The 287,383-nt window shown below is 43.4% G+C and overlaps 12 protein-coding genes, 1 long non-coding RNA gene and 1 other non-coding gene across 34 annotated transcripts in view; 9 read left to right on the top strand and 5 right to left on the bottom strand.

Moving 5' to 3' along the window:
* epb41a (erythrocyte membrane protein band 4.1a) overlaps positions 1-26,687 on the top strand; it is a 70,678-nt gene extending 43,991 nt beyond the window's left edge. For 6 of the 14 annotated variants that reach the window (XM_084919120.1, XM_084919119.1, XM_084919122.1 and 3 more), the window contains 9 exons: positions 654-716; positions 811-858; positions 4,759-4,800; positions 4,976-5,146; positions 17,685-17,813; positions 20,046-20,147; positions 22,405-22,485; positions 22,744-22,863; positions 24,659-26,687. In XM_084919120.1, coding sequence (XP_084775246.1) covers positions 654-716; positions 811-858; positions 4,759-4,800; positions 4,976-5,146; positions 17,685-17,813; positions 20,046-20,147; positions 22,405-22,485; positions 22,744-22,842 — 735 coding nt within the window. In that variant the 3' untranslated portion in view covers positions 22,843-22,863; positions 24,659-26,687. Of the gene's footprint in view, positions 1-653; positions 717-810; positions 859-4,755; positions 4,801-4,975; positions 5,147-17,684; positions 17,814-20,045; positions 20,148-22,404; positions 22,486-22,743; positions 22,864-24,658 lie in introns of all 14 variants that reach the window. The other 8 variants (XM_084919130.1, XM_084919125.1, XM_084919129.1 and 5 more) reach the window with 5 other exon arrangements.
* An 83,688-nt stretch (positions 26,688-110,375) lies between these two features.
* Positions 110,376-116,416, bottom strand: tmem200b (transmembrane protein 200B). Its single transcript, XM_084918627.1, has 2 exons — positions 116,087-116,416; positions 110,376-113,391 (listed from the first exon to the last, which is right to left on the bottom strand). Exon 2 carries the CDS (start codon positions 113,339-113,341, stop codon positions 112,106-112,108), a length of 1,236 nt encoding a protein of 411 aa, XP_084774753.1. The 5' UTR covers positions 113,342-113,391; positions 116,087-116,416; the 3' UTR covers positions 110,376-112,105.
* Positions 116,417-122,192: 5,776 nt separating this feature from the next.
* On the bottom strand, positions 122,193-132,231 carry LOC146362343 (tRNA selenocysteine 1-associated protein 1-like). 2 transcript variants are annotated; one of them, XM_084918587.1, is made up of 9 exons: positions 132,096-132,231; positions 128,737-128,834; positions 128,560-128,674; positions 128,398-128,447; positions 128,165-128,296; positions 126,771-126,887; positions 126,456-126,654; positions 126,327-126,363; positions 122,193-122,532 (listed from the first exon to the last, which is right to left on the bottom strand). In XM_084918587.1, the coding sequence occupies exons 1-9, from the start codon at positions 132,117-132,119 to the stop codon at positions 122,378-122,380; spliced, it is 927 nt and encodes a 308-aa protein (XP_084774713.1). In that variant the 5' UTR covers positions 132,120-132,231; the 3' UTR covers positions 122,193-122,377. The 2 variants fall into 2 exon arrangements, with proteins under 2 accessions (XP_084774713.1, XP_084774714.1); XM_084918588.1 differs by having other exon boundaries at positions 128,560-128,659.
* A 46-nt stretch (positions 132,232-132,277) lies between these two features.
* LOC146362342 (uncharacterized) lies at positions 132,278-137,896 on the top strand. The gene is made up of 3 exons (XR_014799152.1): positions 132,278-132,584; positions 132,742-136,733; positions 136,851-137,896. It is a non-coding gene; the product is annotated as an uncharacterized LOC146362342 (long non-coding RNA).
* Positions 137,897-138,062: 166 nt separating this feature from the next.
* On the bottom strand, positions 138,063-154,162 carry sacm1la (SAC1 like phosphatidylinositide phosphatase a). 2 transcript variants are annotated; one of them, XM_084918581.1, is made up of 20 exons: positions 154,048-154,162; positions 151,833-151,930; positions 148,248-148,322; positions 148,041-148,168; positions 147,237-147,386; positions 146,396-146,455; positions 146,282-146,315; positions 146,097-146,198; positions 145,515-145,600; positions 145,221-145,307; positions 145,065-145,133; positions 144,893-144,972; positions 144,470-144,568; positions 144,259-144,397; positions 143,973-144,042; positions 143,809-143,881; positions 143,624-143,717; positions 141,554-141,646; positions 141,419-141,476; positions 138,063-140,049 (listed from the first exon to the last, which is right to left on the bottom strand). In XM_084918581.1, exons 1-20 carry the CDS (start codon positions 154,074-154,076, stop codon positions 139,913-139,915), a joined length of 1,761 nt encoding a protein of 586 aa, XP_084774707.1. In that variant the 5' UTR covers positions 154,077-154,162; the 3' UTR covers positions 138,063-139,912. The 2 variants fall into 2 exon arrangements, with proteins under 2 accessions (XP_084774707.1, XP_084774708.1); XM_084918582.1 differs by lacking the exon at positions 154,048-154,162 and adding an exon at positions 153,849-153,949.
* On the top strand, positions 154,042-166,625 carry c22h6orf47 (chromosome 22 C6orf47 homolog). Of its 4 annotated transcripts, none has more exons than XM_084918592.1 (7): positions 154,042-154,145; positions 155,897-155,951; positions 156,136-156,177; positions 156,673-156,702; positions 156,983-157,031; positions 157,182-159,774; positions 163,845-166,625. In XM_084918592.1, exon 6 carries the CDS (start codon positions 158,861-158,863, stop codon positions 159,770-159,772), a length of 912 nt encoding a protein of 303 aa, XP_084774718.1. In that variant the 5' UTR covers positions 154,042-154,145; positions 155,897-155,951; positions 156,136-156,177; positions 156,673-156,702; positions 156,983-157,031; positions 157,182-158,860; the 3' UTR covers positions 159,773-159,774; positions 163,845-166,625. The 4 variants fall into 4 exon arrangements, with proteins under 4 accessions (XP_084774718.1, XP_084774716.1, XP_084774715.1 ...); XM_084918590.1 differs by lacking the exons at positions 154,042-154,145; positions 163,845-166,625 and adding exons at positions 155,071-155,375; positions 160,804-163,838; XM_084918589.1 differs by lacking the exon at positions 154,042-154,145 and adding an exon at positions 155,072-155,375.
* Positions 156,216-156,282, top strand: LOC146362340 (small nucleolar RNA SNORD52). Its single transcript, XR_014799352.1, has one exon. It is a non-coding gene; the product is annotated as a small nucleolar RNA SNORD52 (small nucleolar RNA).
* Positions 166,626-170,828: 4,203 nt separating the features above from the next.
* On the bottom strand, positions 170,829-175,598 carry ppp1r11 (protein phosphatase 1, regulatory (inhibitor) subunit 11). Its single transcript, XM_084918593.1, has 3 exons — positions 175,141-175,598; positions 173,801-173,909; positions 170,829-172,624 (listed from the first exon to the last, which is right to left on the bottom strand). Exons 1-3 carry the CDS (start codon positions 175,216-175,218, stop codon positions 172,440-172,442), a joined length of 372 nt encoding a protein of 123 aa, XP_084774719.1. The 5' UTR covers positions 175,219-175,598; the 3' UTR covers positions 170,829-172,439.
* Positions 175,599-175,688: 90 nt separating this feature from the next.
* vars2 (valyl-tRNA synthetase 2, mitochondrial) lies at positions 175,689-196,283 on the top strand. The gene is made up of 29 exons (XM_084918580.1): positions 175,689-176,063; positions 177,234-177,315; positions 177,397-177,497; positions 178,592-178,713; positions 178,787-178,853; positions 178,999-179,096; positions 179,179-179,260; positions 179,739-179,858; positions 180,457-180,565; positions 180,640-180,728; positions 181,304-181,394; positions 181,494-181,621; positions 181,721-181,824; positions 183,677-183,758; positions 183,864-183,940; positions 184,059-184,146; positions 184,371-184,464; positions 185,803-185,873; positions 185,945-186,070; positions 186,163-186,267; positions 186,671-186,739; positions 186,818-186,896; positions 187,275-187,405; positions 188,774-188,926; positions 189,207-189,458; positions 191,338-191,449; positions 192,927-193,129; positions 194,017-194,166; positions 195,947-196,283. The coding sequence occupies exons 1-29, from the start codon at positions 175,902-175,904 to the stop codon at positions 196,022-196,024; spliced, it is 3,225 nt and encodes a 1,074-aa protein (XP_084774706.1). The 5' UTR covers positions 175,689-175,901; the 3' UTR covers positions 196,025-196,283.
* A 2,209-nt stretch (positions 196,284-198,492) lies between these two features.
* On the top strand, positions 198,493-213,675 carry mgat1b (alpha-1,3-mannosyl-glycoprotein 2-beta-N-acetylglucosaminyltransferase b). The gene is made up of 3 exons (XM_084918583.1): positions 198,493-199,801; positions 205,963-207,180; positions 210,777-213,675. Exons 2-3 carry the CDS (start codon positions 206,314-206,316, stop codon positions 211,476-211,478), a joined length of 1,569 nt encoding a protein of 522 aa, XP_084774709.1. The 5' UTR covers positions 198,493-199,801; positions 205,963-206,313; the 3' UTR covers positions 211,479-213,675.
* Positions 213,676-214,389: 714 nt separating this feature from the next.
* Positions 214,390-241,789, bottom strand: ddx39b (DEAD (Asp-Glu-Ala-Asp) box polypeptide 39B). 2 transcript variants are annotated; one of them, XM_084918584.1, is made up of 11 exons: positions 241,668-241,789; positions 237,005-237,237; positions 231,447-231,574; positions 229,832-229,924; positions 229,576-229,759; positions 222,851-222,969; positions 222,149-222,280; positions 221,090-221,199; positions 215,793-215,937; positions 214,841-214,988; positions 214,390-214,756 (listed from the first exon to the last, which is right to left on the bottom strand). In XM_084918584.1, the coding sequence occupies exons 2-11, from the start codon at positions 237,225-237,227 to the stop codon at positions 214,740-214,742; spliced, it is 1,299 nt and encodes a 432-aa protein (XP_084774710.1). In that variant the 5' UTR covers positions 237,228-237,237; positions 241,668-241,789; the 3' UTR covers positions 214,390-214,739. The 2 variants fall into 2 exon arrangements, with proteins under 2 accessions (XP_084774710.1, XP_084774711.1); XM_084918585.1 differs by lacking the exons at positions 214,390-214,756; positions 241,668-241,789 and having other exon boundaries at positions 214,803-214,988; positions 237,005-237,235.
* On the top strand, positions 241,768-243,972 carry polr1h (RNA polymerase I subunit H). Of its 2 annotated transcripts, none has more exons than XM_084918595.1 (5): positions 241,768-241,878; positions 242,168-242,287; positions 243,382-243,482; positions 243,571-243,680; positions 243,754-243,972. In XM_084918595.1, exons 2-5 carry the CDS (start codon positions 242,170-242,172, stop codon positions 243,776-243,778), a joined length of 354 nt encoding a protein of 117 aa, XP_084774721.1. In that variant the 5' UTR covers positions 241,768-241,878; positions 242,168-242,169; the 3' UTR covers positions 243,779-243,972. The 2 variants fall into 2 exon arrangements, with proteins under 2 accessions (XP_084774721.1, XP_084774720.1); XM_084918594.1 differs by lacking the exon at positions 241,768-241,878 and adding an exon at positions 241,930-242,047.
* A 3,883-nt stretch (positions 243,973-247,855) lies between these two features.
* Positions 247,856-259,422, top strand: gtf2h4 (general transcription factor IIH, polypeptide 4). The gene is made up of 14 exons (XM_084918487.1): positions 247,856-247,981; positions 248,185-248,373; positions 248,521-248,625; positions 249,522-249,653; positions 250,157-250,339; positions 251,634-251,742; positions 255,031-255,099; positions 255,248-255,331; positions 255,903-256,059; positions 256,445-256,575; positions 257,355-257,402; positions 257,501-257,579; positions 258,351-258,412; positions 258,828-259,422. Exons 2-14 carry the CDS (start codon positions 248,258-248,260, stop codon positions 258,936-258,938), a joined length of 1,386 nt encoding a protein of 461 aa, XP_084774613.1. The 5' UTR covers positions 247,856-247,981; positions 248,185-248,257; the 3' UTR covers positions 258,939-259,422.
* A 3,534-nt stretch (positions 259,423-262,956) lies between these two features.
* sh3bp5lb (SH3-binding domain protein 5-like, b) lies at positions 262,957-285,071 on the top strand. Its single transcript, XM_084918488.1, has 6 exons — positions 262,957-263,373; positions 263,591-263,653; positions 272,014-272,142; positions 277,350-277,511; positions 278,087-278,260; positions 279,241-285,071. Exons 1-6 carry the CDS (start codon positions 263,158-263,160, stop codon positions 279,853-279,855), a joined length of 1,359 nt encoding a protein of 452 aa, XP_084774614.1. The 5' UTR covers positions 262,957-263,157; the 3' UTR covers positions 279,856-285,071.
* Positions 285,072-287,383: the final 2,312 nt, after the last annotated feature.

Genomic DNA, 287,383 nt, shown 5'->3' with positions numbered 1-287,383 from the left:
AGCAAATATGCGACCTAGTTCCCCTGGGATCCCTACATATTTCTGTGTGGACACTCTGCCACATCAGGTTATAAAGCCTTCCAACATTAAATCTGCACCAACGATGCTGTGAGGGTGCCATCCATGTTTGTGTCCAGTGTATTTCACACTGACTGTGTCAGTAATGATCAAAATGAAATATTTATTTAGTTCTATTAAGAAAGAAGAATAAGATCAGTGTTGAATCATCGGTGCATTTAATAACAGGTGATGGATCTCAGTGCATTCAGCTGGTAGCGGTATAAATCACTGCAGAGGCTGATAACAAGCCAACTTCCTGTTTTAGTTGTAAAAAGCGAGGTTCCTCAGAATCTCCAGTGTTTCTGCCTTAGTGCAGTTAAGAGAGCCTTCACCAGCTCACTGAGTGTGGGGATGGAGAGGAACTGGGTCCCAGCCTGCTGCGTCAAACACATGACTGTTGCATTGTTAACTTCACTGAGCTGGACGCAGTCGGGCTGCAGCCTGCATTGTTGTTGTGATTGCACAGCTCGTTTTTGATACGGCTCATGTCATTGGTCAGTCGTGCTCACGGGACACTATTCAGAATCACATGTGAAATGTTCAAACCAGTTGTTATGTTAAACCAGTGTTTTCCTTTTTCCTCATTTCCACAGAAAAGATCAAAGAAACTTGAGGGTGAAACAATTTATATCAGACATAGCAATTTAATGTTGGAGGTTTGTATCTTCAGTCTTAAATAAGCGTCGTTTGCTGTCACAGCTCCGTTCTTTAGTTCTTTCATTCTTTTGTTCTGTCTTTTGTTCTTCCTAGTTTAACCCTAAAGGGTTGGCATGCACCATTTTCCTGTCTGACTCTCATGCAAGTAGCTTCACTTTACTTTCACATTGTGTTTGTCCGTGTGATAGATGACTGGGAAACATCTCCAGGAAAGTTCACTAACGTATGCATTCATCGTCCTTCCAACCTCCGTCTGTGGTTTACGTCAGTGATGTTGCTTATAATAATAATTCAAACTGTGATTGGTCGAGAGGAGCAAGGCGTTGTATTCCTTTTTTATTGGTTATCAGAGGACCCAGTATAACATCATCTCCTGGGCCCGGATTCACAAAAGTCTGAAGTACTAAGAGTTTGTTTCCTGGTGACAACATCCTATGAAAAGTCTTAGAATTTGTTTTTAAGAATTTCCCCTTATAATTGTGACAATTTTAGTCCCAACTTTAAGTTATTCATGAAGTGTTTTAGCTCTGAGCTTAAAAGTGTGGAACAAGAGAAACGTTGAAGCATCAGTAAAGTTTTAAGTCACTCGGTGTTAGGCTGGGACTCCCTGCTAATGCACTTTAGGTTTGATTCGGAGCTAAGCGAGGGGATTGTGACTATGAGTCCTGGAGAGACGCGTATGTTACTTTTTAGCCAATATCAGCTCCATGTGTGACACCATCACTGCCCTCATTTGGACAAAAAGAGTGAACTTCACTGATCGCAAACCACAAAACGCTCGAGGGGAAAAACGTGTTCTCGACTGACTTCATGCAACAAACAGTTTCAAGAAGGATAGAAAACAAGCTTTTCTGACTGTCAGCCATAAACCCTCATCATTTAACATCATCCAAAGAGTAGGTGTAAATACAGTGGTTGCAAAAGTATTGGGCCCCCTTGAACTTTCCCACATTTTGTCACATTACAGCCACAAACATGAATCAATGTTATTGGAATTCCAGGTGAAAGACCAACACAAAGTGGTGCACACGTGAGAAGTGGAATGAAAATCATTCATGATTCCAAACATTTTTTACAAATAAATAACTGCAAAGTGGGGTGTGCGTAATTATTCAGCCCCCTGAGTCAATACTTTGTAGAACCACCTTTTGCTGCAGTTCCAGCTGCCAGTCTTTTAGGGTCTGTCTCTACCAGCTTTGCACATCTACAGACTGAAATCTTTGCCCATTCTTCTTTGAAACAGCTCCAGCTCAGTCAGATTAGATGGGCAGCGTTTGTGAACAGCAGTTTTCAGATCTTGCCACAGATTCTGGATTGGATTTAGATCTGGACTTTGACTGGGCCGTTCTAACACATGGATATGTTTTGTTTTAAACCATCCCATTGTTGCCCTGGCTTTATGTTTAGGGTCGTCGTCCTGCTGGAAGGTGAACCTCCGCCCCAGTCTCAAGTCTTTTGCAGACTCCAAGAGGTTTTCTTCCAAGACTGCCCTGTATTTGGCTCCATCCATCTTCCCATCAACTCTGACCAGCTTCCCTGTCCCTGCTGAAGAGAAGCACCCCCAGAGCATGATGCTGCCACCACCATATCTGACAGTGGGGATGGTGTGTTCAGAGTGAGGTGCAGTGTTAGTTTTCCACACATAGTGTTTTGCATTTTGGTCTCATCTGACCAGAGCAGCTTCTTCCACATGTTTGCTGTGTCCCCACATGGCTTGTGGCAAACTGCAAACGGGACTTCTTATGGTTTTCTGTTAACAATGGCTTTCTTCTTGCCACTCTTCCATAAAGGCCAACTTTGTGCAGTGCACGACTAATAGCTGTCCTATGGACAGATTCCCCCACCTGAGCTGTAGATCTCTGCAGCTCGTCCAGAGTCACCATGGGCCTCTCGGCTGCATTTCTGATCAGCGCTCTCCTTGTTCGGCCTGTGAGTTTAGGTGGACGGCCTTGTCTTGGTAGGTTTACAGTTGTGCCAGACTCCTTCCATTTCTGAATGATGGCTTGAACAGTGCTCCGTGGGATGTTCAAGGCTTGGGAAATCTTTTTGTAGCCTAAGCCTGCTTTAAATGTCTCAACAACTTTATCCCTGACCTGTCTGGTGTGTTCTTTGGACTTCATGGTGTTGTTGCTCCCAATATTCTCTTAGACAACCTCTGAGGCCGTCACAGAGCAGCTGTATTTGTACTGACATTAGATGGCCTGGTAAATGGCCTGTATTTGTATAGCACCTTACTTACTACTTACCAAAGCACTTTACACATCCAGTCATCCACACATTCACACACTGGTGATGGCAGCTACATTGTAGCCGCACTGACAGAGGCGAGGCTGCCGGACACTGGCGCCACCGGGCCCTCTGACCACCACCAGTAGTCAACAGGTGAAGTGTCTTGCCCAAGGACACAACGACCGAGACTGTCCGAGCTGGGGCTCGAACCGGCAACCTTCCGATTACAAGACGACCTGCCAACTCTTGAGCCACGATCGCCCCATAGATTACACACAGGTGACTCTATGTAGTCATTAGCACTCATCAGACAACGTCTATGGTCAACTGACTGCACTCAGAACAAAGGGGGCTGAATAATTACACACACCCCACTTTGCAGTTATTTATTTGTAACAAATGTTTGGAATCATGTGTGATTTTCGTCCCTCTTCTCACGTGTGCACCACTTTGTGTTGGTCTTTCACCTGGAAGTCCAATAACATTGATTCATGTTTGTGGCTGTAATGTGACAAAATGTGGGAAAGTTCAAGGGGGCCCAATACTTTTGCATCCACTGTATCTGATCAACAAGCCAGTGAGCAGGAAGCAGAGTCTTTGCGGTAAACGGGCTCCAGTCAGTATATTTGTTTCCCAGTCGTTTATGCTCACAGTCTGATGTTTAACACTGTGGACTTTGCTGTCATCGTCATTACGTCTCATGGTCGTTAAGGACATTTTTAATATGATGAATGTCCTTCATGGTCCTAATGCTGAACACACTGTGTGTCTGTGATAATGGACTTGTGTTGTTCTCTTTGCTGTGTCCATTGTGCTGTATCATATTCTGCCAGCATCATTTCAGAAGAAAGGGATGACAAGAAGCACTGATACTCGTTAACCTACAAATAAAGCATTCATATGTAAAATTAGGCTCCAAAGTTGAGCATCCTGGCCTGGACTCAGGAGACGTCATGTATCTAACAGCAGTGCATGGCTAAGCCTGATGATTTTATAATGTGTCATCCCTCTCTACAGTTTACTCTGCTGACATGTGGAAAAGTCTGTACGTGACATTTAAATTGTTGGCTTTTTTTAACCTTATGTAAAGAAAAAACACTTGATCTCTGAAACACTGTTTCAGTCTGCTCAGATCGGCTCTGTTTCAGTAGAAGAGGCATTTTCTTGATCTGGCTCAAAAACAAGAAATGGAGGTTCATGGAAACGTCAAAGCTAACAGTTTTCATGGGACGTGCTGACTTGTTCACATGACAGGACGTGTCTACATTCAACAGACTCTCATCCTGCTCTGTCACATGAAAAACTTCAAAGCTGAGGTCTTAAGTAGTTACAGCAGGTAAAGCAGGTGTGTGTTTGTGCTGATGTGAAGCCATCGGCGCTCCACCTGTGTCTTCCTTTCTGAAAGGAGTCAGAATGAAAGTGAAACATCAGAGAGACTCTTTAACCACTGAAGACCGAACGTTTCCATCTCTGCCCACATCCGACATAAACAACAGTCATTACTGTATATAATAATGGCAGACATAACTCAGAATGAGTTTTGCACTTTTTTGCAGTGGCCATGTTTTTCCCTTGTGTGCCGGCTTTGGCTCGTTCATCCCAGCGTGGATGTGCACACAGTCACCGATCTTGCTTTGGTTGTGTTAGCGCTGCCATCTGAATTTTTTCTGTCAGATTACATTGTTGTGTTTGTCCTCATTAAACATCTTCTGCTGGCATTGATGCAAACCATGATTTGTGAGCCACAGAACAGTACGCACTAATGATTAGTAATGCTCTGCTGCTTCCTTTATTACTGCTAACATGAAGCAGTTTGGTTTGTCTGGAAAATCTGTTCTTCCACAACCTCTAAAGGTCAGTGGGACATGGCAGACCCAGCACTGTTGAAATATTTAATATATATTTATAGAAAGTGCAGCCCTGTGTTTTCATTTGCTTTCTTCTCTTGTCTTTTCAACCTTAATCGTTGCCTTTCAGCGTAGTTGTTTCCTTCCATCAACCTACTCTCACTTTTGCCTCCTTGTTGAAGGACCTGGATAAGACCCAGACTGAAATTATGCGGCACCATACCAGCATCAGCGAGCTAAAAAGGAGTTTCATGGAGTCTGTACCGGAGTCTCGGCCCAGCGAGTGGGATAAGCGTCTTTCCACAAACTCTCCTTTCCGCACAGCGAGCATCAACGGTCAGCTCCAACCAGCAGTAAGTCCGATGAGCTCAGTGCAGTGCAGCTCATGTTTGCTTTGTTTTACTCACGTGAATTACACAAAGTTACCTTTGAAAGCTTTTCCAAGACAGGCATGCTGACGTGTCAAGAGCAATCGAGCAGTGAAAGCAGTTCACACGTATAGAATCGCTCGTGCTGGCTCACTGACACACTCTCTGTTACTGCGATGCAGGAACATAACACAGACACTGCTAATGTGTTTGTCGACTGGTGATGGTTTTCCTTGCCATGACAAGTCAGAATGTCTGCTTTGAAACAGCCGCTCTGCACATACTGATGCTCTGATTCTAACGCTGGCAAAAATCGGTGTTTAAAAGCTTCAACATTTACTAAAAATGTATCAATCCGGTCTTTTTTCTCTCTACATTTCCATATAAATGTTAAAAATAATGAACACAAACTAATCACTACCAAGATCAGTCTCCAGAATTCACACTGTATATTCCTACGATTATAAATGTTCAAAATAATATGACAGGCGTGCAAGGAGACAGATAATGATCAAAGTACATGTGTACAATATGCTTTTGCCACCTGAGTGTGCATCATAAACAGCTGACACAGTCACTTGAGTAGAAGTACAGATACTTGTGTTAAAAATAAACAGAGTACTGATTCATCTTTTTAAAGACACGACAAAGTAGAGACTCTGAAATGGACTCAAAGTGTAAAAGAAAAAGAAGCTCGCTGGAAAACAGTTTTAACACAGGAACATTATTTCAGCTCAGACTGATTCTATGAATGAGTCCTGAACATCTTTAATGTAGAACAACAGTGAATTAAAAGGGAAAAGTCAGTTTGTTGCCTCCATCGTGGTCGAGTTTCCTTTGTGTGCACGCCTAAAGAGAAAAACAAACCTGAGATCAGTTGGAAACACGTCACAGCTTCTTCTGTAAGAGCAGGTAGAGGTGATCAGCTGAGCTGCGCTCCTTACTGCTCGCTCCTCTTCTGTGATGTTAGCTTGGTGCTGAAATACCACAACCAGGGTTCGTGGCTTTACCAAAATGCTGTTTCTGTCACGGTCAGCGAGGCGAGCCGTGTGGAATTTATTAAAGGAACGAAGATGCGGTCACTTCCGATGTGAGGAAGCTTTATTAATGGAGGTGGTAAATACACACGGCGAGGGTGACGAAAAACAGAACTGAGTTAACCTAAACTGGAAAAACTAAGCATAGAAAACAAACCTGAAACTTAAAGACACAAACAGAGATGCAGGGAAAACCACTCAGGATGACGGAGGGGAAAAACGCTTAAATACACACAGCAGTAATCAAGGGATGAGAGACAGGAGGGGAACACACCTGGGAGAAATCAGGGCTGATGGGACAGCGGAAACGTAAAGTGAACACACTCACACGAGACAGAGACCTTCAGAATAAAACAGGAAACTCACAGACACAGAGAACCAGACAAGACACTGAACTTAACAGACAGATTCACGAGCAGACAGAGTGACACCACGGACAGAGGGAACAGAGAGGAGTGGGAGCAGGCAGGCACAGAACAAAACCCTAACAAATGGCAAACCTCAACAAAAGATATAACAGAATAAACAAGAACATAGAATAATAGAAAGAAACACAAAACCCTGAGTCGTCAGACTCAGGACAGTTTCACTTTAACCTCTGAGCGTAGTGCAATAAGAACTGATGATGATACAATAATGGATTGTCTGTGAAGAGTTAAATATTTCTTCCTTTTAGACTGCAATCAGTTATTTAAAGTGATTTAAGGTGGAGTGACAGGAAACAATAACTCTGTTGAAATGTCTGAAATCTGAAAATGTCAGAAGTGAAAGTAGAGATATTTCAGTTCAGCTGTAAGGAGTAAAAAGTAAAAACAACCAGTAAAGATAGCTGAAAACTCTACATATGCGCAGTAACAAAGTATTTGTACTCTGCTACGTCTCGCCTCTGATCATAAATATAAAATGTGTTTTTAACCAATCAGAATGTGAAAGATTCCAAATTCATGCACTGATCCTCCACTAGGTAGCGCTGTTGGCTTTCACCATGTCATTCCACTGCTTCAGCCCGACTGTGACCACAGGCACAGACACTTCCTTTCCTGTGACGATGGCATGCTTATGCAGGAGAGCATCTCCACGGCTGCGCTTCCATACCCAGTGAGAGGCGGTGTGTAGTCTGGTGCTTTGTGGCCGGGCTGCAGCAGGCCAGCACTGTGCAGCGTTTATGAGCAAAGAATATCACGAGCATTGGTCAGCCAGCTCCCCCGGCTTGTGCTCAGCTGCACGCTCACTATGCTTCAAACCAGCAAACCCTAAGACCTTTGCACAGTACTACAGAGCTTTATGCACAGCATGGGTACCAGGAAGTTTACTACAAGGAAAGGCATCTGTGTGAGCTCAGAGAAGGGAAACTCCAGAAGAACTCAATCACACATGATAAATAAATAAATGATAAATGGTTGTACAGCTGTGTAACTGGGACAACAAAGGTGGAGTGGAGCAGCAGAGTTGACCAGCAGCCAGTGCGTGCAGCACAAACAGTGTGTGGTCATCTTATTGTTCATACTTGCACAGCTGCCAGGTCATTTGGCTGCTTGTAGCTGTTGTAATCAGGGACTGTAGTGTAGAAAGAGTTGATGCAGCTTTCTTCACACACTGCAGAATTTGCTCGTTACAATTACACAGTAACATTAGACAATTACATGACTGTTATGTGAAGGTTTCTGCTTGATCCACTGTTTTACGAATCATAGCAGGACGTCTGTATTTTGGACAGTTCTATGTAATGAAATGTGTGAGAGAAGCTGGGGAACCGCCGTCCTGCACGCGGTGCCTTTATTACTGGGCCTTCTTAGGGGTTTGGTGCTTCTGGTAAATTAGCCCACATGGCATGGATAACCCTATCCAAGACCTCGTCCAGGTTTATTCTCTGATATGAACAAATAAGACCTGTTGCATGGGTGTGCATGCCTCCACTAGAACCAGTGTTGTTTCAATGAAACATCTTTGGTTCAGCTCTGTTCATCAGTATAAGCAGCACTTAGTTTGGCGCTCATGTCTTGTCCTCTCTTTGTGTAGCTGCTTCAAGCTTTGTGACCTTGCTTGACCTGCCAGCCGCATGGCTCAGTTAATCTGCGCATGTCCACTGACTCTCATACAAACTGCAACAGTTACAAAACCCAAGAAAACAAGCTGAAGGCCAACGGTGCCAAGAGGACTGTTCCCCCACCCCTCGTCATCCTTATTCCTCCACCCTGCATCGTTCCCTTGTTCACTCTTTGTTTTCCTGTATCTCTGTCATCTCCCTTTCCTCTGTAGCATCTGGGCTAATCCCAGCTACGCCATCCTCTTCCCAAGAGCTTCCATCATCCTTCCCTGTGAGTTTATAAACTGAAGGTCAGAGAGGAGGCCAGCAAAGTCACAATATTCCCCTCTGGCTTCTCTTCTACCCACAATGTGAAGATACAGTTTTTATCTCAGAAATTATATTTTACTGAAAATCTAGCCATAGCAGCACTTTTTATTTTATTTTTAAAATATATATATATTTGCTGAAAGCCTCAGGCTAAATTGTTAAATTTCACATTAGTGCTTTGCTGAGTTATGACGTAGTGTATGAAAAAATAAAAATAGCCTTCTCATCATCTCAAAGGTCTCTAAAGCCCACGATGATGGACCCCGCTCTGTCCCCGTGCAGACTCTTTTTACACCGTTTCATCTTTTGGTGACTGGCTCTTACTCACCAATGAAGGATTGTGGTGATTTTTTAAATTTACTGACTCGGTGTATTTTACCTGGAATGAGTTCTCTAACGTTCTCTTCAGACTCGTGACACAGAGATTCGCCTTCACTAAAGGCACTGCTCTCTTTTACTGTCAGCTCTTCCACTCCAGTGCTGTGTGTACACATTCACAGGGATGGACAATCTATAATTACTCATAGATTTGGATTATATAACATGTAGCTGCCTGGTGTTAAGTTACTCGTTTAACTGAACTTGTTAAAAATCCCATTTAATTACCGGAAAGTTGCAGTTTCATGAGTGTGAGTCCATGAAATCCACCGTATTGCCAAAAGTGTTCATTCATCTGCCTTCACACACAAATTATTCAATTATTCATCCATAGGGTTTATTATGATGTTAGTTCAGCCTTTACTGTTATAATTACCCATAATTCCATTGTCCATGTACAGTGAGTATAAAGGGCTGTTCTTATTGTGTTTGTGGGAATTCTCGTTCTTCCAGAAGCACCTTTGTGAGGTTGGATGAGAAGGCCTGTCTGTAATTTATCCCAAAGGTGTTCTATGTGTCGGACCGAGGCCAGTCAAGCTCTTCCACACCAAACTCGCTCGTCCATGTTTTATGGACCTTGCTTTGTGCACTGGTGTGTAGTCATGTTGCCACCATGTGACCTACCACTTTGTGGCTGAATTGCTGTCCTTCCCACTTTGTTATAATACCAGTAAAGGAGACTCGGGAATATGTAGAAGTGAGGACATTTCACGACTGGACTTCTTACTGAGGTGGGATCCTATCAGGGCCCCGCGCTGGGATTCACTAGGCTCCTGAGAGAGACCCATTGTTGCGCACAGTTGTGTAGAAGCAGTACACAGGGGTGGCTGTAGCTCAGGAGGTAGAGCAGGTCACCTGCTGATAGGAAGGTTGGTGGTTCGAGCCCTGGCTCCTCCAGTCTGCATGCCAAGTATCCTTGGGCAAGATACTAACCCCAAGTTGCTGAATGTGTGTGAATGTAGTTAGAAAGCACTAAGTACAGAGAAAGTGCTTGTGAGAGCAGGTGTGTTTGGGTGAATGTGACATGTTGTACAGAGCGCTTTGAGCACTCCAGGAGAGTAGAAAAGCGTTATATAAGAATCAGTCCGTTTACACGTGCCTAGGTGCTCGATGTTATACACCTATGGCCACGGTATCGACTTGAACGCCTGAATTCAGTGATTTGGGTGGGTGAGTGAATACTTTTGGCAATGCAGGTTATACTGTACTTCAAATCCACAATAATCAGAAGGCAGATCACTCTGAAAAAGCAGGACTCAGAGGCTCTCGTGCTGATGTTTTTAAAGTAATTCTACTTTACTTTGGTGTTTTGATATTAAATCCAAGCACTTGATTGGGTTTCCTACGAGCAGATTAACACATTAGTGCCCTTCACATACTCAATAATAAAGACACCCTGACAGCTTAGAGTTTTCAGACATGAATCTGTGTACCTTCATCCATTTCTTCTTCCTCTATGATCCCTCCCTCCTGTCAGTCGACTGTATTTCACATGTCTGTTCATTGTTATCTGTCTCCCTTGGCCTGCTGCTGAGCACAGCGAGGGAGGCACACTCTGTTTGGACAAAAGGTAAGAGCATGTAGTTTGTCCCCAGAGCCAGGGGGGTACAGACGTGACTGGCTGCTGGAAGAAGATGAGGAGAACAGTGAAGTGGAGTGGGTTGATGATGGTGAAGAAGAGGAGGAAGAAGAGGAGGAACAAGCTCACAGTCACACTCTAAAGGTGGTTGTTAATGAGCCACATGAGAGGGGAAGTTTGGCAACAAACCCAACCAGGCTTAAGCACTCCAGGATGTCCTTCTTTCTCTCCGGTCTGCTGGTGATGGCCCTGACTATGCTGTGGTTAGCCTTTATTTAAAAGCTCCTCAGCATTCATCCTGCACGGTCCCTCGATTATCTAAAGACTGCGTGATTCGAGGGATGTTTACTTTCTGCTCTATCCTCAATATTCCCCAAAGAGACCCAAATAAACTACAATTGAAGGACTCATAAAGAAAAGCTAGTCTTTAAAAAAGTCTGTGTAGCATTTGGTGAACATCGTGGACATGAGGCACTTTATGCTCGCTCAGCCTTTACAGGGTCTTTCTTAGAAGAATGGTGGTGGACTGTTTCCAGACAGACATGACTAATGCATGTGTAATTTCTTAAATCATGCTCTTTCTATAAAACCTGCATGTTTCAGGCAAAAGGTTAATGTCCTGACCCATTAATCTTTAAATCAGACGTGGATAATGATACTGAGATGAGCCTGTGTGAACGGAGCTTGTGTGAAACTGACTTTTTTGCTGTGGATGTTGAAGTGAGCTCTAATTTGGAGGCTGTGGCATTACCTCACATTCTTTGTGTCGAAGGGTGTGTGTGTGTGTGTGTGTGTGTGTGTGTGTGTGTGTGTGTGTGTGTGAGTGTGTGTGTGTGTGTGTGTGTGTGTGTATTAGGGTGGATGATCTTGATGCAGCTTTGAATGCTGAGGTGATCAGTGCTATTCAGTTTGCTCCTTAATGGTTTCAGTTTGCTCCTTAATGGTTTCAGTTTGCTCCTTAATGGTTTCAGTTTGCTTGTTGGTGTGCTGTTACTGGTTCTCCTAAAGTTTTTATTTAATGATTTCGTTTTTATACCGAGTGTCATACATGTGCTGGAAACATGTCAGACTGATAGAATCGAGGCCTATTCGAGTGACCGGCATTAATATCTTGCAAAATGCAAATAATGTAGAGGTATTATAAGTAACTGAGTGTGTACATTTGTTTTCCTGTGCCTGGTGCTGTAACTAGTCGGGTCTTTGAGTTAGACAGCGCAGATGAAGACTGACTGATGCCTCTTTACCTTTCAGGGTTTGTTTGTTTGAATCCCTTTAAAGACACAAGTGTGTGCTCACAGCCCACGACACTTGCTAATCTGCTGTAGTAAAAAAGCACTGACGACGTTGGAGATAGTGCATGTTCAAATGGTGAGGTGACTTACACTACCGCTCAACAGTTTTAGAACACCTCAATTTTTCACCCCAAATGTCTCGTTGCACTGTGAAATGAAAGCATGGTACAAATAAGCAGTTGGAGTTAAAGCAGAAATCATGGAATCAGTTTATAGACCAAAGTATATTCTAACCTTTGACTCATCAGAGTCGCCTCCTTTGCAGATATAACAGCTGAACACAGCCGTGGCTTCTGGCTACAACAGAAATCTAATCTTCTCCCATATCTGTAGCAGACGTTCCCATAAACGTGGACCTTGTAGCTGCTTTGCTTTCACTCTTCTGTCCAGTTCATCCCAAACCAGCTTGATGGGGTTTAAGTCTGTGCTGGACACTCCATGTTTTCAAGCTCACCATCTTGTTCTTTGTTCCTGAGGTAGTTCTGGCACAACTATCACACTTCCTCCTCCATGTTTGACAGCTGATGCCACACACTGTGGATCCGTCCTTTCACCTACTCCACGACGTACAAAGATCCTGGGTGATGAACCAAAGATTTCAGATTTGATTCATTAGTCCATAAAACCTTCTTCCAGTCTTCAGTAGCCCAACGGTGGTGTTTCAAGGCCCAGACAAGCCTCTTGTCTTATTCTGACGTCTGGCTTTCTTGCTGCAGCTCGTCCTGTCAAACCTGCACCTCGAAGTCTTCACAGTAGAAACTGAGACTTGCTCACTACGGCCACCATTAAGCTGCTTGAAGCTGTTGTCCTGTGAGCCGCCATCACACAGCTGTTAACTTGTCCTCTGATTCAGTTGTGTCTTTGGGACCAGACCTCTTCCTGTCACAGTTTGTTTCTGAGCCTTTCATGGTGAAGGAAACTGTGCTCACTGACACTGTGACTTTCTTTGCAGTCTCTCTGTAGCACAGACCTACATTTATAAGTGTTATGATGGTCTGTCTCTCTTCTATCGTTAATCGGCTTTTTCTCACCATTTTTGTAGCATCACTCTACTTTCTGCAGTACAGTACTGTTCAGCTGATGCTCACGAGGGTATGATACCACAGTGTGCTCCAACACTGCCTCTATCCAGACAGAGGGGGCTGTAAGCAATCCAGAAAAGTTGGAACAGCTGTAGGAGTCAGTAGCACCATCTTTCAAGGCTTGATCAACCTCCACTGCTGCAGAACAGCTTTAAACTGCTAACCCGTGTTGTTCCCTGACAAATGCCTTTTTGTAGAATTATAAATGTACATTATTACAGTTTTGGGTAACCTTACCTTTTTTTAACCTCTGACAGTTCACCACGAACGGCTTGAATTGCAATAAATAACTGGAAACATTGGGGTGTTATAAAGCTTATGAACAATCGTGTATCTTACTGATCACTTTGAGTGATCAGTAAGATTATCTTCATCATTGTTGTTATCAGATAATTTAATGTTACAGGAAAGTCGTTTAAAGGTTTTTTACAGGTACCAAATTTGGCAAATAGTCTTTGCGATTGCTTTTTTGATAAAGAATATAATTAGAAAATATGTTTCTCATATTACATTTAAAAATATATTTTTTCCAAATAATTAGTTTGTCAACTAAGTTTGTCTTTTCCTCTTAGTGTCAAATCTTGGAGGAGTTGACTTCAATCCTGTTTGTCTGTTTTTAAAATCTAAATCATGCAAATCAACAGAAAAACCTCTGAAACATGTCCAGTAGTTGAAATTCGGCAATAAACCGAGTTGTTGTTTCTTCAGATGAAAATGTGCCCAGTTTGGAAATTTGGCCAATTCAACTGGTTATCAGGCTGTTTTAAAACGAATGTGGTAAGAACACAAGGTGTCCGTACCAAACACTGACAACAAAGCCTGAACTCTCTTATTCTGGCTTTGGTGTCTGTAAGGAGGAGTTGCCCTGTTGCTTTGACTATAATATGTGACTGTGTATGCTGAGCAAATATACACAACCATTGGTAGGTGTGCGCACGCTCAGATTACCTTGGATTTTAAGTGCAAATAAATGTAACTTTCCTCATTGGAAGCAATGAAGGAGGTTTTCCATGAAAAAGAAACTGTGGTCATCTGCCACTGGTGTTTTTCCTGTGGGTGTGCCGTTCCCACCACTGTGTTTCTGTTTGTCAGAATGTACCAGAATTGTTTCTTTAGCTGGTCTTAATTTTCTCATTATTCTGATTTCAGCCTACACGACTGGTTTCCCTTGCACTGAGAGCTCCTCTGAGAGCATGCACCTGCAGCTCTTTAACGTTTCTCTTTCTAATGTAAAAATCTACACGCTGACAAACTGTTTCGTTTTCTTGTAACAGTGACAATAAAGATCTATTCTATAGAAATGCCACACTTTGAATCATCTTCAGACTCTATACTTGTGTCATAATAATAATAATAAACTTTATTTATAAAGCACACTAAAAAACCAAGGGTATACCAAGGTGCTTGAAGGTGCATGGTGAATACACAGGCTATACAGCTCTTTTCTAATCTAACTGAGAACAGACAAATGTACCTATCCTCACAGACACAACACTTCTATGTCTTAAGCACGCTGTTAAAATAAAAAAGAATGCAATGATTTCTGAAATCATTATTTAATTCAACAATAGATCAAATGTTTAAAGAAAGAAGAACCAGCTCATCCTGAATTAAAGACGAGTTGTTAGACTTTTGTTAGAGGACTATTGTATACAGAATTCTGGCTTTTCAATTATTCTGAATCTTCAGTTTCATATTTTTAATTTTTAATGTTTTTCCAAATATCTTGAATTGGTAAGAATTCTAGACTCAACCTAGACTATCAACCCATGCTGTTGTAATAGATGCTTTACATGGTTTCACACTGTTTTCTTAGTTACTATGTTGGTCCAGAACTTGTATTTCAGCACTGATGGATCCATTCCAGATGTGCAAGTTGCCAAATTCATAGTCAGTAATGTATCCCCATACATCAGTGGAAACCAGCTGAATGATGCCTCTCCCTCTCCTCTTTAGTCCAGGTGAAGTGACGTCCATGACCTCAGAACAGATTTCCACTTTGCCTCAGTCCATGTGACATTTGGCCCAGATTCAGGATGATGTTCACATATAAAGTGACACTGCAGGTGTGGACAGCACTGTGAGCTGTTCCCGAGTCTTTGCACTGATTTCCATGACAGAGTCATGCCTGTTGTTAATGCAGTGCTGACTTAAGCAGAAAGCTCTCGCTCATCCAACATGGATTTCCAGGCTTCTGCATTGTGCACACGGATTTCTCTAGAACCTGTTGATGCTATTATGAGAAATTTGCAGCTTTCACAGTTGTTTATTTGACAAACAATTGTTTTGCAGCTTGCAAATGCAGTTTTTTGCAGACTGGTGCCCTGCCTGTCTTTACTTCTGGGAAACTGCCTGCCTGCTCTTTTTATACTCAGTCATGTGACTGCCCTGGTAACAAATAGGCTGCTTATCTGCCTCATGTTCCCTCAGGTGCTTCTTAAACAATGATTTGTGGGGATTTTCAGACAATCATGATAATGAAAGTACAGCGTCACAGACTAAGCTCAAACTGATTTCTGTGTGACTTCATGTGCATGTGGACACACCTATCAGTGTTCTGGCTGTTAAAAGAGAACATTTAAACATTTGGTGTGATTTCTGTGTTCTGTGAATAAAACGTGTTTATGAGATTTGCTAATCATTGCATTCCGCTTTTATATTTTACTCGATGTTTTTAGAATTGGCATTATTAATCTCGTGCTATTGTCACACTTGTGTAGATGGCAATTGACAAGAATTTAGCGATTCTGATTCCATCACTTATCAATTTGATTCCTTATTCACTCTCACGAGGTTCTCATCGTCTCCGCGTTGAGTCAGCACCATCACTGAGCAGCGTATGAAAGAAATTACAGTCATGCACGTTAACTACACGCTGTGTGCTCACAAGTATTCCTCCTCTGTGTTGTGATCCGTGTAGGTTCATTACTCAAAAAAGTCATCATGACACAGAACAAGTAATGCAAAATGTTACTTAATTGCTCCCAGGAGAAAGTAATCATTATCCTGCTTGTTGCATTACTTTTGTGTTTCTCTGTAAAATGGCCTGAAACACATTCTCTCATAATTGATGATTTAACAGGGTCTGGCTGCTGGTCTGGGGTCAGCATCGGCTTAAACATGATTCTGGGTTTTGGCTACCTTAGCATTAGCATGCTGTGCAGAGCGCCATAATGGAGGTGTCCTGTATACGGATCATAGGCTCTGATATGGAATGTGTGAAACTATCAATACAAGCAACCGAAGTTGTTTTCCTCTGCCGTACGGTGCTGAGGAAAAACTGAAGGAGCTCAAACATCTGGAGCGAGCTTAAAGAAAAACTTCCCAAAGCTCAAAGGAGCTAGTTGATGTGGTTTTGGCAGCTCATGAATCCCCATAGATCATTGTTGGTGGTTTTCTGGGAATGCCTAACAGAGGGGAATGTGACGCAGACCTAGAACATGCCGGGGTGATCTTCAGAGTCCTCCATGAAAAGCTGGAGGATGTGGCTGAGGTCTGTATGGCTGTGAAACTATCAGCATTTGTTTTGGTTCCCTTTCAGCTGGTGGAACATTTGAAGGAATACTAATGAAACTGGGGAGAACGTTGATCTTTAAAGCAAACAATCACCAGCATTTTTATAGTCATAAACCTACTGAGGAGGGAACCAACTAAAGACAGACAAATGGTTGTAGTGGACGCTTGCACTCAGTAAGGAATAACAGAACTGCATTAATATATTGAAATGCAGTGTCTCATCATTTCCACAAACACTGGTCGTTTCCAGCTGCAGGTCTTCACGCCTACATTTTTGCAGTTTAGGAAACATCCGTCTGCTCTGTTATTGATGTATGTTTCAAGAATAAGTTGTGCACAGTGTTTGAAGGCAGAGCACTGCAGAAATTGTGGTTTGATTTTTATTTTCTACCAAATGAATTGTTGTTTTGTGCAAACATTTGGATGCCATTTGGAATACTTTGTCCTTTGTAGTTGCACACTTCGTTATTTGCCTGCAGCTGCTAATTATTTTTTTAAGCTGGTTTTTGTGCAATGGGCAGAGACAATTCTGCAACATGAAATATATTATGGCCTAATACATGGTTAACATGCACATTTGAGGACCTGAAGGCTGGCTGTGATTGGATCAGAGTCATGACAGAACTGGGTGACGGCATGAGAAAGGAGACATAATTAATTATAGATCGTTGCCCAAAACACAGGAACATGATGAGTGAACTGTGCAGCTTGACAGTGACAAATTATAATGACATAAACTATATTTTCAAGTTATACTTACTTTACTTTTAGTGTCTAAAACATTTGAGTGTTATACAATTAAAAGTTTCATTACATACATACAGCAAGTTGTGGAATCATGCAGACAGATCATATTTCTATTATAACAGATTATTTGTCTAGCATTAAGGTGCACTCAGCGTCATGCCACACTCTATCTAATCACACTCATACCCACGCACATTTATCTCGAATAAAAAAGGCTTCGGTAGATTCAGTTATAATCATTAGAGTTCCCTGTTAGACATGTTGTAAGTCAGATATAGATTTTAAACATGCTGGTTTTCATGAATGCATTTCCCAGTACAACAGTTACATTACCAGTTGCCTCAGTGAAGTGGGATTTAAGGATCAATTCATAGTTTAGTAAGAAATCCAGCAGGATAGTTTCTGTGTGTGTAAATGTGTGTCTGGGACAAACAGGTTTTGGATTTCTTTCCCTTGCGTTGTGTAGCAGCTACAGTGCCACACTGTTGTCTTTGTAAAACCCTGAGAGTTTATTGCTGTTTATCTGATTTCTGCAGTCTCCTGTGCTAAAGACCCAGACAATCACCATCTCAGATGTTACCAATTCTGTAAGAGGAACTGCAGCCTACAAGGACATACCCTTAGTTCACACTGAAACCAAGACCATCACATACGAGTCAGCTCAGGTGAGGTGAATTTGAGACATTTCCCCCTTACAAAAATATGCATTTTATGAATTATTTTCTCACATTAAACACAAAGTATAGCTTTTTTTTTTTTTACTTTGTATGCAATGCTACTGCACACTGTCTGGTTTTCATAAGCCTGGCCTAAAGTTTTGGCCCTAGTATTAAGGAGTGGTCAACATAATGGCCTTAATACAAGAATTAAATCCGGTGTTTGGAAGCAGACTGGTGGGCTGACGTTCTGGGCTGGAATCAAAGGCCCAAAACAGTCACAGTTATTAGCCTGGTACAAACAGAAAAAGGTGGTCACGCAGAAGAACAAGCAGTCTTCCTGGGAAAGGCTTTTCACCCACCTTCATAGGCCTTGGGTCAATACGGAGTGTTTCCACAGCAGATGCTGGGAATACAACACTCAAGCTCTTCCTCTCCACGCCTGGATGGTCACCTCCTAATTACAGAGTAGGCTTTTCCCCCTCCTGTTATCCACAGGTCCAGCAAACCAGCAGTTTCCAATCCAGTCTATTATCACAACAAATCCACGTAAATCTATTTAAAACAAATCCTCTGTCTGGTAAAATGTAATTATTTTAAAAGCAAAACCATCCAGGCCAGGTTAAAACTACTTTCTTTTAAAATATCCTTTTCCCTCACTGGAGTCTCCAAGACCCCTTTACTAGTCCTGTACGCGACACCAAATAGCTGGACTAGAGTGGAATCTCCACTCCCACATGGTGTGGCCTATATCTCACACAAAAACACAAAAGCATGCAATAACTGAAGTGCAAAATAATGCCAACTCTACGTTTAGTGGCAGATTTGATTCTACAACACTAGCATGACCTGCTAATTTGTCAATATTAATAATTAGGTCGGTGATCTGTTAAACACAGGGCTGGGATTCAAAACAGCTGATCAGATCAAACCTGCATAGCAGTGAAACTGTAAAAGGTTCAGTTCTTTATACTGTTACCAAACCACATTTTCTAGCTTATGTTGACGCTGTATAATATATTCTTAATTCGGTTTTGTTTTTATGTCAGCTCTCGATCGTGTCCTGTGATTGGTCCAGTTTCCAGGAATGGATTTGCAGTATTCAGCACCCCCCTCATTACAGCCTGAGCGTCTGTTATTTATTTTCCCACTGTTGTGACTGCTGTGAACACTTGTCTGGTTTCCCTCTCAGACACTGTTATTTAACTTTCTTCAGACTGACTCTCTCCGGTGCAGCACGCTTCTCTTGGAATATAATTATCAATTTCTCTGCTTCACCTAGAGAGCTGAGGGACATCTAACCAAATATTAGTGGGGGTGTCTGTGTGTATCTGAGCCTGTGTTGATTACAGAAAATCCAACATAAATTACTTTAACATAAATGTTTAAAATTGAGGGGGCTTAAAGCGATTTCTACTATAGTACTATAGATACTCTATCCTCCAATATACAAACTAACATGACTTTACATTTCCCTGGAAATACTTTGTATTCAATGACTGAAGTCTAGAACCCAAGAACCTCATCAAACGCTGCATTTCCTCCTTGAGATGCTCTGCCAGGCCAGAACTGAACCAGCCTCAGTGGCTGCTTCTTTGTGGATCTCACTGCCTGCAGTTTTGTCTTTTTTAGGTTGAGCTCATGTGACCGAGTTAGCATGGATCAACATCCCATTTCTTTGCTTGTAGTATGCTTCGGGTGATTAATCATTTGTACTGTTAAGTGCTGTTTGTTCAGTTTTGCAAGAAGTTGGTGATACTTCAGAGTTTTCACACCACTGACTGTTACATTGTTGCTTATATTGTTGGGATGGCCCATCTTGCTTTGGTGCTTCAGTTTCAAATGCTTTACCAGTTTGCATTTCTTAAAGCCACATTGCTACTGTAAACACTGGAAGCTTTAGCAGAGCGTTCTTGGTTTTCACCTGGATGTGCACTGTGGACACTGGAACGACACAAATCTAATCATTGCCATTTTCAGCTGGTAGATGTCCAAGTCCCACAGAAAAGAGCTATGATTTGTAGCTTCAAGTTAATAATAACCTTTATTAGAATATCAATACTTTAAAAAAAGAAAACACGTTTCACGTTTAACTGTTATTATATATTAACAACGCAAAGTCTGTAAAACCTTTATGGGTCTGCACACTTTTATCCCTTTTCTGACATAATGAAGTTCATGTGCTGTGTTTAAATGTGTGAGTAATTTCTTATTTGGTACTTAAAGTTATCTCTCCCACAGCCGGTGGACAGTGTGGCAGAGAGGGAGTCGGGAGTGCTGCTGAGTGCCCAGACGATTACTTCTGAGACCATCAGCACCACCACCACCACCCAGATCACCAAGGTCTGGCACACTTCACTAACAGCTTCTCAGGCAGTAGAGATCAGTACACTATCACTATGTTGTGATAAATGTCTGCTATTAGTCAGTTAAACTACAGATGGCACGATACCACTTTTTTATGTCCGATATCATAAATTTGGATATCTGCCGATACTGATATGAATCCAATATAGTGTATTTTTTAATCAATAAAACGTTTTTTTTTATAAATATCTTGCTGCATTTTGTATAAATTCATACTCAAGTTAAAAAAAAAATAAAGCTATTCTGTTATACCTGTATGTAAAAAATACACTGCACCCAAAATATTTCATAGTTCAGCAAAACTGATCAATCTAATAAACTTAAACCTGCTCCATCCTCCCTATTCTGGTATTTTAAAGAGTACTTAGCAGAAATATTAAACAACCTGACTAATAGGGTTGCAAACTCCCAGCAAATAAATAAATAAATAAATAAATAAATAGGGAACCACCCCCCGCCCTCATGATGCTTAATCGACATAATCAACTTTAATTTGATGCAGTGTGTAAAAAAAAAATGCACAGAAATAAATTATTTTTCAAGAATATTTAAATAGATTCAACATCTTTCTTCAACAGAACTGCAGGCTGCACAGATGGTTCCCAAAGGAAAAAGTACTATAGCTTACTAGGGTATATTAGACTTAACAGTTACTATATACAGTAATGGACTTCTATACATTTTACATCAGATTAAAACTTTGGGTGTAAGATTCAGATAATTATTTATTAAAAGCTCAACATTTTAAATGAGAATAAGAAAGAAAAGTATGTCTTTGTGCCCCTTTTCCCTGTTAATGCCCTATCGGCCCCCCTGGCTAAACTTTGCTAGATCCGCCCCTGCACAGTTACCAGCCGTCAGCTGCGTAGAAAAAGATCCTGGTGTAGAAAGTAATATTAAATAAATTCTAACAACAGCTTATCAAGCTTAAACGTGCTGCTGTTGTTCAGCCGCTGGTTTCCTCTTTCTGGTGCAAAGTGGGCCAAAAACAAAGAAGAGAGAAAAGCCGATCAGCTGATCATTGATCAGTTTCATGATTGAAGTAGCATGCTGTATGAATGCTTTACAAACATTCAGAGATGAACTTACACACGTGTTTTACTTCTCTCTGGGGTAACTTTCTCGGAGATGAAATGCTGGTTTGGTAGCGGGGCTCCAAATGCTCAACCAGAGCGCCGAGAGGTCTCGCACGCCACAGCCGCTCTATCACGTGAGCACACTGCTCCGACGTGCTGAGGTTATGAGCTGAGTTACGCCGTGTTGCAGGTTTTGTGAGGTGCTTTTTTGATATTTAATGGATCAGATTACATCTTTTATTTCTCTCTGATATCCGATCCAGTAATTTAGGTCAGTATCAGACCGATACCGAGACGTAATATCGGATCGGTCCATCTCTAACTTAAACCAGCTGTCTTGAAACACAGGCTGTGTTTGAGTGACAGACATTTTCAGTGTGGGTGTACTTTATTAAATCAGATGTGACTGTTTGCATCCTCGTCTCTCCCAACAACAACACTCTCAGATGATACCATGTTTTTTACATAGTTATCTTTTAGTATTTTCATGTAACAGAACACAACTTAATGTGGAGCATCCCACAGAATGGGAGAAAAGTTGCCCAATACAAACTCATGAATGCTACTGATCTAATATAGGCAACAAAATGACTTTGTTACAGTCAGATCATCAGTTTGCAGTGTTTCAGGGTAAAGATAACTGGCACATAACTTCAGATGATTCAGTCAGGTACATTTTGTGATCAGCTGTTGGAACAGTCACTACATAACTCTGTGCTCCTCCCGGCCATCAGACTTCTGCTCTGAGCCTCTGAGATCTCACACAGTCTCCATCAGAAACAGTTAGTTCAATTCTTATGTGAAAGACATACTCTCCTACATCTGCTTCATTCAGCTGACATACTGATACGTTTGATATACTGTTTCCATATACAAAAAACTTTCTCAAGCATACTCTTATACTGTTACTGTTACCTGCTAATGTTGAAATGAACTGACTGTGACTGTATCTGTAGAAGTTTCCACTCGGTAAGTGGCGTCTTCTGGCCTCACGCTGGTGAATGTGGTGTGAGGTCATTTGGTCCTGGATTTAAGAGGATACACAGTCATGTCATTTCACTCAGGATTTTCCAGCGAACGTCAATTCTGTTCAGAGGAAAAATAAAGACAGAGGGAGGATTTAGATTTTTAAAGCTTGTGTCACATCTCTGTTACAGACGGTGAAAGGAGGGATCTCTGAGACTCGCATTGAAAAGAGAATTGTCATCACTGGGGACACAGAAATAGATCATGACAAGGTAAATTCACATTCATTATGGAGCATTTCTCACTGCTTCGTTGTTCACACTAAATCATGTTTTCCTTAAAGGTCTGTGTGTTAGCTCATACGCTGATTTACAGGAAATGTACCACATAAGTGACCCTGGGATTATGTGCAGGCCTAGATTGCCCCACAGAGCAGTATGTCCAGTAAATATATGCTACATGAAAGTCATGTTCGTTACTTGCAGTGCGTGTTGTGCAGGTCATTTAGGAGTGTGGTGTTTACTCTGTAGGCTTTGGCCCAGGCCATTAAAGAGGCAAAGGAGCAGCACCCAGATATGTCTGTCACCAAAGTGGTTGTGCATCAGGAGACGGAGATCACCCCAGAGTAAGACGGACTGATCCTGTGGAAGGCAAGTGATACATCTGGATTTCATCTGTCCCCCACCAAGTATCCACTGGTCTGACTGAAAATCACTTGTGAAGATCATATTGAGTATAATTATAATTGTGACGAGGATAAAAGAAGATGTTGAAAAAGTTTAAACTTAACCAAGAATTCAGACTTAAACTAAAACCTCCTAACCACCTGCACCTAACCACTAACCAGCATAAATAATTAAGAAACGGCAGTCATGCCACTGTTCCAGTTTACAATAACAGCCACCAAAAGAATCTTATTTACAGTAAAAGCCATGATGGAGACGAACTACATCACCAAACTGTGTTTTAAATATAAGAGGACCGTGATAAGTAATGATAGAAACCGACTGAACCGAGTCATGGAAACACGGAGATGTTTATGAAGGACACAGATCAGTAATTAAATGAAAACCTGCAGAAGTATCTCAGGTGTTTGCATGAAAGTGAAACATGGTACTTCCACAGTGTAAGGTGTTAGGGCCCATGTGGTTTTAATTGTTGCCTTGGATATGTGATGTTAAAGGGTCCAGGCTGGGAATCTGATGCTGTTGAGCTGGTTGGCAGGCTGGTATGTAAACGGCCCAGCCTACCTCCCAGTTTGTCTGAGCATGTGAGCAGGGCTGGGTGGGCTGCGTGGGCTGCGTGGGCTGGGAGGGCTGGGTGGGCTGGGAGGGCTGCAGATTGTTGAAGCCCTCAGTGCTGTCTCACAGGAAGATCAGGAAGGCACGATGCCAACTAAAGCTACCAAAGTGGTAAAAGGAACAATAATCATAGTTTTGTAAAACACTTTGTTTCAAGTTCCACAGAATAAAAACCAACAGAGACAGATTTTTGTTGGTATGTTAACAAACTCAGTAGCATTACTGGAGTGAAGCTCAGCAGACAGAGCTAATGTAAAGAAACAGAGGCTGGGTGAATCTATGGTAACAGCTTCCACAAAGAGCTGCGTCATGTATGAGCACATGGGTCCTTAAACACTTTCAATCAGTGTGTTTACTGCCAATGTGGAGTCAATGAATGGCCTCAATAGCCGATCACATGATCCTTACTCAGTATCCCAGTAACACAGAAATGATATGACAGTATATGAACTGTAAATGTTTGATGGTCAGTTTCACGACTTTTTGATGAATTGTACAATAAAAAACACTTTATTATTCTTTTTCCATCTATCATTATAAAAAAATGTTTTATTATAATGGCCAGTAAAAATGAATTATAAAGTATTTTAAATAAACTATTAAAAATAAATGAATCTATAGTTCAGCAGACGACAGAAATAACACTCAAATAAATAAACTCAGTAAAAAGTGTATTTAAAAACTATGTAATGTTTTTAAAATCTTTAGAAAACACGGATGAACAAAGTGAGTGACTCAGAGTACAGATTTGCAGCAGCATGGTGCTTTTTGTCTGGGACCAAAGAAACTTGTGTTCGTTTGTGATTCTGCGTTTTCAGTTTGATTCGAGGTAAAATGCTTCATAGAAATAAGTGCTGTTTAAATGTATGGTTAAAAAAAGCTCTTTAATGTTCAGTAAGACTAATGTCGTGTTATACAATTCAAATTACATTACATATATATTTAAATTCTCATTTTCTAGGTAATATTTCTTGCTTCATTTTCATTTTCTTTTTTGGTGTTGGGGCCTTTTCCTTTGTGCTCAGATAGCTGACTGTCTTGTGATCAAAAATGCAGATATTTTCATGGTAAACGCCACTAAATATTCTTTTATTCTTTCTTTACTTTCTGTCATCTTTCCTCAATCAAACTTCGGCCCTCTCAGCTACCCCCCACTCCACCCCATTCCTCCTCGTATCTCCATCACACCATTTTACCTCAGCGCACCCAGCAACCATCAACGGGAACCACCAGACCTCATCAGAGCGAACTAGCTTCAACAATGACAAATGAACTTGACTCCACGAGTGTGAAGTTTGGCCTGAAGGAGACAGAGTCACCAGAAAATTCCCAAGAACCCTGCCAGTATTCCCCACAATCCGCCTCTTGTTCCATTTACTGCCAAAAGAGCAGCTGCTGGAGTTATGGATGAAAAATCATCTTTTTTTAAATATGAAAAAGAAATTAAAGAATAGCATTTGTGGATTTCTTCCTCTCCAATTTGTGTGGAGATTTTAAGAAAAAATCAAGGGCATTTGGTCTTTTACTCTTGATATATTGGTAATTTATTTTTCTACAGCTTTTCTTACCATCAGAATTGGTTACCAGTAACTTGAAAATCAAGTATTTTGTAACAATGTATCCGAGCAGCATTGACAAAGGGATTGTGGGTGATGTCACTTGGGATTGTACACTTTGGGACTCGCAGGATCCCTCTCAAATTTTAGTGCAAGTTTGGTGTCATTTCTTGTACAGTAAATATTTTATTTTCCCTCTCGACGTAAAAATAATATTTTTTCAATTTGTGTATAGGAAAAGATTGATTGTATCAAACTAACGTGCGGGAATTAATCCTTTCATCTGACAAAGTTCTGGCATTTGTTCAGTGACACCTTTTGATTGTTTAGTTGTGTTTTTGTGCTCGTGTTACCAAAACAGGGCTTCATCAGGACCACAGAGATCGTAGTGCACTGACATGACTTATTTATTTCCACCTTTGTGCGTTTTGTGTTTTAGATATACTATGATTTTATATTGACAACGTTCCCCACATCGGTTATAGTTTCTGCATAACGTTTCTAATTTTCCTCACAGTGGGCAGTGTGTACACTTAGCGCTGCTTTAAAGATCTGTGAAATATTGAAGTCGCTAAAGAGAAGAGCAAAACTTCAGAGTCTGTATATTTAGACTTTATTATATAAAATCTGAGTATTGCATCACATTAAAATGATAGAAATGGTTGACATATCTGACACTTAATAATACGGTAAATTGGGATAATTTTCTGTTATATTTCAAAGAACAACACAATACAGATTATCAGCTTATTATAATGGAACAACAGAAAGGGGATGAATGTGGTGAAATTACACCAGTAAGGGGAAAAACACAGAGAGAAGAAACTCAGCATGTAATAAAGCAACAAAAGGAAACGAGATGAAAGAACAGAATCAAAACAGCAGTGATGATGAATTCTTCTCATACTGTCTAACTTCCATATGTCTGCAATAATATTTGAACAGTATGATTATGACATGTGTACTTCTTGGAGGACAAAGCCGACCACGCCTGTACACACCGCCCACTGAAAGCAGAAACACAGAGTCACACTGCCACTCAGACGTTTGGGGCCACTCTTTGAAAAAGAACATGATTTTTGTTTACATCGAACATAAAATGACAACAAATAATAAAGTGGGTATACTAACACAACTAGAAAAGGGGTTTTGTTGCAAACCTAGCCTTAGCCTTTATAACTGGGACCCCAGTTCACCCTGAACGCGGTCACGGTTCAACGACATAAATGTCCTTTCTACAGCTCTCATTCATTTGTATCATCCAGTGAGTTTTTGGTAACCTTAAAATGTCCGGCATCAAATTAATGAAATACAGTCAATATTTTTACAGTTTAAAGAACATTTCAGCGTGACTTTAGGCGTTTTAGCACCAGTGCACACTTTGCACTTTATCTTCAAACACCGGACTTTTAGTTACAAGATGCCCTTTAAAATCCTCTCCAGTGTTTGTTGTTCTCACTGTATCATTATGATCATGGTACTCCTCCTCCTCTGTGTCAGCAGTCCACATCTTATTTTCTATGTATGTTTTCTTAGATGTAACCCTCACATGATCATCACACAAAAACATGTAAAAAGCACCATGCACAAAATAAACACTGTTGTGGTCATTATTGACATTCTCATCTTGCAGTGTGTTTGTAGCCAGTGTCGTCATTCCTGATGCTTTTGCATACATTTAAGGTCAGTTCACACTAAAGATCGATATGTAATCGAAGCATTATCACCAAAGTAGCTAATAAAATATGCACCATGTTCAAATACTCCTAAGGCTTTAGAGATAACGTAATCGTTTTGCTGATTCCACCATCCTGATTTTTTATCCTAATTTAAATAGACAGTTAACCATGTAAAACTCTGTCATTTTAAATCTTTCTTGTTATTATTTCTATTAAGAGTAATTGATTATGCTTTGTTAATCAATTTGTAGCTTTATTTTTGCGCTGTGCTGAGCAAACAGCTTGTTCTGGCTCTGACATCCATTCTGTAGAACTTACCTGATGCCACAGGTTCTTAGATGACTTTTTAAATGCAGCAATTAAATGTTTAGATATTAAATTGATTAAGAAAATGGATTAGTAAAATTATTTTATTGACATATTTATTTTCTAAAATTAAAAAAGGCCCCAGTTCTATTTATAGTGCTGTAGTAGATTTTTAGATTGTCATATTAATATGGAAAATCTCATTGTGGGCTGTAAACATACTTTGAAATAGTGTAACTATTAATAATTATGCTGCACACAAAACATTTATGTAACTTTATTTGTAAAGCACTTTAAATCAGTCACAGGTGACACAAAGTGCTGAACATGAGAAAGAAATAGACAAATATTTTGGAAATCATGCTCTTCAATGAAACAGTTTAACTGAGCAGAAACTATTTTCTCTAAATATCTTTCAAAGAAGTTGGAGCTTGGAGAGGAGCCCTGTTTTTTGTTTTTGACGTCAGTTTATGATCATGTTTTTTAATCAAAGGTTGCATATTTGCATGTTTAAAATTCGCAGGAACCACATTCAAAGACAGACTGATGTTGATAATGGAGAAAGTCAGCTAACCTATAATCTCTTCAAAACCTCTTTCAAAAAAAATAGATGGGCAGCGGCATCGTGGAGAAACCTGAGGGTTAAGCGAATCACATTCACTAAAACTGACAGTCATGGGCTCAAGCTGTTTGAGAACAGCAGAAAAGGGACAGAGACAGAGTCCCGATGCATGCTCAATCATCCAGGCAAGGAAATCCCAAAAAGTTTATATTCTCTTCATCTGGATGTTTTCAATGGGAGAAATGTTTCGTCACTCATCCAGGTGACTTCTTCAGTCTCAGCTGACTGCAGGTTTCCAACCTTACAAACAGGACATCTGCATAATGACTGAAACCAGCCCACTGAAGGAACAATGGGCTGGATTTATACATCGGGGAAACCAAACAACCTCTGGCTAAGAGGATGGCACAACACAGAAGAGCCACCTCGTCAGGCCAGGACTCTGCAGTCTATTCACACCTACAGGCCAGTGGACACTCTTTCAATGATGAGGATGTAACATCCTGGACAGGGAGGAACGCTGGTTTGAGGGCGGAGTCAAGGAGGCCATTTACGTGAAAAGGGAAAGACCATCTCTGAATGGAGGAGGGGCCTAAGGGTACATCTGTCACCATCTTACAATGCTGTGATTGCAGCCATTCCTCAGCTCTCTGTGAATGATCTCTGATCTGCTGCAGCCCGATGTCCCCAGCAGGTCCCTGAGGTCATCCGATCAGGGCTTACTTGCTATAAAAAAAGACTAAGATGAGAACTAAGGGTGACAGAGCTTTTGCCACTGTGGCCCCTACGTTGTGGAACTCTCTCCCCAAACCTGTAAAACTGTGGACTCAGTAGTTGTTTTTAAAAACAACTCAAAACTCACCTTTGCCTGTTTTATATTGTCTGTTTTGCCTTTTATTATTTGTTATCTTATGTGCAGCACTTTGTGACTCTGTCTAGAAAGGTGCTATATAAATAAAATTGTATTTATTTATTTATTTAATGGGACTCATGGCCATTGATCAGTGGTCTTTGATCAGTGGTTGTTGATCAGTGGTCACGACCTCCCAGCCCATTGTTCCTTCAGTGCTGCTGGTTTCAGTCATTATGCAAATGTCCTGTTTAAAGGTTGAAACCTGCAGTCAGCTGAGACTGAAGACGTCACCTGATGATGACGAAACGTTTCTCCCACTGAAAACATCCAGATGAACAGAGTCAACCTTTTTGGGACGGAGACAGAAGGATCTGAAACGAGCTGAAATGAAAGCCCCTGTGGTTTTACCAACAAGTTTAATGTTATCAATGAAAAATGCAGAGATTTATTGCAAACGTCAGATGCAGCTCACAGACAGACTTTGAGACTTCAGGAGCATTAGGACATTAGGAATACATGTGTAAATGGCACATGTGGGTTTATGACAGCTGGATGAAATAGTGAAGCAGTGATAATTGTTCTTTCCCAGATTTTAAGTGTCCCTAAGAGGGTCCTGGACCCCCTGATGATCCTCCACCTAATCACATGAGCCAAGGTGTGAAAACAGGTGTAGGTCACCATCACCCAAGGTGTTGGGTGAACTCATTGTGAAACCTAGCCACACCCTATCATGTGACTTACTGAGGTCAGATGATGCAGGATGTGCGTGGGCGTTAAGGCGTCTAGATTATAGATGGCAGACAGTTGGTGTGGTAAGCCCCGCCTCTTTTCAAAGATGGCCGTTCACAGTGGACATAGATGCTTCTTCCACTCCTCTTTCAAACCATCTGTCTTCTCTGTACAAAATGTGAACACTGGCATCCTGAGAGAGTGACCTTTGACCTTTACATGTGTTTATGAAGTGGCTGTTTGGTGTCTCCAGTGTAGAGGTCTGAGCACTCCTCGCTGCACTGCACAGCTACGTTGTTCAGTGTGTGTTTGTGATGAACCAGTTTGTGTCTGAGTGTGTGGCGGGTCTGAAGTGCACTGGCATGTCGTGTTTGGAGAAGACTCTCCTGAGTTTCTCTGATAAACCTGCTACATCAGGGACGATGATGTTGTTCTGGTTTTCCTTCTGTTTCTCCCTAGTAGGTGTCTGACCTTGTTTACTATCTGATTAAGTTAACCACATGTTTTAAGAGCTTTCTTTACATGTGTGCGTTCTTTTTCTTTCCCTTCTGCTTCAGAGGGAACGTTTTATGCTCGGTGTTGCAAGGTGTCGTTTTTCGAAACACAGGCCTTGTTCCTCTTTCTTCTACACGATCGCTCAGTTTGTTTTCTATCATTCATTGCATCCTTGTATGTCGACCTCTGTTCTGCATTGATACAGAGCCCCTATCAGCCCAGTGCCAGCTTGTGCAGTAAAGACTTCATTAAATGCCTCCTTTATGTGAAATCTACAGATACTGAAGTACTGCAGGGTCTGCATTCACAGGGTTCAGTGTGAATCAGTTTGATGGAAACGAATCTGTCAAATACACGCAGAACTGTTAGGTCTGTGCCCCTGAGTGATTCCTTTTTTTAAATTATTTTTTGTAATGATTAAAGTTTCAATTCATCAGCTTTGTTGCTGAAAGCTCCGAGCCAACTCCAGAGTTCATTAACTGTGTTCCAGGTCATTACACTGATAATATGAAAGTCTTCGTACTGCTAGATGTTCTGTCAGACGTATCAGGGAAGCAATGCAACCGAGAAAAACATTCAGAAGATAAAGGAGATGTAAGTAAGACATTTCAGAAACAAAAACACATCATTGGTCCCCACTTCTTTAGTTGAATCTATGAAAAGGAACATGAACTGTAACACAGCTTCACAGTCGTATAGCAGTAACAGTAAAAAGTTGAATCCCAAAAACTTGATATATATCATAGTGTGGAGAACAAATTACTGACAGGCCTAAAACACCTATAATAAGTTTAAACAGGAAAACTGGAGATGGTGCGTCTGACTTCTGTTGACCTGTTCACTCTGATCAGAAATGGTCTCAGTGGAAGAGTGTCAAGAACCATGTTAGAGAAAGTTCAGCAGGGAGAAAAGGCTGATGTACGCACTACAGTGAGCGTCTACAGCCATCGGTACAATTGGAGGCTCGTCATGGTTTGGTGCAGCCAGTGGTGTTGGGATCTTGTCAAAATTGAAAAATACCATAAGGTTTTAATCCATCATAAAGTCTGAATGGCAAATGGTTATAACTCTTTTCTGCTCTGGGCGCTCAAAGGGTGTCACGGTTTGCCAGGGCAAGCCGTGGGGAATGTTGGAGAAAGGACCCAAACGCTGGACTTAGTGGAATAAGCAGTGGGTTTATTTACAGTGAGGTAAATCTCCAAAGTGCTCCCTCGACTCCCGTGACGTGTCTTCTCCTAAGTGCTGGTATTTCGTGCTCTCTGCCCCTGTGCCTTCGCACACCCCGTGTGTCTTGCAGTCCTGTGTTCCGCTGTCCTCCTGAGGAAAAACACAGACACAGCCGTTATGGCACCAACTCCAGCAGGCATACACTGAACAGCACTTTAAACACTGACATGGAGTCTAACTCAACGATCCAGCGCCGGAGGAAGCTCCATCGCTCTGTTAAGTAGCTCCCCCGACGAGCCTGATCAGAAGCAGGTGTGTGGGAACCTAGGCGTGACCGGCAGCTGGCAGGGCCACACCCCTCAGGCCTGCAGGTGGCTGTCCTTCATCCTCCAGCCACACACACGTACACTGTCACGGCTGGCGGGGTGAGCCGTGTGGTGTTGGAGAAAAGGAGGACGTTTATTTACAAGGTGGCAGTGGCAGAAACAGGCAGTGAGGCATGACAAAACAACTGAAGAAACCTAAACTGGGAGAACTAAATGACAACCCTGAGAGCATACAAAAGGGGTGCGGGGCAGAGAGACGCAGAGACAGGAACAGACACCATAGAACGCAGACGAACCGACCACGAACACAGACCGACACCCACTATATATACACACATAAGGTAATCGGGTAATCGCACACAGGAGGGAAGAACAGCTGATCTGAATACACATGATGACTGGAGGGCACAAGCTGAACACAATGACAACAGACACAGACCTTCAGAATAGAACAGGAAATCCAGAACACGAGCCTTCAAAGTAAAGCAGGAACACACAGACTGATTTACAACACAACACGGGGACATGAACAGAGCACCGAGGACAGACACGGGTAGGGCTGAATATACACCAAACTTCAGGTTCAACCCTAAACTAATACAAAATCAGAATAACACAAGGCACACAAATGAACTTCAAGGAAACACAAAACGCTGGGTCAAAATGACCCAGGACCAGGACATACACACACCAGCATGGAACACGAGAGCACAGTGCAGCAAACATGCATCCAATAATAATAATAATAAAGGTCCACACTGTTCACGGACCCCGAGTCCCTGGAACCGGAGCCGTGACAAAGGGCCTTACACAAGTTGCACATTCCACGCTGTTTCTGAACTACTGGAGCACGGGAGAGCGACATACAGACTGGGATCAAACCACCAACCTTCCAGTTTATCAGGTGACCTGCTCTGTCACCTGAGCTACAGCAGCTTATTTTTTTACCATGACAATGATCCCAAACACACTGCCAGTGCAGTAAAAGTATATCTGGATAGAAACTCACATGGATCGGGCTTCACAAAGCCTGAACCTCAACATTATTGAAGCAGTGTGGGATAATCTTTACAGAGTGGTATAAAAAAAGAGCTTTGAATGTCCTTCAAGCAGGCTGGAAAACCATTCCTGAAGACTCCTTGAAAAACTCAGAAGACACTTCAGGCTGTGTTGAAGACTAAAAATAATCATACCTTTACAGCTCGCTGGAATTATACAAAATCTACCTCCCAAATATTTCACCCATCATCCAAGAAGATCAGGACAAACTGAAGAAGGACCAAAGAACCCTCTTGGACGCTGTGGTGCCCTTGCAGTACATGCAGAGGGTAGCACAGCAAGCAGAGTGCCCAGAAAAGGAAAATGTCATCAAAGTGCCAAAATCCCTTTGCAAGAAGAGGCCGTTTAAAGTTCCATAACCCACACAAAACAGGTCATGGAAACGTGCACGCAGCCGAACAAATAAAGATTTTGACTTAGAGCTGTCTGTGAAGACCATCGCAGTCTCAGATGAGACTGTCTGAGTGTCCCCAGCAAAACATTTGGTCATACACATATTATAAAATATAATAAATAATTCATTTTAATTTAATTTTGTATGCTTTTCTATGTTTTTTGGTAATAAAACCACGTTTGCTCTTTCTGACATTCCATGTCCTTTCCTAATCTTCCTGCTTTGCCTCCTTTGGCTCTCCTTCCCACTGGCTGTTGTTTTCCAGTGCTCTGATTAAAACTGACATGTTTCCTGGAGCTATGCTGTTTCAGGTTAGGTTAACGATTGGTGAACAGTACATGTGCTGGTACTTATAAAGAGTGTTTTTTATTCTAATGGAGGCCTAAAATGGTTTGGCCATGCTAGCTTTCCCATCCTACAGTTATCTCTCGTCTCTACCTGACAGCCTCTGCCAGCACAGGTAATATAGATTTTTATATATCTTTTTTATTTATAAAATTATATATATTTATTTAACTCTCTGGGCTCTGTCCTGGCCATTTGTGGCCACTTCACTTTTCTTTTTTCAACCATTTTCATTCTGTTAATGCAAATGGAATGAATTTTTAATTCAACATCAGCACCTTAATAATATCAATAATATTCACTACACACCAAATTGTTCCTCTTGGCTCTATCGTGGCCATTTTTGGCCAATTGAAACCCATTATAACCACCTTTTTTGATTCCTTGTTATTGACAGTACAAAATCATGCAATTCAGGTAAAGTTGCTTTAATTATAAACTGAACTCGTGAAAATTGTAGTTTTTAATGTTTTTTTTTTTTTTTACCAAATTATATCATTTATCCATTTTTGGCCAAGCAAGCAATGTTATGTAATATTCCTAGTTTCTAGTAGCGGCCTTAGATGGCTTACCACACTCCAATAGACCAGAAGAATGACACAATTTTGACATAGGTTTGATCTTAAGGATCTAATAGTTTGTGTTTGTGCATGACATTGCAGCACAAACATGTATTTGCAAGATAGACTGGAATAAATTATGACGCATCAAATATTACATAGGCTGCAGTGAATTTCTGTTGATGCAGGCTATTGAGCTTTGAGGTTCCCAGTCAAACTTAGCTTTGAAGCACATGTTAAAAGCGCTTTTACTCTTGTATTTATCATAAAAAGAGACCATACCCAAAATATTAACTCTAAAAAAAACAAAAACCCAATCACAGGACATTTTGCAGAGTTCAAACCTGCAGCTGCAGCGCAAACAACAACAAACACTGTTTGTAAACGTGTCCTGGAGTTTATGCAGGTGCAGACAGAGCTACTGCTGTAAGTAAGCCTAACAGCTTCCAGATCATTTATTCTGGCAATATGGCAATAAAGTCATCACTGCTTCAAGCACTGCCTATATGATCATACTCCAATGCATCCATCGGAGTATGATGTTAGTTAGAAAGCACTAAGAAAATGTGCTTGTGAATGGGTGAATGCACAAGTTGTGTAAAGCGCTTTGAGTGCTCAGAAGAGTAGAAAAGCGCTATATAAGAACCAGTCCATTTATCATTTAAACCAGAGTGTGACCCACACCCCACCAACAAAATGAGAAGAAGGTGCAAAAGGCGCACCTTCAGGATTGGAACAGCAGCCCCTTGCTCCAGGTGTAGAAAGTGTGTCTACAAAAACCACTCTACTGTGGTTTTTGTAGACACATTAGCTCATTAGCAGCACATCTTGCTTCTAATGAGGATGCACACAGAAGCACACACACTGAAATATAAATTTTGATCATTTTAGTGGTCATTTCAGTGGTTATTTGGTCATTAAATGGCCACTAACACACCATGTGTGATTTTTCTTTTTGGCCATCCATCCAAAAAATAATAATAAAATAAAATAAAGTAAAAATAAATCATTGTCAAATAAATAAATCAAATAAATGATTGTCATCATTCATATGCTGAAAAAATGTGAACTTTATTGCTATTTTCCCCCAAAAAATGTAGTAATAATACGTAATCTGACTGGTATTCAAAGGGTATAATTTCTCAATTTGAATTATATTTTGGTTTTTCATGACTAGGACCGGTGCTAATTAAAAAATCAAGTCAATGAAAGTAGAAAAATGTTTTAATATACAGGGTGGGCCATTTATATGGATTAAAGTCCTGTTTGTGGCACATTAGTATATGTGAGGGGGCAAACTCCTCAAGATGGGCGGTGACCATGGTGGCCATTTAGAGGTCGGCCATCTTGGATACAACTTTTGTTTTTTCAATAGGAAGAGGGTCATGTGACACATCAAACTTATTGGTAATGTCACAAGAAAAACAATGGTGTGCTTGGTTTCAACGTAACTTTATTCTTTCATGAGTTATTTACAAGTTTCTGACCACTTATAAAATGTGTCCAATGTGCTGCCCATTGTGTTGGATTGTGTTGGATTGTCAATGCTTCTCCCACTCTCCACACACTGATAGCAACACCGCAGGAGAAATGCCAGCACAGGCATCCAGTATCCGTAGTTTCAGGTGCTGCACATCTCGTATCTTCACACCATAGACAATTGCCTTCAGATGACCCCAAACATAAAAGTCTAACAGGGTCAGATCGGGAGACCTTGGGGGCCATTCAACTGGCCCATGACGACCAATCCACTTTCCAGGAAACTGTTCATCTAGGAATGCTCGGACCTGCACCCATAATGTGGTGGTGCACCATCTTGCTGGAAAAACTCAGGGAACGTGCCAGCTTCAGTGCATAAAGAGGGAAACACATCATCATGTAGCAATTTCAAATATCCAGTGGCCTTGAGGTTTCCATTGATGAAGAATGGACCCACTGTCGTTGTTCCCCATATACCACACCAAACCATCACTTTTGATGTTCCAACAGTCTTGGAGGGATCCATCCAATGTGGGTTAGTGTCAGACCAATAGCGGTGGTTTTGTTTGTTAACTTCATCATTCACATAAAAGTTTGCCTCATCACTGAACAAAATCTTCTGCGTGAACTGAGGGTCCTGTTCCAATTTTTGTTTTGCCCATTCTGCAAATTCTGTGCGCCGATCTGGGTCATCCTCGTTGAGATGCTGCAGTAGCTGGAGTTTGTAAGGGTGCCATTTGTGAGTAGCTAATATCCACAGAAGGGATGTTCGACTAATGCCACTCTCCAGTGACATGTGGCGAGTGCTGAATGAAGCTAGGACAGCCACTGATGTTTCTTCATTAGCGACAGTTTTCTTGCGTCCACATTTTGGCAAATCCAACACTGAACCAGTTTCACGAAACTTAGCAAGCAGTTTGCTGACTGTAGCATGGGAGATGGGTGGTCTCATAGGGGGTCTTGCATTGAAATCTGCTGCAATGACCCGGTTACTAGCTGAGACAGTGTCCTTCGCCCTGCCAGGCTAAGTAAACAGAAGTTAATGTTAATGTCAATTTATTCATTCAGAAAAATACACAATGTGAAGCGTTTGTCATGCAACTGTAAAAGATGCTAAAAGATCTGTGTTTTTGCCCAAATACTGAATCAGCCACTGAAATATTCCACATGTGAACCTGAGACCAAGTGGTGCCTTGTTTTGTTTTGTTACTCTACTGTTTTGTTTTTGCTCATTTGTATTTCCTGTTGTTTCATTGATTTATGGTGGCGCTGAGCTGACAGCAAACACTGTCCTAGCAGGTCTACTGGGTCTAAAACTAATTCCACAATTCTTCTGAACTTCATCTCTTGGGCATTATTAGCCAACGCCCTTACAGTTATGGCTTACCAAGCATCTACTGTCATAGACAGTTCATAACATTACAGGACACGACATCAAAGTAAAACAGTACTCGGGCTATAGCGCTATCATTTAAATAATAAATAATGAGGACAAGTTCTGTCCCTTCTCGGGACAAAGCAGCTCCCCAGAACTGCGCTGTGGGATAACACTGAAAATAGAAACTGCAAGGCATGACAGGATACAGTATGTGACATAGCTGCCAGCAGTCTGTGCACAATGCCACATGACTCAGTAAACATGCATTTGTTTCCAATGGAAGTAAGATCCTACGCAGTCATGCTCTATAGTGGCCCAATGTCATTTTTTGGTGTCTTTTTGTGTCTTGCCTTATGGTGCTTTGTACTATAAGCTAAAGCCCCAACAATACTAGAAAGAAACTGTTAGTGTGTTTGTTTATCCACCATCTCAGCTAAAAGACTTATGAGAAATGAGAAATGAGAAATGTATTTTTAAAGCATTAAATGATAGAAGATGAGCATGTACATGCATCTTTTTAGTTCAGAAAACCACAGACTGTGAAACAGTTACCTGCAGCCAGTCTTCCCAAAAGAGAGTACCTTAGCTTAGCGGTGTACAAAGTTTATATGAGACTGTGGTCTATCTGATTGTAATTCTCTCTTTCTTGGTGCCTCAAGCTGGTCCCAGCCTCTCAGCACTCTGTCATGTCCAATGCTAAAGAGGAAGGCTCCTACACTGCTACACGTGTACTGGATGTATGTCCCTTCTCTCACATCTCTCACCTAATAACTTGTTGTCCTAGTAACCGTAGGAGCCACCCTGGCTGAGATACTGGATATTTGTTTTTGTCTCACATGGTCCCGATGACCCACCTTATCATAGCACTTAAAGCTTCAGTATTTCTAACTAAACACTGTCTAGACATCTACATTCTTAAGCTGTCATTCACTATAATACCTCACAAACACCAACAATCATACGATCCCCGATGAGTAAGCACTTGGGCAGAGCAGGAAGGAAAAACGTTTAATAGAGAGGATCCTCCGGCAGAACCAGGCTCATCTGCTGAGACCGGTTGGGGTTGAGGAGAAAGAGACGGGGTTACTTGTTCTTAGAGGAGCTCTGTAATAATGTAAGTTCTTCGCCAGGCAACATATCGTCTTAACACACCTGTTTGCTGGTAACTGGCGCTCTATAAATAAACTTAATTTAACTGAAATGAATCCAATAAATTAAATGTTAATAAAATTTAGATTTAAAATCAAAAATGTAATTTATAAAAATAAAATGTTTATGAAGAGTCTCACTGTGGCGGGGTGTGGTTTATGGCTCAGGGGCGTGGTGGAGCAGTGGGTTCAGGATGTGGTGTAGGGTAGGCTGACCCACAGAGCTGTTCTCCATCACCAGGTCATGGCTTCCCAGTTTCAGGACGATGGCGGGACCTGATGAGGGGCTGTTTGCTGGAAACGTGCTACACTCACGTTTAAGTTTACCTTCCCCCTAAAACTGGTACAACATTCTGTCCTTAATGTTATGTCACATAGTCCCTGAGTGAATCATTTATGATTTATTCATCATTCAAGGCCTCCCAGAATATTTTCAAGCAAGGACAGAGAGTTAAATATTGAAACACTATTGTATGACCACAGAAAAAACTGTTTACTGTAACATTTCCTCATTTCAAGGATCGTGTATATACATAAAAAGATATTAACATATTTGAAATAAGAGTTTAACTTTCTTTTTCTTCAGAATTGCTACTAAAACCTTATCAGTGAGCTAAATCTCATCTGAATACTTTAAAATTTATTTTCTTATTGACCTTGTCCAGTTAAGCAGAACCAAAGCTGCTCTCAAATGAACACTGAGGGCAGTTCTGTCTCTGAGAAATAATGGCAAAGCTAAAACTCTCATTATTGCCTCTCTTCTCTTTCCAGCAGCTGGCCTCGAGCCAAGCCAGACGGCTGCTGGTTAAAATGTTCACTGAAGTTATTGTGGTAATCACTGATTAAAATATAGACACATGCTGCTGGCTTAGATTGTTGTCCATCTTTCTCATCCTCTGTCTCTTCCTGCCAGCACACGCTGATTCTATTCCTGGCAACGCAATTCTAGTTTGCACCTGTCGTCTCAGTGGGTAATGGCACATTTTTCTTAAGTAGAGATAACTGGGACCATTAAGCACAGTGCTGTTTATGTACTTTATTAAAAGCTGTTTCCCAATAAAATGATGAACTCTCCTGGTATAGCCGCAGCATAACCAGATATAAAGCCGTCGCATAAAGCTGCAGCTAGCAGACGACATGGAGTGAAGGCTGTTACAAATGTTTCCTACTATCTGAATGTCTAAATGTTTGAATGCAGTGATGTATAACAGCTAAACACTTAGTATGTAGCCCTCTGTAATCCTCAACTTACAGATTTAATTTAATGGGTGTGTGTGTGCGTGTATGTGTTTCTGCCACCCGGTGTTTTATTTCCTCTCTGCCCACTGGCAGTGCAGTGGAACAGATTGTCAGCTTTGCATCCCCCTTTGATAATGCAGCATTTGCAGTATATTTTTATCAGTAACAGAACAGACTCTGGCACTGTAGCTCTCATGATGTCAGCAGAGCCTGACATGGCACCACTGGATATTTGAATGGTTTGAATAACAGCATGGGGGGGGGGGGGCACAACAGCAAGTGCAGAGCAATATTCTGAAACCACAAGAATGAAGGTCTATTCAAGCCTTTTCTAAAAGCTTAGCCTTCGTCTTCCTGGGTATTCTAGGAATGTGGCCTTTGAAAATAGTCTTTTCATAACATACAGTCAAAAAAATAATCTGCGGAATGAATGTAATTTTATCATGCCACCATATTTCCATCGAAAAAGTGATGTATGCTTTATGTATCTTGGTTTAGTTGTATGAACATGACAGAAATTTTCCAGTTAAATTTCATTCATTTAACCATTCAGATTCCATGTTCTTGATTCATTTCCTTATCCATTCTCCACCACAAAGCAACATATCAAACACATTACATTTGTGCAACTTAACTTTCTCACAATGCAAAGTAATTTGTTATACTACTCATTATATTATTTTTGTGTTTCTTTGTGAATAATTCCCATTAAACAATATAAACCTGTGGTTTCCATCCCACACACCGATGCAAATCCCTTTCCTGACAAGGACACACATACAGTGGCTTGAACTTTCCCACATTTTGTCACATTACAGCCACAAACATGAATCAATGTTATTGGACTTCCAGGTGAAAGACCAACACAAAGTGGTGCACACGTGAGAAGTGGAACGAAAATCATACATGATTCCAAACATTTTTTACAAATAAATAACTGCAAAGTGGGGTGTGTGTAATTATTCAGCCCCCTGAGTCGATACTTTGTAGAACCACCTTTTGCTGCAGTTCCAGCTGCCAGTCTTTTAGGGTCTGTCTCTACCAGCTTTGCACATCTACAGACTGAAATCTTTGCCCATTCTTCTTTGAAACAGCTCCAGCTCAGTCAGATTAGCTGGACAGCGTTTGTGAACAGCAGTTTTCAGATCTTGCCACAGATTCTGGATTGGATTTAGATCTGGACTTTGACTGGGCCGTTCTAACACATGGATATGTTTTGTTTTAAACCATTCCAGTGTTGCCCTGGCTTTATGTTTAGGGTCGTTGTCCTGCTGGAAGCTGAACCTCCGCCCCAGTCTCAAGTCTTTTGCAGACTCCAAGAGGTTTTCTTCCAAGACTGCCCTGTATTTGGCTCCATCCAGCTTCCCTGTCCCTGCTGAAGAGAAGCACCCCCAGAGCATGATGCTGCCACCACCATATCTGACAGTGGGGATGGTGTGTTCAGAGTGATGTGCAGTGTTAGTTTTCCGCCACACATAGCGTTTTGCATTTTGGCCAAAAAGTTCCATTTTGGTCTCATCTGACCAGAGCAGCTTCTTCCACATGTTTTTTTTTTTGTTTGTTTGTTTGTTTTTCTTTTTTTGCCTGTCCCATTTGGCTCTTTTGCCATCAGAATTATTGTCTAAAGGCGAAGAAAGATGCCCAACGGATTTACTTTACCAAATGGACCATCCCAGCCTTGCCGTATTGGTCTATTTGATTCACCTTTGCTTATATTGTTTATTTTATTTTCATTTGCTGAACACGGGACAGACTTGACTGGGGAAAAGAAAAGGGAGAAAGAAAGAGGGAAAGAAAAACAGCGGGGAAGAGGAACGGTGATAAAGGGCAAAAACCAACAAAACAAACAGACAAAAAATACATCTATCAATCACCTGGATCACCTGTTGAGAATGAAAAAAGAGAAAACAAGCAAAGAAAAAGAGAGCAATACAATAAACAACAACATCATGATCTATGGGAATGTAACACTAAATACTAAATATTAAACATTATTGTGCAGCACGTAAGATCGACAGCGCACAGTGTGCTTTGAGGTAGGAGCCAAAAAGGGTGTAGTTTGTGTGTGTGAGCACCCGTGTGTACACCTGTGAGCATGGACGCGCTTGTTTTTAAAAGGTTCCTTCATGTAATGATCTGCTAGAGGGTGTGGGGGGGCCACAGCCCCGTCCTCCAGGGCATGAAGCAGGTATGGAGGAGATCAAGACTCCAGACATCCAGAGGCCCCCAGAACACAAGAGACCAAGGAAGACCAACAGAGGGGCAGCCGCGCCACTGTCCCAGAAAGAGCTGAGGAGAGCCCCAGATGAGGGGTCACTCAGCAGCCGCGGAGCAGAAGCCAGGGGGGGTTGCAGTGACGTGCCCGTGAGCTCCGCCGGCAGCCAGCTGTGCCAGAGTGACCGAGCCCCAGGCCGAGAGGCCGAGGGCACCCCACCCCCCAAAGGGGCCCGAGCGAGCCCCAGGCTCCAGGCCCCGATAAGCAGACACCAGGAGTGAGCCGGTGTGTACCTGGACGCCCATCCCCGGACACAAAGACCCACCAATGCACCGATGTCTGAGGGCATCTGCCACTGGCAGGGGGAGTGGTGGGGGAGATAGGCCATCGTACCATGGAGGGCCTGAGATGTCCCCAGAGAGGTGGCGTCTGATACCCAACCTGACATATAGACACAGACATACAGGCACACACAGATACAAACATCCATTCCCACCCTCATGCTCTCATATGCAATTACTCAGCACTCACCCAACGTGGAGACAGACATGGAGAGACACTGTACACACAATCACACTCCCCAAGCGTACTCTATACTCCAGGTCTAGGTACCTTTGCCCCAGGAGGGGGAAACTGCACCCAGACCCAGGTGGTGTTACCCTTTTCCCTGGGGTGGAGAGAAGCAGACCGCCCCGACTCCGCAGCAGCAGGGAGGCCCCACACTCCAGACCCCAATCGGACGGCCAACTTCTCCTCCTAGCCTCCCGCTCCAGCAGGCAGCAGCGAACGGGGGTGTGAGGAGACTCCAAACCTCCCTCCGCCCGCTCATATGTAGTGTTGATGCATGTGTGTTCTAAGGTGCATTTAAAACCCAGGAGAGCATGGAGCTACCTGCCAGAGAGCAGCAGGTAAGCGCACAGCCCCTCCTGATAGCCCTCAATGTCTACGTGTATTTAAAATTGAGAGGTGGGCAACGACGCCAGGGGTGAGGTGTACACCCTGATGGTCTTCTGGATGACGTGTAGTGTGCCCACCCCCAAGGTCCTATATGTATGTGTTATGAGAGTGTGAGTAATGTGAATGTCTAAGTTGTGGGATAAAATTTAGGCACAGACAGCCAGAAGGGGACAGAGGGGGGGATGCCTCCCCTGGTGGAGCGGGAAGAGGGAGGAAGCTGGAGATGGGGAGGGAAGGAAGGGAGGGGCAAGTGGCCCCTCCCTGGGGCCAGCTCCCCCGCTGACCCCAGTAGGCGCCCCCATACTCTGCAACCTGCCAGGGAAAGGGGGCCCAGGCCCATCCGGACCAGGGCCCAGTTCAGCAGCGCCGCCCGGCCCCACAGAGCCCGGGACAGCCCACCCGACCCCACCACAGAGAAAACTGCACCCATCCCGTCATCCACTCATCTTCCAGACTACACAAGACAATAGACGCCCAGGCTGAGATCTTCCTCCACCTCTCCTGTATCTCCCCCTCCTGCAGAGTCAGTTCCTGGAGAGAGGAGAGCTCCTGCAAGGTGTAACAACCTCCCCCACCAGTTGAAGAGCCCCCCAGGTGGCTCAATGCACTGGCGGCACCCTGCGCTGGGGCTGAGCCCCCATACACCCACAACCCCGGCGACACACCAACCAGGACCTAAGCCCCCAAGGCCCAGCCAGGGTCCCAGCCCGGAGACGGAGCACCCCCAGAACCCCCAGAACCCCCCGCCTGCCCCGGACCCACCCAGGGACAGCCAGGCTCCCAGGTCAGTAACCCACGTCCGTCAGCACAGACCCTCCCCTAGCCCCGCTGCACACAGCCACGAGGAAACCGTCACCTAAGAGCCAACAGAGCCCTTAACAGGCCATGACCGCAACCCTGGGTTGAGCCCCCCAAGGAAGATGCTCCTGGGAAATCCCCCCGATGCCCCAAGCCTGTCTCTACCCCCACACCAATCACAACAGCGAAGGTGGGACCAAACTATGACCCCCCACCCCCACTAGGTGATGGAGCTAATCAAAGGAGCCCAGAGCAATTGATCTGATGTGGTGGCAGAGGCTGTATCAAGACTAATGTAATCTAATAGATAATTTCTATATTGATTAGAATTAAGATTATTTTTATTTTTCCAGTTCATGAGGACAGTTTTCTTGGCTATGCATAGGGCAGTGAAAGCCATATGGGCTATATTCTTATCTGTAGTGACATTATCTAAGCTGCCCAACAAACACACTAAAGGGGAAGTTGGAATGTTACATTTCAGACACTTTGATAAGTCTTCACATATCTCGCGCCAAAACTTCTGAACTGGTGGACAGAACCAAAGAGCGTGGATATAATTGTCCGGTGAATTGGTTTGACAGTGTGAGCAGTTGTTGGTAGACGTAAAGCCCATCTTGAACATCCGATGAGCTGTATAGTGCGCTCTATGTAGTATTTTGTATTGAATTAATTGAAGACTGGGATTTCTAATTAAATGAAAGTTTTTTATGCATATCTGAGACCAGACATTTTGTTAACTGATAAATCCGCTTCCCATTTTGCAATAGGAAGTGATATTGATTCATCTGTTTTAGAAAGCATTCTGTATATTTTGGAAAGTAATTTGGGGGTTTTAAGAGTAAGAAATTGAACCACACTTGGTGGTGTTTGTAGTTCAGCTTGACTGGGTTTAAATTTCTTTTTTACTATGGATTTAATTTGTTGATATTCTAAAAATCTTTTCTTGTTGATCCCATATTGTGTAGTTAGTCTGTCCTCTATCGCTGCTTTTAAGACAGTGGTCCCCAAACTACGGCCCGCAGGCCGGACACACGTTATTATTTTTCAGTCTGGCCACGCGATCGAGACTAATGCACCCATAGAACACTGGGGTGTAGTGGGCCTGCCCGACTGAATCCCTGGAAATGTTTCCTCACGTCAATAAAGCTCATTTGATTAGAATTGTGAACCACGCTAAAAAAAAAAGTTGCTACTACGATCTCATTTTGTCCAGAACGTGAACATGACCCCCCCCCAGAACAAAAAATGGCAAAAAGGTTAGGTAAGAGAAAAATTGATTCAGAATGAAGGGTATTTAACCTGCAGTGGACACACGATTATTTTTTTTGTTCAATGCAAAGAAAAGGCTGTCTGTCTCATCTGCCAAGAGATGGTGGCGGTATTCAAAGAATACAATCTGCACCGACATTATGAATGTAGTCACAAAGACAAGTATGATAGCTTGCAAGGCCAAATACGAACAGACAAAATCTCAAAGCTAGAAAGTGGACTGTTAGCTCAGCAGACTACATTTGTACGCCAAACTCAGCAGAACCAATCATCAGTTCGGGCCAGCTTTCGTGGTAAACCTTTCACTGAGGGAGAGTTTGTCAAGAAGTGTTTGAATGTTGTTGTGGAGGAGGTGTGTCCCGAGAAGAAAGATGTCTTTAATGCTGTGAGTCTGTCGGCGAGTACAATCACCAGACGCGTGGAAGAAATAGGGGGTAATGTATATGCCCAGCTGCAGCAGAAGACGAAAGAATGTGACTTTTTTCATTAGCACTGGATGAGAGCACTGACCTGCAGGACACAGCGCAGCTTCTTATTTTTATTCGTGGAGTTAGCACAAACTTTGAGATGTGCGAGGAGCTGGCAGCCCTCCAAAGTCTGAAAGGCACTACGACGGGGGAGGATATTTTCAACAAAGTATGTCAAACCATGGAAGAGTTTGATCTGGACTGGGCAAAGCTTGCTAGCATCACGACTGACGGGTATGGTGGGCGCATCTTGGGGCCTAATAGGATGCATGAACCGGGAGATGGAAGAACGGGGTCTCACCACCCCACTATAAGTCCACTGCCTAATTCACCAGCAAGCACAGTGCTGCAAAGTATTGAAGTGGGATTCTGTCATGAAAGTTGTGGTATCATGCATAAACCTCATCAGAGAAAATGGACTTAAACACGGGCAGTTCCAACAATTCCTGTCTGAACTGGAGTCTGCGTACGGAGATGTGCTGTACTACACAGAGGTCCGATGGTTGAGCCGCGGCAGAGCTTTGAGGTGTTTTTACGAACTGCTACCCGAAATTAATGCATTTCTTCATTCAAAAGGTAAAACGGTCCCAGAGCTGATCGACCCAGAATGGAAATGGCACCTCACATTAACAGACGTGACAGAAATGCTGAACGGCCTTAACTTGCAGCTACAAGGCCAGGGGAAACTCATTTGGACATGTATTCCTACATAAAAGCATATGAGTTGAAACTAGCGCTGCTTTTGGAACAAGTGAAAAAGCAAACTTCACCCATCTCCCTGCTACCCAACAACTTTCTACAGCGGTCCTGTTTCCAGCTAAAAAGTGTGTGGAAGCACTGGAAATGCTAAAGGCGGAGTTCGGTGTGCGATTCCGTCAACTACATGTTCATGCAAAAGAAATCCGTCTTTTCCAAAACCCCTTTTTTGCTGACATCGATGAAGCCCAGCCCTTTTATCAGTTTGAGCTGGCCGAGTTACAGAACTGTGATGTTCTGAAAGATGCATTCAAGCCCAACAGTCTCGTTGACTTCGCCCTCCCAAATGACATGTACCCTAACATTAAAAAAAAAACACGCAATGAAGATGTCCACACTTTTTGGCAGCACGTATATCTGCGAGCAAACCTTTTCACGCATGAAACTCCTGAAAACTCCGATGAGATCAAGATTGACAGATGAACATCTGCATCAGTGTTTGAGACTGGCTGTGACTTCAACTTCTCACCGGCCAGATGCAGGCCCACAGTTCACACTGATGAATATACAGTCAGTGGCGGTCCTAGCCTGTTTGGCGCCCTGGGCGAACACTCCCTCTGTTAATTTTGCACTCCAGTATGAACACCCATCCCTCAACCCGAGGATCACCACAACATAATCTAACACACCTTAGTTCACAGATTCACTTTGTCTAGGGTGCATTTCTGAGATTTCACACAACCCAGGATTCAAATCATGAATACACAATGGGCTTGGATTTACAACATTATAAATTAAATGCGCTCTATTTGGAAGCAGCAGCCCCCCCCCCCCCCCCCCCTCCCCTTTCGACAGGTTGTGTGTCAGACTTTAAATCATCAAACTGTAAATTTTAAATTGTTATTGATCCCTTTACCCCTAGTGCTAAAGTTTATTTTCTTACTCTTCTTATATTTATTGTTTGTTTACTTGCACTGCTGTAACTGGAGCCTCGTCGTCTCGTCTCTCTATATACTGGACTGTATGTAGTGGAGATGACAATAAAGTTTACTTTGACTTCAGCAGCGAGCAGGCGCACCGAGGGCTCTCGCGCTCACTTTTCGTGTATAGAATTTCGAAAAATCATCGTTGCAAATTATAAATCTGTATCATGATGTCTGGTGTTTTCGTGTTTGTTGGTTTGTTTTTATTTTGTTTTATTTTGCGAGTTTGTTATTAAATGCTGCTCCAGCCGGTCAGAGAATCCCCCACCGCCCCACCCTCTCCTCTCTGCGCCGCAAGCAGCAGGCGCACCTCGCAAACGAGGGCGCCCTTACTCCCAGGAAATGGGCGATAGAAAAAAGGATCGGTGCCTATGCCATTCCCAATATGCGCCGGCTGATGTCGGGGCAGCATAAGTACGAGCAATTTTTTTTTTTTTTTTGCCGATGCCCGTGATGCCGCCCCCCACCACGATGCCGCCCCGGGCAACCGCCCGTGTCGCCCGTATCTAAAACCGCTACTGTATACAGTACATAGGTAAGCTCACTTTTCTGACTTGAATGAGTCATTCTGAGTATAAACACATATAATCATAATAAAATCTACTGGGATAAAATCCATCTCCACAGCCATACTGGTATAGAAATATATTGTGCTGTGTAGGTGCTGTATCACTTAGTTCAGTTTCTCAGCCTGCCTGCTTTATGGTTTTCAGAGGGAAGTTGATTAGAGAGAGCAAACAGTGGTGTCTACTAGGCTACTGTTGCAGCTTTAAGGCAGGGATGACCATGAGAGTTGCTTTTTCACTTCATATGTTTTATTCCAAAGTCAGATTAGTGGAAAAAACATACAGCAGCTCCTCTTCAACTCCTAGCCCTTCGCTACGGTGGAAAAACGACTCCAATCCCCTTGAAGGAACATACCTCACAAAAGGTTTTCTAACACACCAATGAGGTGTTCAATGTCTTGTAAATATGATTACTCTGGCAGATGAACAGTTCAAATGAAAAATACACCAAAACAAACACACAAAAAAAAGAAGTGCGGGGTACCTTTGAACCGATTAACAAAGTATAACAATTTATACTTTTTTACATAACCCGACCCGTCAATATCTGTATCTCTCTCACTACCCTACTGGAACCTACAAAACTGGATTATAAGGAAAGAACACAAGAACTTTGAGAGACTGCTCATATGAGTCATTTAAGAGATTCTGCTCTGACAACTGAAGCTTAACTTTTACCTAAGATTGTGAAGAACCCAGAGAGGGTTATGTGGTTATTTATTGATTTCATAAACAGTGTTGTTATGTATTTCCTGTGTTAATTTTTTCTGTTAAGAACCCAGAGAGGGTGTTATTTGATCTAGGAATGGGTTATTAGTACTTGATTATGTGTGGCTTTCTGGAAAACAATAAATGTTTACATTTCGGCACCCCTGCGATCGTCACACTTTTTCTGTTACAAACTGACCCTGGCCCCCCATCAGAGAAGGTAAAAGTTATGTGGCCCTCACTGGAAAAAGTTTGGGGACCCCTGTTTTAAGACATCTGAACTTCCAAAGATGCTCACCGTCACTTTTGTTTGTTTCAGAAATCGGCACAGTAGTCATCGCTACCTTACCCAAAGACAAGCTCACGTAAGAGTTTACGAGCCATAACAAATATTTAAATGAAAGCATGTTGTCTTGGTAAATGGACTGGCTCTTAAATAGCACATTACCTGAGCACTGAAGGCACCTTATATATACCTTATATGCATTCGAGCGCAACTTGGGTTTAGTAGCTTGCCTAAGGCATGAAGAGTAGAGCAGCAGACCAGAACTGCCAACCTTCCAATTTGCTGATAACCTGATGTACCTACAAATCAAAATACTCTTAACATAGAGAGGGAAAGAAGCAGCATCAGCATTGTAGGTTTGCTTATAATAATCAGTCCGCTGTAACTGTATGCCAGGCGTTTATTAGCAGCCAACATGAACATCCGTACACTCGTAACAGGAAGTACACATAACCCCCAGAGAGAACCACAGCGACACCTGCTGGAACTCTCCGTAACAGCAGCAACAGGAGGCAGTATGGACAAACATAACATTGCTGTTATCTACAAGCATCATTACAGGCAAATATCAGAAGAATATCTTTAGGCACCCACACACATTCATATGCACACAGTTAACAGCCCACACACGCAATAAATCCACTAGCTTTGCATTGCAAACTGACATGTTTGCTTCTAGCTCTGTAAGACTTTTAACTCCTTTAGAAACCAATGATAAAAGTTTGTCTACAAAAATGTTTTTTGGTTTGATATAGAACATGTCACAGTACTTTGTGTTTCAGGTCCTGGACTAATATTCTTTGGTTTAGTGCATGTTCTCCCTGTATGTGTGTCATAGTCTTAGTTTCTAGCACCTAGTTTTCTGTCACTGTGCCTTCACTGTGTTCCACGTTTAGTTACTCTTGTCTCCATGTTTCATGTTCCCTCTGTTCTCTGAGTCAGTCATGTCTCCATGTCACAGTGTTGAATCCACGTCTTTGTGAAGGCCTCATGTTTCCCGTTTTTATTTTGATAGTTCTTCATCGTGTATTCAGTGTATTCAGTTTTGCTTCCTCCCCGTCTCGTTATGTCTGATTAGTCCCAGCTGTGTTTCCCTCCGGTTTCCCATCCCCTCGTTACTCCCATGTGTATTTAAGCCCTGTGTTTTCCTCTGTCTGTTGTTGCGTCGTGCCCCCTCATTGCTGTGGGTTTGTTTCGTGGCTCCTGAGAACTCTTTGCTCTGTGTTTTCTAGTTTATTTTTCATGAGTTCCTAGTTTCCAGTTCCTTTTTTGTTCATTTGTAATGTCTGAGTTTGTTTCCCAGCAAATAGAGCTGCCGCTTTGAGTTTCCTTTTCATGTTTGGGTCCTGCCTGCCACAGCATGACAGAACAACTCTCCATTAGGTTTTATACTGATATGAAATCTGATTTAAGATTTTTAAGATACACAACACTGATATTTTGACTCTTTTAAATATCAATATATCTTTTTTTAATATTATCCACCTAAAAATATGTTTAGTGTCTTTATTATGAAAACTGACCTAAAAACAATAATAGAGACATGTTAAAGCAGACTTTCTCTTAATTTAGCTCAAAATAAAATAAGGTCAGTGTGCTCAAAAAGGTTAAGGCACTGCCTTTTACACTTGGTGTAAAGCTGTCTTTGCAAGAACCAACTGCAGTCTCCCATCATGCTCTGATTAAAATTTCCCTGACATCAGTTTCTCATCACTTCTAAATCTTGATGAAATCTTTCCCATGCTCGCTGACAGTCGCCGAGATCTGGTGGAAAAAAGTCGAGATGACAATTTCAAACTGCATCTTCAGTGACATTCTGCCACTCATTAGCTGCTATGCTTTCACCATGTTAACTGCAAACTCATCACAATTCTCTCCTCTGTGACTGCCAAGAAAATGCTGGACAGTCTGCATTAATGTGTCCCATGCTGCTGATTCAGTTGGCTTCAGTTTCCTTTTTGAACTCATCATCACGAAAAAGTTCCCAGGTTCACAGATTTCAGGACCATGTGCAGAGGTGTTTTTTTCTGTTCTCAAACTGATCTCCCTGTTGGAGCTCAGTCTGGGGGGAGTTATTTTTTTCTCCTTATCTTTCCTTATGTTGTGCTTTTTCCATGTTATACCCCTCTGACCTGTCTTCCCCATGTGATGTTTGTGTAATGTATGTATGGTCGGAAGGGTAAGACGGCGCTGGCACGGCTGGCAGGTTTAACCCAATTTCCCTCGGGATGAATAAAGTATTATCAATCAATCAAAACCTTCCAGAATTTCCAAAATGCTTGTTGATCTGTTTAATCTGAATAATTAGTCTGAAGTTTTACGTTGAAATTAGGTAGAAGTTAAAGTGTTCTGGTAGGATCTGGATCAGTTTGGTTTGTTAGAGTACGTACTGACCCCACATCTGGTGTACATGATAGGCCGTCAAGTTTATTTATATAACACATTACCAACGGTCCGTGCTGCAGAAAGTGCTTAACAATGTAAAATGCATTAAAATAAGTAAAATATAGAAAATAAATAAATGAAAGTAAAGTATAAACAGTGAAATAAACTGTCAGAAAAGATGAAGAGGGAGAAGATGTCAGTCGCCTCCACCTGTAAAACCATTTTTGTTTAGTTGTTGTCTCGCTGTTACCCTGTTGTGCACCTGTTGCAAGTGCTGCTATTACACTAAGTGTCTGAGAATAGTTTCATGCTGTGATGGTGAAGTCAAGGTTTGGCACTGATGAGAACAAGTTACTGTGCTTCTGTAGGGTCTTTCAGCTCTGACTCATTTTCATGCCAGTGCTGATCCTCTTATTCGTCTACATACAGGATGTTAGCAGCAAACAAGCAGCACTGTCTGTGCTACACACTCTGCAGTTACCCATTCACACACACATTCACACACTGGTGGAGGCAAGCTACAGTTGTAGCCACAGCTGCCCTGGGGCAGACTGACAGAAGCCATATCCTGCCATCGGCCCTTCTGGCCATCACCAGTAGGCGGTAGGTGAAGTGTCTTGCCCAAGGACACAACGACCAAGACTTTCCGAGCCGGGGCTCGAACCGGCAACCTTCCGATTACAAGGCGAACTCCCAACTCTTGAGCCACGATCGCCCCAGAGGCATTTCCTTACAAAATGAACTCAAGTTCATTCTCTGAGGTGCTCTGTGATTTCTCTCATAGTGCTCTGTGTGGAAAGTTCAGCTGTTTGAGCATTGGTGGTTTCATGTAAACCCTGAACCTCAGGTGGTGAAGCGAAGGCAAACTCTTCTGAATCTTGAGGTGTAGATGTGCTCTCAGATTGCTGTGGAACCATGTGACTTTCCGCATCTAGAATCTGATCAACATGTCTACGGCAGACAAAGTTGGCTCCAACATTTATGGTGTATGTCAGTGGTCCGCTCCGTGACAGAATCGTGCCAGACTGCCAGTTCTGACTTGGGTCTCTGTAGTCTCTGGTGAGAACTTTTTGTCCAACATTGAAGAATCTGTTTTTTTTTTTCTTGTTGCTTCCACCATGGAAGACTGTTTATCTTGGACATCCTTGCGAATGTCTGGTTTCAGCAAATCTAAACGTGATCTCAGATTCCGTCCCATGAAGAGCATTGCAGGTGTGTGTCCAGTTGTTGCATGTGTGGCGTTCCTGTAAGCCAGTAAGAAATTGTCGATATTCTGTTGTAGCGGTCAATAAAAGCGACTGGCTTTCATTGACCGCTTGAAGGACTGGACAAACCGTTCAGTTTGTCCATTTGTTGCAGGACGATGGGGAGCTGAAGTGATATGTCGTATGTCATTACTCCTAAGGAAACACTGGAACTCCTCTCCAGTAAAGTGACCACCATTGTCACTTACGAGCTGTTGTGGCAGACCTGTGCGTGCAAACAGTGACCGAAGACTATTGATCGTGCTGACACCTGTTGCTTGCTTTACGGGGAAGATTTCTGGCCACTTTGAGTGAGCATCAACCACAACCAGGAACATTTGGTCCATAAATAGGCCAGCATATTCTATATGAATGCGTTGCCATGGAGCGCATGGCCACTCCCACACGTGTACAGGTGCTGTTTGAGGCTGGTGCAGCGTCTGCTGGCAACCAGTGCAGGATTTAGCCATATTCTCTATTTCACAGTCAATGCCTGGCCACCAAACATAGCTTCTAGCAAGACTTTTCATCTTAACCACACCCAAATGTCCATCGTGCAGTGAGTCCAGTCCCTTTGTACGTAGTTTGGGTGGCAGGATGACACGAGTTCCCCACATGACAAATCCTCGGTAAACGGATAGTTGGTCTTTACGGGTGGAGTACGCAGAGAACTGCCATTAGGTAGTTCTCTGCGTACTCCAGAGAACTACCTAAGTGCAGGACTGTTGAAAGGTTTGGTAGAAACTTGTGGTAATAATTAATTAAACCCAAGAATGAACGTGGCTGACTCACATTTTTAGGTTCCGGTGCCTTCAGGACAGCTTCAACTTTGTCCTCGGTTTTGTGGAGCCCATGTCTGTCGACCTTGTGTCCACAATACTCGATGGCATCCTCAAGGAACTCACATTTGTTTTTGTTTGCTCTCAGTCCATATTTTTCTAGCCTGGCCAGGACTGCTGTTAGGTAAGCCAGATGAGTCTCCTCATCAACACCAGTGACGATTATGTCATCCAGAAAACACTGTGTTCATGGAATGCCTGATCCACGGCACGTTGTCATACTGCTGGGGCACTGGCGATACCAAATACCAGTCTGTTGTACTGACATAGGCCTTTGTGAGTGTTTATCACCAGATATTTCTTGGATGTCTCTTCTATTTCCATCTGGAGATGAGCCTGGGCAAGGTCAATTTTTGAAAAGTGTTTGCCACCTGCCACTGCTGTGAATATGTCTTCTATCCATGGAAGTGGGTACTGATCTATGCGGAGAACTGGGTTCACTGAAACCTTAAAATCACCACAGATCCGCACACTATCACTTGCTTTCTTGCTTACTGATACTATTGGTGTAGCCCAATCTGACCATTCCACCTTGGTGAGTATTCCTTGCTCTTCCAAGTGTTGGAGCTCTGCTTCGACTTTGGGGCGTAAAGCATAAGGTACAGGACGTGCTTTGTGGAATCTTGGTTTTGCATTGGGCGATCGTGGCTCAAGAGTTGGGTGTTCGTCTTATAATCGGAAGGTTGCCGGTTTGAGCCCCGGCTCGGACAGCCTCGGCCGTTGTGTCCTTGGGCAAGACACTTCACCTACCGCCTACTAGTGATGGCCAGAGGGGCCGATGGCGCGATATGGCAGCCTTGCTTCTGTCAGTCTGCCCCAGGGCAGCTGTGGCTACAACTGTAGCTGCCTCCACCAGTGTGTGAATGTGAGAGTGACTGAATAGTGGAATTGTAAAGCGCTTTGAGGGGTCCCGAAAAGCGCTATATAAATGCAATCCATTCCATTATTATTAATCCAGTATGATCTGTGCTTTAATATTTTTCAGGGTGCCGATTCCATCTTTGAACACCTGGGCATGGTTGTTAAGTATCTGTTTCAGTCTTTCATCCACAGAATGTGCACTTAGGCCTCGTTCCAGTCTCATTGACTTTATTTCTCTCCAGTTGAGGTGGATGTGTTTCACCAGTCACGCCCAAATAATGGCACACCTCCATTTTTCAGAACATAAAGTTCCAGGTTACATTTCTTTTTCTCATATTCCACTTTCACTTTTAGTTTTCCCAGAGGAGTTATTCTTTCACCTGTGTATGTTTTCAGTTTCACTGAGGTGTGTTTCAGTTTCAGATTGGGGAATTTGTCTCTGTAATCTTCATATGAGATCAGTGAGAGGGAAAACCCAGTGTCCAGTTCCATCTGTAACTCAACCCCTTGTATTTTTGGTGTGAGCGATATTACATTATTATCTTTCTCGTGCATTGTGTACAGCTCCAGGCACTAACAGACCACCACTACCCAGTTTATTACTGGCTATTGTGCAGTCTCTGGAGAACAAGCTGTGCGAGTTTGGATCTCATTCCAGCGAGAGATGCAGGACTGCTGCGTGATCTGCCTCACAGAAACCTGGCTATCAGACAAGGTACCGGACTCCGCAATACAACTACCGTGGTTCTCTGTGCACCGCGCGGACAGGTCATGGGAGCTTACTGGGAAAAGCAGAGGCGGTGGTGTGTGTTTCATGATCAACAACAGCTGGTGTGATTATGCGAACGTGCACCCGGTTAAATCCTTCTGCTCACCGGACCTGGAATACCTGATGATTAAGTGCCGGCCATTCTGGCTACCGAGGGAATTTACAGCCGTGATTATTACGGCTGTTTACATTCCCCCACAAGCCGACACTGACCGAGCACTCAGGGAACTGTGCAGCACGATCAGCAGTGAGGAAACCGCACACCCAGAGGCGGCGTTTATCACAACCGGGGATTTTAACAAAGGAAACCTGAAGAAACTTTCACCAAAACTCCACCAACACATCCATTTCAACATCGTGGAGACTGCCTACTTGACCACTGCTACACCTCCTTCCGGGATGCGTACAAAGCCCTCCCCCACGCCTCATTCAGCCAATCAGACCACTGCTCCGTCCTGTTCCTGCCCGCCTACAGGCAGAAGCTGAAACAGGAAGCTCCAACCATGAGGGCGGTGCACCGTTGGTTGGACCAATCGGAGTCCACGCTGTCGTCCCATCCAGAACAGTTAAATCCTTCCCAAATCAAAAACCCTGGATTAACAGAGATGTTCGCACGGCACTGGCGGCACAGAGCACCGCTTTTGCCTCCGCGAACACATCAGACTACAAACACGCACATTACCAACTCCGGAAGACGATCAAAGCAGCCAAACGTGAGTACAGGGACAGGGTGGAGCAACAGTTTGACAACCCTCGGAGGATGTGGCAGGGACTAAACACAATCGCAGACTTTAGAGGGAAAACCAGCACACCGCAGACCACCTCTGTGTGAGGATCTAAACGTATTCTACGCTAGATTCGACACAGCGAACACCATGAGACCGGACAGTGTGCGCACCGCGGATGACATCAGTGTGCACACTGTGTCTGAGGAGGATGTGCAGAAGTGCTTCAGGAAGGTGAACGCGCGCAAAGCTACTGGTCCGGACGGGATTCCCGGCCGAGTCCTTAAGTCATGCGCGGCTCAGCTGGCTGGAGTGTTTACACACATCTTCAACCTTTCCCTCTCTCTGTCTGTAGTCCCAGCCTGCTTGATCCTGCAGAGCCTGCAGGATCTAGGACTGAGCAGCTCCCTCTGCAGCTGGATCCTTGACTTCCTGTCTGACAGACGCCAAGTAGTCAGACTGGGCAGCATCACCTCATCCCCCATCACACTGAACACTGGTGCTCCACAGGGGTGTGTACTGAGCCCTCTCCTGTACTCACTCTACACCTATGACTGCACGGCCACTAGCAACTCCAACATCATTGTGAAGTTTGCGGACGACACTGCAGTGGTGGGTCTTATCACCAAAGGTGCTTACAGGAAGGAGGTCAGCGCCCTGACCCACTGGTGTCAAGACAACCATCTCACCCTCAACGTTGCAAAGACAAAGGAGTTGATAGTGGACTTCCGGAGGTGCAGAGAAGTACACACCCCCATCACCATCAACAGCGCTGCTGTGGAGAGAGTGAGCAGCTTCCGCTTCCTTGGTGTACATCTGGCTGAGGATCTTACGTGGTCAGGACACATAAACAAAACAGTGAAGAAGGCGCAGCAGCGCTTCTTCTTTCTCAGGAGACTGAAAAGATTTGGCATGAGCCCCTGCATCCTCAGAACCTTCTATCGCTGTGCCACTGAGAGCATCCTCACTGGATGCATCACCACCTGGTACGGCAACAGCACCGCTTACAACCGCAAAGCTCTCCAGAGAGTGGTGCGGTGCTCTGAACGGATAATTGGAGGTGAGCCTCCCTCCCTCCAGGACATCTACAGGAAGCGGTGACTGAGGAAAGCATGGAGGATCATCAAGGACTCCAGTCACCCCAGCCATAAACTGTTCAGACTACTTCCATCAGGAAGGAGGTTCTGCAGCATCCGGTCCGAACCAGCAGACTGAAAGACAACTTTTTCCATCAGGCCATCAGACTGCTGAACACTTCATAGACACCTCAGCTTCACTACTGGAACTTCAACATTATCATTATGCACTCCATACTGTATATAAATAATAATAATAATAATGGATTGGATTTATATAGCACTTTTCAAGGCACCCAAAGCGCTTTACAATGCCACTATTCATTCACTCTGGCTTTCACACACTGGTGGAGGCAAGCTAAATGCCACTTGTTTTGCACATTTCCAACTGCCAACCTCTGTATATTTTATTTTATTGTTTATTCTATTTAATTTTAAAAATATGTATAGATACACACACACACACACACACGTAGACATACATATTTAGTACACACATTCAGTAATGCGCATACACTCTTATATTGTACATATATTTATTCATATAATTCTCAGATTTACCCATTCTTATATTTTGCTTGTCTTATGTTATTGTATTTTTACACACCTCTGTTGCTTGTGAAGGTTGCACACAAGAATTTCACCCGCATGTACTGTACCAGTGTACCTGCACATGTGATGTGACAATAAAAGCGATTTGATTTGATTTGATTTGGATCTTTAAACCAGCAATTAGCAGCGTCATGTGACTTTTTGCTGTTAGGGTGCCTGGGTCGTCGACCCAGTGTTTTGTGTTTTTGGTTCTTTGATTTTGTTATTTCATTATATTCTAGCTTTGCTTTATGGGTTCTCTGGGTGGGTTTTGTTAGAGTTTTAGTGTTCCAGTTTTCTGTCTGTGATCCATAGTTGCTGTCTCCCCTGTCTGCTGTCTCCCCGTGTCCAGTCAGTGTCTGTGTCTGCCCTGGTCCCACGTCTCTGTTCCCTCTGTTGTAGTGCCTGCCTGTGAGTCTGTGTCTGTAAGTTCAGTCTGTGTTATGTTTCCTGTTTTACTTTGTAGGTCCATGTCTTATGTTAATGTATCTGGTTTTTGCTTCCCCTGTCTCGTTAGGCCTGATTTGTCCCAGCTGTGTTTCCCTCCTGTTACTCATTCCCTGATTGCTCCCTCTGTGTATATAAGCCCTGTGTTTTCATCTGTCCGTGTCGTGATCTACCCTCTTCTTGCTGTGTGTTCTGTCTGCGTAAGTTTGTTTGCAAGTTTGTTACCTTTTGAGTTTAGCAATAAATCTGAGTTTGCGTTACTTTCCGCCTCCGAGTGTCTGCACTTTGGGCCCTTTTCCTGCCTGCACACAGCCAAAAACACGATGACAGAAGATCGCGACCAGAACATGGACCCCGCAGGCCTTTTCACTTCGGAGTTAGACGCTGAGATGGAAAGGCTGGTTAAATTGCTGGACCGCATATCCCAGTCCAACAGCCTACGGGCTATGTCTGTGGGACTGAGCACAGTGGAAGCAATGGTGAAAACCAGCCCCCGGCTTCAGCAGTTTGCTTCGGACACCAATCTGGCACCATAGCTGCATGGAGGGGGCAGGTCAGGGCACGTGAGCTTGCCCTCTCTCTCACCACCCCAACGCAGCAGCAGTCTGAGCTCACCGTAAAGCAGCTTCCGCAGCGGTCACTACAGCGGGTCAGAGTTTCCGCGCCGCTGCCACGGACTTCCTCTCCCTCCCCACGCCAGCCGGGATCTCGCTCACCTGTCCGTTTGCCTGCCTTTTTCCTGGCGGCTATGTGGTTGGAGGATCAGGAGGAGGTCTCCATTTCTCCACCGGTTCCTGTTCCCTCATCCCGAAGGAAATGGCCCCCTCGCCACCGCCACTCCTCTCCTCAGTCATCTGTTCTGCCACCTCTTCCTGCTGGAGGGTCCGAGGGGCCCGTCCGGCCTTCATCTGTTGTTCCCGCTGGGGGTTCTGGAGAACCGCACCAGCCTTTGTGTGTCTCTGCTGGAAGGACCCAGGGGCCTGTCCAGCCGTCTGTTCCTGCTGGGGGTTCTGGAGAACCGCTCCAGCCATCTTCCGTCTCCGCTGGAGGGTCCGAGGGGCCCGTTCAGCCTTCTGTCTGCGCTGGAGGGTTCGGGGAAATGCTTCAGCCGTCTGTTCCCGCTGGAGGGTCAGAGGAACCGCTTCAGTTGTCTCCTGTCTCCGCTGAAGGAGACCGCTTCATCTGCACCAGAGGTCTCGGCGCCATCTGGTCATGCCTCACCCCGTCTTGCTTCGTCTGCGCCTGAGGTCTCCACGCCGTCTGGTTCTGCCTCACCTCGGCCTGTCCGGCCTGCACGTCCTCGGCTTGTCCGGCCTGCACGTCCTCGGCTTGTCCTCGGCCTGCACGTCCTCGGCCTGTCCGGCCACTTTCCAGGCCGTTGGCTGGACGTCGTCGTTGTCGCGGCCGGACCTGCTCCATCACCGCCGCTGCCTTCCGCGCGGCCGGCCTCCAGAACTGTTTTTTGGACTTTTGTGTTGTTGACCTCTGGGCCGGCCCCTGAACCTTTTCGAGACTGTTACCTGGGCCTCTGCGCCTTTCATGACTTTTTTGTTTGTTTAATTTTGGAATGTTCCTGGGCCTCAGTGCTGTTGTTTCGCTCTGTTTTGCAAGTTTGTTAACTTTTGAGTTTAGCAATAAATCTGAATTTGAGTTACTTTCCGCCTCCGAGTGTCTGCACTTTGGGTCCTTTTCCTGCCTGCACACAGCCGATCATATGACATTTGCCGCATCTGAAGCACATCTGTAATTTATTATTGAGCTGCGGATGAATTTTATTTACAGAACACGGCTCCGTGCATTTTCCCTGGAGCTCTCCTGCATCTTTTGCCGCTGTCTCCACCGATATAGCTATCTCTAATGCACGGTGCAACGTGAGGTTATCCTCTGTGAGGAGTTGTTTCTGTGTGCTTTCATTGTGGATGCCGCAGACGAAACGGTCTCCCATCTGACCGCCCCTCCCTGAACTGACAGTGTTCCGACAGCCGCCGAAGTTCCGCGATGTACTCCGATGTCATTCTTTAGTTGATTTCGTTTATGAAATCGGAACCGTTCGGCTATAACCAGTGGCTTCGGTTGGAAATGTTTTTGGAGCACTTCTGTGATCTCCTTGAAACTTTTGTCAGCTGGTTTGGCCGGTGTGATGAGGCTGTGCAACAAGTTGTATGTTTTCGCTCCCATCACACTCAGTAACACAGCAACTTTCCTCTCATCCTCTACTTTGTTAGCCAGACAATATTGTTCAACTCTCTCCACATATCTTTAGCCAGGCAGATGAGTTACCATCCACACAGAGGGCTAGTTGTTTTTGCCGTAACCTTTTTCATGTCTTTTTGCCACTTTCACAAGGATTTCCCCCTCTCTGTCATCCAGTGCACATCGGGGATCCGTTTTAATCCTCGTCACCAGTCTGTTATGTTCTCTCTTATAACTTAACTGGTAAAGTAACAACACCTTTTTGGTTGTTAGTAACTTACTTTATTGACCATGTTGGGGGAAAGCACAGACATATCAATGCGCACATACACCACACTTGGTGTTCTCTACTTTACACAGAAAGTAGTACTACAAAAATATAAACTGATTTTACTAAATACATAACAGGTTTGATTTTCAGTTTTTCAAAAGCACCTGTGCAGCCGTGCACTCCACAGGGATTGTGCTGATTATTTCAATATTAATACTACAATATTCAATATTACTCTAAAATCTTCAACAGGAGCACCTTAGTGATAACGAAGTGATCTGCTGTGGCTTGACTGAACAGAAGACTAAAGGCTTGCTGTGTACAGCAGTTAGCTTTCTGGACAATAACCACAAGCAAAGCTTTCAAGCATGCATCTGAAGTGTGCTGATGCAGTTATTAAGAGTACCCAGGTGCTCCTAGGCGGGACACAAAGCTATGGTGGGAGTCTACAACTAAGTGTCACGTTGTGATCATAATTTGTTTTTAATTTAAGATGATCAACTCTACGGTACTAGGGATGGGAATTGTTAATAATTTAGCAATTCCGATTCCATTTCAATGGGTAGAATTATTAGAAAGAATGGGAATGATTTATTGATGAACAGAATTTAAATAGGTGATTGGAATAGACTCCGATGGCCCATCTTGGCAGAACAGCTGTGATGCATACACATACATGCCATCTAACTAGCAGTTGCATTGAGAGGTGCAGTGTGATCAGTGATATTGCACATTGAGTGTGTGGGGGGGATGATATTGCACATTGAGTGGGGGGGGTGCTGTTGGAACTATACTAAATAAGGTTATAATAAATACAGTTTAAAGAGGTAGGGGTGTTGGTTGCATTGAAGTATAAATAGAAATACGATTTAGGTGTAATGTCCATGAGTGTTGGCAGTGCAGTTATCCTCCAATCAGGGTGGAGGTAGGGCATTTTTGACAGCCTGTGGGTAAAAACTTCTGTTGAGTCTGTTTGTCTTCGACCTGATGGACCTGTAACGTTTACCAGAGGGAAGGGGGAAAAAAGTGAGTGTCCAGGGTGTGAGGGGTCTTTGATGATGATGCTGGCTTCCTGCTGAAGTCTGCCAGTATAAATGTCTCTGAGGGGGGTTAGTGAAGTGCCGATTGCCCGCTCTGCTGCCCTCACCACCCGCTGCAGTTTCCTCTTGTCCTCCACGGTGCAGCAGCTGAACCAGAGTGTGCAGCAGTAAGTCAGAAGGCTCTCGATGGTGGAGCGGTAGAAGTTTATTAGCAGTCTTTGGGGTAATTGGGCCTGACGTAGTTTCCTGAGAAAGTACAGCCTTTGTTGTGCTTTCCCTGCCTGGTGGGAGATGTTTGTGAACCAGGTAAGGTCGGCCGAGATGTGGACCCCGAGGAACTTAAAGCTTTCTACCCTTTCTACCTCCTCCATCAATGTAGAGGATAGAGTGCTCAGATCGCTTTGTTCTTCTGAAGTCGATTACCATCTCCTTGGTCTTGGCTGTGTTCAGATGCAGGTTGTTGTCGTCACACCATCGCTTCAGATGCTGAACCTCCTCTCTGTAGGCTGAATCATCGTTGTTGTCGATCAGTCCTATGACGGTGGTGTCATCAGCAAATTTTATAATTGTGTTACTGGTGTGGATTGGTGAACAGTCATGGGTGACAAGTGAGTATAAGAGGGGACTGAGGACACACCCCTGTGGGACACCCACATTCAGAATGAGGGTGGAGGAGGTGTGCTCTCCCATTCTGATGCTCTGGGGTCTGTTGCTCAGGAAGTCCAATATCCAGCTGCACAGTGAGCTGCTGAGTCATGAGTTGCTTAGTTTATTAACCAGTTTGTGGGGTTGAACTGTATTGAAGGCAGAGCTGAAGTCCACAAACAGCATTCTCACATAGGTGTTAGTACTGTCCAGGTGTGTGAGGGTTGTGTGAAGCGCTGTTATTATGGCGTCCTCTGTTAACCTGTTTGCCCTGTATACAAACTGGTTTGGATCGAGGTCTGCAGGGATGGCAGCTTTAATGTGTGACATGATGAGCTGTTCAAAACATTTGGTAATTATGGGTGTTAAAGCAACTGGACGATAGTCATTCAAGCAGCTCACTCTGTTCTTGGGCACTGGAACGATGGTGGCTGACTTAAGGCAGGATGGTACTACAGACTGTGGCAGTGAGAGGTTGAAGATGGTGGTGAAGACCTCTGCTAGTTGGTCTGAACATGCTTTAAGCACTCTACCAGCTACACCGTCAGGACCAGCTGCTTTCCTCGCGTTGACTCTGCGCAGTGTGGCGCTGGAGTAGCTCCATGGCTGACTTAGCTTTAGCTTGCGGTGGCACATAAACTGCTATTATTGTGATCGCTGTGAGCTCTCTCGGCAAGTAGAAGGGTCTACACCAGGGGCCTCAAACTCGAATTGCCCGCGGGCCGCGAGTTTGAGACCCCTGGTCTACACTGAACCCTCATGTATTCTATGTCTGGGCAGCAGTGGACGACTTTAACTGTGTTGTTGGTGCACCAGTTATTGTTTACAAACACTAGCAGACCTCCTCCGCGTTTCTTACCGGACTCTTTGTTCCTGTTCGCTCTGAACGTAGCGTGGCCCGCTAGCTCAATCGCAGTGTCTGGGGTAAAAGAGTCCAGCCAAGTCTCTGTGATGATCATAACACAGTAATCCAAACAGCCTGAGGTGATCCACAGTCGTAGCTCATCCATCTTGTCATTTAGTGACCGTGAGTTGGTGAGGAAGAGACTCGGAATAGCCGGTCCGTGTGGGTTAGCACGTAGCCTAGCCTTCAGCCCCGCTCTCTTCCCTCTCTTCTGTTTCCTGTGCCTCCATCGCCTACGCCACTTCAGTGGTGGTATGGTGAAATTAGAGTCGGTGACCCTCCGGATCTCAGGGGGAATTGAGTCCCAGTCATTGTCAGCGAAGGTGTGCAGGTTTTTGTGGTTTAGAACCGCAAGCAGTTCAGTTTTGCTGTACTGCAAATGTGCTCCTGCATATCGGAGTAAAAGTGAAACAAAAATACACAAAAGAAAAAGAAAACTGCTAAGTTGAGGAGAGCGCCGGGCCACTGCGACTGCTCGTGCCGCCATCTTGGCTAGTAACATAATCTGTTTCTTAATGTATTTTCTTTAAAACAGTGTTTTATTTTATATTGTAATTATAATAATCCATAATTATGTGGATATACATCTTAGATAGTTTTTAGTGAACTATAAGCCCTGCAGAAATGCAGGAAAAGCCCTGTAACTAACTTTAAAACTAAATATGTTCCCTAAAACAGTGGACAGAGCTACAGACCCATGACCCATGTTGCATCAGTCGGCGTCTCCCTTAATTGTGTTTCCCCGACAGCTCCACATGGCCTGCTTAGCAAAATGTGCATTGTGGGAAATACATCATTTTTTACAAAGCTTTTATTAGTGGCCTTTTGTGAGAAACGTTATTAAATAAGTAGTGATAATCATTTTATACACACATTGCAAATGTGCTCATGAAGAGTTGGCATTCAGTCTTTTGAGGGTCATAAGCTTTGTCTGGCGTGACGGTCCAGACTGATATATTGTGAGAGGTGACTTAGAGTGCAGAAAAGGTCAATAAAAACACGCTTACAGACACAGACAACACGTAGATTCATTTCTAGGTCAGAGGTAAGATACAGTTTTCTTGCAACTGCATTTTGTACCTGCACAGCAACAGTTTTGGTACAGGATGTGCTCATGATGTTCCAGAGATGATTACAAGGAGAACAGAGCAACAGGAAACACCTGGAGTCAAAGACGGTTGAAAACAGCTCCTTGAGTATGTTAAAAGGTTGTCAACAAAGAAAATATAGCCAACCGTCATTAACTGTAACTGATGCATGTTATGTTATCTGCTGACGCAAGAAGGGGCGTATTCCCTGACATACAAAAGCAAGTTGAAGTGTGCTTTCTAGCTTCTCTCCTCCTGCTACCCCCCCAAAAACCCATCTCCATAGAGACTGTGTCAGCTTCCAAAAAGACAAAAAACAAACTAAAAACCAGCAACAAACAACTTAAACATAAACAATCAAAAAGAAAGAACAATACAGTATCTACATCTGAACCAAAGAGTAAAACAGTGAAATGTGGATTATTAAATATTAGGTCTCTCTCATCCAAGTCTCTGTTAGTACATGACTTAATAATTGATCAACAAATCGATTTACTCTGCCTTACAGAAACCTGGTTGCAGCAGGATGATTATGTTAGTTTAAATGAATCAACACCCCCGAGTCATTCTAACTACCAGAAACCTCGAAGCACAGGCCGAGGGGGCGGTGTGGCAGCAATTTTTCACACCAGCCTATTAATTAATGAAAGACCAAGACAGACTTTTAATTCATTTGAAAGCCTGATGCTTAACATTGTCCACCCCAGCTGTGAAACTCAGAAACCAGTCTTACTTGTTATCATCTATCGTCCACCTGGGCCTTACACAGAGTTTCTGTCTGATTTCTCAGACTTTATATCTAATTTAGTTCTGAGCTCAAATAAAATAATTATTGTGGGTGATTTTAACATCCATGTAGATGCTAAAAATGACAGCCTCAACATGGCATTTAGTCTGTTATTAGACTCAATTGGCTTCTCTCAAAATGTAAAAGAACCCACCCACCACTTTAATCACACTCTAGATCTTGTTTTAACATATGACATAGAAACTGAACATTTAACAGTGTTTCCTGAAAACCCTCTCCTGTCTGATCATTTCCTGATAACATTTACATTTACAATAATTGATTACACAGCGGTGGAGAGTAGATTTTATCAAAGTAGATGTCTTTCTGAAAGCGCTGTAACTAAGTTTAAGAATATAATCCACCCACTGTTATCATCTTCAATGCCCTGTACCAACACAGAGCAGAGCAGCTATCTGAACGCTACCCCAACAGAGGTTGATTATCTTGTTAATAATTTCACCTCCTCACTACGTACGACTCTGGATACTGTAGCTCCAGTGAAAACTAAGGTCTCTAATCCTATGTACCTGACTCCGTGGTATGATTCTCAAACACGTACCCTAAAGCAGATGACTCGTAATCTGGAGAGGAAATGGCGTGTCACAAATTTAGAGGATCATCATTTAGCCTGGAGAAATAGTTTGCTGCTTTATAAGAAAGCCCTCCGCAAAGCCAGAACATCTTACTATTCATCACTGATTGAAGAAAATAAGAACAACCCCAGGTTTCTCTTCAGCACTGTAGCCAGGCTGACAAACAGTCAGAGCTCTGTTGAGCCAACCATCCCTTTAACGTTAACTAGTAATGACTTCATGAACTTCTTCACAAATTAAATTTTTATCATTAGAGAAAAAATTACCAGTAATCATCCCACAGATGTAATATTATCTACAGCTACTCTTAGTACCATTGATGTTAAGTTAGACTCTTTTTCTCCAATTGATCTTTCTGAGTTAACTTCAATAATTACTTCCTCCAAACCATCAACGTGTCTTTTAGACCCCATTCCTACAAAACTGCTCAAAGAAGTCCTGCCATTGATTAATTCTTCGATCTTAAATATGATCAACCTATCTCTAATAATCAGCTATGTACCACAGGCCTTCAAGCTGGCTGTAGTTAAACCTTTACTCAAAAAGCATCTCTAGACCCAGCAGTCTTAGCTAATTATAGGCCAATCTCCAACCTTCCTTTCATATCAAAAATCCTTGAAAGAGTAGTTGTCAAACAGCTAACAGATCATCTGCAGAGGAATGGTTTATTTGAAGAGTTTCAGTCAGGTTTCAGAGCTCATCACAGCACAGAAACAGCTTTAGTGAAGGTTACAAATGATCTTCTTATGGCCTCTGACAGTGGACTCATCTCTGTGCTTGTCCTGCTAGACCTCAGTGCAGCGTTCGATACTGTCGACCATAATATCCTATTAGAGCGATTAGAACATGCTGTAGGTATTACAGGTACTGCACTGCAGTGGTTTGTATCATATCTATCTAATAGACTCCAATTTGTGCATGTAAATGGAGAGTCCTCTTCACACACTGAGGTTAATTATGGAGTTCCACAGGGTTCAGTGCTAGGACCAATTCTGTTTACATTATACATGCTTCCCTTAGGCAGCATCATTAGAAGACATAGCATACATTTACACTGCTATGCAGATGACACCCAGCTCTATCTGTCCATGAAGCCAGATAACACACACCAATTAGTTAAACTGCAGGAATGTCTTAAAGACATAAAGACCTGGATGGCCGCTAACTTTCTGCTTCTTAATTCAGATCAAACTGAGGTTATTGTACTCGGCCCTGAAAATCTTAGAAATATGGTATCTAACCAGATTCATACTCTGGATGGCATTACCTTGGCCTCCAGTAACGCTGTGAGGAACCTTGGAGTCATTTTTGACCAGGACATGTCCTTCAACGCACATATTAAACAAATATGTAAGACTGCTTTCTTCCATTTGCGCAACATCTCTAAAATTAGAAATATCCTGTCTCAGAGTGACGCTGAAAAACTAGTTCATGCATTTATTACTTCCAGGCTGGACTACTGTAATTCATTATTATTAGGATGTCCAAAAACTCACTGAAAAGCCTTCAGCTAATCCAAAATGCTGCAGCAAGAGTACTGACAGGGACTAGAAGGAGAGAGCATATTTCTCCTGTTTTGGCTTCCCTTCATTGGCTTCCTGTTAAATCCAGAATTGAATTCAAAATCCTGCTCCTCACATACAAGGTCTTAAATAATCAGGCCCCATCTTATCTTAATGACCTTGTAGTACCATATCACCCTATTAGAGCACTTCGCTCTCGCTCTGCAGGCCTACTTGTTGTTCCTAGAGTATTTAAAAGTAGAATGGGAGGCAGAGCCTTCAGTTTTCAGGCCCCTCTTCTGTGGAACCAGCTTCCAGTTTGGATTCGGGAGACAGAAACTATCTCTACTTTTAAGATTAGGCTTAAAACTTTCCTTTTTGCTAAAGCATATAGTTAGGGCTGGACCAGGTGACCCTGAATCCTCCCTTAGTTATGCTGCAATAGACGTAGGCTGCCGGGGGATTCCCATGATGCATTGAGTTTTTCTTTTCCAGTCACCTTTCTCACTCACTATGTGTTAACAGACCTCTCTGCATTGAATCATATCTGTTATTAACCTCTGTCTCTCTTCCACAGCATGTCTTTTATCCTGTCTTCCTTCTCTCACCCCAACCAATCACAGCAGATGGCCCCGCCCCTCCCTGAGCCTGGTTCTGCCGGAGGTTTCTTCCTGTTAAAAGGGAGTTTTTCCTTCCCACTGTTGCCAAAGTGCTTGCTCATAGGGGGTCATATGATTGTTGGGTTTTTCTCTGTATCTATGAAGCGCCTTGAGGCGACTTTTGTTGTGATTTGGCGCTATATAAATAAAATTGAATTGAATTGAATTGAATTGAATTGAATTGAATTGAATTGAATTGAATTGGAGATCTATGCTGATGATGTCACTGTATACATCTCCCCACGCGTATGTTCAATAAATCATTGTTTTGACTGAACTCATCTGGGCCACTGGTGGTTTGTTCTCAACCTAAAGAACGGACGGACGGGATCCAGCAGGTCGACTGAGTGGACGGGGCCCGTGACATAGAAGGTAAGGACAGCCTGTTGATTATTATATCTGAAGTGTGCTGAATTGGAAAACCAAGCTAAATTAAAAGTCTGCTCAGTAGATTTCTGGTGAATGCCCGTGGTGATATTGTGTAATTTGTGAGAATAAAAGTAAAGTCTGGGGAAATATCTGATGAACGTTAACTGGTGTCAATATTGGGGTGAATTTTAATTTTTTTTTTTTTTTTTTTTTTTTTGTGTCCCGTTTGGATCTTTAGCCGTCAGAATTGTTGTCTTAAGGCCAAGAAAGATGCCAAGCGGATTTATTTTACCAAGTGGATCATCATGGCCTTGCCATATTGGTCCATTTGATTGACCTTTATTATAATTATGAATTTATTTTATTTTCGGTTGCTACAAACGGGACAGACATGACTGGGGGATAGGACAGGGAGAAAGAGTGAAAGAAAGAGAGGGAGAGAAAGAAAACCAAAGGGGAGAAGAGACGGTGAGAAGGGGGGAAGAAAGAAAGAAAAACAAACAAAACACCTGGATCACCTGTATGGAGAAAAAAAACAGAAGAGAAAGCAAACAACAAAGAGCAACATAATAAAAACAGCACCATCACAATAAACTAGCTAGCAGTAGATAACAGTAGATACTAAATAATAAACGATATTGTGCAGCACGCAAGATAGACAGCGCACAATGTGCTTTGAGGCAGCAGCCAAGAAAGGTGTAGTCCGCGTCTGTGAACACCCGTGTGTACACCTGTGTGCATACCTGTGTGGATCAGCATGCTTGTATTCCAAAGGTTTCTCCATGTAACGATCTGCTAGGGAGTGTGGGGAGCCATAGCCCCGTCCACCAGGGTATGAAGCAGGTATGGAGGAGATCCAGGCCCACTCCACTCCCCAAACATACTCTATATCCCAGGTCCAGGTACCCCCGCCCCCAGAGGGGCAAGCCGCACCTAGACCCAGGAGATGTAACCCTTCTCTCTGGGGTGGAGGCAAGCGGACCACCTCCTTATCTGCAGTAGCAGGGAGGCCCCGCATCCCAGACCCCAGTCTGACGGCCAGCACGTCCTCCCAGCCCCCCAGCCCTGACGGCTAACAGAACCGGGGTGAGTGAAGACCTCAAACCTCCCTACGCCCGCTCATATGTAGTGTTGCTGTGTGCTGTTCTAAAGTGCATTTAAAACTCAGGAGAGCATGGTACTAGCTTCCTCTCAGAGAGCAGCACGGCTCCTCCCGAAAACCCTTAGTGTCTAAATGCATTTAAAATTGAGGGTAGGGCACCAGCGCCAGAGGTGGGTTGGAGTACACCGACCATCCTCTGGATGCTGTAAAACGTGCCCACCCCCACGGCCCTATATGTATGTGTTATGTGAGAGTGTGAGTAATGTGGATGTCTAGGTGGCAGAATAAAATTGAGGCACAGGCGGCCAGAAGGGGACAGAGGGGGAGTGCCTCCCCTGCACCCTGGTGACATATCTGCACCCCAAGCCCTGCGTGTGTGGGTGGGTGTGGTAGAGCGGGAATAGGGAGGCAGCTGAGGATGGGGAGGGAAGAAAGGGAGGGGCAAGCGGCCCCTCCCTGGGGCCAGCTCCCCCGCTGACCCCAGTAGGCACCCCCACGCTCTGGAACCCACCAGGGCAAGGGGGCCCAGGCCCATCCGGACCGGGGCCCGCAGCAGCAGCACCGCCCAGCCCCACAGAGTCCGGGGCAGCCCACCCGACTCCACCCCAGAGAAAACTGCACCCACCCCATCATCCAATCATCTCCCAAACTACACAAGACAATAGACACCCAGGTTGAGTTCATTCTCCCCCTCTCCTATAATTTTAATTTTAATGTTGATGTGTTGTGTGTAATGTCTAGTGTATTGTGTCAGCCAAGAGACAAGAGATTAGAGTAGATAATTGGTCACTTGATTAAGGGATTTAAGTTCCCATTGGGCAGTAGGCCAGGCCTGAGCATCGTGTGAGCTGGTGGTTCAAGATTTATTTAAATTAATTTAGGACGGAAGTTAGACTTCCAAGAGTGCAAATGTTCAGAGGGTGACACCTCCACTTCGTCGTGGCGTCAGGATAGTCCGGTTGGTTACCGCAAAAACTGGGGACTTTTGTTAATAACTAGTTGTCAAGGACCACTTTTTCATCTGGGACGATTTATGCACTCTTTGGGTGAAAAAAGCTAGGCTTTGGGCGTTGGACGCTTCTAAAAATAAAATAGGTTGTGTAGAAATCGGGCCAGTCACAGTTTGGAACTGATACTGGTTAACTGGTCCGAAAAAGGTTGGACCTTGGCGTTGGATGCTTGTAAAGTTGTCGAAATTGTGTAGGAAAAGTCTGGTACCAACAGATGTTTGTGTAAAAGTATCTCTTGACATTTGGTGTCTTTTGTTATATGTATAAATGTGTGAATATATTGTTTTGAAAGTGTGATAGAGCAGCGGTCCCCAACCTTTTTTGCGCCACGGACCGGTTTATGCCCGACAATATTTTCACGGACCGGCCTTTAAGGTGTCGCGGATAAATACAACAAAATAAAACTAGTACCGGTACTGAAAAAAAGAAGGTTTATTCATAACACACGTGAAAAGACCCAGGAAAACCGAGTTAACGATAAAAACGATAACAAAATAACGCTGAAAACCGATAAAAACCCTGAAAACCATACATTTCACACCTGAGCCTCAACTCTCGCGACCCGGTACCAAACGACTCATGGACCGGTACCGGTCCGAGGCCCGGGGGTTGGGGACCGCTATGATAGAGGATTACTTTGGGTGTCGAGAGGATTTGTTAAAATAGGTGACTGAATTGTGTTAAAATGGTGTTGAAATTATTGTGCGAATTGTGCTGAAGAGTGTAATTAAACAAATTTTGTGATGTGTTGATGAACGATGTGTTAAACTCTCGCGAGTTTGTTCCCGGCTCGTAACCAGCATGTTCTGCCATCAAGGGTGAGCACTGGTTAATGGTCATCATGTGACTGATGCAAGCAAGGTCCTTTTAATAATTAATCACAATTTTACTAAATAAATGTTATTGTTGAGGGAACGACTCCACATGCACACACAGACGAAAGCAAAAAAAACTCCTCTGGTGAGACGGAACAGGCTGTGCCACGACCCTGGGCAGACTATCCAGAGCCCCCACTGCAGGCAGGTGGCTGGGATGGCTCGAAGAATTTCCGGGGGTACAGAGTACTCTGAGACATCCAAGTCAGTCTCTGGGTTTAGGCCCGGGCAGTCACAGACACTGGGAAAACCAGATTTGTTGTGGCACACAGAGTTTCAAAAAACACAGCCTTAGAGTTTACTAGTCTTTGAGAATTAGCAGTGTTTAAACTCGCAAGCTAAAGTTAGTAGACTCTGAAGAGGTTAGCTCGGGGAACCTGAAGACAACCTCAGAAATTGCCGGCTCAATATTGCCACTAGAAGGTTTGGGTATATCACCAGGCTGGGTGAAGGTAACAACAGGCAGGTGGATACTAAAGCAAAACTTAACTAGGACTAAACTGGGAGGAGCTAAATGATAAACTCACGGGACAAAGAACATCAAATGAGCATGATCAAAACCTGAACACGGCATAACCAGCAGCCAACCAGCAGGAAACACAACATAACACAGCAGACGACCCAACAACGAATGACAGAAAACTCACACACTAAATAGATGGAAAGGAAACGAAGGGAGTGGACACACATGGGGAACACAGCTGAACACAGCCAAATGAACGTGACACCACAGGGGAAGCAAAACTAAACACACCAAACATGGGCCGCGAGACTATTAGAATAAAACAGGAAACACAGAGACATAGACTGACACATGAGCTTGACACAAGAGGAAAGGCAGCTGAGAGAGGGAGCGAGGGAACAGGAGAGAGAGACATGACAGACAGGGGAGACATGGAATGATACACAGGAAGGGGAGACAAGACATCTCGACAAGACAACAGGGAAATGGAAATATTACAAAGCAATAAAGAGAACTCAATACACAAAAAAATAGAAAAGCCAAATATTACAGCACACAAAACACCATAAACTCAAAAGGTTGGGTCAAATGACCCAGAACCATGACACGGTGTTTGTACTTCCTGTTTTATTTTGATAGTCTTATGTTCACTTTTGCCTCCCCTGGCTGTGTCCCAATCTAGCGACCACATGCTTCGCAGTACACGCACTTCGCAGACTACGTACGGCGGGTACTACGAACTGTGAGAAGTGCGGAAGTGAGAGGCTCATGAAATGGGACGGCCCTTCAAATTTGCCCGTACCACTCCTCCGATCGGCAAAATGGATACAGACCACGTCCTTGCGTGTGTCATTGTTCTGCTAATTGAAGAGCTCCAACAACTCACTCGTCACAGACGACTGATTTTGTTGCGACTACGAGACAACCACGTTCAGGTACAGTGATAAATACATGTCGTCATTTCTTCTCCTTCAGATATTTGACGTGTGTATCTGTGTGCTAGCGTAAAACTCTGATATTTACCACTGTAGACGTGAGTCCAATATAGGAGTGTCTGCGCCTGTAGCCTGCACACTGAACCAGTACATCCTAGGACATTCTACAAGGCAAGGCAAGGCAAGGCAAGTTTATTTGTATAGCACAATTCAACAACAAGGTGATTCAAAGTGCTTTACAGAGACATTAGAAACAAAAACAAATAAAAAGCATGATTTAAAATAGATTAAAACAAGCAAACAAACTAACTAATTAACAAACAAACAAACAAAACAGTATATAAAATCAAAACAGATAAAATCAGAACAGTAGATAAAATCAGTAGTTAAATGTAAGTTTTGAAATTTAAGCTTAAAAGTGTGGATTTGGTGCTTTATTCAAATGCAGCTGAGAACAGGTGAGTCTTCAACCTGGATTTAAATAAACTGAGTGTTTCAGCTGATCTGAGGCTTTCTGGGAGTTTGTTCCAGATATAAGGAGGATAAAAGCTGAATGCAGCGTCTCCGTGTCTGGTTCTGACTCTGGGAACTGATAAAAGACCGGATCCAGATGACCTGAGGGATCTGGAAGGTTCATACTGGGTCAGGAGGTCACTGATGTATTTTGGTCCTAAACCATTCAGAGCTTTATAGACCAGCATCAGAACTTTAAAGTCTATCCTCTGACGGACAGGCAGCCAGTGTAAAGACCTCAGAGCTGGACTGATGTGGTCCACTTTTTTGGTCTTAGTGAGGACTCGAGCAGCAGAGTTCTGAATGAGCTGTAGTTGTCTGACTGATTTTTTAGGTAGACCTGTAAAGATGCTTTACAGTAATCAAGCCTACTAAAGATGAATGCATGGACTAGTTTTTCCAGGTCCTGTTGAGACATCAGATCTTTTATCCTTAAAATATTCTTGACGTGATAGTAAGCTGATTTTGTTATTGTCCTAATGTGTTTATCTAAGTTTAGGTCTGCGTCCATCACTACACCCAAATTTCTCGCCTGGTTTGTGGTTTTTAGATGTATAGATTGAAGTTCTCTGGTGACCTGTAATCGTTTTTCTTTGGCGCCAAAGACTATTACCTCAGTTTTGTTTTTGTTTAGCTGGAGAAAATTGTGGCACAACCAGTCATTAATTTCCTCAGTGCATTTACCAAGAGCCTGTACAGGGCCTCGGTCTCCTGACATTGTGATATATATTTGTGTGTCATCTGCATAGCTGTGATAGTTTATTTTGTTGTTCTTTATAATCTGTGCCAGTGGGAGCATGTAAATGTTAAACAGAAGGGGTCCCAAGATGGAACCTTGGGGAACTCCACATGTGATACTTGTCTGCTCAGATGTGAAGTTACCTGTTGATACAAAGTATTTCCTGTTTTCTAAGTATGTTTTGAACCAGTTTAGTACAGTTCCTGAAAGACCTGCCCAGTTCTCCAGTCGTTTGAGTAATATGCTGTGGTCAACTGTATCAAATGCTGCACTGAGATCCAGTAAAACTAAGACTGACATTGTTCCACTGTCTGTATTCGGACATATGTCATTAAACACTTTGATCAGAGCGGTTTCAGTGCTGTGGTTCTGTCTAAAACCTGACTGGAAGGCATCATAGCAGTTATTCTGTTTTAAGAAGTAATTGAGCTGTTGAGAAACTGCTTTTTCAATGATCTTACTTAAAAATGGGAGATTTGAGATCGGCCTGTAGTTGTTCATTTGTGTCTTGTCAAGATTGTCCTTTTTCAGTATAGGTTTGATTACAGCAGTTTTTAGTGGTTCTGGAAACACACCTGACATTAAAGAAAAGCAGACGATCTGTAACAGGTCTGACTCCAAAGTCTTTGAGACCTTTTTGAAAAAACTTGTTGGCAGGACATCTAAACAGCAGGAGGAGGAGTTCAGTTGACCTAAGATGTCCTCCAGGTCTTTGCTGTTAATAGGGTGAAACTGTTTCATGGTGTTTAAACAGTTTTTCGGTGGACACGGTACATATCCTGAATATGCTTTTGATGTACCAATTGCTTGTCTAATCTTTTGGATTTTTTCTGTGAAGAATTTGGCTAAGTCATTGCAGGCCATGGTTGAATGAAGTTCAGCTGCCACTGACACAGGAGGGTTTGTTAGCCTGTCAACTGTAGAAAATAAGACCCGAGCATTATGACTGTTTTTGGTGATGATGTCAGAGAAGTAGGACCTTCTTGCACTCCTCAGTTGTAAATTATAATTGTGAAGTTTCTCTTTATAGATGTCATAGTGAACCTGGAGGTTTGTTTTTCTCCATCTGCGCTCAGCTTTCCTACACTCTCTTTTTTCATTTTTCACCAGTGTGGAGTTTCTCCATGGAGACTTTTTCCTTCCAGAGATAACCTTCACCTTAATGGGAGCAATAGTGTCCATGACATTTAACATGTTAGCATTGAAGCTATTGACGAGCTCATTGACTGAACCTCTGGACAAATTGCAACTACCAAAAAACCTAAATAATGTTTTCGCAAGTACAGTGTCCATTGTCTGCTAAAAGAAGAACAGCAACAGTCAGAATAATGACAAGAATAAAACAATGTCTGTCATTTCCTGTATTCACCTTCACCAGACCAGACCCCTGTACTGCAGGATTAACCTGAGTGTCCCAGTCCTGAACAGATTCTTCAATAATGAGGACACCAGGCCTGATTTTCACCTGAGCAGGGAGTCTGTAAAAGCGCTGATGAATCTACTTAACCAGGATCAGAGATGTGGTTGGAGTGCCCCGAGTGCCCTTATTTTCCTTTTCTGGCTGGCAAGTGGCGCGTCCTACAGAGTCGTGTCCAGGGTGTTTGCAATACCCTGTTCTACTGTTCACCGCATCAGTCACAGGGTCACAGAGGAGGTGGTGGCCATCAGGTCATCCACCTCCCTTGGACACCAGAAGACCTAGATGCCATGTCCAATGGGTTTGCACAGCTGGCAGGACGCAGAGCCTTTGTGAAAGCTGCTGCTGCTGCTGCTGCTGCCATGTCTGCATCAAGCCTCCCAGCAGCCCTGATGGTCAGTGCTACAGGAACAGGAAATTGTTTCTGGCTATAATCCTGCAGGCGGTTTGTGACCATCAGGGCTGCTTCATTGATACATATGTGGGCTGGCCGGGGTCAGTGCATGACTCCAGGGGGCTACGCAACAGCCCACTGTATCGACAGGCTCATTACCCTCCCCCAGGGCATTTCATCCTTGCAGATGGAGGGTACCCATGTCTCCAACATCCACTCCCCCCCTCATCACACCCTACAAGAGGCCAGACCACAGTGTGGGAGCCCAGCGCTTCAACGCACATTATTCCAGGGCACGCTCTGTCATAGAGCGTGCTTTTGGAATGATGAAGACGAGGTTGTCAGGGCTCTGTGTGCAGGCAGGCGGAGAGGAGGATCCAAGCGCAGGACTCAGACACTGAACTGTAACTCAAAACCTCAGCTTTATTGCTGGCATAAAACAAAACATAAACTGAGCAATGGCAATGAACGTGAAACACTGACACGAAAACACACAGGCATAATCTGAGGGTACGACGCGACACCGAGCATGGGAAAACACAGGGCTTATATACACAGGGTAGTAACGGGGGAATCGGCAACAGGAGGGAGACACAGCTGGGAGAGATCAGGGCTAACGAGACAGGGGGAACAAAGCTGCACACACTAACATAAGACAAAGACTTTCACAATAAAACAGGAAACATGAATCACAACTCAGAGACACGGACTCAACACAGAGAGACAGAAAATGAGACATGGAACTGAACTACACATGAAACCACAATTCCTAAAACATGGATAACAGAAACATGAAACTCTAATAATAATCATCACAACCACAACAAGAGAACAAGAAAACAATCCATGATGCAAAATTAAACCAAAACATAATAAACTCAAAATACTGGGTCCAACGGACCCAGAACCGTGACAGAGGTTCCATGCCATCTTTCTTCAAGCGCTGGAGGTGCACCACACCTTTGTGCCACATGTATGTCAGTCTAATACAACTGTCATTGTTGTTTGACGAATCATAATGGCAACTGTAGTGTATAATCAGGTATAAATACTTTATTTACACGACAAAACATCTGTTTCAGATCATAACAGCATGTGCTGTTCTGCATAGTATCTGCATCGGTGCTGGTGACATTGTGGCCCCAGATGAGGAGCCCGAGGATGATGCCCAAGATGAGGGGGAGACTGGTTTGTAGGCAGTCAGTGGTGCTCACCGGTGGGACCAGCTATCTGCTGAGGCGTCTGCCCTGGAGGAGGTACCCCCGGACACGATTATTGTCAACAGGCAGGTATCCCTTAGTGGTGCATCTTTAAAGTGCTGGAATTTTACGTGCCATATCTTTATTAAGATGCTTGTTGGCACCATTTCGTTTTATCATCATTCTGAATACATTACTACTAGTGACACGACAGCCATCAGTTTCACCAGCCCTGCAGACCCAAGTGGAAAATGATGCGGTGGACAGTGGGAATGAGCATGCCTGAGCAACTTCTGGAGACCACCATGAGAGATGCTCCACTCAGTAGCTGGCAACGCAAACCAGGGGTCTCACTTGTGGCTCCTCCTTCACCTCTCTGGTCCTGGTCCAGCAGATTCAGCAGTACTGCCCGAGACTCCCTGCTCAGCCCAATGTCAGGCCTATTTAACAATGCCTGTGCATACTGGGACACTCAGGTTAATCCTGGACCACAATGGGCATTTCATTACCAATAATCCTGTTGTGTTTTTCGTTGCACTGTTATTTTCGCAGTTTGGCAAATTCAATAGGTCAGGTCCCCAGAAATTGCTTTACGTAGTTTGTGACAAACATGCAAATACAGTTGGGATGTTCCCACTGTATTTATTTACATAACTGAAATCATCTTGTTTGTGCAGAACAAAGGTTGGAACAACAACATAAATAAAGTGCAACTATGTACATTGAGTCGTATTTACAGAAATCTAATCATTTTTCTTCTCAACAAGCTTCTCAAGGACACCTAGCAGCCTGTCCATCCTCTCAGCTCTTCGTTCCTCCATTTGCCATTGCTGTCTCACATCCTCTTTTAATAAAGCAATAAGTTCATCCTCCCCGTCCCTCTTCCTTTTCGCCACTCGTGCCTCCAGCTGGTCCTCATCCTCCTGATCTTCCTGCTCAGGAACTTGGTTGCCCACTTCTGAACTGGGCCCTGGTGTGTCCTCCTGGATGGAGGAAATTAGGACTGAAGGCCTCTGCCCTAACACCTCATCCATGGGTCCAAACCAGGGCCATGTTGCAGCAGTGGGCTTTCCACTTACACCCTCACCTGTCGCTGGATACTTGCACTCCTAAAGGCAGAGGAAATCAAAAGTGGCAGTTGGCAAAAACAGCTACAGTGCAGGTTTACATAGATGACTTCGCAGTATTCCGTGTGGAGATACCTCTGTCAATACCGCTGTACATACTTTGTATTTCTTTTTTAGATTCTCCCATTTTCTTTTGGACTGCAAAGGGGAGATTTTCCCTGCCAGGTCCATCTTCCCTATGATAGCTCTGACAGATGAAATATGATAATAACATGTCAATCATGTTATTCCCTGAATAGCATCCACAGCAAAATGTACTAGACTGGGACTACAGGGCAGACAGTTCACTCTCCCTTGTGCCTCACTGATTAGAAACCTCATACTGTTGCTGTACCTCCAACCCACTGCGGCTGAGTGTTTGGCATCGGTGAACAGGTGCTCATTGTCACGGCGGAGTCGGATAAACTCTGCCGTCTGCTCCTTGGTCCCTGAAATACAGCAGGACATTGGATTAAATTCCGGACCATCTTGCTGTTTGATCAGTTCCGTGTTTGCCGTTTGTACAGCATATTCAGCTGTGTGGGACATACAAACTTTAATGTCAGGCAAACCGATTTATTGTGGGATAAAGGCAGCACTGACTAAGGCCAAACAATGACTTTTTAAGGTCCTAGGTTCATGTCAGGGACTTCTCTATCATATTTGACAGGGATGGGGTGATCACCTTTGCAAATATGTGATGTCTTGGTGGCTCACGCAGATATTTGGAGTGTACACAGCTACATTCTTGCCTGGGTCCAACAGGTGTCACAAAATTCACCTTGACATTTACTATTCAACTTCCACTGACTTTTAAATCTTGACATTTGTTTTGCTCCTTCAAACATATCTTACATTTTAAGGTGTAGCTGTCCTCCACTGCCGTTTGTACCTTCTCCGCAGCTGATGCCATCATTACGCACTGACCTGGTTGCGTCGCGCTAGGAATCCTGGGATATATGGGACCACGAAGTCTAGACCGGACCCACCCTTCAAATTGGGGAAATGAACTGCGCATTTGTCGACCACATTTGGAGTACACTTGGAATTGGGACACCCTTCTTCGCATCGCTGTGACGTAATCAGTCTCCAAATGTGGTCTACGAAGCATGTGGTCGCTGCATTGGGACACAGCCCCTGTCTCAGCAGTCAGTCAGATTGGTGTCAGCTGTTCCTTCCTGTGGCCTGTTTCCTCATTATCCTCCTTGTGTGTATATTGTCTGCATTTCCCTCTGTTCTCTGTCATGTTCACCCTCACTGTAGGTAGTGGTTCTGTCTGTTTGGGCTCCTGTCTGTCAGTTAATTTTATGTTTTGTGACAGTTTAGTTGGGACTTTTGTTGCCTGTTTCTTTCAGCATTGAAGGTGTGATTTTAGTTCAGTTGTGTGTTGCTACATGCTGTGTTTTTAGGTCCACAACTCTGCCTGCCACACACCTACACGTCCACATATGATACACATCACTAACTTGCTGTCATGAGGATTTGACATTTATCCAGTTTATCTACAGCTCTTATATCTACTGTGTATCAGTGGATGTGCTACAAGCACATGCTTATTATTTTTATTATTATACATGTGATCCTTCCATCTTTAAACAGCGGTTATAAGCTAACATTATGCCAGCTAATGTTAGGCTCAAGTGTCCTAAAAATAACACTTTCTCTCTAATAAAGTTTGATTACATTCTCACATGTAAAGGTTGACAATATTCATCATATCGCAGGATATACTCATCACTGTCATGAAAACAGAAGAGAGCTTCACTGACTCATTAACAGATGTATGGCCAGAGCTGTTTGCCCTACAGTGGCCACTATAGCAAGGATTATGCATTTGACCTGAGAGAGGCAGGAAAAACACAATTCAGCTGATTGCAATTTGCAATGACATCTACTGATAACTAGCGATGAGATTTGAGACACTGTACTTTTAAAGCATGGTTGCAGATTTTTCAGTTATGGAAAAAATTCAAATCCTTTTCCTTGATTTGGAATGCCTCCAACTCTGAGCAGCTTGTTGGTGTAGTGAAGAAGAATATTGCTTCCATGTTGTTTCCATGTAAAGATGCTTCCATCTTGTTGTTTTGAGATGGTTATATCCCCTGACTACCTCTTATTATGTAGACTACCTGTATGGCATGTTGCTTTTTTAGAAAACTATAAAATGATACATGGCTGCTTTCACTCAGCTGAGCTATAAACTCTACATAATAAATTAGTTTCCACACTTCAGACTGCAGCTAGCTGAGAACTCGAACAGCTTCTTGTGGGAGAACGTGTAAAATGGTGACTGTAGCAGGAATGGCCCAACCATCGGCACTGTGATGGCAGTGTCCTTTTTTATTTGCTGCGGCATGAACCCACTGCTCCACCCCTCCCCTGCAGCCGACCACGCCCTACCACAGAGACATTATTTATTCTTTACTTAAAATCTGTGATTTTAAGGAGGTTTAAGTTTCCTGAGAATAACTCTGAAACACTTTATAAAGACCAACTCTGGTGCTATTGTACAGTATCTATATAGAATTGATAGCCTTATGTAAGATGACTGAAGGAGAGGCTGTATGGTGCAAAGACAAAGTGTAGCTTGAAGGGCAGACTGTAGAGAGAACCCGCTTTATTATTCTCTTTGAAAGGTAAAAGTAACTGTCTCTCTGCTCTGTGTGGCTCCTGCACTCTGCCTTTGCAAAGCTGGGATAGATTTATGAACCCTGAGACAACTGGTAAACATGTCAGTGATTCTGTTGGCCACTCACTTCTTTTCACACTGGCCACACAACACTCACTAAAAACTATAAATGGAAAGATATGCTCAACTGTAAACATAACTCCAGCTCAACATAAACAACCATAAACAGATCATAACACAGGACAAAACTTTCCTTTAATTCAGCTTCAGTGTGTTTAGAAAAACTCGGTGAGCACCACCAATCTGTTCACATTTATTCTCCTCCTGACAGTGTGATAATTCTACTGTATTCAGTGTGCCTCTGCCAGTGGTTGGGATGCAACCTCAAAGCCTCAAAGCAGAATAATTCAACAGCGTGTGGACTGTTGTTTCTTTTATACCTTTGATGACCAGTGTTTTACCCACAGCAGTCTTCTCATGAACGCTTCAAGCTCAATCAGATTATACTTTGCAAACTTCAAACACTGACTTTTGCAATAAGATAAGATAACTCTTTATTGTCATTGCACAGTCATACATAGTACAATGAAATTGGAAAACTGTCCCACGTCAGCACGACGTACAACACAACACGACACGACACATCACAACACAGTAACTTAACTTAGAAATAAAATAAAGACTAAGTGTATGTTTATTAAGGTGGAGTCACTCATTCTAATGACTATTTTGTTTAGACCAGTTGTCATGGTCAGTGGGTTTGAGACCTGGGGTTTCAACATTTTGTACGTTTCTTTTGGTGCCGAGTGTTTTAAGTTTATGTTCCTTGTTTCTTTAGTAAATAGTGCTGTCAGTTTTTGGTTATCCCTGGTGATGAGAGCCTATATTCTTTAGTTAGCCAATATTTAGTTCCCACATTAGTGAGTTGTGTTATTTTCACTTGTGTTTTGTTAATACTGGTTATTTAAGTCTTATCTTTTGTATATTCCATTGTTGTCAAGTCTTCAGTCATTGTTAGTCTTATTACTTTGAGGTTGTATTTTCATTCACTGTGTTCATTCTTGTGCCATCTCTCATGAATGGGTACATCTAGTTCTGTATCTCCCCGCTCCCAGTTTCTCAGCACAAGTCTCTCCAAGTGATTCCTCCTGTGCATGATTTTCTGGTTCTTGCTCCCTAATTTTGAGCATTTAATCAGTGTTAAATGCTTATTTTGGTGGCGCTGTCACTTGGTGTTCGCTCGCTCTGTGGTAGAGTATCACTTCCTGTTCCTGCTCAAACACAGTGGTGTTTCTGAGTAGCTTATCTGCTTAGCAATTTAATTAAAAACTTTTAAATACATTATTTTTTCATAGTATAATCATCACGTGCTTCATCCGAAGCACACTTTCTGTGTACTCACTACCTAATTTATAGCCAAAGTATTCACTCACTGTCTCTGTACTGTTTCGCTAGCTTGGCTTAGCTCGTAGCCGACTCGTTAGCACCATGGCTACTTCACCTGTCCCTCCTGCACTTTCTTGCTCATTGTGTCAGATGTTTAGTTACTCCTCGGCCTCCTTTAGCAGTAATGATATCTGTAACAAATGTAGCATATTTGCAGCTCTGGAGGCCAGGATTACTGAATTGGAGACTCGGCTTCGCACCCTCGGCAAGAAGAGGGGTCCCTCTTTGCCTCCAACTCTCTCAACAACACCAACGACCAGGACCAGGGACCACGACCTTCCCCAGTCCCCCAAACCCCTGACAGGCCATCACCCTCCTCCCCCTCCCTTTCTCCCTCCTCCCCACACCTGAAATTCACTGAGGAGATGATGGAGCGGGTCAATGCTGGGCTCAGATCTACCCCCCGGCCCAATCCCTTTTTGTCCCCCATAAACCCCCCACCAGAGCAGCCAAAGGTTCGCCATCGAGCCCCACCCTCAACAGAGCAATCGAAGTTACATTGCCCAGCCTCGCCCCCCTTAGTTCCTCCTTACCACCTTCATGCTCTGTCTCCACAGTCTGATGTGTGAGGTGTGGAGGGTCCGGGCTGCGAGGATTATGGCAGTGGTGACTTTTCCCAGGAGAAGCTGGGACTCTGTTTACTAGAAGGTTTTAAAATTTCTGTACTTTTAGGTGACAGAAGGAGACATGTGGCCTGGTCAAAACACAGAGAGCTGCTCTCTAAAAGATCTTTAAATATAGTAAACATACCTTGTGTGCCACAGACTGCTCCCAAACACGAGGGGACAAGTAATACCTCTAAAACACTTAAGTTGGCTTTATTAAACGTTAGATCTTTAGCTGGGAAAATCACTGAGCACAGCCTTGATTTTATGTTTTTAACTGAAACTTGGTTGGACCAAAGTAACAGTGGAGCTGTTCTCATCGAGACGACCCCTCCTAACTACAGTTTTATCAGTGAGGCCAGGGTGAGCAGGAGAGGAGGAGGGGTCGCTGTCTTATTTAATGAATCATTTCAATGTAAGCAGCTATCTCCTGGAAGTTTTCAGTCTTTTGAATATGTGGCTTTACAGCTGAAGGCCCCATCCAAAGTTGTGTTTCTTAATGTTTACAGGCCTCCCAAATACTGCACAGACTTTTTAATGACCTCAGTGAACTGCTGTCTGTGATCTGTGTTGATTTCGACTGTGTAATTATTGTTGGGGATTTTAACATCCATGTGGACAACCCTCAGGACAAAGGGACTAAAGGCCTGAGTAACACTCTGGGCAACTTTGGGCTGACTCAGCATGTAACAGAGGCCACACATAATAGAAGACACACTCTTGACCTACTGATCTCCAAGAGCCCGAGCATTTCAGAGGTTACTGTGTCTGATGTGGGCCTGTCTGATCATTACTGTGTTTTCTTTGAAAGTAAAATCTCAGCCCACACAAATATATCAACAGCAGTGATCACAAAACGGTGTATAACTGAAGACAGTAGTGCGATTTGACCAGGTCTTCCCATTAACACCTGACCTGTACAGAGGTTCAGTCAATGAGCTCGTCAATAGCTTCAATGCTAACATGTTAAATGTCATGGACACTATTGCTCCCATTAAGGTGAAGGTTATCTCTGGAAGGAAGAAGTCTCCATGGAGAAACTCCACACTGGTGAAAAATGAAAAAAGAGAGTGTAGGAAAGCTGAGCGCAGATGGAGAAAAACAAACCTCCAGGTTCACTATGACATCTATAAAGAGAAACTTCACAATTATAATTTACAACTGAGGAGTGCAAGAAGGTCCTACTTCTCTGACATCATCACCAAAAACAGTCATAATGCTCTGGTCTTATTTTCTACAGTTGACAGGCTAACAAACCCTCCTGTGTCAGTGGCAGCTGAACTTCGACCATGGCCTGCAATGACTTTGCCAAATTCTTCACAGAAAAAATCCAAAAGATTAGACAAGCAATTGGTACATCATCAGCAGATTCAGGATATGTACCGTGTCCACCGAAAAACTGTTTAAACACCATGAAACAGTTTCACCCTATTAACAGCAAAGACCTGGAGGACATCTTAGGTCAACTGAACTCCTCCTCCTGCTGTTTAGATGTCCTGCCAACAAGTTTTTTCAAAAAGGTCTCAAAGACTTTAGAGTCAGACCTGTTACAGATCGTCAACTTTTCTTTATTATCAGGTGTGTTTCCAGAATCACTAAAAACTGCTGTAATTAAACCTGTACTGAAAAAGGACAATCTTGACAAGACACAAATGAACAACTACAGGCCGATCTCAAATCTCCCATTTTTAAGTAAGATCATTGAAAAAGCAGTTTCTCAACAGCTCAATTACTTCTTAACACAGAATAACTGCTATGATGCCTTCCAGTCAGGTTTTAGACAGAACCACAGCACTGAAACCGCTCTGACCAAAGTGTTCAATGACATATGTCTGAACACAGACAGTGGAACAATGTCAGTCTTAGTTTTGCTGGATCTCAGTGCAGCATTTGATACAGTTGACCACAACATATTACTCAAACGACTGGAGAACTGGGCAGGTCTTTCAGGAACTGTACTAAACTGGTTCAAAACATACTTAGAAAACAGGAAATACTTTGTATCAATAGGTAACTTCACATCTGAGCAGACAAGCATCACATGTGGAGTTCCCCAAGGTTCCATCTTGGGACCCCTTCTGTTTAACATTTACATGCTCCCACTGGCACAGATTATAAAGAACAACAAAATAAACTACCATAGCTATGCAGATGACACACAAATATATATCACAATGTCACCAGGAGACCGAGGCCCTGTACAGGCTCTTGGTAAATGCACTGAGGAAATTAATGACTGGTTGTGCCACAATTTTCTCCAGCTAAACAAAAACAAAACTGAGGTAATAGTCTTTGGAGACAAAGAAAAACGATTACAGGTCACCAGAGAACTTCAATCTATACATCCAAGATGGCGCGGCCACGTCCAGACGCCTTCCTGACCGCTCCGCTCCGACTATCCACTTTTCTTGTTTTTTACTTATTTTTTGCTCTGGTTTACATCCCAAAATCCTCTAGTCTTATAGTATACGACAGCGGATCACTTGTAAACATCGGTGACAAGGTTGCACATCTAATCTTGGACACTTTTAAACCCGACCCTTCCTGGCCGCAAGAGATTCTACGCGGCGCGGAGAACAACAAAGGACGGGCCGCTCATCCAAGGCGCAGAACAAAGAAGCGCCGGGGGAACCGCGCTGGCATTAGGAACAGACTGAGACAGCAGGCGCATCGCGCACCACTGCCCAGTATCCTACTGGCCAACGTACAATCCATGGAGAACAAGCTCGATGACCTAAGAGCAAGGGTCACCTTCCAACGTGACATGAGGGACTGCAACATTCTGTGCTTCACTGAGACATGGCTGACCCCCACCGTGCCGGACCGTGCCGTAACTCCGTCGGATTCATTCTTTGTGCTCCGCGCGGACAGAACGGCAGAGTCAAACAAAACCAAAGGTGGAGGAGTGTGTTTCATGGTAAACAGAAAGTGGTGTGATGCCAGGAGCATTTCTACTCTCTCCAGCGGCTGCTCGCCACATCTGGAGTTCCTGAGCATTAAGTGCCGCCCTTTCTATCTGCCCCGTGAATTCACCTCGGTCATCGCCACGGTGGTCTACATCCCACCCCAAGCGGACACAGGTATGGCTTTGTCCGAATTACATGATGTGCTGAGCTCGCTTCAAAACAAGGACCCGGGCGCAGCCCTCATTGTAGCAGGAGACTTTGATAAAGCGAACCTCAGACAAGTCATGCCAAACTTTTACCAGCATGTCTCGTGTCCAACGAGAGGGGATCGAATTTTGGATCACTGCTACACGCCATACAAGCAGGGCTACAAAGCTGTCTCACACCCGGCTTTTGGAAAGTCTGACCACAACGCCATCTTTCTCATTCCCCAGTATAAACAAAACATACGGAGGGAAGACGTAACCACGAGGGAGGTAAAACGGTGGACTGCCCAATCAGAAGCTACGCTACAGGACGCACTCAACGACGTCGACTGGGACATGTTCAGAGCATGCGCAGTCGACATCAACGAGTTTACAGAAGTAGCAGTATGCTTCGTCAATATGCTAGCGGAGGAGATTATCCCCACTGCGAGGGTCACCACATTCCCATACCAGAAACCGTGGATGGACAGATCGATCCGCACTGCAGTAAACGCCAGGACCGCCTCCTACAACGCGGGTCTCGCCACTGGCGATATGAGCGCCTACAAAGCGGCCTCATACGGCGTGTGGCGCGCGGTGAGAGATGCCAAACGCCGGTACCGGGAGCGTGTGGAGTCCCGCTTCCACCAGGGCGACACACGGAGTATGTGGCACGGACTACGCACCATTACGGACTACAAAGCCAGGGACACTGCGCCGATCAACGCCGACTCTGCATTCACCAACGAGCTGAATCAGTTCTACGCCTGTTTCGAGGTTAGCCAGGCGGCTAATGCTATCTACCGCCTGAATACCGAGGACAGTGACGTCATCAGCGAGAGACCGGTGACCAGCATCGCGGAGCATGACGTCCGAGCGGCATTGAGGAGAGTGAACACAAGGAAAGCGGCGGGGCCAGACAGCATCACCGGCCGTCTGCTGCGGTGCTGTGCTGACCAGCTAGCAGGTGTGTTCACTTACATCTTCAACGAGTCCCTGGCGAAGTCTGTGGTCCCCACATGCTTCAAAAGATCCACCATTATCCCTGTGCCCAAGAACAGCAAACCCTCATCCCTGAACGATTACCGGCCAGTTGCACTGACCTCGGTAGTAATGAAGGTGTTTGAGAGGCTGCTGAAGAACATCATCTCCTCCTCCATCCCAGACACCACAGGTCCGCTGCAGTTCGCCTACCGATCCAACAGATCCACAGAGGATGCCATCGCCCACGTCCTGCACACCACCCTCAGCCACGTGGACAAGAAACAGGGTAACTATGTGCGAATGCTGTTTGTTGATTACAGTTCAGCGTTTAACACAATAGTGCCCTGCAGACTGTTCACAAAGCTCAGGGATCTGGGACTTAACAGCCGTCTATGTGCATGGGTGTTAGACTTCCTCACTGGCAGAACTCAGGTGGTGAGGGTGGGTAGATGCGTCTCTAACAGCATCACCATCAACACAGGAGCACCTCAGGGATGTGTCCTCTCGCCACTGCTCTACTCCCTCTACACTTCAGACTGTGTGGCCACCCATGGCTCCAACACCATTGTGAAGTTTGCTGACGACACAGTGGTGTTGGGTGCCATCTCCAACAACGATGAGGCGGCCTACATGGATGAAGTGAAGAATCTGGCATCATGGTGCCAGGACAACCACCTCCAGCTGAACGTCGGCAAGACCAAGGAGCTGGTGGTGGACTTCAGAAGGGGTCAGCACAGAGACTACAAGCCCATTATCATCAATGGAGCTCCAGTGGAGAGGGTGCAGTCCTTCAAATATCTTGGTGTCCACATCTCCTCAGACCTGACATGGGCTGCCCACATTCAGGTCTAGACCAAAAAGGCTAGGCAGCGCCTGTATCACTTACGACAACTGAGGAAGTTCAGGGTCTCTCCAAAGATCCTCAGGATTTTCTATACAGGCGCTATGGAGAGCATGCTCACACAGAACATCACATCGTGGTTTGGGAACAGCTGTGTGAAGGACCAAAAAGCTCTCCAGAGAGTGATCCGTACAGCAGAACGCTGCTGCAGGATTGCTCTCCCCCCGCTTCAGGACACCTACACCAGGAGATGCCAGACTAGAGCAGCGCAGATACTGAAGGACCCGTCCCATCCTGGCAACAAACTGTTCCAACTTCTGCAATCTGGTAGAAGGTTCCGCATCATCCGGGCAAGGACAGAGAGACTCAAGAGGAGCTTCTATCCCCAAGCCATCCGGGCCCTAAACACACACACACCCGCCCTCTCACATCATCTATAATTGACTGAGACAGGACTCTCTTCCAGACACTCTAAACCCAGGCACAATGTACATTTCAAATTCCTTTAATTTTAAATATGCTTATATTGTCTATTCTGTAAAATAGTCAGATGTCTATTCATATTAATGTACAGAATTCACCTGCTTGCTGCTACTACTGCACATTCACCCAATGTATATACCATATATATAATGTTCTTCCTCTACACCCCCCCCCCCCCCCCCTATTTTTGCACATGTCGAGGAGCGTGTCAGGTTACATTTCACTGTGTGTTATACTTGTATAACTATGCATGTGACAAATAAAGAACCTTGAAACTTGAAACATCTAAAAACCACCAACCAGGCGAGAAATTTGGGTGTAGTGATGGATGCAGACCTAAACTTAGATAAACACATTAGGACAATAACAAAGTCAGCTTACTATCACCTCAAGAATATTTCAAGGATAAAAGATCTGATGTCTGTAGATTTTAAAGTTCTGATGCTGGTCTATAAAGCTCTGAATGGTTTAGGACCAAAATACTAGAGATGGCACGATACCACTTTTTTATGTCCGATACCGATATCATAAATTTGGATATCTGCCGATACCGATATGAATCCGATATAGTGTGTTTTTTAATCAATAAAACTGTTTTTTTAATATCTTGCTGCTTTTTGTATAAGTTCATACTCAAGTTAAAAAACAACAACAACAACACTAAAGCTATTCTGTTATACCTGTATGTAAAAAAAAACAAAAAAAACACTGCACCCAAAATATTTCATAGATCAGCAACACTGATCAATCTAATAAAGTTAAACCTACTCCATCCTCCCTATTCTGGTATTTTAAAGAGTACTTAGCAGAAATATTAAGCAACCTAACTAATAGGGTTGCAAACTCCCAGCAAAAGAAAATAGGGAACCAGCCTCTTCCTCATGATGCTTAATCAATGTAATCAACTTTAATTTGATGCAGGGTGAAAAAAATTCACAGAAATAACTTATTTTTCAAGAATAATTAAATAGATTCAACATCTTTCTTCAACAGAATTGCAGAATTCACAGATGGTACTTTCCCAAAGGAAAAAGTACTACAGCTTACTAGGGTATATTAGACTTAACAGTTACTATATACAGTAATGGACTTCTATACATTTTACATCAGATTAAAACTTTGGGTGTAAGATTCAGATAATTATTAAATAATTAAAAGCTAGATATTTTAAATGAGAATAAGAAAGAAAAGTATGTCTTTGTGCCCCCTTTTCCCTGTTAATGCCCTATCGGCCCCCCTGGCTAAACTTTGCTAGATCCGCCCCTGCACAGTTACCAGCCGTCAGCTGCGTAGAAAAAGATCCTGGTGTAGAAAGTAATATTAAATAAATTCTAACAGCAGCTTATCAAGCTTAATAGTGCTGCTGTTGTTCAGCCGCTGGTTTCCTCTTTCTGGTGCAAAGTGGGCCAAAAACAAAGAAGAGAGACGGACTCGCAACAGAAAAGCCGATCAGCTGATCATTAAGCAGTTTCAGATTGAAGTAGCAGCAGGAGAGAGAGAGAAGAGGCAGTTGCTCTATATATCGGTTGTTAAGCTTAACGCGGGAATGCTTTACAAACATTCAGAGATGAACTTACACACTTGCTCTACTTCTCTCTGACATAACTTCCTCGGAGATGAAATGTTTGCTAGCAGGCTACAAATACACACAGCCGCTCTATCACGTGATGCATACTGTGCTCCAAAGTGCTACGGTTATGAGCCGAGTTACGCCGTGTCGCAAGTTTTGTGAGGTGCTTTTTTGATATTTAATGGATCGGATTACATTTTTTATTTCTCTCCAATATCCGATCCAGTAATTTAGGTCAGTATCGGACCGATACCGATACGTAATATCGGATCGGTCCATCTCCACAAAATACATCAGTGACCTCCTGACCCAGTATGAACCTTCCAGATCCCTCAGGTCATCTGGATCCGGTCTTTTATCAGTTCCCAGAGTCAGAACCAGACATGGAGAAGCTGCATTCAGCTTTTATCCTCCTTATATCTGGAACAAACTCCCAGAAAGCCTCAGATCAGCTGAAACACTCAGTTTATTTAAATCCAGGTTGAAGACTCACCTATTCTCAGCTGCATTTGAATAAAGCACCAAATCCACACTTTTAAGCTTAAATTTCAAAACTTACATTTAACTACTGATTTTATCTACTGTTCTGATTTTATCTGTTTTGATTTTATATACTGTTTTGTTTGTTTGTTTGTTAATTAGTTAGTTTGTTTGCTTGTTTTAATCAATTTTAAATCATGCTTTCTATTTGTTTTTGTTTCTTTAAAGCACTTTGAATCACCTTGTTGTTGAATTGTGCTATACAAATAAACTTGTCTTGCCTTGCCCTTCATTCACCTGTAGCTAGCCAGGCCCCTGTAGCTGGTGCAGCCGAAGATAGCGTAGGCCCCGCTAGCTGTTCCCCGGCAGACCCCAAGCAGCTGGGGAAAGAGGGCGGCTGGGTGACGGTGAGGAGGAAGCATAGTCCTAAACAGAAGCCCCAGGTACACCACCAACCCGTTCATGTGTCTAACCGTTTTTCCCCACTCGGTGACACACCCGCCGGGGGTCAAACTCTGGTAATTGGTGATTCTGTTCTCAGACATGTGAAGCTAGAGACACCCTCAACCATAGTCAATTGTCTTCCAGGGGCCAGAGCAGGCGACACTGAAGGAAATTTAAAACTGATGGCTAAGGGTAAACGTAAATTCAGTAAAATCATAATTCACGTCAGCAGTAATGACACCCGGTTACGCAATCGGAGATCACTAAAATCAATATTGAATCGGTGTGCAACTTTGCCAAAACTCTGTAGTTTTCTCTGGTCCCCTCCCCAATCAGACCAGGGGTGACATGTTTAGCCGCATGTTCTCCTTAAATTGCTGGCTGTCTGAGTGGTGTCCCAGAAACGATGTGGGCTTCATAGATAATTGGCAAACCTTCTGGAGGAAACCTGGTCTTGTTAGGAGAGACGGCATCCATCCCACTTTGGATGGAGCAGCTCTCATTTCTAGAAATATGGACAAATTTATTAAACCCCCCAAAATATGACTATCCAGAGTTGGGACCAGGAAGCAGAGTTGCAGTCTTACACGCCTCTCTGCAGCTTCCCTCCTCCTGCTAACCCCCCCCCCAAAAAAACCCATCTCCATAGAGACTGTGTCAGCTCCCAAACAGACAAAAAACAAACTAAAAACCAGCAACAAACAACTTAAACATAAACAATTACAAAGAAAGAACAGTACAGTATCCACATCTGAACCAAAGAGTAAAACAGTGAAATGTGGATTATTAAATATTAGGTCTCTCTCCTCCAAGTTTCTGTTAGTACATGACTTAATAATTGATCAACAAATCGATTTACTCTGCCTTACATAAACCTGGTTGCAGCAGGATGATTATGTTAGTTTAAATGAATCAACACCCCCGAGTCATTCTAACTACCAGAAACCTCGAAGCACAGGCCGAGGGGGCGGTGTGGCAGCAATTTTTCACACCAGCCTATTAATCAACCAAAGACCCAGACAGACTTTTAATTCATTTGAAAGCCTGATGCTTAACATTGTCCACCCCAGCTGTAAAACTCAGAAACCAGTCTTACTTGTTATCATCTATCGTCCACCTGGGCCTTACACAGAGTTTCTCTCTGATTTCTCAGACTTTTTATCTGATTTAGTTCTGAGCTCAGATAAATTAATTATTGTGGGTGATTTTAACATCCATGTAGATGCTAAAAATGACAGCCTCAACATGGCATTTAATCTGTTATTAGACTCAATTGGCTTCTCTCAAAATGTAAAAGAACCCACCCACCACTTTAATCACACTCTAGATCTTGTTTTAACATATGGCATAGAAACTGAACATTTAACAGTGTTTCCTGAAAACCCTCTCCTGTCTGATCATTTCCTGATAACATTTACATTTACAATAATTGATTACACAACAGTGGAGAGTAGATTTTATCACAGTAGATGTCTTTCTGAAAGCGCTGTAACTAAGTTTAAGAATATAATCCACCCACTGTTATCATCTTCAATGCCCTGTACCAACACAGAGCAGAGCAGCTATCTGAACGCTACCCCAACAGAGGTCGATTATCTTGTTAATAATTTCACCTCCTCACTACGTACGACTCTGGATACTGTAGCTCCAGTGAAAACTAAGGTCTCTAATCAGAAGTACCTGACTCCGTGGTATAATTCTCAAACACGTAGCCTAAAGCAGACGACTCGTAAGCTGGAGAGGAAATGGCGTGTCACAAATTTAGAGGATCATCATTTAGCCTGGAGAAATAGTTTGTTGCTTTATAAGAAAGCCCTCCGCAAAGCCAGAACATCTTACTATTCATCACTGATTGAAGAAAATAAGAACAACCCCAGGTTTCTCTTCAGCACTGTAGCCAGGCTGACAAACAGTCAGAGCTCTGTGGAGCCAACCATCCCTTTAACGTTAACTAGTAATGACTTCATGAACTTCTTCACAAATAAAGTTTTTATCATTAGAGAAAAAATTACCAATAATCATCCCACAGATGTAATATTATCTACAGCTACTTTTAGTACCATTGATGTTAAGTTAGACTCTTTCTCTCCAATTGATCTTTCTGAGTTAACTTCAATAATTACTTCCTCCAAACCATCAACGTGTCTTTTAGACCCCATTCCTACAAAACTGCTCAAAGAAGTCCTGCCATTAATTAATGCTTCGATCTTAAATATGATCAACCTATCTGGCTGGCAGCTGGCTGTAGTTAAACCTTTACTCAAAAAGCATCTCTAGACCCAGCAGTCTTAGCTAATTATAGGCCAATCTCCAACCTTCCTTTCATATCAAACATCCTTGAAAGAGTAGTTGTCAAACAGCTAACAGATCATCTGCAGAGGAATGGCTTATTTGAAGAGTTTCAGTCAGGTTTCAGAGCTCATCACAGCACAGAAACAGCTTTAGTGAAGGTTACAAATGATCTTCTTATGGCCTCTGACAGTGGACTCATCTCTGTGCTTGTCCTGCTAGACCTCAGTGCAGCGTTCGATACTGTCGACCATAATATCCTATTAGAGCGATTAGAACATGCTGTAGGTATTACAGGTACTGTGCTGCAGTGGTTTGTATCATATCTATCTAATAGACTCCAGTTTGTGCATGTAAATGGAGAGTCCTCTTCACACACTGAGGTTAATTATGGAGTTCCACAGGGTTCAGTGCTAGGACCAATTCTGTTTACATTATACATGCTTCCCTTAGGCAGCATCATTAGAAGACATAGCATACATTTACACTGCTATGCTGATGACACCCAGCTCTATCTGCCCATGAAGCCAGATAACACACACCAATTAGTTAAACTGCAGGAATGTCTTAAAGACATAAAGACCTGGATGGCCGCTAACTTTCTGCTTCTTAATTCAGATCAAACTGAGGTTATTGTACTCGGCCCTGAAAATCTTAGAAATATGGTATCTAAGCAGATTCATACTCTGGATGGCATTACCTTGGCCTCCAGTAACGCTGTGAGGAACCTTGGAGTCATTTTTGACCAGGACATGTCCTTCAACACACATATTAAACAAATATGTAAGACTGCTTTCTTCCATTTGTGCAACATCTCTAAAGTTAGAAATATCCTGTCTCAGAGTGATGCTGAAAAACTAGTTCATGCATTTATTACTTCCAGGCTGGACGACTGTAATTCATTATTATCAGGAAGTCCTAAAAACTCACTGAAAAGCCTTCAGCTAATCCAAAATGCTGCAGCAAGAGTCCTGACAGGGACTAGAAAGAGAGAGCAGATTTCTCCTTTTTTGGCTTCCCTTCATTGGCTTCCTGTTAAATCCAGAATTCAAAATCCTGCTCCTCCATACAAGGTCTTAAATAATCAGGCCCCATCTTCTCTTAATGACCTTGTAGTACCATATCACCCTATTAGAGCACTTCGCTCTCACACTGCAGGCCTACTTGTTGTTCCTAGAGTATTTAAAAGTAGAATGGGAGGCAGAGCCTTCAGTTTTCAGGCCCCTCTTCTGTGGAACCAGCTTCCAGTTTGGATTCGGGAGACAGACACTATCTCTACTTTTAAGATTAGGCTTCAAACTTTCCTTTTTGCTAAAGCATATAGTTAGGGCTGGACCAGGTGACCCTGAATCCTCCCTTAGTTATGCTGCAATAGACGTAGGCTGCCGGGGATTCCCATGATGCATTGAGTTTTTCCTTTCCAGTCACCTTTCTCACTCACTATGTGTTAATAGACCTCTCTGCATTGAATCATACCTGTTATTAACCTCTGTCTCTCTTCCACAGCATGTCTTTTATCCTGTCTTCCTTCTCTCACTCCAACCAATCACAGCAGATGGCCCCGCCCCTCCCTGAGCCTGGTTCTGTTCGAGGTTTCTTCCTGTTAAAAGGGAGTTTTTCCTTCCCACTGTCGCCAAAGTGCTTGCTCATAGGGGGTCATATGATTGTTGGGTTTTTCTCTGTATCTATGAAGCGCCTTGAGGTGTTTTTTGTTGTGATTTGGCGCTATATAAATAAAATTGAATTGAATTGAATTATTTTGAGCTTTGCATTTGGTCCCACAAATAAAGTGCTCACAGAGTCACATATGACAGTGATACCAAGTGGACAGAGCAACTTTGGTTGCAAAACAAAATCTGTTTGTATTGCGTCATTAAAGGTGCAAAAGGTACAATTTCTTCCTTAATGAAAAAAGAACATTGTATCCATACATATACATTAATTAGTGTGAAATTACCATGTCTAAAGTGATACAATGTCAGAAAGGTAGAATTAATCCACTGAAATGCAAAGAAGTGAGAGCAGGTTTGTGTTACCAGCCATGTTGCCCATCTTGAATACAGCGGCTGAGACGCACATTGCCGTTCTACCATCACATTTTGCATTTTACATTAGAGACCCGTCACGATCCACTTTTTGAGTTTTGTTCTGGACTTGTAATGTCATGGCTGTGTGAAGGTAGGCAGGAATGGTGGATCCAAAAGCTGGACTCATGGAGGCAGAGTGAACTCAAAACATGCAGCTTTATTGGGGAGTAGCAGACAGAACAGAAAACTAGCTAAACTGTGAAAGAAACACCAACAGGCAGATAAGTTGGCAAACAGAACACAGAGTAAAGTATGAGGGACGACGAGCAGGGGAAGACGCAGACACTAAATACAAGAAGTGAACAGGACTGAGAGGAAACAGCTGGGAGACACGGCTGACGCTGATTACACTGACGAGACAGGGAGAGCACAAACAGAACACACAGACCTTCAAAAACAAACAGGTAATACACAGACTGGACTCAGAGACACGGTACAGATGGAGAACAGAGGGAACACAGAACCAGAACCCTAAAAAGTCTAAACACAACATCAGAATAAACTGGAACACAAGATAACAATAACAATAATAATAAACTCAAAACGCTGGGTCAAGAAACCTAGGAGCATGACATGTGATTCATTTCATATTTAAATTATTTTATACTTATTTCAAAATAACTATTACTTATTTTCTAGTGCCTCTGAGTTTATTTATAGTTCTTGATTTCTGGTTTGTTTATGTTTGTTCCCCTTCATTTCCAATCGGTCCTAGTCTGGTCTCCTTTTAGTCTCCCTGGTCATGTAGCCATGTCTGTCTGCTCTGTCTGTGATCTGTCTCCAAGGCTGTCTGCATTTCCTGTCTTTGTGTTTTCTCCTTCCTGTCCCTGTGTTAATCTCTCTGTGTTTCGTCCCTTTGCCTCCCAGGAAGTCATGTCTCAGTGTCTGTTTATTCCCAGTAGAGTGTTCAGAGTAGAAAAGTGCTGTATAAGAACCAGTCCTTTTACCATTTACCCCATGGAAAAAAGAAAAATCACTTTGGGTCCATTGCTTCATTTATAAAAATATAACACTGTCCAGACATGGATCAATATTATGCTTGCAGTAGATTTAACAATATTTTGCAAGACTGATGAGATATGTGAAAGACATTTTTAACATTTTAATATTAAAATGTAAATAAAATCTAAGTTTAATATGTTGAGCTCTGACCCAACGTCACCTAGAAGCACTGACACCTGGCATGTCTTGAAATAAGGCCAGGGGCCCTGGTTCCTCCATGGGACCTGGACTTTGTCCTCTGCAACCTTCAGCATCCCCTTTTTGAGCTTTTTTGTTGGCTCTAATATCTGAAAGAAGGATCAGTGAACTCCATGCTCTTTCGGTCCAAGGAGCATTGCAGGTCATTGCCAGACGGGAAAGGGGCGATCCTCCAACCCAACCCTGCATTCCTGCCAAAGGTTCTGTCCAAATTCCACCTGTTCCAGGTGGTTGAGCTATGAACAGCTCCCGTTGGGGGGTTTGAACCATGAGGCAGCTTGGCACCAGTTTCCCTGTGCTCCGTCCATGCTTTGGCAGTGTACGTCAGGCGTACCCAACTGATTAGGATCACAGGCCAGCTGTTTGTGAGTTTCCATTCTGGGGTCCTGGGCCGACGCCTGTCCAAGGCCTAGCTGTCCCTCTGGGTTGTGAAGCCCAACCAGCATATGTAACGGAGTGGAGCGAAAACCAAGGTCCCTGTTCCTAGTTCCTAGTCTTCTCCTCGTCTGAGTTGTTATTGTACTTTTGTAATGTTTGAGAATCACTGATACAGCTGCCTGCTTTAGTTTTCTCCTGCTCCTGGGTCCTATCCTGTCTGCCACACAGCCAAAATTGATATTAGAATTTATTTTTAATTCATGAGAGGGGCCACTGACTGACAAAACAAGATTTAAAGAGTTAATAAGATTTAAGTCTTTAAGGTTTTTATTGGGCAACAAACATGAATGTTAAAGAATTAAAACACTGTCAAAGTTTGATACGATTCCAGATAAACAAAAAAAGACAGAAATGTCCTGAATAACATCCTTATTAAACGTGGGAAGCTGGTAAATGCACATAAAACCAGAGAAGACAGATCCATGCGCCACAGTACACATTAGATACAGTGTTTTTATTTTTTTTTATTGTGTTTTTTGTCATTTCCCCTTCCTGATTTCTTTGTTTTTTTTGCATATGACACATTGACATGTTTCAGATCATTAAACAAATTTTGATAATAGACAAAGATAACCCAATGTGGGAATAAAGAAAATATTTTACTGCTACATATGGCTTTCATCATTATCATTGCATTAAACAGTTAATTAAAAGCTACTGCCATTAGATTAAAACTTATATCAGAAGTGCGGCTATAATCATTTTATACACACATTGCAGGATGTGCTCAGGAAAGAGTTGAGGCTCAGTCTATTTAAAGGTCTTAAGCTTCGTTTGGCGCGATGTCCTGACGATCCATGGTGTAAGTGACTTGGAGCAACAGAAGGTTGAACCGCATACACGCTTACAAACACAAATGATTTAAACATAGGCCAGGCCAAGGGCCTGGAATTCATTTTGCTTCTAACTGCATTTGAGTTTGCCTAGTAACAGGTGACAGAAGAAGAGTCAAGAAGAGTGCAAACCCTCAGGGACCATCTGGAGGGTGAAACAAATTGCCATGTATGGAAGAATGTGAAAGAACGAGGAACTTCTTTGTCTGTTTTTAGCTTTTTAACTGAACATTTACTGTAATGGATGCATATCATAATTCTTGTTAACGCATGAAGGGGCGTAACCCTGATGAATTAAAAGCAGTCTGAAGTGTATTTTTGGGCGAAGATCTATGCTGATGTGTTGCAGTGTACATCTTCCCACGCGTGTGTTCAATAAAATCATTGTTTGACTGCACTCTTCTGGGCCAGTGTTGGTTTGTTCTTATCCTCAATATTTAGAATACGGGACACCAAGTAAATGCAACAGCTTTTAAATTATGTTTTGATTTATTAAGGTGATAAAAGCAAGAGTTGCAATTGTCCGAGTTGCATGGGTCGCTCCCCCTCCCAACTCCACTGTACTCAGCATCCCTTGAGGCTCCGATGAGGCATCTCGTGACGCCGGAGGCTCATGAATGAAGTGACTTTGCGTGCTCTGTCGTGCCCGCAGGCGGTCATCAATCCAGAACACAATGACACAAGGCAATTCACGTCTCACTAGTACATCCTTTACCTCCTCACTCACATTGTTCAGCAGTGCACTCTTTAAAGCGTCCTGGCCCCACCCCATCTGTGCCGCCAGTGTCCAGAAATCAATGGAGAAATCAGCCATGATCCGCTTACCTTGCTTCAGGTTCATGAGGCAGGATCCGGCTGCTGCTGCAGTGGACCCCTTATCAAAAACACTTCAAAACTGAGACAGAAAATCAGCATAGGTAATTTCAGGATTAGCGCACAGCATCATACCTGCGCCCATGTTAGAGCACGGTCTCTGCAGTAGCTCCAATAATCCCATCATTGGAGAAAACATGCGGCTCATGGCAAAACTGAAGTGAGCACTAGGGCTGGGTATTGTCACTGATTTCTAGAATCAATTCGATTCTGATTCACAAAGTCCCGAATCGATTCGATCCACGATTCGATTCAATTCGATTCGATTTGATTGGAATCTGACTGCCTCAGAGAGTCAGAAATATTATAATTCAGATCATGCATCAGTACATTTCCATATTTTTATATCTATAAAAAGAAAGCTGACACTTGCGAGACTTTATCAAAGGTGTGAGCATCACAGCAGATGCCTTTGTGTCAAAGTAGCTATGGATAAAACACAGAAAAACATGAAGGCGACTTTCCAGGCCAGGGATTTTATAAAAATATTCTGCCGTCGGGTGAGAAAGGCGACATCTCACTGATTCTGATCCGTTGGCGGGTCCGCGCTTTATTTCTTTGTCTTTGTGCAGAATCTGTGTGCCTGCTCTAATTTACTGTTTTAGCTGTTTGGTGGTTGTTGAAATTTTAACCTGAGATTCTGGCGTTTCGGGCAAAGTAAATTTATATTTAAAAAATCGATTCAGGATTTTAATGAATCGATATCACGTTATCCAAGCTAGAATCGATTTGAATCGATAATCAAAACCGACCCCTACTGAGCACTGTGTAAGGAATCCCACACACTTCCCCACATCACCTGAAAAAAATTCTGGTGTGGGGAGACGAAAATCACACACAACCAAAACCAAATCACACACAACCAAAACCAAAGCAGGTGAAGCAACGCTTCACCAGGGTGCGTTTGCTGGGAGAAGAGGGTTCTGATGAGGGCGTGCACTGAGTGGCTGCTTGAGTTAAAGCGGCAACGTCCTCGCTGAGACAAAAAAGGATCTGTTCATGGCGTTGTAAAATGGCTTCAAATGTAACTGGGGCTGGGGGAGAGGAGGAGGAGACCAAGTCTGCTGAGTCCATGACTGGCTGGACACCAGGATTCCGAGGGTCCACAGGGGCTGGGAAACACAAAGCCTTCACACTCGCTCCGCTCCTCTTCCACACCAACTCCACAAATTGATTGATTGATTGATTGATTGACACCAAGCAGCTCCACTCATGCTCAGGAGTCCAGGGGTAACGGTAGGGGATAGATCCGGGAAACCTATTCACAAGGATGAGGGTTACTTCCTAAGTAAGCATGAGAATGGACGGAATTCTACAGAGCCAGGCAATAATTACTAGAGTTACTCAATATTCCATCGACGAGTAGCGCAAGAGGGGAGGGGAAAGACAGAGCAAAAACAAAAACATTTGTGGCCACACTGGGCTGACCGGGTAGGCACAGGGACCATGACAGTTAAGCCCAGCAGCATCCATATACATCCTGTGCCTTTGGTCACATTGTGGGTATGTGCAGACTTGTTTTATTTTTTTTGTGTGGATCATTTTCTTTAAAGTAATTTTCTGCAAGTTTAATGATGAAAACAATTTCCTATGATTTATCCTAGTAATCGCTCATTAAGTTTGTTAAATAGCAAAGATTAACAAATTAGAGATGCAAACCATAAATTACAACAAGAGTTGTTAAAAATAATAATTTAATATTACAAAGAGATGTAATTCATATGAATATTGTAGGAAGATATATTAACCCAGTGTTTTAATACAAGTCAACATTTTTTCATCATTATATGGTGAATAATTAAAAGTGATTATACCTTGTTTTGTATGTTGCAGTTTCACCTTTCCCTGTGTCATTATACCTGTGAACCAAGAATCGTGTCATCAGAGTACTGATGTGGGGAAGGAGGTTAGCTGACTTCCCAATCATAGCAGAGGCATAACAGTGGCTGTAGCTGGAGCCAGGAGGAGCGTGCTGGCACTGCACTACTACCACGCCATCCACCTTGACATGAGACCCTCAATACAGCCTTGAATTGCTGAGTCTTTGCTCGGTGTTGGACCTGGGGACATGCCTGTGCTTGGTGAGGTCCAGATACCTGTTAATATTAACAACCATCAGGTGGATGTCACTTTCCTTGTGGCAGATATAGCCGGTAATGAAGTGGTGATGGACACCTCTTCCCCACTCAAGCTGCAGGTCATCTTGATTTCAGTAGGCATCATATCGTCCTTTTTGGTGAGGAAGTGCCCTACTACCAAGCTAAAGCCAGCCTAAGGTCTTGTGCCATGAGATTAGCTAGAACTGCGCTGGCTGAACCAGGGCAGGAGTACATGGTGAAAGGGACGGTGCATCCAGGTGCAACCATTAAAGGGAATATGATGCTTAGTCCCACTAAAGGTTTTGTTGAGAAACATAAAATACTCATAGTCAGCGTCCTAGTCAATACCCAACTTTCTAAAGTTGTCCCAGTAAAACACTAACCATTAAAGAGGGATCCATTACCGTGCTCCTCCAGCCAGCTGCAGCCATGCAAACCGCCAGGGTTCCTCTACCTGCAGACCTGCTGGCTAGCCCCCCTGTGGTTCCTTTGCACCTGCAGAAGCTCTATGCCCAGAGCTCTACAGACCTAAATGGCCATGGACAGCTCCAACTTAAATGTTTGCTCTGTGCTTATGCACATGTGTCTTCCAAAGGGCATGCTGACCTGGGCCAGACCAACCTCATTCAACACGACATCATGACCCGTCCTGGTGCCTCTGTTAAACAACAGCTGCGAAGAATAACGGGGGAAAAACAATAACACGCTGATCAGAAGTGCAGTCTTGCCCAGCGCAACCACAGCAGTTGGGCCTCACCAATTGTTGTGGTGCATAAGATGGACGGGATGTACCATACATTCAAGACGTCAGATGCGTCAGCGGCCTGGCCTCATATTATCACTGGTTTGTGAAAGACTTTCCCTGCATAGCTGAGCTCCTACATAACTTAACCAAGAAAATGCCCATTTCCAACGGCATGCTAAGCACCAAGCAGCCTTTGATGAGCTAAAGTGTGACCTAAACTCAGCCCCGGTTCTTGACTATCCACTGGACCAGGGTGAAATGCTACTGGATACTGATTCCAGTGACATAGGCATCGGCGCTATACTGTCACAAATACAGCAGAGAAAGTGTGCTTGTATATGAGTCTAAAGCTGGCAAAAACTGAGCAGAATTATTGCACCATGAAACGTGAATTACTAGCCATTATGGATTTCACATCTGATTTTTGCTAGTATCTCCTTGGGCATCCCTTTAAGGTGCCCACAGACCATGGCAGCCTGTGCAAACTAAAAAAGATGAAAGAGCCTCAAGGAGAGTTAGCCCTGTGGCTCGAGAAGCTGACCGAATATTACTTGCTGATAGTCTTTCCAGAAGACCTTGCCTCCAGTCCTGCCCATGCAAAGTGCAGGATCCCTTCACACACCCAGGGGGCCAAGTCATCAAGCAGTCCAGTGCAATTTGAATTCTGCAATTTGCTGAGTCCAGTGGGGTAGAGGGAATACTGGCTACCACAGTAGTGTGTTCAGTGGGGGTAAGTCAAAACACCCCTAAACCTGACACAGAGATTTTGGGCATAAGCACTGCTACCCCTGATACAGAGACTTTACACGGTGTGAGGAGAAAATTGTTAGAAGGCAAAGAAACTCAGACTCAGATATCTATTTTACATGTACACGGGCGTTCCTCCTGACACTGCACCAACGTGTGCACTGTGTGTGTCACAAAGGAACCGCGCAGGGCTCTCAGCACATTCTTTATTTATACTTCAAGTAAGCTTTCAGAGCAGTAGGAGTGGCATGTATGGAACTGATAATATTTCCTTAAAAGGAGAGACCTTTAGCTTGTCTGTTGAAACAGGAGATAGCTTGGTATGTATAGAACTCAAAACATTTCCTTAAAAGGAGAGAGACCGTTAACTTGTCTGTTGAAACCGGAGCTTATCTGTTGAAACAGGAGGTAACTGTTTAGCTGACACAGCACATATTTTCTGCACACAGTGCCTCACTCCCTTCCTTCAATTGTCCAACTCACAAGCTCTTCTTCCTTTAAATGAAGCTACAAATAAACATAACACAAAACTCAAAAATCTTTCAACACACGGAAACACTCATACTAATGTAGAAGCTACAACCAGAAGTGATGAGCCAGATGCATGAAGAGCCAGTGGGTGGACATTTTGGTGTAGAGAGGACGATGGCCAGACTACAAACCAGGTACTATTGGTGTCATATGTGTCGCGGTCTGCAATGGCAGATTGTGGAGTTGGCGAAAATAGGATGGCAGAGTCTCCCATGGCAAATTGGTCCTGGGTGAGTGTCAGAAGAAAATTGTACATAGTGTGATCATCTACATGAAATGTGTTTTTATTGATCACTAAGCAATCCACATGTCTACGTGACTTTTTACATGAACTCTTGTATGATAAACTTATTTAGCATCTAACAGCTTCCTCTTTTCTAAGAACATACAGACTTAGAAAAGGGGAACCTCAGCACTGAGTTCTTGGAATAACTTTGTGTACTTATCTTTGTACACACATGTGACCAGCTTGTATAAATAAAGAACGCACATAGTGACAGAGCGCGAGTCCGTGAGTGCCTCCTGCGAGGACGTGAGATCTTCAACTCACACCTCCGGCAGAGCTTCAACAGCATTCCGAGGGAGACTGGGGGCATTGAGTCCGAATGGGCCATGTTCACCTCCACTTCCGAAGCCGCTACACTGAGCTGCGGCCGCAAGGTGGTTGGTGCCTGTCGTGGTGGTAGCCACCAAGCTGAAGAAGGAGTCCTACCGGGCTTGGTTAGCCTGTGGGACTCCGGAGGCAGCTGATAGGTACCGACAGGCCAAGCAGAATGCGGCGCGGGCGGTGGTGGAAGCAAAAATTCGGGTGTGGGAGGAGTTCAGAGAGGCCATAGAAAAAGACTTTCAGACTGCCATGAAGAGATTCTGGCAAACCGTCAGGCGACTCAGGAGGGGGAAGCAGTGTTCTACCTGCACTGTGTATAGTGCGGGTGGAGTGCTGCTGACTTCGACTAAGAAAATTGTCAGGCGGTGGAAGAAATACTTCGAGGATCTCCTTAATCCCACTGGCACGTCTTCCGTGGCGGAAGCAGAGTCCGGGGATGAAGGGGATGACCCGCCAATCTCTGGGGGCGAGGTCACTGAGGCAGTTAAACAACTCCTTGGTGGCAGAGCCCCTGAGGTGGACGAGATCCGCCCCGAGTTCCCGAAGGCTCTGAATGTTGTAGGGCTGTCTTGGTTGACCCGTCTCTGCAATGTTGCGTGGAGATCAGGGGCAGTACCCCTGGACTGGCAGACCGGGGTGGTGGTCCCCATCTTTACGAAAGGGGACCGGAGGGTGTGTTCAAACTACAGGGGAATCACACTCCTCAGCCTCCCTGGGAAAGTCTATGCCAGGGTGCTGGAGAGGAGAGTCCATCTGTTAGTCGAACCTCGGATACAGGAGGAACAATGCGTTTTTTGTCCTGGTCGTGGAACACTGGATCAACTCTTTATCCTCTCGAGGATACTCAAGGGTGCATGGGAGTTTGCCCAACCAGTCTACGTGTGCTTTGTGGACTTGGAGAAGACATTCGACTGTGGCCCTCGGGGGGGTCCTGTGGGGGGTGCTCCAGGAGTATGGGTTGTCTGGCCCATTGCTATGGGCCATTCAGTTCTTATACGACCATTGCAAGAGCTTGGTCTGCATAGCCGCCAATAAGCTGGACTTGTTCCTGGTGGGTGATGGGCTCCGCCAGGGCTGCCCTTTGTCACCGATTCTGTTCTAAATATTTTATGGACAGAATTTCTAGGCGTAGCCAAGTGGCGGAAGGCTTTCACTTCGGTGGTCTCAGTATCTCATCTCTGCTTTTTGCAGATGATGTGGTCCTGTTGGCTTCATCAGGTGATGGCCTCCAGCTTGCCTTGGAACGGTTCGCAGCCGAGTGTGAAGTGGTGGGAATGAGAATCTGCACCTCCAAATCTGAGGCCATGGTCCTCAGCCGGAAAAGGGTGGAGTGCCCACTCCGGGTCAGGGACGAGACCCTGCCCCAAGTGGAGGAGTTTAAGTATCTCGGGGTCTTGATCATGAGTGTAGGGAGAAGGGAGCGGGAGATCGACAGATGGATTGGTGCAGCGGCTGCAGTGATGCGGACGCTGTACCGGTCTGTTGTGGTGAAGAGACAGCTGAGTGTAAAAGCGAAGCTCTCAATTTACCGGTCGATCTACGCCGCTACCCTCACCTATGGTCCCAAGCTGTGGGTAGTGACCGAAAGAACGAGATTGCGAATACAAGTAGCGGAAATGGGCTTCCTCCGAAGGGTGGCTCGCCTCTCCCTTAGAGAGAGCCGCTGCTCCTTCACATCGAAAGGAGCCAGTTGAGGTGGTTCGGGCATCTGACAAGGATGCCCCCTGGGCACCTCCTGGGAGAGGTTTTCCAGGCATGTCCCACCGGGAGGAGGCCCTGGGGCAGACCCAGTACACACTGGAGAGATTATATCTCTCGGCTGGCCTGGGAACGCCTTGGTGTTTCCCCGGATAAGCTAGAGGAGGTGGCTGGGGAGAAGGAGGTCTGGGCTTCTCTGCTTGGGCTGCTGACCCCGCACCCCAGCCCCGGATAAGCGGAAGAAAATGGATGGATGGAGGGATGGATGGATCGATGGATGGAGGACCCAAAATGCAGGACTCTTTAGCTGAACAGTAAATTTATTTACAGTGAGTGCAAAACAGCAAGTCCATGTACAAATCCCAAGCACGGTGGCTCCCGTGGCGATTCCTCCGCGAATCCCACACAGTGCAAGTGTCCGTGGAAGTGAATGGTGACAACTCCAAAAACCCCCAGACCCAACCATGACTTCTCTCCATGACAGACTCACCGCTCCCAACTCCTGGTGACAAAACAAACACACACCTCAGCAGGTAATCCACAGCAGCGAGGTCTTCACTAATTTACACGGAAGCCTGAGCCTGATCTGCTGCAGCTGGCTGCAGATAACGAGCAGGAGGTGTGGCTGCCTCCAGCGCAGGAACACTTCTGGGTCACGATTCCTCAGGCAACCCAAAACACCTGGGAGCACACCCTGAGAGACGGGAGCGAAAAAGGAGAGAAAACAACAAAACATAGAAAGAAAATAAACAGGTACAAAAAATACATGAGCTCTGGGTCCTTAGACCCAGGGCATGACAATATGAGAGAAGACGTTGCTATATGGTTATGCTTATTGTACTGGCTGTGCGTCCAGAGCCCGACCCCAGAAGACACTTGTGGTGGGAACTGGATAGTGGTCCCTATGGAGCGCATTGCATTGGACATTATGGGACCACTGAATAAGACTGAGTGCAGAAAATAGTGCTTGTGATACAAGACTATTTTTAAGTAGACAAAGGCATTTCCTATCCCCGATGAGTGAGCTGTGACAATCGCTGAAGTTGTTGCTACAGGTTTTACCCCAAACTTCATGATGTTTGGCCAAGAAGTAAGTGAACCAGTGGGCCTTGTCACAGGTCTGCCTCCTGATCTGGAAAACCAACCCTCAGCTCCAGAGGATGTGCAGCAGATGAGGGAGAGGCTGGAGCTGGCTCACCTAATCACTAGAGAAGCCCTGGGTAAGTCATTCACACGTGAAAAGAGACAATATGATACCATGTGAAGAACAAAGTTAAAAAGTTCCTCCCATCATATGAAGGGCCATTCTTTGCCCTGGGACCATTGGATGACCTAGTCTAAGAGATCTGGAAGAACCCTTTATATCTTACAATATAAAGGGTTCCAAGTGAAAGTCGTCCACCATGACCAACTAAATCATTACCGCTGCTGTGAGCCCCCAGACAACACGTGGGTCCTGGACCAAACTCAACACTGGACACCAACAGAGATCCCAACAATAGCCTTAAAGAAATAATTCGGCCGGCTGCGATCTGGGTCTGCACAACCTGTTCTCCATTGCAACTGAGGATGACCCCAGTTTTTGTCAACCATCTGTCCGAGCTGCACATGATCCTGGTTCTGCTTGTCCCGTCATCCCCTTCCCACGTAGAACCTGAGAGTGGTGGGGGAGCGTTGGGTAAGCTACACCATCTGGGCCAGCAGGCACAACTACCAAGACATCAGCGTAGAGACCCGATTGGTATGGTGAATTGGTCGCTTACTTTTGTTCATTACCGTGGACAGCTCCAAGTAGGACTGAAAAGTTCAAGTTTTAAGTCATTCTAGTCTCCTACAGTGTTAGCAAACATTTTTCAACCAAAGTTATACATTTTTTTCATTGTTCTAATGTTTAAAAAAAGAGGCAGTAACTGAAGACACAACGGGTTATCTACATGCAATCTTTGGTTTGTGTTCGTTTTCTCCTAAACGCTATGGATCAGTTAGTGTTATTCCCGGTTGCTATACAATAATTACCACTGTGTAATTTCTTTCCCACTACTTGTAATGTTTATTCTTGCACATATGTGTACACCTTAAATGGACTCATTTCATCACTGAGATGTATTATTTGATAGTGAATCCTGCCAAATGCATGATTTGAAATTTTTGTTTAATTGCCCCCCAGACTCTGGGTAGTATTGCAGAGTCTGAGTATTAACTCAAATGTGATGGGAGCTTGTGCTTGTGTTGGAGGCTTGTGTATGCACTGTCTGACCTGACCCCCCAGAGTGAATGCACAGGACCAATTAACCGGAGAGTGACCGAACAGTTTTGTAAGCTAAGCTAGGCCAGTCACTTCAATAACCCGGTGCTTCCGTGGTTTTTCTGTGGTGTGCCTCATTACATTTGTATATGCAATGTGAAACGGGAAGGGGGGTTAACCCCGAAGAGGACAACTTCAACCCTGAAGGAAGCATCTCCCATGTGTCCCCCAACCACGGTCAGGTGACCGAAGGAGGAAAGGTTAACAGGGGTATAAAGAGCAAATGAGGTACGTATGAAATAAGTTATAATTAATTCAGCCATATCTCCTGCAGACCCTTGAACATCTTGGTTATGATATCTGCAGTACAAAATAAAGAAAGTGTGTCCTCTCTGCAATGTCTCTGCCTTCACGAGAGTTGTTGACAACTGTGCCTGTAGGAATGAGTGTGGTGAAACAGGCTTTAATCAGCAGTTATTAATATCTCGTCCCTTCACTCTCACAAAATTAATTTGATCTCATTATCAATGTATCACACTGTATATGAAGACACTGTGATGGAACTGCTTAATACTAACCGTAAAAGTACTGGTGATGTTTGTAAATGTTAAATACAGGTTTGTAATTTTGGTCCTCCAAAAAATACTTTATTGATCATCTGTCTTAATATAAATGAGCTCTAAATATAAACATGCTTAGATGAATGCATTAAATTAATTTAATAAGAAGTTTGTCTATTTTTAATTTGGTGCATAGTGGAACTTACAAGAGGCAACGCTGTAAAATTTTCATGAATGAGAAGCAAATGAGAAGAATTACATTACTTTAACATTTTTGCTAAAGCATATAGTTAGGGCTGGATCAGGTGACCCTGAATCCTCCCTTAGTTATGCTGCAATAGACGTAGGCTGCTGGGGATTCCCATGATGCACTGGGTGTTTCTTCTTCACTCACTATGTGTTAACAGACCTCTCTGCATTGAATCATACTTGTTATTAATCTCTGTCTCTCTTCCACAGCATGTCTTTATCCTGTCTTCCTTCTCTCACCCCAACCAATCACAGCAGATGGCCCCGCCCCTCCCTGAGCCTGGTTCTGTTGGAGGTTTCTTCCTGTTAAAAGGGAGTTTTTCCTTCCCACTGTCGCCAAAGTGCTGCTCATAGCGGGTCATATGATTGTTGGAGCTTCTTTTTTTTCGTATTATTGTAGGGTCTTTATCTTACAATATAAACCACCTTGAGGCAACTGTTGCTGTGATTTGGCATTACACACATAAATTTGAATTAAATTGAATTGAATGTTTATTAGCATAATGCAAAAGCTGTTTTGACACAGTTTGATGGTTGACACAGAGGCAAACAATTATTCCCACCTAGGGCAACCTAACATGCATAACTTTCAACTGACAGATGGAGTACCCAAACAGAAAACACATAAATGGTGAATTTGAACCCAGAACCTTCTTTCTGTGGTTTACAGTCCTAACACCGCACAGTCATGCTGTCCCCATTCCGTTACAATGAATTTAGATAGACCAACTATCAGTAGTGTTTGGTTAAGTCAAGACAGTTTTACTTTACTGGTTTTAGTTTTTATGCTAATAATCTGGTGTAACTAATGTCACTAGTTATATTATTCAATATAATACAATACAATACAACTTTATTTATATAGCACATTTAAAGCTGAAGGTACACCAAAGTGCTTCACAACAAGATTAAAACATAAGATATAAGATAAAAGTCTATAACAGACTACAAAAAACCCAAAAAAGTACAGACAAAATAAGAAATAAAACATTAGAGCATAGTTTAGAAGATAAAATTACTGGGTATTCATAAATATAAGGTGGGGGTATTTATACAGCGGAACATTAGTAGAAGATAAATAACATAAGGGTAAAATATAGGGGATGTGCACTAACTAACTGAAAATGCTCGGTCAAACAGGTAAGTTTTTAACTGAGATTTAAATGAATAGATGGAATCAGAGGTGTGAATAACAGTCTGTTACTGTTACTGTCTTGGAGTGACTGTAACCCACATCATTTCCTTAGGAATTATTAAAGTATTCTGATTCTGATTTATTATTTCATGAAAAATGAGCTCATTTTCAACTTGATTTCATGTTTCAACATTTCTCAAACATTTTGGACAAAGAGCAACAAAAGGCTGGAAACTGAGTGCCTAAAACAAAAAGTTGGATGAACGTGTGGCATATGACTGGGTTATTTAGCAGTAGGCCACTAATATACCCGCGCAGAAGAAGAGCATCTTATAGAGTACGTTTCTCAGAAGCAAAGATGGGCAGCAGTTCAACAGTCTGTGAACAAATTGTGGAACAATTACAGAATAAATCTCCTTGAGATAAAATTGTGAAGACTTTGAATATCATCTACAGTACATATCATCAAAAGATCCTGATAGTCTGGAGGAATCTCTGTGCACAAGGGACCAGGACAAAAAATAATATTGAATGTCTGCGATCTCTGAGCGTTAATCCATCAAAAACGGGCATGACTGTGTCATGAAAATCACTGCAAGGGGCTCAGGAACACTTAAAGACATCAATGTCTGTGGCAAAGTGGAAAACTGTTTTGTTTAGAAAAACGATGGACCCTCCTCCACACTAAAGGGGACCTTTAGTTTCTTGACCTCTTAACCACATCAAAGAGTAACGCAGATTCCACACTGTACTCCCAAGTACAAATCCTCCACAGATGTTCCCATGAATAGGTTTGTATAATTTGGGAAACAGGCATGGTGACTTCCATGAAGAAGCAAGTATGTTGCAAAGAAGCCACAGGTAAAAATGATCCAGAAACCATCCAGCTTGTTTTCAGGGCTCAGCTACAAAGCCTGTCTGGATCAACAGCATCAATGCTCAGGTGCATATACAGGTGTTAGAGCAGCATATGTTCCTTCAGACATCTTTCTCAGGTATGGCCTTGCATATTTCAACAAGACAGTCCTACACTGCATACTGCAACTATTACAACAGCATGACTTCACAGAAGACCCAGGACTGCAGCTAGAATCTCATATTGGACAATCTTAAAACCTGACGTTTTTCTCAGTTTACACATTTGATGTTTTCTGTGCTCTACTGTGAATACAATGTGTCGACCCATGAACCATTTTTTATTCACATTTAGAGTGTCCCAGCCTTTTTGAAACCGAGCTTGTACTTGGCCTTTTTTCACAGCTTTCACTGCAGCAGAAAGTTGCAGCTTGCAATCTTGTGTAGTAAAAATCATGTTTGCTTTTAGTTTTTTTTTTCTTTTTTTTTATTGCTCTCCTCCGAATTGATAGCTGCAAATGCTGGTTTAACAACTTGGTCACAACATCCCAGTGGGGAAAAATCCTAAGTGCTAAGTGCCACATTCACTGTAAAACACCTGTAGTTGCTCCGTTATGTGATAGCAGTAACATGATTTGCAAGAAGCTGCAGCAAAAAAAACCTTTACCTTAAAACTGATGGGATGAAAGAACTTCAATTCCGTTTTATTTGTACAGTACCAGATGACAACAACAGTTACTTCAAGGTGCTTTATATTGTAAGGTAGACCCTACAATAATACATACAGAGAAAAACCCAACAATCATATGACCCCCTATGAGCAGCACTTTGGCGACAGTGGGAAGGAAAAACTCCCTTTTAACAGGAAGAAACCTCCAGCAGAACCAGGCTCAGGGAGGGGCGGGGCCATCTGCTGTGATTGGTTGGGGTGAGAGAAGGAAGACAGGATAAAGACATGCTGTGGAAGAGAGACAGAGGTTAATAACAGATATGATTCAATGCAGAGAGGTCTGTTAACACATAGTGAGTAAGAAAGGTGACTGGAAAGGAAAAACTCAATGCATCATGGGAATCCCCCGGCAGCCTACGTCTATTGCAGCATAACTAAGGGAGGATTCAGGGTCACCTGGTCCAGCCCTAACTATATGCTTTAGCAAAAAGGAAAGTTTGAAGCCTAATCTTGAAAGTAGAGATAGTGTCTGTCTCCTGAATCCAAACTGGAAGCTGGTTCCACAGAAGAGGGGCCTGAAAACTGAAGGCTCTGCCTCCCATTCTACTTTTAAATACTCGAGGAACAACAAGTAGGCCTGCAGTGTGAGAGCGAAGTGCTCTAATAGGGTGATATGGTACTACAAGGTCATTAAGATAAGATGGGGCCTGATTATTTAAGACCTTGTATGTGAGGAGCAGGATTTTGAATTCTGGATTTAACAGGAAGCCAGTATAATCACAACTGACATCAGCTGGTGTGGTAACAATTACTCAGCTCTTGTGCACATGCTGCTATTCAGTGCTTCCCAGATCCTAATGTATTTGGCTACATTAGCTAATGGACAGTAACAATTATGTGCAAATGACTGTGGCTGAATGCTGAATGCTTAACAAAGCCATTCACTCCAGAAGCCTCTTCCCTACTCTCGTTGCTTTGGTTGGCAGTGTGGAGACAGCTTGCAGAGACCAGTTGAGCAAATGACAACAAGACCCGATGTCTGGCACAAAAGTTCTAAATTATGATCTCATTTTTCACATCTACACCTTTTTGCAGCTCTGTAATTTTCTACTTTCCTGTACTTTGGCCACAGAGCGCAGGAGGTCCTGCCTGCTAGCTTTATGAGCTGTTAGAAACCTAGAGGCCATCTTGTAAACGACCAATTAAATAAGAGGAGATCATGAGGGACTGCATATCTGCCCTGAAGGAACAATAAAAGCTAAGGAGAGGGGAGGGATATGGAGCTATACATCAGGCTTTGCTGAGGATAATTGCAACTGGAGGATTTCGGGAGGGATGCGAAAGTCCAGATCCCAGTTCTATGTTTTTAATATACAAGGTCTCCTTCAGAGTGAAGAATGGGATTGTCAGTGATATGTGTAGAGAGGACAGTGTGCATAAATGAAATGACAGCAAAGATGTTACTTTTGCTTTGCCTTATATTTGTAACACGGGAATGGTAATGTTATATAATTTGGTGTCCAGCACAGGGCAAGGCAGTCAGTGATTGTTCTGCACATATTGCTTGGTATGCATGTAGATACATGTGGCATACAGAACAGGCAGCACAGACAAAAAGAAAACCAGAGTAGTGTTGATTCAAATATGGAACATGGAGCGATGGCCCCTGCACATCTGCACATAAGGAGGGCCCAGGAGACTGTAATTCATCGTCTTCTTCCTCTATGACACACACCCAGCTGTATGCAGTAACAGCAACCTTACTAAATCTAAGTGGAGTCGCAGGGTTGCCTTGTCCGCACAATCCATTCAGTCCATTGATCAAAGGATGATGTGACGAGAGTGGAAGGTGTGTGGGGGCTTGGTCACCCTCCTCATAAATACTGGGCACACTATGAAAGAGTCGACTGGACACCAGAAGAAGGGGGCATCCCTGTATTCATTACAAGATGATACTGCATTCGCCAGGAGAAGCACAACAAACAATTCTTCCTTCAATAATCTTTTTGTTAACTTGGATCTTATTGTCATAGGTTTGGTCACCATTTTTAGTCATGACAAAAACACTAACCAAATGATCAGACAGACTAGTTACTAAATTAGTAGCACTTTGCTTTCATACACAATCATTTAATAAATATCTTATAGTCCCAAGCAGCCATTGCTAAATGTTAATGTGGATTAACGTGGGTTATAAACCACTATTAAATGTTTGTGAACTGCTCTAAAAGGTAAATAACGAGACATCAAACCTTAATGAAGACACATGTAATTAAAATGTTATGTTTTGCATTTTATGGAGTAGCTAAAATAACAGAAAATTAGTCAACAGTCATCAGCTGCAGCTGCAGGATTTGGATCGGGTGTTGTCTCTTTGTTGCAGTTTTTTACCATTAAAGGTCCATTTTGAAGCTATCAGTGATGTGCTTAATGTAACACACTAGAACAGCAAACATGAAGTACAGGCTGACACTGCTGGTCTTCTGATGTTTGGCACAATGTTATCATGACTGATTCTGTAGGAATCTGTATCTATCTACACACACACACACACACACACACACACACGAGAATAAGATCCAAGTTGTTTTAAATCAGAATAACCATTTGTTACTACTTATGCATATAAAACCAACAATGACATCACTTGCATAAGAATTGAGATTCAACATATTGCATATTGTACATCACTGTCATGCATTGCATTTGGAATAGGGAAAAAAGTCCCATGTTTATACACTGGTTGCATTTCTCTTTATGGACTCCGGAGTCCGAGTAGTTTGGTTCTGAACTGACTGCACAGTGTAAACAGTCTCTCTTCCTGCTCTCTCTCCTTTTACTGGGCTGTGCATGCTGTGTTCCAGAAACAGGCAAACACATTTTGGCAACATACACGTTGATTTATTGCAATGCTGCCAACCCAAACAGCAGAAGTAAACACTGTGACCCACTCAGCTGCATCAGTGTAGGGGATGTATATTGTTCATCTCCTTGAATGATAGAAAACATCTGCCACATCCAGCCAAGCAAACACTGTGTATCAATACTCCACTGAAGCTTGGGAAAGAGCTCAACAAATCCTTCATAGAAATGCCGTACTCCAAATATTCCTGGGCTCGGTTATTCTCTGCCCTGCACAGAAGTGAAAACTAAAATGAGATATAATTCTTCCATTCTGGGTTTGCAGCCATCACTGGAAAGGCCCAGATCCAAAACTTGTATCCCCCTGAGAGCACTGGTGCTCCAACTGGTCCAGCAGTTTTTCCACCGAGTCTTCTTTGTTCTCCAGTTTCAGGTATCGTCTGCCGTTGCCCAGATCTAGCCGAGGCCAGCTTTGGTGAGTCTGCTCTGCAGAATCGGCAACCTGTCCAAGAACGTTTACACAAACCTGTGAGCTCGCCTCCATACGAGTGACTTCAAGCTGATTTGCCTGAATGTGCTCTCTCTCCATACACCTACCAGTTCGCTTTGTGTAAGGGTTAGTCCTGTAGCTCATACTGTGGCAGCGCCTTGGTTGAGCAGCTGGGACATCAACTTCATCCACCCCTAAGGTGGACATGGAGCCTGCAGATACCAGGCACACATTGGTCTTAACAAGTGGGCCAGTGTGTGAACTGCAGCTGGCTCTCTCTTCACATTTAGCACCCAGCTGTGCATTAAAGTCAGTCTGACTGGAATTGCATGAGCTGGAGAGGGAAGCTTTGGCGGAACACGGAGGCTTTGACTCCTGGTGGTGGAGGCCTTCCATCTGAAGAACAGCTTGCTGGTAGAAACCCTCCATGCTGTGCTCCTGGTCTACGGTGCTTCTGCTCTGGAGCAGGGGCTCAGAGGTGGCCAGCTGCTGCAGACAGAGAATGTTAAGATGGGCAGCTGGTAGACTGCTAACCCACTGGTAGTGTTTGGCCATCGAATTGGCTGCTGCTATTTCTTTAAGGTCAGCTGAAGGCACAGCCGCAGACACGGAGCAGATAACACTGCGCATCTGGGCCAGCAGCATCTGAGTCTCTCTGTCCCTGTTTTCGTACAGGACAGTGTTGGCACATATGAGGATGAAGAGACCCACCCCCATGATGACTGGTCCCAACAGCTTCATCCTCTCACTGTGAATGAGACTGGCTGTGGACAGGAAGCCCTTGGGTCCCAGACTCCAGCCGGAAATCTGTGATTCAGAGGCGCTTTCCCCATCTGCAGCTCCCAGGATGGACGACCTTGATATCTGATAGGGCCAGTATCCTGCCACAGCCAGAGCAGTGCCAACAACCACCACAACCACGCCAAGCACTAGGAACGCTCCAGGCATGGAGCGGATGCGAAGCTTGCCTCGGATCAACCTCTCCTTCTTCTTTCTACTTCGTAAGGAGAAGCGAGACTTTGGTTGACAGGCAGGTGAGCTTGGCCGAACTGCTTGAGATTTCTTGGTCTTCATGGCACAGATTAGTCCAGAGCTCTTGGTCTGAGTCACAACCCGTCAGAGTGCTTTAGGAAGGAGGAAATGTAAAGAGTTAATGTCTCTGTTCATTCAAACACATGCAATGGCTGCAACTATGTTCACAGTACAGAGATGTCTGAACTTTTTCATGGTGGCTGAGGTGACAGTGAACACATTCATTGTGGCTGTCTGAGTGAAGCTCAGTCTGGATCTCCCTGGTAATACTGTTAAACTGCAGCAGACAGTGATACACACCACTAACCCACCTTTGTCACGCTCTCAGTCCTCGGGCTACAAAGGCTAATGCCAAAATTAATCTAAACCTTCATGTTATCACTGCACAAGAAAACCAGAGATGGCAGCCTGAGGAGAGACACGGGGCAAATGTTTGAAATGAATAATATTTGAAGAGGCCTTCAAAAATATTTTGTAATGGGAGTATTTTTCAGTTTTAGTATTTACTTATTCATGTGTTTAGACCTGCCAGAGCTCACTGTAGTTACTTATTACTGGCCAACTGACAGTGGGTTTTTCCCCAGAGTTAATCACCAAAACCTTCAAACGTCCACATCTGTGGAGAGCTTGTAAATTAAATGAGGTACAAACAAAAGTACAGAAGCACTCACATATATGCTGTTCTTCCTAAGTTCCTGTACAGTAATGAACAAAGAAACGTGAAATGGAAAAGCCACCTCCAGTCGCAGTGACTGCAGCATGCACCAAAGAGCGTAAAATGTTCCCTTTGTCCTTCTGTGAATGCTTAAGAAGAGTGCCAAATACACAAAGTAATAATGCACTCAGCTCTACATCTTAAAGACATATGAGGGTGCCTGCTCTTAATCAAGTATAAGAGTGGGTACCTTAGCCCATCATTAAGTACATTATTGCTACAGTTCTGAAACCACTGCACACGTCTCGTGTTTGTACTGCAAATTCTTTTTACTTAAGCACTGACCTGCCTATTGTCTGTTGATACATTTCCTTGGGTTTTTCAACTTTCTTGACCTCTTAAACATGTTAAATATGTTTGATTGTGAATAAAATATGGGTTCATCAGACAACATCCAGCTTTTTGTGGAAAGACTTGTATATGAAACATGAAATAGAGCGAACCAGCTTGTTGTTTACGTTTTACAGAAACAACATTAATGTCCGACATCAGTCTCAGTGTTCTCATTGAACTTGTTTTATCAGGCAGCTGATTTTATCATAAAAGCTCAGATGAGGCATCTACGATAGACTGACTACCGCCTGCTGGGAAAATGTGAGGAAAGGGTGGATATCAGCAGGACCCAAAACCTTTCTGTTCACGAAGAAGAGCCTGTGTATATTTTTAGTCAAGTAATAAAGAGTACATGCATTAAACACACATTTCTGTGCTCAATGATACTGTCATGTTCAAGTGAACTTCCCAGTGATATTAAATTCTTTAACAACTGTATTATATATTAGATATTATATCAACAATCCCTACAATAGCGTCCTACATGAAAAAGCAATGAATTCATTCATGCAAACAATCAGGAAAGTATTTTATCAGTACAGACGCCTTAATGTGAGATGTAAGCAGGCTGTCAGTGTTAAAGAATCTGACTATGGAAAAAAGTCATGTCACCATTTTATCCGAGGCCACAGACACAGGAAGTCGTGAAGAAGTTAATCGTGAGGACGACATTCAGAATGCAACACAAAAACATCCAGTGCCACGAGTTAGTGGCTGACGTCAGGCCGGGCCTTTGATTTCACACAGGGTAAATATTACACACGTTACTGGTAGATTTCTGTTTATAAGATCGAACATTAAAAGTTTGAACAGATCATTTTATCTTAATGATCAATTGATGACATCACAGCTATCCCCTGGTCATGTGATAACCAAATGTCGTTAAATCTCCATGTATTAAATAAATGTGCTGACCAGTACACACACACACACACACACACACACACACGCATCTGTATTCCCCTCTGCCGTGGGATTAACGCTGCAGTAACAAAAATGAGAGAAGCAGCAGACTGCATTCAGCAGCTGTGGCACAAGTTTGTGTCGGTGAGGGTGTGATATGCTGCATGGTTGCACATGACGGTAAACGCACGCCTGATCCGGATGATGCGCTGAACTCCGATTACCCTGTGGTCATGTAATTACGCAGGAATGACACAGACAGGAGCGCAGCGTCTGCTGGAAAGGACTTTCTCTACAGTGTGGCTCTGGAAGCCCGCACTCAGTGTGTCATTGACCCAGTCATACTGTGCATCTGCAGTTTACAGCCAGCAGAGGAAGCTGGTCTGGATCAATTCAATTCCCGAGAAGCCACAAGTTGTGATACATGACGAAAATGAACAAATGCGAAAGCGTTTGCTGGTGCACACGGGTGGAACCGTGTCAGTCAAATGCAGCAGCTTGTTGAGCCCGTGGAGCCCAGACGGAGGGAAACGAAGCAGCTGCAAGAATGCTGTGGTGAAAATCAGCACAGCAACTGACTGGGATAAGGCGTCCCTCAACTACGGATAGCCATGGACTGTCGTGCCGTGCCGTGCCGGACTATCTGCACTGACACTGTACAGACATGGAATGTGTCTGATGACCGAGCTGCTGCATTCCTCTCCGACAACACAGCAGCTCACGGCACCGTTAACGACCCACAGGATGAAAGAGTTCATGTCACCCAGCTGCTCCGACTGCACCACCACAGACACACAATCTCACACTCACACACTCCGACACTTCTGTGAACTTGCCTGGATTTCGGAGTTCCTGTTGCAGCTCGGTGGTAGTTTGAAGACACCTAACGTCCGCATGACTCCGAATAAGGTTAAGGGCTGAATCGAGCCCAGCCCTAAACCCGTTCCCACATATCCGCAGCAGGGACACCGCGCTGACTCCGTCAACTCCGCCGGACACAAGCCGAGCAGAGCCCAGCCCAGCCGCCTCCATGCACCAGCACCGCGGAGTGAGCAGGAAGCAGCCCTGCTGCGCGCGCGCGCGCGCATGCACGCGGATTTGAAAATAAAGGTGCGCACGGGTGCTTCGTGTGACAGCAGCGGCGTCCCTCAACAAGTAGCGGAGGTGTGAGTCACAGGGAGCTGTTTGGGTGCACCTATAACGCTGCACTAACACTCTCCTCTCTGTGCTGTCCTGGACTCGTGGGCGCGCTCACAGAGGTGCTGGATACTTCAAAGGTTACCATCAAAAAATGAGACGTTACAGATTAAACACCTCAGCACCGAGTTAAGAGCTTCACCAGGTGATGGATTAGATTTTTGGATCAAATGATCTAAAGATTAAAGAATAGTCCTGGGACTCTGTAACGCTTTGATGAACCTTTGTAGTCCGAGTCCACATTAGCAGAACATCAGAATGTGGAATAGCTTAAAACCATCAGCTCCACTGCTCGGTAATACTGCATTTATGTGACAGCACAGTGAAGGGTTATTAGTTAATGCCTGAGGACAGATGGCTCTGAGTATACTTAAGGACTATCAAAGCACGTTTGTGTGTTTCATGTCTATGCACATAATAAACTTATTGCCGTTAATTACATTTAAAATACATAATGATCCCTGACTGCCGAGGGACATCATAACTCGTGGGTCGGACCTCACAGGGGAATTTCCTTCAGCTGGCAGCCACAGCTCATTAGCTTCGTCTTTGTTCTCGCAGGTAGTGTCAGTCAGCTACACGGAGTTTCAGCATCTGCCTGTATCTGTACCAATCTTCCACGTCCTGGTGTCTTATTACGCTGTTCTTCTCTTCACATGTGATCTGTTATCGTTCAACACATCTCAGTCTCAACAGAGTTGATATTTTTAGGTGTAGTACTTTTGAGGCCTTCCACATTATTCTTCTTCTCAAACTATTTGTCTGCGAGATTTTTGCAGACAAATCAGGTAAAGATCGTCTTAAACTACAAGCACAGCCATTACTCACCTAATTATCTGTTTAAAAATCTTGGACTCTTTTTTGACCAACATCTGAATTTTGAAACTCAAGTTCAGCCAGTCTTGTTTCCATCACTTCAGAAAAATCAAAGCTTTGCTGTCACTGTGTGCAACGTTCACACTTTAATTTTCTCCTGCCTTTCTTTTGTAACTCGCCTTGACGTGGACCTCAGTCCTCTGTAGCTCGTCTCCAGCTAGTGCAGAGCGCAGCACCAAGGACACCTATTCACACATATCACACCTGTTCTTGCATCCCTTCACTGGCTTCCAGCAAAACCCAGAATCCACCTAAAAATCCTGTTATTAGCATATGAGGCTGTACATGGACAGACTTGTGTTTATACAGCAAAGCTTCGAAGATCTTATCACCGCTACTCTGATTTTAAAGCCAGAGGTGATCGTGCTTTTGAGGTTGTGTCGCCCAAACTGTCCAACAGTTTGGCTTTCTGTTTATTGTTTCAAACAACTGCTGAAAGCTAACTTTCATATGTAAGCCTTAATCTTTGAAATGAACGTTGATTATGTGTCTGGATGTCTACTTAAAAAATATCTATACAAATAAAGTTATTATTATTAATCTGTTGAGTGATTGACAAAAAAAATACATTGATAATCATTTAGTGGACTATTGATAGGGTTTTTCACCCTTCATTACAAATCAATCAATTGATCAATGAAGGAAATAATGAGCAGATTCCTCCATAATTCAGCTATAAACTGTAGTAAATGTAGTTATAAAGTGCTTTGTCTACTCTAGCTGAACACTCTGCAGCAATCCACATTCACAGAGTGTTTTATTCTGTGCCTTTAAGCACCGTTCTCACTGTCACACTCTAGCTGAGGGATCGGAGCAGTGATACGTGGGGTCGACCGCCTGTTTCCTCTGGAACCTCCACCCTTTGGCACCCCAGCTGGGGCCTCCCTGCTTCTCCTGCTGGGGTGGGAGCGCAAATGTTGCCGAGATGTCTGCCCTCAGGCTTCTGGGGTCATCGCTGCAGCTTCTCTCATTATCTCTCATTATCAAGTACACTGGTGACAAAGACACAGGCATTCTTACACTCACTCACACACACACACACACTCACACACACACACACACACACACACACACACACACACACACACACACACACACTCACACACACACCTTACAGGAAGATTTTTGATTTATGCATCTGTGCGTGTGTTTCAGGTGCTGTATGTTGGTTTTGTTTTGGTCTCTTGCCTATCTTGCCTTCATCATACTATTGTAATATCTGAAGTAACACAAAAAGAATACAGAGACAGATAAAAAAAATGTACCACTATGCATCCAGATCACAATTCTGACTGTAAAGCTGCCAGACAGGACAGGGTTTTTAAAAAGAAGGGAAAAAAAGGAGACACTGATATGCAGGCTGGAGGATCAAATCTTTGGTAGACACCTAGCTTTGCCTCTGAGCCACAGCTGACAGCTTCAGCTTCTCATTATTACTCCCTGAATGATCTTTAGTCAGAGCTTGCGTCAATAAATAAAGGATAATGCGCCCTGCCACAGAACAAAGGTGGACAAAACCTCCCAGATATCAATTCAATCAAGCATGTGTGGAATGTGTTGGACAACCAGGCTGTTCTTCACAGCTTACAGGATGTAAAGAGTTTGCTGTTGCTAACATCTTGGTGCAGACACTCTGGCACATGTTATTACCAGGGCATGGACTTCAGTGGTGTCCGCCCTGATTGGTCAGGGCTGTTTTGGCAGCAACACAATATTTGGCAGGTGGTCATAATATTATTCCTGATTGGTGTACATGTTCATCATTATACTTACATTTATTTTTTTTAGTACTTTGAGTCAAACATTTACTTATATAATGTGAATACTTGCTTCACGATGGCCTAAAGAGATTTTTGTTGCGAGTCCAAAAAATGACGTGTGCTGACTGTGATGTTGTTTTTACATGTTTGCAGTACAGAGCACTGTGAGGGGTTCATACATCCACTGGTATCTGTGAGCTTTGTCTGTGTTCTAAAAATACAATAAAACTAAGAGTACCTCCTTGGTCTTTGAGAGAGATCACATCAAAATCAATAATTATTTTTTATTGTTTTTTTCTCCTGCCTGTTATTTTATTCTTCCACAGGTGGAAAATGCTCTTTACCTTTTACTGTAAGTCACAGTAATGTTGTTTTGACTCTTTAGGACTCGTGCAGAATAAAGACACGTTTGTTTGTTTTTAAATATTATTTGTGTCACTTTTGCCAGTCTTGCGATCTTTTTGTTTTTAAATCTTCCATAATGATTGCCACTTTTTATATCTTCCTATGTATTTTGTTTTATACAGTTCTATATAAAGTACAGTGGTACTGCATATAGTCTGAGAAAATCTAAATAAAATTCATAATGAAATTAAATTTATTAAAGCTCTGAACATTTCAACATATGTGACCAACGACTTGTAGGAGAGATGATTCCATCTAGTGGACAGGAAGTGACATTACACCGTGCTAATCCAGATCATGATCAACACGATGTTTGAACAGTCCAACACATAAACCAGCAGTGGTGAGTGTTACTACCTTTCCTTTTTCTGGTTTTTTATTTTTCGTATGCAGGAGGCACAAAGAAGAAGAAATCGCTTTTTTAAATGGTTGGAGGCAAATATCGGCAGGTACCAATAAAAAACTTTATTAATATGCCAAATTACAGTTATTTACTGCATTTCTCTGCAGACAAATGAGTTTCAAGTGGTTTCATGTTACGCTTGATTAATGTCAGAATTCTCAGAGAAGTCCAGTGTGCCAGCTAAAAACAGGGGTTTAGTATTTATTTATTTAAATGCGTTTTGGAGCTTTCTTGACTCTGTTCATCAGGACGTTTTGTGGGAGAAACGTTTCGTCACTCATCCAAGTGACTTCTTCAGTCTCAGCTGACTGCAGGTTTCCAACCTTTAAACAGGACATTTGCATAATGACTGAAACCAGCCCACTGAAGGAACAATGGGCTGGGAGGTCATGACCATTGATCAACAACCACTGATCAAAGACCACTGATCAATGGCCATGAGTCCCATTCACAGAGAGTTGGGGAATGGCTGCAATCACAGCATTGTAAGATGGTGACAGATGTACCCTTAGGCCCCTCCTCCATTCAGAGATGGTCTTTCCCTTTTCATGTAAATGGCCTCCTTGACTCCGCCCTCAAACCAGCGTTCCTCCCTGTCCAGGATGTTACATCCTCATCATTGAAAGAGTGTCCACTGGCCTGTAGGTGTGAATAGACTGCAGAGTCCTGGCCTGACGAGGTGGCTCTTCTGTGTTGTAGTCAGAGGTTGTTTGGTTTCCCCGATGTATAAATCCTGGCACTTAACAGCGTACACTATGTTACTCTGTTTGTGTCGGGGACCCGATCCTTGGGGTGGACCAGTTTTTGGCGCAGCGTGTTTTGGGCTTTAAAAGCCACAGAGACCCGGTGTTTAGAAAAAATGTGTCTCAGCTGTTCTGATACTCCTGACACGTACGGGATCACTACAGGTTTTCTCTTAGGCAGCGGTTGTCTTTCTCTCCTGGATCGGCTGGAGCTTTCTTTAGGAGCCTTTCCCGCTTTGACAAAAGTCCAGCTGGGATAACCACATTTACTCAGGGCCTTCTTCATGTTCTTCTGCCATTGTTTTACTAAGTGTTTTATCCTATTGTAAAGTGTCCTTGGGTGACTTGAAAGGCGCTCATAAATAAAATTTATTATTATTATATTATTATTCTGCCTCCCTGGCTGCTGTGTCAGTGGGGATGGTGTTCGCTCTGTGTTGTAGCGTCCTGATGACGCCCAGTTTGTGCTCCAGTGGATGATGAGAGTCAAACCTTAGATACTGATCCGTAGGTGTAGGTTTACGGTACACGTCAGCTTTTAGATGTCCCCCATTACTGATGGAAATCTCACAGTCTAAGAAGGCTAACCTGCCACTTTTCATATCCTCCCTGGTGAAGTTGATGTGTCGGTCCACCGAGTTAATGTGATCCATGAACTGTGGAACGTCCTGAGATTTGATTTTCACCCAGGTGTCATCCACATATCTGAACCAATGGCTTGGTGGTGTTCCAGGGTAGGATAGCAAAGCCCTCTTTTCCACTTCTTCCATGTACAAATTGGCCACGATGGGTGAAACTGGGGAGCCCATGGCACACCCATGTTTCTGCCTGCAGAACTGACCCTTGTATGTGAAACAGGTGGAATGAAGACACAGTTCAAACACACTTGGTGGATGCTGAGAGTGGTCCTGTTGCTGAGGTTGGTGTCATCCTGTAATCTCTTACGAACTACCTCCAACGCTTCCGTGACTGGGATGCAAGTGAAGAGAGATGTAACGTCGTACGAGACCATGGTTTCATCTGCCTCCATAATGACATCTCTCACCTTCTCAACAAAATCCAGGGTGTTCTGGATGTGGTGTTGAGATCTGTTTATTAGATTGGGGAAACCTGCAGTCAGCTAAGACTGAAGAAGTCCCTTGGATGAGTGACGAAACGTTTCTCCCACTGAAAACGCTACATCCAGAGGAACAGAATCAACTTTTGGAGCCTTCTAAAATATTTGTTTCCTCGTTCGATGGTCTAATAAATCTGACCTAAACAGGGAAAAGGCTCTCAGGGCACACATACCGATGGGACAGAGGCTTCATGTTTATTAAGAGGACTGGAGAAATGATATTAGAGCCGTCAGTTTCTCACAGCATCATCCACCAACTCAAGAGTTTACTCAACTTTTCTATTCTGCTGGAATCCTGTTGACTCCTGCACTAAATGATATTTAACCTGCTCCTTTACCTCTGGCCTGACAGAAATATCAATCACACCAACACAGCCCTGACTCTACAAAGTCTGAAACACACAATCCAATCACAGTCAGGTATGAAAGTGACTCATAAGGCAGGTTGTGTACCAATGGTCGTGTTTAATTTTAAACAGGATTATACACAAATAAAAACCATTAGCTCATTTTTATTATTATCTAAAAAATAAAAAAAAGAAAGAAGCCCACACACACACACAATCCGTATGGACTGGGAGGAAACAGTGGAAAGGTGAACTCCACAGAGGACATGAGGTCCCGGTTCAGCAGTAGATGGGCTCTGGCAGACTGGATGTCACATAGTCCTGCTGTAACTCTGTGGACTGCCAGTGACAGTCTATCAGTGCATCGTACAGTTCCTCACTGTGCTCCATGAACTTCCTGTTGGCCTCCACCACATCCACCTCCACACTTGGATCTGCGAAACACAAACATCCACTTAGAAGGTATATGCACTGCAATTACACACACGCCTCTTTATTAGGTACACCTCCACCACTCAAGAACACAAATATTTGTTTTGCCAAATCACAAGGCAGCAGGATGACCTGTTGAAGACCACAACACCACACCAGCTTTATCTGTTTAAAACATCAGCAATGGGCCAAACTGCATACACAAGAATAAATAAGTAGGAATACTGCTAGTGCTACCCCTCAGCCTCCTAGGAGACACACCTATGATATCAATGTCATGTTATCACATTCACAAGACTTTCAGAAAACATGACCTCTGACCTTTAGTTTGAGGTCACTGACATTCAAACTTGTCTGACGTTGTTAGTAGATGAAACGTTTCTTCCACTGTAAATGTCCAGATCAACACAACCAACCTTTTGAAATTGCCTTACCCAGATGATCGAGCATGCGTCGAGAAATTTGAACCCACTTTGGCCACGACTGCTTGAAGCTAGTACGAGCACGTGCGAGTAAGTACGAGTAAATGTGGTTATCCCAGCTGGACATTTGTCGAAGCAGGGAAGGCGCCTACAGAACGCTCCAAACCCGTAGTGATCCCTTATGTGTCAGGAGTTAGGGCTGTTCGATGTAACCATATATATCGCATGACGATATAAAAACGTCCATCGTTTCATTTTACGCTATCGTTTGTTTCGTGGTGTTGCAAAATAAACTGTTTACAGCAATATTTGTTCATGGTTCTGATGGTCACTGTAGCGGCTATATTCATTTCTTAAAGTTCTGTCTTTCTCTTATATTTAATATAACCACACTACGGACGGACAAAATGGTAACAGCATCGCGTGTCCGCTTGTTTATTTTCCATATAAACCTTTCACAATAAAGCTCAAGATCCTGTTGAGACTTTTCAAAATAAACTGAATCACGTGAAAGAGTATGCAGAGTTTACAGATGAGAAGTAAAAGAGAGCCGTTAGGTGCTAAAAAATAAACCTTAGACTCAAACGTTAGAACAGGCTTTTCCCCGCAGCACGCCGTGGAATAAATACTCAAAGAAAACGGCGCCGTTACAACTTATGTCTAAAAATGTATCGTTTCATGCATCGGTTAAAACACTCGACTCCAGCTACAGGACGCGCAGCTGGAAACACTTCACGCACGTCGAGCTGCCCGAGAGTCACAGAAAATGTAAAATTTTTGTGATTTATATCGTTATCAGGACGATGGAGGTCTTATATCGGGATATGAGAATTTGGTCATATCGCACAGCCCTATCAGGAGTATCGGAACATTTTCACTACACACCAGGTCTCTGTGGCTTTTAAACCCCAAAAAACGCTGCGCCAAAAACTGGTCCACCCCGACACAAACAGAGTAACATAGTGTACGCTGTTCAGCGCCAGGATTTATATATCGGGGAAACCAAACAACCTCTGGCTACAACAATGAAGAACTAACTCGTCAGCGGGGCAGAGCGACATGAGGGAAACCTAATATCACAATATTTTCTTTATATACATATCACCATATGTTTAAATAACCTCCAAATGTTATTTTCAACCATATAAACCTAAAATTTCACTGCTATACTCAGTCAAATCGACCATTCAATGGTTTTTTTTTCTACTTTGAATACAAAAAAATAAAAATAAAATCTGAATGATTTATTTTAGCCGTTCTTTAACCATCAGGTGCACACAGAGGATGCTGCCACAGTACGTCTGTGGTCAACACCTTTAACAAAGGATTTTAAAGGTTTCTCTGGTGTGTGGGGAGACGTTCACATGCAAAGTAAAACTGTCTTCATTTGGACTTTTCAGCTGGTGGGATAATTTCGTGTTGCTGCTTCCTTTTGCATCAATAGTTTTACAGCATGTTTGCGAATTGTCACATTTTATTCGACATCCTCTTTGTAAAATCCAAACAGAAACTCCCGCTGTCGCCCTACTATTCCCTGTCTGGTAGGATGTAAACATGCAGGCTCAGTGCAGTGTGCCGGGTGGAAAATCTTCCAGTTGGGGGGGGGGGATTAACGATGCATTCGCAGCATGTAGGAGAAAAATTACATGCAGACAGCTTAATATTGCCATGGCAACTTATACTCGATGATTAGGATAAAGCCATTGTACGTGGAGAAACTCGCGATACAACGAAAATGTTCGATATCGCCCGAAACCAAACAACCTCTGGCTACAACACAGAAGAGCCACCTCGTCAGGCCAGGACTCTGCAGTCTATGCACACCTACAGGCCAGTGGACTCTTTCAGTGATGAGGATGTAACATCCTGGACAGGGAGGAACGCCGGTTTGAGGGCGGAGTCAAGGAGGCCATTTACGTGAAAAAGGGAAAGACCATCTCTGAATGGAGGAGGGGCCTAAGGGTCCATCTGTCACCATCTTACAATGCTGTGAATGGGACTCATGGACATTGATCAATGGTCATGACCTCACAGCCCATTGTTCATTCAGTGGTGCTAGTTTCACTTATAAACAGGACATTTGTACAATAAGGTTGGAATATGGTATCTAAGCAGATTCTTCCTCTGGATGGCATTACCTTGGCCTCCAGTAACGCTGTGAGGAACCTTGGAGTCATGTTTGACCAGGACATGTCCTTCAACGCACATATTAAACAAATATGTAAGACTGCTTTCTTCCATTTGCGCAACATCTCTAAAGTTAGAAATATCCTGTCTCAGAGTGACGCTGAAAAACTAGTTCATGCATTTATTACTTCCAGGCTGGACGACTGTAATTCATTATTATCAGGAAGTCCTAAAAACTCCCTGAAAAGCCTTCAGTTAATCCAAAATGCTGCAGCAAGAGTCCTGACAGGGACTAGAAAGAGAGCAGATTTCTCCTGTTTTGGCTTCCTGTTAAATCCAGAATTCAAAATCCTGCTCCTCACATACAAGGTCTTAAATAATCAGGCCCCATCTTATCTTAATGACCTTGTAGTACCATATCACCCTATTAGAGCACTTCGCTCTCGCTCTGCAGGCCTACTTGTTGTTCCTAGAGTATTTAAAAGTAGAATGGGAGGCAGAGCCTTCAGTTTTCAGGCCCCTCTTCTGTGGAACCAGCTTCCAGTTTGGATTCGGGAGACAGACACTATCTCTACTTTCAAGATTAGGCTTCAAACTTTCCTTTTTGCTAAAGCATATAGTTAGGGCTGGACCAGGTGACCCTGAATCCTCCCTTAGTTATGCTGCAATAGACGTAGACTGCCGGGGATTCCCATGATGCATTGAGTTTTTCCTTTCCAGTCACCTTTCTCACTCACTATGTGTTAACAGACCTCTCTGCATTGAATCATATCTGTTATTAACCTCTGTCTCTCTTCCACAGCATGTCTTTATCCTGTCTTCCTTCTCTCACCCCAACCAATCACAGCAGATGGCCCCGCCCCTCCCTGAGCCTGGTTCTGCCGGAGGTTTCTTCCTGTTAAAAGGGAGTTTTTCCTTCCCACTGTCGCCAAAGTGCTGCTCATGGGGGGTCATATGATTGTTGGGTTTTTCTCTGTATCTACTGTACAATATGAAGTGCCTTGAGGCGACTTTTGTTGTGATTTGGTGCTATATAAATAAAATTGAATTGAATCCTGCAGTCAGCTGAGACTGAAGAAGTCACTTGGTGATGATGAAATGTTTCTCCCAATGAAAACGCTGCAGCCAGATGAACAGGATCAACCTTTTTGGAAACTACTGCTCATCTTTTTCTTATTTTTTAAGTCTGGCATGTGAAAATAATGACAAGCAACAACAAGCAGCTGCCACCCAGGCTAAACGCTAACCTTCCAGTCCTTCGTCCTCCTGAACGGTTTCACTTTCCTAAAACAAACAAACAAAGAAGTTAGAATGATTCCCATCTGTTTAACAATAACTGATATCTGCAACTCTGGTTTAACAGAGACAGCAGTTACCTGTGCAGCAGAATACTGTGAGTAATCATACTGCGGATAGTTGTAGCCATACATTCCTCCAGTCTGGTCATAGCCCCAGGAAGAATAAAAGCCAGGATAGGTCTGCTGCTGGTACTGGGTGTACTGGTCATAGTTTTGTCTGTATCCAGAGGTGGACTGCCATGATTTGTGCTCCGACTGCTGCTGCTTGTTCTTTAAGCTTAGAGAGGAAAGCACAGAAACACTCGTGAACTGAGCCAGTCCTTGGGGCTGTACTACGGGCACAAATACAGCCGTGTCCTGACAAAGGGAGGTAAGATTCTGAGAAGAACTCACTTGTTAGCAGCCAGGCTCAATCGCAGAGGCTTGCCACCCAGCCCCACAGCACCCTGACACTCCTCTAACGCCCGCTTCTGCAGCCGCTCATCAGGGAACTGAACGAAGCCACAGCCCCTGCAGAGAAACACGGCGATGTTAAACTCACGAGGGAGCAACTCGTCTTAGGACCACCAGAAGACCTTTCTTACGTTTACACCACATTTTAAAACAGAGGGTAAGAAAACGCTCTAGATTCAGTTTAGTTTGGATACTCTGGGATCATGTTTGAGTCTGGATAGGCACAGATAAAGACCAACACTTGCTGCCAACACTTAATTATACATTCGTGGTGCTGTGGATTTTGGCTGCCAGTTAAATTCACAGGCAGTATGGTCAGTGTGGAAAAAGTCTTTTTATACACAGTTACACAAAACACTGCAGAAAAATCAGGGTTAGACTGAAGTTAGCAGCACACGCAGCAGAACAATCGCAGCTATGGAGAGGAGCAGTGTCTGTAACATGTTCATATACTGCCTGTCAAATTCATCGCTACAAAGTTCATCAACAGTCAGTAATGGTCCCTTTTACGATAATATGTGTGTAGGTCCCCGTCAGTGAATCACTGCCTTATTGTGGTGAAGGGGTCTGATTGTTTGTTTGCTGTAAGGGGCTTTTTGCCCCCTGGAAGGGTTTCCTGTGGCAGACTGGTCCTGAATGAAGGACCAGAGAAAGAGCGATTCAGAAGACCCCCATGACTACAACATCAAGGGAACAGTTCACCCTGCCCGGGATACCGGGGGCCATGAGAGGCAGTGGGCTGCAGTGGGTATCCTGGTATCCACTTGCCTTGGGGTTTTCCTCAGTGGACGAGAGGGTTTGCTCCCTGAACGGGTCCTGACTGTCACCTGCACGCGCCAAAGGACAGTTCAGAGTATCCAGCCTTCTTGGGAGTCCCTGTGTGGGGACTCTGTCATCCTACTGGGGGACTTCAACGCTCATGTGGGCACTGACAGTGAGACCTGGAGGCGCGATTGGGAGGGATGGCCTTGCTGACCTGAACTCAAGCAGTGTTGTTACCGGAGTTTTGTTTGTCAGTTTGTCCATAACAAACGCCATGTTTGAACATAGGGGTGTCCGTAAGTGATCGCAGTACCAGGTCGCCCGAGGCCGCAGGCTGATGACTGATTGTGTAATCGTATCATCAGATTCACGGCCGTATGTTCTGGACACTCGGTGAGAGGAGGACTGAGTTGTCAGCTAATCACCACCTGGTGGTGAGTTGGACCAGGTGGCGGGGGAGGACAGACCTGCCACACCAACACGTATAGTGAGGGTGAAAATATGACTGGATGATTTGAGTGCAGCAATGCCAATCTGTAGATCCAAATGTGTTCTGACATGTTAATACTTACTTGGAGTTGCCCATGCTGTCCAGTACCACTTTTCCACCACGACAGGAAGGGTAACGATTGTAAAAAAACTCATAAAGCATCCCATCATCCACATCTGGAGTGAGATCTCCGACAAACAGAGAATACATCTGCCTACAACAAGAAGAGAAAGTCAGAGCAGCGCTCCGTGATGGTTCTGTCATTAAGACAGTTCCTGTCATCTTGGATAATTCTGCTTGTCCACCTGGACTCACCCGCTTTCCTGTTTTCCAAAGGTCGCTCGGTTTAACTTGAATCTTGTGGGCTATGAGAAAATAAAGTCCAATCAATCAATAAATGAATAAAATCTCTGAAATGATAAACAAACAAACAAAACAAAAGATAAGGCTGCTGTTAGCAACTGCTGTTCTCCATACCGGGTTGGCTCCCGGTAAAGGTTTTCCGTTGATTTTGCGGAGACACCTCTCGGCTGTGGCCTCGTCTGTCATCTCCACAAAACAGTAACCCAGAGCACCCCTGGGGGACGACACACTATTTAACGTCAATATAGAATAACTGCAAATAAGAAGACTGCATGTGAATTCAGCTCTTACCCTGTCATCTTGTTGCGGATGATCCTGACATTAACCACCTGCTCGCCCATGGTGGAAAAAGCTCTGGTGATGAACTTCTCATCCATGTAGGTCTCCAGCTGCAGAGCAGCAAAAACAGTTAGCTATGTGATCACTGTAGTGATTACTATTAGGAACGAGTCGGGTTTCAGCCAAATGTTTCTAACAAGAGAGGGAAGATAAATCTCCTTTGGTCCACAGAACTGTACAGTGAGAAATAAAAATGTGAAATTCCCCTTTTTCTAATGAATCTGTCACAAATCTGGGCTCAAAGTAATGCTGGTCTAGTTAAAGTGTGACTTATCACAGCTGTGCCACTCCTATCAAACTGAGGGTACAGTTTGCACAGGCTCACCTAAACTGGACAATTGGAAATATGCTGCCTAGTCTGACAAGTCTCGATTTCTGCTGCAACATTTGGGGACAGGGTCCCAATTTGGCATAAATAGCATGAAAGCTGGGATGGATCATGCCACAAGGTTTAAACGCCACGATCTGCATTTCATGGAAGACTGGGAACTGAAAACTGCCTGTCTCCAGACCAGCTACTTTCCTCAAGACCACACCGGAGAGCATATAGCTGAAGCCCTGCAGGATGTCCTCAAAACCTGGAAGCTCAACCCAACGGGACTGGTTGCTATAACAACTGACAATGGGGCTAATATTGTCAAGGCGGTTCAACTGAACAAGTGGCCGAGGATCCAGTGTTTTGGTCACAGGCTTCATCTGGCCATTGGTGAGTGCAATACTGAATCTGATGATTTGAAAAAGAAAAAAATGCTAATAAATGAAAAGTTTATAGTCACGTGCAGAGCTAAACATGCCTATGGACCACAAGACAAATACCTTTATAAGTCATAGCCAGCATATACATCTATCACTTAAAAAGTTTAGTTGAATAAATAAATAAACTATCCCTATTAAATCCAGTAAACCTATTGGAGTGTATTTGTGCTTGTATTTGAGGATTGTGACACTAAATGAGGACCACAGCTGAGACAACACAGGGACAGATTTTTAAATACATAGTGAGATTGAAAAGATGCAAAAATATACACGTTCCAGTCATTTGCTGGTGATTTTACCAAGATATGTATTTTGCAAATATTGTTAAGTCTTATGCTTCACATCTTATATAACTGAGATGGATGTTAGTTTCCCTTTGAGCGATTTGCCTCTTAACATAACAATTAAAGTGATTTTAAAAGTTTGCATTTTGTGTGTCACAGGACATGGTATGGATGATGCCCGCATTACCCGGTTATTTCTCTGTGTAAGAAAGTCGTCAGCAGCTTCTCCTACAGCTGGAGGAAGAGAAGAGAGCTGGCTGAAGTGCAAATACAGCTGGGTCTTCCAAGTTACCAGCTATTCACAGAGGCAACAACTCGCTGGGGATCAAGGCTTCTCGTGATAGAGAGGGTTCTGGAGCAGGAAAGAGCACTTTCTAAAGTCCTCTGTCGACATGAAAACCAGACCTCTAGTCCCTACTTGTCCTTTGTCAGACCTGTGCTACACCTGTTTAACACTAGTCTCCTGGCACCTGGAGAGGTGCCCTGTTGGACATGGCTTCTTTCGTGGATCCACGGTTCAGGGCGAAATACATCCCAAGTGAGAAAATTAATGCACTAAAACATAAACTCATCTTGGAGGCAGAGTCTCTGCTCAGCTATCAGGGCATGTGTTTGTCTGAGCTGCCTGATCCAGCCGTGCCCGAGTCTGCAGACCGTGAAGAAGCAGCAGTAGGACACACAGCTAAAATACAGAGATCACTGGCAAGCTTCTCCCAGCACAGCACAGCCACCAACACTGGTTTTACAAAGAGGGAGGCAATCGAAAATGAATTTTCTAGCTACCTGTTGTCAGTTTGTGTAGAGTGATGCTGACCCTCTCAAATGGTGGAAGGAACATGAAGTTGCCTATCCAGCACTGAGCCGCCTGGCCAAGAAATACCTTTGTGTGCCAGCTACCAGCTCCCCTTCTGAAAGGACTTTTAGTTGCAGTGGAAACATGGTAACCTGCCACAGGCCATCCTTGAAGCCTGATACTGTTGACAGATTAGTTTTCCTGGCACAAAATCTGTAAGCTGTACAGTAGCTGGCCTTGCCAATTGTTTGTGTTCTTGCTATATTTTTATTGGCATTGGAGATTTGCACGAAGACCCACTGACCAAAGGATGGAATTTTGTTAATTTCGTTCAGTCTGCTTACATGTTTAGTTTTTTGCACAAAGTACCAGATGATTGTTCAGGAATACACATACTTCAGTGTAAGCCACTTCCAAAGGCCGAGTTGCCTTGGTCATTTTTGCTCTGCATCTTTTTAGTTTACATTTAGTTTACAATTGTGAGCTTTTTGTTATGCATGAAAAGAATTTTTTTTAAATTTTATTTATGGAGCATTATTATTTAATAAATGTTGACAATTTATATGTGACAAATTTTTCATGTACATCTACAGTTGTATGTTAATAAAAGTGCCTGTGTGACATCTGGGACAAGTAGCTTTGACTAAGAACTCTTTTTGTTCTTACTTTATGGGATTAAAAAAAATAATCAAGATATATATTGTTTATCGCCATCCAGCTAAAAAATATCAAGATATGAATTTTGGTCCATATCGCCCAGTCCTACTGGTGCTGTATAAATAAAACCAAATTGAAATTTCTTGCATTAATAAACAGACTGTAGTCAGCAGGATCTGTGACAGTGTTAAACACAAAATAAAGAAATTTCCTGTTTTGTACCCACAGCATCATTACCAACCGAGTCCACTTTATAGAGCTGTTATATGTGTTGCTGCCCTCTTGGCCAGATCAATCTCGGACAAAAAAACAAAAAACATTTTTATTGCCATTGAGACTCTTTACTGCATTAAGGATATAAAGTAACTTGAGATCATTCATGAGAGATTTGTCTGACATATTACCAGCAAGATATTTACAACAAAGACTGGAAATCGCTTTTTTGTATCAGCCAGCGAGTTGCAGGAGTTTGTTGCAGTAGATGTGGTCTGATAAGGAAAAGTCACTGTTATGAGTAAAGACCGGTTAAAACCGTGTCCTGGGTTTATCCACAGCTAGGCTGTGGAACGCGGATGTATGCTAAATGTATGCTACACGAGAAAGCGTGTTTTGGTCTGTCCACGGTTGGTGTTGGCCGCTGACCGCCACATTAAACACAAAGTAACCGTCTTACAGGAACTCCGCACAAAGTTTTGTGCGACAACGCAACATTACATGAAGTCAAGTTACGTTCATTTGGCGTGTGCGGCTCGTTTACAGCTAGCTAACACTCACGGTCAGACCAAACAAGTTACCGCGACAACAAGCTGGAAGCAACTCACGTTTCCCATCCATAGCGTACTCATGGCGCTGCCGCGGTGAAGATCCGACCACGAATACAGTTTACGGTCCAACTGCTAAACTACACCGAAGCTTCCTGTACGCTTTAGCCTAACGCGGACCACGCGCCACCGCTAGGTCCTACGTCACTCAAAAGGGCTTCGGAGCGTGATGTCACGGGAGGGGGCGTGGCCGCCGAGGCGCCATTTTAGCAGGCCAAACAAAGGAGCGAAAGCACACGGATGGCGTCAGCAATGGTTCGCACTTGCTGTGTTGTCGGTTGTAATGTTAGATCGCACGATCGTGAAGGGAATAAGCTGGAAAATGGGCTCTGTTTTCATTCTTTCCCCACCTGGAAGCATCATGAGGCAGCTCGTGTATCGATGTTACCAAAAGAAGCGTCTAGCCTGGATAGCAGCTGTGAGACGAGCTGATATCCAGCTCTCTACCAGCCACAGATATCTGTTGGTGCTCCAGACATTTTCATTAAGGTAAGATCTAAATAAGTTCATATCACTCTTTATAGCCTATTAGTGTTATTTTCAATGCGCTCTGAGGTCGTAGCAAATTAGAACAAACATCCTAATGAGTGATTTTGTAGATTTATGTTCTGTTTATAGAGTTGCTAATTGGTTTTCATTATTGCAGCAAAGCAGCCAATGAAATGGATGAAACACATCCTGACTGGGTTCCAGCGCTACACAAGGGCCACTCCGAAATCCCTGCTTCAAACCACATGCTACAAACCACCAGGCCAATCAGATTACTTCTTCCATGTGAGGCTGAAGAGGTGACCCTCCTGGATAAGATGGTGAAGGTTTGCTGCGTTTGGTGAACATGTGCCCCAGTGTGGCAGTAAAACCAGGGGAAATGCTCTTGTTAAATACTCTTAAAAGTCTTGTGCTGTATATGTAGTGACAGTAAATTACAGAATGCTATAGTGGGCGATATTATTTAAATGCTGTCATGATGTTATGTGAACATTTTGTCATTTGTAAACTATACATGACATGGATTCTACATTGTTACTGATGTGATGTTCAACAAAGTGGTTTTAATTTGTTTTAAAAGGCAAACATTTATTTCTTTATTCAACTTTTGAACTGTTACTTAGTAAGTACACATTCAGCAAATCCAAATTACTTACATGGCAGTGCACTTCAGGCACAAATGTAGACCCCTAAATAAAACATTATGGGTTAGTCAGAACAGAACTATGCTTGGAGAAATATTTTCCCATCAGTTGATCCAACTCCTCCACAGTAGCAGGTGGGATTTTTCTTTTTTGAGGACGGCTTCTTTTACCTTTCAATATGGATGGTCTGTTCATGTTTTGATCAAGAACCTTTTTTTTGGGCAGCTGAAGAGGAGAAGTCCATTTTATGGCCAACCTCTGGCTGTATCTTGGTCATATTACCCAGCAAAACCCAGTATGCAGGTTCATCTGTAACAGTCTTGTGCCACAGATCAACACTGTTGCTTCTACTTTAAACAGAAGAGCAGTGACGTGGGTGCAGGTCTCCGCGACTCCGGCCTTACAGCTGCAGTGGGCGGCTTCAACCTTCCCTGTGATGCTCACAGTGACCCATGGCTGCAATGCTGGTTCATTCAGTCTTTGAGAGTGCAGGACCTGAAACACACACAAAGTTCATTTAAAGACAAGAACTTTAATGAGCCAAGGCCGACACAAATGTGTTTTATCTACTTTCAAATCCATTTATCACAAATGTAACAAAGTGTTTAGAAAGTTAGCACATACATGTAATTTTTCATTTCTTTATGTATCCATCTATAGAACGCTGCAGGTTATAGTGTAAACCTGCCTGCAGAAAATGAACCTAAAGTATGTAATGCAAGGATGTCATCACTTTAGAGATGGAGAAAGCATAAAGTGACAATTATGAATCACCTAATATGATAAGGAGATTCTGCAGGTCATTAATCAATGTATAAAACCACAATGAAATGTATTTTTAGTGACACAGGATACAAACACAGAAGCAAAGTGTATAATTAGGATTATTTATAATAAACATTAATAAATTATTGCAGTTTCTTTAACCATAAAGAATAACTAAATCCTTTAGGACAATGTCACATCAATGCACTGAACTCACTATGTTATCCCTCTAACAGCCTCCACATGTTCTCACTGTAGTTTCCCCTCATGAATGAAGTTATGCTGCACTAACCTGAATGTTCGGAGGGAAATCAAACGCATTTTACTCGCAGTACTCGAGCTGACTTACCCTTGTTAGAATGACGGCGTACTCACGACGTGGAGGCTTAAAAATAGCCAAATCTTGTACCCAGTCCTTGGTGAATTGGATGTGCGCCTCCAGAGATTTATAATTGCGAAATTGGTTCGCCGTGTATGCGCTGACTCCACAGGTACGAGAATAGATCAGGCTACGTCAACGGCGGTTGGTCTTCAGGGTTTCTACTCCACTGCTGTTATTTCATACGGGTCCACATTTTCAATGCACGCTATTTTTTTGCAAGTACCGTCTCTTTGCATCCGGTCGCAATCTGTCTCTATAACGTCCTTTTTTTTTTTTTGAGCTGCTTTTAAGTGTGGTTCGTAGCACTCTTCCTTCCAACACAGTGGCTGTGTCCCTGTCACCTGGACTCCTGTAATATTTATTTGACACTTGATTGAATTTTATTTTTCTGTAACTCAGATTGGAGTATTGACCACATTCTAGTGTTTCACACTTCCCCGTCTCATGCTTATTCATCTTTTTTAGAGTGTTATTTAAACCTGTATGACCAAATCTTACTTTTGAGATTATATCGTCTTCTCTCTTACTGTTATGACTTCTTCTACAGTGTCCAGCTGCTCTCTGAATACCATAATAATATCTACCTTTTCCTTCTGTCCCATTGTGCCTGACACGCGTCCTTTAACCTAATTTTTACTATATTTTATATCCATATCTACGTGACTTCTTCTCGTTGCACCTTTTGCAAACTTGCCGGCCTCTTCCTTTCCATCTACACTGATATGTTCAGGAATCCATAAAAATGTATTTCTATTCCTCTGTGTTTGATTCTACAGATTAAACAAATTATATTAAAAAAACAATATCGTGTCTAGAATCCAAACACATATGACATATACTCAATAGTGCGCTACCAGAGTCCCAGCAAATCAAATACTTCCTACTGGTGCCTCCTCCACCCAGTTTGCAGTGATTAACACTGCTACAGTTCTCCAGTATAAACATCAGTAATTCTTTTATTCATCACAAAGCTTGTTTCTGGAATAACAAACACAACACCCACTTTATTATCTAACAATTATGCTGCATCAGTATACATGTTCTGTCCACATGTTCTGAATACTTTTCCCTTACATGATCATATGCCTGGCTCTTCCTTTGTGTAATGAATGAAAGCAGGGGTTGTCTGGTCATATATCCATGGCAGAAAATGGTTCTGCTGGACTAATATGTTCGTTACTAATTCCTGTCTCATTTATTTTTCCCCTATAATCCAACCAAAACTTCTTATTCATTCACTTTTTTACTTTTTCTTAAACAAGGTTTAATTATATTCTGAGCTTTATGATTTTCACTGTGTCCCTTTAACTTTGCCCAGTAAGTTAAAGCTATTTCATGTCTTCTGATTTCTAATGGTTGTTCACCCATTCCAACGTGCAGTGTGGACACTGGTGTAGTTTTAATGGCCCCACAACACAACCTCAGCGCTTGATACTGAATTTTATGCAAGTTATTTAACAATGTTTTAGCCGCTGAACCATAAAGCAGAACTGAGCTAATGAAATCTTTATATAAAGCTTTTGATGCTGTCCTATCTGCACCCCACTCGCTGCCTTTTAAACTTCTTAAAATATCCAAAACCTTTTTACATTTCTCAGTTATTTCCCCAATATGTGTTTTCCATGTAAGCCTTTTATCAAACCACATACCTAAATGTTTAAAGCAGTCAACCTGTTCCATTTCATTCCCATACAATTTGAGATTAAACAGCTAATCTACTCTCTGTAAAAATAATCCAAATGACTCCATCATCAGCAAATAATGATTGATCTATATTATTAAATACCTCATTAGGGTTCAGGGTTAGCTTAACCCCTGAGCAGGATTGCCCCCCCTGCTGAAGGACCCGTCCCATCCTGGCAACAATCTGTTCCAACTTCTGCAATCCGGCAGAAAGTTCTGCATCATCCGGGCAAGGACAGAGAGACTCAAGAGGAGCTTCTATCCCCGAGCCATCCGAGCCCTAAACCATAACATGAATACATGTGTGCATATATTCACTTAATGTATATAATGTTCTTCTCTCCCCCTTTGCACAGTCGAGGAGCGTGTCAGGATACATTTCACTGCGTGTTGTACTTGTAGAACTATGCATGTGACAAATAAAGAATCTTGAATCCTAACGCCTATTCCTGCTATTTCCAACTTTCCAGCCCCTGAATTTGGACACAGCCATGATAAAAATGCCTCCCCATCATTGACTGGTTCATCTAGAGGCCTTACATTGAGAAACATTCCTTAAACTGGTGTAAACAGATTCCTGGTCAGTGTCTTCAGAGGTTGAAAGAAGAAAGGGAACTGCACCCAGGAGCTTTAGCTCGCCGAGCCTCAGGTGATCTCAGGACGTCACGTGAGAGGGTGAGGCCTTGTCTCGCTGTGACTTCATCCCCTTTCCCCAGTGACATAATGACCCACGTCCTTTCTTTCTTCTTTTTTCCACACCATGGCTCATGTGATGACTCACATGATCAATAGTGTGTCAGTGATCCCTCAGAACCAAAGCCCCCCACTGGGAGTTAAATACTATTCCTCTCGGATGAGCGCTGAAACATCTTCACAGACTTAAAGAAGTCCAGCTCTACTTCTTTTCCAAGCTCTTAAGATGACCCTGACTGAGAACCCACAGACACTGGGCAGTGTGATCCAAGCAGACTCAAAAACGAGTTATTGGTTTTCACTGCCAGCAGAAACACAACAGGAATAACTCCAGCTTAATATTTGAGTCCTCTTCTGTATGATCCATAAATCTGTCATTTTAATGGCACAGCTAAACGACGCATTTATTTAAAGTGTATAAATGAGATAAAAACAGAAGCTAATGTTATTATTCATTGTTTCCCTGTCAGAGGGGATTTCTCCCATTACGTTCTGCTAAAATCAGTAAAATCAAAAATGCAGTTATATCAGAGAAATCATTGAAACCATCTGTTGGTCTACGTTTGATTGTCCATGATCCATAACTAATACTTTTCCATTAAAAAAATCATATCAGTGGAATAATTTAACGCAGTCAGCCATGACCTTATTCCTGTTTGTGTGAATAATAATGTTCTCATTTTGATCTTTGCTCCATAACAGAAATAAAAACAGCTGTGAGGACAAACATGGTGCACTTTATTCACCCTTTATTTTTAATATGTAAGTATTATAGAGATGACTTTCCTCCATCACTGACACATCTGTATTGTAACCTATTTTTTGACTTTTATTTTTATCAGATTGTGTGAAAATGGCCTGATTTTGTTTATAAAGAGATCCAAGAAAACTCACAGTACCTCCACACTACATGTAATTCTGCTCAAACACAGCGTTCCCACAGAGGCATCGGCCTTCAAGCCCCATGAACTACATTTCTGTTGCTGCTGCTTACAAACGTAGAACCTTTTTACAGGCTGCTGATTTCATCTTCAGTCATTTGTGTGCTCCATTTTTAAACGATGGAAGCCCCAACAAACGTAAACGGAGCCTGTAAATGAACCATAAAGGTTGTTTTTTTTAAACAGACACTGAGTGAGTCTGTTCCTAAAACCCTTAGTAAGAAGTACTTTCACCTGATCTGATGTTAATGTGGAAAAGAGCAGGACACCAGCTCAGCTCCCGTACAAAGCGTCCCATGTGTCCGTCCCTGCTTTCCTTTCTATTTCACAAAGAAAAGAAACGATAAATGAAACTCCAGAAGCACAAAGGTGCTGTAACATCTGCGTGTTCAGTTTATTAACAAAGATAAAGTCTGGTCCTGGAAGGAGAGTGCTGAAGAAGCACGAGATCATTTTCCACCACAAAACAGAGACAGGACGTGTTGTTTATAGTCGTACACTCCCAGTGTTCCTAATATGTGACGATTATCAGCAACAGTCAGACATAAACACCAAAGTCAGCTGTACTTCACAGAGATCATCGTCTGTGTGGAGAGACGATGTGCGTACTACTCAGAGAGCTTACAGAGTATTAAAGATCAGAAAAGAGAGAATCTTGTTATTATGTCCTAACATGACAAATGCTTCTGAAATGTGCATTTTTCTAAAACCACAACATGAAATAAAGAAAACGAGCGTGACTCGCTGCCGAGCCGTGAAAACACACGAACCACATATTGAGCCCCTGTCACTGACTCCACTGTTGGACAGAAGAAAGTACGGACCCTTCAGATCGCTGCAGGTGGTCAGAGGAAAGACAGAGCTGCAGCGTCCAGATCAAACCATCGCTCAGTCTATTGTAATACAAATGTCCTTTTCAAAATACACAAGGATGTGTTCAGAGTTCACAGCTGATTGCATACCGTATAAGCTGGTGAAGAAGTAGCTAGACCGAACATTTGAGCTCACTGGCAGCTCCACGGGAACGAGTGATCTCGGGTCGTGGACACATGATGAGGTGCGACCCTGTGCCTCATCTCGAACGAACGAGGACCATAACCAAGGTAACGACTGGTTTAAGATGGTGTCCTGGGTTAATGACCAAGAAAGCTGCACCTTAAGAATAAATCCACAGAATGTTTTAACAACTAAATTATTTGGTATTCTCAAACTACAGTAAGAACCTTACTCTGTCACACCTGACAGCATTTGGGAAAAGGTTGTCATTTTTCCGCTACATCCAGCACCAACTCTGAAAACCTGCAACAGCGATGCAGACATGCTGCTGCAGGTCAACCTGAAACCACTGCAGGTGAAGAGGACAACAGGACCGCCTGGTTACCGTCGAACTTTTGCCAGAAACTTTGGTTCCTGGCATTCAGTTAAGCTAGCGAAACATGCACGTTTGATCACCAAGGCAAGCCTCAGCCATGGAGGCCCAAACCCAATGATGATATCGTGCCATCACACATAAAGCAGTACGCTGTAGTGTGCTGTGGTCACCTGCAGGTGGCTCAGATGAGACCCTCATTCTTGACCCTGTACAATGCTGAAATGGAGCAAATCAAGCCTGTAACACTGAAGCCAAACGTTTACCACTGACGGCTCTGTTACAGGTGTGTGCGGCCACAGTTTGTGCTTCTACAAAGAACAAGGTCACCCACGCTTTTCTAAGGTCGCTTCATAGGAAGACAGATTGGCCACATAGTTATATAATTAATACACAAGTAAGGCTCATTACATTCAAAACTTCCAGAGTGCATACTTTTCATTGCAATACAACATAGGTTTTAATATCTGCATGTTTCATCGCCACGACTGCTGAAGCTAACGTACGGGGAAAGAAAGCACAAACAAGCCCAAACAAAGGGAAACACAGTGGTAGTGTAGTCATGGAAACAACCAACACCAACGAAACCAAGCTAGCTAAACCAACGGCAAACTAAAGCCTGGGGACCAAGGGAAACGAAATTAGATGAAATGCACGGTACGCAGTGTGTGCAGTACAACTGAAGGTGGTCAAATGTGCTGCAGACAGAAGACAGACACGGTTTTGTATGAGAAAGTCCAGAGGGCAACACGGAGGCGGCAGGTCAACCTGGACTCCAGACCAGAAGGTGAAGATGATGAGGTATACGAGCCCGCCGGACCCAGCTCATCCTCACATACACAAGCGCACACTTAGTCCATCTTCTCCTTGTGAACCAACTTGGGGGCGTCCACAAAGTCTTGGCCATTAAACAGGATGATAGTGGCTGTAATTGCACTTGCAGCACCCCAGAACATCACATAAGCCAGGGTCTCTGTCCATGTATCACCTGGAAGGCAGACAGCAGACATATCATCATCATCATCATCATCATCATCAGGAGCACTTTTAGGCTGTTACTCTGTAAACAAAGCAGCTTCTAACGAGCTGCTTTCACTACACAGCTTTGATCCCTTCGGCCAAGTGTGCGGTTGGATTCTCACCCTGAAATGTTTTGCAGAACAAATTCAAAGCAAAGAATAAAAGGATATTAATTATTAACCAATATCAGGAATATTCTTTAAGCTCTCCTTTAAAAGTATGATGCAATTAGTGCAATCTAGAAAAAGAAGACAAAAAAAAGGAGGCAGCGAGAGACTTTATCCAGACAGAAACGGAACCTGAAGCTGCAGAAGTCTGGTCCATATTTTACATGGAGGCTGTAATTGTTGCTTCAACGTGTAGTTTGGAGACTACTTTTACGAAACAACAGCAACACAAAGCTTGTGAAGCTGTTCTGGTTGAACTTAAAAAGATCTGAGATAAAGTTACCAAAATCCTGAAGATATTCATTTCACACCAGGCCTGTTTGATACTCATATTACACAGGGCAGGGCTGACAAACACTTTCCTAAACAAGCACGACGGCTGTCTCTGATGTATAAAACTATTTGATGAGAACTGGATGTTGCACCATCAACATGCATGTTTCAGTGCTGACTGGTTGTGCTTCTTTCAGTTGTATCGAGACACGTCGGTCCTTTAATACTGACCTGTTTAAGGTCAGTATCTCTGATAAATCCACAGGCAGTAAAAAAGATGGATGTAGCTAGTGTGACGTCACCGGAGTATCATTTTGATGGTGAGTGTTTACATTGTTGCAAGCAGCTGTGACTGATCCTGACACCAGGATGATGGTGTGCTTAGATCATTGGACTTTATCTGTTTACTTAGTCAGGGTGCTGTTTTCCAAAAGAAGTCTTTTTGCAACCACGGGCCAGCTGTGGCTCAGGATGTGGACGACCAATCAGAGCATGAGCAGCTCAATCTCCAGCAGCTTTTGCCTGCATGTCAAAGTGTCCTTGGGCATCCATGGGAGTGCCTCAGTGTCAGGTTAGAAGTGAAGGGCTTGTTGTTAAAGTGCTGCGAGTGCTTCAAAACGCCCATGCATTTACCAGAGCACACACATCACCCCTTGATAGCCATTAAAATGCAAGTTTGGGTCAAGCTGCATGATGATCTGAAAACTACGTCCATCATTTATAGCATCTATAGTTAAACCCTGGATTCATCTCTATAGCCTGGGAATTACACAAAGTTCTCAATGAGCTCAGTCACTCACTTCATTTCATACTGAATAAAACATAAATGCTTCAGGAACTGGACAGTGCTCGTCCACACCAAACTAAACAGGATTAAGGATCAGCAGTTGTACATACCAGCCATGAGAAGACAGACAATGCACATGGAAAATGCCACCAGCATAATGATGGGCAGCTGCAAAAATAAAAACACGAGTTAGTCACAACGTCCTGCTGCTGGTGACGACAGGACACGGTGCTGATAGTACTGACTGTGAGGAACTTCCAGTCCTTTTGCACACGAAGCGGAGTGGGTCCGTCCGACTCATCGACAGCAAAGTTACCCAGGAACAGGTCGATGGAGTCCTGAAACCAGCAACAACGCACATGCATAAATCTGAACGTGGCTGCATTACACCTCATTTCTGCAACAAATAAGCCAAAGCAGAGCCGGTGAATGTGGGCTTCATGTGGACCCAGTTGTATTTAAGAAGGCAAGTCTGTCGTTAACCAGTGCGACCCTCCATCCATCCAGGGTCACGGGGGGTGGATGGAGGGTCGATCTCAGCAGTCTCATGGGCGCCGTTACCAGTCTGTCGCAGGGCTAACAGATAACCAGTCACACCTATGGGCAACTTAGAGTTTCCAGTTAACCTGTCCCCACTAACTGCATGTCTGTGGACTGTGGGAGGAAGCTGGAGAGAACATGCAAACTCCACACAGAAAGACCTGCTGGAGGAACTGAACTCAGGACCATCCTGCTGTGAGGCAACAGTCATTTATGTGTTTCCATAGAGAACGTTCTGCTCGTCTCCTCTGAACTTCGGGTTCAGAGTAGAGATGGACCGATCCGATATTACCTATCGGTCCGATACTGACGTAAATTACTGGATCGGATATCAGAGAGAAATAAAAAATGTAATCCGATCCATTAAATATCAAAAAAGTACCTCACAAAACCTGCGACACGGCGTAACTCAGCTCATAACCGCAGCACGTCGCAGCAGTGTGGTCACGTGATAGAGCGGCTGTGTGTATTTGTAGCCTCGCTACCAAACCAGCATTTCATCTCTGAGGAAGTTACCCCAGAGAGAAGTAAAGCAAGTGTGTAAGTTCATCTCTGAATGTTTGTAAAGCATTCCAGCATTAAGCTTAACAGCCGATATATGGAGCGACTGCCTCTCCCCCTCCCTCTCCTGCTGCTACTTCAGTCATGAAACTGATCAATGATCAGCTGATCGGCTTTTCTCTCTTGTTTGTTTTTGGCCCACTTTGCACCAGAAAGAAGAAACCAGCGGCTGAACAACAGCAGCACGTTTAAGCTTAAACTGTTGTTAGAATTTATTTAATATTACTTTCTACACCAGGATCTTTTTCTACGCAGCTGACGGCTGGTAACTGTGCAGGGGCGGATCTAGCAAAGTGTAGCCAGGGGGGCCGATAGGGCATGAACAGGGAAAAGGGGCACAAAGACGTACTTTTCTTTCTTATTCTCATTTAAAATGTTGAGCTTTTAATAAATAATTATCTGAATCTTACACCCAAAGTTTTAATCTGATGTAAAATGTATAGAAGTCCATTACTGTATATAGTAACTGTTAAGTCTAATATACCCTAGTAAGCTATAGTACTTTTTCCTTTGGGAACCATCTGTGAATTCTGCAATTCTGTTGAAGAAAGATGTTGAATCTGTTTAATTATTGTGGAAAAATAATTTATTTCTGTGCTTTTTTTTTTTTTTTTTTTTTTTTTTTACATGTGCATTAAATTAAAGTTGATTAATCATCATGAGGTGGAGGGTGGGGGGTGGTTCCCTATTTATTTATTTGCTGGGAGTTTGCAACCCTATTAGTCAGGTTGTTTAAGATTTCTGCTAAGTACTCTTTAAAATACCAGAATAGGGAGGATGGAGCAGGTTTAAGTTTATTAGATTGATCAGTTTTGCTGAACTATGAAATATTTTGGGTGCAGTGTGTTTTTTTACATACAGGTATAACAGAATAGCTTTAGTGTTGTTGTTGTTTATTTAAACTCGAGTATGAACTTATACAAAATGCAGCAAGGTATTAAAAAAAAACAGTTTTATTGATTAAAAAACACTATATCGGATTCATATCGGTATCGGCCGATATCCAAATTTATGATATCGGTATCGGACATAAAAAAGTGGTATCGTGCCATCTCTAAGTTCAGAGTTAGCGATGTCTCAGATGATGCCTTAGACCTTAGACCGTTAATATTCTACACCGAGTCCAAACTTTTTCAGAATCAAGACTAAAATGGTCTGTTGTTCTGACACTAAACTTATTTCTTAAGTGACAAAGTGTGTAATAGCTTTCACACCTGTCTGAATCCATCAGAGAAGTTGTTTTTGTAATAACGGATCATCGAGTTCCAGCCGTCCATCAGCAGCCCCCACCTGGTCCGCTTCCCTGTCCTGAAAGAGATGAACTCTACTTAAACAGCAGTCATCAGAGCAGTAGAACCAAGGGCTGAGTACATGTCAGTCAGTGTGGATGCTACGGTACCTTGTGAAGTCTGTTTTTAAGGCTCCAGTTCCTGCGTACTGTACAGCGCATGCATTGGCATTGTCAGCCCATGCTGGTTAGAGAGCACACACACAAAAACAACATGAGGCTACAGTTTCTACCAATCACACTGCACATGCAGCTGTGCTAACAGAGTATCCTACCGTTCTTGTAGATCTTTTCAAACTCGGCCTGCTCTTCAATGCGCTGCCCCACATTCAGAACCCCCATCCTCTGTGGAGACACAGCAACAACACCTGTGCGACTCTTCTAACACTGCACCTTCCCAAACTGGCCAAGTCCACCAGCTTATTTCATGTACATGTACATACAGTCTGCTCTCTACGCTAAAACCATTACAAACCAACGGGGCAGACGTGCGAGCGTAGCACCGTCCTGCACTGCGGCATTACACCACACAGTACGACTGGCAGCTGTGACCTTAAATACCTGGAGCTGAGACTGCAGCGAGCGTCGAGCCAGCAGGCTCTGGATGACGTTGGTCCTGTCCAGGCAGTCCATGCAGTTACTGCGGAATACGCCTTTCTGCTGGGCCACCGTCTTTCCCTCCGAGTTCACCATGAAGTACCTACACACGCACACGCACGTCATCACAGCGAACTGCTCGACATTAGCAAAGAGCAGCTGCTCATTTTGTTACCCGTATTCCTCTTGTTTGTCAGCAACAGCATCCACTAGGATCTGGAGACGGTCCCACCTCATGTGGCTGCACTCTTTGTGGAAGTCGAAGGCGATGTATCTGTGGACAGAGGAGTGGGTCACACGGTAGATTACAAAGGAGACAACTGGAGGGCAGACTGCTTTAAAAAACAAAACGAAGACTAGATCTTTGAAAGCTTGTCACGGCACACTGACTGAAAAGGTTTGTCGAACAACTAAAACTGATGTAGCACCAGTGTCGTTCTTGTCTCTGTAAATAAAAAGGTTAATCAATAAAACAATAGTTTATATAAGGCAGCCTCTTCTTATCAAGCACTTTTGATGAGGAAGGTCAAACTGCTGAAGCTGGTTGACTAAGGTAACGGCGACTCAGTGACCAGTAAAAACACAGGGTGACACTTACTTGAGCATATCATTATTCATGCCAGACACCATCCTATCAAAGGCCTGCTCCAGTGGCTTCTCTGAGCCCTTCTGATTCACCTGAGCAGGAAGAAGACAAACAGACTGGTCAGACTGGTCTCCTGAGTGCTTCCATTTACCAGTAAGTGACTAAGGAAAGGAGGACGGCTCACCAGGTTCAGAATCGTTTGCTTCCCATAGATGAGGAGCTGAGAGTCGAAATGCCTCTGGAAGCCGTCCATCTGTACAACATTTCCATTACGTTAGCATAAGATTTCCATTTCACGTGATTGAAACGAACATGCGGATGTGCAGAAAGATCAGCTTACATGATTTGTGGTTTTGCTGATTATAGGTTTGGGTTTGTATCTGAGGTTGGGTCTCTGACTCCAATAAAAGGGCATCGAGCCTCGTGTCTGGTTGTTTCAAAGAAAAAAGAAAAAACGCTGTGAAATACCATCCGTTCTCATCAGCTGGTCCTCAGCAGGGTCGCAGGGGGCGGGACTCTGCCCCAGCCGCCATAGGAGGCAGCACAGAGTGTGACGCAGGGCTAACACATCTAATAAATGATCCTCGATGCAAACAGTAAAAACATCGATGATATGATGAACCCTTAAACTTACCTGCACAAATGAAGCCTTTGCTCCCTCATACAAAACGATCTGCTCACTCTCCACAAAGTTGGCAGCATGGCCTTCAGAGTCGATGCCTGTGGACAGACACCATCAGTCAGCAGCCACACTCAGGAGCACCGTCTGCTACTGCACAGTGCAGCATGGTGATACTGCCACACAGCAGGGACACAGGGTGCCCTTCATTACTGTCCGCCACTCAGTGCAGACTGTTACACTGGTCACATTAGTTTGAAACAATGAGGTCAGGAGGTATGTGCAAGTAATCCCTATGAGCTGCAAGCCCAGGGTTTAGGCTGGACAAAGGTTTCATTCTTCGTACTGACAGTTTATAAGGAACAGCCAAGCAGCTAACATTAGACAGAGGATGATGCGCCAGTGCTCAGTATGTGACAAAGAAGGATTAGTTTGAACTGGTTATGCAAAGCCCCTCTAGGTCACCCAGCGAATAAAATGATGGGTGTGAAAATTAGCAGAACAGGTGCTCTTTAAGAAAAGTCTCGGCTGTCAGCCAAAAAGTAACAGCACACTGCACTGAGACGACGCTTCAGCGCCACGCTCCGAGGCTTTTACCTCTCACGTAGTATCTGACGCCAGCCCGGAAGCAGCTTCTCCTCGATATGAGGATCCACTCAAAGATCTTCCCATTTATACGGCACGGTTTCATGACGATGACTGAACCGGGTCGGTCAAAGAAAAAAGGCTTCGCTTACGATTTTATGAAGAAAAAAAACTTTCACATTCAGTGCAAAGGATACATCCATGGATGACGGGAAGGGCAAACTTGTGAAGCTATGGAGAGACAGTGAAGGTCAGTAATTAAGCACAACAAGTACAAACACACGCATCAGTGTAAGTGAGGCTCAGGTCACCTCGGGCTGCCCAGCCAGCTCCCTCAGCAGGTTCCCGTTCCACACAAACCTCTGATCAGCCTGAAAATAACCACAAGCATCAACACATGACCACTGAGAAAGACTTTACACTAATGTTGCATTTAAGTTGGACACAAATGTCAAATTAAGGATGTGCGATTTAAAAATAACTAAAATACTACTGTGAATACTTTACCGATAAATAAAAACCTCGAGCAATAAATACAGCAAAAAACACAAAAGATTTTATTTTGAGAAATCTTCTTTCAGCTGCTCCCTTTAGGGGTCTCCACGTCTGCCTCCATCTCCTCCCATCCCAGCACGCTCCCGTCACTCCACCCTTCACTGCATCCACGAACCTCCTCTGAGGTCTTCCTCTGTTCCTCCTGCCTGGCAGCTGCATCTTCATCCTCCTTCGTCCGATACATCCGCCATCACAGCAGGTTGTAAACCTTCCCTGTCACAAACCACCCCGACACTAGACTTCAGCCGCTCCACCCTGCCTGCACTCTGTTCTTCACCTCTCTTGTGCACCACCTGTTGCAGTGGATAGTGTCACAGGTATTTAAACTCGCCTGCCTTCACTGCCACTGCTCCTTGCATGTTCACTCACACACTCTGTCACGCTCATTTTATCTCCACCTCACCTGCTCCCTCAGAGCAAACGTCACATCTGCAGAGCTGTGTCTCAGCTTGAAGCTGCACTGCTGTCGCTGTTCGTTACCTCTCTTATTAACCATAACAGAGCCTTCATATTGTCCACTAGACCAGTTCAAAGTCACCTGTCTGTGTTACACTGAGTGCATCGGCTGCTAACGGCTATTAAGACGACATGTTTCACCCTCTCAAGCAGACTCATCTCCTGGAAGTCAGGGCTGGTGTTGGCGAGCCGCTGCAGCGTGTGCGTCAGGTCGAAGTCGGTGCAGAAGTAGAAGCCGTCCGTGGTCAGCACATTGTTCAGCATAGAGAGGAAGGTCTTATTCTCCTGAGACTAGACAAGGAAAGACACGTTTAGATGGCAGGAAAACTCATGACAGGTCACTTTGCCGCAGGTCACAAATTCTAGATTGTTAGGCGATTCACCAGCCAAACGCGACAGTCTGTCAGGTACGGACATTTCAGCTCTGTTTTAAAAACAGCATGCATATCTGTCTCTCTTACAGGTCAGGTCATCGAATCAGGCCAGATTAGGCTCTGCTTTAGCCTGACGGCGTTCGGGGCGCCTCCAGTTTAGTTTTTCTGAATCGCTGCATCACAGCTGGGCTGATGTCAGAGCAAAGCTACTTACGGAAACAAAGAGTGTTACTGGCTTACCACCGTCTGTCCCTGTTGCTATTTCTACACTGACTAACAAAGTTTATTGGTGTTGTTTCAAAACAAGGCGTCCTATTAAAATGAGCAGACTACGGCGACAGCAGCACGGGCTGCGTTACCAGCCGTGTGTGTGGATTAATCTCACTCAGAGCGAGTGAGCACGCACAGAAGAAAAACAAAAGAAACACAGAACATGCTAAATGTTTGCTGCACACGAGCGTACGACGTATGCTTTTTAATGAGCTTTTCTCTTTTTCCATAAATGTTTTCTTGCCACAGCACGTTTGAATTTTTGGATTTCCTTCGGGGTCAGTGATCCATTCTTACTGACCTGTATCTCAGACAGATGCAGCACTGTCTTCTTATAAGAGATCACGTCAAAGTCCGCAGCCTTCCACACAGCGTGGCCCAGAAGGCTGCCGACATTTCTCTTCCTGGTGATGACAACGAGGTACATCCCTGCGGTGGAAGCAGAAGCGTTTTACTGCACAGGTTCAAAGAGCAGCTCGGACAGCAGTGATGTGCGTGTGCTACATACCTGCTACCAGGCGGATAGTTCCCATGATGCCACAGATAGGCCTGGTAACTGCAGAGGGAGGAACGTCCTTTTTACCTGTGACAGGAACAAAAGTTTCATTTTATTCCTCTGAATTCTCCGTCTCAGTGGCTGACATGGGCCTGCACACACAAGGCTTCAGCTTCACTGCAACATGTTGTTCGTATTTGTGGACGAGTACACAGAAGGGCCAGCTGCTTTTGTCTGAAGAGAAAACCTCTTCATCACAAAGAAGTGACGGCCATTCGTGAAGCATCAGAGGCCTTTAAATTCAAACAAAGTACACCTGACCTGGATGCTGTACTCGAGTCACCACAACATACAAGACCAGAGGGGTGTTCTACAAAGTTGACCTCAACCTTTAGAAGCAGTGTGTGTGTGTGTGTGTGTGTGTGTGTGTGCGTGCAAGTGTGCGTGAGTGTGTGTGTCTGGAGTTTGAGCCCTGACTTAATCAGAGAATTGGCAAAGCAAAAGTGAAGCATTCAAAAAACTCCTGTGAAAGTACGAAGACACTTCAAAGGAAACCATTTCAAAGCAGGTCTACAGTATCACTGAAAGCAAACAGTAATGTCGTCTGCTGTGCCGCTCCCACACGTGGTATCACCCTCACGCTCCAGTGTCGCCTCATTCTCGACGTATCACATGGATAAACTTGCGTGTCCAACAGCACTCAGTCAGTAACGTACAGCTCAGGGGCAAAAAGGAAAGCACGGAGCTCAAGACAAGAAGTGACCAACCCGACAACGTCACGTAATATTCATTTGAAGTATTTTCCTGCTTTCACTAATCGTTCACTTTGATTTGTGTTTGTGCTCAAATAACAAAACTAATTTACCTTTAAACTGTCCTGGAGAAACATTAAAACAACTGGAAAGAAGAACGAGTGCCATTTCTCATAGGGAGTGGACAGGTGAGGGGACGGGGACAGGTGAGGGGACAGTGAGGGGACAGGGACAGGTGAGGGGACAGTGAGGGGACAGTGAGGGGACAGGGACAGTGAGGGGACAGGGACAGGTGAGGGGACAGTGAGGGGACAGGGACAGGTGAGGGGACAGGTGAGGGGACAGTGAGGGGACAGGGACAGGTGAGGGGACAGGGACAGGTGAGGGGACAGTGAGGGGACAGGGACAGGTGAGGGGAGACAGGGACAGGTGAGGGGACAGGGACAGTGAGGGGACAGGGACAGGTGAGGGGACAGGGACAGGTGAGGGGACAGGGACAGGGAGGGGACAGGGACAGGTGAGGGGACAGGGACAGGTGAGGGGACAGTGAGGGGACAGGGACAGGTGAGGGGAGACAGGGACAGTGAGGGGACAGGGACAGGGAGGGGACAGGGACAGGTGAGGGGACAGGGACAGGTGAGGGGACAGTGAGGGGACAGGGACAGGTGAGGGGAGACAGGGACAGTGAGCGGACAGGGACAGTGAGCGGACAGGGACAGTGAGCGGACAGGGACACGCTTGGACCCGGATGATTAAACAACCACCTGGAGAGCCAAGACGGCAAAAACCTCCAGTGCTCATTTGTGTTAGAGTCAAATTGTTAAATGTTGCCATTATTGTACTTAAATGTGTAAGTCTTAGTTCAAACTGTAGGATCAAAGACATTCCTGTGTTTCTGACCCCCTCCCCAGCCGGTTGAATGGTGGGGGAGGCTGTAGTGTTTTATTATAGGCACGTCCTATGTGAGGCTTCTGTTTTCTTGTTTAGTAAACTTCCTGCCTTTATGACCCTTTTGGTGAGCAGGAGGGGACACACACACACACACACACACACACACACACACACACACACACACACACCAACACACACACACACACCACACACACACACACACACACACACACACACACACACACACACAGCCTGACACCATGGGGAGGGGTTACAATGGGTTAAAGTGTGTGTCACAGAAATAAAAGGCTGCAGGGGAAGCTGGTTCTTCGAAGTGGTCTGGCACTGAGGGCAGGAGCGCTGCTCTGAGATGCTTCCCTTGCTAACATGTGAAAAACCGGTTGAGCTGTTCGTCTTGCTTCGTTAACGGGAATACGTTTCTAAACCAGCGGGGCCTGTGGAAGCGCAGACCCAACAATTTGGTTCAGTGCTCGGTAATTTAGCACAAACTATCTTCAGCACTCTGATAATACAGAATATTTAATCGTCTCCACTCTGAAGTCTTATCTAGAAAAAGACGATTTGAGCTTGAACCAGATATTAGACGAGCCGGAGCAGAGTCAAGCATGTTTGTGGACAGCAGCGTGTTTGTAGTGTTCAGGAATTAACTCCAAGTTTGTCTGTGCATTTCCACTTTCACCTGCCGTCCTGCTTCAAACTGAGAGAACAGAGTCCTGGAAAATCCTGGAATCATTAGTTGAACTTTTCAACACAGTACACAGAGGGAGCGTGCACACTTTTGTGAAAATCCACGTTTACTATTCCTTCTGCACTGATACGATCCACGTCCAGGCCAACGGGCTCTGACCAGGTTTATCTTAAGTCCTCAGGTGTACCTGATTTAGCTCGAGGCTTCACTCACGAGAGGAGATACAGAACTCCAAACTAGGACAAACCTGAGATGACTTTGATCCATGACCGAGAAGGACAATTCAGTGAGGTCCCGGGTTAAAGTGCAGTTTAGACTGGAACGAATCCTGCACGGGAAACCAGGCCATGATGTTTAAATGGATCCAGTTTAAAGTTTCAGAGCAGAAATAAACAACGCACTCAGAGCTCAACTCAAGTGGTTATATAATTATATTCAATCCAAATGTTTACTTAACTGCTCTGTGTGCTAATCTCTGATGCTTTGTAACTTTGTTGCATTTTACTGTTAATTTACTGAAAACTGATAACGGTTTTTGTTGAGCCAGCTAAAGCAAAGAAAGCCCGGCTGTGTTGAACTTGCTTCATAGTATAAATGAATGCTAAATGCAAACAATTAAAAAGCATATCTAAACATCCATAATGAAAACATCAGACGAGAGTTTGGAACATTGGAAAGGCAAAAACATGAAAACCCCAAAAGCAGCTTATTTAACATAATCTGCAAAAATGTGCAGCACAGTCTTGTTTTCACGACATGTAATGCAGTTGGACCGGTCTTTACTAGTTTTAACGTCACCTCGTTTCCTTTATCTTCCCATATGGGGACGACTAAGAGGGACAGATCGCACAGAGCGCGTCAAAAGAGTTCATCTTATCCAGTAGACTGTCCACTTCCTCTGAGGACGGGCTCAGGAGTGTGACTGAGCTTAGCTTGGACAGCAGTCCTGATGTACACATGCACACACACAGGGCAGTAAGGCTCACAGTGGACCGTCTAAGCCTCTTATATCCCTGTAACAGTGACATGTAGTTACTGCATGCAGGCTAACACTCTTGAATTGTGTATTGTAAACATGTACATCATGTGTCAGGACACCTAGTTTGTTATTCTCAGCCAGCCTGAGAATGGCAGAAAGTTCTTTAGATGTGATTAGCTAACAAAGTCCAAACTGAGGCACGTCTCAACGACAGCGTCCGGTCTTTGGATCATAAGCGATGCTCAGCACTTTCGAACACAGCCTACCTGTGAGGGTCATCTCGTTCGAGACCCTGTCGATTGCCAGCACAGCATCGGCACCCTCATCGCAGGCCTCGATGAAGAACTTCTCAGGGGTCGTGTGCCTGGGAGAGGGAAACGGGAGGAAAGAGGAAATTTTCAGTCGCACATGAAAATATAGCCAGGAGGTGTTTAGTCAACAAATAATGTCAATTATTCAACAGCATGAACTGTTAATGCTGATTATGCTTCAAACAATCACTCAACTACAACCAAAGATCATTGAAATGTCAAAAACGACCCCTTTGGTCCTTTAGTGCTAGTTTTTTTAGTCACATGTTCCTGGAAACACAATATTTCTGCCTTTGTCAGCTGAAAACAAACAACTTGTCTGACGTCATCTTTCACTCTACAAAGCTCCGATGCTCGTTTTTTGTGACGGACACTTTCCCACTTGTCATTAATTAAATAATGACAAACACGCTGGCAGAGGAACTCCAGCCATCTTCCTCTTAAACAAAAGCTCAACTGATACCAAAACCTACGATGCCAGGAGCACGATGTTGTGATAAACCAGTATTAAATACAAATATCAAAACTAAAGATTTAGTTCATGCTGTGTATTAGGAAATGTTTCAGTGAACTTTCTAAATGTAGCAAATTGAGGCTTTTATTTAAAGCGCAGACTGTCAGCACCCACACTCTGTACGACGGAAATCTGAGAGAAGAGCACATCTGTAGTCTCATGTTTGCTCTGTGACCCCAGGTAGCCTCCAGAGCAGCACACAGGTTCAGACTGGACGCTGCTCTGGTTTGTTCTGAGGACAGAACAGGCCACGGTTTAGACACAGCATATCTACACCTACGCACATTTAAGAAAGTTTCAGGGTCACTTAATGCTGCCATAAGCAGAGATATGCTTTGTGATTGACAGTCGGTGTAAAACCAAGAACAAAGAGAACAAGGTCCCACAGCCAGGAGCCACAGCGTGGACAACAGGCAAGTGTGAATCAGGACATGTTTGATCTGTAGTCCTTGAAAACTATGCCATCAAAAGCACAATAAGACACACACACAATAATCAGGTGGTGAACGTGACCCCATGGTGGAAAACACAGAAAATAGACAGAGTACTGTTTAACTGTGGGGGGGTGAACTCTGACCCCACACCACAGTGTGGACCAAACAGGAAACGAGTTTTCAAACAGCCGGTTTTGTTCTGAGGTAACTTTTTCATTAGTCAGTGTTAGAATGACCAGTCGTGTGATGAGTAACACATGACTGGACTGGTCCAAATCACACTTCCAGGCCCGCAGTGCTGGGATGCATCAGGTTAAGGTGCACCCAACACCATCTTTGTACACAGAGGCACCTTAAACACTCCAGGGTTAAATGAAAAACTGGCATTATTGTCAGTAATAACTGGACAATTATTTACAAATTACCAAGAAATGTTAGGTCTTTACTTTATTTGAAAAGATGCTTTGTCAAAGTTCTTGTTTGTTTTGCTTTCCCCAGTTAGATTATGCCAGTGCTCACTGTACTGGCCCAAACTCCGAGGGTCCATTTATCTCACATGTGACGTACTACAGAGGTGTGCCTTATTACCTGCTCCGTGTTGGGAAAGGCTGAGGAACACCCAACACCTTCACTCGTGTAAGTAAAACACGCTGCAGGTAGAGGCAGGACCGGTAGGGCTGGGTACTTTAAATAAAGGGCATGATCGAGGGTGTGCCGGGGCTGAGCTGTCAGCTGCCGCACGGCTAACGTCACATGTCCGCGTTTATCAGTGTTGGGCTCACTTACAGACATTCACAAGTAAATATAAACCCTGCACGTCTAAAAACGCGTCGAGGAGCTGCCAGCCGTGGAGTGCCATTAAAGCCGGAGGGAGCAGCTGTGCAGCAGCTCGTTGGGTGAATGAAGCCTCCCTGAACAACAAAGGCGCCCGTCGGCGCTCTCACCCACGGCCACACTCGCTGCTGCCGGCTCCACACAGCGACACTGGCTAAGTGTTCATTATGAATGAGAGTGGAGAGAAACCTGGCTGGTTCCTGCTCCGCCGGCCGAGCCTGTCAGCAAACTTCAGCCGCTGTGTCATCTACCCCACCAGCACCGCTGAGCCCCCGCAGCTGCTTCACCTCTCACGGACAGCCACTCGTCTTATGTGTCTTTAACCGGAGCTGTGAGCAGAAAAGCCGCAGACAGAAACACTACGCTCTTCCGTATGAACACTACTTACAAATTGTATCTCTCGTAGCAAGTCGCCATCTTCGCTCCTTCTACCCGACCTCAGTGACGACAGCAATGCGAGGACCTGCAGGCGTTGCCAGATACGAGGTGTGAAACACAGAGCAGGCGCGGGGCCTGAAGTGCACGTTTTTCCCGCCAAGCCCAGCGAACCTGGCACCCTGAGACAGACGTGGTGATGCGTGGTACTTGTAGTTTAATCCGGTTGGGTCGCTGCAACTGTCACTGGCTGTGTGAACAATAGGCGCACGTCACATGGTTAAGAGTTAGTCGGACTTTTACACCTGAGAGTCTTTTTTTTCTTCTGTAAAAGTCTGCATTATGGACTACATGAATAACTTGTTTCTACTTCACGGTTTAGATTTAAGTGCAGACAGCTGAATACACAAATACACACAAACCATGGCTCAAACTTCCTGTTTCTAACTTAATTCTTAGTGTGTGGGTATCAGATGAAATCACAGTGTCACTGTAGTTTGCCATTTTCATTAAGAAAAATAGGTTTGGTGCAGCAGGCCACCTCCTCCTTTCACCAGTAAAGCCCTTTCACGGAGCTTTATTGGTAGCCTAAGAAGTTCGCTTATTATGAACATCTCGCCTTTTACACATTATTGACTTTACAGTGAAATCAGATAGAACTTATTTGAAGGAGTAGGAGGTGGAAAAAAGCTTAAAGAGTGCACCCAGCGTGGACTAACCCACCCATCGTGATTATTTATTTGTTCATTTTTAAGTTTATTTATTTCGTGTGTGTGTGTGTGTGTGGGAGAGAGAGAGAGAGGGGGAGAAAGGGAGAGAGATTTGGTGTATTGTTTTAATCTCGTTGCTCTCTTGTGTATAGTATTTTAAATATATCGTATCTGTGTATCATAGCTTGTTTACACAAACTGACAGCGTTATGAAGTGTTCACATTTTCTTTGGGGCCTGACTTCCAAACAGGCATTATTCAGGCCAAAACAGGCATTTTTCCGGCCACCAAAAGTCCGGTAGCGGTGAAGGACCCGGATATATAAGCCTTGGGCGCGCTCGTGCTCAGCCTTTGGGTCCTGGCTGTGGAGGAAGGAGGAGCTGATGTTCAAGGCTTTAGCATTTACACAGATTAACCTCTGAATTGATAATGGAGGGTTTATTTGGAGAGCTCTGGTCAGAGTCATGCTGCAGAGCGCGAGGGACGAGCGGCACGTGATCCGCGGGTCAGGTGCTCAGCACGTGGCCAGGAGCTTGGCCTCGTTGCGGTCCTGTTCGTTTCTGTGCAGAAAAAGTGGGGTTAGGGTAGTGAATCTGCAGAGCCTACCTCCGGAGAAGCTGTTAGAGGAAGAGTGAGTGTTACATCAAAGGTTCTGTTTTCGGTGTCAATTTTAATTTAAATTACTAGTAGATATGAGTAATCTTCTATTATTACTCAGATACTCTACCGCAGTTTTAGGCTATGCTGGAGTAAAGCGTTATAATCGGGCAGTATTAAAATGCTAAATTGTCCAGCTAACAGCTCATGTCCGCATTGACACAACGTGGTGCAAAGCAGGTGAAATATGCGTTTTGTCCATCTAAATTGTAATCAGTGCAAATGTGTAGCAGTTAACTGGGGTATGGTAATACCATTTTACAAAGCAAGCAAATTAGAGCAGTACATAGTAATTCTGCTGGTGAGATGCGGTTACCTGCCCTAGCACAGTGAAGCTGTTATATTTAAAATGTATTAAAGCCCTGGAAATAAATATTGTAGGGCTCTAAGGCCTCGCTGTGAAGTAGATCTTTCTGAAGATGGACTATGGCTCTAAAGGGAACGTTTACCATATAAAAATTAAACTGACTGGAAATTGCATCCTCTACTTTCCAGAAAGCTGCAAAGAGCAGATGCAGAACCGTGTGGAGTCTGCAGCTGCGAGCTGACGGTGAGTGTTAGAAAGATCCTCTAATGTGATGGAGAAAGTAGTATGCTGATATGATGATTCATAAGACTAGAGTCTCTGAATACACAATGAAGCTCTTTCACAGTGCACTGAACAGCATTTTACTTCTTAAAATGTGAATGCTACAATCAGAGCTGGTTCTAAAACTCTCCTTTGTACTCTGCAGGCACCTCAGCATGGTTTTATCTGCTGGACATAGCTCTTCTGGGTAAGCCTGGACTCTAAACATTGTTCTGTGCCTTAATGTGGGATGATGATTGCATAGACTAGAGTCTCTGAGAAGCATGAAGTTGTTTTCACAGTGCACTGACCACAAAACCCAAAGCAGCCCATTTACTGCACATTACACAGACATTAAATCATGGCTGGGCTTTCTTCAAATCTGTCCAACAAACTTAAAGCTTGTGTTTCATTGCTTTGAGTAAAGGTAGTCATACTCCAGTATGCACTTGATTAACCGTCTCCAAACTTTAGCACATGTAAAACATAAACATTTACCATTTTAATACTTCAGATGTTTGAAACAAAAGTGTCCCAGTCATCTGGGACCTTACTGATAGTTTCTCATAGGGAGAAGTTGTACAGTCATGTAACAAGTCTGAAGTGTTTGCAGTAAATGGGTAAAGCATCCATATACATGGTTTCCCTGAATGTGTTCACTGGTATAAGTTAGGTGCTAATGGTGCTTTCTTTTGTCTTGTAGCTCGTCTGCACACAGCTGGTCTCCATGTCTGTAAGTAAGAAACGTGTTCATTTTGGGTCACCTCTGTGACCATACTTCATCATGAACAGGTTATACTAAGATATCGGAGCTAAGCCTGCATATTCAAATTATCCAAGCTTGTTGAAATGGAGCTGCTGTTTTCTGAGTCTGGTCGATGATGATTCAGTTATTCGGTTCTACTGATGTTAACTGAAGTCTACTCGCAGCGCACTGAGACACTCAGACTGGAGCGTTTCCTGAATATATGGATGAGAAAGAGCTTGTGATTTCATCACTGTTATCTTGTCAGGCATGACTGTAGCAGCTCCAGCTGGATGACCTTCATGAACAGAAAGCAGGTTGGTGTGAGTAGGTGGATTATTCAAATGATCATTGCTGCAGTATGAGATACAGTGTGTGTGCTGTAAGTTGGAGATGTACTACACTCTGTGTGACAATGAGTCCCCCCACCCCCTTAAATGTCTCAACTCATTTTTGTCCTTTGACAGGTGTGTAACTGCAGAGGTGGCACTCCCAACACTGAAGATCCTCGTCTGTCATCTGATGGAAGCATCAAGCTGGAGCAGTGCACATCTTCCATTGCTTTAAGCAACGCGTCTTCATCTGTGTGAATGTTGAATGTGGTTTTGTTTTGTTTTTAAACCACTGTATTTAAGGACAATAAAGGTTGACTACACACGACCAATGGCTATTTTCTTCAGTGGGATGATCACAGTAAACTCCGAGCAGTGTGCTTTGGAAGCTAATCTCAGTGGGTGACAGTTTTGCCATAAGTTCTTCTCATGCACTGATCAGATGGTTGTAACTGTATAATCCTCAAGCAGCTTTGGGGTTTACTGTCTCTTACACATCAGTGCAACATCATTCTACTTATATAAATGTGTGAAACCTTACTGATGGGTGACTGTGAATGCTGTATTAAAGTGCTGCACATGGCTAAACTGGAATTAAATGTTAGTGATGTGGCAAAATTATCCAACATCATTAAACGATCTCATGCAAAGGAATAAAAGGCCGAGCTGAAAGCGGCTTGGTCACGTATTTCTACGGTGAACTGACATAAAATCGGGTGTGTTCAAAACCTGAGAAATTGTGTAGTTATGTTTTACAAACATCTGCCTCCGTGAAATTGACTGACGTGCAAATCTAATTTACACATTGGCAACATCACTGAAGAGGGTGAGGCTGACCCGCTGACGGTAACCATGGTTTTATTTTGAAGGCTGAAAGCGACCCGGTAGTTCGTCGTCTTTGTTCTCGTAATGAGCGGGGAAACTGTTCAGTCGACCGTTTTGTGCTTGCTAGGAGTGCTCTTAGTGGTACCTGCCTTCCCTTAGCTTTAAGTGGACACGGACCTTTCTCTCCACAGAGGACATTTGAGCCACGACGTCCTGAAGCAGAGCAACTAGTCTGTTTATCGAGTTATCTCATGCTAACGAGTAGCGCTAGCTGGGTTCTGACAAAGCAGCTAACAGCGGCGAAGGTGAGCTTTTAGCTACTGACTTTTATCACTGACAGGTTTATTCACACCGAAAAATCATATGTGAGGTAAACTTTAAACAGCTCGCTCAGTGGTGAGTAACCTGTAGGGCAGCTGGCCGCTGTATGTTAGCAAAGCTGCATGATGTTGACGTGGAGCTGGATACCGGACTGCACGCGTAAACCAACCTTTCTACTTGTTTGAGGAGTTAACAAATGCGTTTCGAGAGACTGAAAAAAGTTTTTGTTTTTTTGTTAGGAAGGGCTGGCCAAAGAATAAGCTAACTGTTGGCTAACACTGAGCTGAAGCTTTCGTCAACTTTCCCAGTTCCTCTGTGCTAAGGTGTCGCCGAAATACTGAAAGCACCCTCGAAGGTTGTCAGCTGAAACCAAACATGTATTCTGTTCTTCTGGACTTTAAATGGTGGAGTCTCGTTAAGAGCAGAGCCCTGTAAGTAATGTAGGGTGGGGGCGAGTGTAACCTTTTGTCTGCTGAACTGCTCGAACACACCCACAGGTGTGGCGATGACCCGAGGACGTCACGTTGCCCAGGCCTGAGGCCTCCTGAACAAGTATTTCAACTTCATAACTGCACCGACAGCGCGTGCTTTTCTCTGAAGCTCGGGAAGCCAACAGGACGTGAGAACTGACGATTTTAACCGAGCTCTAACAAGCTCCGCGAGCAGACATGACAGCTGTGGTGGGCAAAGCGTGGGGGTGGGTCCGCTCATGGGGCAGCGGCGGTGCCAGGTCAAAGGACACTAAGGTTTTGACAGCTGAGCGCCAAAAGCTGCGTGGCAGTGGTGGTTGGGGCATCAAGGCTTGGAGCGCTTGGATCTGGGGCTCATGGGGACGTCAGTATGAACTAAGCAGTCCAGTAGAGGAGTACTGGGAGGCACAGGAGAAGCTTCAGCCCATTAAAATTGAATATCTGGCGGCAGGGAAGCCAGAGACTGAAACTGTACTGGTTCCTAGGTGGTGGGATAGATATCTTCCAACTTCTTATCTGTGGCCAAGGAAAACTGAGCTAAGTGGACTACGACACAGGAAACGTGACGGTGGGACTGGAGATCCACGGGAACGTGATACTGATGGAGACTTTTCTGATTATGGAACCCCCCCTCCGTCCCCCACCCCTTCTCCCTCTCAGCTGACTTCTCCTTTTCGACTGTTTGCACACAGCTGGAACGTGGAGATTGTACCAGAGCACTACGAGATCTGCTTTAACTTCCTACGCCACTTGTTTGACCTGTTTGTTGTTGGCTTCCTGTGGACTGTGTCACCTCCTGCCAAGCTTATCCTGGAGGTGCTGGGTGTCCAGGGAGCACTGAGACTGTGGTTTCATGGTATGGCTATGTTTTTTGTCGCCACAGTTGGAATGGCAGGATTACTCTGGTTGATCCAGGAGTATCTCCTGCAGTTTGCCCTGATCTATGGCATCATTCAGGCGTTGGTGATCTCTGTCAGTGTTCAACAGAGTGTGATGCTAGGTGTTGAGGAAGAGAATGACCAGACAGGAAAGGACACTGATGACATGAGAGACACTAAGGAACACAAAGACAAGCCTGTGTCTGTCACAGACAAGGTAAAGACAAATTAAAGGTGAGTCCATTTATTCTTGTTATATTTGTCAAAGTTATCAGATTTAATTTTATTCTGTAACATTGTGTTGTTTTTTTTGTCCAGGCTTCAGAATAATACAGCTGTTTACTGAAGGCGTTTTAGTGTAGGGGCTAGCAGTTGTTACACAGTTAAACACTACGAGTCTGTGTAAGTTGATCAACTACTGTAAGAAGAAGAGAAAAATGCTCAGTGCTGTCATTGGGCATCCAACACAAACACAGCAGGGACATCCTGGATCTATTTTAACCCTGTTACCAAGTGAAACACAAAAAACACTCTCTGAGTGGTGTGAAACCAGCTCGAAGCTCAGACCTGCTCTGGGAGGAACCACTTATTTCCCTGTCAAGATTGAATTATTGTGTGTTGTGAGTAAGACCCACTATCAGCTGTCTGCTAGGCTTCACACAGCTTTAACAAACTTCACTGAGCGTGAACTCTGCAGCTAAGTTAAAACAGAGCTGTGGTTATTTGTATGGAGTTTACCTTCTGCAAACACCTAGAGGATCAAACTACGTTCACTCTGTCAGCTCGAGCAAAATAGAAAAAGGGCGCCAACTTGTTTACTTTCACTGTTAGTTGAAATAACTAAAATATGTTTGGGGCATTCTGTGACCAGTGGTAAGAAAAGCTGCTGTTGGCTGTGCAACAAAGCCTCGACACATTCAGTACAAGTTTCTCTCCCAAATGTGACGGAGTATTAGGGCCCCGTTAAGAATAAAAATAGATGTATTATTCAAAATGTGGAGATTAAAGTTGTTGTTGTCACAAGGCAGGCACCAAAATAGCATTTCGAGGTTAATCTCAAGCTTCTGACTTTATTCTCAATGTGGCCCTAATATTCCCTCATAGTTAAGTCTAGCTGTGAAGCACCGATTAGCTGAGATAGTTAGTGCTGGAAAACTAACTTTAACAAACATTATGATGTCAGCTGCGCATTTTGTTACACACTTATTACAAGCTTAAAAAAAAAGTTCAAATCCAGCATTGATGCTCTTTATGTTTTTTTAGGAGGCGATCGTGGCTCAAGAGTTGGGTGTTTGTCTTGTAATCGGAAGGTTGCTGGTTCGAGCCCCGGCTCCGACAGTCTCGGTCGTTGTGTCCTTGGGCAAGACACTTCACCCGTTGCCTACTGGTGGTGGTCAGAGGGCCCGGTGTCCGGCAGCCTCGCCTCTGTCAGTGCGCCCCAGGGTGGCTGTGGCTACAATGTAGCTGCCATCACGAATGTGTGGATGACTGGATGTGGTGTAAAGTGCTTTGGGGTCCTTAGGGACTAGTAAAGCGCTATACAAATACAGGCCATTTACCATTTTATGCTGCACTGAGGGGTTTCTGTCTTCTACTCTGAGATCAACGTTGGGCCTGAATTGGGCTACTGCACATGCTCACATCCAAGCATTTCAATCCAAGTCAGGAAAGCTGACGGAGTTTACAATGTGTGAATATAATGAATAACTCGAGACTACGTGAAAAAATGATGGAACTGAAGGTTTATTTAATAATTTTACATTGGTTATGTCCTCATGTTGGGAGCTGCTTTTAGGATGATTGTTGATTAAATGATTGAATTGGGATTAGTGGATGTTCTACTTCCTGAGTGTATCTGCCAGTCTGTGCTGTGTGTGACCAGCCAAAACAAACCACAGAGCTGCAGCAGTAATCAGGAGGAGACGTACAACAAGCTGAAGTGGCTTTTCTAAAATAAGCCCATGCTACCTCCACAGTCTAGCCCTGAAAACATACATGGGCAAATGCTTTAGACTCAGTGGAGCAGTTATTACTGAGAGTTCATTCAGTGAGGAAGAGGTTGCATAACAGCAACAATGGATTGCATCCAAAGGGAAAAAAAACAACTTGCTTTTCAGTTTATTAAAAAATGAATATTAGTTAAAGAACATGAGATGAAATCGAATAAATACTGGGAGTGCATTCTTTGATCAGAACAGACCAAGATGAACTTACTGATGTTAACAATGAATGTGTCGTCTCCACAGTTGAAGTACTCAGGGGGAGATGACAGATATAAATTACACCAGTGGATGTACCAAAATAATCTGACAAAAGCTCTCCCAGGAATACTCCAGCGTGATGATCCAAAGCACACTGACAAAATCATAGCGTTTCTAAAGGAGGAGAAAGTGGCCTCAAATTCATTACTACACATTTGGATCACTTTAAAGAGTTAAAGCAACACAAAGCCCTGCGTTAAAGAGCACGCAGACATTTTTGTTGCATAGATTGATTCATGTAGAAAAGGTTTACATTCCACACAAGAACAAATACCCGTCTGCATAGAGCTGTTTTTCTGTCTCTTGTATGGCATTCAGTAAGTAATTGACTTGTTCATGGACACTGAATTACCCTCTAAAGGCAGGTGTGCAAGCTACTGCTGAAAGTGACTCTGAAGGCCTGCGTTAGCAGCTGGGCCTGAGAATCCTCACTGATTTTATAACTGATTCCATTTGATTACATTTTGACACAGTCAGAAATATTAAAATTCTGCTCATCAGTACATATCTACATTTTTATATCTATGTATGAAAACAAAGACTTGATCAGAGGTGTGAGCATCACAGCAGATGCCTTTCTGTCACAGTAACTGAGGATAAAACACAGTGGGGTGAACGATCCACGCTGTGTGTTTACATCTTTGTGTCGAGTCCGTTTACCTGCTCTCATTTACTGTTTTAGCTGTTTGCTGGTTGTTTAAATACTTTAATGAGCTTTAAGCTGAGATTCTGTCGTTTGTAATTAAACACATTTATATTTAAAAATTGATTCAGGATTTAATGAATCAGTAGCACTTTATTCAAACTAAAATCGTTAAACCCAGCCCTACTTGCAGCCTATTGGTGATTTAACTACATGTTTTTATGTGAACCAAAAGTGTGTTACTCTGTATTTAATGTGCCTTATGTTGTTTCGTGTGAGACATACGTTTAAACATTTGCTATTGAGACCATGTATTCCCCCCCAAGTAGGAAGGCCTCCAAAGGGAGGAATAAACTCCAACAAAGGAAGAACATCATCAGCTTATGTTTACTGTGACATGGGAAAGTACTGAATACATGCGCCTGTTTCACAAAGCAGGTTTAGCAAACTTTCATGTTTGACGAGATACGGATCTTTGACATGTTTGGCTCATGCCCGGTCTTGAATAAAGCAAAGTAAAATAAAAACATGCAGTATAAGAAGCATTTTAAATCTTACTTTGGGGAAAAGACATCTAACTTTTTAAGTGTCTTTATCAGATTTGACTGTACTTCTCAACCTGGAGTTTTTATGTCCCACTGACAGAGAAGTAAAAGTACCAGCATTCTTCTCATTCGTGTAGATGGGAACTTCAAATTAAATTCCCAAATAACTACCGGAGGCAAACATTATGCAACAGTGATAAGCAGTGGTAGCATTGACAGAGCAGAGCACATGAGGAAAGTATGAGGTTAGACACTGGAACAACAAAGAGAAGCTCTTAACTTTTCAAAATAAAAGACCCACGCAGACTAAAGACTATGCTTCCTAAACACTGCTGGCTTGAGTTTTGTTTTTAAAAAAGCAATAATCAGTACAGGGGATCTGACTGACAGCATAACGGTGTCTTCAGTGTCCACAGAGCCAGTGTTGGAAAGAAATGTTGCAAGCTATGAAGAAACCTTAGTTGTCACTGTCCTGCATTTGTAGGCTGAAAACACTTGTTGTGTATCAGACTGATTATTTTAGATTTCATTATTTCTAAAGACGTGAACTGAGAGCTCAGAAAAGGAAGTTGTTTTAACCAAACTGTCAGCAGGGTGGTTTCAGAGGCACTTTCTTTAGGTTGGCTCTGTTTTTGGGACAAACATCTCACGTGTTTTCTTCACAGTTAACAGGATTTCATTAAACCTGTGCTCTTGAACAGAGTTTAGTTTTTGGTAGTTTTAAAACAGAGGCAACAACCACCGTGTTACAGTTAACTCTTAGCTAATTGTTGAGCTGTACCAGGCAGCACGCACACGTGCAGTGATCGCTGTAGTCTCCTGATCGTCTGTTTATTCGGTGTGTGTCTTCCACAGGTGGAGAGAATTTGCTGGCACCACCAGTACTCCAGCTGTATCACACCTCCAGCCCTCTGACATCACAGCGGTGGGACTGACACAGACTGTGGACTGCAGCGTGTGGACTGCAGCGTAACTTAAGAATTGTATTGCACATTAATTTCATATTCAGAGAAATGATACTTGTGGCACTTTATGTCCAGCACTACAGATCTGCATCTGTGTTCAGTTGATCTCACTGTTGTCACCAGAATGTTCTCACTGATAACTGTTGCTGTTGTAATCTACAACAGAAGAGCTCATGAATGTTCAGAGAATGCTTAAGTGAAAGGGGAAATCACCAGCAGGTACCTGTTTCTGTTTTCTTCTTGTTTGTGGGACTACTGTTCCCATGAGACAGTCACTTGATTTGAGACCAGCTGATTGCCTCCAGTGCGTTGTGTTGGTGAGTAGAACTTGGAACAACAAATCTTAGAGAGGACAGATGCAGCATTTATGAACAGAGCCTCACTGAGACACTTTAGGTGAAGCAGAAATATCTTTGGGTCTCTTAAACGCAGCGAGGAGCAGGAATAAACTCTGAACAGAAGTCTTACTGAACAGCACCACCAACAGTTTGCTCCTGCATCCACTGGCCAGTTTTAGTGTGCCTCCGAATGTTTAGCTCTTCTGACCGTGTTCATTGTGTGTGGGGGGCAAATTTAAATCTGCCGTATGGCCCCGCTTGGCCATGTACATTTGCTTGACTTTAACCTTTGTTCCCTGTTCAACAGTCTACCACTGCAAACCTGACAGGCTGCTGGGAAATCAGGAAGTTATTCCTGCACCATCCATGTCAGCAGAGTTCAGTATCGGTCTTCTGCATTGTTTATAGCAGGAGTGTGTACGTCCTGCAGGTTTTAGATGTGTCCTTGATCCAACACAGCTGATTTAAATGACCTCCTCAACATGTCTTGAAGTTCTCCGGAGGCTGGTAATGAACTAATCATCTGACTCAGGTGTGCTGACCCAGGGTGAGATCTAAAACCTGCAGGACACCAGCTCTCAAGGCCTGGAGGTCCCCACCCCTGGTTTAGACTCTGTGATGGTACTGACCTGTGACTTTGAGTTTGTATCCAGGACACAGTACCGGCTCACTCAGTTGAACAGGGAGCTAATGTGAATGTTTGTGTAGCCTGCAGGAGATCCGAGCTAGTAGCAAACACCACTGGTGAGCTATAGCTACTCAAGACACGCACACTACAGCATAGACCACAGGTGTTGAACTACAGGCCTCGAGGGCCGGTATCCTGCAGGTTTTAGATGTCTCCTTGATCCAACACAGCTGATTCAAATGGCTAAATGACCTCCTCAACATGTCTTGAAGTTCTCCAGATGCCTGCTAATGAAGTAATCATTTGATTCAGGTGTGTTGACCCAGGGTGAGATCTAAAACCTGCAGGACACTGGCCCTCGAGGCCTGCAGTTCGACACCCCTGACATAGACATAGACATAGACATGGGGCGACCATGGCTCAGGGGGTTGGGAAGCGTATCTGTAACCGGAAGGTCGCCGGTTCGATCCCCGGGCTCTCTGTCCTGGTTGTTGTGTCCTTGGGCAAGACACTTCACCTACCGCCTACTGGTGTTGGCCAGAGGGGCCGATGGCGCGATATGGCAGCCTCGCCTCTGTCAGTCTGCCCCAGGGCAGCTGTGGCTGCAACCGTAGCTGCCTCCACCAGTGAGTGAATGTGAGAGTGAATGAATAGTGGCATTGTAAAGCGCTTTGGGAGCCTTGAAAAGCGCTATATAAATCCAATCCATTATTATTATTATTATAGACTGTATTAAAGCCAAGAGTAGTCTGCGATTTAAATTTCTTTTTTTAGACAAAGAGTAAAAGATTAATGAAATCTAATTCAGATCTTTCCTTTCAAGTCATAAAGGAAGTAGCTTCAGCGTGGAGATGGTTGCTGTTCGTTTATAAGTGATCAGATGTTCGGTGAATCAAACAGCAGGTCTGAGCTGTAGAAGCTTCTGAAACCTTGGCATGCATTTGCAGCCGATGCTACATTCAAACTATGAACTCGTTGAAGGAGCAGTACACTCGTTGTTGCTTTCTGTGAGGGATATGTGAGGTTCTGGGAACTGGCACAATACCAGCAGCTGACTTTAAAGTATTTTGTGTGTACACTTAGATTCTGCCTTTTGTTGTTTTCTGTGCCATGATATATACTCACAACGTAGGTCGCACTTTCCCTCCACAGAAATGTCACGGAGGGCTTTTCCATTTACCACTACTCTCGTATATATATCTGTGTTTAAGTATGTGCCGCTGAACCATTTATTCCAATAACACTTATGGACTTCAGCTCCATCAGCCTGTGCGATGATGAAGCCTTTGGGCAAAATTAACGGAAGTATTTGTGTCTTATTTGTGCATGACGTATAACAAAACTACAGAATTTATATTGATGAAAATATAGCGTAAAATCAAACCCTTACTGACACTGCACTTCACGGCACAACAGGGTTCAGAGTCTGCTGATAGTTTAAGGTAGGAGATGTAAGTCTGCTGCTTTTCCTCGTCTTACTGTAACATAGAAGAGTCCTCAGAGGATGCAGCTTTAAAGGGCATCATTGGATCCTTTGGCCATGCTATATTTGTCCATCACAATTCAAATAATGATATGGTATTTTTTCCTTAATCTTACAATCTTAATCTTGCTTTTTTCCAGTTTTTGGCCACATAATGAAATATTTAAGTGTTTGAAAATGTTTGATTTTATAATATTGTTCAAGTAAACAGGTTACACCAAATCTTTACAAGTCTATGTGTATACTTCTTTGTTATTGTATTAATCACTTGCCTGATGCTGATCCCTTGTATCAACCTGGAAGAAACAAAGCAGGGAAAGATTCCTAGCTGCCATCCTTCTCAGCTGAAATCTTGAAACTCTGGTGGTTGGTTATGTGGATTGTGCTGGAACGACCGTTTGTAGCCAGAGTGCAGGACCACACTGAAGTCTTTGCATGTAATAGCCAGCTAAACCTGATTGTTTTAAATGATTGATGCATTTGTTGTTTTACTTCCATTTGTTTCCATTCATGCTGGGAAATGTACTTGCACAGAGCTGATGACCTTTTTTAACTGCCAGAATTAATTAAGTGGTCAGTGCGTTCTTCAAATCAGATGTGTAACACTGATGCTACTCTGACAAGTGACCTAAAAGCATCTTAGGCTGCGTGAACCTCTGTAGCCTGTAGTTAGTTTCAACAGATGATTGATACCTGCCACATCACGCTGTAAAGTCACCAGGAGCCATCATATGAAATTAAATCTGCATTAAAAAAGACTCTTGGGTAGTTTCAAACAATAAATTCTAAGGTATTTTTTTTACTGTGGGATGTTGATGATGTAATAGTCTGTAGGCCAAAGTTAGCTGTGTTTAGTAGATCATGAAGAATGAAAAACATCAGTTTTAAATCTCAGCTTGATTGTGACTCTAGTCTGACAAACTACTTTAAGGCAGGGCTCACACGAAGGAGCAATCTTTATTTGTCCTATTTCCTGCGAAACACGTCTTACTCTTTATCTGGTTAGTATTACACACACACACACGTGAGTTTGGGTTTTTTTACACACTTTTACGAGTCCCATTTCTGTCTCTAGGCTCTAGGAAATGTACTCCCCTGTACTGTGATTGGTCAAAATACATAAATACTGCAGAGAGAGGGCCATTCAGAAACCTTTCATTAACATTTCAAATGTTAGTGCACACATCTCACACTTCAAATGGAACAAATCATGGAGTCGTGAACAAAGACTTTACAGTGAAAGTTTGGCTTTTACACCGACCACTAGGTGGCACTGGTGGCACTTGAGCGTTCACAATCATTGGGCCTTTAAAGGCTAAAAAACAAAGCAGCCAGGAAACAGCTGCTTGCTTCTACTGGAAAGAAATAATGATAGCAACAGAACAGTGAAGCAATGTAGGAAGTCACAGTACTGAAAGTGCAAAGTTGCAAATAACTTTAAGCTGTAATGTTTTTGTCAGTTGATGTTGGACATGTCTCCACCATTCACCAACAGGAAACTCGAATCAGCTGTCAGCACAAACTACTGGCCAACCTTTAAACCTTAAGCCATTTCAAGGTGAGGCTGAGGAAGTGACTGAGAAGCATGACAACCATTTGTTTTCAGTGTGGAAGCTACAATTGAGGTGTTTTCATCTTTGTCAGGTCTGTTGCTGTGGGGTCTTTACCTGCTGTTGTGGTTTGGTGCTGTATAAATGAAAGTGGATTTTACACACAGATTTGTCCTTTAGTCCACTGGGGAGACCTGATGGGACATGACTAAACATTTATTCCTGTGTCACACAGAGCACACATCAGTAAGACATTTTTAATCACAGTTCAAAACTTTAATTCACATTAAATCTGATCTCAGTGTATTCATTGTATATGTACAGAAAGCTGCAATACTGTTACAAGAACAATGTACATATGTAACAATGTGTGTGGGCAGTACAGGAAATGTTGGTGGAGATGATGTGAATATAACCCACGGTCTGAACCCATCCTGGATGAGGACGATGATGATGGAGTGTCACAGCAGAGACGTCAGAAAAATAAGCCTGGGCCAGTATTCACGCAGCTTCAGCCCCGTTCTCTGTGCCACGTTAGGCAGTTACATATGTACACTCTGGTCAGCAACGAACCTCAAATCACGTAAAGCTCTGTCTTTATTTACCTCACAGCGAGGAAACTAGCGAGCACAGCAGGAAAAGCACAAACACCCCTCGCCTCACCGAGGCTTTGTTTTTCTGGCTGACATGCAGCTCAGGAACGTGAACACTGTAGTGAATGAGTGCACACACACAACTTCTTACTTTTCCATGCTGCTGCTGACAACCACTGCTGAGCCTGTGAACACCACGCCTACCAAAGGAAAAGAAAAATGAAAAAGCAGTTGTACTCAAATCTCAAGTTGGCAGACTGGTTTTATCCAGTGGACACGAAGAATTTAAACAATCAAACAAAACTAAACCCATGAAAGTGTTTAAAGGTAAAAGAGACCCCGCCTCCTCCTTCTGAGTTAATGAGCTTTGGTCAGAATACAGAGTGATTGTAAATAAGAGTCGGAGAGGAAGGGCGGAGAGCTAAACTTTTGAAGTAAGGCGACCGTGTATCTCCTCCAGGCCTCCATTCTTCAGATCTAGTCTGACTAATCCAGGCTTACATGATCCTGACCAAATCAGCTTACTTCAGTTCATCCAACATAAACAACCTCATCACACATGAAACTGTCTTCAAGAATCCAACTAGCTAAAACAATACCGATTTTGAAAGTGAATCCCAATGACATTAAAGGTTTTTAAAAAAGAAAAAAAGCCTATAATCAGTAAATTCTGAAATATATAAGCTTAGTTAATATTTGTATTTATAACCAGCTCACTGCCAAAGTCTCTGATAAAAATCAGACGATGGGACACAAAACAAGATGAATTTGTGTGACTAATCTGCAAACTCTAGTTATACAACAGTAGTTAGAAACTCATTTAAAGCAGTTTTGTATGTAAATTGAAACGTTTTAGCATGCGTATGTACTCATGATTAAACTGTGTTTATTTACTATATTTCAATAATCTAAATGTTTGACTTTATTCTATTTTTCCCTCACTTTGTTTTTGTAGAGCTACTTCCTAATACAGTAAAAGGTGGTACTCATTATGGGGAACACTTTACAGAAAGGCACTAATCCTGCAAAATACTTGTGTTTTGAATATGGGTCCATTTGAATGGGATACACTAATTCGTATCTGCTGCCTCTATTAGTTAGTGTTATTGTGAGCATGCCTTCCATAGCCTAATGATATGGAGAGAGATTTACCTGATAAGGGTTGCCAGTGTGTACAATATGATCCACAAGAGAAAACTAAGATTTACAAATCTGTGCAGTAATTTGTGTGCAACTTTTCATTAGCACACACTTCAATCCACACACAAATACGAAGCAATCTGACCACATGTAAAACTATTTTAAAAAATCATGCATCAAAACCTGAATACATTCTGATCATTTACACACAGTTCATTAAGATCAGCTTCACGAATCCTATAATTCCACCTTTCAAAAACCTTTCTGTGTGTAAAAATGTCGAAAACTACACGTAACATTTCTCTCACTTACTCAAAAAACCTTAAATACGTTTGGATGAATCCCCTGATACGCACAAATCACATCGCATGCCCATGTGGGGTAAGCCTGTTTTGGCTTCCCTTCATTGGCTTCCTGTTAAATCCAGAATTCAAAATCCTGCTCCTCACATACAAGGTCTTAAATAATCAGGCCCCATCTTATCTTAATGACCTTGTAGTACCATATCACCCTATTAGAGCACTTCGCTCTCGCTCTGCAGGCCTACTTGTTGTTCCTAGAGTATTTAAAAGTAGAATGGGAGGCAGAGCCTTCAGTTTTCAGGCCCCTCTTCTGTGGAACCAGCTTCCAGTTTGGATTCAGGAGACAGACACTATCTCTACTTTTAAGATTAGGCTTCAAACTTTCCTTTTTGCTAAAGCATATAGTTAGGGCTGGACCAGGTGACCCTGGATCCTCCCTTAGTTATGCTGCAATAGGTGTAGCTGCTGGAGGATTCCCATGATGCACTGGGTGTTTCTACCTCACTCACTATGTGTTAACAGACCTCTCTGCACTGAGTCATATCTGTTATTAATCTCTGTCTCTCTTCCACAGCATGTCTTTATCCTGTCTTCCTTCTCTCACCCCAACCAATCACAGCAGATGGCCCCGCCCCTCCCTGAGCCTGGTTCTGTTGGAGGTTTCTTCCTGTTAAAAGGGAGTTTTTCCTTCCCACTGTCGCCAAAGTGCTGCTCATAGGGGTCATATGATTGTTGGGTTTTTCTCTGTATGTATTATTGTAGGGTCGACCTTACAATATAAAGAACCTTGAGGCGACTGTTGTTGTGATTTGGGGCTGTATAAATAAAACTGAACAGAACTGAATGAGCTGTTCTGTTTATTTAGAGAAAGAAACGCAGGTCTACACTTGAAGCAGTTTTACACTGGGAGCTTGGTGCATCTCATATTTGTGGATCTGTGCCAAGCTGGCACGGCTAAATCTGTCTCAAAACCCCACGTTGGCGTGCGAGGTGATCTGTGCATATCAGGCGATTCCACACATATGTAATGTTTTTAAATGAGTGAGAGAGATGTTACGTGTAGACATTTGTACACACAAAGGTTTTTGAAAAGTAAAATTATTGGATTCGTAAAGCTGAACTTAATAAACTGTGCATAAATAATCAGCATTTATTCAGGTCTGGGTATACGCATTTGTAAAATGGTTTTACATGTGGTCAGATCGCTTCATATTTGTCTGTGGTGCTCCTGAAAAGTTGCACACAAATTATTGTACACATTTGTAAATGTTAGTTTACGCTTGTGGATCGTATTGTACACAGAAGCAAATTTCTCTCCATACAGTGAAGATATAGAAAAGCAGCTCACACAAGCCCACCTCAGTGAACCAAACTGTATTCAGAGCCTTGGCTCATATGTTCAGCATTCGCTGTAAATCTGGTGAACAGCTCAGAAAAGACAAATATGAAGCTAATCTAAATGTCCAGTATTTAACCCGCTGGGCTCAGGTACATGTCAAATATGGACGAGTTCAGAATTAAGAGCAGCAAATAAATTAGAAAACTACATTTTAAAAAAACAATATGCTGTATTATATACATTTAACTCTGCGAGCAGACAGCATTTAATGGCCTCTTTCTGCTGTCACCTTTTCCAAACTGATGCCTTGCAGTCAGAAAGTCCCACATGCTGCTGGGGAGAGTCAGCACTCATCTGATGTATTCAGAACCAATCACATTGCTACTAATGACTACTTTTGGAATGATTTAAAGTTCTAGGAAGTAACAGGAAGTAATGCGTATAGACTGTTATAGAGCTGTGAAGCTCTTCTGGGTGCACTGTGGAATCTGCAGAAATAACTTTTCTGGAAAAAGGAAAATCGATTTTAAAAGTTTTATTTTTATTTTCTAAATAATCCTTTCAAACCTCCACATCATGGGGTTGATACGCATCACCTAGATGATGATCATAAAGGAGCCCAACCTGCCAGCACAACTCAATAAAATCAAATAAAGGAAAGAGTAAAGTTCAAAGCTCAGAGCTTATTTTCCTAGTGTGTTAGGTCGGCAGATAAGGCTGAGCAGTGACGTCATGCACACTGAGTGGAGCTGATTGGAAAAACGCTGAAACTGTCATTTGATTTCAATTAGAATCACAATGCGATTTGAACGTGTTGCCAGTCTATGCTTCATATTTAAGTTGGCACAATAGCAAACACGCTTTGAGGTCGGCAAAGTATTTTCCACGAGTCCGTGACGTGGCTATGACTTTCCCCGAGAGGAGCAGCAGCACAGAGGCTGCCGTCGTGCGGCAGCAGCTGGGACTTTCAGACTCGGGCTGAAGCCCGGTTGTCAGGCCTGAACCTCAGTGATGAAACTAAACTAAAACAAGAGTGCAGTTTGTTTGTTTTTAATGTGTCATTGTCGTGGCGCCAAAGAGCCCTCAGACCACACAATCAGCCCTGCTTTTTGTTAGTGCGAGTGTGACCCCCCAGAGTTTGGGGGTACTGTAGTCCCCCCACCCCCCGTCTGTCCATGGCCTCTCCTGCCGTGGCCCAGGATACAGTGAGCGCTGCCGCAGCCTTCATCGTCGTCGTCTCCCTCGCTCTCGGAGGAAGATTCTCCAAACTGTCGGGGCTTCTCGTAAATGCAGCAGCCTGAAACACAACAAGCAGCTCATGACGCCACAGGCTCAGATGAAGCTCCAAGTTCGTCATTTGAAAATTAAAAATACTTTCACTTCAGAAACAGTAACTGCAGGAGCATGTGATTAAACACATACTGTGTCTTTGATGTAGTAAGTGTGCAGAAGGCGGATGCTGAGGCAGGAGTCCGTGGTCTACTCGGGGCTTTAGCTCCATTTTAGTGCACGTTACACATGTGCACGGTGCTGAGAAAGATTAAGGCTATTAAAATGAATTAGTTGAGCCTCGATTATGTCATGGGCAAATTAATGAGATGCAATGCACCGTGACACGCTGAAGCACGTTCGGTACAGCTACTACTTGTTGTAATTACTTCATGCGTGTCATATACTGCAGTTAAACAGGAAAACCACGTGTACTGTACAGTCACTCGTGGTACGCAGGTGTATATGGTCCAGGCTTTATGTCCACAGCTTTATAAATAAGTGTGCATCATTTGACTGAGTACAGTCTCTGCTGTGGACACACAGTTTCAACCATGCTGAGGGGGAAATTAATGATACAAAAATAAATAAATAAAAAGAATCATATGGAAAGCACTGATTCCAGGGGTGCAGCGCGGCAGTACAAACGCTGCTGGGCAGCATAGCCAGTGTACTTTATTGTCATTTCAAACTAGTTTTTATTTTTTCTTGCTTTCTTTCCTGATAATAAAATCACACAGTTCAGAGGAACACGTCCAAATCGAGTTTCTTTCAAGGACAAACTTCATGAAACAGCTTTTTCAGGACTGACTCTGCAGCCCGGGGCCAAATATTCCATTGTTCCAAACTCAGCATAAGAGTAAAATATCAGCTGTGTTGTTTTTGTGATTTAGTTTTAATTTTTTTATGATGACTTTCAATTATTTCATATTCTGCAGAATCCCAACAGACGAGCCACTGGACGCCCACAGAAAATCCCACTGATAACAACAACCCCACTGTGAAACCACCACAATCATAAAATATACCACAGTGCAAGTTTTGGCACTGAACCTAAACAGTAAAAGAAAAAGTACATCCAATACGTTTGCATTTGTTCCTCCTAAAATGTAACAGAGCAAAACACTGAAAACTGGTGGCAGACATATTCGAAATGCTTAATTACATTTCTCAGCCTGTGTGCTAAGGAGAAAGATAAACTCACACTTTGAAGACCTTCTTCCCAAATGCTCGTTGTCGACAGTGTCACTGGACCACTCCACCTTCTTCTCAGTCTTCCTCTTCCTCAACTTGATTGTCAAGCTTCGTCCCTCCTGTAACATGTAAGAGGTCTACTGTGAGACATCGCAAACAAACCACAGTGTGAACTGTGAATCCTGCAGTCACACTCAATGACATCTATCATTTGTAGGACCTTCTTGTTGTCTCTATGGCGTCATGGGCATGCTATCGTTTCCTGCTCTCTGAAAAGTAAAACACGTCCTTGCTCAGGTGATGGAGCAGGTCACCTACTAATCAGAGGGTTGGTGGTTTGATCCCTGTCTGCTCCAGATACTAACCCCAAGGACTTATTCCTCTGATGTATCAGACTCTGAATGTTAGACAGATACAAGTGCTAATTGGCTAAGTTGTGGAAAGTGCTTTGAATGCTCAGAGCAGAAGCGTCTATATAAGAACCAGTCTATGTACCATGACCATCAGTTAGGCAAATTCTGACAATATTTTAAAGGCCTAACTTAAAATAAATTGCAACTATTGAAATACTTCTAATTACGACAACATTTGCAGTAAACAGTCTGCATCAGTAGGACTACGAAGATTTGTGTAAAATGATACACAAAGTATGTTGTAGCCAAACACGAGTATGCCTCTTAATATCCTTTAAGACTTCTTCTTATTTAAAAGTCAAACATGACTATGCACATATTTAAAAAGAAATAAAAATGCGCAACAAATTTAAAAAAAAGTCAAGCCGTGAGGGTTGGGAGGGGTTAGGGGGGTTAAGGTACAGAAAACAAACTATTAAAGAGCACCTGCCTCAGAAATGACACAAAGCTGGGGTTACCGGGCATGTATGCTAGCAGAGACCATCCCTTTGCCCCATGGTGCCTACAGATGGGCCTGTTGCGCTACATCTAAGCCCATTCTAACCGACTATGGGGATTTCAGTTAATGGAGGTCTGACTGTTTATCTGAGCAGTACAACTTGAAATATGATTTGAACAGAGTGTATTTAACATGTAAACCGGATGCTCCTGCTACTTTAGACATTATGCAACAATACTACAGATTCGGGTTGTTAATTGAAAGCTGTTTAACTTTCACACAGCAACGCTGAGCTATTCAGCACTTAGCCCGCTATCGGCTTTCCATAATGCTACCGCGCTACTAGCAGCCCTGTCATTTAAATAAGCCTAACGTAACTAACATATCAGGCCTCACGAAGCTTCCCCCGTAAGAACATGAACGCTGTATCTTTAATGTACACTGTCACTGGCTGCCAGAGCAGTCCACCTGTCTCAGGAACAGCTGCCCATCGTTTACCTGCTGGGGCGGCGGCGGCGTGCTCGTCTGAACGGTCTCCGTTATGGTCTCACTGGATGTTCCTGGAACCTCCGCCATCCCTGCAGCTGCTTTGCTAACGCTACCGTTAACTAGCTTAAAGATCCAAAAGAAACGAAGCAGAGCGTCAACAATGAGCGACACCGCGTTAGTCGACAGCTAACCGACTAACCTTCCGCTCTTTAACTCCAACAATCGCACTGAATGGAAAAAATGTCAACCCACAGTTACGAGGTGTGGGACAGCGGTGGCTACAGTCAAAGCACAAAACGCGTTAAGCCAGGGTCGGAACGGAAACGTACGGCTCCTCGTTACAACTATCAGCTATGGGAACCATCATCACCCACAAAAATAATCACATGACCGTAGTCGCTGGGCTATATCATTATATTATGTGTGGAATTAAAATGGTTTAGATAGTTAACTGGATAGAAAACTCTGTTTCCACAATTTATTTTATTTTTAAACTCGGGAAGGATGTTCCGGTTCCTCTTAGCTTTAACTTGAAACGCTGTGGGGAAGATATTTCCAGACGGACCAAGTGCGTTTCCTGTTGTCCGTGAAGATATAATAGCCCGTCAACAAACAGCACCAAACCATACTGGACATCGTTTTGTCACGGATTTAATTTTGTGTAAAGCTTCCATACAAACGTCTCTCCTCAGGTTGGCAGGGACAACGTAGTGACGTTACACGGCTGTGGCTGGCATGCGTGGGCATTCTAGCGTGTAAAGTTACCGAGGATGTGGAGGACAGGTCCTGGTCCGAGTCTGAGGAGGGCAGCCAGACTCTGTTCCAGCACCCCACCTAAAGCTTCTCACACAAACTTCACTGCACGGCCCCACGCCGAGAAGCAGAGGCGCAGACGAGTGCGGGAGGAGGGCATCCTATCGAGTCAGCATGGTGTAAGTTAGAGGGAGGCAAAGCACTAAGGCTAAAGCTCTCTGCCAAATCCCCCAAGGAAAGAGTACTAGTGCGTTTGTGTGTATTTTTACAGCTATACTGGCATCGTTGTATTGATAATAACAATAATAATGTAATAGTTTAATGCTGCACTCATTAGTTACCTCTGCCTCCCATTCTACTTTTAAATACTCTAGGAACAACAAGTAGGCCTGCAGTGTGAGAGCGAAGTGCTCTAATAGGGTGATATGGTACTACAAGGTCATTAAGATAAGATGGGGCCTGATTATTTAAGACCTTGTATGTGAGGAGCAGGATTTTGAATTCTGGATTTAACAGGAAGCCAAAACAGGAGAAATCTGCTCTCTCTTTCTAGTCCCTGTCAGGACTCTTGCTGCAGCATTTTGGATTAGCTGAAGGCTTTTCAGGGAGTTTTTAGGACTTCCTGATAATAATGAATTACAGTCGTCCAGCCTGGAAGTAATAAATGCATGAACTAGTTTTTCAGCGTCACTCTGAGACAGGATATTTCTAACTTTAGAGATGTTGCACAAATGGAAGAAAGCAGTCTTACATATTTGTTTAATATGTGCGTTGAAGGACATGTCCTGGTCAAACATGACTCCAAGGTTCCTCACAGCGTTACTGGAGGCCAAGGTAATGCCATCCAGAGTATGAATCTGGTTAGATACCATATTTCTAAGCTTTTCAGGGCCGAGTACAATAACCTCAGTTTGATCTGAATGAAGAAGCAGAAAGTTAGCGGCCATCCAGGTCTTTATGTCTTTAAATGATGCTTTCATTTATTAAAGTTATTCAAACCTACACAGCCATCTGTGAAAATCAGTGGCTGTTCATGCTGGAAAATCTGTCCAATGTGTCTGAATGGAAACAATCATGCAAAGCAGAGTGGGCTAAAATTCCTCCACAGTGATGTGAAAGAGTCATTGGCTGTTAACTCAAACACTTGATTGGACGTCTTGAGGGTAGCACTACCAGTTATTGGGTTTAGGGGACAATTGCTTTACACATTTTGTGTTTCAACCGTGTTGACTTGTGACTTGTTCAGTGCTGTGCTAATGCACTCCATGATGTCATAAATATAGTTATGAGAGAATAAATTCGATAGCTGAAGCTGCCAGTCAGACACGCTCTGATGTTTCTGTTTGCAGAGTGCTGAAGGTAAAGCAGTAAAGTGGAGTGAGAAGCAGAAGATTGCTTACACTGCTGCTACACCTCCTGGGGCAAGGAAAGGTGACTCTCCTGTAACCTCTGTTGGCTCGGCTGTCTCTTCTCCTCACAGGCTCTGAAAGTCCTTTTTCTTTTTCCCTACAGACACTAGCTTACCGTTCCCGTCTTGTTACAGTCCGGAGTATGTGGAGTCCAGCTGGTATCAGTGGTGGGAGAAAGAGGGATTCTTCAGTCCTGAGCAACATGTAAACATGTGAACTTGTTAAATTATTACTGTTGCAGTTAGAAATGAATTCACTTTAACGCAGTTTTTTTTTGCAGTTTCTATGAAACAAACTGAGTAAGTGGCTAATCAGCTAAGCTTTAATACTAATGCTAATAATAGCAAATAAATACTTGCAGAAAATGGATGAACTGATTGAGAGCACTGGTCAGAAAACATACATTTGTATTTGTCACAGACAGTTTTCAGAACATACAATTACTTCTACTTTGGTCATATTTTCAGGCATCAAAAGTGAACTTTATGTACTTTCTGACCTTGTCCTGCCAGCAGTGCTCTCTTTATTTGCTGTAAAGCAGTTTGTTTTTTCTACAATAATTATTTTTATTGTAGAAAAAATATTGCTTTGCTTCTTCTGTTCCTTTGACAGGAGAAGGCAGGTTGCTGTGATTTCCTCCTGTGTTGTTTTTGTTTTTCTCTCAGCAGGTGATGAAGCAGATTTTCAGTGTTTTTTTTTCTCCCTCTTCATCTCGAGTTTTTCCTCCTCTTCTCCCCAACTTCTCTGTCCCTCATCTTTCCCGTCCCTCGGTCCTGTCCGTTCTAATTGCAATAACTTAAAATAAATAAATAATAATAATAAAGGTCGAATAAAATATGACAATCATGTGGTATGGTAAAAGACATAACGATCTGTTTGGGAAAATAAATCTGTTGTGCATTTTTCTGGGCCTTCAGACAATCATTGTGATTGTAACAACAGAAAAGTGCGTCTTCCTGAGATGTGATCACACTGCAAGCCTGACCACCTCAGACTTGGTCAGAGTGATCTGATTGTATTCAAGTTATCCAGGTAAAGGTGGCACGACGAGGAGCAAAAGAGACTTCACTCAGTCTCAAAAGTCCACCTTAATGTTCGGTTTCATTTGAATCTGAACATGTTTTTTGTTTTATTTGGGTTTAGAAGTCAAGTCAATATTTTCAATAATTAGAAAGTATACGTTACTACAGCACGAGCAACAGTACTACGATATATTTGATTACAGCAAAGGAAAAAGTTGTTCTGTAGAGCGAGTGTGCACACATGCACGCGAGTAATGTTTCCCTTCCTGCTCTCAGGAACGGCTGCCCCACGCTGTGGATCAGACCTTCTCTCTGTGTATTCCTCCACCAAACGTGACTGGTACTCTGCACCTGGGCCACGCTCTGACAGTAGCTGTAGAGGATGCGCTGGTTCGATGGTAACTATCAACAGCAGAGCAGCATGTTGTCTTTGTTCTCTGAGCTCACGTGTTGATGGTTTGTATCCATCAGGAGACGGATGCAGGGCTGCAGAGTGCTGTGGGTGCCTGGATGTGACCATGCAGGTATCGCAACGCAGGTACGCGTAATGACGGTTTGGCTCACATGTTCTCAGGTGTCTCTCAGAGTAACATCAAAATATGGAAACTGCTAAAAATCACTCATTTATATCATCATTGTGGCACATGCTCAGTGCTGAGAGTGTCGATGTGCTCGTGCTTTAGACGGTGGTGGAGAGGAGACTGCTGAGGCAAACAGGGAAGCACAGACGAGACTTTACGAGGGACGAGTTTCTGGACGAGGTGTGGAAGTGGAAGAACGAGTGAGTCTTCACATCTGGACTCCTGAGCACATCTGCTGTGTGGCCTGCGCGGTGTTTGCTGAGTTTTGAGCCTCTGTTGCAGGAAAGGAGACGAGATCTACCACCAGCTGAGGAAGCTCGGAGCTTCTCTGGACTGGAGCAGAGCCTGTTTCACTATGGACCCAGTAAGAGTCGAGTCACACATGTTCCTGCTCTGGTTCCTTACTCTACGATTCAATGTGTTGATGGAGTTTTATGTATGAAGCCACCCCAGGAAGATAATCTCAACCATCCTAACGAGCTGATTTATGAAACTGTACAAATAACTGCAGCAGCGGTACAAAGAGAGACGAATATGAAACTGTGGTGCGATGTAAGCACATACACCACATATACACGATGGGTAGAGGTGATAAGTCATTCCTAGCGTCCCTGTTTCCAGTAAGGCAGATTTATTTATTTGTAGCCATCTCTGCCTCCTCACCACGGCACACGCAGGCTCGTCTAAACGAGAAATCGCACCAGCCTGTGGCCTCTCTCCAGGAAAATGAAAGTGCCGTAAGAATTGCAGAGTGAAACACTGAAGTTGAGCTGTAAAGCTGCAGTGGTGAATGGGGGAAAGCACCTTCAACTGTTTATCCTGCTTTTGTGATTTGATTTCAGGGTTTTAGCAGAGCTGTAACTGCAGCGTTTGTCCGACTGTGTGACTCTGGTCTAATTTATCGCTCAGAGGGTTTGGTCAGCTGGAGCTGTGCCCTGGAATCTGCCATCTCTGACATAGAGGTGAGACAGCTTCACATAAATGGATAGCAAATACAACAAGTGGACAGAATAATAGAGACAGTAATGTGTCTTCTCCCCAACCTAAACTTACTCGTATCCAGGGATCCAGACAGCTTTCAGATTGATTAACAACTTGTATATAAGTGGTCAAAGGAGCTTGCGAAGAAAAGCGTCTGGACTTCTTAAAGAAGTCCAGACGCTTTTCTTCGCAAGCTCCTTTGACTACGATGACCTGGATGACTGAGAACCTTCACAGACACTTGTATATAAGTGGCTTTTTTATATAAGAACGTGTACAAGGTTTGATTTTGCTTGGTGTTCCTTAGCACGTGGACGTTAATGTCGTCATATCTAAAACTAAAGGTTATGGGAAGAACTCTACTCAGAGACCATCTGTGTGCTGAAAACAGTACAAAACCTGCTCTTTGCCTCCACGTGAACAATAACACCTTCAGCATGTGTTTGCATGTCTAATGCTACAGTCTGATAATGTGACCTGATGCAGGTGAAGCTCACATGAGCACTCGCTGTACGTTTTTTAGATGAGCCACAGAGCAGAGTGTCCCTCTGATATAATATCACCTGAACTCATCATCAGGTGGACTCGAAGGAGCTCTCCGGCCGGACCATGCTGTCTGTTCCTGGCTATGAACACAAGGTGGAGTTTGGATCGATGCTGAGCTTTGCGTACCCCGTAGAAGGCCACGGTGCGTGTCCGGGACCATCCTGGGACATGGTGTGTCCTATATTTTGTACATTGATCCTCTTCTCTGTATTTTAGACACCGAGGTGGTGGTGTCCACCACCCGTCCAGAGACTATGCTGGGAGACGTGGCCATAGCTGTTCACCCTGATGATCCTCGATACCAGGCCAGTTGTTTATGTTAGATACTCTGGGAGTGTCTCAGTGGGAGTGTTTGACAATATTTCAGGACAAGCGACAATAAACAGTACAGCTCTCCTACACCGCTCAGTGTATTGTAACATTAGTGAGCTGAAAACACGACGACTGTTCACAGAAAACACTTTAAAAGGGCCGTTAGCAAGCGCCGTTAGCAAGCGCCGTTAGCAAGCGCCGTTAGCAAGCGCCGTAACACAACGGTGAGACACTACATCAGGGGTGGGAATGTCCAGGCCTCGAGGGCCGGTGTCCTGCAGGTTGAGATGTGTCCTTGAGCCAACACAGCTGATTTAAATGACCTCCTCAACATGTCCTGAAGTTCTCCAGAGGCCTGGTAATGAACTAATCGTGTGATTCAGGTGTGTTGACCCAGGGTGAGATCTAAACCTGCAGGACACCGGCCCTCGAGGCCTGGGGTTGGACACCCCTGCACTACAGCATCAGGAAGCCTGGAGGCCAAATGAATGAACTGCAGGCTGGAAGAGTGGAAACCACGTGAGCAGCGTGACGCTTGTTTAACAGAGCGTGTCTTTGCTTCTTCCAGACTGTTCATGGGAAGCACTGCAGACATCCTTTCACCAACAGACTGTTACCCATCATCACGGATTCTATGGTGGACGTGGAGCTTGGAACTGGTGACGACCACACCTGACACCTGACGTGACACTGTTCCTGTGGATGTGTTCGGCCCTCTGACCCGTGGTATCCGCCCACTTCCTGTTTGTCTTTTGCAGGTGCAGTGAAGGTGACTCCTGCTCATGACCACACAGACTTTGTCCTCTCACAGAGACACTCACTTCCACGCCTGACTGTGATTGCTGGCGATGGGACGATGACAGGGTCCTGTGGACAGTGGCTGGAGGTGCTGTGTTACCTGTTTGTATACATGTGTGAGTGTGTTGTGTGTTGTTGGTGCGGTTTGGTGTGTCTTTGGGTTTCACTGTTCTTTTTCTTTGTGAAGGGAGTGAAGCGTTTTGATGCCAGACAGCTCGTTGTGGATGCTCTGGTTGAGAAAAGACTGTTCAGAGGAAGAAAAGATCATGCCATGAGTTTACCCGTCTGCAGGTACAGCAGCGCATGCACGCTCAACGTCTGAGTGTTTGCTCTAAAGGAACTGGATGGACCGTGTTGTGTGCAGATTCTTTCCATTAGAGCGTTTTGTGCCAGCTGACACCACAGTACAGAGTTTGAACTGGTTTTTGTGTTGGTGCATCGATTAAAGGGAAAGCCTGAATGCTTGATCCCTCGCAGTGACCAGCTCAGAGGGCTCGGTTTTGCTTTTGGGGAATTTTGCCGTCGTGGGTTAGCTTCACTCGTCCCCTCGGAGCAGAGGTCAGTAATTAATTTCCCACAAAGCCACATGAGAAGCTGGGACTGCTGTGAGGGGCGCACGAATATATCCTGATCTCTTTATATGAAGCTTATTAGCCCTCAGTCTCTCACGTGGTCCCGGACCCCAAATCAGTACAAAGCTGTCTATATGAGAACCTTATGATCACAGTTAATTCATCCATAGGACAGCAGGGGGCACTGCAGGACTTGATGCAGAGTAAACAGTGGAAATTGTAATGGTCTACATCAGGGGTGTCCAACTCCAGGCCTCGTGTCCTGCAGGTTTAGATGTGTCCTTGATCCAACACAGCTGATTTAAATGACCTCCTCAACATGTCCTGAAGGTCTCCAGAGGCCTGGTAATGAATTAATTATGTGATTCAGGTTTGTTGACCCAGGGTGAGATCTAAACCTGCAGGACACCGGCCCTCGAGGCCTGAAGGTCCCACCTCTTGTCAATATAGTCACCAGATCTCGCCTATCAGGGATTTTGGACCAGTGTAATAGCCACTACTCTTCATCACCATCATCAAAACACCAAATCAGAGAATTTGTTTAATTTTTTTAAAGGAGCGCTTCCACAGCTTTCCCATGACTTGAAATAATGCCAATGTGCACTGAAGTAGTTCTTTTTATGCCTTTCTTTCCTTTAACCTGTCACCTGTCTATAGCTTTGCTCGATCAACTCGATCAGCCAAGAAAAACATTCAGTCCTCTTCAGAATAAATTGTTTAATTGTTTAAACAAGTGAAGAGCGCAGCTGTCTGCCTCTTTACTTTATATCCATCACCAGATTTTTGAATGCTTCGCTTGTTTCCATGTACAAATAGTCTTCAGTTTTATTTATACAGTCACCTCAAGGTGTTTTATATTGTAAGGTCGACCCTACAATACTACATGCAGAGAAAAACCCAACAATCATATGACCCCCTATGAGCAGCACTTTGGCGACAGTGGGAAGGAAAAACTCCCTTTTAACAGGAAGAAACCTCCGGCAGAAGCAGGCTCAGGGAGGGGCGGGGCCATCTGCTGTGATTGGTTGGGGTGAGAGAAGGAAGACAGGATAAAAGACATGCTGTGGAAGAGAGACAGAGATTAATAACAGATATGATTCAATGCAGAGAGGTCTATTAATACATAGTGAGTGAGAAAGGTGACTGGAAAGGAAAAACTCAATGCATCATGGGAATCCCCGGCAGCCTACGTCTATTGCAGCATAACTAAGGGAGGATTCAGGGTCACCTGGTCCAGCCCTAACTATATGCTTTAGCAAAAAGGAAAGTTTGAAGCCTGATCTTGACAGTAGAGATAGTTTCTGTCTCCTGAATCCAAACTGGAAGCTGGTTCCACAGAAGAGGGGCCTGAAAACTGAAGGCTCTGCCTCCCATTCTACTTTAAATACTCTAGGAACAACAAGTAGGCCTGCAGTGTGAGAGCGAAGTGCTCTAATAGGGTGATATGGTACTACAAGGTCATTAAGATAAGATGGGGCTGATTATTATTTATTTTTCCTGCTCATTTGCAGATGTTCTTCTTTGTGGTTTCTCTTTCCTGATTCTTTTTCCCACTCTCCTCTCTGTTTTAGCCGCTCAGGAGACATAATTGAACCTCTTCTAAGAAACCAATGGTTTGTCCGGTGTGATGTAATGGCAAAAAAAGCTGTGCAGGTCAGTTTACAGCTGTATCGATTCCATGACTTGCTTTCAAAAGTAAAATTTGTGAAAAAGTTCCCGGGTCACTATCGTCACAGAGGTGTGGTCTTTCCCGGTCAGGCTGTCGAGGAAAGACGGCTGGAAATCATTCCTGAGTACTACACAAAGACGTGGAAGAACTGGCTGTCCAACATCAGGTTGTGTGGCAGCGTGTGTCGTCAGTGACATGTGTGAAATGACACCACTCTCACAATAATGCAGCTCTTGTCACAGAACATGTGGGTTGTGAACAATGTGCCTCTGTTTGCTGTGCAGTGACTGGTGCATATCCAGGCAGCTCTGGTGGGGTCATCAGATCCCTGCCTACAAAGTGATGCTTCCGAATTATGAGGGACAAGAAGAGGTTAGTGTGTGGGGAAACTTCCAAAAATAGCACGCTTGTGTTGCCTGTGATTGACAGTTTCATGCAGAGGAACCAAAAGGACTGCACAGAGTTTGTAGATTATTTTGTGAATTATCTGATAATGCCTACATTGTACACCAGTGTCAGTCTGTTCCTGTGTGTGTGTGTGTGTGTGTGTGTGTGTGTGTGTGTGTGTGTGTGTGTGTGCGCGCACGTGCGTGTAGGAGCACTGGGTTTGGGGACGCAGCGAGGACGAGGCCCGTCAGAGAGCTGCTGTCAAATATGGATTGAAGCCAGATGCCGTCACATTGACTCGGGGTGACTCACCTCCCTCCTGACCTTTAACCTGCTGCTGTATCTACACATTGTTACCACATTGTTATCTACACATTGTTGTCACATGAGATGAGCAGCCGTTCTCAGAGCGGGAGGCCAGGGTTCGAATCCCGCTTATGACATAAAAAGTTTCAGTTAACACTTCAACTTTTTTAACTCTTTTCAACACATATTTCAGCTTCTTCACCTCTTTTCAGCAGATAGTTCTGCTGTTTTCAGATTCCACTACATGGCATTTACACTGCATTTTTGCAGGAAATGCAACTTTTTCTAGTTATTTGTTGCTGTTGTTTTTTCTGTAAACCACTAATGACTGTGCTACAGCCGGCTAAATGACGAGGACAAGGATTCGCTGATCTAATGAGACACGATACGGGTCTGAACATGTTCATGATTATTACACACTGCTGCGTAAAAGTATTAGTTGCCTACTTGATTGTTTGGTAGGTTTTTTTGGTGCGTGTCTGTCACACGTTTCAGGTTGTCAAACAGGTTTTATGTCAGGCTAAGATAACCTGGTGGCAGCAGGCGTTTGGAGCCTGAAACCTGCTGCCACCCTCGCTGTAAGAACTTGAGTGTTGTGTTGCTAATGAGTCTTTCACACTGAGCCAATCTTCTTTGTAGAGTTCTTTTAAGTCGGCTACATTGAGGGTGTTTTTGTGAGGCGACCCTTCCTGTTCTTGTCAGCAGTGGTTTCCTCCTCGATCTCTCCCATGGAGGCCATGTTTGCCTGCTCTCATTCAGGTTGTTGAATCACGAGCTCTGACCTTAACTGAGACGACCGAGGTCTTCTTTTGATGTTGTTGTAGGTTCTTCTGTGACCTCCCGGATGAGTCGTCGGTGCACTCTTTGAGTAATTTTGTCAGACTGGTCGCTCCTGTGAAGGTTCGCACTGTTTTCTCCATGTGTGGATGACTGATGGCTCTCACCTGGTAAATCCTCTGTACTCGTGTCAGAGTCACAGATGTCAGTGATTGGATCCCAGTGTGCTGGTTTTTGACATCTTCTGGCTTACTTCACTTTGTCTGCATTTCTTAATTGAACAGCTGGGTTTGGATAGCTTTTTTTTTTCCTGTAATAAATTTAAAAAGTCTTTTTTTTAAGTTTACTTATTTTTGTCTAATATAAAACTGTGTTTGATCTGAAACGTGTGACAAAAATCCCCAAAACTAAGAAATCAAGAAAAAACCCAAATGTGTCACATTAGAATTCAGTGTAATGAGTCCAGTTAGTGGTTTACTGAGCTGGACTGTTGATGTTGAGATAAACTAAAAGGATGTGAGGTGTGTCAGAGTTCAGCTACATTGTTCCCTGTTTCAGACCCAGATGTCTTGGATACATGGTTTTCCTCTGCGCTCTTTCCCTTTGCCATGCTTGGCTGGCCAGATCAGGTACTGGACTTCCTCTGACTGAATGTAAAAAGAAGCAACCCTCATCCCTAACCCACCCACTCTTTCCACAGACCGCTGACCTGCAGCAGTTTTACCCTAACTCTGTCCTGGAGACGGGCAGTGACCTCATCTTTTTCTGGGTTGCCAGGATGGTGATGCTTGGAACAGAGCTGACCGGGCAGCTACCCTTTAAACAGGTTACTTATAATAATGAGAAAATGGACTACAGCCTCAGCGTATCCTGTTATTTTATTTTTGTCTCTCATCCCGTTTCCTTCCTGTCTCTTAGGTCCTGTTTCATTCACTAGTGAGAGATAAATATGGCAGAAAAATGAGTAAATCTCTGGGAAATGTCATCGACCCCTTAGACGTTATACACGGAGTCTCTTTGGAGGTAATAAGGCCGTAACGACTGTCTGACATCCGTCTCACTCAGTGAAGCGCCTCGGCATCTTTAAACTAGTGTCAGAAACATCATGTTAGCGTCTGTTTTGTTGTTTTTACGCTCTGTTTTAAGGAAATGGTTACATTTATTCACTTTTTTTGCTCATTCTAGACGTCTTAAAGAAAAGCAGTTATTGATTTGTCTTTACTGCTACAGCGCGGTGTAGAGAGCTAACAACAGCTGGCGAAAGATTGCATTTTTATTTTATCTCGCAAACCTCTGAGTTGCTGAGAAGATGCATAGCAGAGTTGTAAGCTGTACAGCTGTCACCGCGGCACAGAGACAGCCGTCTGTTCTTCACCTTAAACGATGTGTTGTGAAAGTCTTCCCGTGGTTTCCTCCGTCCTCTTAGAGACTTCAAGGAAAAGTGAAGGAGGGGAACCTGGATCCGAGGGAGCAGCTGGTTGCCATGGAAGCACAGGTCAGCTCCCCTCCCTCCCGACTCGTTCTTTCTCTTTGTTCCCACTCTTATCTGTCTGCTACATCTGCTTCCCCACAGAGGAAGGACTTCCCCGTGGGGATCCCAGAGTGTGGGACTGATGCTCTGCGCTTTGCCCTTTGCTCTCACAAAATGCAGGGTGAGTGAGTCCCTCCTCTGACGGGAAACAATTTGTCAGAGCGAATGAATGTGGAAGACAGCGTCACGGGAAAGAAGATGTGATGCATATGTTCACTAGAGTTAAAAGTGACTGCATAACATATTATTGATCCCTGTTTCACATAAAAGCCAGCCGTCATTGCAACACAGAAGGTTAAAACCATCTCAGGTACCTTCAAGTAGCTTATGAGATGTTATCAGGGTGATAACATCTCATCTTTCATCACAGTCAGAGGTTCCTAACTAGTAACTAACTGCTGGGGAGCAGAACAATCAAACAAGTGATCCATGTTAGACCGGTGGGCTGCTTCTTTGTCTTTTTACTGTGTGTAACATTTTCACTTTTGCCTGTTGTCAGGAGAAGACATCAGTCTGTCTGTCGCTCAGGTTCTGAGCTGCAGACACTTCTGTAATAAGATGTGGCAGACCTTAAGGTTCACATTGGGAGTGCTGAGTGAGAACGGAGCAACACTGGAAACTATAGCAAAGGTACAGCAAGAACGATGTTAGACGGACATTTGGAGCGCTTCTTCTTACCTTATAGACTTGTAGTTGTTTGAAAAAGGCTAAGCGTGTGTGTGTGTGTGTGTGTGTGTGTGTGAAAAAGTGTAAAAAGAGAGGAAAGTGTTTTTGTACAAAGACTGTCAGAGGTTCTCTATAGCAAGGGAAAGAAGTTTGTCCCTTATAAACACGGCATTGTCTTTCTGAGAGCGACAGGAATATTTAAAGTTTACACGACGTCCACGTCTGCACTCAGGGAAAAGAACAGTTTGTCACTGAGCAGGAACCTGATACGTCCAAGAACAACTGCAGAGGCCTGGGCTGGAGTCCCGGGCGTCTCCACGGTCCTGTCAAAACATAAAAGCAGACGAATACAACAGCACTGGCTGACTCGCACAGAGTGATCAGGTCAGCTGACCAGTTACCATGGAGCTCTCTGACTCAATTAGCTATCTGCTGATCCTAAAAGATCTTTTTTGTTTTTTTTCGTTGAGTCGGATCCAAAGCTGGAGGAAACTCGTTGTTTTTCTTCACAACAGAGGGAAATACACCAGGTTAAAATGAACTACAGTTCTTCTCAAATATCAAAATACATCCTGACAGCTCAACTTTGTTTTAACGGCGTGGACACTGAGGCTACGTCCACACTAATGCGTTTGAAAACTCGTAGTTTTCTCTACGTTTTGGTCTCCCGTCCACACTGAGACGCTGAAGGAAAACGCTCTCGAAAACGCACACATTTCAAAACGCAGCTGCCCCGGCGCAGTGTGGACACTCGAAAACGCAGACTTTCTAAAACGATGACGCATGTTGGTCATGTGATGCAGTCATGTGACCAATTCAACAAAGATAGCGGAGGGCATTATACAGCAGCTGTTTTGATTGCTTTCAATTTTGACAGCCCTAAAAAAAGATGAATATCAGATAGCTTTTCTTCAAATTCTTTAGTTCTCACTCGTTTTTGCGCAGGACTGCACGCAAGCGTTTTGGGCCGTTTCAATGTGGACGCACAACTCTGTGAAAACGGCTGAAAACGCTAGCTGGACGCAGAGTGTTTTCAGACGAAAACGCCGTTTTCAAATCCATCCGGGCCAGTGTGGACGTAGTCAGAGCATGACACGCTGACAGGAACACTCCCACTTTACAAACAGCTGTGCAGTCTCTCAGAGGTTTGAGGTGTGGGAAATCTGACATGTCTGTTTGTGCCTGTTTCACACACTGTTTGACAACGCGGAGGAAAAGACATCTGAATTCCACTGAAAAATGTTTACTTTTATCATCTTCTTCTAATCTGGCATCATAAACTTGACTGTGTACACTGGAGGCGCCTCTTTCACAGTGTTTGCCTCTCTGCAGACAGCTCCTCTGAGCAGCATGGACCGCTGGATCTGCTCCAGACTACACAGCACGGTTGGGCAGTGTGAGCAGGCCTTTGAAGCTTATGAGCTCCACACCGTCACGTCTGCCCTGTACTCCTTCTGGGTCCACAGCCTGTGTGACATTTACATGGTGAGGAGCACAACTGTCCCAGGACATGCGTAGACTGTGATCATCCCAACAGACCAGATAGGAGGGTTACTGGTTTCCTTTGTATCTCCACTGATCTTCTTACTGTTCTGTCTAAAAAAACACAAGGTGATATATTTATCTGGTTTCTCCATGGAAACGTGGAGGCTCAAAGCTTAATGCAAAGAGATTAACCTAATTAAGACTAAAGTGTTAGCGCTAAGCCAGCAGTTAGCCCAGCACTGAATGAGCTGCTGTCACTTTGCTCTGTGTGTATTTGCAGGAGTATATAAAGCCTCTGCTGACCCAGCGGGACCAGGAAGTCGTCCTCACAACCGACGCAGAGCACAGTGATGACGCGAGGCAGGCGGCCATCGCTGTTCTCTATCACTGTGTGTCTGTGTCCTTGGCCCTGCTCTCCCCCTTCATGCCGTTCATCACTGAGGAGCTGTGGCAGAGACTTCAGCCGTTTGCACCCGAAGCTGCTGCACAAACCGGCCTGTGTTTACAGCCGTACCCCCGCTCCGCTCAGTTGGTAGGGCTTTCTGAGGTTTTCAAGTGTTTGTAGCCCCCCAGGAAAGCACCTTCTTGTCTTAAATAACGCTAAAAAAAACCCTGCTAATGTGCATTGATATCTGGATTTGGGAAAATTCCAAATTTCTACCAATCTCAAATTATTCCAGTCGGAGTAAACCAAGTACAAGCTTGGCAGAAACCTCTCTCCTGTCAGAGATGAGGAGCAGAGACGGATCCAAACCATGTTCAGGCAAACTTGAGACACTAAAACTCACAGCAAGCAGAAGGAAACAGAACGCGACTGTTGTTGCTTATTAGGTGAGCTTCACCCAGAGACATTTACTGTCATTATACTGTAATTCAAGATTTTAATAATATTTCAGTGACAAATATCACTGGAGAAGCAGATAATATTGATCACACTGCCCAGTTTGTACGCCCACAGACTGAGGGACAGTAAATAAGGTCCAGCTGACAACAGCCATAATCTCAAGGCTGTAAGATCAACTCCCCACAATAACATAGATTAGATGATCTTATATTTATAGCAGGAAATAAACTCTGAACGTTTGGGAAAGAGAGTTCACCAGTAATTACTCCTGAAGTCTTAAATGTCTGTCCATCCCTCTTCTGGCACTAATCTAATTAGCTACTGAGCCTCCTCCCAGAACACCTCACCCAAGCCTGGTGTGGCCAAATACTTCATCTGGCTCTTTTGGATTTGGAAGAGGAGCAGCTCGACTCTGAGCCCCTCACCAAGATCCTCACCCTCTCCTTAAGGCTGAACCCAGGATTGCTCTCATCTCATTATTTTGGTCATTACCCAAAGCTCCTGATCATAGGTGAGGGTATGAATGTAGATGGACCAGCAACACCTTTGCTTTCACATTTGGCTCTTTCTGAATGTGAGTGTGTCACCACAATACAACAGACCAGTTCAGAGTGCACTGTCACTCCTGCTCTCCTTACTTAAATCGTTGAGCACTCCACCCTTCTCTGACTAAGGACCATGGTCTTGGACTTGTAGCTAATTTTCAGCCAAGCTGCTTCGATTTCAGCTGCAAACTCTGAGAAGAAAAATTCAGCAAATAAAAATGATGAACAGAAAGAATAAATCTGATTTATTACCAACAATGTGGACCAAGCTCTAGCAACACTTGTACAGAGCCTGGATAAGCCCAATACAACGTATTTCCCAATTCCCCAGCAATTCCCCACAGGATACCCAGAGGGATGCGGTTGAATGCCTTCTCCAAATCCACAAAGCACATGTAAACTAGTTCGGCAAACTCCCATGAAACCTCGAATATCCATGCGAGGAGGAAGAGTTGGTCCAGCATTCCACAACCACAATGAAAAGACAGGCTCACACCTCCAGTGCCCTGGCACAGGCCCTCCCAAAGCCTGAGGAGAGTGAATGTTGCAGAGGCGTGTCAACCAAGACAGTCCTACAACATGACCTGAAAAAGAAAAGATGAAAACTTACACAAAGCAAACGATAAAAAACCTATTTGTGGGACGAGCAAACGCAAATCAGTGGAGTCAGACATGCCTGCAGAGAGAAAGAGCCAAAGAGGAGGAAGCACAAACCGGGGGAAAGAGAAGGTGCAAACTTAGTAACATCCAGCAGCTGCAAATGAATGCATGGTGATAAAAGAGAGAAAAATGCTCTACTGTGGCATAACTAAGGTCACATGATTCAGCCAGAATAACAAGCTTCATCTACACTTTTAATTTTTACCGAGGGTTTTCTCCACACTAACCTGGACACTGAGATGCTTTCCTAGTCCAGGACTGAAAACTGGCCCAGAGTTATTAAAAGACTCTATACAACACTGTCCGTGGACTTCAGCTGACGTGTTAGTTTTCTAACCTCCCGGTCCTTTCCATTCTCACAGGCACACTGGCATTTTGCCGAAGAGGAAAGAGATTTCCTGCTGGTACAGGAAGTGATCCGAGTGGCCCGTTCTTTACGAGCACAGTGTGGCATAACCAAAGCAAAACCTGACAGTAAGTCAGCACAAGAAGGCATAACCATTATCACACAGACTCTTCCACTGGCAAATGCTTGAAAGCAAATATAGCAACAAAGTTAAGTTTTATTACTATGCAAAAGTCTCGAGTCACCCGTGATTTCTTCACTTTTTGCCAGGAAAATGGGAAATGGGTGCAGCGGTTTTTTTCTTTTTAATATTGCACAAACTCTGACTTTATGGAGATACAGCACAGAAGTTAAAGGTTTGCAGATATTTAAAAAAAAAAATCGCTGCACCCATTTCCCGTTTTCCCATAGGACCAGCTTTATTCTTCACAGCCTGAGCTCTCTGAGACGGGTCTCTTTAAAAGTATCTTCAGGAATAGTTCTCCAGGCTTCTTGGAGGACATTCAGAATTTTTCCTTGGATATTTCTGCCTCTTGTTCTGTTATCTGTCAGGATGATCCCACACTGCTTTGGGATCTGAGGAGGCTAGTCCACGACCGATGGTGTCCGATTGTATTCCCTTTTTTTTTCTTATTTGTTAGACTTTCACTGCCTCACCAGTCTTTTGGGGATCACTGTCAGGCTGAAATGAAGCTCTTGCCAATTAGATACTTTCAGGATGATATTGTACGGTAGATCAAACTCTGATGGTACTTTTCTGCCTTTACAATTCCATTAATGTTGGTGTCCACACCACTGGCTGAAACGCAGCCCCAGAGGTCGAGGGCCATGTTTTACAGATGGCTGTAGACACGCACTGTTCACCTCTACCTGATGTCCTCTGAACAATTCAATGATTTGAACCAAAAGTTTCAGATTTGGATTTCTCTCCATCAGACACGTTTTGATCATCAGTGCACGTCTTGCATAATTTTCATGCCTCAGTTTGTTTTTTTTCGGCTTCATTAAGAATGGCTTCTTGACAGCTGCACTTCCACTGAGACCATTTCTGACAGTAGATGGACCAGTAAATAGCTGATTTTTCAGGTTTTGTTTCAGCTCTTTGCTAGTGCAGTATGTTTTGCACACTAACATATGCCAAATTTTTAACTTACAGCTTTTTTGGAATCATCTTGTTTGTGTAAAAATACTATTTAATGCTTGTCAAACTGGTATCTTTGGTATTTTTCTTGGTATTCAAAAATGGGAACAAACTGTGTTTTTGACACTTGTAACAAAGTGCCAAAGGCTTCACTTAAAATTGGTTCTTTGCTAAGTTGCCTGTTATGTGTAGACACAACACTGGTTCTTCACTTTTCTTCTTCTTTTTTTTAAATGTGTGAATTATTCAGAGGTCAGAGGTTCAACAAACAAACATAAAACATTCCTTTGAAAATGGTCAGGTATGAGCACTGGCCTGAATATGTGTAACAAAGTAGCCAAAACTCTGAAAGTCTTCTGAAAGCTCCTTGAGAGCCACACTCAGCTGTGGCAGGACCTTTATTCTTTAAGAAAAGAATAAAAATGATTTAATGCTTTAATTTATTTAAATCTTGATGGTTTCAGTGTGGGCAGTGTGTTCGCCCAGCCAGGCCGAGGTCCTCCTTCGCTTCGGGTCAGCGATTAGGACTTTAAGCAGAATCTCCGACCTTCACATCTGCTGTTCTGACAGAGGCAGTATCCCCCCGCCTGTACACTCCACTTCTCCACCCAAAACAAGCCTCGTTGGTGTGGTGGACCACACATGTCAGCTACATCTTCACTTTCAAGTATGTATCGGGCTTCTTCTGCACGAAGCAATGAACTTCATTGTTAATGAATTAACTTTGTGTGTTGGACTGACTGACAGTTTAGTCTGTCAGCATTGGGATTATCATCTGACATACTGTGAATGAAATTATTTACTCTAAGATATGAACCCAATCTGTAATGCGCAGGATTTAATAAGTAAGGAGCAGTCAGGTTACGCTAATAACGTGATTGGTTGATCATCGCCAAGTGTGCAGTTTTGGCAGTTTGCTGGCACGAACACCATGAGCCAAGGAGATCAACATCTTGTGTGAATAGGCACATGATCAGTAGTGGGTCAACTACCCTCTTACACAGTACAGATTATAATATTAATATCTGGGACCCGCCACCTTTGGCCTTAGAGCTGAAGAAGCTTCTCAGACGACAGGTAAAACGTCTTCAAGAAACTTAGAGAAGTCCAGTCGTTTTTCTCTCCAAGCTTCTTAGATCATCAGCAGAGCTTTCAGGTGAAACCACTGAAGACCATGAGCTCCTCTGTACACAGACGAGTCAGAGGTGAGGGCATCTGTCCCACAGCCAAAACTGGAGTCATGCATCGGGACAATGTACCCAAACACAGTCAAGGTGCTGCAATATCCCAGTCACGGTGTGGACCTGAACGCCATTGAAATGCTGTGGCGGGACCTTATGAGAGTTGTGTATAAATAAATGCATGCACGTAATCAACGAATATTAAATGTCATGTGACCTTTGCTTAAGCAAATCTAATAACTCTTCAGAGAAGCACACATTGTTCACGTCATGTTTGCATTGTGATGAGAATCCCATCCTGTTCCTGTTGGATGTTTTTGCAGTGGTGATGAGGATGCTGGTCATGTCTAACGTACTGTGTTGTGTCTCTCAGAGTGGAATGAACATTGAGAAACAGATCGTGCAGCTCTCTCAGCGCAGAGACAGGCTCGTCCCAAAGCTGGATCAAGTCCTTGCCAGAGTCCAGTCTCCAAGCTACCTCACCAAGGTTCCTTCTCATGTCCGGGAGCAGATGGACAGTAAGGTGAAGGAGACCTGCAGCAGCTTTGTTTGTAACTGCTTCACTGTATCTGAGTCAGCTTTATGTTTTGGAGAGAGAGAATCAAAGCTCAGGGAATGGCACTGCTGTTATGTCGCTCTCTAACCAACAGATGGTTGTAGAGTGGTGCACTGAACATTTCAAAGACTGATACTGACATGTTGCTGATAAATAAAAATTACAATTTAAAATAGGAGATTATATGAAACCCTCGTACATATACGTACATTCTTCCACTCTTTCCACACAAAAACCTCGAATCCTGCTGTGGCAGAATGAGGAGCCACACACCAGCTTTGCACATTCTGGTGCTTTTTATTTGTTTCCTTCTTCAAAGCACGAGCACCTGTTCAGCTGCCCTGCATACACCTCCACCCTCCTGTCCCAGCACCGTCCTTAAAGGGGAGGCGTGGTTTGGTGTTGGAGATCAGGTGCGTATGACACCACACTATGAACCCACTGCTCCACCTGCCCCCTGCAGCTGAGCCACACCCCCCCCTTACCTGCTAGGACAAAACAGCCCCCAAGCCCCTTTTTGAGCCATCAGTCTGCAGAACAAAAGGTAGAAAAAGGCTGGGCGTATAGAGCAGGGGTTTCCCACAGAGACCCTTCTTTACCTGCAATAAACACCGCCTGGCACTGCTCCGTCCATTAGGTACCCTTTCGGATGAGGTCAGTCAGTCTGGCGGTTGTAGCCAGCCAGCCCCAAGAACCGCCTCAGCTCTGTTTCGGTCTTAGGCCGTGGGCAGGATGCGATGGCTGCCGTTTTATCCACCTGTGCCCGCCCCCCAAGTGGTTCCTCAGATACTGTACCTCCCTCCGTCCAACTTCACACACATCTAAATTTTTGTGTGGGCTTAGACCAGTTTTCTTGAATCCTGTCAACGCCTCCCACAGCTTTCTCCCAAACAGTAAATCAAAGGGAGAAAGTGGAAGAAGTTGTTCACGGCCAAACCAACAGCCGCATCCAGACTGGTTGGGTGGTGCAGACCCACTCCGCGGCGGAAAGCCCCGCGATGAACTGCACCACCAGCTCTACGATGCAGGCCTCAACGGGTAACCAGGCAGCTCCCAGGTTCTCCAGTATTTTTGTCCAGGACTAAGACTGGCCCCGTAGCTTCTCCCGCTGGTGGTGAAACACTGCCGCTTGCTCCTTCTGCTCTCTCTAGCCATGATCTTAGCCATCATCTGGGCCAGCATCTCAGTTGGTTGGGCTGGTTGTGGTTCCGTCGTGCTGCGGCTGGGTTTCAGCACCACTGTGACAGAATGAGGACACCAGCTTTGCACATTCTGGTACCTTTGATTTCTTAGATGTTTTTCCTCATTCACAAAGCACAAGCAGGTATTCCTCTGCTCTGCACACACCGACATACACACCTCTCCCCTCCGGTCCAGGCACCATCCTTACAGGGGAGGCTGGTTCACTGATGGAGATCAGGTGCACGTCAACCTCCCCTGACACCACTCCTCCACCCCTCCCCTGCAACTGAGCCACACCCCGCCACACATACACGGTGGATCTCCTCCTAAGCCTAGGCCACACTCAATTTTAAAATGCACAGTCATCTTAAGCTAATATGTGGCTTCCTGCTGTGGTTATGCAATCCTGTGAGATTTTGCACAGTGAAAGCAAGGAAACGCATGTAAATGCTAATGGTGTCATCAGTTGTTGTTGTATCATTGTGCAGAGAACATTCACTTTGTGAGTTCATACTAGCACTGTATCTGTCTCTGTATTTTCATATGTTTTACTCTGTGTGTGCAGGCGTCTGCTTTGGAGCAGGAACTGAAAACTGTTGAGGATCAACTGAAATTGCTGCAAGAGATGCAAACAGCAGAATAACTGAAGCCTTCGCAGTAGCTGTGTGGACTGCTGTAGGAAAAAAGCTGCTGTTTCATTAGTTATAATATTATAGTCAAAAATATGAACTTTATATTATGTAATGGCGTTATACACTGTATAAGTACCAGTCCTGTCTGGCTCCAGGTGTTTTGAGCATAGTGGAAGCATCTGCATTTGATCTGTTGCTCTTATTCCAAAAATATTGTCTTCTGTTCTGGCCTTTTAAAAACTCTGAATTTAAAATAATTTTTATGATCAACCTTTCATTTTCATTGTTTTACCATGAATGTATTTCAAATCTGAATATTGCTGTGGGAAAGCACTTTTTGAGTATATCATAATTTAGACCCCAGAAGAATCATGGAGCGAATAAAGGAGGCTAAATAACTAACATGTGAACTAAAACAGCAGTTAATCTATTGATAGAAAATAAATATATCATTGAAATTCAATTTTTTTAAATACATCGATTAGAGACTAAATGTAGAAAGCTAACTTTGAGTGTTCATACAGAAATTCATCCTCTTACTTTGCTATAAACAGCAGGAAGTCAGCACTCGTGTCTAATGACAGAATGAAGGTTTTCCTGCACAGCTTCACCTTCTCCCAAAGAGCATGGACAAGAAGAGCGGTCTGAGTTCAAAGCTCAAGCAACACTTGGTATAAAGATCAGCTTTATTACTTCACCAACATGTTTCAGCCTGTGGGTTTCATCGGGGTCGTCAAGAACTGCCCATATTTCACAGCCATGTTTTCCACAGGTTAACAGTCCTAGTTATGCTGGTTTTGTGTGGCTGCAGACGTTCCCTGTTTGTCTGTCATGCAGGCGGTCAGTAGCTGTGACAGTTTGCCAGAAAACAGCTTTTACCCAAATTCTGAAAACTGCCTATGCAGAAGTTATTAACCTCAACTCCTCAGAACTTCTCTGCGCCCCCAGCGGTACATCTTTAATTAGATCACATAAGCAAAGAAAAGTAAAAACACTCCCAGGGATTCTACCTATTCATGAGCAGGTTGCACCGTTCTTAAGAAGTGCTCAGCCAAACACCCTGAGTGAGTGTAGGAAGACCTTTCCAAGCTTCTTCCCCAGTTGCAGCTGGGACAGGCTGCGCACACTCAGATGTACATACTTCCTGGCACATTTGTGATTGTGCCGAGCAGCGAGCCTTAATTTTAGCTGGAAAGTATCAGCTTTCCTAGAAATAAAGAAAGAACCTCGAGATTATGCCACAGTCCTAGTTCCAAACATATGCTGTTAAGTATTTGGTTATCTTGTTTAATCACTGAAGTGAGGAAACTTTTTTTGTCACATTTATTCAAACTGTGTTTTAACTTCAAAGCTTTAGGGTCACATCTAGGTTACAGTTTGGTGCAGTTGTGATGATTTAGCTTTGGAGTTGGAGTACTGGGAATAATTGCAGTCTGTGGAAGTTAATAACAAAAGGAAACAGCTGTTAGCCAAAGAGAAGTCAAGACGGTAACTGGAGGTCCATGACTTCCTGGATGAACACCACTGCCAGTACATAAAGTGGGTAAGTCTCCCTGTGCCCAAGATCTTGCATAAACCCAGTCTTGTTTTGGATTTGAAGGCTACACTGTAACTATCATGTGATGGCCTACGTTCAGCTCTCCAATCTAGTAAACAGCTTCAAAGTTACTGACATGAGTTAAAGTCATCCACCTGATGACAAAGGCAGCAATGTTACCTTTGTAACTTTAGTTCATTACCTGCTGACTATCAGTGTAGTAAACAAATGTAATGACTCACACAAGCATGAGGAACACCAAACTACTGAACTAGCCAGTTCCTGGACCGCTGACAGTCTGGGTCCACATTAGGGCAGTACAACCTTGCAGCTGTGCTATGTCCCATTGGACAGATGTACTATAGTGACAGTCCCGTCACCACTGCCTGGAGGTCACTACACCCTTTACAGAATTACAAAAAAACCTTCTGATAGGGCAAGACTTGTGTTTTTGTGTCTGTGGAGGTGAACCATTCTCCTGGAGTGATAAAGCTTTTCTCCTTTCTCTTAATTTGTGTGCCCAGAAAATGCCACTAAACCATTCATATTAAAAACACATATACATAAAAACACAAAAACTGTAAGAAAAACAGTGCAATGATTTACTGTGACAGTATGTCATTCCTCCACTTCTAAAATACATCTTCAGGAGAGAGGAGGCCTGCCAGAAGAGTTAGAGGAAAGGATGCACGTTTTTAGTTTCTGTGTATAACAGAGGTACAGCACAGCTGGAAAAACACAAACCATGGTTGGATGACTTACAAACAACTACTATTTTATCTTTAAGGTGATGCCCCTGTGTTTGTGTGTGATCATTTTTTTAAGTTTTAATGTTTTAAGTATATCTTGTAACATTTGCTCAAGTTGTGAATTTATTTAACTAACTACTATCCTAACCTTTCCTTGCTAACCACGCAGACGTTAGATGTAACACAACTGAATTTCACATTCCCATTAACACATTGAAGCCTACAAAACAGTAGGTCCGACCTCTATGGAGTGTCTAAGAAAACCTGCGGCAACAAGTGAAGACTGGAATGATCAGAGAAAAGTGATTTTGTGAGCTGGAAAGATGTGACTTTGTCAGGGATTAGACTTCGGCTCGGTTCGGGTCAACTCGGTTCTAAGCCAGTCGACAATCCGGAAGTGTAGTTTTGTGCAATCAAAAGAAAAAATGCCATCAACACACATGGGAGGCAGTGGTCTGTGGAGTAAGTGAAGCCCCTGGCTGCAGGGACACAGAGAAGCGCTTCCCTCTGCAAAGTTTCTCCGTGGAGCACAGACCGCTAGCAGTCTGCCCCCTGCTGCGGAGCAGACACTGTAGCCGGCTAACATAGACAGCTGCTGGCGCTGGATACGGGAACGAAGCCGGGAACATGACGGAACAGGAGGCGGATAAGGTGCAGAAAGTGATACTGGGGCCTCTGTGAACCCACTCAGAAATGTGCTGCTTAATGTCACACCATAAGAAATAAGAGGGGCTCGACTAGCTAACGTCAGCTAGCTCGCCAGCTAGCCGGTTAGTGCTGCAGCTCGGTGAGCCTCAGTTCATTTGGAAATGCAAGCCTCATTTAGCGGGCCAGCACGGCATGAGAGAGGTGAGTGACCCTGGATCCTGCCGCTGCATCCTGTCGTTGACTGGGGCGGCTGTTCAGCTAAAAAGCTGTCATTGTGGCTATTTGGCGTTAGCCGGCTTGCTAACAGCACGTCAGCGCAAGTGAACTGGTTAGCTGGCTGTGAGGATGATCGGTATGTGTGTGATGCTCAGAGACCGCTGTAGAGGGGACAGACACTGGGCACGGCCCTGCTGCATTTAACACGCACCGCGTCCTGTGCTTGAACTCAGCTTCAGCGACACTGGGCATATGAAGCGAACAGTTCAGCGACACCGACGGCTGCTGTGTGCAGAGTGGACGAGTCAGCTGAAAGCAGAACAACAAGTTTGTAGTGTTGGCAAACTAAGAGGCGTCGGCTGCCCTCCCAGTCCTTCCCTGCCAGCCCCCAGTTCACAGGAATCATGTGAGCCGAACACCGGTAAGCCCGGTCCGTCTCCGTTACTTCAGTAGGTTCGTGCCGCAGGCTGCTCTCTGTCATCCTACCAGTCAGCTCCACGTCGGCTGGCGGAGGGAGGAGGGGATTCACCGAGACTTTCAGCTGGTACACTTTGTGACAGGAGCAACAGTTTCTTCTTCTGCTCGGCTCCTCTTGTCAGCTTAAAGCCCTGCATGACTGAACAGGACCACGACTTCAGGTACAGTTGGCAGTGAGTTTAACTTGCTGGGCTTAGTCTCTCTGACCAGTTTGTGTCTGTCTGTTCTCTCAAATTTGAGGCTTTTTTAATTTCAGTTGAGCTGATGATGTCTGACACTGTCCGGGACTCTTGACCCTTTCTTTAATAAGCTGTCTTTTGCAAATAATCAAGCTGCTTGATATATTAAACACAGAGAGAGAGTCATCTGAGAAGTAGTCTCATGAATATTTAGCATAGGTAAACTTACAGAGATCATTATTATAGGAATCAAAAATACTCATAGCTATCTAATGTCACAGTGCTGTTAAAAGTACCTAGTACATGATCGAAAGCTTCAGATTGCAATGGTGAAGAGTTAGAGAGACAAACCTTACCTTTAACCCCATTCTCAGGTCCACACATCATTGAACTCTAAATTGGTTTGTTTTGCATATAGGAGGGCGTCTTTGATCGAGTTTTCCTTAGCAAACTGTTTCATACACAGGTTCTTGACAGTATTGCAAGAATGAGGCAGAGACATGTCTTGATGCATGTTCAAATCCCCAAAAATGCATTCTGTTCATCTGGACTTAGGAGAAACGTTTCGTCACTCATCCAAGAAGACTGGTGGTTCAGTCCCGGGCGGCTCTAGTCTTCAGTCTGCATGTCAAATGTCCCGGGCAAGATACTGAACCCCAAGTTGCTCTCTGATGAAGTATGAATGTTTATAAAAATATAAAATAGAAAGTGCTTGTGTGAATAGGTGAATAAGAACCGTTGTATAAAGTACTTTGGCTGCTCGAGTGTAGTAGAAAAGCACTATATTAGAACCAGTCTACTCCATTACAGGCTGGTTTTCAGCTCTAGTCCCAGGCAGATGGACAATTTTTAAAAAGCTATTAACACAAATGTATTTAACAATGGCTTAATCACTGTTACAGATAATCACAACTAACGTATATTGCTGTACAATGTTAAAATTTAAGAGATTAAAATGCAGTTTGAAAGAGAATTAGTACTAACTAGCTGGCAGCCAAAATCAACTTTTAATCTTGATCCAGCTGTCTCCAGCTGTTGTGTTCTCACGCGTACCTTGGTCATAAAACGTTAGGGTTGCTGTGCATGTTTGAAAATTGTTGTATTGCTTTATACAGTTAAAGCAAAACTAAATTGAAATGAAATAAATATAAATGTTACTGAAGGAAATAAGATAAGTGAAACATGAGAAGTTTACATTAGTCAATTAATACACTAATTTTCCAATTTCATGAGAGATTTGCATGAATAGTTTATATATTTCCAGAACATGTTTTACATCAAGTATTCTTTGCACAGTTTGATATTACACCTCTCATTTTATTGTCACTACAATATAATCTAATATTCATCTTTTTCCATTTAAAGTTGCCATACATAGAAGACCAAGCGCCTCAAGGTGCTTTACGTTGTAGTGCAAAAACCTACAGTACTGTAAAGTATAATCCCCAAATATTGTGAGAGTATTTTAAGCTCTATAGAGGGCCGTCACGGCATTCTGTCATGTTTTTATATGCCACGTAGCTGACATCTATCACTATAGCCGTCTTACTCTGCTTGTCCACCGCTACTATTTCTGGTTGGTTAGCCACCACCAGTTTTTCCGTCTGTATCTGGAAGTCCCACAGGATCTTAGCTCAGTCATTCTCGACCACCCTAGGGGGCGTCTCCCATTTTGACCTCGGGACCTCCAGGGGTTTCCATGCTTCTGACACTCACTAGTTCCCAGCCTCCTTCCTTCCGCCTAGCACACAGTCTCAGGGTTCTGGACTTGGGGTGAAACCCTGTATGGAGGAGGAGCTTTCTTGTCTTGATGTTAGTAGCTTCTATCTCCTCCTTTGGCCAGGATATTATCCCAGCAGGGGTACCTGATCATGGGCAGGGCGTAGGTGTTGATAGCCCAGATCTTGTCCTTCCCATTCAGCTGACTCCTCAGGACTTGCCTTACTCTCTGCCTGTGGGATTCACAGGTACTTGTCGCTGTCCTCAACGTCTGCAATGTTGCCTTCTGGTAGGGCGGTCCCCTTACTTCTGACTACCTTCCCTCTCTTTGTTACCATCTTCTCCAGTCTGAATGACATTCCGATGTCATTGCTGGTAGATCCTGGTGGTGTGGATCAGTGATCATTCACTCCTGGCATACATCTTGATGTCATCCATGTAGACGAGGTGGCTGATGATGGTGGCTTGCTCCATTCTGTAGTCGGTATCCGTAGCCAGTCTTGTCAGTTATCTCACTGAGAGGGTTCAGGCCTAGGATTTGACAGGACAAAGCATTTGATGGTTACTTGTGCTATTGGCTTGAAGTTGGCTTCTAGTGTTGTTCGCAACATCCCCATTGAGTTCCTGATAAAGCATCCTGTCATAGACTTTCCCGGGGAGGCTAATGAGCGTGATCCCCATCATAGTTGGAGCACACCTTCAGGTCCCCCTTCTTGAAGATGGGAAATACTACCCCGGTCTGCCAATCCAGAGGTACCACCCCAGATCTCAACGCAACATTGCAAAGACATGTCAACCGAAACCTTACAACATCCAGAGCCATGAGGACCTCAGCGTGAACCTCATCCACCCCAAGGGCCATGCCACCATGGTGTTGTTTAACTGCCTCAGTGACCTCACCCCCAGTAATGCTTAGGTCATCCCCAGACTCTGCTTCCCTAACCCTATCCCACTGAGACGTCTTAATCCTACGGAAGACGTCTCAGTGGGATTAAGGAGGTCCTCCGAGTATTCCAACCCCCGACAATATCATCAGTTGAAGTCAGCAGCACTTCACCCGCGCTGTACATATTGTCGGTAGAGCACCGCTTTCCAAAGTTGTTTTTCCATGGCTTCACCAAACTCCCACCTGAATTTTAGTTTCAGCCATTGTGTGGCTTGGTCTGCCAGTGTCACGGTCTGCGGGGCAGACCATGGAGGTGTGGGGAAGATGGGACCCAAAACGCAGGACTCTTCACCGCAATGGTGCGTTTATTTACAGTGTAGGAGAAATAACAATAAATCCCTGTGTGCTCCCTTGACTCCTGTGCAGTGTCTCCTCCCAAAATCCGTGTCTTGGTGCTCTCCGGTCCCGTGTTTTTGCAATCCCCGTGCTCGCTGCCCTCCTGTTTCCACGCTCCTCCTGGGGGAAAGAATACCAGAGGCAGCCGTCAAGAAACACACTCTTGCAGGTATGCACACACTGATTTAAACCTTAGTCAAGACACTGACCTGGAGTCTTACGCAACAATCCAGCGTCGAGGAGCGCTCAGCCAAACTGTTAAATAGCTCCCCGACGAGGCTTGATTGACTTCAGGTGTGTGCGCTTCTCCTCAGGTGTGGCCAGGCTCCTGACTGCCATGCCCACCAGGGCTGAAGAACAGGTGCTCTGCCACACCCACCTACACACAAACATAAGGAAACAGAGGACAGAAGCACCAAAAATACACATGTCCATGCTTATTCACAGACCGTGGGTCCTTCAGACCCAGGTCCGTGACAGTCAGTACCCATCGGCTGCCTCCAATGTCCCAAAGGCTAATCAAGCTCAATAGGAGTCCTTTTTCAGCCTGATGCCTCCTTTCACCTCCAGTGTCCAGCAGCTGGTTCGGGGGTTACTACCACGACAAGCACCAACCACCTTGCAGCCACAGTTCAGTGCAGCAGTCTCAGTCCATTTGGACTCAATGTCCCCAGTCTCACTCGGAATATTGTTGAAGCTCTGCTAGAAGTGAGAGTTGTACACCGGGACCTCTGTTAGGTGTTCCCAGTGTACCCTCACTATACATTTTGGGGCACCAGGTCTGTCCAGCATACTACCCCTGCCACCTGATCCCAAAGACAGGACTCCAAGAAGCCCGAGTACTCTGAACTGTTGTTTGGCGCATAAGTGCAGACGACAGTCAAGACCCGTTCCCTGATCCAGAGGCACAGGGAACAAACCTTTTCGTTCTCTGGGAAAAACCCCCAATGTAAAGGCATCAAGCCGAGGGGATGCCAGGATACACACCCCAGCTTGCTGCTTCTCACCAAGGGCAAGTCCATGCTGGGGCCGAGTTCAGCCCTGCTTCTGGAGACTGGTTCCAGAGCCTAAGCTGTGCATTGAAGTAAACTCGACTGTGTCTAGCCAGTACCTCAATGTCATGCAGTAGCTCAGGCTCCTTCCCCATCAGACGGGTGACGTCCCCATTTCCAGCCTCTTAAACTGTCCAATAAATGACAGTTTAAGAAACTGGTCTTCAGTAACCATAGTTTTTTTTTTTCATCTTGAAAATCAATATTGCTCATCCAATCATCCAGTATAATATAAAGTGAATAGAAGAGTCTGTTGTGTTGTACTGTGGTAAGTTTGGGTCTGTTGACAGAGTGCACATGGCCACTAACCATAACCATTTCTCACTCTGCAGGCATGACACTACACTTTAACTTGTTTGGCTGGAACAAATGTGGGTTTAACTGAGAATGTGACAGTAATGGGTAGCACCTTTATCTACCCACCTCTCTGCTACCTTAGAGAACTGGCTTCATCCTGTCAGAGCATAGGCTTATGTTTGTCAGTGCTAATTGGTTTAGGTGTTTCTAATGCTAAGAAGTGACCTTCATCCGCTCGCTCACTTACTAAATTTATCCCTTTGTTACTTTGAAATAACAACAGAGAAAGCTTGTCAACATTCAGGTTTATTGGACTGGACATTTAGTTTTAGATGTCTTTAATTTATGAATACTGTTTGTTTGTGTCCAGTTGAAGTTGTGTACAGGTCAGTTTCACATGTTGACAGCCCCTAAAACATCAGCCAGAACCTCGGTGTGACCACTCTGTCCTGCCAGAGGCCTTTACTATCAGTTCTTACCGGGGTATATCACCATGATAACGTGCTGCAATCCTCATCTTCCCTGGAGCAAGCTGTGTTCCAGGTTAGAGATCAACAGGCATGAAATCACTGCCTACTGACTAGTGAAGTCTACGGAAAATAGCATCACCATTCCTGGAAGATCCCTCACACCTCTGCAAACTGAGTAGTCTAAGGTTTTCTGATTTAAGTCACCTTAAAACTACATGATTGTGTCCTTTGCTCATATTGCAAGAATCTAAAAGAAGAGCTTGTTTTGAAGGTTTTTTTCCCTCACTAGGGCAGGGCAATATGGCCAAAAATATTTATCACGATACATTTGAAAATTTGCCATAACGACATAACTGACGATATAATTGACACTAGACAAAATACTTTACAACTCCACTACTTTATTAGTGCAAAGAAACCCCATCAATGTATTTTCACTTAAACAAGCAGCTGTTTTTTACGTGCAGTAAAGCTATATAAAAATTTAACAGTGAAAATGCAAACTCTTTGCTGACAGTTTAACCAAAAGGCATTTCCAGTGGAAACTGGCCGACATATCCTCAGCATAACCATGTATAACATCCACACAACTTAAAAACAGTTATACACACACAATACGGTAATATTATGTTGAAGCACAGTACGTATCACTCCGCGAGGCTCCGCCTACGATAGCCGTAATGCTCCGACAATCCATCAAGCGGTGCGGCTTCGTAGCTTAGCAAAGTCGTACTGAAACCTTTTTGACAGCTTTTTGAGCGCCGTGTACATAAAATCGGTTCTGTAATAACGACGGCCTGCTTGCATGCTCTACCAAAAATTGTGCTTTGGTGTGTATCTGACGGACAAAAGCGGAGCCAGTTCCTCAACCCCGGAAGTTGCAGCATTTTTACAAACCAGTTCTGGTTCATCTGTTTCATTCAAAGATCCACTTTTGCTCTTCTCATTCTCCATCGCCGCCATGCTTTTTCCGCCATGTACGTATGAAAGCAAAGGCACTGCGCATGCCAGTTTTACCCATATTCTATTGTGATATTTCATTTTCTTATCATTGCTTAACGTTATACCGGTATTACCGTGAACGATATGATATGGCCCAACCCTATTTCCCACCATCTTCCTGTATCCTCAGCAGTGACACCAACCCTCTGCATGCCCTAGTTGACTCTTCCGCTGGGCGAGGAAATGTCTTGATCTTGTTGTGGGTTTAACTGACAGAATAGCTGCTTTTGTTTTACAGAGGAGACACATTTACAGTACACTTGTGAAATTCTCAAATGACCTACAGTCACCAAGCTGAATGTTTCCCTTCTCTTTTTTCAGGATGGTGGAAGGATAACATTCAAGGAGTTGCCCTCCCTCCACCCAAAGTGACCTGTCTTCTCCTTTTGTCCACTTTCACCTGCAGTCCGTTTTGCTAGCTGCAAGCTTGCTGACCTGACCTTATGGGATTTCATAGACTGCATGTATTCCACAGTAACATCATATAAATTCCTTTTAAATTAGACATTCTTATAGCAGACACCCTCCTGACTGAAGGACAGAATGAAATAAGTACAGAGTGGTGGGATATTAACTCCCTGCACATCCAAAATAGTCACCTTGGTCTGTAGGATTCATACTGGTATCGCTTGTTCCTTATCAACCCCACCCCTTTTCTAGTGTTATTGGGCCATGGTTCGCAAGAAAAGCTCTTTTATACTATGCGGTGCTTTCCTGTTTGTCGCCTGGAATGCTTTGCTTCTACTTTACCTTTGGGGTCGCCCTCCCATGGGCCACCTAGGAGAAGGCGGTGGAGCTGAACCAGGAGGAAAGGAGGAGTGGGGCATGGTCAGAGGTAAAGGAGGTCAAGTTAACCTTGCTGGGGAGGTCATCCGACTGGCCGAGGAGGTTGAAATTCAACTTGACACCCAGAAAAAGCTATTAAAGCAAATTGAAAGTCACAGGGCAGTGTGGGCTCGGCAGAAGGAGATTGGGAAGAAGCAAACTGATAATATCAAAGAAGTAAATCAGATTGTTGACCAGCAGCAGAATAATCCAGTTCCTCTCATAAATGATGTGTATGTTGGGGACCAAGGTGAAATAAAACACACACAGAGGTCTGCTGCTACAGTAGCTGCAGGCTCCAATATAGAACGGCATCAGGCCACTGATGTAAAGGAAGAGGTTGCTGAGGACAATAAAGTAACAGCTTCTGTTTCTGGTCCACAAGTCATCATTCCCATTCTGGTTATTGCCTGTGACAGAGTGACAGTAAAGCGGAGTCTTGACAAACTGATACAGTACCGCCCTTCCCAAGAACTGTATCCAATCATCGTCAGCCAAGACTGTGGCCATGCTGAGACGGCTCGTGTGATTGGCTCATACGGAGAAAAAGTAACGCACATAAGCCAACCAGACCTGTCGGACATCAGAGTCCGGCCAGAACACAGGAAGTTCCAGGGCTACTACAAAATCGCCCGACATTACCGCTGGGCACTCAACCAAGTATTTCACACATTCTCGCAGTCTACTGTGGTCATTGTGGAGGATGACTTGGAGGTGAGTGCTCTCAGACATCCACATTATTGTCATGGCATTGATGATGAGTGTTTTGATGCATGCTCAGTCATCCAGGTAAGTAAATCTCCAAAAGTTGATTCTGTTCATCTGGACGTAGCGTTTGTGGGAGAAACGTTTCGTCACTCATCCAGGTGACTTCTTCAGTCTCAGCTGACTGCAGGTTTCCAATCTTATAAACAGTACATTTGCATAATGACTGAAACCAGCCCAGTGAGGAACAATGGGCTGGGAGGTCAGTTCCTTAATCTTAATTATGCAAACTCTCATTGATCAACAGCCACTGACCTGTAGGTGTAAATAGACTGCAGAGTCCTGGCAAGAGGATGGCACAACACAGAAGAGCCACCTCGTCAGGCCAGGACTCTGCAGTCTATTCACACCTACAGGCCAGTGGACACTCTTTCAGTGATGAGGATGTAACATCCTGGACAGGGAGGAACGCTGGTTTGAGGGCGGAGTCAAGGAGGCCATTTACGTGAAAAGGGAAAGACCATCTCTGAATGGAGGAGGGGCCTAAGGCTACATCTGTCACCATCTTACAATGCTGTGATTGCAGCCATTCCCCAACTCTCTGTGAATGGGCCTCATGGCCATTGATTAGTGGGTTTTGGTCAGTTGTTGTTGATCAATGGTCATGAGAATTTGCATAATTAAGATTAAGGAACTGACCTCCCAGCCCATTGTTCCTCACTGGGCTGGTTTCAGTCATTATGCAAATGTACTGTTTATAAGATTGAAACCTGCAGTCAGCTGAGACTGAAGACGTCACCTGGATGAGTGACAAAACGTTTCTCCCACAAAACGCTACGTCCAGATGAACAGAGTCAACTTTTGGAGATGATGAGTGTTATTTTGCTGTCATTGTATCATTTTAGCAGCAAAGACTTCAGTAGACTTGTCATCCTCTTTTGGCTAGTCCCTTTATTAGGGGTCGCCACAGTGAATGATCTGTGGCATATGCTAGTTATAACCGTGGTCACACCCCAAAACCCATATTGATTTAAATGTGACAGATAAAAGCATTTCATCCTTGTGCACTTCTGAGCAGCTTATAGAGCATCTACTGTGTACATTTTACATAGTGTCTCGACCTTTTTGGAATCGAGGGTTATATTTACATGACTACTCAGAACCTCAGGTGGGAAACAACTTGGTATATCCTATTTCTAATGTTGTTCCTTTACATTTTTACTGGTGCCACTTGTGCCTAATTGAATTTGTTGTCCATAAGCACACAGTGGTCTAAGTATGACCGCACTTAAATGATTCAGAGAGTTTCTGTATAGAAGAGTGATCTAAAATCTCTCCTGAGATGTGTGTAGACCTGGTGACCAACTACAAGAAACGTCTTACCGCTGTGGTGCCAACAAGGGATTCTCCCTCAAGCGTTAAGTCATGTTTGCTTGGGGATCAAATGCTTATTTCACTCAATGGCATGCAACTCATTTGATGGCTTTTATGTCATTTTTGGTTGATATTCTGCCTCTCTCCGGTAAAAATGAAACTACCATAGAAATTTCAGACTGTTCTACAGAATTATTACCAGCTCTGTGCATGCTGTTGATCCGTGGAGTGTTCTCAGTTTTTCACACATTGTTTTTGCATTTTGGTTCAGTTTTAGTTAAATAAATCATGACACTATGTAGTATGTCGTGGTATGTGTTGTTGTCCATTTCAGGTTGTATTTATCCAGTCGTAAGGCCTGCTAAGAACTTCTTTCTTAAGAATTGACCGCTTTAAAGTACAAATCCGTTCTGAAGTAAAAAGCTTCGTGTGACACAGAAAAGTTGTGGTAAAAAGAGGCTCTGCAGTTACAGCAGTATAAAGTAATTTCAACCAGCAGCTCTGGAGAAACTGAGCCCTGGGGAAAAATCTGGCTTTACTTATGTAGCTGGTATCTACCAGTTTGCTCTTTTCATGTTTCTGGCAGGTCGTGGAATGAGTCTGTGTTTTGCTGAATGCTTTGTCTTTAAGAATAAAGAGTTTAAGTGAATGGACCTTTTACACTTGGTGTAACACACCACTGGATTACTACACACTGTATGTGCGGCAGGTATCGTTCAGATTTTAGTGTTTTGTGGACTTTTCTGTTTAATAATAGACCTCAGAGGTGAATATGAATGATCAGGAATGATGCTGTGGTCCCAGGCTGGTCTCAAAGCAGAGACCCTTGTTCCTCTAGGACTCCCCCCATTAAAATCTGCTTTAGTTGTTTTGTGAGGCAGGGAAACTATTTACATAACAAGCATGTGATGTCTGAGGCAGCCCAGTTACTGATCTTTGTACATGGGATAGGGAAAGAGTTGGAGATTAAGGTGGGACTTGGACTGGAAGAGCTGCATGCTCAGATAGGTTGGGGCTGAAATGGGACAAAAAGGGAATGTTTATTCATTGATTAATTAAATTGTTGGTGTTTTTACTATTTTTATTTTTTATTTTCATTGTCTAACTGCAATATCTGCCAATAACACCAGTAGAGATAAAATTATTATTGAACTATTAATGCTGAGTTTAACTTACTGGTGCAGCCCTCCACAACAGTTTGTTTTCCTTGGGAAAATTCATTACCCAGTCCTCTAAATTAATAGTTGGTAATTAATACCAGCTGAATGCTGAACTGAAGTCTATGAAACACATTTGTACATATGCGTCCTTAATGTCTCCATGGTGTGCATTATGCACATACCAACCCAACAGACAGGCACACCTCTACTGCATGAATATCACGAAAGTGACCAGTATAGGCAAGGTACATCATGCCAGGATCAAGTCTTCTGTCACGGAGCAATCAAACCTTTGTTATTCGGCTGCAGGTAGCCTCGTTCTACTAAACACTAATCAGAATGCTTTATCTTGAATAAACTGAACGCTCATCAGTTTGTTTGTTTTTTAGTTTTTTGTAGAATTATTAAGGACCTCGTGTAGGACATTCAAGCATGAGAAATTATGCAAGAATTACAATCAAAAAGTTGTAGGACTGCAACCATGAAAATCAACTGATTTAAGAAGTCACAGAAATCAGTCCTGAAGTGAACATCAAGAACATCAAGATCTTCTCAGATGGCAAAGCAAAAAGTGAACGCTCGACTTCCGAAAAAACAATTAACATGGAGGAAGGGAAAATGTAAATGTCACATGTTGCATGCAAACTACAAACCAATAACAGCATTTGTAGGGTAACGCTGGGAATGAAAATGATGGGACTCAGCTCCCTGCTTCAGCTTTTGTCTGCTGTATTTGTTGGCTTGTTTATGCTACAGTACTTTCACAAATATGACTCTACAAAGCCAGAACATGCGCTGTCGTACACTAGAATACTTTTTTCAGGCCCGTTCGTTTTGTGGTGAGCAAACATTTAAATGGTTTCAGGTTGAACAGTAGTTGTTGTTGTTGGCTAACAGACTAGAAGAACAAAGGACATTTGGATTGGCATCTTGTCTGTGACCATCAGAGAAGAACAGATAGTAAAACAATGTCTAATAAATAGGTAAATAATACCTGGATCGTTACACTTGAGGCAGTGATTATGTGTTTGAAGCAGCAGAATTACTCTTCATCTGTCTCCTCTCTTTCAGGTCGCACCTGACTTCTTCGAGTATTTCCGAGCCTTGTATCCAATCTTGCGTTCTGACCCAACCCTGTGGTGCGTTTCTGCCTGGAACGATAATGGCAGAGACGCCTTGGTGGATTCGTCGAAAGCTGATCTCCTCTACAGAACAGACTTCTTCCCTGGTCTGGGCTGGATGCTGCTGAAAGAGATGTGGGATGAACTGGAGCCCAAATGGCCATCGGCCTTCTGGGACGACTGGATGCGTCAGCCGGAACAGCGTAACGGCCGCTCCTGCATTCGGCCAGAAATCTCTCGGACTATCACCTTTGGCCGGAAAGGTGTGAGCTTAGGTCAATTCTTTGACCAGTACCTTCGTTATATTAAGCTAAACACTGAATTTGTGCCTTTTACCAAACTGGATTTGTCTTATTTGCTAAAAGAGAAGTATGAGGAAAAGTTTATTAAAGAGGTTTATAGCGCCCCACTGGTAAAGATTGAGGATCTGCAACAAGGGGGCAGTTTAAGAGGACCTGGGCCGTACAGGGTGCAGTACTCCACCAGGGACAGTTTTAAAGTCTTTGCTCGAAATCTGGGAGTAATGGATGACTTAAAATCAGGAGTTCCTCGTACAGGTTATAGAGGTGTGGTCAACTTCCTGTACCGTGGTCGAAGGGTGTTCTTAGCTCCACCAGAGGGCTGGTCGCAGTATGACACCAGCTGGAGCTGAGAGACCCAGACGCAGTCCAAATGGTGTTGAAGAGGGGACAGAGCCTTAATCAGAGGAACACCCTCTCAGACCAAAGAATACGGTGGACGCAGGAGTTCAAAGTTAAACGTGGAGCTGGAAGGCCGAGCTTCTAAAACTGACGCTCATTGAGGATCGGCACGTGTGGGCCACACAGACTTCAGAGCGGTCCCACTTTGGCTGAAGCCATTCCATCCTTAAACTAAACGGCTGCTGTCGGCGTGCCTTGCTTTCTGGGCTCATTTTGTTTGGTGTATTCTCTCTTCTTGTGACAAACTGGCCAAATATAGACTTGACATCACTTTCAGATGTTTGCAGCAGCTACTGGTAATCATGTCATTATCAACAGTGTGAGTGATGGTACACTGCAGTGGAGCCTGACAGGTATTGGATCAATGCAGTTTTGTTTTTTGGTGGGTCTTAGTTTTGGCTAGTCTGTGATGCAGAAAGAGTAAGCACTCTGCTAGATAAACTATGATAACACATTTGTAATGACTCCCCAAGCATTTTGCTATGAACATTATCAATTTGCACATACTAGACAAAAAGTAAGCAGATACTGTGAAATCCTAGAATCGGTCAGACTCTGCACTGAAAGCACACTAATCACCGTTCACACCTGGGAGAAAGAAGTGTCCTATGTAACACCTTCTTATCCACCTCTTCTGTAACTTCTGTAACGCTTGTAGAAGGCATCACGCATTAGATTGTATATAAAAGATGGACACACTGAAGCCTCGAGCTGACCATTTTAGACACCAGCTGAACAAAGTGAGGGGTCAATCTGACTGTGCAGTGTTTCCCTCCGCCTTCCTACAGCTCACAGATGTGACTACAGAGACAAAAGCAGGGGAAAATGATTTGTGACCATGAACCGATTGAAGTAAATAAACACAGCTTCAATTGTTTTTACTTCTTTCCCCTTGATTTCTGGGCTAGAGATCTTGCTGAGAAACTGAGGACCAATGCAGGCTCATGTGAAAATCAAAAGGTAACCCAACAAGTAAAGCATGCTGTGATTTATCCTCCTCAGAATCATCAGGAAGGTTTTTACTGAGTCCTTAAATCAAGAAAGAGGTTTTTCAAGTTTTTGTGCAGCTGCCCCCTGCTGGCCTTGGGAAAGAATGCAGGCAACACGTGCATCTTTTATATACAGTCTGTGGTAGTAAACAGGCCATTTTCAAAGTTTAGGAAGATCAAAACAGTAGGTTGGATTGAGGACTGACTGACAACAGTGCAGTACTTGCTTTACTGTCTCTCAGTCACGAGGCACAACATTTTTTACTCATGAGTGCTACAAATACAGAGGTGTGGATGCCAAATAACCAGATGTAGTCTGAAGAAGGTCTGAAGTCTAATAACAGTAATAATAGGTTTCAGATAGAAAACAAGAGTGTACACCTGAATCTACTAAATATTGTTTCCACAAAGAATGAAGCTTTGGTGAGAAACCGCTGTTTTAGTGAGGAGGTGACATTGTTAGAAGCATTTACACGGGACAAACAGCAGGTGTGTAAGTGCACGAAGTCTTCACTATCAAACCAACATAGACAACGAGACTCCACAGAGCCCGTCATCCTGTCGAACTCTGAACTTGTGTGAATAATGTTAAAGTGTAGTTTGAGAAGAAAGTGATACCTGCCCACAAGCCCTCACGTAGGTTAGTCTGTGGGGATGGTTAGTGGCTTTCCTGGTTCAGAAAGCTGCTTAAAAATGGAGCTCTAGTCCTGCTCAAGCAGACGTCTAATCTTAAAAAGAAAAAAATTGAGTAGACCACCTGTCACTCCAGTGTGAATCACAGCCATGCTTTACTGAAAAACACTACATTTCAGAGGGTTACAGTATTTTTCCACCACGCTCCCTTCAGGTGTGTCAAGCTGTAGGTTTATGAAGGAAGTAAAGCTGCAAATTAACTTCAAATTTCACTGACATCATGATCGCCCTGAAACAGCTTCAAACTGCAGTTTGTAGAAAAAGCAACCAGTGTTTGATAGTTTCTGCAACAGGCAGTCTGAGGTAGCTACAGATGATTATCACTGTACTGTAATTAGCTTTGGGAGATTATCTACATGATTGACTGATACCCACTTCTGTATGGTGATGTGTAAAACCACTGCCTGATGTGTTTATAACTTTATTACATTACAAATAAAATCCACTATTTTGATATTTGTCCATATATTGAAGGAAATTTTCAGTTCTCATATCCATGCGTGTCCACAGTGATCACTCCTTAGTTGGAGCGTAATAGCTGCACTGACTGAAGATCACACTAAAAAGCACACAGGGCACTACACCCTATGTGACCAGACCACATCTAAAGAATGAAAGAAATACAGACATTATTGTGTGCTGTGCCAAATGAGCTGTGATGAGACAGCTTCATTCAGCTTCCTCAGTTATTCAGTTGATTCATGGAGTTAAGGTGGCCGACGCGCTGTGAAAAAACCTTTGTATGCAGGACTGTCAGATACTCAAATTTAAAAGGCGCTGTTCACAACTATACATGGTCCAATATGTCTTCAACAAGGCTTGGATTTAAAAACAAATATACAACAGATCATACTAAAATGTTGAAAGTAAAATCACAACGACTCACGAATCTAAACTCATTTTAACTCCAAATGATATTAAACATAAGAGAGTCCTTTTGGAAATGATGGATGGGTGTGTGCTCTAGAGAAGGAATCAAACTTCCTGTCAGCAGTTAAAAATCCCACATGCGTGATATTATGGGGCTCCATTTACACCTATGCCGTGGATGTTGGTGAAAGCACCATTAATGGTATGTAGAGGTTTTAAAGAAAACTGTGCTGCCATCCTGACAAGTCTGAGTGTTAGACGATAACAAACACATTGTGGATGTGGATTTAAAAAAGGAGAAGATGAAGAATAAAGGAGACCTTACCAGGCAAACTTTATTAATCCACAGCAGTAAACAGTGCCTTTCTACTGTCAGTACTAAACTACCTCTGGTACTTCCACTCACACCTAGAAAAACAGATAACTTGAATTATATATTAACAAATACCGACATTAGAAACTTAAATAATATCATACAAAGTCTATTCTGAATCATTCCTGCAGAGGGAGCTGTGCCCCTGCTTTCTTCCTTTCAATAAGCACAGGCTTGGGTAAATATCTGCTGTTGGACATGCCAGGTTTCATACAAACACAGTCTGCATCTTCCATCAGAGTAAAACTGCAAAGTGAATCGAAATCCAACTGGAGCGTCTGGCTCGTTTATCGTGCTGGTTCAACTGCAGGAGCACACACACACACACACACACTGTTGTTAGTTTGGATGAACCTTACAATAATTCAAGAAACGAAAGAAGACTTACTGTACGAGGAGATGTCTATCTCTTCCGGCAGCTCGCCGATGTTCACCTCGAAGCGGTCCTGGACATCGTTGAGTGTGCGGGCGTCACCTTCATCAGACACAAATGTGATGGCCAGGCCTTTCGTTCCAAACCTGCCTGCTCGAGCAACCTACACCAAGACACACCAGTGCAGCCGACCACATTACTCAGTCAGGATCACAGACTACATGTACAGGTGCTTGATTACAGCACAGTAGGGCAAACTAATCACAGTACAGGATAAGTATAAGACAATATAGTATGGCTTTGATAGAAGCCCTCTCCGTGTTTTTCTGTCTTTTTCTTGTATAGGTTAATGTTAGTGAATAAATGCTGTCCCAGAGTATTTGATCTGCCTTTTCTATTCCGTACCCGTGTTTGTCCTATGAAGTCCTCTTTTAACAGAAGTCTTCCTTCCAGCCTGGGTGCAGGACAGAGACCCTCCTTGCCACTCTTGGAATAAGCTACTACCTGCTCAGCTGATTATAACATTAATAAATGCCTCACACCTGTGTCTATCTAATAAAGAGCTCAGATTCCTCAGTATCTCCTTAAATATGTATTTGTACATCATCCAATAAGTCACAAATATGACCTTGTGCAGCTTTCACATATATTTCTATTATTTATTTATTTATTTAGGACAGTGCATGTTAATGAACATAAATGTAAAAAAAAAAAAAAATCCATGAATGTAAACATGCCAGATTATAGCCAAAGGCTAATTTCCATTTGTTGTCCTTAAACATAAAAAAATAGACATAATAATTCATAAATATTCATCATTCATTCATAATAAAAACTCCATCACCAAACTTACACATACACACCATTCTGTTCCCAAATAAAACATTAAAACTATACAACTCATACATGATCACACACATGATTACTGTTTTAGCCTGTCAGGTGAACAACACATGGATAGTCTCACCCTGTGAAGGTAAGTGTCAGAGTCTTCTGGCATGTCATAATTGAAGGCAATATTGACTCTCTCGATGTCCATCCCTCGTCCAAACAGGTTGGTGGCCACCAGGATTCGCCTCTGGAAGTCCTTGAACTGCTGGTAGCGAGACAAACTACAGAGGACAATAAGTGAAGCTTAGTCTGTGTGTCACATATCCTCACATTGAAAGTTTCATTATGTGTGTATTGGGCTGCTGAGTTGATCAACATCCCCACAGTACTGTGCAAATGTCCCCACTCATGTCTTTACATTTTTTTCTTCCAATGACACAGACCTTCTTGGAATTTTTGAAGTGGTCTTGAGTAACAGCTCTCCAGCTTCCTGAAAGACTTTCAAAGTTTTTCTTGGACATCAGCTTTTTTTGAGTGTATTTATGGGATTTTTGGTCACCGACATCAGTCAGACACTGATGCTGGATGAGAAGGACTGGCTGTGGTTTCTGGCTCAGCTGCAGGGGAGGGGTGGAGCAGGCCAGTCAAGTTCTTCCACATCAAAGCTGCTTATTTATATGGAGCTTGCTTTGTGGACTTGTTGATTATCTGACAGGAGGCCCACAACGTGCGTCTTCAACATTGTGTCTGACAAGGTGATCGGCAACACGGGCACCACAAGGGACTGTCCTCTCCCCTTTCCTCTTCACCATCTACACCACAGACCTTACTTTTAGATGATCCTGCAGTGGTTGGATGCATCAGTGAGGGTGATGAGTATTGGGCTGTGGTCGAGCAGAATCATCTGCAACTCAGCGTAGCAAAGACCAACGGATTTAGGAGGACCGGGAAACCTGTGACCCCTGTTTCAATCCAGGGGGTCGATGTGCAGGACTATAAATACCTCAGAGTACACCTGATAATAAATTGTAGTGGGTTAAAAACACCACTGCACTCTACAGGAAGGGCCAGAGTCGTATCTGAGGTCTTTCAACATCTGTCGGACAACACACAGGTGTTTCTATGAGTCTGTTGTGGCCAGTGCCATCCTCTGTGCTGTTGCATGCTGGGACAGCAGGTTGAGGGTTTCAGATGCCAACAGACATCCTGTCACTCGTACAGTTTCCTCAAATTTTTGTGAAGGACCCAATGCACACTATGCTAATATTTGTGGTCATCAATATGTATGGAAAGGATCAGGAGGTCCAACAGTGAGTGCCTACAGCCATCGGTAAAACAAGGTAGGGTGGGTGATGTTGTGGGGATGGAGCTAGACTTTAATAAGGTGGTGTCTGAGAGGCGGATGTTGTCCAAGATCAGGACAATACTGGACCTCCCACCCACTCATGATGAGCTGGTCAGTCACTGAGAGACTAAGATTACCCATAATGCACCACTAAAGGACACAGGAAGTCATTCCTGTCTGTGGATATCTCTCTCCATCTAATGCACATCCTCTACAGTGAAAATAACAAAATTAAGTTTTACAGTAAAATGTCAGTTATATACAGGGAGTGCAGAATTATTAGGCAAATGAGTATTTTGTCCACATCATCCTCTTCATGCATGTTGTCTTACTCCAAGCTGTATAGGCTCGAAAGCCTACTACCAATTAAGCATATTAGGTGATGTGCATCGCTGTAATGAGAAGGGGTGTGGTCTAATGACATCAACACCCTATATCAGGTGTGCATAATTATTAGGCAACTTCCTTTCCTTTGGCAAAATGGGTCAAAAGAAGGACTTGACAGGCTCAGAAAAGTCAAAAATAGTGAGATATCTTGCAGAGGGATGCAGCAGTCTCAAAATTGCAAAGCTTCTGAAGCGTGATCATCGAACAATCAAGCGTTTCATTCAAAATAGTCAACAGGGTCGCAAGAAGCGTGTGGAAAAACCAAGGCGCAAAATAACTGCCCATGAACTGAGAAAAGTCAAGCGTGCAGCTGCCAAGATGCCACTTGCCACCAGTTTGGCCATATTTCAGAGCTGCAACATCACTGGAGTGCCCAAAAGCACAAGGTGTGCAATACTCAGAGACATGGCCAAGGTAAGAAAGGCTGAAAGACGACCACCACTGAACAAGACACACAAGCTGAAACGTCAAGACTGGGCCAAGAAATATCTCAAGACTGATTTTTCTAAGGTTTTATGGACTGATGAAATGAGAGTGAGTCTTGATGGGCCAGATGGATGGGCCCGTGGCTGGATTGGTAAAGGGCAGAGAGCTCCAGTCCGACTCAGACGCCAGCAAGGTGGAGGTGGAGTACTGGTTTGGGCTGGTATCATCAAAGATGAGCTTGTGGGGCCTTTTCGGGTTGAGGATGGAGTCAAGCTCAACTCCCAGTCCTACTGCCAGTTTCTGGAAGACACCTTCTTCAAGCAGTGGTACAGGAAGAAGTCTGCATCCTTCAAGAAAAACATGATTTTCATGCAGGACAATGCTCCATCACACGCGTCCAAGTACTCCACAGCGTGGCTGGCAAGAAAGGGTATAAAAGAAGAAAAACTAATGACATGGCCTCCTTGTTCACCTGATCTGAACCCCATTGAGAACCTGTGGTCCATCATCAAATGTGAGATTTACAAGGAGGGAAAACAGTACACCTCTCTGAACAGTGTCTGGGAGGCTGTGGTTGCTGCTGCACGCAATGTTGATGGTGAACAGATCAAAACACTGACAGAATCCATGGATGGCAGGCTTTTGAGTGTCCTTGCAAAGAAAGGTGGCTATATTGGTCGCTGATTTGTTTTTGTTTTGTTTTTGAATGTCAGAAATGTATATTTGTGAATGTGGAGATGTTATATTGGTTTCACTGGTAAAAATAAATAATTGAAATGGGTATATATTTGTTTTTTGTTAAGTTGCCTAATAATTATGCACAGTAATAGTCACCTGCACACACAGATATCCCCCTAAAATAGCTAAAACTAAAAACAAACTAAAAACTACTTCCAAAAACATTCAGCTTTGATATTAATGAGTTTTTTGGGTTCATTGTGAACATGGTTGTTGTTCAATAATAAAATTATTCCTCAAAAATACAACTTGCCTAATAATTCTGCACTCCCTGTATATTTAATCTCTGTAATATTCTGGATATTTACAATTGAGTTATTTTATAATGGAGCTAAATCATGATAGTAAATGGTAAATGGACTGGTTCTTATAGAGCGCCTTTCTACTCTGAGCGCTTTACACAACTTGCCTCATTCACACAAGCATTTTCTTCGATGCTGTTTCTATGTAAGTGCTTTCTTACACACTGCCAATGCACTAAAACATACCTGGATATAAAAAACACACACAGGACAGTCAGTCATGGCCTCCCCAAACCTTTGAATGTCCTTTGGGAAGCCTGGAGAACTGCTCCTGAGTATTCATAAAGGAAGCTGTCTCAGAGAGATCAGACTGTGTTGAAGAACACCGGGTTCTGGCTTTTAATCTTGTCAGACCTGTACAGACTGTGTTTTAATGTACTGTATTTCCTTTTACGGTATGTTTGCACGTTTCAATATATGACAGCACCATTGTCTTAACAATGGTTGGCTCAAGACTTTTGCACAGCACTGCATCTTAGAGCACACAAGACTACAAGAACTTTTTTTTTAGATCTGAGCTCAGCCTTCGACACCATCTCTCACTCTGTACTTCTAAGCAGACTTTCCTCTCTCGGCATCTCTGACACACCCCTCGCCTGGTTTCAATCATATCTCCTCGACCGCTCCCAGTTTATTCAACTAAGATCATTCCGCTCTCGTCTATTCCCCGTCACCTCTGGTGTACCCCAAGGCTCAGTTTTAGGCCCTCTTCTCTTTATAATATACATCCTCCCTCTAGGTACCATCTTCCGCAAATTTGATCTTCAGTTTCACTGTTTTGCTGATGACACCCAGTTATACCTCTCTTGCAAACCTGATTCCTCCTTCCCACCTTCTTCCCTTACAGAATGTCTATCCGAGTTAAAATCCTGGTTTTCTAATTTTCTAAAGCTCAATGAGGATAAAACTGACATCCTCCTTATTGGCACCAAATCCAACCTTTTGAAGACGAACCATTTCTCTCTCACTATCGATAACTCCACAGTTTTCCCTTCTCCTCAGGTTAAGAGCCTTGGTGTCATCCTAGACAGTTCACTTTCCTATAAATCTCACATCAATAATCTCACCCGTTCTGCCTACTTCCATCTACGTAACATTAACAGATTGCTTCCTTCTCTTTCCACCCAGTCTACGTCCATTCTTGTCCACAGTCTCGTTACCTCCCGTATTGACTACTGCAATTCTCTTTTGCATGTTCTCCCCCAAAAATCCCTCCATAAGCTTCAACTGGTTCAGAACTCTGCTGCTCGCATTATCACCAGAACCCCTCCTACCAGCACATCACCTGTTCTTCAGGAACTTCACTGGCTCCCTGTGAAATTCCAGATAATATTCAAACTTCTTCTGCTCACCTTCAAGACCCTTCATAACCTCGCTCCTCCTTACCTTTCTGACCTGTTAACCACCACCTGTTCTGCCCGTTCACTTTGATCTTCTTCTTCTATCCAGCTTGCTGTACCTTCCTTCCGCCTCACCGCCATGGGAAGCAGAGCTTTCAGCTGCTCTGCTCCCAGGCTGTGGAGCTCTCTGCCCCCAGAAATAAGAAACATTGGTTCTCCCCCAGTTTAAATCCCAACTCAAAACTCATCTGTTCAAATCTGCATATTCACTGTGAATCCACTGTTTGTTCATTTTATCTTGTGCTTTTATTTTATTGTTCTTATTCTGCCATTGTTTTACTAAGTGTTTTATCCTATTGTAAAGTGTCCTTGGGTGACTTGAAAGGCGCTCATAAATAAAATTTATTATTATTATTATTATTATTATTATTATTATTAATGCTTTACCTAATATAAAGAATGACCTCACTTACCAGTAAAAGTTATGTTTGCGATGGTATAATCATCACAACGCATTAATTTAACAAAATAAAAGTGTCTGAGAGTGAAAAAAATAAAAGCCTCCTGCTTCCTTCTTCATAATATTATTATATAGTAGAAAGCATAAAGATGTGGGGTCCTTACTTTACAAAATAAAGTACCAACTGTTGTTGTGATTTGGTGCTATATAAATAAAACTGAATCAAACTGGCCACAGGAAAGAGACTGCAGCTGCATGGAGCTAAGCTCACTGTCAGCTGAAAATGATTACATTTGAGCCTAAAGGTTCACACTGAGCTTGTTATCCTCTGCCAAAACAACAAGTAGAGTGAACACAATAAAAACATGGCAGTTCAGTGTTATCTGGAGTAATAAAATAGTAACAAACATTTATGGCGTCACCGCTCTCAGTTACCGTTCCTCCTGAGGCATCCCTCGATGGATGGCAATCGCTGGAAAGTTCTGCTCCACAAGCAGCTGAGCCAGAGCTACACAACGCTGGACGGACTTCACAAAGATCACCACCTGAGCAGCACAGCGACACAATCACTCAGCTACAGTGGACATTAAGTCCTGTCGGCTTCCTGTGTGTGTCTGTTTCACTGTGCGTGCCCCTCGTCTGCACTTGGAGACAATCGATCATTAACAGCTATTTATTACTTTACTGTAAGTAGAATCAAAAAGTTTTCATGTAGAATAACACCAGGACAAAAGAGACAGAGAGAAACAGGACAGCACGTCAGCCATGCTTTTTGACACTCACTAGCGCTCGACTTGTTTCTTTGTTCAGTGACAAGCTCGCAAACTGCACAAGCAGAACTTGTTGGATTAGTAGTTATGACACTGCTTTCCTGTTAGTTTCCTCCACGTTCTGTTAACTCTGCTGCTGACATGGTAAAGACAGAACTCCAGTGAACTGTTGGCCCTGTTGTCAAATATACATGATTCAGGTATTAAAGTCAGTACTGGGCTGATATCTAACATAAATACTGGGTGGGCGCACCCCTCCCTCTGGTGGACCCTCACACACTCACATGACCAAAGTATATTGTTTCCCTCGCTCCCTCACGCTGAAGCATAGTAAGGCCTTTAAGAGGACCATTATACTTTTCTGTCTGTACACACACATACTGTACATATCTTATTAAGTATTTCTTTAACTGTAAATGTGAGGAGATGTCCTCTGGCACACAGCCTAACCCTAACCCTAGCCAATCAGAAGAAGAATAGAGCCTGGTTTCAGGAAGTTGATGAGCTGAGGGGTTGCACACAAGTAGTATAAATAACATTTATTTTGATCTTTGAAATAACTAATGCTTCTCTAGCAGGATCTGCAAGTGTGTCCCACAGTAACATGCTTGTAAGACATGAACATAAAATGCAGCAATCTAATTCCCATCAACAGAAAAGCAAACAGACAAAACAAAAATGTCCACAGGGGGGTTAGGCTGTGGGGAAGGTATGGTGTGGGTACCTGATTGAACTCTAGTGCGTCCAGGAGATCGAAGAGCTTTCTGTTTTTCTCATTATCCTTCAGCTTGACGTAGTACTGCTGCAGCCCATGCAGAGTTAGCTTGGTTTCGTCATCTACAAAGATTTCCATCGGCTGGACCGGCAGGAGTTTGAAAGGGAGGTTGGCAAGATTCAGGGAAGAGCACACAAAGAGAACACCAAACATAATACAGTGGAAGTGAAAAGGAAGCAGTGAGGAGACGGAGGGAAGGCTTTGGTATAGGTAACACACACACACACAGTTGTGTTTTCATATCTCTGTGGGGACATCTTATTGACATAATGCTTTCCCTAGCCCCTTACCCTAACCATCAAAGATGAATGCCTGACCCTCAGCCTAAACCTAACCATGACCTAACTGTGACCCTCACACTAAAACAAGATTTTGAGCCTCGAAAATCCCTTCTAATTTGTGGGGACGGGAACTTTGTCCCTATAAGAGCTGTTAGTCCCCACAAGTATAGTAAAACTCCACTTTTTGGTCCCCAGAAAGATAAGTAAACACACACACACACACACACACTTCTTTCTTGTGACTTGGACTCATGGAGGCTGAACATCGACTTGGACTTTGTTACCCACTGTTCCAGCAGGCGAAGGAGTAGTGGAGGTGTGGAGGGAGCGGGAAGAGGCATGGCAGATGAAAGTGAAGAGGCGTATTTACATCTTGCATGAACTTTCTGCAGACTGGACGGATCTCTTTACTCAGGGTGGCGCTGAACATCATGACCTGCTTCTCGTGGGGAGTCATACGGAAAATCTCTTGGACATCTCTGCGCATGTCTAAGGAAGAGAACATTATTTACAGTGTATTACAAACTCATCTAGATGCAGTGACTAAAGATTAAATAATGATGACTGAAGGCCCTTTCACATATGCACGCGCTGCACTCTGGAACCCATTTGTGTCTGTTGTTTGTGCCACACAATAATGATTTCCTGCTGCACCGAGCAAAGCACAGCACATGCACACTTGTGACGTATTTTTGTGCGAGGAACAGAAACGAAGAGTACTGCTGCGCTGAGTTCAACCACATGATGAAGAAGAACATTCTGTACGTATCAGAGTTTGGTGAACTGTTTGCCGCAGGTTCTGCAGACCTCAGAGAGAAGCAGTGTTGTGGAAACGACACACTCTTCACCAGCTGGGATAGTTACAAAGTTTTCTTCTTTATGAACCAGCGATACATGTTTTTATCAACATTTGAACATAATATGACACAAACTCTCGTCAGAGAAAGACGTTTTGAAATGACAAGCAGTGAGTGCAGCGCACGGCCGATGTAAAAGGCCCTTCAAAAGAAAACATTGAAGCTTCACTTCGTACCAAATGAATTGTCAAAAACACCAAGAAATCTATGACATCACATTTGAAACAACTCATTCCTAAAGTTTTTGTACAGTATTGAACAATCATATCACCCAACATCTAAAACTGTTGTTACACTGAGAAAAATAAACCCTAAGAGCTGCTAAGTCTGCGTAGGTTCTCGGTCATCCAGGTCATAGTAATCTAAGGAGCTATTAAACAAATATGTAAGACTGCTTTCTTCCATTTGTGCAACATCTCTAAAGTTAGAAATATCCTGTCTCAGAGTGACGCTGAAAAACTAGTTCATGCATTTATTACTTCCAGGCTGGACGACTGTAATTCATTATTATCAGGAAGTCCTAAAAACTCCCTGAAAAGCCTTCAGCTAATCCAAAATGCTGCAGCAAGAGTACTGACAGGGACTAGAAGGAGAGAGCAGATTTCTCCTGTTTTGGCTTCCTGTTAAATCCAGAATTCAAAATCCTGCTGCTCACATACAAGGTCTTAAATAATCAGGCCCCATCTTATCTTAATGACCTTGTAGTACCATATCACCCTATTAGAGCACTTCGCTCTCGCTCTGCAGGCCTACTTGTTGTTCCTCGAGTATTTAAAAGTAGAATGGGAGGCAGAGCCTTCAGTTTTCAGGCCCCTCTTCTGTGGAACCAGCTTCCAGTTTGGATTCAGGAGACAGAAACTATCTCTACTTTCAAGATTAGGCTTCAAACTTTCCTTTTTGCTAAAGCATATAGTTAGGGCTATGGCTGAGCCATATTATACCGTTTACGGTAATACCGGTACAATGTTAGGCAACGATAAGAAAATGAAATATCGTGATAGAATATGGGTAAAACGCGCATGCGCAGTGCCTTTGCTTTCATGCGCACATGGCCGTTGTTGAGTGAAACGGATGAACCAGAATTGGTTTGTAAAAATGGTGAAACTTCAGTGATGAGGAACTGGTTTGGTGTTTGTCCGTCAGATACACGACAAAGCACATTTTTTTGTAGAACATGCAAGCGGGTCGTCATTATTACCGTATTCGTCGGACTAAGGTGCGCGTAAATCTGCGAGTAATCTGGGTCCTAAACTCCGTCTGCTTCAGGTCCCAAAGTCAAACGAACACTGCAGCATCACTGAGAGTTAAAAACTGTCTAAATTCTTTCATCTTTAATAAAACGATCAGCATTGCTGCTTTACCAGGTGTAACAATTAAGTTTAACATCGAGGGATCCATGAAAACAGGATTTATTACATTTAACAGTTAGAAGTTAGCAGGAAGTTAGCTCGCTAGTTACCTAAGCATGATATAGCATGTTCTGACTGAGAGATTTCTGAAAAAATTCAAACGTACAGCTCTGTTATCACTTCCAACATAAATGAAGACAGAAAACTGTGACAGTTTGTAGGGTTACTGAAGTTGGGCTAGCTGGTATATAATGATGTGCTACGTGATCACTAGTGACACAGCTATGTTAGCATAACATAAACAGTGAAGCTGCAGGATGAACGCTAACACTTTTCCACTTATAAAAGTTAACGTGAAGGTTCCTGATGGTTAGAGACAAATGCAATCGCATGGCAGGATGCTGTAAACGGACCAAACTTCAGCAGGAGAACAACTGAGATAATCAAAGGAGCTTGCAAAGAAAAGCGTCTGGACTTCTTTAAGTTTACTTGAAGACGTTTCACCTCTCATCCGAGAAGCTTCTTCAGTTCTAAGGTCAAATGGTGGAGAGTCCCAGATATAAACCTAGTGGGAGTATCCCCCCACAGAGGGACAAAAGGACTCCCTGATGATCCTCTAATCGCCTGAGCCAAGGTGTGAAAGCGGGTGTGGGTCCCAATCAGCCAGAGTTTCGGGTGTGTTCATTGTGAAACCTGGCCCCACCTTATCATGCGAATTCCTGAGGTCAGAGGCCCAGGATGTGAGTGGGCGTTAAGGCGTCTGGGAAGGGATCTCAAAACTGGATTATAGATGGCAGAGAGTTGGTGTCGTAAACCCCCGCCTCTGTTCAAAGATGGTCGCTCACAGTGGACATAGATGGCTTCTTTCACTCCTCTTTCAAACCATCTGTCCTCTCTGTCCAAAATGTGAACATTGGCATCCTCGAAAGAGGCTTAGGAGAGTTTTCTCCAAGCATGACATCCCGGTGCATTTCAGACCCAGCAACACGCTCAGACAAAAACTGGTTCACCCGAAAGACAAAACGCCAAAACACAGACTTAACAATGTGGTGTATGCTGTACAGTGCAGCGAGGAATGCCCAGACCTCTACATTGGAGAGACCAAACAGCCACTTCACAAGCGCATGGCACAACACAGAAGAGCCACCTCCACAGGACAAGACTCAGCAGTCCATCTGCATCTTAAGGATAAAGGACACTCTTTCGAGGATGCCAATGTTCACATTTTGGACAGAGAGGACAGATGGTTTGAAAGAGGAGTGAAAGAAGCCATCTATGTCCACTGTGAGCGACCATCTTTGAACAGAGGCGGGGGTTTACGACACCAACTCTCTGCCATCTATAATCCAGTTTTGAGATCCCTTCCCAGACGCCTTAACGCCCACTCACATCCTGGGCCATCTGACCTCAGGAATTCGCATGATAAGGTGGGGCCAGGTTTCACAATGAACACACCCGAAACTCTGGCTGATTGGGACCCACACCCAGTTTCACACCTTGGCTCAGGCGATTAGAAGATCATCAGGGGGTCCTTTTGTCCCTCTGTGGGGCGATACTCCCACTAGGTTTATATCTGGGACTCTCCACCATTTGACCTTAGAACTGAAGAAGCTTCTCGGATGAGAGGTGAAACGTCTTCAAGCAACTTAAAGAAGTCCAGACGCTTTTCTTTGCAAGCTCCTTTGACTACGATGACCTGGATGACTGAGAACCTTCACAGACAACTGAGATAATCCATCCACAATACCAGGTTAGTCATTAATATACTGCAACAACATGGGAATAGAGCAGCTGCCAGAGAATTCAACATTAATGAATCAATGGTACAGAAGTGGAGGAAGCAAGAAGAATGAGTTTAATAAAGTTTGATTTATCTGACTGCTTTGTTTCACTTAATGTGTCTTATAATCCCGTGCAGCTTATGGTCTGAAAAAATACATATTTGACTTTTTTATTTGGCACACTGCAGTTTAATGTAGCAAAGCACCTCTTTTTAACTTCAGTGGATATTATACATGGTTATGCTCAGGATATGTCAGCCCATATGTCAGCAAATTTGCATTTGCACTGTTAAATTTTTATATAGCTTTAATGCACATAAAAAACAGCTGCTTGTTTAAGTGAAAATAAATGGATCTTTTTTTTGCACTAGTAAAGTTGTGGAGTTGTATTTTGTCTTGCATTAACTATATCGTCAGTTATATCGTTATCACAAATTTTCAAATATATATCGTGATAAATATTTTCGGCCATATCGCCCTGCTCTAGTTAGGGCTGGACCAGGTGACCCTGAATCCTCCCTTAGTTATGCTGCAATAGGTGTAGGCTGCTGGGGGATTCCCATGATGCACTGGGTGTTTCTTCTTCACTCACTATGTGTTAACAGACCTCTCTGCATTGAATCATCCTTGTTATTAATCTCTGTCTCTCTTCCACAGCATGTCTTTATCCTGTCTTCCTTCTCTCACCCCAACTAATCACAGCTGTCGGAGGTTTCTTCCTATTAAAAGGGAGTTTTTCCTTCCCACTGTCGCCAAAGTGCTTGCTCATAGGGAGTCATATGATTGTTGGGTTTTTTTCTGTATTTATTATTGTAGGGTCTACCTTACAATATAAAGCACCTTGAGGTTGTTGTCATCTGGTACTGTATATATAAAACTGAACTGAAAGCAACTGGATTTCTTTAAGTTTCTTGAAGACGTTTCACGTCTCACCCGAGAAGCTTCTTCAGTTATAAAACAAAATGGTGGAGATTCCCAGGTATTAATCCTTAGTGGAAGTTGTCTCTTAACCTCCTAAGACCCGAACTCTTTCATGGCATGCATTTTAAATTTTTCTTTGCTATTTGGGCTGATTGGGACCCGATGGATGTAAAAACAAAGAATTACCAGATTTTTTTTATACCTGATTTTTGTTTCTGAGATAAATTAGATCCACATATGAGGACATTTGCTTCAAATTTGGATAGAACAGTGGCAGTATAATGTCCTCGTAAGTGGATATCAGGCCCTTGTAGAGCAAAATTTTGTATTTTGGTCTAGACAACCCAAAATGTGATGTCCACATATGTGGACGTCAGGTCCTAGGAGGTTAAGAAGGTTGTTGACCCACTATTGATCATGTCCCTCACCACATGCGCCATGGTGAGAAAAAAAGGCGTGGATTATTATCGTCAGCGTTTTGATGCATGCTCAATCATCCAGGTAAGTAAATCCCAAAGGTTGATTCCGTTCACCTGGACATTTTGTGGGAGAAACGTTTCATTACTCGTCCAAGTGACTTCTTCGGTCTCAGCTGACTGCAGGTTTCCAACCTTATAAACAGTACATTTACACAATGAGGGAAACTATTGGTGGGTGAACAATGGGCTGGGAGGTCATGACCATTAATCAAAGACCATTGATCAGTGGCCATGAGCACCATTCACAGAGAGTTGGGGAATGGCTGCAATCACAGCATTGTAAGATGGTGACAGATGTACCCTTAGGCCCCCTCCTCCATTCAGAGATGGTCTTTCCCTTTTCACGTAAATGGCCTCCTTGACTCCGCCCTCAAACCAGCGTTCCTCCCTGTCCAGGATGTTACATCCTCATCACTGAAAGAGTGTCCACTGGCCTGTAGGTGTGCATAGACTGCAGAGTCCTGGCCTGACGAGGTGGCTCTTCTGTGTTGTGCCATCCTCTTACCCAGAGGTTGTTTGGTTTCCCCGATGTATAAATCCTGGCAATCCTCCTGCACTTAACAGCGTACACTATGTTACTCTGTTTTTTATATTGGGGGACCCAGTTTTTGGCGCAGCGCGTTTTGGGGTTTAAAAGCCACAGAGAGACGTGGTGTTTAGAAAAAATGTTCCGATACTCCTGACACGTACGGGATCACTACAGGTTTTCTCTTAGGCAGCGGTTGTCTTTCTCTCCTGGATCGGCTGGAGCTTTCTTTAGGAGCCTTTCCCGCTTTGACAAAAGTCCAGCTGGGATAACCACATTTACTCAGGGCCTTCTTCATGTTCTTCTGCCTCCCTGGCCGCTGTGTCTGTGGGGATGGTGTTCGCTCTGTGTTGTAGCGTCCTGATGACGCCCAGTTTATGCTCCAAATCACAACAGACGCCTCATTAAATGTTATTAGGGAAAGACTGATAGCCCTCAGTGTTTTATTAGATACCCTAGTGGTATCAATTTCACACCCCTATGTCGCTATGTCCTTGAGTTATCACTTCACAAATTTGCGTGTCCAGGCCACCCGCCTAGCAGGGTTACGACAATAAAAGTAGCAGTTGTCATCAAAATAAAAGCAACAAAGTCATGCTGCATTTGTTTAGCTGCCCCCCTCTGGGAAGACGCTGGTGCCATGATCTTTCACAATTCTCCAAATTTATCTTTAACTGAGAAATTAGTTTCTTACGCTTTATTCTCTTTGTTGTCACACAAGCACAGCAGAGAAATCCACTGTGTACATTTAGATTTAGCTAGATATATGTCATGTATACGTTACTGTTTATTCTGTAATGTCACACCAATCACACCCGCAGTACAATAACTTCTACCACCAGCACCTTGGCCTCGAGTTGTCAGCTGTCAAACACTTTATTATCCTGGGAAAAGAAAAGATGGATACCTCATGATCCTTATAAAAATCACACATTACAGGAAAACCACAGACTCATATTTACTGCTGCAAGCTCCCCAAGGGAGGCAGGAAACCTTCACACAATATGAAAGGAAACTGGACTCCATATATAAAAACCACAAAGCTACCACAGTGAGACCACAAAGCTAATGAGACAGATGTTGGTTTGAATGTTATCTTATCCTCTTCTTTGTTTCTTAGTTTTAAACACGGGCACATATTTGGATCTGATTTTGCTCTAAAAAGTGGGTTGTGCCACTTACCAAGCTGCTCGAGCATCTTGTCACACTCATCCAGGATGAAATGTTTGATGTGACGCAAATTGAGCGTCTTGCTGCGCGTCAGTGCCAGGATTCTGCCTGGTGTTCCCACCACAATATGAGGAGAGTTTTTCTTCAGCTCCTCTTCATCCTTCTTTATAGACAGCCCTCCAAAGAACACTGCCACCTGCAGGAAAACAAGCATACATTATACTGTTTGAGCTGGGAGAAACTGATGTACGAGTTCAAGCTGCTTTACCTTAACAGTGGGCATGTACTTTGAAAATCTCTCATATTCCTTGCTGATCTGAAACGCCAGCTCTCTGGTATGGCACATCACCAGGACAGAGACCTGCACATAAAAATGGCAAAGATTAAGATATAGTACCAACTTAATTCACTATGGGATGTATTTACTGCACTATGGTCCTTGAAAACACGATGCATCTGTAAATCTGAATGTACACTGTTCTTTTTTCCCTGCACACTACTGCAAGTCTTTCGTTCAAACTCAAACAGCTCAAAACTCTTTACCAAGCGTTCTGCCAAGTGGATGGTAATAATTAAGAGTGACTCAAACATTTTTTCTCTCATCTGGATGTTAGCAGTTGGTCAGTCAGGAGTTGTGAAAAGCCCTAATTATAACATCATGGAGTCAACTGACTCTGTGACTGTCAGGTAAAAGTCGGCATTTTACACAAAAGACACAACGCAATATCCTGAGTTTCCTTTCAGATTTGTTTTTGAGCCTGTTTATCTAGATATGAAGGCTCCACAAGTACAGAACAAATGTGCTCATTAGCTAAAATTCACAATCAGCTGTAAGTAGAATCTAAAATGAAAATAAATGAGATGAGAGATGAGATGAGATAGCCTTTATTTGTCAGTTGCAGGTCTTTTGCCCACAACCGAGATGACAGACCTTGCCGACCGTACATACAATACACAAACATCACATTGGGGAGACAGGTCAGGCTAGGTAGCGAGGAAAAAAACATCGAAATGTGTAACACAGAAGGATAATACAGGAATGCACAGATATCAACACACCATAGCACAATAAACACAGACAGCAACATGGGAAAGAGTTCCAGTGGGTACATCTGATCTGGGACCGCTGCAATCTTCGACTGCGCCTCCAACTGACCCGATGTCCACATCAGAGGGGAGGTAAGCGTTGGAGGTGGCGTTGGATCCGGGGTAGGGAGGGTGATGCGTCGGTGAGTGCTTATCAGTATCAGTATATGTATATGTATGTGTGTCCATAGTTCAGCTGAGACAGTGTCCTTCGCCCTGCCAGGCTAAGTAAACAGTCTTCCAGCCAACCCAGGTGGCCTTGCATGGAATGGGAAGGAACAGACTAAACACAGTCGTTATCAGGGTGTTTTGTTCAGCTCCGGCCTTGCAGCTGGCGCCAAAGGGGTATCCGCATGAAGTGATAGTATTTTTTACTTTAGTGCGAGCAGCTCATATGAATTTCAAAGCAGTTCTACAGTCCAACACTGGTCTCTCAATCTCCCGTTGGAGAGCCGCGAGCTTCGCCATACTTGCGTTCTGTGAGGTTGTCATTTCTTGTGCTCAAGGAGCCGATTTCTGAGAACTCACGGCAGTGTGCCTCCCCGCGATGTCATCCAATTTTGCGCCCAGAGATGTTATTCCGAGCGAGCCCTTCCGAGATGTATCCAGTCTGCAGTCAGAGATCTTATTCTGAGTATTCACAGCAGCCGTAGCCTCTCCAAGATCTTATCCGTGCTGACTCAATGAGCCCATTTTGAGAAACTCACGCCTCTCCCAAATGCAGAAAAGCAATTAAATGACAGTTGTTACAATATAATAAAACAACTTTTAGCTCTGTCCTGGCTGCTACACCTCACCTGACCGGTGATGGGCTCTAGCTGCTGCAGGGTGGCAAGAACAAACACTGCTGTCTTCCCCATCCCAGACTTGGCCTGACAGAGCACATCCATACCCAGGATTGCCTGAGGGATGCATTCATGCTGAACTGGAAGGAGAACACATGAGCAGGAGAATTTCAGCTCATTCAGGATGCAGCAACCAGAAACCAGTACTCAAGCCATTTCTTTCACTCCCAGTTCAATGCAAAGTTACCTTTAAAATCCTTTAATTATTTCACAAAGCTCTCTGTGGTTTGCCCTCCAGTATACTTTCTCAGGGTCTTTCACAGAGTCAGAACTCTCAGGTCATCACATGCACATCTCTGAACTGTTCCCAGACTTAGGTCTACGGGTGCTTTCAGCATCTGTGGTCCTGTTCTTTGGAGCAAGCTGCCTGCTGACCTGAGGTAGGTTACAGTGGTTTGCAAAAGTATTCGGCCCCCTTGAACTTTCCCACATTTTGTCACATTACAGCCACAAACATGAATCAATGTTATTGGACTTCCAGGTGAAGGACCAACACAAAGTGGTGCACACGTGAGAAGTGGAACGAAAATCACACATGATTCCAAACATTTTTTACAAATAAATAACTGCAAAGTGGGGTGTGCGTAATTATTCAGCCCCCTGAGTCAATACTTTGTAGAACCAGCTTTTGCTGCAGTTCCAGCTGCCAGTCTTTTAGGGTCTGTCTCTACCAGCTTTGCACATCTACAGACTGAAATCTTTGCCCATTCTTCTTTGAAACAGCTCCAGCTCAGTCAGATTAGATGGACAGCGTTTGTGAACAGCAGTTTTCAGATCTTGCCACAGATTCTGGATTGGATTTAGATCTGGACTTTGACTGGGCCATTCTAACACATGGATATGTTTTGTTTTAAACCATTCCAGTGTTGCCCTGGCTTTATGTTTAGGGCCGTCGTCCTGCTGGAAGCTGAACCTCCGCCCCAGTCTCAAGTCTTTTGCAGACTCCAAGAGGTTTTCTTCCAAGACTGCCCTGTATTTGGCTCCATCCATCTTCCCATCAACTCTGACCAGCTTCCCTGTCCCTGCTGAAGAGAAGCCCCCCCAGAGCATGATGCTGCCACCACCATATCTGACAGTGGGGATGGTGTGTTCAGAGTGATGTGCAGTGTTAGTTTTCCACACATAGTGTTTTGCATTTTGGTCTCATCTGACCAGAGCAGCTTCTTCCACATGTTTGCTGTGTCCCCACATGGCTTGTGGCAAACTGCAAACGGGACTTCTTATGGTTTTCTGTTAACAATGGCTTTCTTCTTGCCACTCTTCCATAAAGGCCAACTTTGTGCAGTGCACAACTAATAGCTGTCCTATGGACAGATTCCCCCACCTGAGCTGTAGATCTCTGCAGCGCGTCCAGAGTCACCATGGGCCTCTTGGCTGCATTTCTGATCAGCGCTCTCCTTGTTCGGCCTGTGAGTTTAGGTGGACGGCCTTGTCTTGGTAGGTTTACAGTTGTGCCGTACTCCTTCCATTTCTGAATGATGGCTTGAACAGTGCTCCGTGGATGTTCAAGGCTTGGGAAATCTTTTTGTAGCCTAAGCCTGCTTTAAATTTCTCAATAACTTTATCCCTGACCTGTCTGGTGTCTAAATCCAATCCAGAATCTGTGGCAAGATCTGAAAGCTGCTGTTCACAAACGCTGTCCATCTAATCTGACTGAGCTGGAGCTGTTTCAAAGAAGAATGGGCAAAGATTTCAGTCTGTAGATGTGCAAAGCTGGTAGAGACAGACCCTAAAAGACTGGCAGCTGGAACTGCAGCAAAAGCTGGTTCTACAAAGTATTGACTCAGGGGCTGAATAATTACACACACCCCACTTTGCAGTTATTTATTTGTAAAAAATGTTTGGAATCATGTGTGATTTTCGTTTCACTTCTCACGTGTGCACCACTTTGTGTTGGTCTTTCACCTGGAATTCCAATAACATTGATTCATGTTTGTGGCTGTAATGTGACAAAATGTGGGAAAGTTCAAGGGGGCCGAATACTTTTGCAAACCACTGTATATCTATGCCTACGTTCAAAAACAGGCTTAAAAACTTTTTATTCTGACTGACCTACAATGAGACTCAAACTGTGGTTTTAGTGTCAGGGTTACAATTAGGATGTAGTTAGGCATTCATTTGTCATGATTAGGGTAAGGAGCCAGGGAAAGCTCCATGCACTTGTGTCCTCACGTATTGATTATTGTAACGCTCTTCTTTCTGGGCTACCAAAGAAAGGTTTTAGAGGTCTACAGATGGTGCAAAATGCAGCAGCTCGCATTTTAACAAGAACTGGGAAATTTGAGCACATTACCCTGTACTGAGATCTCTTCATCTCTCTTTTTTTTTTTGCACCATTTCCAAGCACTTTGTTCTCCAATGTGTGCCTTAGTCTTGTTTTGTACATATTCCTCTAGACTGTACATATGGCTATGTTTGTCATTTATTCCTGCCCTCTATTTACATTTTATTCCAGCACAGCTGGTGTGAGCGCCTATACATTTGTTGTACATTTACAATGACAGTGAATGGCTATTCTATTCTATTTTGCTGTTTTCACTGTAGGTTTACATTGAATTAGATCAGGGGTGGCCAACCCGCGGCTCTTTGCCTGGTTTCATGCGGCTCTTACGTTCATATCAAAGTTTGTGTTTGTGTTTTGGGGTTTTTTTTATGTTGTTGTTTTAAAATGTGCGCGTTCGCTTCGCTTGAGTTCAATACGGTATTTTCGTCAAATGCGCATGTGTGTGAGATGAAAATACCGCAAAGTTTCCCAGTAGGAGCAAGTTCGCCCTTAAAATGGCAGGAAAAAAATGCACAGCAAAAAGAAAATATGAAGATGAACACAGGACGTTTTTAACAGAGTGGGAGAGTTTATATTTTTTTGTTGAACGCAATGGCAAGCCATTCTGCCTTATATGTCAGACGTCATTAGCGCATTTCAAAGCTTCAAATCTTCAGCGCCACTTCAGCTCACTCCATGCTAACATCGACCAGGAATTTCCAAAAGGGACTGAACTTCGCAAGCACGAGTTGGCCACTTTGAAAAGTCAGGCAGAAAAGCAGATACAGTTTTTCCAAAAATTTACAAAGCGGTCAGAGACCATAACGCTCGCATCCTATCAGCTGGCTTGGAACATTGCACGGGCTAAAAAGCCATACAATGAAGGGGAGTTCGTTAAAAAATGCCTCAGTGACGTTGTTGAAATCTTGTCTCCTGAAAACGACAAATTAAAACGCATGGTATCAGACGTCCAACTGTCCCGCCACACTGTTGAACACAGAATATCGGACATTAACACGGCTATTGAACCACAGTTGCACTCTGACCTTCAAGCATGTGAGTATTTTAGTGTCGCATTGGATGAGAGTTGTGATATACAAGACAAGCCTCAGTTGGCAATATTTGCACGGTCTGTGTCAAACGCTTGTGTGATCAAAGAAGAACTCCTGGATATTGTGCCATTAAAAGACAGAACCCGTGGCATAGATGTGAAAGAAACCATGATGGCTGCATTTGAAAAAGCAAATCTGCCCATAACGAAATTAACTGCAATAGCCACGGATGGAGCACCAGCCACGATGGGATCTGTGAACGGGCTTGTGGGGCTGTGCAAAGCTGACCGAACTATTCCTGACTTTTGGAATTTCCACTGCATCATCCACATGGAGCAACTCGTGTCTAAATCATTGAATTTAGATAACGTCACGAAGCCTGTGATGGAAATCGTCAACTATATCCGCACACATGCGCTTAACCACAGGCAATTCAAGAATCTCATCGCTGAGCTGGACCAAGGGCTTCCAGGTGACCTGCCGCTGCACTGCACTGTGAGGTGGCTGTCAAAAGGCCAGGTCCTCTCTCGCTTCGTTGAGCTTTTGGATGCCGTGAAACTGTTTATGGAAAAGAAGGACAAGGACTATCCCGAGCTCTCGGACCTCAAGTGGATTATGGATCTGGCCTTTTTGGTCGACATGCTGTGTCACTTGGACAGACTGAACCTGACCCTGCAGGGTAAGCTAAAAATGCTGCCTGACCTGGTGCAAAGTGTGTTTGCGTTTGTCAACAAACTGAAGCTGTTCAAGACACATATTCAAAAGGGAGATTTAACGCATTTTCCCACTCTGCTAAAAGCCAGCGGGCAAGTCGCCAGCGCCGCCCTGAGTAAGCAAAGAGCCAGATATGCAACGCTGATTGAAAACTTGCACGAAAGCTTCGTGACCCGGTTCCATGATCTACAATTGAAAAGGCCACAGATTACATTCCTCGTCGACCCATTTAATGCAGAGTCCGGCTGTTTGAAAGTCCCGCTAGTCACAGATGAAGCTGCGGCTGAGTTGGAGATGATCGATCTTTGTGAAGAGGACCAATTGAAACCTGCTTTAAGGGAAGGGACCATTGAGTTCTGGAAAAGTGTGCCAATGGAAAAATACCCCAATGTCAAACGGGCTGCGCTTAAGATACTGTCAATGTTTGGGTCAACATACGTCTGCGAGTCTGTGTTTTCTACCCTAAAACATGTGAAATCAAAGCATCGATCTGTTCTGACTGACACGCATGTGAAAGAATTGCTTCGAGTGGCAACAACGGAATACAAGCCAGATTTAAAGAGGATTGTTCAAGGCAAGGAATGCCAGAAGTCCCACTAAACAACATGCATTGTAGAAGTAAATGCTATTGTAGATTATTATATTTTTGTTTGTGGACTTGGTTGAACTGAGAGTTTGTGTGTGTGAAACAGTGCACACAATGTTCATTGTTGAAAATGACTGGCCTGTGGTTTTAGTACTGTAGGAGTCCATTTCTGTCATTATCATGTTGGTGCGTGACATTTACAATAAATCTGGCTGAGCAGAGATGTGTGTATTTTTTGTGTGTGTGTGTGTGTGAGTGTGTGAGAGAGAGAGAGGGAGGAAAGGATGGGTGATGTTCATGTGTGCCCATGCATATGATGTGGCTCTTTGCGGTAACACAGTAAAAAAAAAGTGGCTCTTGGTCTCTGACTGGTTGGCCACCCCTGATTTAGATTGTAAACTGTGGGGGGCGTGGCCTGCGGTGCCGTGCGGATGCACCCTGCCGTGCCACATCCTGGGTTTCGGCACCAGTGTGGTGGAATTAAGGCACGGCGGGACCGCAGATCTGTGTTTTGAGCCATTTTTATTCAACATTTGTCAAAACACCACAACCCCACCAACCCCTGAGTCCCCATGTTTTAACATGGCGGGCTTGACTGTGGATGCCGTGCAGGTGCATCCGCACAGCACCGCAGTCCACGCCCCACCACATAAACCTACACAGATTTTCATGTTTTTATCTTCTGTGTTCAGCACATCGAGTTTGAGCATAATGAAATGTGTTATGTAACTGAAATTACCGTTGCCAACACACCAACCCACCACAGCTCTGTTAAAGGAGGAACTGGCATTAATCTTTATCAGACGCTTCAAATACAGAGAGAAGATAAAAAAGTGAATAAAATCAGCAGCGGTTGTACCAGTTCCCAATTTTCCTCCTGGCACCAGTTACTCACCCTCAGACGGATGTTCAAACCCACAATCCACTATGGCTCTCAGCAGTTCAGGTTTCAGTAGAAAGTCTCTGAATCCAGAGGAGTGAATGGACACATAGGAGCCCTTCACCCCCTCCTTCCTTATCGACATGTCACTTGCACCTCCAACATCTCCAACCCCTCCGGCCTCCACCTCATCATCCTCATAGTCCAACAGCTCGTTATCTACGTCGTTTTCTGTCATCCTGACCCTGCTGCGAAACGAGAAAAACAAATGTGGCGTATGAAACTTCAGGAACAAAGAGCTTTTAAACTTTCGCAGTGCTAGAAGGTTCAACATGGCCAAAGTTTTAATTATTGGAGTCAGCATGTGTGCAAATAAGAGCCAGCAGCTTAGACTTCAGAAGGTTGGGCTTTTTTTACTCCTGGTTCGGAGACGTCAGTCAGAGCAGATGTCCTTAATCTAGCTATCTCAAGCTCATGCTCTGAGTGCAGCAGCCCAATCCCACCTGCCAAAGTCAAATCCTAATCAACTTCATTGTTATTATACTGACAATTAGACAAACACCATTAACCCAGGTCTCCAAGTCCATAGGAAAAACGCAGGACATCATTCCATACAATGCAGCGTATAAATGAATGACACACATGTGCAGCTCATCACTGTTTCAGAGAAGAACCTTTTCCATTTTTACTAAACAAACTATAAACAGAGAAAAAAATGCAGAGAAGAATAAAAAAGATTCTCCACACTCCTCAAAAAATACATAAAAATTAGAGAAGAAAGGGGAGAGAAAACAAATACGCAGAAAAATGTCAACAATGTTGAGAAATGATAAATTGATTTTTAGGCATTTAGCCATGTAGAGATAACTACTATGACCTGCTCGAGTTGAAACAGAGCAGTAGAATGGGGGGGAAGCTGATTTTTACTGACTTTGAACACACCTTGATTATTGGCGCCCCGTAGCGCCAATAATCAATTTAAGGTTTACAGAGAATTGTCCAATAAAAGAGAAAATATCCATGAAGTGCTTTGTTGATGCTAAACTGCTTAGCTACTTGCAGACATGCATCATAACAAAACAGAAGATAAATGAAGTGGGCTTACAGAAGCAGGAGAGCACACCAGGTGCCAGTCCTGTCCGCCAACAACACAACAGCAAGGCTATAACTTGAACAACATCATCACAACTGGATAACAGAAGCTTGGAAACCGTTGCCTGGTTTGATGAGTCTGCTACAACGCTTGCATGGGAGGGTCAGAATTTAGCACAAACAACATGAGTGTATATAAATACATACTTTATTGATCCCACATGTTTGTGTTACAGCAGCATGATTACAAATAGGGCTGCCACGATTACGTCGACTATCAAAATCATCGACGACTAATTTAATAGTCGACGCGTTATTTAAAGCTTTGTAAGATCCCAAAAGACGCAGGAATAAGTAGTAGGATTTAAGAGTGTAATAACGGACTGAAACAGAAGATGGCAGCACTGCATGTACAAGGATGCCAGCTGCCGTTAAACCCCGAAGAAGAAGAAGCTGTGTCCAAATTCAGGGGCCACATCCTTCGGAGGCCGCATTTGTGAAGGCTTTCCAAATTCAAAGACTTCTGCAAATGCGGCCGACAAATGCGTCCTACTTTTCCCCAGATTTGAAGGATGGGTCAGGCGTATGGCCCAACCTATCCCAGAATTCATAGCACGGCTCAGCCAATTCCAGTTTCCAACAATGGCGGCAGCTACTTAATTTTAATATTACTCTTATTAATCTTTCTGGGTCAAAAAATAAACATTTAACATATTTTCAGGCGAGAATGTAGCTGTGTAAACCTCAAATATCTGCTCAGTTTATCAAGACACCACATATTTTCAAAAGCGCTCCGACGTTTTCGGAGACATCTGTTACCCACTAGCTCGATAGCTAGCCGGGGGCAAGGGTCACTAGAGCCGTGAGAACACCGGACTCCCGCAAATCGTTTTCAAACCCACCGCCGTCTTTCGCTACTCAGGTTAAACATGATATATGAGTCACTTAGATAACTTACAAATGTTATTGTTTGGCTTTTTTCAGTATTTTATTTGTTCCTGAGTAAATCGGTTTGGCTGAGATCAAAGTTATAGTTTTTACACAGCTGAATAAACGTCAAGCAGACAGCTGATTATCAGAAGTGTGAGATGCTGGAGAATTTACTCCGGTGTCCTGTTATATGTTAGATAGCAAGGAGTTTATTAAACTTCACCGAAACAATCTGCAAATTTCATTAAAATTTAATAAACTATCATCTTGTCTTTATTTTTAGTTAGCACATACCTTAAACACTTAAAGCTGTAAGCTAATGATAGTTATATAAGAGCAGATGCTGCTGCTGCAATAAGCTGTACGCTGTACGTCCAATGGATGATGATCTGATTAGTCGACTAATCGCAAAAATAATCGGTGACTAGTCGACTATCAAAATAACAGTTTGTGGCAGCCCTAATAACAAATATGAGTAAAAAATAGTACAATCTACAATAAACAACAAATGAACAACACAGTTATATGAAAGTGCCACAGGTGCCTGTAAGGGTCTTGTACTATACTGATGCTCGATAGATACTTAACCTGCACTCTCTCTCTCTCTCTCTACACACACACACACACTGACATTGTGTAAGAGAGAATTACAAACTGAATTAATAAATAATATGTACACTATAAATCTAAGTAAAACAGCTCCATGCAGGTGCAATACAAAAATATGTAGCTGACTGGTGTGTTCACAGAATGAAGAATTATGGTGGGGTGGGGGGTGGGGGGAATCAGTGGGAGGAGCTCTGCTGTCTCCAAACTGTGGAGTACAGCGGATGTGATGGGTTATCCTTGATGGAGATGAGTGTGACCTCTGACCCTCACTGACTCAAACGCCTCCAAATTCTGACCAAAGATGCTTCCAGGCTTTTGGATTAGTGTTTAAATCTTGCTGGCAGTGATGCTGCCCCTTCAGCAGACAGCAGCAGAATAGATGCACTCTCTACCACAGGATGTTAGAAGATCTCCAGCATCTTGCTGCACACATTAAAGGATCTGAGCTTCCTTAGAAAGTAGAGTCTGCTCATCCCCTTCTTGTACACAGCATCACCGTTGGGCCTTCAGTCCAATCTGTCATTCAGGTGACTGTGGTAACCCAGTATTACTAACCACCACATCAGACAGGTTGGCCCACAGCCGTACAAACTGAGGCCTCTCAGACAGATAGTGAGGAATACAGGAGACAGCAGAATGGATCCATCCTGGGTTGTATCAGCAGCTCATGGTGTTGCTGTAGTAATGGCCTGGAGGATAATTTATTGCCATGGTTTGTGGCCCTTAGTATCAAATGAGCATTGCTTAAATGCCACAGCCTGCCTGAGTACTGTTGGTGACCATGTCCACCCCTTTGGGGGATAGCACACCATGTCACAAAGCTCAGATAATCTGAGACTGTTTTTTTGAACATGACAATGAGTTCACTGTACTTAAACGGCCTCCACAATCACCAGATGTCAATCCAATTGAGCACCTTTGGGAGATGGTGACAAATCTGCAGGAACTGTGTGATGTTATGATGTCCACATGGGCCACAGTCTCTGAGGAAATGTTTTCAGCACCTAGTTGAATTGTTGGTACAAAGAATTCAATCAGTACTAACAAAGTGTACAAAGGTTACAAAGTGTTTTGAGTGAAAGCAGAATACTGGTACTGTCACACTGGTGCCTATCCCAGCTGTCTTAGGGCAAGAGGCAGGGTACACCCTGGACAGGTCGCCAGTCTGTCACAGGGCTAACACATAGACACAGATAACCATTCACACTCATGGGCAATTTAGAGTTTCCAGTTAACCTAACCCCACTAACTGCATGTCTTTGGATTGTGGGAGGAAGCCGGGGTACTCAGAGAAAACTCACACAAACACAGGGAGAACATGCAAACTCCACACAGAAAGACCCCGGCCTGATGGTGGAACTGAACTCAGGACCTTCTTGCTGTGAGGCAACAGTGCTAAAAACTGTGCCACCCTGCAAAATTAATTTATATTGCATAAATGCCAGAATAGTGGTGAGTGTCTAACATGAGGCACCAACTTTTACAGCAGGCTAGAATTTCTATAAGGACTCCAGTGATGTCCACCACCTCAGTTTGAAAACATGAATCAGTCCACTGTGCTAAAAAACAATTGCCTGGTTTCATTTTTGAAGGAATATCCCAGAACTTTTATTTTTATTGTCGCTGAATATTAAATAGCTATAACCACACGCGCAGTTATGTTTTGACTTTTGAAAGTTCAGATCCAGCAATACTGATATGTCTTTAAGATTTCTTCATCACACTGCAGATCATTACCGACATGAAACTACGGACGCCATAAAACTGGGACCATCCCTGATCTCTGTTATTTACTCGGGCTCGTCTGATATTACGGCAGCTGACGTAAACACAGCGCACGTGAGTGGCCGTTTTAGCAATAACCGTAAAAGAAAATCCCAGGTATTCTAAACAGCTAGCTGTCATTAGCTCAGCGGCTAACAAACAACTCATCACATCTCACTGGAACATCTCACGGCTAAACATTAAACTTCAGAGAGGTGACAGTCATGTTGCCGCAGGTACTGGTAACGTGCACTGCCTACAGTTCTTTTAATAATCGACATACCTTCACTACGAGAGAGAAAAGTCAACGTCTGTTTAAAGTAAAGCGCGATTGTTAGCGCGTCACAATGACGTGTAGAATGCGACGGACAACCAACCGCTGTAGGACCCGACGGTGTGTAACCATGCAGATGCCAGGCTGAAAGTAACAACAGGGAGTCTTTGCTATAAACCGCGTCTTGTTTAGATTGCCAACCCTGTAAAGACATTAAACGGTAAGTCATCAAAGTGTTTTGTTAAAGCTGACGACGAAAGCTGAACACATCGTTAGTTGACAGTTGCGGATTTGATCGATCTTCACGTGTTCAAGTGCCACGCGCGGTGTTTTGCTCTAGCGAGTGTTAGACAACAAAACAACATTACCGCTTTAACTTATTTTGGAAGGTAAGCTCTAAAATATGAATCGACAAAGTAAAATAAGTCCGTATAATTTTTTTATTCGATTCTATTTTACAGTTATTAATGGTATCAAAATGTATAACAATAATACTTTGCATGAAACAGAGATGTCGTGTTTTGGTGGTGGTCCGAACTTCTGCCCAGAGTGTGGGAATGTTCTTCCTCTCCCAGGAATACCGGACGTAGTGCGCTGCCCCGGCTGCTCCTTTAGGATCCCTGTATCAGGTAAATTCCATATCAGAGTTTATGTGTGAGCATGAGCAGCAGAGATTTTGCTGCTATCTCACTTTTTGTTTTTCTCATTTCGCTTCCATCTTGATATTCCTGTGATATTTATACAGCCTGTACAAATGAAACGGCAAAGCAGCTATCTGAGAGCCATCTGCTGTCCATCTTTGGATCATTTTAGTTCCTTGCAGCAAGTGATTGTATTTTTATAAGCTCAATATACAGTATTGTGGCAAACGGATTCACTCACTCATCCAAATCACTGAATTTGGTGTTTCAATCACTTCCATGGTCACAGGTGAATAAAATCAAGCATCCAGGCATGCAGCCCGCCTCTACAAACATTTGTGACAGTATGGGTCGCTCTCAGGAGCTCAGTGAGTTCCAGCATGGTAACGTGATAGGATGCCACTTCATGTGGCCTTTAGATTAAATCAGAACAGTGTGTAAAGAGCTTCATGGGATGGGTTTCCGTGACCACCAGCTGCATCCAAGCCTTACATCACCAAATGCAATGCAAAGTGTTGGATGCAGTGGTGTAAAGCAGCGGTTCCCAACCCCCGGGCCTCGGACCGGTACCGGTCCGTGAGTCGTTTGGTACCGGGCCGCGAGAGTTGAGGCTCAGGTGTGAAATCTATGTTTTTCAGGGTTTTTATCGGTTTTCAGCGTTATTTTGTTATCGTTTTTATTGTTTACTCGGTTTTCCTGGGTCTTTTCACGTGTGTTATGAATAAATCTTCTTTTTTTCAGTACCGGTACTAGTTTTATTTTGTTGTATTTATCCGCGACACCTTAAAGGCCGGTCCGTGACGCAAAAAAGGTTGGAGACCGCTGGTGTAAAGCACGTGGACTCTAGAGCAGTGGAGACCTGTTCTCTGGATTGATGAATCACGTCTCTTTTTCTGGCTATCCGATAGATGAGTCTGGGTTTGGTGGTAGCCAGGAGAGCGGTTCTTGTCTGAATGCATTGAGCCAAGTCTAAAGTTTGGTGGAGGGGGGGGTTATGGTGTGGGGTTGTTTTTAAGCATACTGCACTGATAACACATTAGTGAGTGATAAGTGCACAGATGATTTCTTCTCTGCTTATTCAGAGTTCTCAGGTCAGGAGATCTATTCTGCCGTGGTGTTTAACCCTGTGGAGCAGACGGCTGTGTCTCAGGATGAGGAGGACGCTGAAATGAAGGGTCCTGTGGTAAGTGCTGCCTGTTTGCTGCCTGCTGAGTGTACTGCATGATGCCAACAGCTCTATGTGCTACTAATAAGCTCTCTGCTTCCTGTAGATTGACAGGCGCTGCTCTCGTTGCAACAAAGAGGGTATGATTTACCATACCAGGCAGATGAGGTCTGCAGATGAAGGACAGACAGTCTTTTTCACCTGCATACACTGCAGGTAATCATCATGAGGTCACCATATGTTGCTGCTGTTGTGATTGTTTGCTCATCGTTTCATTTTGTCATTGTAGGTATCAAGAGAAGGAGGACTCCTAAGAAGAGGGTCCTTTGCATCTCCCCCCTCCTGCTTACTCAGCTACTGTTGAAGACTGCACAAAAACGAGTTTAAACAGAGCTTACGCTAACCTTTATTTTAAACTTGAGTTTGTACAGTTAGGATTGAACAACATTTAAGTTTATGTGACTGTTGTACAGCTGACCACGTCAATAAAAACTTATTAAAGCAGCAATCCTGTTTTTCTCTTTGGCTGCTTGGATGCACAGCGCTGATGTATAGTCAGCAGAAAGTTGTGTGTGAATAAAATCAAGCAGGATTTCAGCAACACCATATTCTTGTCCTGATGGAGCCCCCACTAATTCATGTAACTGAATCAGAACAGGTGAAACAATATTGAAATGTATCAGCTTTATTTTGTATAGTTTTTCTTTTTTCTGCACTAAATAAACTTTGTATATTGTTTACTTGATCAAAACAAACAAATGTGTGTTTACAGCTAAATGTATCCATATTTAATGCCTTTTAGGCTTTCTAGTATTAAACCTCTGTCTATGAGCTGACACAGCTAACCTGACCCGTTTGGCTGAAGGTTGCAGCAGATACAGGAATAATGTCCATAACCAAAGACATCAGTAACAACTCTGACTGAGACCACTTAGGGCACTGATTGAAGGAATCAAGGGCGTAGATTTGGTTTTGGCATTGGTGGGGACGGATGATTCAGCCACCGAACCCTGCCCTGTTTCCTTTTTTTCCTTTTTGTCTTTGCTTCTTGATAAAAAAAAAAGGAGAACTATACTTGCCTATATATGCTATTCTACATGCTTTTAAGCCATTTAAAATCACAATTCATAGTTTTATATGTGAATTATATAATGTTAAATTAGTATTTAAAAAATGACTAAGTATTTTAGACTTCAGCTTACTTCAGTCATATTCCATATAAATCAGGTATCATGCAAAAATAAAAATAGCTTTAAATTGCTGGTTTCTGTCCATAAAACTACTCATCTAAGATTACCACAAAGTAAAAGATCTCTCAGCAAAATTATGCAACATTTTAGGCACCATTGCCCCGATCAGATCAGTGAGCTGGGATTTTTTATTCTAAACATGAACTACTGTTACAGCAACAGACATGTCCCACACAACAACTCAATGTCCACTATGTGAAGGAGCCAAACACATGCCTGCTCCTCTCGTTAACTGAGATAAACTGCTGGCATATTGGTTTTCCAGCTATACTGTCCAGTCTCTCCTGGTGGACATACAGCAGCATTGTTTAATCTCATTTGAGTCATTGTTGACCTTAGCCATGTTTTTAGTCTTCTGAGAGCACTGAAGCTTCTTTCATCCTCAGTACCTGCGTTTTATCCTCGGATTAAAATTATTATATCCTTGCTTTGCCTCACCTTAGGCCCTGGCTCTTCCCCTCTGACTGCACTAGGACATACTGTCACCTGATAAAATAACACATGAATTCGTGCCATATAAAAAGTGAGATATGTGAATTCAGATTCTTTGTCAAATATACACTAATGAATCAATTTACATCGGCAGCCTAACTAGTTAATCTACAGCACCAAATCATCAGTCAGTCACCTGTGACCTCGCCTCTTCACCTCTGTCTGAGCTACAACAGGGCAGAGCTGCCTCTGTCACCTGATGAATAACAGTGAGACATTCCACATACATGCAGTCACACATGTGCTTCAAATACAGTCATGAACCAACAGGTCATCATCCAGTTTCACCTGTGACCTTGTATCACCATTGCTCTCTGAGCTTTGTGTTGGTTCTTCTGTCACCTGACAAATAGGACATACATGACAATAAGAATAAATGTGGAGCTGCTTCAGTGTTTCTGTCACTTTGTGCAGATCTTGACTCATCAGTAATGTTTGTAGGCTGAGTGCATTTTTGAAACAATTTGTGCAAACCGCACTACAAGGTGGAATATTTGCAAAATCATGACTACCTCATGATATTTTGTCTCAAATATTAACCCTATGAATACGTCAGTGCCATTAGGAAGAAATTATTGTGTCACCAACATTTTAACGTTAGACATATAATTTTAACAGCCTCTGTAAACTAATATCCTGGCTGCTCGAGGCTCCGTTTTCTCTGACAGTTTCAATCAAAATTAGAAATGCTGCTCTGAGACTGAGAGAACTAATAGTGCTGCCTGCTGTGCAGTTAGTTTCCAAAACACGTTATTCATGGTTACATACGGTTTTAGACTGATGTGGGCCAAAGCCTAGCACAGCCTGTAACGTTATTGTGACGGACACATTTTATGAGTGAACTTGACTTTAAGTGACTTACAGGTTTCTTTGAAAAATACTTTCTTATATCCAGGTTCTTCCTCTTTGCTGCCGTCCTCCTCTCCTCCTCGCAGCGCAGGCTTGCCGCTGCTAAAACGAAACAGAGCTCCCTGAAAGGCTCAGCCAATCACATTGGCCATATTTGTCACATGACGGACTCCAGTAGAGGACGTAATTTAACTCTTTCTGCTCCGCTGGTTGAATGAGACGTTGACACCCCCCCCCCCCCCCCTTTCTATCGCGTTTGTTTTTTTTTACTCGAAGAGTTTAAATTATTGGTGGGGACAATTCAATAATTGCTGGATATTGGTGGGGACATGTCCCTTCCGTCCATGCCAAATCTATGCCCTTGGAAGGAATTAATAAACATAACATGACCAGATAATGTGCGATTGAATACAAGGAGTCTTTTCACCTGGATTCAAATATGAAAGTTTGTCACATTGTTAATCAAGTATATAACGTGCCCCTTCTAATTTTCGTCTATAATTAATGATTTTTCGTCATCTGCTGATCACAAATCAGGATTGTGTGCAGGTGATTAACAGAAATGTAGGACAAACTACCCCCACATAAACTAAAAGGTGTCAAATGAAAGGAAAATAGGGTCACAATATCTTTTATTTGCAATAATATTTTGTTCTTGAAACCTTTGTTTACAGTTGTCACTCTGTGAAGGTATTCAGAGGACAACTGAAGAGTGTTTCTTTGCCTTGAGACACTGGTGCGTATCTTCTGCAGTTTGTTTTGCTCAGCAGGACATTTCTTCTTTGTAAGAATGTACAAGCTCTCTGATAGGTTTATTTTGTTGGCCATCTTCACTTGTGTTGACATTGAAGACTTTAAATGAGCTAGCTCTTTATTACAAAAATGACTTGTGTTGGGCATCAGACAGTAATATTTGCTTTGATTCTGGCCAAGCTCAGGTTGGAAGACAGAGCAGCTTTGAAAGGTATAAGTGCAGATTGGATTATCTGTGGATTATACCTTTGTAAGATCTGTATCAGCTGCTTTACAGCCACAGTTAAGCCTCAGTTTCCTGGGGGTTTATCAGGGTATGCAAGCACTTGTTCCAAAACGGAGACAGTATGGAGAGATATTACCTTTACCCTACCCTGAGTATTAGACAACCTATTCTCTCATGCTAGAGTACTAGCATACGCTAGTGCACTCACTTACTGGATATTTGAACACTTTGGTATAAGTTACTCACTAGTAACTTATAAAAAAAAAGTTACTACTACTACTAATAATAATACATTTTATTTATAAAATGTCTTTCAAGATACTTAACAATAGAATAAAACACATAATAGAACAAAGACAAAATAAAGAACAATAAAAACAAAAGCACAAGATAAAATAACAAACAGACAAACTAAGTCCACAAACAAACTAGTCCACAAGGATGGGCGTAATTAACAGTTCATATTCCAGATCCTTGTCTAACTGTACTTTAATATACAGAGAGTGATTTTATTATACAGCCTGCCTTCATTTGTATAACTGGGTTGTGAAAAAGAAGAAGAAAAAACCCCCCAACATAACACAACACTGTTGAACAGAACAGCAAACTGTAAAATGTACAACATTTTGACTCGAGTCTTCCGTAAAATACAGGTTTTTACCACAATACAAATCCACTTTGTAATTTTACAGCATCTTTTAAAAAATTTCCCCGGATGTCAGCGTTTCCAAACTAAATGCAGCAGGCGGCGACATAGCACACTTCTAATAGTACGATCTCAATTAAAAGCAACAGAAGAAGAAAACGACCAATGAGAACTTTCCTGTTCAGGTCACATGACCTGGAAACATGGCCGCTTCAGAAAGCTGAGAAAGCTATCGAGCAATAACAATTACTTTGAACAGCACAAGTACTTATCTATAGGAAGACGTCGGTTTACCTTTACGGTAAAATACCTTTTTATATTTGTATTCACGTGGTAGCGTTGTGTGGCTCAGCTGTCCTGGTTATAGTCCAGTTATACACGCAGAATATACATGTGCAGAAATAAAGCTGGACCCACAGAATACGGAGTCTTCCGTCAGATACTGTCAGATCCCCGTGTCTGACAAAACGACTGAAGCAATTTTACATTTTTGTGTTTCTAAAGGAAATCTGGGAACCTCGTGGGTATGAAGTAGCTTTACCGCGTTTGCTGAAGTTCCTCTTTGCTGCTGGAGACCATGAAGCTGCGTGTCCAGCTGCAATGCAAGAACCTGCATGAATACCTGAAGGAGCTGAGTCCGGAGATTTTGGACAGACTCTACAACCACCCAGCGACATGCCTGGCTGTGTACAGGTGCGTGCCTGTGACTGGTTCTGCACCATCACCGTCAGAAGCCACAAGCATTTCATGCCTTTCACACTTTAATCGTTTTTTTGCTATATAGAAAGTGTTGAGTGAATTTTCTTCCCTGTTTTTTTTATGTGTTTTGATATTTTACAGGGAACTCCCCTCTCTGGCAAAGAATTATGTGATGCGCATGCTGTTCCTGGATCAGCCTCTCCCCCAGGCAGCTGTGGCATTGTGGGTAAAGAAAGACAGTCAGAAGTAAGTTGCCTCTGTTGTTCTGTTTGTCCGCTGTGTGTCGGTTTGTCAGTCAAGTACAAAACTACTCTGCTGATTCTCATGAAAATAGAAGAGTTAGAGCATGGGCAAAATATCAACCTGCTAAACTTTGGTGCACATCACTGGTGGCTGATGCACGACAAACTCCAAAGTTTTGTTTTTTTCATTAAAATCACAGTAAATTTCTAAATAGCTCTGTAACACACTGGTCCTGTCAGCTGATGACCCCAGCCTGGTAGGTCTGAGCAGGAGAGCCCCTGTTTTTAGGCCTCAAATATCAGCCTTGTGTCAGTGCCCTTGTTTTCTACTTTTAAACTTTTTTCCTCATTGTTTAAAACTCATTTGAAACATTTGTCAGAGACTAAAATGAGAGCAGGAATTGTTGCCAAAGAGTCAGCAGCCTGTTTGGTTTGTGAAGCAATTAACAGCTTAGCAGAAGATATTAAAAACAAAGATAATGGTAACTGCCATGATTGCTGAATTTATTAGAAGTTTGTTACAGTTTTATGTTCCTCATGTGTGGCTTAGAGGTGTTTCCTAAATGGTTGAATGTAGATTTAAATTTGTTCTCTTCATTGTGCTCTTTGTCCCCTTTGTATGTCTGGTTCTGGACCGGCAGGTGACCAGCATAACACATGGTGCAGATCATTTAACTGCATGACTCGCTGTTCAACCCTGTGTCTGCCTCATGAAGTGATTGATTGATAACTGTCAGGTGTGCTCTGTCCTTGGATGGCAGAGCATCCCTGTGTCTCTGAAACAGGAAATAAGTTTTCTTCAGTGTTTGCAGTTTGTCTTTGACATCTTCAGGGGACTGCACATTTCAACGTGATAACCAGTTCTGTTCATTGTTTTTTGTCTTTGCCTTCCTCCTGCAGGGACCACGATGAATGTGTCTCAGTGTTGGCTGGTCTCCGCCTCTGGCACAGTCAGCAGCTGCAGGGTGGTCTGCAGGGATACATTTTAAATCCGGTGTTTAAAGACAACCTGAGGACAGCTTTGCTCGGGGGGTACGTCTGCCACTGTGAAAATACCGATTAGTCATGGGGCTGCAGCATCTCTCTCTCTCTTTTAGTGAAAACATGGTTACTATTGGCGACTGTCAAGCCTTTGAGTCGCCGAGCAGCTGAATAGGGGAATAATGTTGACGCGCCCGTTGTTCAAAACGTAAGTCAAAGTTCCAGATTAAAAACTTCTTTAGTTGTTATCAAATCCTTAAAATCCAGAAAAACAGTGATCAAAAACATGCTAAGCTTGAGCGGTCAGCAAAAGTCGACTTCCCCCATCACCCACTCATTCACAAAAATTCCCTCGGGACGTGAACAGGTGATATAGCAATCACTATTACTATTACCGACACCACGTGACCCAAAGCTACGCCTATCCACAACAGTTACTGGGCCCAAAACTAAGTCAGTGAGGTCACCTGTTACCTGCTTGGTTTCACTTTCTTTCATTCCTGCAGGACCAGTGTTAACCAAGAGAGCCAAATCATTGTTGTTTCAACACACAGGGGGCGAGCTTGGGCTGATGAGGGGAGCACGCTGGGCCCTGACCGCCATGCACGAGACATTGAGAGTCTTGACCGCTATGCTATGGAGCGCTGGGAGATCATCCTGCAGTTTATGGTGGGTTCTCCCAGTGCTGTCAGCCAGGACCTGGCACAGCTTTTGGTTCAAGCAGGCCTCATGAAAAGGTATGCAGTAGTCTTTATGTCACATTCACATTTTACATGTAATGTATATGAAAGTAAGAAGATTCGAGATTGTTTATTTGCCACATGCATAGTCGTACAAGTACAAAACACAGTGAAATGTGTCCTGAGCGGCTCCTTGACTGTGCAAACATTATAAACAATAAGTACATTTAAATTAAAAATCTGCAAATGTACTTTGTGCCATATGAGCACTGCAGAGCAATGCAAGCAGAGTGGCCAGAGTAATGTAACAGTAAAAAACTCTAAAACAGTTTTAAATCTGCATTTACAGCTCATGTGATATAAATGAAATTCAGCACTATAATGCGCTCCAGTCAAAAACATCTGCATTCTTGCCAGTGGTGGTTGTTACTGTGAGATATTGTTGGTTTTCTCTATAAAGAAGTGCTCATGTTTTTATTTGTAGCCCTGTGGCTTTTGTTTTGGCTGCAGTCAATGAAACAGTCAGTGTTGAAAAATGAATGAAACATGGCTTGAATCCTCTGGCTGTTGTCTGATGGTGATTGGACTATTTAATGCGGGGAAAAGAATTGGTACTCATATCCTTTAGAAGCTCCAAGGGATGGGGGAACGTAATGAAAAAGAGACATGAAGGCAAAATTGATAAATTAGGTTTTTATTAATTTTTGTTTCATACTAATTAAACTGAAAGAGACGACAAGCCACTGTCACCTTTAAAAGAAAGGAAACACTAAAAGTTGGTCACTAAACAGAAGGCCAGTCACACACTCGTCTTCACAGACCAGTCGTAAGCAGTCACCACACACAGCTCACTAGCTGAAAACCAGAAAGGCTCTCTGGCAGCTCTCCTTCCTCTGGCCTCAAGTACTCTAGCTTAATTGCTGGGTAGAGTCAGGCGGCACCTAAAGCTAGACACACCCATGCAGTGTAAATTCAATTAGTCTGTATTCAGTGACTTTGCCTGTACATGACGTATGAGTTTTCCAGCTGCCGAGCCTGATGGATTCTACGATTAGTAACCACTGACGCTGTAGATTGTTACTGTAACCATACAAGACAAGGAAGCCCAGGTCAGACTTTTCCAGAAAACATCAAAGAAAGGCTTCAGGCTGGGGGGGAGTGATGTGTGCAGCCTGTGTGAGCTCAGGTGAAATGTAAATAACATGTTGGGTGCGCCTGAGTAAGAGGAAATCCAAAGTGGACAGCTGTAACATTGTATGACGTTATGGGAAACTCGCCATGCGGAGGGTTTGTTGGCGAGTAATGTTGGCGCTGTATCTCATGTTGTCCTGATTTATTCTCCGACTGTCAGTGAAGCAGGAGAGGCGCCCTACATCACCTCAGCTGGCTTCCAGTTCCTCCTTCTGGACACAGCCTCTCAGCTATGGTACTTCACCTTGCAGTACCTCAAAACTGCTCAGGTATGCCTTTCTACTACTTCAACCTGATCAGGTTTAAACTGATTTGACGAGCAGGTCGTTGAGGCTCTAGAGTCTGTAGCCTGTCATTACTCTGACTAGCACGTGTTCAGGCAGACGGGGCTCTAGTCCTCGATGTGAGCTGCTGCAGACGCTGGCTGGACTGAAAACCCTACTTTGGGTCACAGAAATCTTTTCTAAGGATATCTGCTTTATATAGTGCACATACTGGCCTGTTAGAGCTGAGCTCTGTGTGGGAATGGAAATCTATTTGTGAGACAAAGTGAAACTTGGCAGTTGTGAATAACAATGAAAACTGGGCAGCATCTTTACATCGTGTAAATTCATTTTGTTCCCACTCTGAATCAGCCATCATTTCCCTGTGAAGTAAGAAAAACATCTTTAGCTGAACCAATCAGGCTCTTCGTGTCACCAGACCCATTTAATCATAATCATTAATCATCCTGTTGCACTCCACGTTGATTAAAGTGAATAATGAATCCTGATGTAACATAATTAAAAGTGTAATTATGGATAGAAATACATTTGTAAAGCTTGTTGAAAGACTGTCCTTGAGGTGTTTATTCACCAATGATTTTAGTTGTCAGTTGCCTAGCAACTAAAGCTCGACCTGAGGACATATATCCATACTCGATCCGTGTCGATGAACAGTTAAGCAAACACTCAGAGCTGCAGAGTGTGCAGAGCTGTACTTGTTTCCTGTTGATGTCCAACAAGAAACACCACTCTGCTGGTAAGTTTGCCGTAAAAGACAATAATTTATGGTTACATTAGACTAATATTAATGACTACAAATAGTCATTAATTATTATTTTTTTTTAATTTAACCTTTATTTAAACAGGAAGATCCCACTGAGATTAAAAACCTCTTTTTAAGGGTGACCTGGACCAGACAGGCTTACAGAAATACAAATTATGTAAATTATATAAAAACGCTTCTCAACGAGGAGTTTGGGCTCGGGTGAGCCTGAGTGCTGAAGATATCTACCTATTCGGAACCATGGTAACAGGGTTCTGGCTGATCGGAGCTGGCTTGGCCCTGACTTATCGAAGAATTAAGAAAGCGGAACCGGCTGTTCAAACCCCCACAAGGCTGCCCGCTGGGATTGGAACGATGGGAAGAGGCGTGAGTTTCTCAAAATGGGCTCATTGAGTCAGCACGGATAAGATCTTGGAGAGGCTGCGGCTGCTGTGAATACTCAGAATAAGATCTCTGGGCGCAAATTGGATGACATCTCGGGGAGGCACACTGCCGTGGTTTCTCAGAAATCGGCTCCTTGAGCACAAGAAATGACATCACAGAACGCAAGTATGGCGAAGCTCACGGCTCTCCAACGGGAGATTGAGAGACCAGTGTTGGACTGTAGAACTGCTTTGAAATTCATATTCAATTCAATTCAATTCAATTTTATTTATATAGCGCCAAATCACAACAAAAGTCGCCTCAAGGCGCTTCATAGATACAGAGAAAAACCCAACAATCATATGACCCCCTATGAGCAAGCACTTTGGCGACAGTGGGAAGGAAAAACTCCCTTTTAACAGGAAGAAACCTCCGGCAGAACCAGGCTCAGGGAGGGGCGGGGCCATCTGCTGCGACCGGTTGGGGTGAGAGAAGGAAGACAGGATAAAAGACATGCTGTGGAAGAGAGACAGAGGTTAATAACAGATATGATTCAATGCAGAGAGGTCTGTTAATACATAGTGAGTGAGAAAGGTGACTGGAAAGGAAAAACTCAATGCATCTTGGGAATCCCCCGGCAGCCTACGTCTATTGCAGCATAACTAAGGGAGGATTCAGGGTCACCTGGTCCAGCCCTAACTATATGCTTTAGCAAAAAGGAAAGTTTTAAGCCTAATCTTAAAAGTAGAGATAGTGTCTGTCTCCTGAATCCAAACTGGAAGCTGGTTCCACAGAAGAGGGGCCTGAAAACTGAAGGCTCTGCCTCCCATTCTACTTTTAAATACTCTAGGAACAACAAGTAGGCCTGCAGAGCGAGAGCGAAGTGCTCTAATAGGGTGATATGGTACCACAAGGTCATTAAGATAAGATGGGGCCTGATTATTTAAGACCTTGTATGTGAGGAGCAGGATTTTGAATTCAATTCTGGACTTAACAGGAAGCCAATGAAGGGAAGCCAAACCAGGAGAAATCTGCTCTCTCCTTCTAGTCCCTGTCAGGACTCTTGCTGCAGCATTTTGGATTAGCTGAAGGCTTTTCAGTGAGTTTTTTGGACATCCTAATAATAATGAATTACAGTCGTCCAGCCTGGAAGTAATAAATGCATGAACTAGTTTTTCAGCGTCACTCTGAGACAGGATATTTCTAACTTTAGAGATGTTGCACAAATGGAAGAAAGCAGTCTTACATATTTGTTTAATATGTGCGTTGAAGGACATGTCCTGGTCAAAAATGACTCCAAGGTTCCTCACAGCGTTACTGGAGGCCAAGGTAATGCCATCCAGAGTAAGAATCTGCTTAGATACCATATTTCTAAGATTTTCAGGGCCGAGTACAATAACCTCAGTTTGATCTGAATTAAGAAGCAGAAAGTTAGCGGCCATCCAGGTCTTTATGTCTTTAAGACATTCCTGCAGTTTAACTAATTGGTGTGTGTTATCTGGCTTCATGGACAGATGACAGATATGAGCTGTTCGCACTAAAGTAAAAAGCACCATCACTTCATGCGGAGACCCTCTCGGCGCCAGCTGCGGGCTCAAGGCCGGAGCTGAACAACAACACCCTGATAACGACTGTGTTTAGTCTGTTCTTCCCGTTCCATGCAAGGCCACCTGGGTTGGCTGGAAGACTGTTTACTTAGCCTGGCAGGGCGAAGGACACTGTCTCAGCTGAACTCTGGACACACACACACACACACACATACATATACACTGATATGCACACACTCATCCCCCCTCCCTTTCCAAACGCCTTCGATGCTTGTTTCCTGCGGGGGAACACGGATGGTCTATGTGCCGCGCTGGAATGGTAGCGCTGTGCAGGGCGGCTGCTGTGTTTGCTTCGGATGACTCCCCCACCCAATCCTGTGGCTTGTCATGTCTTTCACAATGTTGTGCTGTGGACATTTATGTGCTTTTTGTGCAGAGGAGTTTTTTTGTTTCCTGTTCTCATGCTGTCCTACCATGGGAGCCCAGCATGAGTAGAGGTCTCTTTTTTTTCCTCTTGTACTTTCCCATTGTAGTGTACATTTCTGTGTTTTTTCTGTAACGCTACCGATCTACTCATTTCTCATACTTTGTGTCTTGTAGTCCAGAGGGATGGACCTGGTGGAGATCTTGTCATTCTTATTCCAGCTCAGTTTCTCTAGTCTGGGCAGAGTGAGTGCACAGCAGTTAGCATCTGTTTGACTTATTTATTCATTTTTTAATTGATTATTTTTACTGGGGTGTGTGCAAAAAGCAATATAACTTTGCTGTAATACGGTGGTCTCAGGTCTTCCTTTAACGTGCTGCCTGTGTGCCCTAGGATTACTCGGTGGAGGGTATGAGCGAGTCATTACTTACTTTTCTGCAGCACCTGCGAGAGTTTGGACTGGTGTTCCAAAGAAAGGTGAGCTACTGAGAAGAGTATTTCTATAGAAACGTGTGTGTGATATGTTTTGTTTTTTACATTTTGTGTTAAAGAATCTTACTTTGTGTGCAAAAAAACAACCCAACTAGCTGTTCGAATGGGTCTAGCTTTAATGGTTGTGGCTTGATTTTACTTAACCAGTTGTTGTTCTCCTTCGGATTGGTTTTCTTTCTTTTGTAAATAAGAAAGTGTAGAATCATTAAAAACAGTAGAATCATTCCTACTGTTTGACAAATTTGGGCATTTAGAGGGAAAAGGTTAAATACAGCTTACAATAAACACTTCAAACTGAAACCTGTGTGTCCTGGACTAGAGTACAACACTGACAGAGCCATTGCATGTGAGACCTGGTTTGCTAGTTAGTGCAGTTACGTAGCAGGGTTGGACTGGTTTGATTACGCTGTCACCACAAAGAGCTGTGGAAGGGAAAATGACCTAAATGCTTAAAAATGGTTGAAATCTGTATAGAGTTAGTTACCAGAACACTATCAGTAGTTAGAAGTCTGGTTTTGGTTGTTGTTTTTTAATGCTTCCATCTTCTGCTATTTAGAGGAAGTCCAGGAGATATTATCCCACCAGGCTGGCAATCACTCTGGCTGCAGGAGTCGCCAGCAGCTCCTCCTCCTCTAACCTGGCTTCCAGTCCTGGTACTGGAGATGCAGGTTTCATTGTGGTGGAAACCAATTATCGTATCTATGCCTACACAAGTATGTGTGAACACCTCAAGACTTTTCACATCTAGTCACTATGTAACCATTGATTAAGAGGGTGTCAGGATGGTTGAAGCTCCATTGTAAACTGCATTTGACCCTGACTTCCTTTAACTGTTTTAATACACATTACGCAGCTATAGTCAGAACTAAAACCTAGCAGCATTGTTTCTGACTGTACAACGTCCAGACAGATGTGTGTCTGAGCTGGAGCCCAGACGTGGGATAAAGAGTGGAAGCAGGGCCCAGCAGCTAGTCTGGTTGTGTTCATCAATACAGTAGCATCTCTAATTGTTCGTGTAATTTTCCCCTTTGTTTGTTGAAAGGATGCACAGCTATCATACAGAACCTGTCCAGACTTGTGTTTGTGTGACTCTCACAGATTCAGAACTTCAGATTGCTCTGGTGGCGCTCTTCAGTGAAATGCTCTACCGCTTCCCCAATGTAGTTGTGGCTCAGCTGACAAGGGAGTCTGTGCAACAGGCTATCGCCAACGGGATCACTGCACAGCAGGTACTGCTGCACTGGGCTCACTTACACACTAAAAATTCAGTTCTCATCTTTTCCATCCTCTTTCAATCCCCTGTACTGATGGAGCCACAGCAAAAACACAAACTGTGAACATTAGACAGATTGGAACAAACACAGAAAGTAATTATGATAGAACGTTAGACTTTCACTCCCGTATGCATTGCCACCACAGAGCTGTAACCTTCGTCACATGGCCTGATGTTACAGTAGAAAGTGAACACTCTCAGTAAATGTGTGAAAGAATTAGCTCACATAAACCTTTGATTTCCTCTTTGGAAACTTTTAGTAATACTTTTCAGCAACAACTGCTTCTTCAGGATCACCGCTCATGTCTTCCCTACTTGATTTTGTGTTAACACACACCTGAATCCAGAGCAGCGAATTGTCGAACAGTACATTCATTTTTGTTAAATGAGTAATGGCACATAGTTTTGTGATTCATCTAATTGAAGCCCTATTAAGGAACATTTTATTTTTAGAACGTCCTGATGTGTAAAACCTTAAAAGAGGGTGCACTTGTTTTGACATTGATGCGTACGGCACGAAGCGGCGCACACGCCGGACAGGCCACAGAGAAAACGTACATTTACAATCACGGGCAATTTATTTAAATCCAAAATGCCACAGCAAACCGGGCAGGTGCAAGTATACCCACCCGCTGTGGATAACTCCAGACTGGGACAGGGTCTAGTCCCTCTGAAGGAGACTGGCTCCAGAGCTCCAGAGCTGAGTTTTTACATTTTGTGTTCTCTTCTGTTCAGATTATCCATTTTCTGAGGACCAGAGCTCACCCTGTCATGCTCACTCAGGTACAGCATTGATTCTTTTTGCAGTTCAGTCTAGTAAAATGAATAATGAACAGGTTAATCGCTCTGCAAAGTATCCTCATCCTCTGTTGTGCTTTTAGACCCCAGTGCTGCCTCCAACTATAACAGACCAGATCAGACTGTGGGAGCTGGAGAGAGATCGCCTGCAGTTCACAGAGGGTGAGCATGTTTATCAAGTGTGTGTGTTCAAAACAACACTTAACACTTCTTGTTTATTTCTTGTCTTCATAAATTTGTTGTAATGTACATATCCACTGTGCTAATTACAGGCGTGCATCAGTAATCGTGCCATGCTAACAAGTAGTCTGCTGCTCACATATTGTTTTCAGTTTCACATTAAAACCTGTGGTAAAGGTGAAAAATACCCGCCCTCCCTGTTAGATGTGAAACATCTCCCTGCAAACTGTTGCTCACTCAATGTTTTCTCCTTTTTGGACTGCTCTTTGTAAATGAGATTGCTTGTGTAGGACAATCCCAACAGTCAGGCTATTTTAATCCACTGTTCTTTCTTCTTCTTCTTTCTGATGATGCCCAGTTCACACTTCAGCAGGTCATCTTGATGATGCCTAGTTGCCTAAATGCATTGTGTCGCTGCCATGTGATTCAGTGATTAGTCATATGCCTTAACAAGTAACAGGTGTATCTAATGAAGTGGCAATAAACAGCAGACTGTGTACATGTACTTTTATCAGTGAGTGGTTCCTTGGCGCTCTGTGTAATGTCTGTGAACCATCATTTTATTCTTCCTGCCTGGTGACGCTGGACTCACTGCTGACAGAGACCTTTCAAAATATGAGCTGTAACTCTCATTGCATGAACTCTACACTATGATAGAGAGGAAGAGAACTGATGTTGTGCTGATGTGCGTGTGTGTGTGTGTGTGTGTGTGTGTGTGTGTGTGTGTGTGTGTGTTGTCCATGTCTCCTTCAGGTGTGCTCTATAACCAGTTCCTCTCCCAGGCTGACTTTGAGGTTCTGCGAGACAGAGCTCAGGTTGGTTTGTTTTTATATTAATACCAGAATCATAACAGATTAATATACTGTGTAATGTTTTTAAGGATCCTTAGTCAGTTAGGATATGCTGCTTTGATTTTGAGGTCTCCAGCATTGCTTGTACCTGCTGCTCCAAGACGCTCATAATGTCTTCATAATGGAACGTCCTGGTGTACAACAAAACGTAACGAGTTGTAATAGTACAAATTTTCTTAAACATAACTCCTGTATTGGTGTTACAGCACAAGAGCCAGTGAAGTTGTGCCATATTTTCACTGTATGTATTCATATAATTACATGCGATCGACGTGTTGTAGTTACAGCAGATGGACATCTTTTTAATGACTTCTCTGTTCATCAAATGCAAGACTGTCTTTGTAGCCTACTGGTGTCTAACAAAGGTGTTCTGGTGCAGGGCCTGGGCTGTCTGGTGTGGCAGGATGTGGCCCACAGAGTGATGGTGGTGACACCACAGGGACACAGCGAGGTCAAGAGGTTCTGGAAACGTCAGCGATCTCACACGTAAACGGAGGAGGAGAAATGTGGCTTTTCTTGCTTTCCACTACCATCACCGTTGTTAGTACGATAGGAAAGTGAAGATGACTTTGTATTTTTTATAACATGCTAGCATCTGAGTATTAAACTGAACAGTTTCTGCTCATGCTTTCCTTTTTGAGTAGCTGTGTGTATCCTATACTCAGAATCAGGTTTTGATTACTGAGTTCTCGAAGACACCCTTTGGACTCTAAGTACTACAAAGTACTGTGGAACATCCACTGTAAATAATCGTATAACTGGTGGAGTTAAAGTGAAAAAGCTGACAGCAATAATGGAACCAAACTCAGGAGATTAATTTGTAAGAAGCCAACTTTATTAATTGATCTGTTTGGTGTTGTGACCTGAAAACTAAGTGCATGGCTCAAAGACACCCTGTACACACTGGATGAGGGATCCAGAAGGATTGTGGCTTTTTATATTTTTGAGTTCAGAATAAAAGTTGGTGAATTATATTTTCACAAGAATGTTTTGAATTAACTTCACATAATACCTGCTTGAAACAACAGACACTTATCTTTATGTTGATATTGCCACTAGAGCAGCTTTTTTTGTGACTGTGGAAGTCTAACCGGGACAGTATGGTGTCTTTTAAGTAATTGCTGTTTGAAGTACTCATCCATATTCAGTAAAATATAGTAGATGACAGTAGTGGTAGCTCCCAGTTTGAAGTAGCAGATAGGATTAACTAGAATTTTGCTAGACCAGGCCATGGACCAGTTGGAAGGTTGATGGATCCCTCCAGCCCGCTTCCCTGAGGAGGATCACAACTCCTGAGTTTCCTTCAATGTGTTCACCATAGTGCCAGTTAGTGAGTGTGATTGAATGAAAATGTTAGAGGAGCCTAGGCATAGATAAAAACACTGTGTAGATATGTGTGTGTATGAGTAAATGAAATTGATGAGAAGTTAAAATGCACTCCTCATGAGCAAGAATATCATGGTAACGTTTGTCTTTTAATAGTTTCTTTGGCAGTGTGGGAATGACTGTACAGCATACATCTTCAGTGAGTCAAAAACAAGAATGAGGTGCACAAGTTTGAATTTTCTCTCATCCACACAGTCAAAAGTATACACACAGGCACCTCTGGATATTGGACAACCCTTCTTGGCAGAATTGGTTGAGTTCTTTAAATTAGTTGGTTTTCTCTCTGCTTTTAAACTTAGCCCACAAATTTTCTATGGGGTCAGAGTCTGGGGTTTTGGGAAGGCTTTGTTCTTGATTGGTAGCCTCAGTCCATGTTGATGCAAAACTGACTTCACTATAGAAAGTGATGCTGGTGTTCAGCAGTTTCCAGTTCATGGCAGGATTGAGCCTTAGTGGTTCCTGAGTTGCTCTTGAGCATCCAAACTATTTTCTTCTCATCTGAGGATGACAATTTAGGTCTTCTTCCTGATTTTGGCAAAGTGGTGACATACCAGAATAAGTTGTACTTGTGTACAGCAAATTTCAAATCAAAAGCAAATTTCCATGTTCTGAGGTAAAGGTGATATTTGACAAAGAGGGCTGTGATGGCCCCAATCTGATCTAAAGGTTTAAGTTTGTTCAGGGAGAATCTGATGATTACGTGGCATATATAAGGGCCCATGAACGGTTTTCGTTCATGTATAATCTGATATTACATTAGATTGGTATTTTTTTTTCTTTATTTTTCGCCCTTTCCAGACACGCTTTGTCTTATTGGACCCCTGTATGTTTGAGCTACAATGGAAACTTAAAAAGATCTATAAAAGGATGTACAGTTAAATGACATCTGATTTAACTCCACATGAACACGTGAGTAATAAACATCTTGTGTTATAAATATAATGCAGCCCACCATCGGCAGTATTCACTGCAGGTTCTGAACCCGCAAAAGATTGTTAGCCAAGTTACATTTAACCCAGTATTATATCTATGTATATTAAATATGATACAAATGTAATTTTTAAAAAATTACTGCGATTGTGAAAAGAATTAAACCAGGAGGAGGAAGAGTGGGCTGTAGTGGGGTGCCATAGTCGGTGCAATGTGACTGGCTGGGCTAGCGTTAGTCAGGCGCTGGTTTGTACTAGTAATGTGTCGGTCGCGAACGAAATGGCTCTTAGAGCCGACTCCTTATTGCGAGCCATGGGTTTTTTCTTTCTTTCTCTCACCCTCTCTCTCTCTCTCTCACACACTTTTTTCCGCTTCACTCCGCACGAGCCTTGTGCTTTGCTGGGCAGAGGGGGGAGGGGCGGTAGTTACACTCAGTAGCACAGGAACAGAGCGGGAGGGAGAGAGAGAGAGCCAGGGACAACAACGTCACATTAGAAAGGTATAGTAATCATCCACAACTATTTTCAGTTGCAGATGAAAAAGGATTCAGAAAGTTTATTCATGCAGGTCCATATGACAGAGAATGTGCATCTTCTGTTTGTTTTCATATTTTAATTTATATTTAATTGTGTTGTGGTTTGCAATTCAATTCAATTTTATTTTATTTATATAGCGCCAAATCACAACAAAAGTCGCCTCAAGGCGCTTCAGTGTTCAGCGCCTTCAGTTTGCAGTGTTTTGTGTTGTTTCACTTTAAATTTGTTTAAAAGGAAAAAGCTGAAAATTTAAATAGTTAAAAGTTGAAATGTGAATAGTTGGTTTTTGTACAAATTGGATGACATCTCGGGGAGGCACACTGCCGTGAGTTCTCAGAAATTGGCTCCTTGAGCACAAGAAATGACAACATCACAGAACGCAAGTATGGCGAAGCTCGCGGCTCTCCAACGGGAGATTGAGAGACCAGTGTTGGACTGTAGAACTGCTTTGAAATTCATATGAGCTGCTCGCACTAAAGTAAAAAATACCATCACTTCATGTGGATACCCCTTTGGCGCCAGCTGCAAGGCCGGAGCTGAACAAAACTCCCTGATAACGACTGTGTTTAGTCTGTTCCTTCCCATTCCATGCAAGGCCACCTGGGTTGGCTGGAAGACTGTTTACTTAGCCTGGCAGGGCGAAGGACACTGTCTCAGCTGAACTATGGATACGCACACACATACATATACTGATACTGATAAGCACTCACCGACGCATCACCCTCCCTACCCTGGATCCAACGCCACCTCCAACGCTTACCTCCCCTCTGATGTGGACATCGGGTCAGTTGGAGGCGCAGTCGAAAGATTGCAGCGGTCCCAGATCAGATGTACACACTGGACCTCTTTCCCATGTTGCTGTCTGTGTTTATTGTGCTATGGTGTGTTGATATCTGTGCATTCCTGTATTATCCTTCTGTGTTACACATTTCGATGTTTTTTTTCCTCGCTACCTAGCCTGACCTGTCTCCCCAATGCGATGTTTGTGTATTGTATGTACGGTCGGCAAGGTCTGTCATCTCGGTTGTGGGCAAAAGACCTGCAACTGACAAATAAAGGCTATCTCATCTCATCTCTCATCTCATATGATTTATTTATTACATTTTATGTGGCGTGAATAAATAAAAGTATATTTACGGTGGCCCCTAGAGACAAAGCACGTACAAACTTCAAAACACGTAAAAACTCAGAAGCACGTAAAAAAACTCCAAAACACGCACAAAAGACAACAGAAGTGCTCCAGGATGCTAGGGCGCAGTGTTGAGCTTTTGTTACCTAGTGGCTACACAAGCCAGCAAGTACCAGCGACTGGATTTGGTGTGTGGTAGTAACAGGTAAATGAACATTTTTTTTAAATTATTTGAATATATATGAGTGCATGTGTATAAGTACACAAACAATACATATATGCTTTCAATTGTGTAATTTAAGTGATCTAGGTAGCTGTTTTGGAAGTTCAGTTCATGCTAGAAATGTGTTTTGTAGTTTGTACGTGCTTTGTCTCTTGGGGCCACCGCATATATTTATATATAAACATATATAAATAAAACCACTTTTTTTTACATTAGTAATTCATTTTGTGCATAATTTTATATTGTTGTTAATAACAAATTAATTAAAGCTACAAAACAACCTGAAGAGCCGGGTCGGAGCCGAAAGAGCCGGTTCTTTTTAGTGAGTCGAGCCGAAAGAGCTGGTTCTCTAAAAAGATCCGGAAATCCCATCACTAGTTTGTACACATACTCGTACTCAAAGTATGAGTACACGCGGGGCGACCTTCCACTGCCCTAAACGCTGACACATTATTGTACCGGGAGGTTAAATAAATATCACAGCAGCCGAACGATTGGGCCGCCCATGGAGCCTGGGACCTCGCGTGAAACTCTGAAGCGTGCAGGAAGCCCCAACCCGGCCGGTCTGCGGGAGGAGACGCCGGGAGAAGAGGCGAAAGGCGGAGACGGCAGAACCACGATGAGAAAGCAAGTGGGAGCGGACTGTGGGAATGATGGAGAGTCTAACAGCCAGATTAAAAACGGAGAGGAATACGAGGAGGAATTGGACCCAAGAATTCAGGTATGTTGCTAAAGAACCGTTTCCCTCCCCGCATTAGCAAATGCGTCATATTTCCCGAGCCAAACAAAACTACGATAAACGCCGACCGTACATGGCAACGATCTGCTCCTGACGCAGACCGACGCCTGGGTCAAGCCCATCCCCTGTCTAACAATATTTCCAGCTGTCTGGTTGTATTCTGCTTTTAAAACACGTCGTCTTTCCCGTGTGTTTCCAGGAGGAGCTGGAGCACCTCAACCAAGCTAGCGAAGAGATCAACAAGCTGGAGCTGCAGCTGGATGTGAGGAGGTCACAGTAAACCTGCGGACACCCCAGCCCCCACGTAGTTTTGCGTTTTGTTCATACATTAGGGTAACAAAACCCGAGACCCCATTGCAAAGTAAAAGCGATCTTAAGGTGAATGTAATTTCAACATTACCCAACACTAAAGATATAATATGTCATGAAATAATAATAAATATGAAGAATACATTTGACTTTAAATCAGCAGTATCCGTGCTCAAAGAGTCACTCAGTCTGTGGAAACAGGTTTCCATATATTAACACTGTGAAGCACAAGGAAAACATTTCATTAGGCTTTTACTCACTAATGTTCCCCCGTCTGTTTCTCTCTCTTTTTCTTCATTCTGTACTTACCCAGTCATCTGTTAACTCTTCCCTGAAATCTCTGCAACGTTCATTTTTCCTCAGCTTCCACCATTTATTCCTTGCCTCTGCCTTCACTCGCTTCCACTTCTTGATGACCAAAGTCATCCTGCAGACTAACATCTGATGCTTCCTAGGTACATTCTCCATCTAGCAATCTTCTCTTTCAGATTGCACCTTCTCCATAGGATGTAGTCCAACGTGTAGTAGCCTCCTCCTTATAGATCATCCCGTGTTCCCCCCTCTTCTTGAATCATGTGTTCACCGCAGCCATTATTTCCATCCTTTTGGCAAAATCCACTGCCATCTGTCCTTCTGCATTACTCTCCAGTCCAACACCTCCTCATCAGTTGTGTTACCTTCATCTACCAGTCCACTCAAGTCTGCTTCAATCACAAATCTCTCAGTCTTGAAGACACACTCCACTCATTCATCCATCTCACTTCCAAATTCCTTTCTCTTCTAACTGAAATCCAACCTGTTGGGCATACGCACTGAAAACATTCACCATCACCCCTTTGATGTCCAGCTTCACACTCATGATGCTGTCTGACACTATCTTCATATCCACAGCACTGTTTTCATGCGCTTCTTCCAGACTAACCCTATCTATATCCACCATAAGAGAGCCGTTTAATCTCTTGTCCTTGCTTCCATTCCATCTGGTCTCCTGCACACACACAATATGTGGTGAATGGACTGGTTATAGTGCTTTTCTAACCTACTCAAGCACTCAAAGTGCTTTATGCAACATGTCATATTCACACCAATTCATACAGGCACTGAAGATCGCTTTTAGAGGACTTTGGTCTCAGTTTCTGTTACTGTAATGCCTAGTATATAGTGAGGGCTGGCTTTACTGTGTTTCTTGAAGTGGGGAACATTTTGGTTCCCTTGGCCAGGACACCCACTCCAGGATGTTGGATCTTCAGGAATACTGAGATCCAAAAGTGGCCAGTGGTATGCTGCTCCCATAGTAATGGCAGCAGCCTGCTGCTTTTGACTGGCCGGTAAGCCAGTGCTGGCCCGAGGTTTGGTTTTTGACCGTGCCCACAGCTAAACCCATCACCAACCACCCACCTCAGCATGTATTAACCAGGTCTGAACTACGGTGTTACAGACCGCTGGTCCCCCAACCTTTGTTATGTAGTCATTATTATATATTATATGTAGTCATTTTTTTCTACATCTGTGTAGATTAAAAGTAAATATCCAGTTTTATGTATTCAAATTTGTGTAAGGAAATAGAGGGCATGTACTGTACACGCTTCATTATGAAGAGTGCACTATGCCTCGCTTAAAGATAAAAAGTCAGAACAGCGTAACAATTATAATACTGCTTGAAATGGCTAATGATAAATGGAAAATATAAAAACCCAAATCAGATCTGTTTTTGCTTTCACTGGGGCATATTCTGACTGTCCTCACACAAACACACACCTGCTGCTGCCTCTATTGTGACTGTCTTCTGTTTTCCTCCACTGCTCTTTGAGCATTGTCTGTCAGTCAGTCTGTCTGTCAGTCAAGGCCGAGCAGCTGCTGTGTACTGGTTGGACCTGAAAGTTGACGTTTCATTTTTTAAAAACTTTATTTAACACAGGGATCACTAAGGTCAAAGTGAGCGAGAGCTACTGCAACAGAGAGAGAGATGTGTTATTCACAGAGCGTGAAGGTGAGTAAAGAAGGTTGGCTTACTGGTTTGCAGGACGAAGCAAGGAAAGAGGGCAGGGTGGTTCTCAGGGTGAGTGGCTGAGTGATGCAATGAGTGGAATAGGATGTCCGACCTGTCTGCTCCTTTTCCAGAGTGGAGGTACGTGGTAGCGAATAGGAGGCCAGGCAGGTGAGATCCATAGTACTCCAGGAGGCCAAAAGGTAAGGGCAGCAGCAACTGACAGGTAAGTTGCAGGCAAGCAGAGAGTGAGTGAGGATGACCAGCATCAGAGGAAGTAGAGCTTAGCCAATGATGATCCAAGTGTGCAAACTGGAAACACAGAGAGCGCAATGTGCTGGACTGCACCGGCTTGATATGTGAGACGCGAAAAGTGGGTTGACTGCATAGCATCGGGAGCAGCCTGAGTCTGACAGCTGATCACTGAGTCCATCTCGTATGGACCTATGTAACGAGCAGCCAGTTTTCTGGTTACCTGAGTGAGAATCAGAATACTTTATTAATGCCTGCGGAAATGATGTGGTCACAGTTGCTCCAAAACAGTAAGAAAAGTAACTGAATTAAGCAATAACATGTATTAAAAAGTGAAAAAAACAAACAAAATAAATGTAATGTATACAAATAGCACAATTAGAAATAACCTAGTATATTATACAAATTAAATGTATATGGCTTCCGCTGCACTCAGCCGGAAGCCAGTGCAAGAACTTTAACAATGGACTGATACGAGAGAATTTATGACTGTGGGTTAAAAGCCTTGGTGCAGCAGTTTGGACCACTTGAAGGTGATTTAAAGAAAACTTTGACAGACAGGAGAAGAAAACATTACAATAATCTAATCAGGAGGAGATGGAGGCACGAACAAGCATCTCCATTTCACCTCTGGAGACAATAGTCCTGAGTTTAACAATATTTCTTAAATGAAAAAAACAGGAGCGGGTCACAGACTTGATATGAGCATCAAAAAACAGAAAATGATCAAAAATTAATTTGATCATTTTCAAATTAAAATTAAAATTAATTTTACCGTGGATGAGAAAGGACCCAGATGTTGTCTAATATGGGGCCTAATACTCTCTGGAGCAAGAATTGATTTCCTCCGTCTTTAAGGGTTATGTCTCACTGATGCTGCTGATGCTGATGTGCTCCTGTGACTACCCAGCACGCCATGGAGTGGGTGGGAGGTAACATCACCGTCTTAGAGTCCAACTCCATCCCCAGGATATTACTGGCCTTGTCCATCCCTTTATTGAGATTTTTGGCTGACGCTCGTCGAGTGCTACGTTTGCTTCAGGCATAGGTGGCACATGTTGCAACGTACTGCCTGATGTCCTTCTCCAACATGTCCCTCCAGAAACGGCGTCTGAGGAGAGATATGGTTCTGCTCACCCCGAGGTGGAATTCAAAGCTTGAAGAAAAACAGCTTAGATGTACAGGCAGGCGAGGTGGGCGGTCTGAGCCAAGTAAATCACAGCAGAACAAACAGCTGTGGGGACATAGCGGTGGCCAGGGGGACCTGAGCCAAGATCAGTGGTCAATTTGCAGGCCTTTTCGGATTGTCTCCTCCAAATCCAACATGTACGCCCAAAACTACAGGTGGGCAGGCTCTTTTGGCTGCACAGGACAGGAAGTGAGAAAGTGTCCCGAGTGACCATATTAAAAATACTTGCACACTGGTTAGCCTCTCAAGCCTACAATGCCTGATCTGAATGTGTTCAGGCTGGGGCTCTGAAGGAGAGGGCAAGGAATTAGGAGCTGAGCGAAGGAGAATATATTACCATGGGCTCAAAGCTGGCCTTGGCGGATGCTCTAGGGGTCGTGTAATTTTTTTTGGCTTCCCTCTGGTATGTTTTTTTTTATCCCCTGTAAAGCACTTTGTAACAGATTTCTGTCTTAAAAAGTGCTATATAAATACATTTTACTTACTCTCTTTTAAAAGATTGTAAATTCTGAGAGAGAAGGACACCACGGTTTGTCACCAGACATTAACTGATCAATCATCCGGTCATTCAAAGCTTGAAGAAAAACAGCTGAGACATTTATTTGGGCCAACCTGGTTTGGCTGCCACAGTCCGGAACTCGACCACAAATTCTGCTGCGTTACCTTGGCGGAGATTTAATAATTTCCTTGTGGAAGTTTGCTCAGACATGGGGTGAGTGAAAGTCCTCTTCAACTCATTCTAAAAAACATCATTTGGGTCGGAACGTAAAAAAGACTTCAGTCCACGCCAGCGCTGTTCCCCCCAGTAAGCTAACCACAGGAGGGAAGGAGGGCGACAAGCGACCGAAAGCTAACAAGCATTGTAGCAGCAAGCCCCTACACTGTGCCAGCTCACCGGTGAATGGTTCCAAAACACGGCTGTGACCCCACGACTGTCAGCATTACCATCCCTCTTTTACCCTCTTTTTCTCTTCTGGACACCTCTTTCTTTCTTTCTGGATATGAAAAGAAGTTACAAGTAGCCTAGGTCAGCCAAACTAGAACTAGAAAAAAGTCATTTTATAATTCAGTGTGTGTGCTAGGGGTGGGTTTTGATTATCGATTTTCCGATTCTAGCTTGAATAATGTGATATCAATTCATTAAAACCCTGAATTGATTTTTAAATATAAATTCATTTTGCCAGAAATGCCAGAATCTCGGGTTAAACTTCACAAAATTTTGACAACCAGCAAACAGTTAAAACAGTAAATGAGAGCAGTACACAGATTCTGCACAAAGACGCAAACACAAAGCGCGGACAGGCTGACGCATCAGAATCAGTGAGCTGTCGGCTTTCTCACGACGGCACGTACATGGACACGCCATCGGGGCCGAAAGCCGACAGCTCACAGATTCTGAAGCTGCAGTTTTGTCTCTCTCCAAACAAAGTTGACTGAACCAGCAGCAAAAGAAGATCCAAACTACGCTTCACGTTTCGTTTCACATAAACATCGTCATGAATTCCTTCTGACTTTTGCTGTTTTGCGTCCAGCACGATAAAATCACACTTCATGCACAGCTCTCTCTCTCTCTCTCTGTGTACTTCAAGAGCAGTTTCCCATCTCAAATCTCTGTTTTCTGCATTATTCGCGTGCTTATTATGCACAAGTCTACTGTTATGCACAGCGCTGTCGGCTGCTGTTTTTTTCTTTTTAAATTTAACTTCCGACAAGAAAGCCTCATTTCTGCTGTTCTGTTTTTAAAATGATGCAAAATTGCAAAACTCTCAGCTGTGTCTCTAATAAAACCTCTGTAACTTTGCTCTGCGTCACTTCAGCAGCATCAGGTAATGTTCAAATGTTGATTCATGGTTTTCTTCTGTTTTTGTTCTACTGCAGAGTATTATTAAGGTTATCTGCTATAAGAAGACAGGACACGAAAATCACCTTCATGTTTTTCTGTGTTTTATCCTCAGTTACTTTGACACAAAGGCCTCTGCTGTGATGCTCACACCTTTGATAAAGTCTCACAAGTGTCAGCTTTCTTTTTATAGATATAAAAATATGGATATGTACTGATAAGTGATCAGAATAATAATATTTCTGACTGTCTGAGGCAAAGTTTCCCTGATTCAAATGGAGTCGATCGAATTGTGGATCGAATCGAATTGATTCTAGAAGTCAGTTACGATACCCAGCCCTAGTGTGTGCGTTTGTGTGACGGTGTGTGTTAGGGTTGTAAAGACTTTTCTCTCAGGCTTTCTTTTTTTTGCAGACTCTGTCACAGCAAGTCAGATTGGACGCCATCAGTGAGAGTGCACTGCTGTTTTTGCATTCTACTTAGGCTACGTCCACACGTACACGGGTATTTTTGAAAACAGAGATTTTCCGCTTTCGTTTTAAAAGATAATCCCGTCCACACGTAAACGCAGAAATGAAGGAAAACGCTGCTAGGAACATGCCAAAGCAACAGGTAGCGATATATTCCTAACCGTGTAGAAATGTTGGCCAATCAGAAGTCTAGAAGCCTCGGTGGGAAATAGTAAACAAAGATGGCGCATAGCAGCAGAACCAAGTCGTATGTGTGGGGGGACAGTAACTGTGTGTGTATGTAAGCATTTAAACACTGCAGAGAGAACAAGTAACAGTAACAGTATTGTAGAAATTCATTTCACCGAAACAACGTGGCGCACAGTGTGACGTCAAAAAAGGCGCACACCTGTGACGCTGCGTTTTCTGCGTTTTCTCCGTTTTTCTCGTCCACACGTAAATGCAAAAACGGAGTTTTCAAAAATCTCCACCCTGGCCGGAGTTTTTAGAAATCCCAGTTTTCAGTGACCAAAAACGGCGTTTACGTGTGGACGAAAGGTGCAAACGCAGAAAAATCTGCGTTTTCAAAAATACCCGGGTACGTGTGGACGTAGCCGTAGTTCATTTTAAATTCTTGCCATCTTTAAAAGCATTATTTGAACACCGTGTTTCATCAAAATGAGACTTGTCTTATTTGCTGTGAAGAAAGCATCAAACTGGGTTATGTCAGTTCTGCTGTCAATCACATGGGTAGTATTGCATTAGCAGGTTTATGAACAGTGTTCACAACCCAAGATTTTATGTTCAATAAGTTTCTAAGCTTTTCATGATTGCTGTGCAGCCAGTCTGTGGTCTAAGCAGCCAAGTGACTTTGTGCTCTGTCTTTATCTGCAAACACTTTGTGCCTCTTGGTATCCTGTAGTTGATCTTTCTATGACGAGCACACACTCACTGCAGATTTTTCAAAGTGCTCAAATTGCTCTCAGAGTGTCGAAGAAATTAATATCAATCTGTAGATCCATGCAGGGCTTTTGCAATGATTCAGTGGTGACTTTGAATCTGCTTAAACACAGTGCCAAAACTGCACCACGAATGCCATTTCAGGACTCCCAGTTTAAAAAACAGTGCCGCTGCCTCCTGAGGTTAGCCAACCCTAAGCAACAGGTGATGCATTGTTTAAGCAATGTTTTAATTGTTTGAAATTTGCAAAAGGGCAGAACAGTCACACAGTTTAACACAGACAATAGAGGACCCTGAAAGGCATGACATGTGAGAACACAGTAGCATTATTACACATACAGAGAAATCAAACTGCCCACACAGTTTGCGCTTATTTAAATGAGTGAATAAACAAAGTGTTGCAAAAGTAACTAGCAAAATAGCCTTTGACCTTAAAAACACAAGAAGGTAAAATTAAGTGTCCCGACTCTTGATAGAAATCTTTGTGTAGCTGTAAATCATGCACAGTGTAAAAACAGATCATTGAATGTGCAGTGTGACAGCTTACATAAACTCGTTTCCTAAGTTCACAGATCAGTAGTAATGAGACTGACCCTCTAACAGCACTGCCTTAAGATCTGAGAACAGTGCTGACCAGCCAGAAGCAGGTGGTTGACCGTCTCGAGACAGCTTCCTGTCAAAGCCCTTATATAACTCAGCTGACTACTGAGGCATCGCAGTACACCACAACAACAGGAATAGCATATCACTGGCCACTTATGGCTCTTCCATTTGTCTCATATTTTGCATATTTGTCACATTTACTTAGATGGTTGTTGCAAGGGTGAAGAAAAGATTAAAGATCGGGGGACAGAAGTCTTGCATGGTTGAGTGGCTGAAACTCCACACACCCTTTGCACACCATAGCAATTGTAACATTCATTTGAAACTGTTTTGCCTCCCTCGTTTTCCCTTGCCAAGTAATTTTGTACGTTTTTTGTCCCGTAGGCATAATTTTAATCTCCAGCTGCGTTCCATTTATGAAGCTGTGATCACTGCTTGATTAAACACTAATTAGAAACATTTAAAGAAGTGCTAAAATGAAGCCTGCTATGATTACTGCTGGATCTTGTTTTTTCATAAGAAACTAGAAATTCTCTTATTGTAAGGTAGGAAAAGCTCTACTACAGAACCTTTCAGACCACATATTTCTTTTTTGCTTCCACAGTGTCTTAATCTGAATTCTGTGAGTGCAGATGCTGAAATATTCCAGTAACCTATCCAAAGAAAATCTATGAGCATAGCAGAAGTACATTTAAAATGCTCACGGTTCAAAAGCAAGTGCATCTCTGACCATTATCTGTGAGGTGTTATGTGTATGCTAGCTGCTATGTTATGTTTCTAAACTGAGGTGAAGTTTTTAGTAAAGTGGTGTTTGTTTAAGCGATATATTGAATGTCAATCACAGAACTTAGAATGTAGGTCACGAATATAACAATAAACCCCTTTTTCCCTTCTCTGGTGCCTGCTTAACCTACTTAAAGTGTTTGTACACTTGACTCCTGTCTTCCTGTCACAGCCTCAGATGCCACAGTGAGTCGTGTCAAGACTCACGGTGTGTAATGTAATGTGCAATCTTATGCGTGTGCTCCCTCAGGACGCCAGGTCGAGCTACAGGAGGATCCTGACTGATTCTGCCAGGAAGCTCAATGCCCAGGGCTCCCAGCTCGGTGCGTGCATTGACAAAGCAAGGCCTTATTATGAAGCTCGCAGACTTGCCAAAGAGGTATGTGTTTCTACTGCTCACAAGTCAACAGAGTGAGATATATGCAATCAGTTAGCAGTTTATTAGAGCTGCTAAGCACAAAGTATGGTAAATGGACTGGTTCTTATATAGCGCTTTTCTACTCTATCTGAGCACTCAAAGCGCTTTATACAACTAATTCATTCACCCAATCACACAAGCACTTTTTCTAAACTGTTTAGTGCCTACTGTCTAACATTCATACACATTTACACTCCGATGAATGCATCAGAGAGCAGCATGGGGTTAGTATCTCTCCCAAGGATATTTGGCATGCAGACCGGTGGAGCCTGGGATTGAACCGCCAACCTTCCGGTTTAGTAGCTTACCTGCTCTACCACCTGAGCTGGGCAAGATATTCAAAAGGTGGGTACAGGTTACCCAATCTGGGACAGGGTTGCTGAGGCTTGGAGTTCAAGAGGTGGTTGGGCTGGTTAGGCTTTAGGCCATGGGGCTGGGCTCAGTCAAGAAGAGCTACAACGACCTACCCACAGGATGGTGAAGGACACTGCCAGTCCAGGTCCCAGTTGAAAAACAGGCTGTAGGAACAGGTTGGGGAAAATGCAGCTGTGCCCTGGAGGCAGCTAGAGTTCGATGCAGTGCTTTATTTCTTCAAAGAGATAATTGTGCGTCAGTGTATGAAACATTTTCGACTGCTAGAGAAGCTCACCTCCTTTTACTGGTGTCATATCTTTAGCTATTGTATGTTGGCAATTAGCAGCTGATGTTCTTAGGTGAGGTACCCAGCAGCATGTCAGTGTGGTGAAGGGCCATGGAGGTCCCAAGTTGTGTCAGTTTCAGTCCCAGTCATGGCTGAAGGCATAGCTATCTGAGACAAGGCAATGTGTGAGAAGGACCTTCCTTCCATCTACAGCTATATGCAGTGTAATGGGCTTTCTACAGCTTAACACAAGAACAAACGACTGTGGCAGAATATATCACATGAAGTCACATGAAGTCCTGTAAATGGTGATTCTTGATTAGTATGTATGTGACAGGGAATGGGAAGGTTGAGCCTTCTAAATCTTAATAGAGAGTATAACAGTTTATTTCATTGTGAATTTCATGGTGTGGAATGTGGCCATCAGTGGATGGTGTGTTTGGCTGTATTTGACGAATGAAATATCCATTTTTATACGCAGAATTAACAACAGTAACACGAGCACATCTGTTTTATTTGGTTGCTCAGAAGACATGCTGAAGTGTGGACCTCTTCAACAGAGTCTGACAGCTTAAATCTTACACTCCACTCTCTTCCACTTATCCTTATCAGGGTCATGGGGGGCCACGAGCAAGAGGCAGGGTACAGCCTGACAGGTTATCAGGCTGTTGCAGGGCTAACACAGAGACACAGACATTCACACCTATGGGTAATTAAGAATTATCAACCAACCTAACTACCCTAATTGCATGTCTCTGGCCTGTGGGAGGAAGCCGGAGTACACAGAGAAAACCCATGCGAACTCCACACAGAAAGGCCACAGGGAGATGGTGGATTCCGACCTTCTTGCTGTGAGGCACACACCACTGTACTGCTCTTTTGTATGCAAACCCAGATGATCAGCTGTAAGTTTGGTTAAAAAAAAAGCTGTCACAGTGACAGCAACAGATGGCAGTGCTAGGTGAACAGAAATGATGGCGACAGACCATGGACTGTCTCCATCATTGAAAAAGCCACTGTCAGGGACTTGGCACACCTTACAAGGCTAACACATGACAATAACATTCATCAGGAACTTAGGGAGACCTTAGAAGACAACAAGGTGATGCACTGTCCTCACTGCTGTTCTGTATAGACTTTAAACCTCTAAGCCAGCTGTTTGAAGTTGAGTGACCATCAGCCACCTCCTGTAAATGGATGACATCAGGCTGTATGCCACGAATGAACTCACTGATCCACCTCACCAGGATCTACAGCAAGGACATGGGAAAGTCATTTGGACTGGATGTCTAAAACTGACTGGTTGAGTTCTAAAGGGGCAGCATTCCCATAAAGCAGAACAGCTGCAGGTACCTGTGTGTTGCACAGGCCATCGTGAAAAAGATGCATGAATGTCAGTAACAGCCAAATATCTGCATAAGACATGAGCTGAGACAAAGCAGATCGGTAGGAATATGATGCAAGTCATCAATGCATGTGACAAACAAAGCACAAATACTTTGTTACTGTACTCAAGTAGAATCCTGTACCTGAGTACAGTTTTTTTTCTGAAACTTTTTACTTTTACTCCCTTTTTTAAACAAATACCTGTACTTTTTACTCCTTTTGGTTCAGGTGTATCATTTACAGTAGAATGTAGCTAGTGCTATGGAAGAGGAGGAAGCATGAAAGGAGTGATGTCTCTGAAGTGTCAGGTAATTTCAGACTCAATGTTTTGGTCAGTTCAACAAACATCAGCAAACATACAAACTGTTTGTGCGCAGTGTGTTGATAGCTGCTGTATTTCCAAGGAGAGAAAAGAGTGTGAGAACTTTGAGATGGAGAAAGATGTAAGAAAAGACAGGAGGGGACGCAGAGAGGTTCGATTTAAAGGCAGGCCAGCTCAGTAAAGCCTGGAAATCTGATTTGCAAATTTTAAACGTACATGTATTTTTAATCTCATATTGGACATTACTTCAAAACAAACCAGGTTATACTAACTTTGTGTTAATCAAATGTTGCATGAAAATACTCTGTACTCTGTATGGGTTAAAGACGTTAGCTTGTCACACTGCAGTGAAGTTATTGTAAAGCTGGAGTGGTGCACAGTGTCAGTGGTCAGTCTTGGTTTTACATCAAGTGTAGCAGACTGATTTACAATTAAGATGATGATGGTTGGATTAACTCACTGAATTCTGACGTTATACCAACTGTATCCAGTCTAATATAAAGACATTGTACAGCATAATGTCAGTGTAGGAAATGGAAATCAGTGAAGATAGCTGTAAAAGATCTGCTTACATCGTTGTGTACATCCACAATCCTGTGCACTAAATCTGCTGAAGCTCATTAGAAATGATTTTGAGTTGTGATTTTTGTCCCCATGCTGAGACACGACACAGATGTTAGGGTTCCCCCACCTGCCCACTGTAACCCCTGACTGTGCTAATTTTACTGTTTAGCTCAGGAGGTGAAGTCACCCTCTACAGTGTAGGCAACACAACGTTTTTTCAAATGATCCTTCACCGCATGTGTCCTACGGCAGATTAAAACTCAGTACTTTAGAATTTCTATTCAAAAATTTGTATTCTCGTGTACTAATATTATTTTATTATCATATTAATGTAGCTCAAGGTTCAGGTACCTTTGTGTAAAACCAGTTTTCAACAGGCTACTTTTTACTTACTTACTTTGAGTACATTTCAGAGCCTGTTCTTTCTCAGTTTTACCTGAGTAAAAAAGTTGCTTCAGTACTTTTATTGGAGTATTTTTCAACACAGGCATCTGTACTTGTACTTAAGAAAAGAAGTCTGTACTTTTGCCACCTCTGCTTAAAAGTAATCAGATACCCAGCTGGGAAAAATACACACAGGAGGAGACAGATTCCACAGTGAGGACGGGTACCAAGAACGACTCACTGAGGTCTCCACTGAAGTCCAGCATCCTGAGATCTGTGAGCTATGGAGGACGAGGATTAGTGAGTGTCAGAGACACAATTCAGCATTAAACTCAGAACATCTATAAATAAAACAGGAAAATGGCCCCAGAGATGAGCTGCTCCAGAGTTCCTTGTGCAGCTGAAGACAGATGGTGAGGAAGTATCACAGACCAGGCCCCTACATTGGATTTACCATCGACACATGGAGGAAGTGGCTGAAATCAAGAAATCCAGTTTTGTGGTACAGTGGTCCCTCGTCTATCGCGGGAGTTCTAAAAATAACCCGTGAGGTAGCCAACTTTATTTTTTACAATTATTATAGATGTTTTAAGGCTGTAAAACCCCTCAATACACACTTTATACACTTTTCTCAGACAGGCATGAAGATTTTCACACTTTTCATTCTTTTGTTTAAACTCTCTCAAAGTTCAAATCTTCGTAGAAGAATAAGTTCAGTATCAAAGAATGAGACCAAAGGCACCCGCAGGTGACGACGTCTCGTCGACATTGTTGTGTTTGTTGGGGAGAAAACTTACAAACATACAGTGCAGCACTTCAGAGTCACACAGCTAGCAATGGAAGATTTATGTAAATTTGACAAGCTGAACGCATCCTGTACTGTACAGGAGACACGGCATGAGATTTATTGACAATGGTCTACAGCCAATCAGGATGCAGAACACAATGCGCTGTAAAAAAAAAAAGAGAGAGAGAGAGAAATTGCACACGAAGAATCCACGAAAGAGCGAGGCCGCGAAAGGTGAACCGCGTTATAGCGAGGGACCACTGTAATCATATTGTAATCAAATCTCACACTAAGAAAATAATCAGCTTTTCCCACATGATAAAAATTAGATCTTAGGCCTGAGGAATATTTGGAAGTTTCATTTCAACCAGAAATCTGTTATTTGAAGTTAATTGTCAGATTGAGCTCTCAGTGGTTCTGTGACATGTTTTAAAGTAAAGATTTCTCTTTTCACCCCAAAGTCCACTAAAACAGAAGAAACTTTGTTTACAGTGGTAGCTACAAATAGGGAAGATGATGCTGACTGTGTCTTTTTCAGCGTTAATTTGGATTCCGAGCTGTGGAGCTCTGCGCGTCTACTGGGAATCTATGGATGGAAGTTAGATTCATGTCCAGCGCTCCACATCAAGTTGCAGAGTGGAAACCACAACACAGAGTTACAGAGCGGGGTCACTGAGCGCAGAGTTGCATTTTACTGCACACTGTGGACCCTGCACTGTACTTTTGAGTTTTCAATTGTTACTTTTTTTAACTTTTACTTTTTAGTTTTCAAAAACAGAAATAAAAAAAGGATCATTATGGATGTTGCCAAAATATGTGCAGCAAGGTAGGCAGAGAGTACATAATAGAAAAAATAAGTTATTTGAGAATATTTTTTTAACCCTACGGAGTAAAGCTATTTAAACTGTTGTGGTATCTGTCTACATTAATGAAATTATATCAATTTATGTAACCAGAGTCTCTAAGTTAATAATATGGAAAAAAATTAAATCATAGCTCTAATGCTGAAAAGACTATCTCTATGCATGTATGTTCGAACATGCATCTCTTTTCTGTGTTTTAATAGCTGCTATCTATTCCTTTAGGCCCAACAGGAGACCCAGAAGGCAGCTCTGAGATATGAGAGGGCTGTGTCCATGCACACTGCTGCCAGAGAGATGGTGTATGTGGCAGAGCAAGGCCTTTTGGCTGACAAGAACACCATGGACCCAACCTGGCAGGAGATGCTTAACCATGCCACCGCCAAGGTACACACTTCTGCCTCTTGCTGATGGTAGTGTTGTTGTGCTGCTTATACAATTAAAATCAGTGCGCTATAGATAATTCTTTCTGAACAAAAGGTCACCAAAAATAAATCTCCAATACAGGAACCTTCCCAAGGGACTAGAAACCTTACTACATTACTACAGACCACAACAGCTACAACAGTTCAGGGAGCTGAGACTGTGGCTGCATCACTATTTCCACTTATATGAAAAAGTTCAGGTGGTTGTTTGTCTGTTCTTCTTTATAACAAACAAATACACAATCATTAATAGTAATGGTTACAAATATATCTGTGTTTTGTCTCATTTCCGATTAAATAAAGGCTTCCACATTTACATCCCAACTTTTTCTGACTAAAGTTTTAATTTAATGGTGGCTGAATATTTAAATACAAACCATTTTAATGTTATTAGTCAAATCTTTTATAACTGTGACAACTGAAAATGAAGCATGTCTGCTTATATCAGTGCCAACCTGGGATCTGGGCAGAAGTTAAAGTGTGATCTAAGTGTCCATCCAGCGTTCCTACTCTTAGTCATGGTTTTTGTCCTGTCAGGTGAATGAGGCGGAGGAGGAGCGCCTTCGCAGTGAGCGAGAGCACCAGCGAGTCACCCAACTGTGCCAGGATGCTGAAGCTCGAGTCCAGACTCTCCAGAAAGCCCTGAAGAAAGTCATTCTCAAGTCCAAGCCTTACTTTGAACTCAAGGCTCAGTTCAATCACATTTTGGAGGTATGTACCATCATTAATTTAAAAATATCTTTTGAGTTATTCATTAGTCATGAATTGGCCTGTCAGCTGTAAAACACTTTATCAAGGCAGACAAGAAATGTTATTCCAGTTACTCCAAAAAGCTCTGTGTCAGTCGCTGAGAATGCATTGCATGATTTTGCATTGCAAATTTCCCTTTTCAGTTAAACACAAACAGATAATACTCGCTGTTGTAGAAGCAGCAAATCCTTTATCTGAACGTGGTTGCCGTACATATTGAAAATTTAAGAAAAACAAATTTCATTAGAAGAGTTAGCGGTTCCTCACCCCCAGTCCTTGCAGTTAAAAATCAGAACTTTTTAAAATCAAGATAGTGCCCACAACAGTATCAGAATGCAGTTTGCAGTTATTTATGTATTGTCTGTAAAAGTTGTCTGTGTGAGGCATACTAACCCCATGTTGCTCTCTGACGCGTCCATCGGAGTATGAATGTGTGTGAACATTAGATAGGAAGCACTTAGAAACAGCGTGGGAAAAAGTGCTTGTGCAAATGGGTGAATGTACAAGTTGTGTAAAGCATTTGAGTGCTCAAAGTAGAAAAGCGCTATATAAGAACCACTTGATTTACCGTGTGTGCTATACTTTTCACATCTTAAGCCAGTTCTACCTCAAATACAAAAGATCAAACATTGTGTACCTGTTTAGGTGTAAAACCCTCAAAGTAGTAAATTCGTATAACGACGTCTTTTCTGTTTGGTCCACTGCACCCAGGCGCTCACAAAATTAATTACTGTGTAAAATATCACTGACAAAAGTGAAGAGTGAATTTCTTTATGCTGGACAATAAAATTACTAACTAATGATAAGGCTTGCATTCATGGTATAAGAAGCTGCATTTATGTAATATTCATTGTTTTAACCAAGGTGTAATTAATTGGAGTGTAGAGATGTTTAAATGTGTCAGCGTGAGCCTTCCTAACTTGCTGTAACCTTTTTTGCAGGAGCATAAGGCTAAAGTCGTACAGCTAGAGGAGCAAGTGGCAAAAGTAAAAATGCGTTACTCCGTGGCCCTGCGGAACCTGGAGCAGATCAGTGAGCAGATCCATGCACAGAGGGGGCGGACCAGAGCTAGCAGGGGGCATCCTGCCATCTGTGGGGGTCGGAGCTCCCCTGTAGGTGCTGAAGCTGAGGTCAGAACTGCCGCTGGAAGTCATGACAGTAGCTGTGTGGGAGTCGACACTATTGAGAGCGATTGGGCAGATGGTGAGAAAACCAGACTGTGGGTAGAGCGGCACCGAGAGAGTGGCTGGGGCCAGAGGGAGCAACTGGAGGCAGAGCAGGTCGGCTCAGACTGCATGTCGGTTATCAGCCTTCAAACCATCGCCTCCGACCTGGAAAAGTGTGACTCGGTGGAGCATTTGGGCGACCTGAGTGATGCTGGGAGTGTGCTGGGTGAAGAGTGGGACCACTACAGCAAGTCTAATAACAAGCCAGTCAGCAGGGAGATGGTGACTGAAGGGCCTCAGCAGGAGCTTGTTCACCAGGAGAAAGGAGCTGTTAATAAAGAGAAACAGGAGAGTTTTGTTAAGCAGCACCACAGAAGTGTTAGTCTATGATATCAAGCAGGAGGAGGAACGTTGTGATGGTGATGATCGTGGTGATTAGGCTGAGGGATCATAGAAGAACTTGAGAGAATCTGAAATATCTCTGACTGAAAGGTGCCAAACAAGCTGACAAGAAGGCGCTGACAGTGATTGACAAAGTTAGGAATAGGTGGGTGGATTAACAGGTACATCAGCTGCACACTAATGAATCTTTGTGTGACAACATTAATCCAGTGGAGCAGCCCTGCACAGCGCACTGAGTCTGATCCAATCTGTTGCTCAACAGCTGAGGAAAAAAAGTCATTGTAAAGTACAAAAAGGCTTTTAACAACAGTTTAAACACATACTTGTGTTTCATTTGTGCACCTGGTTTTGGCATTCCCTGTGTTAGCATGCTATCAGCTTGTATTTGCTTTAAGGATGGTCTGAAGCACCTGTTATACTTTCTGCATTTACAAGTTTGCAAGGGTGCCTTTGGGTCTGGGTAACATAAATTTGTGCCATCAGAGGATGAATGCAAGGCTTTGTAAAGACATACGCATATGTACCCTCCACTTTGACCACTCTACAATGATTATGCTGCAAGGGGAAAAAGCTGTACATGCATCTTCCACGTGCACTCCAAGCAGACCAGGAAATAATCATAACAACTTGCCTGTGGTGTCCACCAGTTGCTGTGCCTGCTTCTGCAAGTGAGTATGGTCTTTAGGAGCAATAAGAGTGAATTCACTCTGCAAACTTTCCTGATGTGGGAACATGCAGAGTGTGACAAGAAACATGAGCAGTCACACTTGGGTTGGACACCAACCTCCATCTGGAAAACTGTGATAATCCTCAATTCTGAAGAAAGAATGTGGACACAAAACTGCATTGTCTGTGGAAGATAAAATAAGTCTGTAAACTGTGGGTCTTTTTTGCGCCACATGCTCGGATATGGCATTTGTATGGACGTATGTAATCGATCTTAAAACTGATTTCAGCTACTCCCTTATTCACAATGGTCACCATAGCAGGCAGTGCTACATATTTGAGTTTACAGATTTGTATCTTCTCACGAGACTCAACGGGAATCTTTCACTTCTGTTTTTGAAGTGCTGCCAAAATAAGAGCAACATCAACCACACTGAAGCAAGCAGTGGTTTCAGGGTAAAGAGGCACACTGTAGGGTGCAGTTAGGCTCAGCTTTCCATCAAAATATTTATAAAATATATTATAGCATAATTTCATAGAGTGGAACATTTTCCACTATTGTACATGGAATACATCCTCCATCTGTGCCGTGAACTTTGTGAATTGTACATTAACCAATCCCGTATCCTAACCCTAACCCAGTGCTGCTAAAATAAACGTCTAATTTCGAAAAAGATAATAAGCTTCATTCTGTCCTTGAGTTCAGCAACTGCCAGAGGTGGGAAGTACAAATACTTTGTTACTGTACTTAAGAACATTTTTCAGGTATCTGTATTTAACTCGAGTATTTTTCTGACAACTTTTTACTTCTACTCGCTGCATTTTTAAACAAATATCTGTACTTTCTATTCATTGCATTTTCAAAACATTTGACGGGAGTTATAATTTCACGTCACTGCAGGCCTTCAAACATCAAACCAATTTGAGCCTAAACAGAAAAGGCAGTAGTGTATATGTGTTAATCACCTGGGGATATCGCATAAAAAGAGATGAAGGAGCCTAAACTGTTACCGTACTTCAGCATCTAGCTAGCTCTACAGGAGATAAGCGAGCATAAAGGAAATAATGTGTATTTTCAAATGCAACATTTCTATCAGCTCCTCAATTATTAGCACACACATGTGCATGCAGTTTAGCTAGCAGCACAATGTGCAACAAAGATCCAGCCCCCCCTTTCCAAAAAACAAACAAACCCCAAAACATCTCAGATCATGTCAAGTCCAATTAGAAAATGGAATATGGTCTGACATCTTTGCTTCTTGAGTTTATTTCCGGTATATCAGTAAGATCCTGCTTAACTTCTATTTTACTCAAGGTTTGAATCATTCACTTCAAACTACAGCTTCGTATTTCTGAGAGCATGATAAAAGATATTCTGTGTTTTTGTCTTTTCCACAATAGCCACATTTTCCTGTATGCTGTTTCCTTATTATAAATAACATGTCAGTAAACATGTGGGCCCACACTGGGCAGAAAACCACACTGGGGCACTTACTTTGTGCCCCACATGGGCTAGCCTACATTGACCCCACATCCCAACCCTGGGCTTGCCTGTAGAAAACTCAAACAAAACTGTCATAGTCTTGCACTGGTTTGTTTTTGCTTTCATACTCTGAGTCCAGTTCAGGTCGGACAGGTTGTGGAGCTACCTATGGGTGAAGTCTTGAGTTCCTGCTTTTCAGCTAGCTCACCTGTTGCTCATCAGCCTCTTCAGCAGCCATTTTAAGGACCAGCTCCAGCACCCAGTTGCCACCAGATTGTCTGCCTCACCTGAATAAGGCTCTTTCATGCCTCTCCCATCTTACCATACTCATACCATAATCTAGACTCTCAACTCTAGATTCTTTGTTTTTCAGATATACTGTATCTTGACTCCATCTGTGTATCCAGCGTATAGCCATGAAATATCTGAAAATTTTATCTCTTAAAAACAAACAATGTATGCTTCCAAGTGAGATTCACACAAAGTCAACTAAGCCTGGGCTTTTTGGGAGATCTAAGTGTCAAATTTTGCATATTTGCCCACATAGAAATCTGAAATTATTCAGACATTTCTCTTTACCATATATAAATTTTTGTTTTTAAAAGAATTTGTTAACAGGAGTGCAGGAGTGCTTTTGTGCCACATCTCTGCTAGTATCCAACAGTCGAATAGTCAGCCAATCTTCGCTTCCCTTAAATTAAACAGATGGTGAGCTGCTGCATCTGCCTTGAATGAGATTTCTCATAAATGTTATTTTTGTGAAGTTGGAGGTTTTGCAGAGCTGTTTGAACACCAACAAGCCTTGGGCTTTTTCCAACATGGGTGTTACTTCTGTGTAGAACTATTTTCCTTCCCTCAAACACAGCTGTATACTTATTCTGCTAGCACATGCTAGTCTTGTGTTCAGAATTTTTTGGAAGGAATCTCAGGAGAAAGGTCTGTCTTTTTAAATAGATTTAATTTGCTTTGGCAGTTGAAATTACAAGTTTACACAGCGCTGTGGATGTCTATGTGAACCAGCAGCATGTTTCACAAAAAGGATGACCCTCAAGCGGGCTGCACAACATTATATAGTGAAACAAAAACATAGATTATAACAGCTATCTTCCTCCTGCAGGGACGTGGCAGTTGTTGGGTCTGCGCTTCCACAGACCCCGCTGGTTTAGAAACTTATTCCCGTTAACGACAAGGAAGCAAGACAATCAGCGATCAATTGATTGTAATTGCGCAAGGGAGGCCCTGGTCGGTGTCTCAGAAAAGCACTCTGAATCCAACCGCAGAATGACCCAGACTTAGGCCTTCGCTTGCCGCCTTTTATTGAAAACAGTTACAGTACACACAAGCACCTCCCATTGTAAAACCCCCCTATGGTTCTAAAACATAAGGCACTATGTGTGTATGTGTGTGTATGCATGTGCGAGAATGTGTGTGTTTGTGTTTGGGGGTGCTTTGTGTGACCTGCCCACAAAAGGGTCATAAAGGCAGGAAGCTTATTAAACAAGAAAACAGAACCCTCACATAGATGTCCCTATAATAAAACACTATAGCCTCCCCCACCGTCCAACAGGCTGGAGAGGTCAACAGAAACAAAGGAATGTCTTTGATCATGCTGTTTGAACTAAGCCTTACAAATTTAAGTAACACAATGACAACATTTAACAATTTGACTCCAACAGCAGTCTTGGTGAGAAGCATCCTCGTCTCTCTGTGACTTCGTCTGGTATCTGCTCCATCCTCTGTAAGAGACAGAAAAGGAAAACACTTCTCTGCATAGCCTTGATAATCTAATGTTATCATCCATTGTTCTTCTTGTGATTCAAATTTGGTTTAGAATATCATGTTCAGAACTCTGTGACCCAGAGACTTATTCTAATCATTATTCGTGTGTGTAAGCGTGTTTGCGATTATCCGTCTGCACTCTTAAGTCATTTCCTACAATATATCAGTCCGGACAGTCATGCCGAATGAAGCTTCTGACCTTCAAAAGACTGAGTGTTAACTCATATGAGCACATTTGCAGTAAATGTATGAAAATGATTATAACCGCTTATTTTAGTAAGAGAAATCAAACATTTTCAATCCTAACAGTAGCCACCTAGTAACTACTAAATCAGTCAGTTTGTGAGTGTGTTTCTCCTTTTAACGTGTATGTAAATCTCTATAAATTCCTGAAGTCTCAACTTTCATCTCAACTTGTGTCCAGAACATACAGCTGCAGATCTCATGATGCGATTACAAAATCAATCATGGATCTGCGGCCTAGAGTGTCCTGGTGCCACCTGCACTTATGGACACCCTTATGTTCGAACATTATTTTCCTTATGGAAAAACGGTGGTTTGCACACAAGTAACATAACACCACACGGGTTTAGATCTGGCAGGCCATTCCTCCCAATCAGGCCCCTCCAGGGTAGAGTGCGTAGAGCTGTACAGCCTGTCGACAAAACATTGCACAAAGCATTGCACAGATGCACAGAAAAGAAATGGGATCTGAACCACATAGGATATAAGGGGACCATGACATGCAGATGCTTTAACATTATCTTAAGATACTTAAAAAAAAAAGTATTTAAGCCTTTGACATACAATACCGAGAATGCAATTTTCCTCCAAAGTAAAGGGTCCAAAACGTCTTGATTATTACACACTGGTAAATGTTATATTCATGGAGCTTCAGCTGAGATGGTTGGATATTTTAGAGGTACAATATGCTGACATTTTATTTCAGCATTTAGCTCTCTCCATGCTGTTGCATTTTGCTGTTTATGATTTTTTTTTGTTAAATGCTTTAACAACAAACTGTTAAACACAAACCTTAAAGCAGATAACTTGTAATCTGAAGAAGAAATAGTGTGCCACTAATTTACAGTGCCTTGAAAAAGTATTTATACTCCTTGAACTTTTACAGATTTTGTCACCTTACAACCAGAAACGTAAATGTTTTTTATTGAGATTTTCTGTGATAGACCAACACAAAGTAGCGCATAATTGTGACGTGGTATAAAAATGATACATAGTTTTCAAAAATTGTAAGCAAATAAAAATCTGAAAAGTGTGGCTTGCATTTCTATTCAGCCCTCTGTGCTCTGATACCCTAAATAAAATCCAGTGCAATCAATTGCTTCAGAAGTCACCTAATTAGATAATAGAGGTTACCTGTGTGTAATTTGGTCTCATTATAAATACACCTGCTCTGTGAAGGCCTCAGTCGTTTGTTAGAAAGCATTGGCTGCTCTTCATCTCCACACGGACATTGCCTTCCTCCCTCGTCGAAAGTACGTACATCGGGGCTCCCATCGGTATTTCCATCGGGATAATTCCAAGCCAATTCAGTCCTTCTGGTCCACCTCTGGTCGCTCTCAACGGAACCCCGGCAGGTCTGTTGACCACAATGTTTTGGCTAACCTGCCTAGGTCGGCCAACACTCTCATCCAGTCCGACAGTACTTCTGTCAACTTCGGCCTGCTTAATATCCGTTCGCTTACGAACAAAGGACATCTCATCCAGGATCTCCTAACAGACCGTAAGTTTGACTTTTTCTGCTTGACTGAGACATGGCAACAGCCCAGTGACTTTTCGCAACTCAACGACTCCACCCCCCCGGGGTTTGTTTACACCTGCCAACCTCGTGAGTCCGGCCGTGGTGGTGGCCTCGCGGTAATTTATCGCGAGAACTGGAAAGTCTTGCCGCTGTCTGTCCCTATGTACAGCTCCTTTGAATCTGTTTGTCAACTTTCAGGACCTACTCCAACTGTCATAGCTGTCATCTACCGCCCCCCAAAATTTAATTCTGTTTTTATCAGTGACTTTGCTGATCTGCTGACCAACCTAGCTACTGTTTCCCCTAATATAATATTGCTGGGTGACTTCAACGTCCACGTGGATAACTGTGACCATCCTCTTACCAAGGACCTTTTATCCTGCTTTGATAGCTTCAGCCTTAAACAATACATAAACTTCCCTACCCACACTAAGGGCCATACTTTGGACCTAGTCTGTTGTTCTGGACTTACCCCCTCCATCTGCACAGCTGACGAGCTGCTAATTTCGGATCATCTACTTCTCTCCTTTAATGTTCACATGACTTTCTCTGTAATTAACAATCCCCGTATTATTTCTTTCCAGAATATCAAGAATATAAATCTTGATATCCTTTCTTCTGCTCTCTCTAGCTGCTTGTCTCTTAACAATTTGGCTATTCAAGAGGATCTAGTATTTTATTATAATCATAGCCTCAGTAGTATTTTGAATTCTCTTGCTCCACAAAAAACCAGAACTGTACTCTTTTCTCGCTCTGCACCCTGGTACACACCTGAACTCCGACTATTGAAAGCTAAAGGCCGACGGCTTGAACGTCTTTATAAGAAAACTGGCCTTACTATTCATAAGGATATGTTTAATAACCATGTTGTTTTATCAGGAATGTATCAGTCAAACCAAATCTGCCTATTCTACCATTGTCTGTTCAAGTGAGAACTCCACCAAGACCCTATTCTCATTATTCAACTCCTTTAACAGGCCACCTGATTCTCTGCCCGCTCATCTCTATTCATCTAACTTCTGTGATGCTCTAATGCTATTCTTCACTGAAAAAATTCATAAAATACACTTAGACTTGGACCCTAATGCTCAATGTAGCTCCTCTGTCTTAACTCCACCCCCTTCTCACTTCCTCTCTGTTTTTCAACTTCCGTCTTTAACTGATATTGCTGATCTCATCCACAAATCAAAGCCTTCTACCTGCCAGCTTGATCCTATCCCCACTGTCCTTGTCAAAGCCTGTTTACCCCCTCTCCTTCCCCTCATATCTGCTATTATTCACTCTTCACTCACCACTGGAACTGTTCCTGCTTCCTTCAAAGTTGCCGCTATTACCCCAATCCTGAAAAAAACAGGTCTAGATCCCACCAACTTTAATAATTTCCGTCCAATCTACCATTCCTCTCAAAAATTCTTGAAAAAATAGTTGCTTCACAAGTCCATCTACACCTAACTGATAATAACCTTTACAAACAGTTCCAGTCTGGCTTCTGTCCTCTGCATAGCACCGAAACTGCTCTTATAAAAATAACAAACGATCTTCTTATGGCAGCTGATTCTGGTCTCCTCTCCATCCTTATTCTCCTTGATCTGAGTGCAGCCTTTGACACCATCTCTCACCCCATTCTTCTTAGCAGATTAGCTTCTATTGGTCTCTCTCATACTCCATTAGCCTGGTTTAAATCATACCTGTCTGACCGCACTCAGTTCATTCAATTAAAATCCTTCACTTCTCAGCCTTCTCCTCTATCTACTGGGGTGCCCCAGGGATCTGTCCTCGGGCCCCTTCTTTTCATCATTTACCTTCTTCCACTCGGACATATTTTT

The sequence above is a fragment of the Perissodus microlepis genome, chromosome 22 (assembly GCF_051167445.1).
Source record: "Perissodus microlepis isolate ML-2025 ecotype Zambia chromosome 22, ASM5116744v1, whole genome shotgun sequence".
Classification (NCBI taxonomy): Eukaryota; Metazoa; Chordata; class Actinopteri; order Cichliformes; family Cichlidae; genus Perissodus; species Perissodus microlepis.
The sequence above is the reverse complement of the archived record's forward strand: the minus strand, read 5'-3'. Positions and strand labels throughout refer to the sequence as shown.

What these genes read in the sequence shown, in the direction of transcription:
- tmem200b (XM_084918627.1), bottom strand. Translation starts at nt 113,341, where the DNA reads ATGAAGACCAAGAAATCTCAAGCAGTTCGGCCAAGCTCACCTGCCTGT.
- LOC146362343 (XM_084918587.1), bottom strand. Translation starts at nt 132,119, where the DNA reads ATGAGTACGCTATGGATGGGAAAC. An exon ending in CACAGTATTCTGCTGCACAG is followed by an intron (nt 126,364 to 126,455) that starts GTAACTGCTGTC and finishes TGTTTGTTTTAG; the next exon opens with GAAAGTGAAACCGTTCAGGA. An exon ending in GGAGGACGAAGGACTGGAAG is followed by an intron (nt 122,533 to 126,326) that starts GTTAGCGTTTAG and finishes TGTGTTTCGCAG; the next exon opens with ATCCAAGTGTGGAGGTGGAT.
- sacm1la (XM_084918581.1), bottom strand. Translation starts at nt 154,076, where the DNA reads ATGGCGACTTGCTACGAGAGATACAATTT. An exon ending in AGCTGGCTGGGCAGCCCGAG is followed by an intron (nt 146,316 to 146,395) that starts GTGACCTGAGCC and finishes GTCTCTCCATAG; the next exon opens with CTTCACAAGTTTGCCCTTCC. An exon ending in TTAAAAACAGACTTCACAAG is followed by an intron (nt 143,718 to 143,808) that starts GTACCGTAGCAT and finishes CATCTCTTTCAG; the next exon opens with GACAGGGAAGCGGACCAGGT.
- c22h6orf47 (XM_084918592.1), top strand. Translation starts at nt 158,861, where the DNA reads ATGACAGCTGTGGTGGGCAAAGCGTGGGGGTGGGTCCGCTCATGGGGC.
- ppp1r11 (XM_084918593.1), bottom strand. Translation starts at nt 175,218, where the DNA reads ATGGCGGAGGTTCCAGGAACATCCAGTGAGACCATAACGGAGACCGTT. An exon ending in CGCCGCCGCCGCCCCAGCAG is followed by an intron (nt 173,910 to 175,140) that starts GTAAACGATGGG and finishes TACATGTTACAG; the next exon opens with GAGGGACGAAGCTTGACAAT. An exon ending in GGGAAGAAGGTCTTCAAAGT is followed by an intron (nt 172,625 to 173,800) that starts GTGAGTTTATCT and finishes GTTGTGTTTCAG; the next exon opens with GCTGCTGCATTTACGAGAAG.
- vars2 (XM_084918580.1), top strand. Translation starts at nt 175,902, where the DNA reads ATGTGGAGGACAGGTCCTGGTCCGAGTCTGAGGAGGGCAGCCAGACTC. An exon ending in GGACGTGGAGCTTGGAACTG is followed by an intron (nt 181,395 to 181,493) that starts GTGACGACCACA and finishes TGTCTTTTGCAG; the next exon opens with GTGCAGTGAAGGTGACTCCT. An exon ending in ATTATGAGGGACAAGAAGAG is followed by an intron (nt 184,147 to 184,370) that starts GTTAGTGTGTGG and finishes ACGTGCGTGTAG; the next exon opens with GAGCACTGGGTTTGGGGACG.
- mgat1b (XM_084918583.1), top strand. Translation starts at nt 206,314, where the DNA reads ATGGTTCGCAAGAAAAGCTCTTTTATACTATGCGGTGCTTTCCTGTTT. An exon ending in TTGTGGAGGATGACTTGGAG is followed by an intron (nt 207,181 to 210,776) that starts GTGAGTGCTCTC and finishes CCTCTCTTTCAG; the next exon opens with GTCGCACCTGACTTCTTCGA.
- ddx39b (XM_084918585.1), bottom strand. Translation starts at nt 237,227, where the DNA reads ATGACAGAAAACGACGTAGATAACGAGCTGTTGGACTATGAGGATGAT. An exon ending in AGTACATGCCCACTGTTAAG is followed by an intron (nt 229,760 to 229,831) that starts GTAAAGCAGCTT and finishes GTTTTCCTGCAG; the next exon opens with GTGGCAGTGTTCTTTGGAGG. An exon ending in GGGATGCCTCAGGAGGAACG is followed by an intron (nt 215,938 to 221,089) that starts GTAACTGAGAGC and finishes TGTCCTCTGTAG; the next exon opens with TTTGTCTCGCTACCAGCAGT.
- polr1h (XM_084918595.1), top strand. Translation starts at nt 242,170, where the DNA reads ATGTCGTGTTTTGGTGGTGGTCCGAACTTCTGCCCAGAGTGTGGGAAT. An exon ending in CTTTAGGATCCCTGTATCAG is followed by an intron (nt 242,288 to 243,381) that starts GTAAATTCCATA and finishes CTGCTTATTCAG; the next exon opens with AGTTCTCAGGTCAGGAGATC. An exon ending in TTCACCTGCATACACTGCAG is followed by an intron (nt 243,681 to 243,753) that starts GTAATCATCATG and finishes TTGTCATTGTAG; the next exon opens with GTATCAAGAGAAGGAGGACT.
- gtf2h4 (XM_084918487.1), top strand. Translation starts at nt 248,258, where the DNA reads ATGAAGCTGCGTGTCCAGCTGCAATGCAAGAACCTGCATGAATACCTG. An exon ending in CAAGCAGGCCTCATGAAAAG is followed by an intron (nt 250,340 to 251,633) that starts GTATGCAGTAGT and finishes TCCGACTGTCAG; the next exon opens with TGAAGCAGGAGAGGCGCCCT. An exon ending in GACTGGTGTTCCAAAGAAAG is followed by an intron (nt 255,332 to 255,902) that starts GTGAGCTACTGA and finishes TCTGCTATTTAG; the next exon opens with AGGAAGTCCAGGAGATATTA.
- sh3bp5lb (XM_084918488.1), top strand. Translation starts at nt 263,158, where the DNA reads ATGGAGCCTGGGACCTCGCGTGAAACTCTGAAGCGTGCAGGAAGCCCC. An exon ending in TTAACCATGCCACCGCCAAG is followed by an intron (nt 277,512 to 278,086) that starts GTACACACTTCT and finishes TTGTCCTGTCAG; the next exon opens with GTGAATGAGGCGGAGGAGGA. An exon ending in AGTTCAATCACATTTTGGAG is followed by an intron (nt 278,261 to 279,240) that starts GTATGTACCATC and finishes CCTTTTTTGCAG; the next exon opens with GAGCATAAGGCTAAAGTCGT.